The sequence below is a fragment of the Lissotriton helveticus genome, chromosome 9 (genome assembly GCF_964261635.1).
Source record: "Lissotriton helveticus chromosome 9, aLisHel1.1, whole genome shotgun sequence".
In the NCBI taxonomy this organism is placed as follows: domain Eukaryota; kingdom Metazoa; phylum Chordata; class Amphibia; order Caudata; family Salamandridae; genus Lissotriton; species Lissotriton helveticus.
Window position 1 is genome coordinate 1,238,518,790 of NC_136070.1, and position 288,358 is coordinate 1,238,807,147.

The 288,358-nt window shown below is 44.7% G+C and overlaps 1 protein-coding gene and 2 pseudogenes across 2 annotated transcripts; all 3 read left to right on the forward strand.

Moving 5' to 3' along the window:
• Positions 1-39,610: 39,610 nt before the first annotated feature.
• Positions 39,611-41,547, forward strand: LOC144783401 (uncharacterized; annotated as a pseudogene).
• Positions 41,548-44,962: 3,415 nt separating this feature from the next.
• LOC144782406 (nck-associated protein 1 pseudogene) lies at positions 44,963-49,969 on the forward strand (annotated as a pseudogene). Its single transcript, XR_013601149.1, has one exon. The product of XR_013601149.1 is annotated as a nck-associated protein 1 pseudogene (transcript).
• A 192-nt stretch (positions 49,970-50,161) lies between these two features.
• Positions 50,162-228,857, forward strand: ABTB1 (ankyrin repeat and BTB domain containing 1). Its single transcript, XM_078661736.1, has 12 exons — positions 50,162-50,434; positions 65,423-65,485; positions 69,916-69,971; positions 86,603-86,747; positions 96,407-96,566; positions 102,036-102,081; positions 103,906-104,022; positions 114,790-114,905; positions 131,581-131,679; positions 162,122-162,289; positions 211,725-211,925; positions 228,055-228,857. Exons 1-12 carry the CDS (start codon positions 50,379-50,381, stop codon positions 228,259-228,261), a joined length of 1,434 nt encoding a protein of 477 aa, XP_078517862.1. The 5' UTR covers positions 50,162-50,378; the 3' UTR covers positions 228,262-228,857.
• The last annotated feature ends 59,501 nt before the right edge of the window (positions 228,858-288,358 follow it).

A 288,358-nucleotide genomic window follows, 5' to 3' on the forward strand; every position in this document is an offset into this window, starting at 1 on the left:
CCCAGTTAGTCCCCAATAAAACAAAGTAAAATTTGTTTCACAGACCCGGGGAAAGATGTTCAAGAGTTTGGAAGGGATCCCCAGAAAATGCAAAGAACTCCACAACAGATGTTCAAAAGTCCTTAAGCACAATGTATAATGGCTATTCACACCACCAAGATTCGGTGAGGTTTTTACGGTCTCTAACTGTTAACATAACCCTCCACTTGTTTTTCCTTTACTCCCCATGGGTCCAGCACCACTGCCCCTCTCAAATTTTTTTTTGTATACTGCTGTACATATATGCCTTTTTGTTTGTTCTCTTCTGTAAACCTTGTAAAGCGCTCTGATACCCTCACGAGTCAAGTTTGCGCTCTATAAAACACTTAAATAAATAGATAAATAAATAAATTCTTAAGTAAATCATACTTTTGGACAATTAGATAGAACCTATACACCTGGTCAAAAGTACAACTTTTCTGGCAATGGGGAAATGCTAACTGTGAATGACCGTATGTATAAATATATTGCGAATGAATTAATCGTGATGAATGGAATTGTAAGGTGGTTGGGGTTGTTAGTCACCAAATGGGGTGAGAAACAAAGTACTGGAGGTGGCCCATGAAAATCATGGTGGCATTGGAGCAATGAATGGGTGGATCTGTGAGGACCTTTGATGGCCATCTTTGACGAAATGTGGAGCTCCATGTCAAATAGGGTTTTGTCTGTCAGTAAAGAGGTCCCTTGTGTGATGGAAAAGAGAGGAAGAAGAGCGCTGTGTTTGCTTCACATATTTCTGTTTGTAGCAAACATGGTGGTTGTAGTGTACGTCGGAAGACGTGACAGTGAATGGCATGCGAGAGGGTCATTTCGTTGCTTAACAAGCTTGGGATTAGGCCTGGGCGGTAAATTCCGTTCCGCTCGCGGAATTTGCAGAATTTGGGTAATTTCGCGTTCCGCGGAGAACGCGGAATTGCCAAAAATTCCAAGATCCGCGGCTTCACGGAATTTTTTGCTTGTTCACGCTTTCAAAATGTGTGTTCGCAAGATATTTCTCCCCGAGCACGCAAACAGCGTGTTCGCTGAACTTTTGCGTGCTCGCAGAGATTTTTTTACCATTTCGCAGAGCTTTGCGTAGCGCTACTACGCAAATTCCGTTCACCCCTACTTGGGATGTCAAGGTTGTGAAGACCACCAAGTCCTGAGATCACATTATTACTGGAATTAGAGTGATACTCATTCTGCGTTTCCTCATCATTGTAGATGAGCCGCATGTGATCACTTGGTGGTCTTCACGAACCTTGACATCCCAAGCTCCTTAAGCGACGATATAACCCTCTTGCATGCCATTCACTGTCACGTCTTCTGACGTACGCTACAATCACCATGGACCTTTAGGTTTGTGTTATTTTCCTACAGCACCAATACCAATGCATGAAAGAACAGCATAACTATACGCGTTCCGACTCACCCAATGAGGCACTGGTACCGATATAACACTTCTGTCATGGCACACTTCACCTTATTTTTTAAGGTTAACCCGCGGTGAACTCACTACCCACACGTTTTACTGTAGTTTTTCGCACTGATCACACAACTGTAACAGGCACACAACACTTTGGGTCACTAAACACGATACTATCTCACTACCATACTGTGACCCGCGTTTTCCTTGCTTCTTTTCCTCAAGGGCTTCACTCAGCCCGAAATGCTTTGGGACTAATAACCCACTAATAATTTTGGAGCAAAAACCCTTGTTACTATAATCAGAAATCTGTGAAGCAAACACAGCGTATCGGTTTTATTATGAAGAAGAATTTATGATGATACAATAAATTCTATACAATGAGAATAGATTAACTTGTTTTACTTTCAACCAAAGTTGGATTACTCCATTTATTGGAATACCCTGCAGTGAATTCAGGGGACGCCGCCCCTGGGGTGTTGCTTTATCACGGATTCAAATTCGAGACATCTCAAGGATTCCAGTGACGGGCGACCGTACCCAACGATTATTCAGGCTCTGGTGGTTCTTTGGGGTCCTTGCAATATTGACCTGTTTGCCTTGAGACTGAATGCCCAAGAGCAGTAGAACTAGATGCCTTCCTACAAGACTGGACGACAGGCAAACCATATGCGTTCCCACCATTTGTTCTGGTTCCCAGAGTGGTGGCTCAAGTCTGATGTCAGAGAGCTTCTTTGGTTCTGGTAACACTGATCTGGAGGTCGCAGGCATGGTTCCCCAGACTGTTGGAACTGTCATGGGTCGCACCAGTGCAACTTCCATCATTCCCCAAGATCTATCTGGATACCCATGGCCATCCAAATCCTATGATCCTACAAGGTCACCTCACCCTCATAGGTTGGAGGATTTCAGGCGACGATGGAAAGACGGAAGACTTTCAGATGAAGCTGAGAAGTTCATCCAGCAGGCGTGGGCCCCAGAGACAATCAAGAGATATAAATCTGCATGAAGAAGATAGGTTTGTTGGTGTGTGGATACACCTGGATCCCGTGGGGATGAACATTACAGGTGCCCTGAATTTCCTGGCAGAACTGTTCCGTGTGGGGTTTGCATACTGCACAATTAATTCCTGGAGGTCGGCCATCTCAGTGGACCATTATCTCATTAATAACTTTCCGGTGGGGGAACACCATGGGTGTGTACGCTGCTCAAACGTATCATAATGTCACCCCCTCCCCTCCCCCCGGGAACCCAGGTATTCTTGGTTATGGGGTGTTAATCTTGTTCTTCGCCTTCTTTCCAATTGGCACGATCACCAATACCTTTCCAGGAAAGGGATTTTCAGCAAAATTGGCCGTATTACTCTGCCTCATCTCTTGTAAGAGATTTTTGGATGTCAGAGCTCTAGACATTATGACGAGAGGTTTCACTCTGGTAACGGATTACCTTCACCATATTGAGAAGGACCAAAACTAATACCAGGTCAGTAACTTATCCATCTTCTGATGGTTCTCCCAAACTTTGTGTAGTAAGATCCCTTAAGACATATGAGGAGATGACAGAAGAGGTGAGGCCGCCAGGTGAGAAACAGCTATTGAATGCCATCAAGTAATCGTTCAAGGCGGTTTCCTCCCCTTCCATAGCCAGGTGGGTAATATGGATTATGGCGGAGGCCGGTACTGATACGCACCTTTCTGCAGCCCATTCGACCAGAGGGGCTATGGCTTCCAAGGCAGTTCAGGTAGGTGGCAGACTAGAGGACATTATGAACGCGGTACATTGGTTGCAGAATCCACCTTCAAAAGGCTTTATTTCAAACCAAATTATGACGCTGCATCACTGGTGGTAAGTAAGCTTTGAACATGCATAATCCTCTGCTTCGGTCCAAACATAGGATGAAAACTTTCCTAGTTAACATGAAAGAAAGTCTCAATTCTATTAAGGATGTAGAGGCGAGGATTATCCCACCCTTGGTATATTTGCAATCTGCCATCCCACCCCTTTTATGGGTTGCAGGGAAAATATCCAAATCTTGTTATGATTTGAGGTACCACGTCACCGGCATATAACAGGAGGTATCATGTACATAAGTGTTATGATTATTATTGTACTCTTTTTCGTGTACAGTGCATTGAAATTCATGTTTTATTGTAACTGTGAATTTTAGGATACATTTCACCTGTTTACCAGGAGTCTAGTTCATGGATGAGGTACTACATGTTCCTTACTCAATCGAAGTGGAAATTGTACTATGGTCACTGGATTTACAATTGCAACAGGCCAATGAATAACCATGTTCTGGTTTCTTTACCACAATACCAGTTTATGTGTTGTATCCGAAAGATCACAAACAAGTGGATTAAACTTATGAAGAAGTTTATTCTTGAATCTCAAGTACAGCACTGGATCTGTCAGAGTGTTCTTCCATCAAGCTTCAGTCTTCAACTGAAGATCAGAAGCTTAACATTCTACAATTACCTAGCAACCCGAGCACTTGGATGAAGACAGTCTAAAGGTGAACAGGTTACATACACAATAATGATGAAAACAGTCTAAAGGTGAACAGGTTACATGCACAATAATGATGAAAACAAAAGATAAGAAAACATAGGATATAACACACCTCCCTTCCCATAAACAAAAACAAGAAACAAAAACATTTTGAAGCAAATGCTTTTCCATAACAAACTAAAAAATGTACGTAGCGTACTCTTCCAAATATTTAGGTTTAGACCTAATACTAGAACTAGATCTGGAACAAGAAACAGAAACATCAGATAATGACACATCATTTTTGTTAACTTCCAAATTGTCCACAGGAGGTTCAGAATCACATTGAATTCTACCATCCCCTGTGAAGCATGCATGTCACTCATGTATGGAGACAAAACATCCAATTCTCCCCCAACATCAACAAGATCTAAATTTGGGTTTTTCACCTTGGCAAGCCTTCCTTTACTCCACCATTTTCCATCAAGTACCTTAACAGAATGTTTGCTGACTTGAATAATAGTTGTTTCAGGAAAATATTTTGAACCCTTCACTCTACACGGTCTTCTAATTTTTACCTTGTCTCCAACATCAAAACGAATTTCTTTTACATGTTTCTCTTGATCATGTCTGATTTTAGACTTTATTTGAGAAGACTCAACATTCCTTTTAACTTGATCCAAATCAGACACACCCCTTTCGCGAAAGGTCTTTCTAACCACCCATTCAGGAGATAATTCATTAAAAGATTGCCTTCCCCTTAACAAATAAAACGGAGTCACTCCAGTAGTCGAATGCGGCGTGTTATTGTAGGACCATATTCTGTCACTCACCACTTCCTGAACACTAACACCAGAAGAAATAGCTAACTGGACAGCATCCTTCAAGACACGGTTCACTCTTTCCACTAAGCCATTCCCCTGTGGACTGTATAAAGCAGTGGTGAGATGCTTAATGGCCAAATTAGTAAAAAAATCTTTCATGTCATGCGACACGAACTGCACGCCATTATCTGACACCAGATAAGCTGGTATTCCCTCAGACTGGAAGAGCTGTTTAAGAAGTTTTATCACATTCTCCGTGTTGGGTTCCTTTAAAAATTTGAAAACAACCTATTTTGAATGATAATCAACAATAGTAAGGATAAACCTAAAACCTTGATTTAAACCTCCAATCGGTCCTAAAAAATCCATGCTCAATTTCTCCCATGGACTGTCAGGAAAAACAACAGGACACAAAGGTTTATTCACTGTACGTAAGGATTTCTCAGCATGAGAACATTCAACACAATCATTCAAAAAGGTGTCCACACAAACATCCATCCCTGGCCACCAAAAATGAAGTCTCAATCTCCTCTTAGTACTTGTAATCCCCTCATGACCTTTGTGAGCAATATCAATAATCTTATTTCTGATAGAAACAGGAGGAATAAGAAAAGAACCTCTTAAAAGAAAATCTCCCTCCATGCTTAACTCTTCTCTAAGTTTTGAGAACGGAAGAAGATCCTTGTCCACCTGATTTTCTCTTGGCCAACCCTCAGTAATATACTTTCTTAACATACAAAGAGAACTGTCCAACAAAGACGCCTTAATCCAATCTGATTCAGAAAACGCATCTCCAACCAACTTCAATCCATCCAATAAATTAACTACCACTTCTTTGTTATCAAGAATAGGTTCAAAGTCAGAACAGCTTGAGGGACATCTAGACAGAAAATCGGCTGTGAAATTCCTTCCTCCTGGAATATGTCTCATCACAAAGTTAAAATCATAAAGTTTAGAAAATAGTCAAACTAATCTTGGACTGGCAATCCTCAAACCTTTGTCATTCCAGATGTAAATCAAAGGCTTATGGTCTGAAACCAACACAAAATCACGGCCCCAAACATAAGTAGAAAAATGCCTAACTCCCCACACACAAGCTAAAGCTTCCTTTTCAATTGTACTATAGTTTCTTTCTGACAAGGAAAGCTGGCGGGAGGCAAAAGCTATTACACTCTCATCACCACCAATCACTTGACTCAGCACTGCACCTAAGCCAGCATTACTGGCATCCACAGTAATAAAGGAAATAGACTTCTCATCAAAAGGTTTAAGATCAGGAGCTCCAATTATTAAATCTTTTAAAGATTCAAATGCCAACTTCTGTTCTTCACCCCACAAAAATTTAACTTTGTTCCTGGTGAGCATCCTCAAAGGCTCACTTATATGTACAAAATTCTGGACAAATCTTGAATAAAACTCACTTAACCCTAAAAATGACCTCAACTGGTCTTTATTACTAGGTTGGGCACAATCTCGAATTCCCTGCAACAAGTCACGTTTAGGAGTAATACCCTTCTGAGAAATAGTATGACCAAGATACTCAACTTCATCTAACAGAAACTTACACTTTTGTTTTTTCACAGTCATACCATGATCATTTAAAATGCCCAACACCTGATCCAATTTGATAAGATGTTCCTCAACAGTATTAGTAGATATCAGAATATCATCTTGATATGCTAAGACATCACGAACCTCACCAAACAATTGAAACATTAACTTCTGAAAAACAGAGGGCTCCGAAGCCAGACCAAAAGGTAACCTCAAGTATCTGTAGGGACCAAAAAGAGTATTAAAAGCTGTTAAGTCCTTAGATTCTTCACACAACTCAATCTGATGGTATGCTGCCCTCAAATCTATGGTAGAGAAGATCTTTGTACCTCTTAATTGAGCTAGCATGTCTTGGATACGTGGTAGAGGAAAGCAATCTACTTGTATATACCTATTTAAAGCTCTCAGATCTATGCACAGCCTGAGCTCATCACAGGTTTTTTTTAAGTGCAACCACAATTGGCGAAACCCACAATGAAGAATTAATTTGTTCAATAACACCATCCTTGCATAACTGATGAAGATGATTTTTTAGTTTTTCCCTAATGCTTAGGGGAACATGCCTGACTTTGTGAATCACCGGCACAGCGTCAGGTTTCAAAATGATTTTATGTTCGAAACCCCTGACAGACCCAAGACCATCAGAAAAGACAGCTTGGTGTTTTACCATGATTTTCTCCGAAGAGAGCTCTTCAGTAACAAGGGCACTAATTATGTTAAAACGATCCAAAGAAATAGGATTGTTGGTACCAGGTCTCAAAACTAAAGGAAATTTACCTTGATCCTTCCACCCAAGAATGTTATAGCCTTTTTTAGCTACATAAATGTTGGCTTACACAGTGCGATCTTCAAAAGTAAGATTATCAAGAAAATAGCCAATTAAATCTATTACCTTTCCATTAAACGCTACTGTGCGTATATCAGGAGGCAGCAGTTGAACTCCATTCCATTGTTCCAAGAAAAGAAAATCAGAAACGATAGTGACAGGAGACCCTGGGTCTACTGGAAATCTCAAAATGGCCTCACCCATTTTTAAATCACAAACAGGATCAGAAGAACAAGAATCTTCTTGTCCATCTATCATATCAACTGATAATAGAATCTTCCTGACAATTTGTTCTTCACCAACATTAGACACTTCTTCAGAATTTATAGTTTCAAGATACATTGTTTTTGTTTTGAATTTACACACTGCAGCAAAGTGTCCAATTTTTTTACAATTGGAGCATTGCTTTTTTAATGCAGGACAAGAAGTTGAATTAGCTAGATGTAACTTTGAGCCACACCTAAAGCATGCAGGAGGTTTATCAGTTCTCTTCCATTCAATTTTAGAAGGTTTATTAGGTTGATTCACACTTTGAGATGTTTTTTGTGAAATGTTGTTTACTGATTCAACATGTGTAAATTTGCTATTACCCAATTCTTTGGACGCAAAAACAGATCTTTCAATCCCTCTTGCCAATTCTAATGTTTCTAAAAGTGAAGGATTCCGACAACATAAAATTCTTTCCTGAACCTTGTTACTAAAGCAATTTACCACAATTTGATCTCTAAGGTACTGTTCAATGGGACCCTTAATTCGCAGGTTGCAGCTAACACCCTCAATTCAGATAAAAACGTATCAACTTTTTCATACTCTCTTTGCTTTCGAGTATAAAACTTGTGTCTTTCTACAATTATACTCGGCTCGTCCTTAAAATACTTTTCTAAACGTACAATAGCTTCAGTATATTCATTCCAGTCATCTGAAGGTGGTCTTACTATAGGAGGTTGATGGTCAAAAATTCTTTGACCTTCAGCACCCAAAGCACTGTATAACATAGCATTTGTTCTGACAGGAGAAAATTTCACAGCATCAATAGCAACAACATAACTATTAAAAGCTTTAAACCATTGAGTCCACTTAATTTTTGGAGTACCTGGTTCAGGGAGAAATGGTGATGGAAGGACTGCAGTTTTTTTTTTGTCCTCATTTGCCAATACCCTAGTGCACGAAATAGCCGCCGACCACCACAGTATGCTTTCGAGTCCTGCCCCCAGATTTTTTAAACAAGGCACGGACACCGGCGTATAGAAATCTGATTGGCGGAAGAAGGAAACCGATGCACAAGTAAGGGAGACCTGCAACTCTCCATCTAGGCCTTTTACTAGCCTGTTGGACGAAAAGTGTACCTAGAAAAACCCTGTCAAAAGGTCCATGGAGCAGGAGATGGCATAATCATAGGACCCGGGGAAAAAAAAAAAAAAAAAAATCCGTATGCTCTAACTCCATTTTACCAAACAGTCACAAAAAGCAATCCTTTTCCTACTACAGGGTCTGGCCAACTTGGAGACTTCATACATTGTCGACATCCAGCCCTCGAATGTTGGGGGGGCTGCATCCACCCAGTACCTGCAAATCTGCCTCCTAGCCAGGAGGATAGCATAGAACAAAAGGGATCTAGCTTGCCCAGTGATACTGTAGTCTATTCCGAAGATAATCAGTGGAAGAGATATGCACAGTGTGGTCTTAAGCATAGAAGATAGAGCGTCTATCACCTTCTCCCAGAACTGACAAATGGCAGGGCAGTCTTTAAACATATGAACGTCCGAAGCCTCGGGTAAATTGCATTAATTACATTTTTTCCCCAACTGATATTTGGAAAGCCTCTGGGGGGAGAGGTATGCTCGATGTAACGTGAACAGGTGGTTTCTTTTTAGCCATACTGGTTTCACAAGCTTAAATAACATATTAAATGAACTCTGCCAGTTTTGCTCCCCCTGGTCTCCCATCTCCTCTCCCCAAAGCTTCTCAGGGAGTTTAAAGTCGCCATCTATTTCTTCTAGAATCGCCCAATACCAACATGAGACTTCCTTGCCCCCCTTGGCCTTGTAACCACTAGATTTTCCAGGTTACTGTATTTACCCAGGGGGACCCTCTTCCTAAGTAGTGCCTGGGCCCAGCTGATCAGTTGCAAATACTTAAATCTAGAGAGGCGTGGCCCAACTCTCCCCAGCAGCTCCTCCCAAGATAGCATTGAGCCGCCTGCCACCAACTCTCCCCAAGTCAGCAAACCAGCATCCCTTATAGGACTCGCCAAGCTGTCTTTAAGAAATGGTGGAGTACCAGGCGAGTTCCACAAGGGTGCCACATTAGAGAAATAGCCGAGCCCCAGCTTTTTTCTAATTATAGACCAGCTTCTAGCCAGTGAATGGAGAATTTTTAGTTTCACTTTTTTTAAAAACTTTTGGTCTCCAAACTTAAAGAGAAAGCCTGCAGATGGAAAACCGGAACCCTCCAGCATTGCTCGAAACATCCTACCTCTAGCGTTATCTAGTGGTATCTTTAGCAACATTCTAGAGTAGGATAATTCGAACGCCCAGGCATAGTACTGCAGGTCTGGTAACGTTAACCCTCCTTTTTGTCTCCTCCTCCTCAACTTTTTCCAAGAGAGACGTGTGGCTCCGTACCTCCAAATAAAAGAATTTATATCTTGTTGGCATTTAGCTATTTGTTTGTTGTCGAAGGCCATTGGAATGGAATTAAACAAAAAGGTATATTTTGGCAGGATTGACATTTTAATCAGGTTTGTCCTCCCAAAGATGGTTAAAGGGAGGTGGTTCCATGCCTTAAGCTTTTTACGACACTCGTTATGTACACGCTCTACATTTTGTGCGGCGATCCTACTGACATCTTGTACAATTCTAATGCCTAGATAGCGCATAGATGTCACGATCTCTCCAAGGAAACTAGTGGTATTCCAAGCCATTATTTCCGTTTTTTCGGAGTTTATCTGATATCCAGAGATCTTTCCAAACTCCTCTGCCCTCTTAATTACAGTGGAGAGGGCCTCGTCTAGATTAGATGTCATTATGAGGATATCGTCCGCATATAGGGCTACCCGCTTCTCCCAACCTCCAAAGCAAAAAGATGTTATATTAGCCTCCTCTCTAAGAATCTCAGCAAAGGCCTCAATGTAGAGATTAAATAGAAGGGGGGAAAGCGGGCAGCCCTGCCTAGTACCTCTTGAGATGTTGAAAGGCTCTGTCAGGATATTGTTTACAAGAAGCCTGGCTGTCGGGGCTTTATATATAAGAGATACCATGCGGCAAAAAATTTCCGGTAAATTAAATTTCCTCATAACTGCGCCCAGAAAGGCCCAGTTGACCCTATCAAAGGCCTTCGTGGCATCAAGTGTAAAGGCAGCAAGAGGGAGAGAGAAAGTGGTAGCGATGTCGATTGCTCCAACTAAATCTTGAGTGAGGTCTGCTAAATGTCTGCCTTTAATAAAACCCCTTTGGTCGTCATGAATAATTGAACTTGCCACCGCTCCTAGCCTATCCGCCATAATAGCAGCAAAGATTTTGTAGTCGCTATTGAGGAGCGATATCGGGCGATATGACCCACATTCTTTCACATCTTTCCCTGGTTAAGGTATTAATACCACCGTGGCATCATTCCAAGAATTAGGGGGATCCCTGCCTCCCAGAAGAATTCCATTAAAGACAGAGGCCAGGACCGGAGCAATCTCGCTGCTTAGGGCCCTGTAGAGTTCACCTGGTAGCCCATCCGGGCCTGCTGCCTTGCCCCGCCTCACATGCCCTAAAGCTCTACTAATCTCCTCCACAGAAATCTCCCTTTCTAAAGTCTTGCTTTGGTCCATTGATAGGTGGGGGGTGAAGGCTTGATTCAGCCAGGCTTCCCTCGCTGCCGTGTCCTCACAAATATCTTCTCTACAGATAGCCTGAAAAAAATCTTTAAAGGCACCCCCAATTCCTAATTGAGTTATCCGAGGGGTCACTTCTCCCTCTACCTTGATCTCCCTGATATAGTTCCGAGCTTGGTTTATTTTGGTTTTCCAAGCAAGAATTTTACCCGCCGCCTCTCCAAACTCAAAATGAGAATTCTTGCTTGCCTCCCACCGTTTAGCCACCCGGTTCTGTAATATACATTCCAATTGAGATTTTAATGCACCCAATTTTTCATGAACCGCATCTGTACCCATACTAGCACCAAAGTTGTTTTCAATATCTTTCATCTCCGCTTCCAGACTCTCAATACTTTCCTTATATTTCTTCCTCCTAAACGAGGACCGGCTCGTGATGCACCCCCTCCAGAAGGCTTTCAGTGCATCCCACATAACGGGAAGAGCAACTGTATCTATATTAGCCTTTAAAAAATGCTGAGTTTCTGTCCGGAGAAAAATGACCTCGTCCTTCTCTAGTAGGATAGTACGGTCAAATGACCATGAGACCTGAGGTCTTTTGTACCCAACTTTTAATGTAAATTCTATGGCTGAGTGATCGGACAGGTGAGAAGGAAGATAAGAAACATCCATCAAGAAGTCCTTAATGTCAAAGCTAAAAAGAGCGTAGTCTATTCTTGAGAGATGTTTATATTTAAGGTTACGAAAAGAGACCCCTAGCTTATTCCCTGCTCTTTCCCTCCATATATCCGCCAAACCTAGCTGTGACATAATTGTTAGAAGCTCTTGCCTGGATTTAATAGAGGCACTAGCCCTAGAATTTACAGATTTGTCCAGTTTTGGGTCCAGGACAATATTAAAATCTCCTACCCAAATTATCGGGTCATTCAAGTCTACTAGACGGTTACGTATATTATTCAGATAGGAAGGGTCATCTGAGTTTGGACCATAATAACCGACCAGGGTATATGGGCAGCCATCCAGCAGAACCTTTACTATGAGCCATCTGCCGCTTTTGTCCTCCCAATACTCCACGATTTGAGCTTTGGCCTGTCTTTAAAAGATAAAAAGAACACCACTGATATTTGCTGATTGATCAGTTGACACAAAGATGTCAATCCATTTCTCTTTCTTTAGGAGGTCTACCGTTTCGCTTTTGAGGAGATGTGACTCCTGTATGACAATGACCTGAGCCTTGGAATCTTTTAGGTATTGAAAAATGTTTCTTCTCCTTCCCCCAGTGCGCAGGCCATTGACGTTCCAGGATAAAAATTGCATCTGTGTCATAGCATCAAAATTGTCACTCCCCTCCCCACCTCCACAGTGAGCCATATTTCTCTGTTTTTGTGTCTCCCTGAGTCACTTCTGGAGCAGAAAATTAGAAAAATCATTTGGTGATCGGAACTAAGTAGTTTTAGAAAATATTGCGGGCTCAGCCCCATGAGGATTTTTAACATTTTTATCCCTTCCACCCCGTGCAAACCCCACCCCCCTCCCCTGGAAAACCCTTCCCTACCTACACTGGACTGATGTATTTCCAGATTTGCGCCCTCCAGCGCCCTCGCCCTCCTCCCCACCCCCAATTCTGCTGCATGTTAAGTAGTGCTTAAATAATTACATATCTCTATTCTAATCCCTTAAATACCTACTTGCTCACTCAAAATAAGGACACCACAAAAACCACTACAAATACTCCCTTTTTTGTAAAAGGTGTTGTGTTTAGCAAAGTTTTTTTTTTCCTTTCCCCTTTTTTCCTCCCCTTTTTTCTTCCCTTTTTTTTCTCAACTTTTGTGACCCTTATTTTATTTCTTTTTCTCTCTTTTTTTTTTTTCCTTATAAGCCTTATAGTCAATCAATATGTTTTTGCACTTTCCTTTTAGATTGTAAAGTAAATCGCATATACATCTCTCTATCTCATCTTATTCTGAATCTGAAATCTAAACTCAGGCTAATGGAAGTTGAGGGAACTGCATTGACAAGAGGGGTGGATGATACTAACTCTCCATTAAATCCCTAGGATCCACCCCCTAGGGGTTCTCTGCCCCCACTCGAGTAAAGTCCTTTAATGACTCCAAGATCTCATCGGCCTCAAGGGGAGTTCTGAGATTATGCATCTTGTTATTAAACATAACTCTCAGAAAGGCTGGGAACCTCATCTGAACCGTTGCACCCAAGGCTCGGAATTTTTCCATCCTCTGCCCTAACTCCCACTGCCGGTCCAGGGTGGTCTTAGATAAATCTGAACGGATTTCGAAAGAAAAGTCCGGACCTTTAAGAGACTTATTTTTCAGGGCCTGCGTTAGAATCTTTTCCTTAAGTGTATAAGTTTGGAAGTTTACCAAAATTTTTCTGGGCTTCTCTCTACCTGGTTTTAAACGAAAGGGATCCCTGTGGATTCTTTGAATGTCTCTCTCCAAAATTTCCGCAGGACTGCAGTTTGTTGAGCCATTATGACACTTAAAAAAAAAAAAAATTCCTAAGGAATAAATAAAAAGAAAATAAGAATCTAAAACACATATGAATACGTAAAGGAAAGTTAAAAGAAAAACAGGTGCTGTATGTCAGAAATATAGGGGTAAAATGTAAAGTTAAGAGTAAAATAAAGCTGTGTGCATCAGCGTAGATGAAGCACAAAAATTCAAAAGTCAATTTCCAGCTGTGTGTATCAGCGTAAATGATACACGTACTTTAAAATGAAGTCTCAAAGCTGTATGCATCAGCGAAGAAAAACGCGTTATACTTTCATAAATTAAAAATAAATACCTCGTAGCTGTGTGTACCAGCGTTGATTTCTTAGAACTAAATCGGAGAATGAAACACAAAGATGCTTCCGTGTTGCTTGGTTACCCAAAATGGCCGCCACGCTGTTTGACGTCATGTGATGACATGGACGTCGACGTCTAAACGTGATGACGATTTCCGTCACTTCAAGGAATCTGGAATGAAGATCACGGGAATTCGAAGAGGCGTCAGTGAAGCGCAAAGAATGGCGATCTTTGAGAAACCATAATTCGAAGTAAGTTAGCAACTGCCAATTTGTTAATTTGAATATCGCAATCACAGAAATACTTTTAAATAGTAAAATTAGAAGTCGGAAGTCTGTGAAAAAAATCGGAATTCAAAAAAATAAAGGCACACAATATGACATCGTAAATGAAGTGGAAGAAAGCATGTAGAATGGAAAGAAAGCAGTTCCAAAGTCAATCAGAGGCAAACAAAATAAATCTATGAGCCTGCATCGAAGTAAAGAAAATGAATGAAGGTATATGCAGCGAAGCTCCCAATAGAGTTTAAAGAATATTTAAAATATCCAAATGTAAAAAACTTATCTTGATAATGGTAGAAGTAGATAGTATTTCCAGGGTGTTCAAATTCGTATTCAAGGTGTTCACGGTTGTATTCAGGGTGTTCAATGTTGTCAAGTAGAGTTCAAGAAGATAAATATCGAAAATCCATCAAAGATGATCAGAAAGGTAGTTCAGGAACACTGGAGTCTGACAAGATCTTTCTCAGAAAATAGATTTTCTTTCTTTGCGTGAGTTCAAGGAGGTGCTGACTTGAGGACCTCGTCGCCAAATTATGTTGTATCCGAAAGATCACAAAGTGGATTAAACTTATGAAGAAGTTTATTCTTGAATCTCAAGTACAGCACTGGATCTGTCAGAGTGTTCTTCCATCAAGTTTCAATCTTCAACTGAAGATCAGAAGCTTAACATTCTACAATTACCTAGCAACCCAAGCACTTGGATGAAGACAGTCTAAAGGTGAACAGGTTACATACACAATAATGATGAAAACAGTCTAAAGGTGAACAGGTTACATACACAATAATGATGAAAACAAAAGATAAGAAAACATAGGATATAACAGTATGCTTACCAGAGTATGTTCTATTCGTAGGCTCTGATTTCAGACAGATTGAAGCTGCTTGAACTTAACTTCCTACAGTGATGAAGAAGGACTTCGTGGAGTATGGATTTATATGGACATGCGGACTATATTATGATTGGTTAATGGTTATCATGGACACTCACTCCTCCCTTTGGTTCATGGGTAATGTAGTGTTTGCAGTTCTTTTTACTTGATCTTTGAACTTGCTGTATAATAAACAGGGAAGAAAGCAATGCATAATACACGCCTCCCGTCCTTAATAGAATATAAACTTTGCTAGCATTTGCACCAAGAATTTTCAATTCTATTAAGGACACGAAGGCGAGGATTATGCTTCTTATTCTTTTACTGCAAAACACAGCAGCCAATGCAAAGTTTTAACATAAACATAAGCTACATTTCCCATGAAACCCTGCTCACAACCACCAATCATGTTCCCGCAGTACATAATGGAGTAGCTATCACCATCTTAAGAGCCTCTTTCTTTGCTCCAAAAGGTCCATCACCTCAAACTGCAACAGGAACCAACAGGGTCCATAGGGCCAACTCCATCGGCCATCCTCAACATAGGAGCAATAGCTCATCCAGCAACAGGAGCACTAAGTGCCAACACCAATATGAAGCTGGAACAGGATCACTCTGACTTCTCATCTGAACCTGGAAAGAAATAAGACCTGTAATATCCATATAATAAAGACTACATATGGGTGAGAAAAAATCAAAAGAAGACCAATGAAGTCATTGCAATCAATTAATGACTGATAATGCTGGGCATGATAATCATCGCCTCCGTGACCTTAATAGAATTGAAAATTCTTGCCGCGAATACTGGCACATTTGTTGTTCTATTTCAGGACTGGAGGCTCAGATTATGCTAGTTTAACGCGTATAGAAAACCACAGAAGTAATATCACCCATAGGTTTATAATAAAACTGTTTAAAAGTAGATTCAGATGACCAGTCAGCCAATCTAATGATATCCTGAATGTTGGAACCCACCAATAACAGACTTAAAGGCCATAACCCACCGAAAAGAGTGAGCTCCAAAGGCGTTAGAGTCAATACCAGCTTCTGTCATGATTGATTTCAGCCATTTAGCATTGTGGCCCACGATATCGATTTAAACGGCTTCTGCAAAGCAAGCAGCAATTGTGTAGAACCATTAAGTTGCAATGTACGAGTGAATTCTTCATGAGCTTTCAAGCATTGAACCACACACAACTTGTCATTATTAGAAAAAGCATTATACGCAATACAGTGAGAAAAAGTTTTTATTCTGCCAGTAATGTTAAAAGAACCCCCTTCCGGAGCAAATACTCTACCTGTTACATCCAGAAGCCTCATATCCGAAGTTCTTCTACAGGTGGATAAGCCTAAAAGCATAGCCACCTTAGCCAAAAACTGTTTTCTATATAGATGAGCATCTGGCTATCTATCAAGAAGAGCCAGAACCAAGGATACATCCCCTAGGAAAGAATGCTTCGATTTAGGAGGATTAGCCATCTAATACATTTAAGAAGTGTACAAATGACAGGGTGCATTCCTACTGATTTACCATCAACCTACGCATGCCATGCGGAAATAGCAGACCGAAAATTATTCACAGACCTGTAAGACAAACCATCAGAAGCTTTTTGAGACAAGAAATGTACAATGTGGGGTAATTCTGCTGCCGCGGTATCCATGTGCCGTTCCAGGCACCAACCCATCAAGCATCACCATACTCAAGAATACCTCTTCCTAGTGGAGGGGGCCCAGGCTCATTTGATGAACTCTGAAGCCACCTCCAAAATGCCTGTCAGATTCCACTGTTGCTGGAAAGCCTCCAGACCATCAGGTACAGCTGCCCGACATTATCAATGGATGCAGTTTGCCATGAGTGCCCTGGAGCATCGTCTAAGACCAAGGCACAAGGAGAGAACAAGCACGACATTTGCGAAAGAATCAGAAACCAAGGCTGTGCCTTCCAAAGAGGGGTGACAAGTACCATTTCTACTGCTTGGCGGGTGATCTGAGTCGCCACCCTGGGCATTAGTGCGAATGGGGGAAAGGCATAATTCAGCATCATCGACCAATTCTAAGAAAAGGCATCCATCACCTTTACTAACGGGTCCGGCCTCCAGATGAAGAAGGTCTCTAGCCACCAGTTCAGCCTGGAGGTGAAAAGATCTATCGTGCAAGGACCCCAAAATGATTGTATCTTCTGAAATGGGTGCAGATGGAGCTGCCAATCGCTGTAAACTGTCAGATACCTAGAGTTACAATCTGTCACAGCGTTGGCTGTGTCGGAATGTACTCAGCTATAACAGATATTTGGTGACTTAGGTGATAATGCCAAAAATCCTTGGCTATCTCCACTAAAAGGGACGACCTTGTACACCCCCAATTTGTATATATACCTCACGACTGCCACGTTGTCCAGCCTGAGAAGGTTGCAACAAGATGCTTTCTTGGGGGAGAGGGTCCCGATCACAAATGACCCCGCCAACAGTTCCAGGCAGTTGATATGAAGGATTAACTCTTGGAGAGACCACCTTCCGCCAGTGGAGAAGTCTTCACAACTCTATGATTACCTCTGGTCCGTCCCCGAAGATGGCTCTGCCGTTCCAGACATCCACGTGTCCCAAACATCACCGGAGCTCTTCTCTCACTTCCTCTGGGGAATGTAGTCCGTGTAAGACAAGACCTTCTATAGGTGTTGAATGTCCAGTCTCTTGAGTGCCCTGCAATTCAGGGGACCCGAAAAAATAGCCTGTATTGAAGATGCCAGCAGACCGACCAGGTGAGTAATCGCTCACAGGGAAACTACCGGATGGGAAAGACTGATTTCAGTTCTTCTTCATGTCTCGCAATTTGGTTTTGTGGTGCTTCGACTGTGCCGACTGAGAATCGATCACAAACCCCAAAAAGTCTATCGTCTGAGAAGGGAAGAGCACTGACATGGTTTCATTTATGACAAACCCCAAATGCTGAAAGGGAGACATCTGTTGTCATCTGCAAGTGAAGAGTGGCCAATGTTTGAGACTGATCCATGATGAGAATGTCATCCAAGTAAACAATCATGCGGATTCCATGTTCTCTGAGATGGGCTATCAGTGGCTTTATAACCTTGGTGAAACACCACGCGTAGAAGAAAGCCTGAATGGAAGGACAAATATTCCTGCCACCTGTCCCTCCATCAGAACTGAAGAAATTGCTGGTGAGGAGGGGCAATGGGAATGGTCAGATATGCATCCTTGAGGTCCAGACGGACCATCCAATCTCCCTTCAGCAAGAGATACGCAAAAAGATGGATGCAATCCATCATGAAATGTCTGTAAGTGATGTAATAGTTAAAATCTCACGAATTCAGAACCAACCTCTGTCCACCTCCTCTCTTCTGTACCAAAAAGAAGCTGCTACAGAAGCCCACTTTGCTAATGTCACAATAACCACTGCACGATTCTGCAGCAGGTCTTCTATTTCCACGTCTATAAAAGTGGACTCTTGTAGGGAAAATTGTAACTGTTAAGGGAGGGGCATTTGTTGAGGAGCTTGATAAAACTCTAGAGGAAAACTTTGAATGGTTTGCAATACCCATGCATCCTGAGTAAGAGTGAGGTTCTTTAATTTTGACTCCATCTTACATTTGTCATCAATTTGTGTTGCCTTTACACAGACTGCTCTATTCATGAAGTGTTTCTGCCCTTTGGACTGCAATGTGTAGAAAACCCCCCTCTGTCCTTGCTTTGAAACACTAGCTGGCCTAACTGCATACAGACACGTTCTGCCATTACTGATTGACCTATAAGTGCTGAAGTTGATTAACTTATGGGTTGGGCAGAAACACAACGTAAGGGGGACATTCTGGTTACATGATGCTTTTCTATTGGCTAATATTTTGCAGATCTTGTATGTCCATATTAGGTATTTTGTATGCTTGCAGAAGCTAGGACCTGCCCCTTTCTTGTATGCTGAGTTTGTAAATCCTAAGCATATAAAAGACCTCTGTGTTCTGTATTCTTTATACTACCTCATTCACTTGCTACGGCTTCTGTGTGACGTGGCCTCACTTATTAAATTTAATAAAGATGTCTTTTCATATTACAGCTTCTGTGCCTAGTTCTTTTGTATTAGTGAGACCCCCGAGAATGAAGATTTCAGTTCTTCAAATGGCGCGGCCAACGCGGGCTTCATCAGAGAAGTGACTTTCTGTGGGAGTGATCTTGTCAGGAGACAGAAAGCTACTGAGGAAGACAAGACAGGATTCTACTAAGAAGGTACTCTGTGCACAGTGATTCTGGGGATTCTTCGTCTCTGCAGCCCAGTGTATTTCTGCTCTTCCTGATTTTGATCCTCCACATGATGTCACTCCTGACTGAGAACCCTTTTTGGCGTGAGTATTAAAAAAAAAACAAAGAGACCGTTAGGTCATTTAGAACTTGACAGTTAGAATTTGGATAACCTTTTGATTAGTAAAAGTAAGAGTTAAGTACAAGTGGGTCGCTCCCACGACTTCGTTCGGTTTCTTGGTTTTGATTTGGTTATTGCAATTACCAAAGCCGAGGGGTTTGGTTTCTTGGTTTTTGATTTGGTTATTGCAAATTACCAAAGCCGAGGGGCTCGTATATTTGCGAGTGTATTGGTAGAGATAACCCCTTGAAGTTTGAAGCTAGATTAGTGAGCTATAAGATGCCTAATCTTAGCAAATTTGGGACTGTAGCTTTGGAACTTTGGAATTTGTGTTGGCCAACTTTTGGATTTGTATAGGTTTGTATATGCAAATTGCAATTTGTGTAGACAGGTAATGAGGAGAATTTTCTCTATTTGGTTTAGTTGAACGGTGCACGTACGAAAAGTACATTAAGCACTATTTTGATTATAATATTGTATATTTTGCAATATATTTGTACATGCCTGTTTGAAAGCTCACATAAGAAGAATGTGTTGCTTTATATTTGGAAGGTACCATGTTGTGATGTGAAGTAAATTAGCCGGCTTCCCTAGAGGGAATATCTAAATAGGTTTAGCTTTACAAATATATTTCTTCCTTGGTGATTTTGTATCCCCAGGGAATTAAAATATGGACATAATACATACAAGGATCCTTTGTTCTGTGCAATTTTATGAATGAAGATATGCAGAGCGATTTTTGGTGTTCTGCTAGTCAAAGCTAGTAAATTGAGTGTATTTTCGCTTCTTGGACATACATCAATCTGTTGGGCTGTTTTTGCAGTCTTTTGGAACACAATTGAGAAGCTTTTCTTGTAAATATGACTTACATCTAGTATTTACAAATGGTTTGGTTTAAGTACAGTCTGTGGGCTTATTTCTGTCCTGAGTATTGGTTTGTGGGTTAAATGTGTGTTTGAATGTCTATGTGGTTTTCCCATTAGAGCAATTTCTGTAAGTACATAGCGTTGGCGCTATTCACGAAATGCATGGCTAAAAGCGCGCCGTATTGTGTGTCTTGAGTGTTTGACCCCTTTCTGTTTGTCTGAAATGAGCTCAAATGTGTGTTTGTGTTTCTTTTTGATATTTTCAGTCTATTAAGCAAGATGTCTAAATGTTTAAAAACTAAAATGTAAATTCACATTCACTAGGAATAAAAAGCCCCCAAAAACGAAATTGGGTGTTTTGCAAAAAATAAATAAACTTACAGCATTTTCCTTAGATACATTGTGTTAGGTATTAACAGGCAAACAGATCAGCTGAAGTAAATTCCTGCTGAACTCAAAATAATATAGAACACTCATTGATATGTTTTAGTTTGAAAAAGACTGCCAGCTTGTTACAAGCACTTAGAGACAATCTAAAATAAACAGGAATATTTATTCAGCCAGGATTTTCCCCTCAGTTGCACAGGTGAAAACTTTGAATTTCAGAATGTTGTTTTAAAAAGGTTACTAAAACTAAGGTTCATTATTTTGTATTATAGGCAGACATTTCAATTAAGGGTTTTCCTTTCTTTAAGCATAAGTATATTCTTGGCTCAGTTGCTAAGTAATAATTAACCCATGTAGTGAAGAAACAGTTAAAAAGAGGGAAACCGTAATAGATGCTGAAACCAGATAGGGCAAGTCCAGGGAAACTAAAAAGTTAACGATGTCTTGAACATTGATTGGCAATCTCAGATAAAGATCAATCAGGGAAATTGGATTTGCAGGTCAGTTTCGGGTGAAGAAAGTTAGTTTCTTACAGTTCAAACTGGTTAATGTGTAAATGACCTGGGGAGGCCAGGCCACTTTGTTCTTTGCAGGCCTACATGGCAAAAATGAAGTCAGATTCGAGGAATTACAGAGCCTTAATATGTATGGTATAAAAAATTATAGGGTTATAAAAATAAGTGCTACAAAATTCGTTTTTTACTATTCATGAAGCTTAATACTTATACTGTGACCTCCTAGCATTATAATTTAATTTAAGTTATGGTATACTGCATAATGAGGAAATTAGCATATAGAATTTCACTTGACGCAGGCATGAAAAACTCATTTTTCTCAGGATTTGCAGGAGATATGTTTAATGTTCAATCTCTGCAATTTGTAAGGAACATTCTGAGGATGATTAATATGTAACATTATTATAGGATATTTATTTTTAAGTGCCCCAAATGTTAAAGTCGAATTTGGGTAAAATGTGGGCATTTTTGCCATTTACAATAGCTTTAAAAGTGCTTTAGGCTTCAGTAAATCCATACATTTAGGTATAATACAAATTTGCAGGTTATTCCCATTTGGGTTTCCTTTTAAATAGGTCAGTGAGCCAATGTGCCTGGTGCAGAGGTTTGAGTTTAATATCAGGGTGGAAGGTTTTACCTTTTGCTGGACCTAACTGAGACCTTCATCATTTTAAGGTAGATGAAATGAGTACCATTGCAAACAAGCATTTGTTCTAAAAACTGGTATGTGTGTTATGTTCTGCGAATTATTCACAGTACCTGTTTTAATAATCTAAGTATAGAAATAAATTGTAGCCCCTAACAGGAGTAATATATATATCATGTGTTTTTAAATAGGGTTGGTTATTGCAGGTTAGAAAGAGTTGGGAAGGTTTTTTTGTCTTTTTCAGCCTTAGAGTGAGGTGGGAGTTAGGAGTAAGTGTAAAGAGATGGAGAAATTGTTGCTTGTAAAAGCAGGACCTCAAAGGGTGTTGGCGCACGGGACACGCAGAGTGTCTGTGAAAAGGTTTTTGGAAAGTTAAAAGGGTTTAGCATGTTTTCAAAAGATGGTTGTTACAGTTGATATTTTGTGTGTTATGTGCAGAAATGTTCGTGCGTTTTACATATTTTTGCATTTTTATCCTTTTATGAATTGTTCCTGGTGAGGATTTTAAGCCTGACAAATTAAGCAGGCCTGAATATTCTGTTTTGAGCTGCAGGTTCACAGTGCATAAAAGTGCATGCAATAGTGTTGTGTGTTACTGCTTATTTACATATGCTATTGTCTTGTCTATGCTTTTCGTGCTTGATATACGCAAGTATATCTGATGGCTTGATATGTGCGTTTTGTGCGTGTTTTTTTTTAATGCATGTTTTTGTTTCATGTTGCTGCTTTTTTGATACTATTACAAGTTTACCACAACAGTTGGGTAGATTTGCTCTGACACTAAATTTCACAGATAGACAGACAACACTTCATCAGTGTATGTCAAATTTGGCTTTAATAGTATTTGAAGGAAAATAAAAAAGAGATAAACAGAATTAAAGTGTGTCATCTGCAATTAGTCACGATACTGTCCTCTTCCTTTAAGGAACAGGCAGCCCTAAAATTATGTATCCTTGATTGGATGTAAGGATAAATGATAGATTTGTGACTCTTGTACATGGTGGCCTAATTTCTATTTTACCTTAGTCAGTTTTGTTCTGCTTCCTAAGTAGTGTATGGCTTTGTACCATACCAAAGGCTTCATTGTTACCTAGTCCCATTTCCCTTTTCCAAATCCCTTTCACCAGTTGGTGTATTGCTCAGGTTCACACTTCTAGACTGCAGTACCAGAGACCCCATATTATGTATAATTCCCTTTTGTATGACCAGACTGGTTTTCTACCTCAATAGGAGACACCTTACGTTTTTTTGAATATGACAAATTCAATGCCTATTCTAATTTGGTTTTTAGTTCCTTTTTTCTGCTGCTTTAATTTTTGATGGACCAGATGTATTTTAAATAATGGAAATACCAGGACTCTCTAGTTCTTGTCTTTTGTTTCCACATTTTGATCATTAGCTTTTGTATTGTATAGTCCACCTGATGCACAATTCTTAAAGGGAGGTATCTACATGTCCCTGATAATATGTATGATGTGATCTCTTTTTTTTTTAGGTGCTCTAGATAAGGAATTTAGGAACACCTATGTGTAATCATTGAGAAAAAAAATGTGTTTGCCCCATTAGAGAATGCCACTATGTGTGAGGACATCCATTCAGATAGAATTCCCATGTCGCTATCAACCCTTAGATGGTAGAGGATATGCTCTCATATGGAAACCCAATTGAAGAAATCAGAGGCACTGTTTTGCTTATTGCCTTTGTTTTTGTATTGCCTTTGAGAATGACAGTGTGTTCTAGACCAGAAATGTCCCATGACGTATGGCCACTCCTTTAAAGATTGCAGGCCACTTGCTTGCAGTCCCTTGGTATACAATGAACTGTTTTTGTACTTAAATTGAAGGAAACTGCGTCACATTTCCTACGTCACTAGGTTCTGCGGGATTAAATCATGATAACCTGCGGAACTCACCCACAATCCCATCAGTCACAGTTAACAGATGAAAAGTCCCAGCACACAGACAGCGATCGCCAGCGTGCCATCAGTGATATCTCCAACGTATTGTACTTGCTTCATCAGAAGGCGTTGAACATCAGAAAAGAAGGAGGATCTGGTTTTGCCACAAAACCAGAATTTGAGTGCAAAGAGCGAAAGAGAAGGATTCTTGTTGTTTGAGGCTTCAGTTTTCCACCCACCTGTCATGTGCTGGTTAACCTCTGACAGTGTGCGGTCCCTTGAGCCCCTTGGCCTGAGTTTTGGCCACACAACCCCTTTTCCTGTGCTCCAACGGAAGTGCAGTGCACCTGAGGATTTGAGATTGGCAAAAGGCACTCCATTCTGGTGCCCATGAAAGAGCAGCCAGAGCGTCCTCTGACACTGAATGATGAGTGTTGGAGTCTGAGAATGGTCCCGAGTCTGCACGAGATGATTTGTGCCCATGATCAATGAAGATCACACTATCTGTAGTGCCTGCAGCACAGGAAATATAAGTGCACTGCATTGAGACATTGAGACTTTCAAGTGAGCTGTGAGTGTTTGCCAGGAAGGCACTCCAACGGATACTGAGTAACATCATTTTCATGAAAGGCTTGAATGAAGAGGCCCATGTGGAAGAAAACAACATAAACAGGATTTTGATGGACATTAGAAGTCTGCCAGAGAGGCTTCGACGGACTCTGGGTATTTCCCGTGCGATTGCATGGAATTGGTGTTTGGAGACTGATTCTTATTGTTTTATTGGCATTGTCAATAGTCACTGAAATACATAATGTTTGCAAAATAATTTTAGGATTTTCCTGTATAATGGCAAAAGGGAGGTCTGAGGTTCTTTAATTTTGACTCCATCTTACATTTGTCATCAATTTGTGTTGCCTTTACACAGACTGCTCTATTCATGAAGTATTTCTGCCCTTTGGACTGCAATGTGTAGAAAACCCCCCTCTGTCCTTGCTTTGAAAGCAATCTCAGACACTAGTTGGCCTAACTGCATACAGACACGTTCTGCCATTACTGATTGACCTATAAGTGCTGAAGTTGATTAACTTATGGGTTGGGCAGAAACACGACGTAAGGGGGACATTCTGGTTACATGATGTTTTTCTATTGGCTAATATTTTGCAGATCTTGTATGTCCATATTAGGTATTTTGTATGCTTGCAGAAGCTAGGACTGCCCCTTTCTTGTATGCTGAGTTTGTAAATCCTAAGCATATAAAAGACCTGTTCTGTATTCTTTAGACTACCTCATTCACTTGCTACGGCTTCTGTGTGACGTGGCCTCACTTATTAAATTTAATAAAGATGTCTTTTCATATTACAGCTTCTGTGCCAAGTTCTTTTGTATTAGTGAGACCCCTGAGAATGAAGATTTCAGTTCTTCAAGAGCCCTCCAACTGCGGAGAAAGAATTGAACACAACCCCCCCAATGGTATTACGGAGTCCCTGAGAATTCTTACCTGCAGAAATTTGGGACTGGAATCCCGATCAGGGACTGCCTCTATTGAAACGTCGTCAGGAGAGCCATTGTCTGGTCAGATCAAATGTGCCGCCCCTAGCGGAGTCTTGCCATTCTCCTCTACCATGTCCGTATGGACCGCTGGGAGGACCTTGGTAATAGTAGTGGCCTGGCGAACGGCCCCTGCCTCTCCCAGCCCTATTAAAAAGGCCAGCTTGAAAGTCCCTCTTGATATTCGATTGGGCTTTATGCAGCAAGGTGAATGTACCCACGTACTTGGAAATGTCTTTCACAAATTTATCACCAAAGAGGTTACCCTCAGTCAATGGGCAGCTTTAGCCGAAGCGAGCTCAGTCAGATTTGAATCCATGCGCATGAGGAGGGACTTGCGTCTTTCCATTGACGCGGCACAATTTGCATTCCCCAACAAGCATATTGCTTGCTGGACCCAGACTACAAATATATAGGGATCAAAAGGAGAACCAGTTTCTTTTGCAACAAAGGCCATTTCTAGAATTTTCACTAGGGATCCTGAAAGGTCCAGCATCTTGTCTTGGCATCTGTACCGGGCATGGTCGATGCCCTTTTTTGGATCCTTGGCAACCTTACAAGGGATATCAGGCCTGGGGCATTCTGCCAGAAGACGGTTGCGGACTTCCTTGTGACCCCTTACTTAAATTCTCATGTAGATAATCAGATACCGCTGGAGTGGGCGCTCACAATCAGACGATCTTGGGTGAACAATATCTTGGGGATTAAAAGTAAAGGGATTTGAGAGAGTTACAGCAGATGCCCATGGTTTGGTTAAGGCGGATTTTTTAAGCTTTTTAGCGTTTAGGAGAATTATTGTGATCAGAGGAATCTGTATGCATAGAGTCAGAGTTGGTGTCATTATCATCCATTGTGCACTTAAGGAGGTCGAAGGGGCCGAGTAGCCATGATCACTCAGGGAACCTATCAACCAATCAATCAATCAATTTGTAAAGCGCGCTACTCACCCATGAGGGTCTCAAGGTGCTGAAGGGGGGGGTGGGCGCTACTGCTCGAATAGCCAGGTCTTGAGGTGTTTCCTGAAGGTGAGATGGTCCTGGGTCAGTCGTAGGTGTGCGGGGAGGGAGTTCCATGTCTTGGCTGCCAGGTAGGAGAACGATCTTCCTCCAGTGGTGGTTCTGCGAATCCGAGGGATGGTGGCGAGGGCGAGGCTGGTGGAGCGGAGCTGGCGGGTGGGAGTGTAGAACGACAGGCGGTTGTTGAGGTATTCGGGGCCCGTGTCGCCGAGCGCTTTGTGTGCGTGGGTGAGCAGCCTGAACGTGATCCTCTTGCTGACGGAGAGCCAGTGCAGGTTTCTCAGGTGGGCAGATATGTGGCTGTGGCGAGGGATGTCGAGGATGAGTCGTGCGGAGGCGTTCTGTATCCGTTGAAGCCGTTTCTGAAGTTTGGCTGTAGTTCATGCGTACAGGGCGTTTCCGTAGTCCAGTCGGCTGGTGACGAGGGCCTGGGTGACCGTCTTTCTGGTTTCGGTGGGGATCCACCGGAAGATCTTTCGGAGCATGCGCAGGGTGTTGAAACATGAGGACGAGACTGCGTTGACTTGCTTGGTCATCGTGAGGGAGGAGTCCACGATGAATCCCAGGTTGCGTGCGTGGTCCGTGGGTATCGGTGCGGAGCCCAGCGTCGTGGGCCATCAGGAGTCATCCCAGGTGGATGGGGATTGTCCGAGGATGAGGACTTCCGTCTTGTCCGAGTTGAGCTTCAGACGGCTGAGCTTCATCCATTCTGCGATATCTTTCATTCCGTCCTGTAAGTTGGCTTTGGTGGTAGGGGGGTCTTTGGTGAGGGAGAGTATCAGTTGGGTGTCGTCGGCGTAAGAGATGATGTTGATGTTGTGTTTGCGTGCGATGGCGGCGAGGGGGCTCATGTAGATGTTGAAGAGGGTAGGGTTGAGTGAGGAGCCCTGGGGTACGCCGCAGATGATCTTGGAGGCCTCGGATCGGAAGGGTGGGAGGCGGACTCTCTGGGTTCTGTCGGAGAGGAACGATGTGATCCAGTCTAGGGCCTTTCCTTGGATCCCAGTGTTGTAGAGGCGGGTTATTAGGGTGCGGTGGCAGACGGTGTCAAAGGCTGCCGAGAGGTCGAGGAGGATGAGGGCGGCTGTCTCTCCGTTCTCCATCAGGGTCCTGATGTCATCGGTGGCTGCGATGAGGGCGGTCTCGGTGCTGTGGTTGGCTCGGAATCCAGACTGGGATGGGTCAAGCGAGTTGTTTTCTTCGAGGAATGCTGTCAGCTGTTTGTTGACGGTCTTCTCGATGACTTTTGCCGGGAAGGGGAGGAGAGAGATGGGGCGGAAGTTCTTAAGGTCTTTGGGGTCTGCTATTGGTTTCTTCAGTAGGGCGTTGATTTCTGCGTGTTTCCAGCTTTCAGGGAATGTGGCTGACGTGAGGGAGTTGTTAATGAAGCTCCCAAGGTGGGGTGCGATGATGGTGTCGGCTTTGTTTAAGAGATGATGAGGGCATGGGTCGGAGGGGGAGCCGGAGTGGATGCTGTTCATGACGCGGGTGGTGTCTTCGGTGCTGATGAGGGTCCATGCGTTGGGGCTGGAGGTGGGGGTCCTTGGTTTGGTGGTTGGGGGTGGGGTCTGGGGTCCGAAGCTGTTGTGTATGTCTGTGATCTTGCGGTGGAAGAATGTGGCAAGAGAGTTGCAGAGGTCTTGTGACGGTGAGATGTCGTTGTTGCTGGCGCTGGGATTGGAGAGCTCTTTGACGATGCTGAAGAGTTCCTTGCTGTTGTGGGCTTTGTTGTCCAGCTGCTCTTTGAATGATGTCCTTTTGGTGGTGCGGATCATCTGGTGGTATTCGCGGGTGGCGCTCTTGAGGGCTGTCATGTTTTCTTGTGTCCGCTTGTGGCGCCAGGCTTTTTCGAGGGTTCTGCACGATTTCTTTGCGATTTTGAGGGCGTCTGTGAACCATGCGGTTTTTCTGTTGCTAGTCTTGCCTGGGGGTTTCTTCAGAGGGGCGAGGTCGTCGGTGCAGTTGGTGATCCACTGTGCGAGGTTGTGCGCTGCGTCGTTGGTGTCGGGGGTGTCGGCAGGTGGGTTCTGGCTCAGCGATGCGGTCAGTTGGTCTGTGGTGACTTTGCTCCAGCAACCGCGGGGGATCTGTGGTGTCTGGTGGTGGGAGGTGGTCTTTTTGAAGGTGAAGTGGATGCAGCTGTGGTCGGTCCAGTGTAGTCCAGGGGAGTGGCTGAAGGAGACGTGGTTGCTGGCGGAAAAGATGGGGTTGAGTGTGTGGCCGGCGAGGTGGGTGGGCGTGTCCACCAGTTGCTTGAGTCCGAGGTTGGCGAGGTTGTCGAGCAGGGTGGTGGTGTTGCTGTTGTTGTTTTTCTCCAGGTGGAAGTTCAGGTCCCCTAGGAGGATGTACTCTGGAGAGGCTAGGGCGTGCGGGCTGATGAAGTCGGCGATGGTCTCGCTGAATTGTGTTCGTGGGCCTGGGGGTTGGTAGATGAGGGTTCCTCTGAGGGTGGTCTGGGCGTCGGTGTGGATCTGGAAGTGTAGGTGTTCGGCGGCGGTGAGTGTGTCTTCGGCATTGGTCGTGACGCTGATGGTGCTCCTGTAGATGATGGCGACTCCTCCTCCGGTTATGTTGACGCGGTCCTTCCGGGTGATTTTGTAGCCGTCCAGGATGGCTATGGCGATGTCGGGGGTCGAGGAGGCGTTTATCCAGGTTTCCGTGAGGAAGGCGACGTCTGGAGCTGTTGTGTCGAGGAGTTCCCAGAGTTCTACGGCGTGTTTGTGGACGGAGCGGGTGTTGAGCAGGATGCACTTGAGGTGGTTGTTGTTGTCGTTGCTGTGTTTGGTGGGTGGGGTGCAGGTACGGAGGCAGGTGAATTTCCAGGCTTGGCGGGTGAAGGGTCCATGGGTGCGCTTCGGGGTGGCTTGGTAGCAGGCGGGTGGTCGTCCGGTGTCGAGTGCGTTGAGGGCGGCGGAGTCGTATCTCAGTCGGGCAGCTTGGCTTCGGCGGGGGCCAGGAGTTCTGGCGCTGGGCGCGGTCCAGGCGTGGACGAGCGCAGACGGGCTTGCCTTTGGCGCGCCTTAGGCGCGACCGCGCAGTGGCCTCCATTAAGAAGGGGCGAGGGAGGGAGGAGCAGGTGGAAGGGGGAGCGGGGGTCCAATCAGGCGCGGGGGGGCCGCAGGGGAGGCCGCGGCGGGAGCGGGAGGCGGGAGAAAAATGGCGGGAAAGTAGAGGCAGCAAGGGGGCAGCAAGGGTGGTGCTGGCGCGGTGGGGGAGTGATCTGGCCTGTAACCTATTGGAAGACAGGCCAAGACGTCAGCATGAGGCCACTCAGATGACTTGGCTTTTGCTTTACGGGGCACGTCCGAAGAACTGGCCTTAAGATCAGGTGTCAAAGGATTGTGAAAACCATGTCGTTTAGCAAAGCTCTCTAGTTGAGCAATAATGGGCTTAAGAGCAGCTGCCAGGGCCTGTTAACTGTGATAGGAAGAACAGTCTCAATTACCCTACTGACAGAGGCATCCAAAGCGTCAACCAAATTGTCTACCAAATAGGGCCCTGTGGTTGTTCCTCATAGTAGGACTCATATTCTTCCTTTATTAATGAAATAATAATACTAAGTATTTTCCACTGTGCAAAGTCTATCCCAAGGGATCAGTCAGGGGGGAGCCAACCCCAAATGCACCAACAAGAAAAGTTACCGGCTCCTCAGCAAAGCTGTAGTCAGGATTATCACAGCCCCAGGGAAAGCAGGGCGTCCAGAGCCTAATTATTCTTTGAGCGTGCACACCGCTCACGAGGGAAACTTGAATTATTGGAACCGGGCAGGCGTCCCCTCCATGCTGCGTGGATACTTAGCAACATTAAGCCAAGTTTTAAAAGAATGCTACAGCAAGAAGGGCTAAAAATAGAAAGGGGATGACGCGTTGCCCAAATGAGTCCAAACATACCACTCAATTGGGCTACATGCGTCCCAAGCTCAAAGAGGTGCTATTAGCCCGATTAGGAAAAGCGCCGACACTGTAGAATTAAAACATGGGGGACAACCCTTGAGGCAGTCCACTCGGAGAGCAAGACCAGGAAAAATTAATATGCAGTCCCGGAACTCAGGACGGGGCAATCAAGAATAGCTTGTTTTCCTGTGACGTGGACGGCACGGGAAAGGAAAGCTGCAATATACCTTTAAGAATGAATAATCACATACAGCATATATCATAAATGACAACAATAATAAATGCTCAATAAGCCATAAGAACAATAGTAAATAGCCACTTATGTTATGTTAAAAATATTTATATAGCGCACGTCTAACCCTTGGTGTCTTGGCACTTGCTGAGCCTGAACATGCTGAGGTGGAATTTCTTGGTTGTCAAATAGTCACGTTTTAAACTCCTTCCTGAAGGTGAGCAGGGAGGGGATAGCTCTAAGATGTGGAGGGAGGTTGTTCCAGAGCCTAGCTGTGCTATTGACAAAGTTCCTTCATCCCCAGTTCACTTCCCTGAATTTAGTAGTGGCAATCGTTTCTGCAGTAGCCGAACGGAGAATGTTGGGAGTGTAACACGTGAGGTGTTCCCATAGAAACTCAGGTCCTGCCTGATGCAGGGCATTTTGAGCCACACAGAGTGCTTTAAATTTGATTCGCTTCTGGAGCCAATGCAGTTTTCGAATACCTAGAGAAATCGAATGAAATTTAGGAATATTCAGAATCATTGTGGCTCCTGCATTTTGGACTGATTGAAGCTTCCTAATCAGTATTTCCTGCAGGTTCATGTACAATCCGTTGCAGTAGTCCAATTTTGAGAGGACTAATGCTGAGACCACAGTGTTACTGGTATTGCTGTGATTAAAAGGGAGGATTTTTATTATCATTCTAATAGTGTGGAAAGAAGACAAAACTAGCTTGGATATTTGAGCTCCAAATTTGATCATATCATAAATAATAAAGCCCAAGTTTTTGGCTTTCGTCTCAGGTACAGGAGGTAGACCGGGGTATCAGGCCACGAAGCTGGGGACCATGCAGGGAGAAGGTTGCTGAAAAGTATTACCTCAGTTTTACCTGAGTTGAGTTTTAAACCAGTCTTATCTCATCCATAAGCTAATGGCAACCATGCACTCATGGAGTCTTGATGGACCTGAAGAGTCTTTATCAACTGCTTAAACTACCATCTGAGTGCCATCAGCATAGGAGGTAGGATTTAGGTTGAAGCTTCTAATTAAAGATGCTAGTTCTAAAACATATATATTAAGCAGGGTTGGCTCAGTTAAGAGCCCTGAGGAACCCTGCAAGGCAGTGTGAAAGGTAGGGTGTTATATTGGCCCAATGTTCGAATTTGAGCCCTTTCTGAAAGAAAGGGTGAGAGTACTGAAAGGGCCTTATCTTCGACTCCTGTGGCATTCAAGCGGTTGACCAGAAGCTCATGGTCCACTGTGTCAAAAGCCACAGATGGGTCCAACAAAACGAGGGCGGCTGATCCCCCATTGTCCAGTGAGGCTCTTATTTCTTATGTAATTTTTATAAGGGCAGTTTCAGTGCTATGGTCGGCTCCAATCCCGAACTGACTAGTGTCTAACTGATAGTTGTCAAGGATGAATTTTGATAGTTCTGTATTAATAAGCTTTTCAGCAATTTTCAGTGGCAGAGGAAGCCTAGAGATGGGACGATAGTTGATAGGGTCGTTAATATCAATAGTTTGCTTTTGTTATAGAGGGAGGATACAGGCTTGTTTCCACATAGTGGGAAACAACCCTTCTGAGAACATTTGATTAAAAGTGGAAGATAAGTAGGTAGAGATGGGTTTTAATATCCTGAGGGGACATCCAGTGATCCTGATTTAGCACCTAGTAGTAGAGCAGCTACTTGATTAGGAGACTTGGATGTAAAATCCAAAAGTGGGTGATGGCCAGGAACTACCCGATGACTTAAGTCAATAGTATCCTTGGATTTCAAGTTGTCAAATATATTAAAGATTTGGTCGACCATATCTTTAAAAGTAAAAGCCAGAGTGTCACAAAGTTGTTGACTATGAATGGGTGAGTTATTTTTTGGGAGTGAAGTGAGCCTTGTAACCACCTGAAAAAATTCGTTGTTGGAGTTAGATGCGTTCTCTATTATTTGAGTATAGTAAAGACTTTTTTCATTAATAAGAAGGGTTTTATATTTAGCTAATGCCGATTTGTATAGCTGTTTATCTTTGTCATCATAGTGTTTGCGCCAGCGTCTTTGAAGCTTTCTGCAGGCTTGTTTTTCCTGTCTCAGAGCTTTGGATAACCAAGGGGCCGAATATTCTCCTCTGTGTTTATGTGTTATGTTTATTGGTGGAGCTAGTTTAGAGAAGGCAGAATTAAGCCAGGAAGTATAGGCAGAAGCTGAGAAGTTAACATCAAGAGGGATGCCAGGTCGACTCTGCGCTGGACAATGGGTTAGTATCACTTTGTCTATTTTATGCCACGCTTTGCAGGGGAAGGTTTTGGTGGCTTAGAGAAAGCCTGTTCTGTAAACAGCAGCTTATATTCAAAGATTATGGCTTGGTGATCAGAGTAGCTAAGCGGAAGCGTCTTAAGAATTGTGATGGCGTGATTATTAGAGGAAAGTCCGTCCAGGGTGTGACCATCCGAGTGTTTAGGATCACTAACCAGTTGTCTAAGTCCTAGCTCTGACGCCATCTCTAAAAGAGCTTGGGTGTCATTATCATTGATGGATTCTAATTGAAAATTAACATCTCCAAGTATAATAAAGTTATAAGATGGGAGACCAAGCTCCATCAATGAATGAAAATTATGCAGAAGTATACTTTTAGGCCATGGGGGCTGATGGATAAGCATGCCATTGTACATCTCCTGATTATAGAAACCTAATTTGAAGAGAAAAGACTTGCAGTCAGTGGAGGGAATGGCAATGCAGTGGACATTTATCCAACTGCGGTAAATCAAAGTGAGGCCACTACCTCTTTTTACTGCTCTATCTAGTCTGAACAATTCAACACCCGGGTGAACTGCTACTGCAAAATCAGGGTTGGTCGCCACATCACCCCACGATTCCGTTATGAAGAAAGCATCAAGTTTAGGAGCATCAATGAGTTCAGTTATTTCGTATTTGTGTTTCGGTAAAACTCGTGCATTAATAAGAGCGAGCTTTAGCGTGACATTTTTACTAGGAGGAGTAGAACCTGTATTAGAGGGGGATGCCATAAGTGGTGGTCTCAGAACAGTTGCCTTACAGTGCGGGCAAGAAAGCCTGCTTGAAGGAACTGCCGGGTAAAAAATAAGTTTTATACAGTCAGGTGCATACAGGACGAAAGGCATAAAGTGCCTTACCAGAATATTTGATGTGGGCCTCTTCTTCTCCTGAAAAAGATGAAGGTGCGGACAGGCACAGGCGGGTTTGCCTTTGGCGCGCCTTCGGTGCGCCAGCGGCATGGACGCGAAGTGTCCATTGCTAAATACCCTCTAAGGGAGGGGGTGTGTACAGCCTTGACACCGGAGCACGGAAAGATCAAAGTAAGTGGGGAAATTAAATAAGGCTTCTAACTGGGGCCCAGGCTCCCCTGTGGGATGCTACTACTGGTAACTTAAAAGTAAACATTTAAAGTTGTGAAAAAACATAGAGAATCAATAAAATCAGGTTGGTGGTCCAGGCACCTCCTGAACAGGAAGTACAAGGAAAGTAAAAGCGTAGTCGTGTCCGCGCTCTAGCATGCTCAGGAGGGGCTGCGTGGACGTGAAGTGTCTATTGATAAATACCCTTCAAGAGAGGGGGCGAGTAGACCCTCGGCGCCGGAGCGCGAAAAGATCAAAGTAAGTGGGGAAATTAAATGGGGCTTCTCAGCTCTGCCTCAGCTGTGAGCAGCAAAGAAAGGGGCTCTTAAGATGGGTATGGTGGTAGCTACTCTTATATGGACTGCTGGACCATGATTGGTGGTTGTGAGCAGGGTTTCATGGGAAATGTCGTTTATGTTTATGTTAAAATGTTTTTTCATTGGCTGCTATGTTTTGCAGTAAAAGCAAGAGAAGCGTAATCGGAGCTTCCAATCTTTAAATAAAATTTACATTTTCTAACATTTTAACTAGGACATGTTTCATGACCTTGGAAACAGGATCATGGAAAGTAAAGCAAAAGTAGGTCTTTCCAAAAACACTTCTGATCTCAAACCTCAAATTGATCACTGTGGAAACGTCACTTCCTTCTGCTTCAGCAACTTCAAAGACAAGCAGTTATAGAGCCATTTTCACATCATCGCTCCCCATCCCAGACCAACAAAAAAGACGGCCTCTTACAGTATGTTCCCCGGTTAGAACAACCAAACATATCCCAATACTCCCCAAAACAATCAAATGTTTGCAATAGAAAAAGTTTGGTTGAAATGCAGCCACAACCCAAAATGTTGCAATCTTCGGCAAATCAGACAGATCAGTCTCTCATACTTGTTGAACAGCTTCAAAGCCAGAAAACAAAATCAGACTGGACAAAAATAACATGTTTCCAAACTCCAACTGAAGGATAACCTCTACAGGAGAAAATACATTTAGCTGAAATTCTGCAGGGTTATATCACCACAGAGTCATCACACCACTAGGCAATGATGGACATATTTTCCTCGAGGGTCTACTAACGCTAGAATTGATTCCCCATTATAACTCAAGACATTCTAAACCACAGTGCAATATTAAAGCTTACAAGTTCCAACTAAACACTAAAACATCTAAACACAAATCATATCGAAAGTGTAAAATGTAAATCACTGCCAAGCGTAAAAGGGAGAGAAATCATGGTTGTAACTTGAAGTGACCCAAAAATCATAATGGAATTCTGGTGCCACAGAGAATTGTTTGCAAAATGGGAATTGAAATAAAAACAATCAAAATAGAATGGTATCCAGGTCCGCTATGTCCAACAGCAGAAGCCAGAACAGTAAAAGACAGGGGATTACCCCGTGGGGCCGTAGAACCTATCGACAGTGCCCTGGAGAGCTGATCCAATCTACGCATTTTCCACCACTTAGTACCCGGAGCACCCAGTCAAAACAGGCAAGTTCTCTTTTTAACAACTCGGGGCACTGAGACTAAAAAAAGTGAGGCGTGAGTAAGCAATTTAAAATTGTGCTCTTGGAACATCAATGGCTTCGGCAGCAAGACAAAGGAGGCGGACCTGTCAACTTTTCTTAAGACATTTGATATCTTACTATTCCAGGAGACCTGGGCCACAGCATCGACATCGATCGATTGCTTTAAAGAATACCATCAATACGCTACTAAGGGAAAAGCATCAGGTAGAGCATCTGGTGGTTTATCAATCTACCTCAACACCAATACACCTTGGATATCTGATTTGATTGAGTTTGGTCAAACATGGATTCAATGCATTAAAATCTCACTATCGCAAAATCCTAACAATGAATTGTTGCACAAACATGAGAAAGATTAACTTTTAATATACAATGTGTATATCCATCCGGGTCCAAAGAAAAAATTGGAGAAAATTGAGACTCTAATAGCCTTGCTCAAATCATTGCAATCCACCTTCCCGCAAGCAGGCATCATGCTGTCAGGCGATTTCAATATGTTTTTATTACTAGAGGACCCAGTCCAAAGCAAACAACAAAATAAGTATAAAGGAAAAAGCATTCACTCAGTAACTATAAGTCACAGTAAACAAGATTGTCACTGCTAATTCTGTGCCTCATCATTAGCTGAAATCGGGATGCTAACTCTAAATGGGCGTCTACCACAAGACCAACCAGCCGCACCAACTAGAATATCAAAGCTTGTTAACTCCGTCCTAGACTACACAATAGTGGACATAGAGCTATTACAAATGATCTCCAGTTACCAAATCATCCAAAGACTAGAGAGTGATCACAGCCTTCAGGCAATTGATTTTCGCACCCACACTCCGCGAACGGCTGCAAGCAACGACTTGCTGGAAGTTCCTAGCCCGTACAATTTAAAAAGGCTGGCATGGAACAGCAAAAACATTGAGGTATTAATGAATTACATAAAAAACCTCACAGCGCACATACAAGCACAAAATATGCAACACCCATGGACAAAATGGGAAAATATGATAATGATGCTTATTTCCAAATTTTCATCACACAATAGGCACTATGAAAATAGACCCAGTAAATCAACACCAGTGTCTGTCAGCTTGTTAGCAGGAGAAAAAAAAAGGACATTCTACAGGGAAATAAGAAGACTTTGTGGTAACGCCTCAATAACGAGCTACGGCGCAAATCATCAAATCCATCAGTTAAGGAGGAAATACAAACAGGAAGTATGGATTGCAAAGCAATCACATCAAACAAATATTTGGCTAAAGCTGCTGAAGACAAGCAAATGAAATAACAACAAGAAGTTCTGGGCAGAAATAAATAATATTGCAAATGGTTCCTTCCGTCATCATAATGCAAACATCCTTGAGGCAGATTGGATAGCCCATTTGAGTCAAAACAACAAACATGCAGCTATGAAAACTCAACAGTATGCCAAGCTCCAACCGAAAAACAATCAGGCAGAAATCGAGTTTGAGGGTATCAAACACGTAGTCATGGACAAACATCAGAATGTCCTGCACCAATTGAAAAACGACCATGAAGAAACTGTGTCCAAGGGCAATTGGATTTGAACCAACCAAGTTAAGACAGTCCTAAAAAAACGAATATCTAGTGGAGCCCCGGGCCCAAACGGCTAGCCAAACGAGCTTTTTAAACAAGAGAAATGTTTTTTGGGCTGAGATTTTTACACCGCTCTTTAATCACGCTTTCCAATCAAACAGCATACCAGCATCATGTAGAGGCAGTGTTCTCCACCCGATTTTCAAAGCTGGCATTAGATCAGACCCGGCGAATTATAGATTAGTTGCGCTCATTGACGTAGAATCCAAACTAATTGCGTCATATCTCCTTATAGATCTCGAAGAATGGGTCACTTCCCACAAGATCCTTCCAATTTCACAAACAGGCTTCAAACCTGACACAAGTACAATGTGTAACCTTTTGGCCCTGAATCTCCTTGTCGAAAAAGCGCAGCGAAAGTCCCTCAAACTGTACCCGTGTTTTGTCAATCTGAAAGCAGCATTTGACACAGTACCCAGAGAACTCCTATGGTAAAAGATGGCAAAATGGGGCATCCCACCACGGCTTCTAAGGGCCATAGTTAATCTGTACTCAGCCACTTGGGTCCAGATAAAATTAGGAAATGGGGAGAGAACCACAGCTAGGATACCAACGCACATAGGTCTAAAACAAGTGTGTGCTAGCCCCCAGCCTTTTTAATATATTTACCGCTGATTTCGCTAAAAGGCTCACAGAAGTCCAAAGTGACCCTCCAAAGCTAGCTCACTGCGAAGTCAGAAATCTGCAGTATGCAGATGACATTGTTCTATGTAGCCGGACTCCAGTAGGCTGACAGCGTCTGATCACGAAGCTGTTGAAATACACAGAGGAGCTTGGTCTATCGCTAAATTACAACAAACCCAAGGTCATCTGTTTTTCAGCGAATACCCATAGAAAAAACATAAGTGGCAAGCAGCAGGGAACAGTATAAAGCAGAGTGGCTCCTACAAATATCTGGGAGTGGTTATGGATTCAAGAGTCACACTTAAAAAACATCTAATTAAAAGAAGAGCACAGGCAAATAAATTACGCTTAGCACTAAACACTCTAAAACTGAAATTAAAGTGTCTATCAAACTCCCACTTACTAAAAGTCCTCGCTGCCAAGTTTCTTCCAATCCTTACCTACGGCTCCGAATTATTTAAGGTCCAAGATGCAAATTTTCTGAATCTTCAACAATCTGGCCTATTCAAACAAATTTTCCGATTCCGCAATTTAAATCTCAGGCACACGTTTGCTTGGAATTTGAGTTATTAAATCAATTCCCGGAAAGGTAAGCAGTAATATTAAAACTTTGCTGGAAACTAAGAGCAGATTCCTTGCTGGGGCAGTACTGGATGGAACTGAAGAACCAGCCAAAAGGAAAGAAAGACTGGCCAACAGCCCTTGAACACGTGCTATTTACACTTAACCTGCATGAAGCCTGGGATACAAACTATAGCTTCTCTGCATTTAAAAAAAATAGCAAACAATGCGGCAAAATAAAAAGCTTGGCTATTAGACAAACCTGCCCTGGCAAAGAAAAAACATGGCTGGATGGTTTTATCTTCATACGAGATCTGGTCACCACAGCCGTATCTTGTCCAACACATAACTCCAATCGTCCAGCATTTTCTACTCTTGATTCGACTGGGAGTCTTTTGCTCAAAAGATCAGGTCCCAACATAGAAACAAATATGGCCGACCACCCAGTGCAGACTCTGCGAACACGCGGAAGAGATACTCTTACACTTTCTGTGTCTCTGCCCAGCTGTGAACAACTGGAGACGGTATTTTCTACTCCGTGCTTTCTGTACTCTTCAAGTTAGATCATGCAGACCGGCCGTAATGGCATTATTAAACAGCCAGTCATTACAGACCTCATGCAGAACAGCTACATTTTTGCAAAAAGTCAGCACATTACTACAAAAATCAAACAAATAGTGCTTACTTTAGTGTTTTTCATTACATGACTGCCATATTAAATTTGCATAGTTTGCACACAAATTTATTAATGAGGTGGTGGCTAAAAAGGCTGCTTTGTACACTGTTTCTCATGTCTTAATGCACTTAGTGCCAAGCTGTTTTAAGATAGTGCCATCTTCAAAGTGATCGGCACATTGTATTTTGCACAAGTTTTTTTAACTACAAATTTGAGGATGAACATTATCCGGTATTAACTTGCATACAGTTTACTTTTCTCTTGGGTTTTAGACGTATACCGCCAATTCTATGTCAGGAAGCGGAGGCGAGGATTATGCATAACCTTTCTTCATTTTATTGACAGCAAGTTCAAAGAAAAAGACAAAAACACCCCTTGAACTACATATCCCATGAGACCAAGCGGTAACCATGGGTACCAAGAAACCAATCACAGTCCAACCAAGTCCATATAATCAATCAATCGGCGTAGTCCTTCCTCTTTCTTCATTGCTGCCCCCGTCAGTTAAGTCCCTTCACTCATCTATTTGCCTTTGGGATTTACGCGTGGGGTATTTTGTTGGTTAATTATATTTCCAAGTTGTTTGGTGTCGCGGGCTGTTCTCCCACTTGGCATGCGACGCGGTAGGCTTCGGCCCGAGCGTCTTTGTTTACTTTAGTGCGAGTGCGCTGTGTGGTGCCGTCCTCGCGCCGCCGGCGCTTCTCGGTTCCTCCACAACGCCGTATGCGCGCATGTGGTAGGAACGTGCAGAGACACTCAGCGCTTCCTCCCAGACGTTCCTGTCTCTCCCCCTTCACCTGACACTGCGTTTGCTGTAGGATTGACGGGCTTTGCCCACTTTTATTGAGGAAATTTGTATTGTTCTTTTTTCTGTATTTTCAAAGAATACTCTCTGGGCATTTTACTTTCTGTGCACTGGTGTAGGGGGAACATGTTTATATTTTACCAGGGTGTCTTCAGTTTATGGGTGCCCGACCCTCGATAACAATGCAGTCTCATAATGAGCATGACTATGTGACAGTACCCTCACTTGAGGAACAGCCCTCCCAGGGACGCCCTCCTGCAGAGGTGGACAAGCTCCTTTCTTCGGCCATTGCCCAGGCGCTTGCACCTCTGCAGGATAGCGTCAATAAGTTGTCTGCACACGTTTTTAAAAGTAGCTCTGGTATCCTGGGTGACGGAGGAGCTGGGCCTAGTGGCATGCACTCTGTGGTGCCTCGCAAGGCTGTTAGGCGTGACGCGGGGAACCTCGAAGGCTTCAGTCGGTAGGCTGAAGTCTTCCAAAAGAGTGCTCGCACGCTGCGAAGCACACCCTACCGGGAGGAAGATTTACCCAGGAATACTGGTGACGTTGTCACCTCAGAATTTCCCCTGAAGAAGGGTTTCCCGATGGCGGAGACGGTGATGATTTTGAGGACGATGATAATTCCTCTGATGATTTACAAGATTCCGGCAGGTCGTGGCGTCCTCAGTCTTCCTGCTCGGAAATGGGGGATGGGGAGTCTCTTCCTTCTGACATGTTTGACCCCACATGTATTTTTCGTCCGCGTTCTGCGGATTGGGTTCCCGACAAGAAGACGGCTGACTATGTAGCCGCAAAGATTAGGCAACCCCTTAACCAGGAAGTGAGATCACGTCTCCGGTCAGAGTGCCCTAGGCCTTCCCTTCCAATGGTGTCACAGCTAACCCTGAAATCGATCCTAAGCTCTGTACATTTTTTGCAAAATATATGAAGGATCCTAAAAAGGGTATAGATAGATCTTGGAGAGCTTGCCAAGACAAGCTCCTGGATATTGTCAGCCCCCTCACTAAGATTATAGAGTTGGCGGAAAGGTCTCATGAATCTGGACAACCTCTCCCGAGGGATGACGTTGCAGGGTGGGCGCAGAGGGCTATGTGCCTTTTAGGCAACGCCAACTGTACCCTCTCGGCTGAGCGTCGCCGTTCTCTTTTGTTAAAGATTGATCCTAAACTTGGGGAGTTGTCTTCTTCGGAGGCTGGACCAGTGGCGGAGGGCTCGCTCTTTGGCGACCCTTTTGTTAAAGAACTAGGAAAGTTTGTCGCCACATTTTCCGCCTTGGATAAGGCTCAAGCTTCAATGAAGAAGATCTTTCCTAAAAAGGTTTTTGGTGGGGCTGGACGAGGCGGGGTCGCTCTTCCGGCCGTCAATACAACCAAGGCCCCAACAGAGCACAGGCAAAACGCAACAACGGATGGAATGATGGTCGGCAAGGCACCTTCTACCCCTCCTGTGGCGGCAAAGAACAGAACAGAGGCCGTGGTGGAGGCCAGGTTAATTCCAGAGGATACAATGGTAAGCCTAGATCTCCTCTCTCCTGTTCGGTTGGGGGGCAGAATTTCCCTGTTTCTACCAGAATGGACAGCTCTCACCTCAGACCCTTGGGTGTTGGAGACGGTTCAAGGTTTTCACATAGAGTTCTACGGGTCTTACACTCAAACTTCACGCCCTCGTCCTGTGGTATTTTCAGCCTTAGAAGAGTCTCTGATAGATCAGGAAGTTCACGATCTTCTTTCCAAAGGCGCAATCTCTCTATCAAGTCTTCATCCGCGGGTCTTTCTAAGCAACATTTTTCTTGTAGAAAAGAAAGAAAAAGGCTTCAGGCCGGTTATCAACCTCAGATCTTTCAACGAGTGGCTGGTTTACCGTCACTTCAAGATGGAGGGGATCCATCTCCTCAGAGACCTCCTTCTCCAGAACAAATGGTTAGTTTGATTGGACCTCAAGGATGCCTACCTGTTGGTCCTCTTCTTTCCTCCACATTGCAGGTTCCTTCAGTTCCTGTGGAGGGATTAGATATTCGAATTCAGAACTCTTCCCTTTGGTCTTTCCTCAGCACCTTGGTGCTTTACCAAACTTCTCCGACCGGTATTGGAACATCTCAGCACAAAGGGCATCCGATTGATTATCTACCTGGACGACATCCTTTTGATGGATCAGTCCAGGGACCAGCTTCTCCTCCACATGCGGATTACAATTTCCCTTCTGCAGAATCTGGGATTTACCATCAATGCCCAGAAGTCGGATCTGGTTCCCCAACAGAGCATGATTTTTCTGGGTTTTCGCATCGACACGAGGGGTGCCACCTTGAATATTCCGTCCCAGAAGATTTCCAAGATCAAAAAGGAGATTCTGAAGGTTCTCCGACGAGACAGGATCTCCTTACGACAGTTGGCCAGGATTGTGGAATTGTTAGCGTCTTCGATACAAGCCATTTTTCCAGGGCTTCTGCATTACAGAGCTCTTCAGCGGTTGAAGGTCTCGCATCTCCGGAGGGGCCTCACTTACTCGGAATTGATCTCCCTCACCTTGGAAGCCAGGTCAGAACTTGATTGGTGGATAGATCACATGGAGGCTTGGAACGGGAGAGCGATCTTCTGTTACCGTCCGGATCTGGTGATAGAGTCGGATGCCAGTCGCCTGGGCTGGGGAGCCAGATGCGGGGCTCTCTCTTTGGGAGGCAGATGGACGGAGGAGGAACTTCTTCTCCATATCAATTATCTGGAGCTCCTGACGGGTTATTTTGCCATTTGCTCCTTCACGACGAACAGGGTCTCCTGTTGTGTCCTTCTCAGAATGGACAATACGACGGCGGTGCAATACATCAACCATCTGGGAGGTACTCACTCCATAATTCTGGCGGAACTAGCCAAGGATTTTTGGCATTACTGCCTTCAGCGTCAGATTTCGGTGACTGCAGAGTATCTCCCAGGGGATCAGAACTGTGTGGCGGATTGGAACTCCAGACATTTCAGGGATGCCAGCGACTGGAGGCTGGACCCTGCGGTGTTCCTTCAAATTACGAGCCTTTGGGGTCTTCCTCTGGTGGATCTCTTTGCTTCCAGATGGAATGCCCAACTTCCACGATTTTTCAGTTGGAAACGACCCGGGAGCGGAAGCTGTGGACGCTTTCCTTCAAGATTGGTCGGGGATCCTAGCTCATGCGTTTCCCCCCTTCCTGTTCATTCAAAGAGTCGCAGGCCAGGTCCGTCGCCAGAGGGCCTCTCTAATCCTGATTACCCCAATTTGGCGGGTCCAGATTTGGTTTCCGTCCCTTCTAGAATTGTCATGGGACAGACCTCTATGGTTGCCATCTTTCCACTGAATCATGTCGGATTCCCTGGGTCTTCCTCACCCCCTGGTTCTCCAAGGCCATTTACATCTTATGGCATGGAGGAATTCAGGAGACGATGGTCTGGTGTCTCGCTTTTGAGAGAAGCTGAACTCCTTATCCAACAAGCCTGGGCCCTGGGTACTACCAAGCGATACAGATCCACCTGGAGAAGATGGGTTCATTGGTGTGTGGCGAAACACCTGGATCCCGTGGGCGCCAGCGTTGCTGAAGTTGTGAACTTTTTGGCAGAACTTTTTCATCAGAAATTGGCTTATTGCACCATTAATTCTTTCAGGTCAGCCATTTCTGCTGGTCATTCTCTGGTGGATGGGGTCCCAGTTGGCGAACATCCATGGGTTTGTAAGCTTTTGAAGGGTATTAGACTTTCTCGTCCCCCAGAGCCTCTTTATTCGGGTCTCTGGGATGTTAACTTGGTCCTTCGTTTGCTCATTTCTTGGCAGGATAATGATTTTCTATCCAGGAAGGAGATCTCGGCTAAACTAGCTATGCTCCTTTGTCTTATTTCCTGCAAGAGGGCATCAGATGTCAGAGCGCTTGACATTACTGCTCGGGTTTTTACCCCGGAAGGGGTTACATTTACCATTTCCAGGAGAACTAAATTGAGTACAAGGTCAGTAACTTATCCTGCTTTCCCTGATTCTCCAAAATTGTGTGTAGTCTTGTGCTTAAAATCATATGAGGATATGACATTGGAGGTTAGGCCTCCTGGTACACGGCAACTCTTGATTGCCATTAAGAAACTGTTTCAGGCGGTATCCTCTCCCACCTTTGCTAGGTGGGTCAAATGGATTATGTCGGAATCCGGCATTGATGTCAGACAATTTGGTGCTCATTCTACTAGGGGTGCTATGGCTTCCAAGGCTGTCCAGGCAGGTGGCAGGTTGGAAGACATTATGAACGCGGCTGATTGGTCTTCGGAATACACTTTTAAAAAGTTTTATTTCAAACCAATTCACAATGCCGCTGCGCTGGTGGTAAGTAAGCTTTGAACATGCATAATCCTCGCCTCCGCTTGCTGACATAGAATGAGAAATTTCCTAGTTAGCACGAAGGAAAGTTTCAATTCTATTAAGGATGCGGAGGCGAGGATTATCCCCGCTGGCAATTTTATGTGCCTCCCTCCCTGATGATATGTCTGTTTTATTGGATACTCTGACCTTTTTTCTACGTATAAGGGAAGTACTGTTACTCTTATGATGTTTGATTTCAATTTTGTTCAATGAAAATTTCCATTGCTGTTCTTGTTCCCTATGCATTGCTATTTTTCCAAATGATGTTCTTATGTACTTCAGCTGTGATTGTATTCTTGATTGCATGATATTTTTGCCTTATGGTCCTTTGCTATTCTCATTTATGACTTTTGCCGGGACTGGAGATTATAGTGTTTTCTGTTCTCCTAGGTTCTGATCAAAAAGCGGAATAGAATGTGAATGGCTTAACTTCCTGCAGCAAGGAAAGAGGAAGGACTACGCCGATGGATTGATTATATGGACTTGGTTTGACTGTGATTGGTTACTTGGTACCCATGGTTACCGCTTGGTCTCCTGGGATATGTAGTTCAAGGAGTGTTTTTTGTCTTTACCTTTGAACTTGCTGTCAATAAAATGAAGAAAGGTTATGCATAATCCTCGCCTCCGCGTCCTTAATAGAATTGAAACTTTCCTTTGTGCTAACTAGGAAATTTCTAATTTTCCAGACAGGCTCAAAGACCTGAACAATTATTTGCTCATACCAAGAGCTTCCACACAATCACTGGGAAGCAGCCAGCTGACTTTTTTACGATCTGTAATGAATTGTGCTGAGTTGGCATCTAATACACTAGGTTCAAGTTTTTATGTAACAAGGTCAAATGATTTTTTTCATCTTTTGAGACATTGAAAATGTAAATAGGAAAGTTTGTCACACTGATGATTTTAAGTTCCAATTGTAATGGTTTGAATTAACCATACACAATAAAAAATTCTGTCTGGGCTTTCTTTCCTCTGGCTGTATGATCTGAGATGCACTTCAACATCCTTCGCGCTCTATGGTCTTGAGGTTAGCACTCTAGTTTTTCACTGTAACTCTACTTTCTTTCCTCCAGCTCTATGATCTGTGATCAGTAAACTCTCTATCTCACTCCGCGCTGCAGACATTCCTCAGACTCTATGGTCTGAGCGGCACAGTAACTTCCTTCTCACTCTATGGTCTGCGCCACAGACATTCCTCCGTCTCTATGGTCTGTGTTATTGACGCCTGCAGCCTTTCCTGGTTTCTGACAGGGAGGCGTAGGTGGGGAGCAGGAGAGAGGAAGCGGGCAGGCGGGGCGGCTACGGAGCGAGGCCGAACGGAGGCGGCCGCTGCCTAGTGCAGTCTGTCAGGCTTACCCTCGTCCGGGGGCGCTGCGGGAGCAGCTTGGAGGCGATCGCCGCAGCAGGGGAGGCGGCTCCCCCTTCAAGATCAGACCTAACTGCAGCAAGACCAGGCGCGCCCTGCCACCCTCCCACAGGTGGACCAAGTACCCCCAGCCGAACCAGGCCCTCTCTCGCCCCAACCATGCAGCCCAACCAGCCGAAGCTGGCTGAGAAGCTCACCAGCCTGAACGAGCGCGGCCTGGGCATGCTGAGCCGCCTCTACAACATCAAGAAGCAGGGCCAGGTGTGGAAGGCCTGCGGGGCGGCCAAAGCCAAGGCGCCGGGCCCCAGCGACAAACTCCTGGAGGCCAACGTGAAGACGATCGTGCGCCGCTTCCCCGCCGTGGAGACCCGCAGCAGCAGCAACCAGCAGCAGCTGACCCAGCTGCAGCAGGACTCGCCCATCCTGATCAAGAACCTGGCCCTCTACTACTTCACCTTCGTGGACGTGCTGGACTTCAAGCAGCACGCCTGCGAGCTGCTGAGCACCATCGACGCCTGCCAGGTCTACTTCGACATCACCGTCAACTTCGACCTGACCAAGAACTACCTGGACCTCATCATCACCTACACGGCGCTGATGGTGATGCTGTCCCGCACCGAGGAAAGGAAGGCCATCATCGGCCTCTACAACCATGCCCACGAGATCACCCACGGGTCCAGCGACCCCGAGTACCCTCGGCTGGCGCAGATGATCGTGGACTACGATAACCCCTTGAAGAAGATGATGGAGGAGTTTGTGCCCCACAGCAAGCTGCTGTCCGATGCGCTCATCTCTCTGCAGATGGTGTACCCACGCAGGAATCTCTCGGCAGAACAGTGGAGGAACGCCCAGCTGCTCAGTCTGATCAGCGCCCCCAGTACCATGCTCAACCCTGCCCAGTCCGACTCCATGCCCTGCGAGTACCTGTCCCTGGACACCATGGAGAAATGGATTATTTTGGGCTTCATTCTGTGCCATGGAGCCCTGAACAGTGAGCCTACCGCTTTGAATCTCTGGAAGCTTGCCCTTCAAAGTACTTCCTGCCTCTCCCTCTTCAGAGATGAAGTGTTTCACATACACAAAGCAGCAGAAGATCTGTTTGCAAACCTCAAAGGCTACAACAAGCGTGTCAGCGACATCAGGGAGTGCAAGGAAGCGGCTATGTCCCATGCAGGTGCTACACACCGAGAAAGGCGTAGGTTTCTGAGATCTGCCCTGAAAGAGTTGGCAACTGTTCTTTCAGATCAACCTGGTCTTCTGGGCCCCAAAGCGCTGTTTGTGTTCATGGCCTTATCCTTTGCCCGTGATGAAATCATATGGCTCCTTCGCCATGCAGACAACATCCCCAAAAAGATGGCTGGGGACTTTATAGACAAACATGTAGCTGAACTGATATTTTACATGGAGGAGCTGAGAGCACAGGTGCGAAAATATGGGCCAGTGATGCAGAGGTATTATGTGCAATACCTGTCAGGCTTTGATGCAGTGGTCTTGAATGAGTTGGTGCAGAATTTGTCTGTGTGTCCTGAAGACGAGTCCATCATCATGTCATCCTTTGTAAACACCATGACCTCATTGCGTGTAAAGCAGGTGGAAGATGGGGAGGTGTTTGATTTCAGGGGAATGAGATTGGATTGGTTTCGATTGCAGGCCTATACCAGTGTGTCGAAGGCTTCTCTGGGCCTGGCGGACCATCCAGAACTTGGCAAAATGATGAACACCATCATTTTTCACACCAAAATGGTGGATTCCTTGGTCGAGATGTTGGTGGAGACATCTGATCTTTCTATATTTTGTTTTTATAGTCGTGCCTTTGAGAAAATGTTTCAGCAGTGTTTGGAACTGCCTTCCCAGTCGAGGCATTCAATCTCATTCCCACTGATCTGCACGCACTTCATGAACTGCACCCATGAGCTCTGCCCCGAAGAGCGTCATCACATTGGGGATCGGAGCCTTTCCTTGTGCAATATGTTCTTGGATGAAATGGCGAAGCAGGCCAGGAATCTGATCACAGATATTTGCACAGAACAGTGCACGCTTAGTGACCAGTTATTGCCAAAGCATTGTGCCAAAACTATTAGTCAGGCAGTGAATAAAAAGTCCAAGAAACAGACTGGCAAGAAAGGGGAACCTGAACGGGAGAAGCCAGGTGTAGAAAGCATGAGAAAAAATAGATTACTGGTGACCAACTTGGACAAGCTTCACACTGCACTTTCTGAACTCTGCTTCTCTATCAGCTATGTGCCAAACATGGTGGTTTGGGAACACACTTTTACTCCAAGGGAGTACCTGACATCCCACTTGGAAATCCGCTTTACCAAGGCGATTGTTGGCATGACCATGTATAACCAAGCTACACAAGAGATTGCAAAGCCTTCAGAATTGTTGACAAGTGTGAGGGCTTACATGACTGTGCTCCAGTCAATAGAAAACCATGTTCCGATTGATATCACAAGAGTGTTTAATAACGTTCTTCTTCAGCAAACTCAGCATTTAGATAGCCACGGTGAGCCAACCATCACCAGTCTGTACACTAATTGGTATTTGGAGACATTGTTAAGGCAAGTCAGTAATGGTCACATAGCATATTTTCCAGCAATGAAGGCATTTGTCAATTTACCTACGGAAAACGAACTGACATTTAATGCCGAGGAGTATTCCGACATTTCCGAAATGAGGGCGCTCTCTGAACTCCTGGGCCCATATGGAATGAAATTTCTGAGCGAGAGCATAATGTGGCATATTTCATCGCAGGTAACCGAGCTCAAGAAACTCGTTGTGGAGAATGTCGACGTGCTTACTCAGATGAGGACCAGCTTTGACAAACCTGAGCAGATGGCAGCACTTTTTAAGAAGTTGACCTCGGTTGACAGTGTCTTGAAGAGAATGACTATCATTGGTGTCATCCTATCATTCCGCTCTCTGGCTCAAGAAGCCCTCCGAGATGTCCTGTCCCACCACATCCCATTCCTTGTAAGTTCAGTAGAAGATTTTAAGGATCATATCCCAAGAGAGACTGATATGAAGGTTGCAATGAATGTCTATGAACTGTCTTCTGCTGCAGGATTGCCCTGTGAGATTGATCCAGCTTTGGTTGTAGCGCTGTCCTCTCAAAAGTCAGAAAATATCAGCCCAGAAGAAGATTATAAGATTGCCTGCTTGCTCACTGTGTTTGTGGCCGTTTCACTGCCAACGCTAGCCAGTAATGCAATGTCTCAGTACAGCCCTGCTATTGAAGGGCACTGTAACAACATACACTGCCTTGCAAAAGCTATTAACCAGATTGCAGCAGCCTTGTTTACCATTCACAAAGGTAGCATTGAGGACCGTCTTAAAGAATTCCTGGCTCTCGCCACCTCCAGTTTACTAAAAATTGGTCAGGAAACCGATAAAACAACTACGAGAAACCGAGAATCTGTCTATTTGCTTCTAGATATGATTGTCCAAGAATCTCCTTTCCTGACCATGGATCTTCTGGAGTCTTGTTTTCCTTATGTCTTGCTGAGAAATGCATATCATGCAGTCTACAAACAAAGCGTCCCATCGTCTGCCTAACAAGTAGTCACTCAAGACACTAGATATGACGGTTCAGCTTTCCCTAAAAATGCAGAAGCAGTTTATTTTAGGGCCTGACCATTTTTCCTTTTTGATCTAAAAAGAAACTATACTGTATTTTCAGTACTGTATTGACGTGTGTTGTCGTTATGTTTGTATGGCATGCTTCGTTCACGTCACACATTGACTAAATTCCAGTTTGAATATTATTATGCATTTTAAGTGTTGTGTTTGATATCAAGTAATGGAAACACAACTGTTCGTCTGTTTTTGTTGACATAATGAATTTCGTTATTTCGGGTGGTTTCCTGTTTTTAATCACTTTGTAAATTATTTTGTAAAGATATAATATAGCTCTTATAGGGAACACTGAACGGATATTTGTGCATTTGGGAAATAGCACCTTTTCATAATTGGAATCAATTTGAAGTATGTAGTAAAAAATGAGTAATGGACCTATTTTATGAAGGTGTAACCTCAAGGAGACAAACTGTATTTATTCATTGCCTCAATTACAAGATGCCAAATGACCCATTTTCATGTTGAATGCTATTCACTACTGCTGGCCTTTTTGCTGATAGCACTTACGTGATGGGATTTGTAATTTTGCCTTGCCTGTTGCAGTTAAGGATTGCAAGTCACACCGTAAAAATTTCTGTTGGTGAAAAAGTCAGGAGTGACTACCGCAGTCACATCTGATAATGCGCCACATGGCATCCTTATGTACTGTACGTATGAAGCTGTGATATGTTTACTTTTTGTAGTACCTGGTTGCCATTGACACTACATAGTAGCCTGCTATATAATGTATGAACCTAGTGATCAATACTAAATTGTCGATACAATGTAATGGTTAACCACTTTGTTGTTGGATTTCTTGATTTTTCGGTAGTGTACTGTCCACAGTATAATGCTTCAATAGGAAAAAAAAGAAATAACATTGTCGTGGTTTCTGCTTCTGTCCATATATATTTTCAACTGCTGACATTAACATTGTCATTATTCACTTTATATTGTCGGATTTCGAAGTGCTAGTTCTCTTTCATAGTGTAATGTAAACAATAGAGTGAACTATACAAAAAACACTAAATAAAACGAGCCTTTCTGTGGCATTGTGATTGCTGCTTGTGTACATATTTGATAGACTTAACCACTTGATATTGTCAGATATGGAAATACAATTATCTTCAGTTTATGTTATGGAATGATAAGGTGGCCCATAAAGAAAATACTAAATAAAACTGTATCCTTTTAACTTTTCTATGGCGCTGTGGTTTTTACTTGTGTTCAGCCGCCGGTGTGCGTCGCTGTGTTTTGTTGTGCCTTACCTTCAACTACTCTATGGCCTCCGCTAGACATTCCTGTCACTCGATGGTTTTCCTCTTCACCAATAGAGTGGCTAGGCTGGACCTTCCTTCTCGGTGGTTGGCTGCTAGACTGTCCCGGCCTCTATGATCTCCTCCCGGGCGCCCTCTGCAGCTCGCCTCCATTTTGTGCTGGGTTTCTGGAGCAGGGGGCGGGCGCTGTCACTGTTTACGAAGCTGAAGCTGTAGAGGGGTCGCCACTGTCCGCCCGAGCTCTGTCATCCGCCCGGTGCACTCTGCCAGCTCCTCCGCCCTGCACCCGACCGCTGGTTCGATGCCCCTCAGCGGAGACCGGACCCTCGGGCCATGGACACCAACGACCTGTTTACGAGCTGCAAGAGGGGCGACGTCTTTCGAGTGCGGTGAGCGGGGCTTTAAATGTGCGGATGGGGACGGCTGCGGGGCAAGTTATTGTTTACAACTGGAGATGGACCAGCCAATACATTTACAGAGGGAGCAGAGGGCCTGGCTTGACCAAGAGCCCGTGCACGAGCCGAGCTCGGAAAAAATGTGGCATGTAAATCATGCAACCCCATGTTAAAATATGACATCTCTTCAAAATGCAAACTATTTAACACGCTGAAGCATTTCACCCAAAGTACATCAAATACATCACCACTTTGAGAGAAACGTATTAGCACCGATACTTGTCAAAACTGAAACTTTGACATTCCTCAACTTCAATGTACCCCTCCTTCCGAGGACTAAGCAGCAGTCTGTTGTCATGTATAACAATAATATGGCCTAAACTTTTATTATAAATGGAGCATCATTATTGTGTATTCAAATTCAAACGTGATTTTTGTACACTTCACATCACGCAGTTTAAGGTGCACTTATGTGTGATAATGCTAAAATAGAAGTTTGAGTGAAATACAATATTTGTCTAGGATCATAAAGTTTGCGAGCAGGCCAGCCTGATTGATCACGTTTTATTATTTCACGTTGAGCAGGTGGTTTCATGTCTTGCCCCCACACACCCCAATTCATCAAATATAATACTTTTCGCTCCATGCAAGATCACCATCAGTGATATACTATGTTCATCAGACAGGGTTGCCAGCATTTTTCTGAAAAAGCATTTATCAACTTGGAATTCCTCAACTTTGTATTTACATAACCATCATAACTACAGTGCCTCTGACAGCAAGTTACTAATCATGGTAATAATAAGCTCCCTAACATATTTGATTTATCACTCACATATCCTCTTCTAATATGTTTTGGAAATCCAAACATTTCCTTCCAAACAGCAGCCTATGAGTTATGTAAATACATCCATTTTTGTCTCAAATACACATATTTCAATTTTTGGATGAATATGTATATTCAAACAAGCAATGCCTTCTAGTTAAACAGGCTGGGATGCACACAGGAGAGCCCCCTGCAAGTTGCTGGAGAGCTACCAGTAGCTCACAGGTTACTCGTTGGAGAAGCGTTAGAGTGTGGGTTTACCGACAGACGCCGTTCGAAAGTTCAGTTTCGAGCTTTCAGTGGATCGTTCACTACTGCTTAGCATTGCTCCTACAGGGAAGGGACTAGAGTGGCCTTCGTGAAAACGAGTGTGTTCGAAAACCAGTATAATTTTGCCGACGTGTTTGAAAAATGTGCTAAAATCAATACCTCAGATGTTATTTAAATTATTTCAAACATTACTTCGGTAACTTCTACCCCAGGTCTGCCACCGAAGCCTTCTAGGTGAATTGACCCCTTCTGCAATTTAGTTTTTATATGAGGTATGGCGGGGGAAACCAACTCGAGACATAGTTTTGGACTTTTGAGATCGCCCTTAACTCCTCGATTTGCTTGGTGGCTTGCATTGTTTTGTCTGCTGCACAACGTGTTGTGTCTATTGACAAGTATTACTCGTCCCTACACAGTGTCCTAAGGTCTCATCCTCTTCTATTTAAAAAAAAATATATATATATATTATTATAAATCTTCCTGACAATAATTCGAATTTTAGTTGGCTAAAATATCATTTTGGACGTCCTCTCCAAAGTATTTTATGGGAGGGAAAGGTGAAGAGAGGGGAGTTTGAAGATCAGCATCTTATAGCTGGAGAAGAGATACGAGAGAAGCCTTTTTGTGTGTGGGACATCGTCACTTAAGCTAGATAAACTGCATGGAACTGGTCAGGGACTTACGCAACCGTCTTATGTGATGACGTAGATAGTTGTGTTTTTCATGCTTAACACCCATTTGCATGAAAAAAGTTATTTCCCACCCTCTCCAAATGGCCCGACATTTCACCTGATATTGTGCCTGGGAGGGCATGCGAAATAAAAGTCCCAAAACGACAGTCTGTTTTGCTTTAAAAAAAAAAAAACTGAATGGGAAAATAAACATTTATTGTAAAAGGAAGCCAAAACTCGTACGGGTGTAAATATTGTTCTAAAAAGTGTTACAAACTTTATGATCATCGTTTTTTTGTTTGCTCTGGTTTGTCTACTTAATATTTCATTGATATTACTTTAGTTCAAATAAGCAGCAGAGGAGGTCCCATACTTAACAGAGTTCAGAAAAACCGGTGCCTTTTACTCAAATTGGAGCTATGACAACGCACACTTGAAATTTACAAAGTAGCTCTAAGATGTCGTGTCTTACATGCCATGGCATAAAACGGACCCTATGTCCCAAGCTCAACCACTCTGTCCAAACGGACACCCTCTCTAATATCTGTACTAATTTCTCACAACATAATTTATAAACGGCGCCTGATTCATCCTGCTTACCCACTGTGATAACTGTGTCTTATATCACATATTCAGCTATAATAAGCTGCGTCAAATGCCCATTCTACTTCAGTGGCTTTCATGAACTGTTCCCACATGTCAGAAAAACTGAGCTCAGTCATACACTTCTACAATATTCACGAGAAATGATGTGTAGTGTCCCATGCTCACCCAGCAACTTTGCTAAAGTTTTCCTACTGTTCCATAGTCACCTTATATTTGTCAAACATATGGTCAGTATGTCCTGCACACCATGTACATTTAATAAGTGCTTACTGTCTGAAGCCAATTCAGATCCATTTATTCTAATAAGGGACTCGATACATACATAACATGGGTGACAATTTCTGTGATGTTCGAGACTTTACAATATATCAACTGAGGCCTTTTGACAATGAACCACAGACTGGCCTTGCACGGGGGACCGAGGCACCAGCACGAGGCATTCTTTTCATCTTCTAAATTCAGATGGTTTCAGTGGCTATAGGTGCAGGTGGCGAGTGTTGATAACAAAGGACCAGCACCTCATGGCGGTTCTTGTGATGGTCGGTGCGCTTACATATTCCTTATTTTTTTTGGGCAGACCCATTGTTCTGGATCAGTGTGACTATCCATTAGCACTTAAATTCTAACATCTCCACATGATATTCAATCTCTGCACTTAGCTAAGTCGTTAACCTAACACACACCCATAAATGCACTCACTCTGTCAAACACACTTTCTCATACGCTCACACGCAGTCACTCACACTTTTCAAGTACACTTGTGTTGTGTTAGAAAAACCTACACTGCTACTACCTATGCAATATCTACGTTGTGTGTAAGGGATTCTTCGAATTTTTTTTTGTGTATGCGCTATTCAAATGCCTAACAATAGGCCTTGTCAATGCTAGTTTTTAGGCATCAAGTGGAAGAAAGAATGGACTTTTATAAAAAGCAGTGTACTGGGTCATGTTTGAGTTTACATGTGGATCGAACAGCAACACTATTGGAAATGGAGCAGCCCGCTCAATAAAAATGGGCGACTCCAGGCAATCCCCAAAACACTCCTGATCTGACATTCATTCAGCCCCTACTTACTATGGTTAAAAAAACGAAAAGTTCCAGAATGCTGCATTGTGATACCTGAAAAGCCAGGACTGGCTGAATGTGTCCCACAAGAAAATACCTTGCTTGGAAACTATGTAAAACGTTTACAAAAAGATATGTTCCAGTTTGCAATTTTTGGCCTTTTTTTTCTTGGAACCAATCAAGTTTGCAAATCAGGGGGTACTTTATCCTATATATAAATGGTTGTTCACTGGTGTTTAACCCTTTTCTTCTCAGAAATCAGACCATAAAGTAGTGGGCCAAATCCGGATAACAATTGGACAGTGTTTCTGTAGTGGTGTGTTTCGCCTTTTTTGAGTTCTAAAAAATGAATTCAGATTTTCAAACTGTGCATTTTGTAAAAATATTTGACTAAACACAGAAATCAGTGTCATAATAAGTGCTTATTTGAAGACATCAGACCCCTACCAACACGATTGCCTCTAGTATGACACACTTTGTGTTTGATGATAATAGTAATAAGTTTCAGAGCTCTCAGCCTAGGTGTCTCCAAATATTGCAACTGTCATTTTGACATATTTCAGTAGGGGTGACCCTATTCTCATACATTTCTACTCTGTGTGATTAAGGTCATGCTCGTGTTTCTCAAAGGCCATCATCTGCCGGAGTTTCCTAGACCACTCTGCAGAGCTAGGCGGTTCTGTCTTCTTCCACATGCTACTGTCAAGTTCTTGGCTACCTCCAACACATGCTATAACAAACTTATTCCCAGGTTACCAGGTACATCAGAGTGATCATCCGATAAGCCCAGCTAAATCTGCTCTGTGTCAACTGGAAATTCATAACCCAAAAACCCCTTCACGTGACTTAGAGCTTCCATCCAAAAGCGTGTAATTCCTGAGCACCCCCACCAAATGTGAGTCCTGGTTCCTTTTACAGTATAGCAATTCCAGCAAGGGTGCAGCACATTTGGATAGATGTGGTGGAGCTGCTCAGGTGTCATGTACCATTGATCTACTACCTTATCACCAGATTCTCTAAGGGCACACTCTCGAAAATGCTACAAATATTTGACCGTGTTTTCCTCAGGGCCTCTTAAGGAGTCTCTTTATTTAGGTTGTTTGCCCTTCTACCCTGACATTTCTAAGGGGTTTCCTTTTGGGTGTCCTTAAATCTTATATAGGACTGAGACCGTCTCTTGAGTTCCAAGATGAGTGTTAACTGTCTAACAGCCACTTGACTCTATCCCACATCTCAAACACCTTCTTGGCTGGGAGGGGTACGTATGCTTTTCAAGGCTTCCTGGGCTTCACCTGCCGAGGTGTGTTTGCAAAGCTGTCTACCCACCACTGCCCTATCCATCAACAGCTTTTTTTTGTTTCTGTTTCAATTGTCCTCCTCCTACAATCACTCTTAGGTGGTCGATTTTTAATAGGCTACAATGTCACGGCAGCCCAATCAATATTTCTCTTGTTGGGTTCTTAGTAGCTTTGCACTCACTCAAGCTCTTTCTCTGTCCAGATAAAGTATGTTATATCTTTTTGGTGAAATTTAAGCACACTTTAGGGATGAGAATGGTCTGAAACGAGTGCAAAACTGAGGGCTTGCCATTTATTTTGAGAACATTGATCCTGGCAATCCAAGCTATAGAAAGGGAGTTTCCTTGTTCAGATACTTTTTGAACTATTTCTGCAATTCAGCAAATTTGCTCTGTGCCAAGTTTCTACACAGCTGGTGATATTCAAACCCAAGTAGGTGATTTAGCAGCCCTTCTAAATGGGGCATATTGTTGTTGGTTGGTTGATTTCTTATTTCGATAGAGTGAGATTTAGTAGTTCTGATTCATGTTAAAACCAGGGAGTATCTCAAACTCACTTTGTATAGCAAGCTGTGCTAGTAAATATTCACTGGTATTTAAAATAGTAGGACTTAATCTGTATGTAGGCAAACTTTATGAGGCACTTTTCCCCAATGTTTTCTCAAGCACCTATAGCTTAATGTTATTTCAAAGGACTCGGCTGCTTGGTTGAACATTTGGGGCAAAAGGGGACGCCCTTGCTTTGTGACACACCGTAACATAAAAGAGCTTGAAGGAATACTGTTAATTCTGACTCTTGCATCTGGATTTCTGTAGTTGGCCAATGTCCAGCCAGTTATGTTCAGACCAAATCTTATGTGGTGTAGGAATATCTTCATATATTTTCAGTTGACCCAGTAGAAAGCCTTTATAGGAATCCTGTTTTAAGAAAACTGCAGGTATTTTCTTGCATCTGGCTTTTTCAGCCAAGTGTGCAATACATTGAACATGGTCACTCCCCTGTTAGTTCTGAACTAATCCCCCCCTGTTAGTGCTGAACCGATCCCTACCCTGTTAGTTCTGAACTAATCCCATGTCGTCCGTGTCTACTAGGTCTGGAATGAATTATGTCAGTCAATTTGCTAGGACCTTTGTAAAAACGTTTGACAACTCTAGCAGGTGCTAGCAACCTTTACGCTGAACATCATTTTGTGTCCTTCCTGGACGTATAAAAGTTGTCTGTTCTTTGCATCGTAAGGCTGTTGCCTGATTGTCAGTGGAATTAAAAAGAGTAGTTATTAGATATACGAAATGCAGGTCGTGTAAAACGCCACATTGAATCAATCCAGCTCAGATGACATGCCCACTGTCCCCCTTTACTGCTTCCTTAACCTCTGGCGCCTCAAAGGATTGGTCAAGGTCAAGCATGGGAATATTAAAATTTTGCAAATGAGATTCCATTGCTCCCTCATCTTGGGGTTCTTGTGAGTGCAGATTCTAAACTGTTTAAATGACACCTTAGGGTGCACTTGAGGGAAGAATTTGGCGAGTTCCAATGCATAACACCCAAACTAACAGTGGCGGAGCTGTGGGAATTGGTAAAGATGACTGCATTGCAGTAAGCTTTCTTTACAACAAACAGCTCCTTTTCTATAGTTTCATTCTAGAATGGGACATTTATTTTGGTGACATTTAGATTCCAGTCTTGACATCGCAGATGCTGCTTACAAAATGTGATCAATGGAAAAAGAATTGTAAGGAGCACTACTGGAAAGGGGCCTTGGCTTCTCCTACATGTTATTTTGCTTAGCTACATAATTTATTGACCGAAGGTGTGTGATTGTATTCCAATTGATGTCATGGTAAAAAGCTTATGCTTAATTAAGTAGGCCTGAATTGGTTATGGCGACAAGCCAGTGCTACCGTTTTCCCCAGTTTCCTGTGTGTTGCTGTATATCATATGCTTTGAATAGAATTAAAATCATCGTCCTTATCAAACAAAGAATTGGTGTTGAAGCTGTAGCTGAAAATATTTAAACAATTTTTTAAGGATAGTATCCCCGACTTGTGATTCTTGGCGTTCATACATTTCCATGCAATAAAGTTTGGTGAAAGCGCGAATGGTAGACAACGTTTCACCATTACATATGTCTACAAGTGGGATGTTACCTTGAAAAGTCTTAGGGTGATCATACCAAGAGTTGAAATAAATATATAGCAGGGCAAGAGGACCCCATACACATCAAGGGCCACATGCCATCGATTCGCTGGTGTTGCAAGTGACTCGAAAGCTCTTCCACCTGACTGAGCAAGCATATAGATGCTGCTTGCTACTCAGTGGAGAATATCCAACTTGGTTGAGCTATGTTCACAGTACGATAGATGTCACTTGGGGGATATTGAGGAGCTGGTAAAGCATCCTTCAAAAAGCATGGGAAAGAGATCATCCAGAAGGGAAAAATCAAATCAATTGTAATATTTGTTGTGTCCTATGTGCATCTGACACTTGTGTTAAAAATAAAAATAAGACACTGACAGAGCTAAATCTATTGGAATAGTCCAAACACATCCTTCCAAGTCAGCTTTTTAGGTGGCAGAAAGCACAAGCAGGATCCAAGTCGGCAGCCATTTTTAGATATCTTCAGATCCCAGAAGAGTGCATGGCAATTCTAAAGGATGAAGTAAACACAAGAAGATGATGGACGGAGCGCTGAAACTTTTCAGACACCCCCAGTCACAGATCTGGGTTGAATTCATCTTAATTCTTTAGCTCACTTTGCCACCTCAGTTCAGACCCAGCTATATGCAAATCAGTCTTGACCCTGTACCTCATGGGAACAGTCCAGCCCGAACTGCCAAGCCAGGTCTTCCCTGAACCGGAAACAAGCTTCCTGGACCGGTTTTAGGGAAACACCCTTCATCAGCCAGGCCAGCTGGAATCCAGTGGCAAAGTGAGCAAGGGACCCACGTCTGTGCATACCCTGCCAACTTAAGGCGAACAAAGCAAACAAAAGGAGATGATGAACGGAGCGCTGAAACTTTTCAGACATTCACCCCCAGTCACAGATCTGGGTGGAATCCATCATCTTTCTTTAGTCAAAGACCTAGGTTGAACCCATCATCATTCTTTAGCTCACTTCGCCACCTCAGTTCAGACCCAGCTATATACAAATCAGTCTTGACCCTGTGCCTCATGGGAACAGTCCCGCCCGAACTGCCAAGCCAGATCTTCCCTGAACCGGAAACAAGCATCCTGGGACCGGTTTCCCGGGTAACACCATTCATCAGCCAGGCTAGCTTGAATCCAGTGCCAAAGTGAGCAAGGGATCCACCTCTGGTGTACCCTGCCAACTTTGGGCGAACAAAGCAAACACAAGGAGATGGTGGATGGAGCGCTGAAACTTTTCATACACTCGCCCACAGTCACAGATCTGGGTTGAATCCATCATCATTCTTTAGCTCACTTCGCCGCCTCAGTTCAGACCTAGCTGTATGCAAATCAGTCTTTACCCTGTGCCTCATGGGAACAGTCCAGCCAGAACTGCCAAGCCAGGTCTTCCCTGAACCGGAAACAAGCATCCTGGGATGCCCATAATCCCATAACAATGGTTTGTTTATCTTCTAAATGGAAAAGATGTATCTAATATGCTTGTTGCACCCACAAAAGGCAGGCTTACTGTGCACTTTAAGGTACATTTAGACAGTAGGGCAGCTAATATTCAAATATTAATAAAAAGAGCTTTTGTGGAAGACCTTAAAAGAGAAATTCCTTCAAGAGTCCCACCAGTTACCTCACGGGACCTCAACATTGTACTCACCCGAATGAAGGGCCACCATTTGACCTTTTACACTCTGGCCCACTGCAGTTCATTACATGTAAGGAAGCCTTCCTCACTGCTATTACTTCCCTTGATAGAGGTAGTGAACTGAAACCTCAGGCAGCGGAGGTGCTATGAAAACAAGTGCACAAAGTTTGGTTTGTCCCAAGAACAAAGACTTATTTTCAGCCTACTGTGATCTAATTACTCATCAATCAACCCATTGATTTGCATAATTTTGTCCTCCGTCCGCGGTTGATTGCAGTATGAGCCTTATTTTCTCTGAATACTGAAAGAGCCCTCATACTACATAAACGGTACTAAATGTTTTAGATAGACAAAGCAACTCTTCATTGCGTTTGGCAAGCCCCCCAAGGCAAATCCATTTCCAAAGCGAACCTTGATAGATCGATGGTCATGTGCATGCAAGATTTCTGTGCCAAAGCCAAACAAACACTACACTCTGTGCCTAGTGCATATTTCACTAGTCAAAGCATAAAAACAACATTTTGCAGTGAATACAAATACACGATTGCTTCTGTCTATAATGCATCTATGAGGTGAATTTATGTTGTGATAATTCAGAGAGATGTCCCTCATGCATTGCAGTACAGGCACTCAATAGAAGACTGGATCGTACACCGAACAACCAAGAGCAATAAGTGAGAGAATTCTATTCTAAGTAAAGCCTCTGTCTCTTAAAAATTGGTACGAGAAAATAGCATTTTCAGACAACTCCACTCTCATGTTCTCATATGTGTGAAAGTTCCTGCATGACATTTTCAGAATTTTTTAATTGCAAAATCCTTAATTCGAAAACCGTTTCCAGCTAAACGTGGGGTTTCGCAATGTTTGTTTCCTACATACTGTACATTTGGAGGGTGTGTTCACCTTCATGTTTCCCACAAAACTTAGTATTATTTGCAGAAGAAAACTTTCACAACTTGCCAGATGTCTTGTGCATTACTTTAAGGCATCCCTTGCACCCATGTCTCTTGTGCTGACAGCGCTCCCTCAAGCATGCACAAACGGTGTTGAAGTGGCAGCTATGTGTTACAGACACAGGTGATCTAGTAGTCCCATGCTTCCCAAAGAGCACATGCTAAAACTTTGCTTTCTATATACTACATAATAGATACGCCCTACAACAATACACTGTCATACTCTGCACCTACTACACATAGTGCATGACCTACGTTTATACCCTGTGCTCACTAACTGCGCTTCCTACATACAGTAAAAAAAGGTGCCCTCTGTCTGAGGTATTTGATAGACATGGCTTGAAGGAACCCTGGAGCTCTTAAAAAACCCTTTCTTTAACTTAAAACAGGAGCATCACAGACTTGAACACGGGCAGCGTGTCATCTGGTTGAGAACTTTTTACTGAAGAAGATGTGATTGGTTTTTTTGGTGGTTGGAGCATGTAATTTGGACTTGTCACTGCACACTTGGTATTTTCTTGACGGATTTGTACTTTATTTAACACATAGTTCAGACAGTAGGAATTAAAAAGATTTTTTCCAGAATCTCTCTCTTTTTTTTTACCAAGCGCTTGGGCTCAAATATGAACCATTGGGGGAAAAACAGATACATACAAAATTGCACTCAGTTGCCGATTCGTGACATGAGTGGCAGTTCATAAAATCCCCATGTAAACTTGTGCTTTGGCAAAGCAAGATTGTGCTGCTTTAGTGAATTTTCCACAGTTTTGGCATTAATACAGTTGAATGAATAAATCTCAGTCCTAGGACACTTGGGAAGCTGGCTCTTTATGTGGTATACCAGTAATTGGTTATATCATGTAAACAGTCCAGAGATTCCCCCAGAAGTGTACAGGGCTTCTTTGCAAACCTAGAGTGCTCTATTTATGGTAGTGTGGTCGAGCAGCCTTAGACCTAACATATACATAAGACATTTGTTAAACACACAGTGACTAATAAATGAAACGCAAGTTTAAAGGCCATCCACACCAATTTTAGAAAAATTAGCTTCATTAAGGATTTATTTTAAGACCAAGATGTATGTTAAAAGAGAAGTACGTTTTTCAATAAAAATACTTTTCACATTATAAAGTGGACTCTTAGGGCCAGAATATGAGTCTGGCGGTCCGTGGACAATCGGACTCGTGGGGCGCAGCCGTGGTGGTCTTCCCGACTGCCCGATTACTACTCGGACGGTCAGACCACCATGGAAACTGCCAGGAAACAGCCGTTCCCTGGAGGTGGCACGGTGGTCCAGAGGCCGCAATATGCGGTCCCACCAAGCATATGAGTTTCCTCTCCACTAGTGTTTCATGGCGAAAACCTTGGCGGAGAGGAAACAGAGGGGGCCATACAGTGCCCCCTGGTACCTCACACCCTGTGTATGCACACAAGTTCCTACATGGCCTTGACTTTCAAGTCCATGCCGTGCATGGAACTGTTTGTGGCGTTCCCATTGCGGTGCCTGTTTTTAAAGGCATTGTTGTGGGAACGCCCCAAAAAAGTCCGCTAGACACAAGTTACACTCCTAATCTGGTGTTGTATTCCGCTTTAGGTGTCTGTATATAGGTTTTCCTGAAACATGTCCTTATATAGGCATAAGTTCCCAGTCCTTATTTAGGCATTAGCCATGCTATCCAAATACAGGCATGGTCACCTACATCCGTCCACCCCAACGTCACAACGAGTTCTTAGAAACCAGACCCTTAAGCTCTTGGGAGTTCCCCTAGCACAGGATTATTGATTTCTCCAAGAACTCATTTATTATGCATGAACCGCTATTCCTTAAGGGTTCATTCCTGACGTCTTCCTCTGCCCGACTTTACGTCAATGCTAACATTCCAAGGCACCTACCAAGTATAAATATACCTTCCCTTGCCCAAGCAAGTGGGAGGAGACCTCGACTTTATAGGAGCCCGTGTCCCGGCCTGATGCATTGACAAGAGACAATGTCATTCCCGCTCGCAGAGAATCCAGCTTCCAGTGTTCTGACTCCCTTCGCTGGGAGTTAGAGTTCGAGACCCGGGAAGAGATTCCCACCTCTCTCATTCTCAAGGTATGGAGCTGACTAGAACCTAGAGGGACTCTTGGCATACCAGACTTGGCATACTATACTTTACCATACTATAGCCTACCATACTATAGAATACTCCACCTACTTCTTACCTTGTACTACACTTAGGTTAGGTATACTGGGGTAGAACTAGTTAGAGAAGGTTCTTATGAGTACTCGCATTTTTAGCTTATGTTATTTATGTATATGAATATATGTCTTAGCTAAAAGATAATGCTAGTGCAGTATTATTTCTTTCTACTGCTTATGCTGTACATCATATATCTCATACTGTCGTATGATTGTAACAGCTCATATCTCTTACACGAGAAACAAGACTGTTCAATAAATCCTTTTATTGAAACGCCCGTCTATTTTTTCTGTGTAACTCTGAAGAAACTAAGCATGCACGATTAGCTGAGCGAAACTGTTATCTGTTGTTTCCACAATTCTGAGAGTGTTCCAATTCTAGAGGGAAACAAAGTTGTCATGTTTATGCGTTTGCCAGAAACTACTCCCTTCTTGTTTACAATGAGTTTCTAGTGGCCTCTGAGTTAGCTGGCACAACGTAATTAAGTTTAATATACTCGATAGGGGCATACTAACCTCAGTCCTATGCCAAATCTATAGGGTATACAAGTCCAATGTGCAGAGCCTATTAGGGAAATAGGAACTACACTACACTGGTAGACCGCCTGACCACGATTTTGGCGGTGCCGCACCACCAACCTGTAACCGAGCCCTTAGTGCAATTTTCCAGTTAGGCAATGTTAACTAACCTATAGGTGGAAAACAGAATGCAGTTTTAAAGGGAAGTACACCACTTACTATTCCCATCATCTGGGTTTGTGGTCAACACCATGCAAGGTTCAAATTAGTACAAAGACGGCACCACCAGTGGCACAGGGGCAGTTGGGTGCAGAGATCACATTTGGAGTCCGGCGCCCAATGTTATCCAATAGAGACTGGGGGTGATCTTAGTTGTGCTGCTCACAGGTAAGTAAAGCAGTGTCGGTGGTCAATCTCTGGGGGTTAAGGTAAACACAGGGCAGCCACAAGGCAGCACCAAAATCACACCGGCAGCGTCACAGGGGCGGCCGGGGGCAGAGCGCCAACACAGCGTTGGGCACTCAATGCAAATCACTGGGGGAGCTCTGTTTTGGGGAAAGGTTGCAGGCTCGGGCCCGGAGGCTGAACGAAGAAATCCCACAGCTGCCCAGGTAAGTTCTAATGCTAGGGGACATGGGGACACCGTTGGTCCAGCTCCCAAAGGCCCAGGGGCTTCAAGTGCAGGGGTGTCCTTTTGCATCGGGAACAGCCTACTGGGCAGGTCCCGGTCAGGGGGAGTCTTCAGATTGAGGATTCAAGCATCAATGTAGAGTCTGGCAGCAGGCAGCCCATGGTGGACTCTGGCTCAGAATCGCTGGGTAACCTTCGGAGGACCGGTGGGCCATTTGTACTGGGGCCATGGGCGTTTGGTGCAGCGGTGGGTCCGGAGGCGGTTTCATGGTTTCTCAGGGCAGAGTCCTTCTGTTTTAAAGTTAGTGTCTTTTTGGACAGGACTGCTGTCCATTGGAGTTTCTTGATCTTTATAGAAGGCAGACAGTCCTCCCCGGGTTTTGGAGGTCGCTGGGCCTGCAGAACAAGTTGACTTTTGTAGCAAGGGTGAAAGGCAATAGACAGGCCAGCAGGGCTGGCACCAAGTCAGTCACTGGTCCTTCTTCTCTCTTGCTGTTGTAGCTCGTTGGTGTCCGGGCTTCGTAGGTCATCAGGAATCAGATTTCATGTTCTGGAGGTGCCACTTAAATACTAGATTTGGGGGCGTTACAGGGGAATGACAGATAGGGACCAATGGGTTCTTTACCTGGGGTGTCTACACCCTCTGTTATGCCACCCTCCTGTGGGAGGGGGGAATAGCCCTATCCCTGATTGAATAAGTCCAACCATCTTCAAGATGATGGGCACTGAAAAATGTGCTCCGCTTCGCTTTCAGCACCATACGCGTGGATGTGGCGGAGGGGGGCACACCTACTATTCTCACTAAGTTTTTGCACCAGTTCTCCCACAAAAAGTAGGGGTTTTAACCGGGGGCTGCCTTCTTCTGCTAGCAGCAGAGGCCGGGGTTGCATTACAAAGGTGGCAGGCCTTTGAAGCTTTCCTCTCGAGCTATGTGCCCATCCTGGGGGAGGAGGTGTGACACCTCCGCCCAGGATTTGCTTAGTTTCTGGCCACAGAGAGCAGAGACTCTCGACCCAGGGGTCCAGAAACATTTCTGGTGATGGTAGGCTGACTAAAGCCAGTCAGAGACCGTACCAGCATTGGTAGGTTTTATGGGGGGGGGGGGGGTGCCTCTGAGGTGCCCTATGAGTACATGTTTTAATAAATTCAACACTGGCATCAGTGTGGGTTTATGAAGAGGAGTCGTTTGGGACTACCACACTCCTGGGTTCAGTGAAGCAGTCGTGGTGCTGAGGAACTCGAGTTATCGAGTTTACAGCCTGTGTACTCTTTATGGCTTCTCTGGCACATACAATATTAAGAATAGTCTTAAATATTGTAGTGGCATATCTGCCCATAGAGATATGCCCACACCTGAGATATAGTGCACCCTGCCTTAAGGTGTGACTTACCCATTCCATAGGTAGTGCTGCTTTGATATGGCACACAGGCAGTGTGCCATGTCTACTTTGTCGTTTTTGTCTGCACCAAGGCATGCAGGCTAAAGTGGAAGTTTGCATGGCCATGGTGAGGTGTGCCTAAGGGACCCTCTTCAGTCCCGATTTCCTAGGTATCAGAGGTACCATTTACTGGGGACTTACAGGCGGGCCTGAAGTTGCCATTCTTGGTTGCCATTCTTGGTTGGCAGGGACCCTGTGCACTTTCAATTGAAACCACATCATGCTCCATGCAAAAAGTAGGGTTCTGACTATGTCAAAAGAGGCACTTTTTCACAAGGACATACAGTAAAGTGTTGTTGGCATTGCATGCACCTTGTGTTTTGCATGTACTAAGTGCTTCTGAAACAGACAGGTTAGTTTTCTTGTATCAGCATGCTGCGTTTCAGCCATGAAGTGCGTCATGAAGTAATGGTGGGTGTAGTTTGGTAGAGCTCTTGTGCAAAAGTTAGTTGAGTTAGAGTAGTGTGATTGACACTGGTGATCATGCATGTGACAAAGTGTAAGTTAAATTGGGGTCTGGCTTGGAGATGATAAGTATTGCACTTGTGTAAAAGGGGTTGTGGAAAAGGTACTGCCATCCAGCGATCTTTTTTTGTGCTGGCTGCTGTGGCAGTATCCTCTTCTTGAAGGGAAAGATTCACCAGGAACATTTTTACAGGCACAGTGATCTTCACACATTTTTCATTGAGAAATTCTGTTTGTGACTAAATATGGCATTATTTGTTTTGTTTCTTGCAGATATCTTGTTGAGCAGAGAGACGTGGAACTGAATGTCCGGGATAAATGGGACAGTACTCCTTTGTAAGTTCTGTTAAAATGCTTAGACCTACAGAACCAGAGTTCTATGCAGGGCGGTTACCCATGTTTTCTGAAACCTTTCCGGAATGGCTCCATATATGCTATATGCCTCAGGCTTTGTGAGGAACATTCGTTTGTTTAACTATTGGTAACCATTGTTTCAGATATACATAGCACAGCATTCCATCATACTAGTTATTGACATCACATATTTACGAGTTTTACCACTTCTGGAGAAAAAGGGCCTCATGTACAAAACCCTTTTGCAATCACAGACCCTACGATTTAAAGATTCATAGGGTTTACGCAGAAGGCCTTTTGTTTGTGTACAAAAGCCGGTCAGAAAATTCTTTCTGACTTGTAAAAAGCTGTTTGATATCCTTTCCGAATCTCAAATAGAGGGGGATGTAAAAGGGGCATTCCCCCTCTTATTTTCGATTCAAGATATAATGTATCAATGGTTTACAAACGCAGTTGCTGTTTCAGTCCATTGATGATTTACTGACCGCTCAAGTTGGGTGGAACTGATTCGCAATTATTATTATTATTATTATAATTGCATTTATTAAGCGCGCAGCTACCCGGAGGTTTCCCGGCGCTAAAGCAAACAAAAGGGTAAGCAAGAAGTGAGGACCAAGAAACAGCAAATTAAATGTTAAAAAGCCAGGTTTTAATTCCTTTGCGGAATGTCAGGTAACACATTTCGGAACGCAAGATTTGGGGTAACGAATTCCATAAAGAAGGTGCTAACAAGGAGAACGAACGTCCACCCATTTTAGCTCTGTTCACACGAGGTATCCAAAACTTGTTTTGAGTAGAGGACCTTAGCGTGCGGGGGGAACATATTGCTGCACCAGAGAGGATAGGTATTTCGGGGCTTTGCAGGTCTTAATATGATGCATTAAGCAGAGTGCTTTGAATTTCACTCGGCTTTCAATTCGTAACCAGTGCAGTTTGCGCAGGTGAATCGTGGCCGAGGATCTGGCAGGAAAGTTACATATAAGACGAACTGCCATGTTCTGTACCACCTGATACTTCCTTATTACCTCCTTACAAGCACCCAGGAGTAGAATGTTCGCATAGTCCATGCGTGAGATGACGAGAGCTTGGACTACAGTCCTCAGGGTGTCAGCTGGCAGCATCCACGTGATTTTCCTCAGCCACCTGATGATGGTAGTACAGGTGGCGGAGACTTTTACAACGCAATGGGGGAGGAATCTGCATAAGACCCCGACCCACCTGGGAATCGATTAGACAGCCTTGGAGGAAGCCGGCAGAAGTCCAAGGGATAGCAAATTGCGACCTTCCTAATGAATATTATTTAGGCAGGTCATTTTGCAACCATTCATTGCTCAATTTGTGACCTCGTACCTAGTCACTTTGAGTTGTTATTCTAAATCGCCCCCCGATGTATAGCTAAAACCTACGCTCTAAATGCAATTTCCAGAGGATTCTTATCATAGACTGGGGCTATTCGAGATTTATTGGGATTGAAGACCAGACAGCAGTGAGTATTTTTCCAATGTATGAAAGAGCCTCCCTGTTCTCGAGCATTCTTGGCTGTCGAGAATGAAGATGGGGATAAGAGCATTGTTGAGGCTGAGATGTCTACAGTTTAGTAAGGTCCACATGGAGAAAATGAATGGAGAAAGGTCTATTAACTAGGTATATAGGGACTGTTTACAAGTGGGACTAGGGCAGGATTCTTAAGCTGTGTTGTGGATCGTAATGTCTACTTTTGGGAGTCTGAGACTGTTTAGAAAATGAAATATTAGCAGATTTATAAAGTAAATACATATAAAAGAAAATTAAAATTGAAAATGATAAAATGCTCTGTGAATGAAATTGGAGGTTGGAAATTAAGTTGGATTCTTAACTTGATCTGTGGGAGTAGTACAAGTAAGTCAAACAGTGGCATGGAGGATTCGTGGTCTCAATTGAAGCACTGGTTTTCACTGACAACAAAGGAGGATACATTAGGAATAAAAAAGACAAAGGGGTACGCTAGACTCTAGCAAATCACCTTGTCTTTTAGCAATAGTACCACATTTTGAAAACCTCCAATCTTCCCTCTAAAATGTCGATCTTTGTATATTCTTTTATTTGTGAATGTAATAAGATGTCTTATAATGTGTGCATTTGTTAATGTGTACTTGTTTTTATAGTTTTGCATATTTTTTTGAGTTTTTAGCAGGCAAAACTGCTTAGGATGGAGTCTTCAGCTTCAACTGTGACTCGGTGGGGTGGTCCACAGAAGTCAAAGGTTAAAAATCTCTGCCTTATGGGATATGGGTAGGAACTGATGTCCAACAGTATGTTTACAGTTGTGACTTTCATTGGGTAGGTCATTGTTGCTGGGATCAGAGTCGTCTGTTTCAGTAATTTTCAGAAAAAGTGAAAGCAGGTGCAATTTCATGATTTTCTTGGATTTGATTAATTGCATAGATGTCTATGACCTCAAAGTATGTAAGGAGTTACCAAGTTAAAAAGCATTATTAGACAATTGCCAACGCAATTTACATTTCTGCTGGAAGTACCTCTGTGTGTTGGAAAACTTGCATCAGGAAAAAAGTAATGGCTCCTTAGTGATGGATGATAGTTTAAGAGCATTGTTATGATGGGTCTTCTGTAGGGATTTGATCTCCTATCCCAGGGCAGTACCATATTAGAATTGAGTGACTTTTTCCAATTTAGAAATCGGAAAAACTGAAGGCTCCATAATGTGTCCGACTGTGGCAATGTATGATTTTTCCTGCACATTTTTATTAAAAGCATATATTTACTTATGCTTTAAATTTAAAACTTGTTTAGAATTTCTAATATGTGCTTGTAAACTGTACTGGAGACCTAGCTCCTATATCAATCTGTTGCATTCATAAGTAGGGAAAAAGCAGGAGACTAGCAAGGTCATTTAACTGTGAAAATTGTACAAAGATTCCCACTTGACCTGTATATCTTAAAGACTGGCTCTTACTGCCTAACGTCTCGACCACCACCTACTCCAATATACAATAGATTTTGATTTTTTTTTTTACAATTTATAATAATTTTTGTCTAAAACTTGTTTTCCGAATTCATTTGTTTTATCCAAGCAAAATTCAATACACAGTTTACAATTGTATCCAAAAATATACATGACAATGACACAATGTATTATACAATAACATTTACACATTTTACATCAGCCAATTTTACTATATGTTGCCCCATATCTATACTCACTCTCTGCTTCATACATCACACTAACACATCAACACTACAATCCCTCATTCATACCCCAGCCTGATCTCACATACACCTTAGATTGAATCTCTGTTATATCTATTGTATATTGGAGTGGGTGGTGGTCGAGACGTTAGGCACTAAGAGCCAGTCTTTAAGGTTTACAGGTCAAGTGGGAATCTTTGTACAATTTTCTTGTTTTTCCCCCTTTTATCCACACCCATTATAAATTCCTAAAGGGTACCTTTTCCTCTTGTTATGAGGTAATTTAACTGTATCTTAAAAGGGGCTACAGAGTGTGCATTGGCCAGAGATGAACACCAAACATATGGGCGCTAAGGCATTGAAACCTACTGCTCTTTACAAATTTCACCAAATGCATGTTGGGCTCTGTTTTCTGCAGGAAGGGTGCTTTGAGAACTAAATTAATGATAATATGCCATAACTGCTTCAATTTCTATTACACAGGTAAGGATGAGCAACATAATGGGGAAAATGGCCATAACTAGTATATTGATGCCCTAAAGTGTTGAAAATTTGTGATACTTTTATTCCATAAAGTTAGGTTTGGTGGCAAGTTGGAGTGCTGTTGTTGGTGGACTTTTTTCAGCACGTCATAGATGTTAAAAAGAAAGGATCTTCTGCTTTTGAAAAGTTGTCTAAATCAGTGAATTTTAAGCTTTTGACTTCAGTGGACTCCCACTGAATTATTACTTGAATCTTGGGACCCCTATTGAGTCATCATTAGAAACCGTGGACCCTTGACCTAAGCACTTTCTAGGATTTGGTCCCCAAAATAATACACAAAAATACAAAACCGTATACACCAAATGAATGCTCAAAAATTTTAATATTTTGTTTAATTCAGAATCACACATAGCTTTCGTATTTTTTATGTTGCAATCTTATTTGTATATACTTTATTCATTTTAATTGATTCACTTTAATATTACTTAATTTTGTAAAACAGTTGCAGTTCTGTGACCCCCAGGGGTCCTCAAACCACTGGTTTAAATTACAGTTATGCTGCTATCCTAGTGTTCTCGGTGTTGGTGGCTTGTAAATGATATCAGCCTTGTTTGTAAGAGAACCCTTAATGTAATGTTTATGTTTGCGCTTTACTGACTACTTAAAGACTAATATTCTTTGTGGGAATCAGAGCAAACAGCGAGCTAAATTTTTTTTTAATTGTATTTTCATTTCTCTTACAGGTACTATGCTTGTCTCTGTGGACATGAGGAACTTGTCCGTTACCTTTTGGCCAATGGTAAGAAAAGTAAAAGGTCCAAAACATAACTGACACCCATGCTAAATATCCAGGCTGACCCGTAGATTGTAGACATTTTACAATATTCAGAGTGCAAGTGACCCTGCGCAGATCAGAAAACTAAACATACATATGTGCCTAGCTAGAGGTGCGTAAGGATGGCTTGTTAGGTCTCGTCCTTTACCATTGCGAAGCAATGGGAAATGGGGGAGAATTCAAGTGCTCAAACGGATTGTCAAACCACCGCTTTTTTCCGTGGCGTTTTCTTCGAGTGCACGTACAGGCACGCGCATTTGGCCCATACACTTTCATGGCCATCTGTTCCTGTTCCTAATGGCCCTCCCCCAGCACAGAGCGCGCATCGCGGCCGCACAGCACATCAAAGGGCTTCTCCCAGCGTGTGCTGTGCGGCTTCTCCTCCCCTAATTATGTGGCCGGCCGTACTTGTGTTTCCTGGCCGCTTCCCGGCCGCTCTTGTATTTAATTAGCAGCAGCAGCATTTCTCCTGCGCCAGGCCACATCAAAGGCTCTGTGCCATTAAAACTTAACTTATCTGCGAGGTAAAAGACTGCGAAGTACTGAAATCCTAACCTGGAAGTAAAACTCCTGATGTACTCACTTGCAATGTAACATCCCACGATGGAAAACCTATGATGCAATGGTGACGTACATACACCCACACCCTACTGCCCTGCATATCTGTGAATCCCAAAGCCGAGTCCAAGTGATCTTACACTCAGGTCTTGCATCAATCATCATTCCGTGTAAGGTGCATGTTTATTTCCCGCCATACCGCACGCTGAATCACAGTCTTCAAAACTTGACAGATTTATAAACCTTGTGTAAAAGTTCCGCAGTGTCAGCAGGAGCAGCCCGTAATACCATGGTTACACATTTTACAGATTAAATTCATTTTCATGCCCTGAATTGCGCATTTGTTCTGGACAGTAATCCTTCAAGAAAGAGCTGAAACCTGTATTGCGCTTATCTTTCTCCATACTCTTCCAGCAAGAAGTGTATCCTAAAGGAAGCCAGACACACACAAAGGTCTCAGTAGCCTCGGGGGACCGGATGTGTTAGGGATGCCACTCATACATTATTGGCTCGAGAGCATCCTTCTTAGACAGACTGCAGCAATGAAGAGGCTCACACAGAGAGAGAACAGAATGTAAATCTCCAGAATATGATTGCAGAAGCACTGACTAATGCTCTGGCGGGTCCGTCGCTTTGATAATTTGTGCACACCCGGTGGAAACATAAAATATTAAGACATACGCGGTTCTTGTGCTATTCGCCGTTTTACTGTTCTTCCCGGTAATTGAATACGGGTTGGCTTGCCCAGGCGGTTTCAGCTCCCTTCCCTCCTTGTCTTCAAGGACAAGCCTGGTACATTTTACAGGACAAGCCTGGTTATTCCTTGCATAACTACTTAAGATATGAGGTTAATACACATTTTATCTTGTTTTATTTTGATAGATGTCTTTTTTGTTTAGTTTCTTTATAATTTCAACTGACATTTAATCCAGATTTGGATTCGGGATTCTGAGTTCTGCAACAAAATACAGACACCTTCTATATTTTCCTTTCACATTTCAGGAGGAAACACTGGGTGAAATGTCACATCAAAGGCTCTGTGCCACTTTCACCCACACAGCAACACTTACACACACGCAACGCCACTCACACACGGGTGCAGATTGTGGGTGCAGATTCAGAGAAAACTCAGCATCACCACCACCATTGCAATGCAATAGGTCTCGTTTTAACGCAAATTTAAGCTATAGGCCTTGTAAATGGCAAAGCCTTTTATTTATGTTCCAAAAACCAGAACGCAAAAATAAAGGGCATAATTATTTACAATGCTAATAGTTCAGACTCGCGTTATTGCGAGACCTATTGCATTTTCAATGCTTGTTTTTAGATGGGGCGACATCTCGCAGTTATCTTGGTGACCTATTGTTAACAATTCTTTAAAAAATAAATAAAATCGGCTTTGGCTCCACCCAGTGGAGTATTACTCTCTCGCCTTATGCTATGCACTCTTAAATGTATTATTCTGCCTTCCAAGAAGTGCTTCTATTGGAAGCCAGAGGCACTATTTTACACATGAAAAGTACTCAATCAACACACTGTTTTCCACATTTACCTGTTTATTTTCTACTCAAATTCCCCCCCCCCCCCGCCAGGCAACAGCAGAGCCAGCAGGGCTTACTGTATTGAGTACAAGAGCATTATGTGGACGGTATTCGAGAATACATTGTCACATTAAAGCCAAACCTATTACTTTGCATTGCTTGTTGATTCAGGTTCCTTTTTAATTTTTGTTTCTTCTATAAACATTGCAACTTTGTAATCGGCAAATATATTTTTTTGGCAAGGTCATCCATCCGTTTTGTGGTTTAACTATTTTTATTTTAGCATACAACTCCAACAGGCTAATGAAGCTCACTGGCATGTAACAGTTGCAGCCATATTTGTTGTCTAGTGAGGAACCAAGGGGGAGTCTTTGCCATGAATAACATCTCGCTTTTCAAATTTTGGAGCTCTTGTTGATGTGTTAGAGTAGCTTAATGCAGATCAGAAGTCATGTGGATTTTGGATCCATCTCCAAGGTCGGCTTCCATGCTGCTTTCCTGGAGACCAGATCTCATTGTCTTGAGTTCCTCGTTTAGGATAAAAGAGTCCCAGTATTTGTCCCTGCTTAGCCCTTTGCACTGCTGGTCACTGGAACACCCTCTAATCAGCACCAGATACTAGCCCTATACTGAACTGCGTGTTTCTCCAGATAAAGCACCGCTGTTTCCAAAGCTACACTGTTTGCAAATGCAGGAATTCCTGGGATTCTGATTTTATTGACTGTGAACTCATTCTCTACCTCCAGCTAAAGTCTCACCAAATCGGTCCCTCTCTCTAAACTGTGGCTGCATTCCACCATTTCATCATGCTTCCACGCTGCCCGATTCATCGTCACCAGTTCACCTTCAATCCCTTTGACCTCGTGGTCAGTGTTTGACCGGCAGTTCTTGATCTCATCAAGAGACCCTTCTAGTGAGTCTCTGCATTACAACGTGTGTTGTAGTGCCTTCATGGTTGGCGTAACCAGAGATTCGCCCTGTCTGACAGTCACTTACCTGTGCTACCTGCTTCACATCCAGGTCTCTGCCCAAATGTCTTCCTTTTGCTTTGTGGGTTTTGACTTGTCCTCTTTTGGTGGCCTCAGGGAAATGCAGGATGGGCTTTCACCACCTCCTTTATTTTTTTTAGTAAAAAAACAGGCTTCACTTCATGTGGCGGTAGGCAACCGCACCTATCACACCACCGCTCCCCCCCCCCACTGACACTGGCCACTCTCCCTCTCTCTGCTGCTCCACAATCCCGTTTGTGCACGACCCTCCAATGCGCCCCAGATCTCTAAAGAATTCCTCTTTGGAATGCACAACGATCATTGCCAAGTAAGGGAAGCTTCCTCCTCCTATGTTGCCTGCTTTCTGGCCTTTGATATGCCTGCCTCTGATTTACTCGAGAGTGCAGGGCAGCAGTGTTACTAACTGCCACCTCAGTCACTTCCCCAGGCACCATAATATGCCTCAGCAGATGGCCCAATCCCTGGAGGCGGCCCACGCAAAGCCTCCAAGAGTGGCAGATATCTTGAAATGGCTGACTTCCCCTGATCTATTTTAAAAAAATACAGAAGAGATAACATTGAAGAGGAGATCGAAAGGGCAGCTGACCAGCAAAAGAAGTAGGAGATTTGAGCAGTGGTAAGGAGTGTAAGGAGAACTTGAATTGAAGGTAGACATTGCCACTTTGTAATCTTTGCAAATGAATGAATAATGCATTAATCATGTATGGCAATCCATGGCTAATTTACAAAGATCGCATTTCAGGTTAAGGTATATTTCTGTTTTTGAAATGGTAGAAAACTTTAAGAATACTAATATTTTTATTTTTGAGGCAACGTAATAAGGTTTGGTGCTAAACACATGGTGCTATTATTTGTCTTTTATACAAGAGCTGACCCTTTTAAAAAAATGTGAACAGGACAGAACCGGAGACAGGGTGGAGAAGCGTGGCTCAATGGTTAGAGCTGCAGACCCTGATGCAGAAGTCTGGCCTGGGACCAGAGTTCAATTCCCGCCTCGGCGGCTCTTGGGCTCAATTTCCCCGGACCTGATAATTCTTGCCTCGGTGCCTAGTCTAATCATGGGTCCCACTCTGTGACTCTGGGCAATAGCTTGCTTAATCTCCACAACGGCCCCAGCAGCGCTTGGATGCCTGGCTTCACCTTGGAGGTGCCCAGGAGTGGACATTTCGCAGGAAAGCCAGGATGGGTTCCACAGCGGTATGAATACAGCGCTACGAGGCCTCCGGGTAGAAGTGCGCTATATAAATACAATACATTTACATTTTACATTTGACTTTCATTTATAATGTAGATGTTAAGCATAGCTTTAAGTAAAAAATAAATTAAGGTAACTGGGACTTGCTGGGGTTTGTGGTCCGTTTCATCACATAACAACTTGTAGTCCAAATAAAAAAAAAAAAGGTGGTCACGGTCACAGAAGTGCATTGACTGACCTGGTGGTGTTTTGAGGAGGACAGCTTGCATTAATGGCACCAGGGGAATCAATGGCCTGACTCTGTTCACACAAAGCAATGTAACAGAAAAATGGCATGCCGACTACATCTATGTGTGTGTGTGTACACCTTAATGTTTAGAAAAACCTCAAATAAATGTACATTGGGAGTAAAGACTCGAGAAAATTGTGCCCCCCAATATCTTACCACCCCACTGAAACCCATCTGCGCTGGTCTTCTAGGTTTCCTGTAAGAGCTTGATAGTCATCACCTGTGAGTCACAACTTGCCTTTTATAGTGCAATAACACATCAGCATGCAAAATGTCAAATTGGTAGGTTCTAGATAGGTCTACAATACTCACCACAGTTCATTAGTGACTTTCATTCAACAACCCATAGCATCTTTAGGAGAGGATACTGCGTAATGAAAATAAAGATAAAAAAATACCATTACCTCTTATGTTTGTACAAGGTATCTACACAAATGAATACATCCTTCAAGGTCTTCAGCATGATCACTGACCCACAGGTGTGTAAGTGCATTTCAAGTATTACCAAGAAACTATACAAAGCCCTTGACTGCTTTTAAACCAAAAAGGTAGTGCCAAAAAAATAGCACCATGATCAGACTCCTTACTGTATTTTGAATCCCACATTCAAGACTATGTCACTAAACTCCTGGCAGAACTCTGGCACCGGCTCTCAAAGAAATCACTATAACAATTTCAGCAGACCAGATCAAGGCTGTATATTGATCTCTAGCCCAGGATTCCTGACTCGCAGCCGACAAAACACACCGTTGTTATTCTTCTTCTTATTATTAAGTTCTTGTATAGTGCTTAGCTACCCATTGGTTTTACCAGCACTTAGAGGACAGGTAAGGCAGCTTGGACACCCTGCTGCTGTTAAAGACATCACCAGAAGGTACGTTTGTTTGACAATTACAGACCAGACTCAAAGCTACTCTATAGTTCAGCTGCAAAGGTTGCTATTAGCAAGGGCCTTATGTCTATAAAAGACAAGTAATCCATTACTGAATATTCTGAATCTCTCAGCTGCATGTATCATGGTAGACCGGGAAATCATGTGAGCTTTCAGATATTTTAGCTGTGACTTTGGAATAGATCTACTTCTTTCTCTTTGCTTACACTCAAGAGATCCATATGTGATGCATCCTCTCAGGTACCAAGAAAGTTGCTTTTGTGGTGCCTTAAGGATCAATGGTAAATGATCTGTTCTACTTGAAGTTGGATAAATGAGCAGATGTTTCAGAGTGACAAATCTATGTGGTGCTCTGTGCCTCAATACAGTGTCTTGTGGCTTCTGTTGGCAGAAGGTCAGCTCTGTTTGCCTAAATGGATCTAAAGCCCAGGAGCTGATCCCAAGTGGACCACCCTGAAATGGACTACCTTTTAGATGACCACAACCCTAGGTGATAACCCAAAGTAACACCTCGAGGCATCACATTTTACTTGGTCCTCTACTTTGATCCCCAGATAAAATCTTTAGACAGCAACCCGGCTTTCCAAATCTATTTTATTAGAAAAGTTCTTGTAATACTTGTAAGAAATTGGGTTGTTGGTTAACTGGAAAATGAACCCTGGTCAAGCAGAAACCACAATCCTTGTCAGGGTGAGGCACAAGCCAACTCAAAATTAACCCCTGCTCGGCCCTCTGGTAGCTTAGCACAGAGCAGTTAGGCTTAACTTAGAGGTGATGTCTAAAGTATTTATGCAACACTTCAAACAGTAAGCCAGTGAAAACACCACACAAAAGGGATCCCACACCAGGTTAGAAAAATTAAACTTTTTAAAATAAATAAACGAGACCAAAACAGCGAAAATTAAATAAATAGAACTGGAGATATGCAAATGTATATATTTCAGTTAAAATGGTGCCAAAAGCACAAAGTGCCAACTGTGGCTATCTAGTTGTGCCGCACTGGGACAAAGTCACAAGTTCAAGATAACTGTGATGGTGCGCAAATCTGCTTCAGGGACCCAGTTAGGCCCGCCAGGCGAGTACCTTAAATCCTGGTTTGCGGAGGGTTGCGAGGATCAGCATCAAAGATGCATCATGCAGCTAAGGCTAAGCTTCAGCTCCAAGATGTGGTGAGGCTGTGATGCGAAGGCCTGTGTCTCCATCGAGAATCCCGTCTATGGGACTTGCAATGCAAAGTTCGGCATCGAGGTTGTGGTGCCCAGTCGGTGTGATGCGTCGGTTCCAGGGAGCGCCGAGGCTGTTATGCAGATTCTGGCGTCATCGTTGAGGCTGCCAGTGATGAGATATGCGAGGGCCTGCACCAATGATGTGTCACACTGTGGCAGTTCCGATGGGGCTGCGGAGGCGATGCAGGTCTGTGCAATGGGTCCAATCCATGCAGCAGCGGTGGTGCAGCTGTTCTGTTTGGGTTTGCACCACACAGCAGAGGCGATGCGTCGGGTATGCTGGATCCACAGTCGTTGGAAGAGCACCGTAAGCCAAATTTCAAGGGTCTGGGATTAGGGTGGCACCACTTGGCAGAGTAGACTCACTGATGGAAGAGTAAGGTGCAAGCTTGTTTAAAGCCTGTTATGTTTCTGACGCTTCAGATCAGGAGGTCAGCCAATTAGCCCTTGGAGTCACGCTGGATTTTGGATTCAAGAGATGCTGGTCCAGTCCTTTTCATCAAGGTAAGAGGGCAGCAGGCATGTGGTCAGCACAGCAGGGCAGCAGTCCAGCTGAGTGGCAGAGTATCCACAGGTCCAGAACAGAAGTGAGCTTAAGAGTTGGTGTTTGAGATCCAGTATTTATACCTAGTTGTGCCTATGAGGTGGGGAGAAGCTTCTGGAGGCATGTCCTTGAAGCACCGGTGCCCTCCTTTCCTAGCTCCAGACCAACTACATTGGGGCATGCTGCGCTTTGTGTGGAGGCAGGACACAGTCTATTGAGATGTAAGTGCAAAACCTGTTTGTTCGAGTGAGATACGACTGGCAGCAGCCACAATCACCCGATACCCTAACTGGTGAGTTGCACCATTATATAAATGAATGATTGGCTGATGCATCAAGTCATGTGGCCCAGAGGCAAGCTACAGGCGCTAAATGGCCAAGGCAAGAAAATGCCAACTTTCTAAAAGTGGTATTTTCAAAATTGTAAGTAAAAATCCAGCTTCACTGTAAGTTAAGATTTTTAATTACAGTTCCAGAGACTCCAACCATAAACCAGTTACCTGTTCCCATTTGGAAATTACACTTACAAGATTTAATAAGTTAATTCCGATGTTCTCCTATGGGTGAGGTAGATCTTGCAGTTGTGAAAAACGAATGTAAGAGTTTTCCAATTCTAGGACATGGAAAGCCTAAAGGTACTTGGCCATCCTTTTTTGAAACACTGCACCCTATACTCTGGGATGTCCAAGGCCTATCCTAGGTGAGGCGTATATGTATTACAACGGAAGGTTAGGGCCTTCCAGGTTGAAATTGCTGTTTAAAACTGCACATGCACAGGCTGCACTGGCATGCCGGAGACATGTTTAAAGTGCTAATTAAGTTGATGGCACAAGCAGTGCTGCAGGCCCACTTGTAGCATTTAATATGCAGGCACTGGGAACACACAGCACCATTTTACCAGGGACTTACAAGTCAATTAAATATGCCAATTTGGTACAAGCCAATGTAACATGATTTAAGGAGAGAGTATAATCATGTTAGGACTGGTTAGCAGTGGTAAAGTGTGCAGAGTCCTAATACAGGAGGTCTGAATGCAAACAGGGGGAGAAATGCACCAAGTATGCCAGGGATAACACTAGTGCACATGGAAAGGCCTGTAGAGCTAACCAGTTCCTTTGTTCTATCAAAATCACATTATTGCAGCTTAATTTATATTGACGTCTCCAAGAAAAGCCTACTAAGACCACAGTGTTGAGCGTTGTTGGTCTGTTTTCATCTGCCAAATTTTCATCACATGACATTGACCAGAAGGTGTAGCACTTTATCCCACTTAAGAAAGGGCCACAATCATCCTGTGCATCATGAAGAAAGTCCCAAAATACCTAAAAACCTAGTGTGCCACTACATACAATGCACAAATCTTAGACATATTAATTCTTTGTCCATCAGATGACACAAAATTTGTCGGATCAAACACTGGGGCCAATGAGCATATTTGAAGCCGTTAGATCATTTTGACCCTCTGCCTTAATATTCACCCGTTACCGAAGTTGGATGTTGGATGGGGGGCCAGCCTGTCCTTTTTAACTACTTTTCATCTAGGGTGAGGGAGGGTAGGGGTTGATTCTTGTTAAGTGGTCTGACATTAGTGGATCATAGTCTTTGGTCTCCCAGTTCAACTGCCACACAATTGGTCCATTCTTTTCACCCACTGCCATGAAATTAGGCCAGGGCTGCTTCCTCATCATAGCTGTTATTAATACTAGTGCCAATTATTGGAAGTGTATCACGAATGATCGTCTTTTTTGGCATTCATCTCATTAGAGTAGTTTGATCTGTGGGTTTCTGAAACACATTTTTAATTAAAAAGAAAATATACTTAAAAGCGATAGGGCCTCATTTCGATGTCAGCTTTCTGACCAAAATGGAAAGTTTACACTCTGACTGCCAATTTACAATGTCAGCGGTCGGAGTCTAAACTGGCCGGGGAAACCGACTCTGTTCCGACGGGCTTGAAGAGCACGTCGGCCAGCCGGAAATCGCTCATAATCTCTTAAGGACGGTGTTTTCGCCATCGGGGTTATGATGTCTGTTTCCCAAAGCCTTTCCATGTCCGCCTTTTCTGACATAGAAACTCTGTCGGAAAGCGACTTTATTGGCCTCCTAGCGGGGCCCCCTTCTCCCCTGGCCCGCCGGTTGTGGTCCCACATTCCCACACCGTGAGGTGCCTGCCACACTGCAAAAACTTCCATTGTACAATGGTAGCTTGTGCTGCGGGCGGTTTCTGAGGGCCCCACAAGCTTCCATTGTAAAATGGAAATTTGTGACTGCACCATGTGGTTGTATCCTAATTGCGGTGTCAGGACCACTGACCGAGGTTGGCCTTTTCCGCATCTGTGGCGATGTCGGTCAGAGACAACTCCGACCGACATCGTTATGAGAGCCATAATGTTTTCTGCCTCTTCTTTTAATGAAACATTTTAGAATTACACTTGTGCATTATAATGTACCATATGTGACAACCGCATTTTTTTACTTCAAAGGCACAAAAAACGGAAAAGGCTGAATTTAAGTATTATCTTTTACATATGTGAATATTAACTCCTTTTTTCAAGGATTCTGGGTGCTCCACTGTCCTAGAATTTTCATCAGAGTTAGTTAGGCAGTTCACTGTAGACATTGTCCGTTGTATGAACTTTCCCATGGATGTGTGGTTGTGATATGAACTGGAACAATCAACCACACATGCCGACAAGAAGAACTCCACCAACTGGACCCCCAGAAGATGTGCCTAGAAGGCACAATTGTTAATTAAATGGAAGTATTGCGTATGAAATATTTTCTAGACATTGGTAGTCCTATTTAAGTATCCTAAACAGCTTTCATGATCTCAGATTTCGCCTTTTACTAAAATAGATCTTTGCAAATTACTACTTAATCGAATTTTCAAAAAACGGAAAGGGATTTATTTACCCCACAGTTGTATAAACTCTGCTTCAAGAACTTTTTCAGAACTCTTTCAGGGGAACTAATTCAGAAGAAATGTGACGAGTGCAGGATAAAAGTTGCAGTTCAGGCGCACGCCATTTTTGTCATATCAAGGAAGACTTAACTGATTACAGTGGAGAAAATCATTGTGAAGGTGAAGAGTGACCAGGCCTCGATCACAAATGCCTTGTAGAACATGTAGCCAAATGCAGGCTCGGGGGGCTTGGTCGCACTGGAAGGTGACAGGTGCTGATTCTGCTCATGCCAATAGAGGTGCTGCTTCCTAATGGGGCGGGGAGCTTAGGGACGTACTCCAAAGGACACTTATGTTAGAGGTGCAGTTGGCCAGGGTTAGCCCATATTAGGAGTAATTGTTGATAAAATGGCATGGAGGTGCCAGGGAGTAGTGCATATATTGCGATTACATCTGGAGACCCAAAGAACCATTGATGAAAGTGTCTTAAAAAGACAGAATGTGGGCCACTGGACTGAGTTACAAAGGGTGGGTGTGCATGCAAAGGACACCCAGGTTCAAGAAAGACAGTTTTTTCCCATGAAGGGGTGCTTCTAGAATGGTTATACGTGCCCGGTCTAGGATTATCTCCGATTCAACCATATCTGACAGGATCTGGTCTTTTAAAATGCGCCTCAGTGTTGTAAGTTTCTGCTTTTAGTGGGAAGGGACACCCCTAAGCCGGATGTTCTGCCTTCTTGAACAGTTTTCTAAATCTTCAAGGTGGGTCTGCAGTTCCAGTTAAAAATTCTGGTCTGCAAGGTGAGAATTTCTTGCACATATTTTCCATCTTGTTCTCCCTTGTGCGCTTTGATTTCTTAAGAGTCTCCACTCTGTGTCCCAGAGGAGTCACATCATGCTTAATGTCAGGTGGGTCTTTGAAACATCATCTCATAGGTGGGCAGTGTAGTCCTAAATACCCCAGTAGAGATCTGGTAGTGGGGCATCTGAGGCCTCCATGTTTCTAGATGTGTCTTCACTTAGGGCACTACTGTGCGCCTCGACTGCCTCCCTGCCATTAGGAAGAACACATTTGAGCAAGAGTCATGTTGAAAAACATTACAGAGGAAAGCATTAGAGAAATATATATTTATGCTCTCTCTCTGTCTCTCAGTTGCACTTTCCGTAAAAAAAGGCATTTTTTAATTTGCTTGTAATTGTTATCCGTGTGGGTGGATTTGCACGAAATCTGTCAAATCTCTAGCTTCGCTAGCTAATGTCTCACATGCCAGTGTTTGTGCCAGTGCCTGTAGGGAAAAAAATGTGATTTCCCATTTTAGCTCCCATAAGAAATGTTGGTCATGCCTGTAGCCTGATCCGTTGAACGGATTTACAACAAACTTTGCAAAAAAGTAGAACATTACTCCGAAATAGTGATTTGATGGTTTGGTGTAAATCTGTTCAGTTCTCCTTGAACTATCGGTGTTTAAAAAGTGTTGAGTTGACACTTTTGTTTATGTCTGCTATTTTAACTTCAGTCATTACTCGTGATTCCGGTCAACCACATTTTTACCTTTATAAGAAATTTGATTGACTAGAAAAGGGGTCTGCATTTTTGTTTTGAGGCCACCTTGTAACTCGTCATCACACGTAGGGGCCAGTAAACCTTGTGTGGTGTTCCGTTAATCTTATGTCTTGATTGTCATTGTGTTCTTGATGCTTGTTCACTATTTTCTTAGAAAATATCAAAAAGGTTGCAAAAAAAGGAAACTCTCGTCAGCGGAGGCTCTTGAAGGTTTTGCGCTGTGAAAACAAAATGGCACATTTGTGGGAAGGGGTTGGGCTAGCGGGGGAACGAACACTCCGTGTCTGACTCCAGAGCAGTGCTATGGGGTACCCAGAGGCATGAAAAACTCAAGTCCCCCACAAGGAAAAAACACCAAAATCAGTGCATGACTCGAGTCACAAAGGATTTGAGTCACACAGGAGGCTATTTGAGGCACCAAATTCAACCACCATTTTGCAGTTGACACTCAAATCGCTTCTCACCTGAGAGTTTCATGATTCAACATAATACATAATATCTTCTTGGTTATATATAAGGTAACAACAATGCTTATAACACTTTTTTATTATAGCCCGCCGTAGCGGGCTATACCGGCTATTAAAGGCCCGCTGAATCGTTAAAGACCCGAGCCGAAGGCGAGGGACTTTAACGAAACAGCGGGACTTTAACCCCTTCGCTGCTGCGGCAATTCCGCCGCAGCGCTAAGGGGGTGGGGTGGCTCGCGTACTCTTGACGGAACCGCTCCGTCACGAGGCGCGGTTGCGCTGTGCTTATGACGGAGCGGTTCCGTCACGGCCCCGCGCAGGTGCGGAATCGCTGCCGCGCAGGCGCTCCGAGCGGGCCATGACGGAACCGCTCCGTCATCAGCACAGCGCGGCCGTGTCTGATGACGGAGCGGTTCCGTCACCAGCAGGGGAGGGGTTAATAGCCGTATAGCCCTGCTACGAAGGGCTATAAGGCTATTAGAACATTCTGCCACTAGAGGGCAGAATGTTCTAACAAATTAAACATATAAAGTTAAAAAAATTAAAGATATAAATCCCCTCGAACTTCGAGAAGCCTTTGTAGAACATTGGAATGTTGCTCTGCGGGCCTTTACCCCGTAGAAGCAGGGAGCACTCCATTGTCTGCAATGGAGCTCCCAACATTCCAATGTTCTAATATAACTTTTCAACATGCTGCACAGCAGCCACAATGCTCTACAACATACCTTAATAGTTTAAAGACATTGACAAAGCTGATAGCTTTTGCTAAACACTTATAAGGTCCCAAAGGTGAGTCCTATTGGTTATGCCAATGCTTGTTACTGATTATGTCCCACATCATCTAAAGCAAAAATTAAAATACCTGTCATAGCTTAATGATAAGCATGCCTGTCAGCATGTATTCGCATGTATGTGCCATGCTGCAGTAGACCTTTTTATTTGTTTCATTTACTATTATGATAGCAGGAGCCAATCTTGGAGAAGTACATTAAAAAAAGTGTGAATGCGCATCTACGAGGCATGGCTGAGAATTGTAAGTGGCATTTAATCGGACCCAGCACATGGATGAATTGTTCTGAATAACAGCATAATAAGGAGAAACAAAAACACCGGTGGACTGAAGAAAATACAGAAATAAAGGGGAGGCTGAGCGGGTTAAGATGCCCCTCCCTAACCAGCAATATGCATGGGCTGTGATTGAAAGGCCTCTCCTGTTAGCTTTCGTCACAGTGCTTTCAGCTGTGTAGGTTCGAGGCTGCAAAGAAGCTAGAAGGAAAAATGTGTAGTGGTAATATGTGGCCTGGTGCGGAGTGGAATTATGTGAAGTGTAATTATATTGTATGGCATGGATTTACGTGGAGTGGCATTGTTGGCTTGGAGTGAAATGTATTGGAGTTGAATTATGTGGCATGATGTTGAATTATACTGTGTGGATTGCAATTATATGGTGCGAAATCATGTTGATTTGAGTGGAATTGTTTGTTGAATTGTGTGACATTGAGTGGAATTGTGTGTAGTGGAATTATGTGGCATGGTGTGCAGGGAAGTGTGGTAGAATTATGTGTAGTTTTAATGTGTGTCATGGAGTGTCATGTGTGATGTTGAATTTATGTGGCATGATGTGTGTTTCTATGATGTGGTTTGGATATATGTGATGTATAGTGGAATTGTGTGTTGTAGAGTGGAAGTATGTGGAGTTGAATTGTGTAGCATGTAATGGAATTATGTTGCATGGAGTCGTTTTAAGTGAAGTGGAATTATGTAGCATGTAGCCGAGTGGAAATTTATGGAGTTGAATTTGTTGGATTGTCATTATGTGATCAGCAGTATGCAGAAATCACAGACAAAAGGTATGGATTTGCGACTACTACCTATTCATATGTAGTGTGCAATAGTTTTCTAAATGCTATGGTATTTTGGCATTTCTGCCTAAAGGTTGGGTAACATTATTCAAAAGTGAGACTTATTAGCTTTACCAATATTTGTTGTTAATTTGGTCTAAAGAAGCATAATACACCTAAATTACCAGTGCCATGGAGAAATCACAAACTAACAGTAAAGCTTTGAGAGGGGGGTCAATCCACTCCTCTGTAAATGGGATAGTGATAGGGTTTCTGCATTTTTTGTTGTTGTTGCTAAAGCGATCTGATTCGGTGAATGCTGCTTTATATGAAACAAAGACCTGTAAAGTCTTCAAACACATGCACCAATAAAAGCAAAGCCATGCTCCAACCCTAGCAACATACCCGAGCATGAAAACTGGAAATGGCATGCACTCCGGTAAATCAGCTGTTGTGGGTGAGAAAGTAATTACAACTCGGAATATACCTAAAAATGCAAATCTGAATTACAACAATCAATGGCCTCTTTGGAGGTTAGATCAGAGGCTTCCCTGGTTGTGTAATACCTTGGTTCAATTGAGAATAGCTTCAGCCCCTTGTGCTGCAAAAGACACCATCACCTGACAGAGCAAACAGAAAGCATTCCCACGTGACCCGCCTACTGTGACAGGCTGAAAAGGTTTGCTAACAAACATAAGGATTTGGGTTCAACAGCTCCTTTGAATTTTAGGTTGCAGGGAAGCAAGGCTCCTCTTGCCAAATAAAAAGACGGAAGCGAAAGCCATCATTTGCTGAAGTGAAAGTTGTGTGTAAATAGTTTCTTGTGATTAGACTCCACCTCGTCTCTGGAACAAAATCATGGCGAAAGTGAGCTCTTTCCCGTGAAACAAGGGAAACCCATGCAGACACATCCGAAAGAATGTGACAAGATAAGAACCAGATAGACCATCTCCCTCAACTCACAAACAAAATCGTAAACAAGCTTCGAAGGGTTGCGGAAGAGCATGTCGTGTCTGCAACAGAAGGCAGCAGAAAGTCATTTGTAGAAAATCGTGCTCGGAGGCTGTAATTAAACCATTCCGAGTAACAACACACTTAAGAGGGCCAGTCCGCATGGGAGGTTACAACAGGAGGAAAGACGGTTCTAAGGAGGGACTTCTAAGCCTATTCACCAATCAAAAGTCACCATTTTCAAAGGACAGTAGCAGGAGCCAATTGAAAACGTGGGCATTTTTTTGAAGCCCATATCTAAATACTACCTGTCTCTTAGAGACAACGCATGCAGTGCATGTGCTGCCTAGGCGAGACCTAAAAAACGAAGGCAAGTACTTTAACATGTGTCTACCAACAAGCAAAGACAACTTCCTTGAGCCCAAGCCATCTGGCGCCAAGTCTCCCCTTTCTATGGTAATCAAGGGCTATTTAAAACATCAGTCAGTCAATCAAACCTTTACATGCACGAAGGCTGTGCATTGTGGGGGTGTACAAGCAGGGAGAACTCATAGGACCTGACCTCATGTAATTCCAGAATGCTGTGCACAGCTGGTGTTATTTGATGACCGGGGATAAATGTTCTGGCAACAGGCGAGGCCCCGCACCTAAATGTTCACAGCACGAGGCAAAGGCCCTGTGCTGCAGTTGTTGACTGAGGGCGGAGGGTTGTGCAGAGTGACTTGCTTCAAGCTAGGCCCTCTACCGAACCCAGCTGTGCATGGTTGAAGGTGGTGCACCTCCTAGGGGTATGCAGATTGCAGTGGGTTCTCCACCCAGTTCCTGCTGGGCATGGCCGAAGGTCATGCACAGTGAGGGATAATTGACAGTGAGTGTAGGGCACGGGGTCAGGCTGCCAAACCCCTCCTGTGCCCGGCCAAAGGTGTGCACTGCAGGGGTTGTCTGTTGGCAAAGGTTTGGGCGATGGGCCGCCTTGCATCAGGCCTTGCTGTGCACTTCCTAATGCATGAGATGCGGAGTTTGGCCCCTTGCAGGAGGTTGGATGTATGTTGATATATGGGGGTGGTTTAGATAAAATTATGGACTCAGTGAGACCTGCCCATATGTTTTTTATCGTGGTTCCTTAATCCTTTACTGGGGTGCAGTGGAGAAATATGTGGTTTTGGAGGAAATGGAAAAATACACATTTGAGAAAATTGGCAACAAAGTTGGGAATATCAAAAGAAAAATAGGTAGAAATGTAAACCATGACATGCTTAGCATAATCTCTTCATACGTGTTTTTGTATTTTTATTATTTCTTGTCTGCACAGCCACACATTTCTCTAGTTCATCCACCAACCCATTATATATTTGGTCTAAGCATTTTGAGGTCCCTGGGGCTTTGGCCCTATTTTAGAAACTTAAACCTAACAGAATTCTTATAGAAGTGTTAAACTGTCCATCCCACCCTGTTCTTCATCGAAGCATTGGGGTCTGTTTTGGTGTTTGAGAGGGTTGATGATTTTACAGTGAAGCCATGACGGACCATGACTATTATTTTGGTTCTGTTTGCGGCTATTTAAGTCATTAAGTTATACAGATGCTTTGGACTCATCTCTGCCTTTTTCCTATCAGGTGCAAAGTGTGAGGCGAACACGTTCGATGGCGAACGATGTTTATACGGGGCCCTCAGTGACACCATTCGGAGGCTACTTAAGGAGTATAAGCAGATCACTGCCAAGTGCATGCAGAGAGATTACTATGATGACTTCCTTCAGAGGTGAGGGGGATATTGCAAGTATTGTATGGCAAGCAGCAGCATTGTCCAGTTATGCATAACCTAAAAGGAGAGTGTATTTTGTAGCTGCCAAGACAGTGGTCTTGAGGACAAACACCTCTTATTATGTGTGAAATCTAAAGTAATAATGCAAGATAATAGATTGCACTTGGAGGTACTTTCAGGGAAAGTTGTTCCAGGTTATAAGAGAGAGTAAATAGTTATAAATGTTTTAGTATAGTTGCTAACATTCATAATTCATAAAAAGGCTGCGAGGATTGCGAATATGTGTTATTGAGGGAAGCATAGCAATTCAAATATAAGGTGTCAGCTCCTTGTACTGCTTGCTTTTGCCGGGCATCTCAGTGCAATCTAAAAATATTCCCACCACTTACAAAGAGCCATTGGCCTGTTTTCACTCTGCTGCTGTATGCCTCTGTGAGACCAAAAGGTGGAAATTGATTGTGACATTTATTTCAAATACAGAATCCTCACCACTTAGGGAATTACTCTACCTTTATGATATTTATTTAAGTGATAGACGCTGCAGTCTAGGTTATAGATGTGGACAGATTTCCACTGAAGGCTGCAAATATTTACATTTACAGGGGACAAATCTCTGCAACAACCAAAGCTAGAGCATTTTCTCAGGAAAAAATGTTCTGCTAAAATTTTTCTCCCAAAACCTTTTTGCGAGCATTTTCACCCAATATGAAGTTTTGAGAAATTTGGCAAAGTTAGTCATGTCGGCAAAATTATGCAGGTAAATTTAAATTTCCTACAACTTCTCAGACATTGGCCTGCAGTGCTTTTCTAAAAGCCTTTTATTCCTGTGTTGCTCTTTTATTATAATGAATAATACTGGTCCTTGTATAAATACAGTTGAAATGGGGCCTAGTCTCTGTACCACTTAGCGATGCTAGCCTGAAGCTATTGTTTCTAATAGCGGAGGACGTGCCCAAAAAGGAAACTATTGTTTTTGTACTACATTCTCTAAGAAGGTCAGATTTAGAATGTAGCCTATCACTGTGACCAGGCCAATGCCAATGTTAAGATAATTGACTGCATCAGAACGATGTGGAATGATAGGTCTAGATATCATTGTCTTCCATTTAAATCGCAGACATAATTTTTCAGCACTCTAGCAGGCAAATGTTTACAATAATTTATGGGCCACATCCCAAATTTGGAGTGCAGAATGGTGAGTGGCCCAGTAAAGTAGGAGGATACAATCCAAAAGCAGGAAGAATTAAGAGGTGCCTTTAGTGAGACTGTATCAGATATTGGAGCCGGCTAGTTCCTTAGATTTTTAGGGTCCAGAAAAGAGTGAGACATAGGTGTCCTATCCTATGAGGCTAAAGATGCTGTCAGAAAGATCTGTGATTAAAAATAACTCTGGCAGTAGAGTTGAACGGTACTTTTGTGTTTTTCAGGCTTTCTATAGTGATTTTTGCCCGTTATATCTTTATCTCTCCAAGAACAAGTTCATTAGGCCTCATTAAAGAGATGCTCAAGGCTGTATTGGCACTTGGTGCAGATATGGGATTCCATTGGATATGGTAGATATATTTTGGGATACCCTGTCAAATGCTGGCCCGGGCTCAGTATTTCTAAACGGTTTTTCTATTAAATAAAAAGGACAAGCTTAATTGTAAATGGTTGGCTTTCCCCTTCTTTTGTTATCTCTTGTAATTCCAAACTAGGTTGTTCCACACCTCCACCCATTCTTTGACCTGTGTTTTCTTTCTTTCGTTGTGATTTCAAAACTCACAGTTGCCCTTTATCGAGTGGGTGACCTTCAGTTGGAAATTTAGGTCTAGATGAAACACACTAAGGGGTTCGTATTTAGTGGTGACAGACTTTGGTATTCTCTCTGGATAGAGGATAAAAGAACCACATTTCAAATGATGGCATAGAATAGTTAAATACCCCCTTTAACCCATTATAAAACATGCATTCAAAGTCGAGTGGTTCGATTAACAGCTAGCTTCTCCATCAATTGTAAATACTATATCTAGTTTTTGCACGTTTTTTTTTTAAGGGACGACAACACTAGATGTCCATTGGCCCTTTGACAGTTATATGGAGTATGTATGAGCTTGGTCACTAGAACATACTCACACACGGCAAAGTTTGAGATGGGTGGTTGCGATATAGAGTTGAGACTTAATTGAGAAAATGCCACAGCAGCAACTGCCAACTGTCCATTGGCACATTGAATAAGCTTTTTTAAACTCACAGAAACTTGACTCGCACAGATAGAAAACAAATACTATTTGTTCTAACTTACAATGATCCAAAGTATTGGTGGAGTGGTGAGAATGTGACCCAGTTACAAGTTGAAATGTATTTACTAAATTAATATATGAAAATCAGTTAAAAGGATTTTTGAAAAAGAGGTCATATTCATGCACATCACACTATTGTACAGAAATGTCCAATATCTTCTTACACAATCTTTTCTTAGAAAACTCCAGGATTGAATGTGGACTTTCGTGTGGGGAGGACGTCCTACAGAAGGTGGAAGATGTTATCCCTGGAGAACATTATTGCTCGCATGTCTCTCCATGGACCTTAGATTTATTATTAGGCCACAATGTTGTAACATATGGAACTCTTCCTGAATGGTAAAACTGCTACTCACAACCTAATCCCTGTAAGGCTTAGGACTTTTCATCTGGCAACGGAGGATGTGTTCACTGGTTTTCTTGCTTTTCATTGATATGTGAAGTTAGAAGCAAAACAATACCTTTCTTTTACAAACTTGGAATAGAAGTGTAGAATACATATTTCTTGTCAGTCTGTTTCCATGTTGGAACTACTTTTATTAAGGATATTTTCAGGCAACTTCTCAGACATACCCAAGTACAGAGACTGATCCAGATTGCGATTAGAAAGATGATAATTACCCCGTCAACCCTACCTTTCAGGGGTTCTTTAAAATATTTGATTCTTTTGTCCTAATCAGTAGTAGAGTCTTTTCATTCTGCCAAAATATGTTGGGATTGCAATTGTCACTTGCGTTGGACGGGTATGCCCAGACGTGCTCTTATGCCACTGACATCAAGCTATCCTGGCTGATGAGGGGCGAAACCCCGAAACTGGTCCTAGGATGCTCGTTTCCAGTCCTGGGAGGATCTGGCCTGGCAGTACGGGCTGGACGGTTCCCATTGGGTGCAGGTTCAAGACTGATTTGCATATGGCTGTGTTTAAACTGGAATAGCACAGGGAGCAAAAAAACGATGGATTTGGGCCCAGATCTCAGGACTGGGGTGAATGTATGACATTGTTCTGCATTCTGTCCATCAATTGTTCTTTTTGGAAAATATGTTGGGAAGCACAAAATATAGGCATAGAGTACTATATGTAGCGTAAAGTGATGTCAATACCTGTGACACTTAAACTGTATCAATATTTTCTATTGTATGAATTTTTAGTTTATCGCAAAGTAAATTGAGTGAATGTTTGTTGGAAGAGTGCAAATATCCCAAGTGTAGTTTAATGGATGCAGTTGTTTGTTTGATGCCTTTTAGTGGCAATCGGAAATATATTGCTGAAGTGATATATATGCAATTGCAGAGATGAAACCTCATGTAAGCCATTGTTTGTTAATACTGAAGTTGGATGGATGGATTGAACTGCATTAATGTAAAATTAATTTCCCAATAATTCCGGGAGTCATAGGCTCACTAGTACTTTTAAGTTGTGTGGGGATTAAAGTACTTAAGGGGTGGGGAACCCGGTCATCTTCTTAGGAGCTAGAGAAGCTGAGTGAATAATTATTTAGTGATCCTGTGAATCTGGGGTTAAACAAGTACCAGTGGTGGCTCCTCCGCTAAGGTGGAGAAGGGTCGCCGCACTGCCTGCAGCACTGCAAAAAAAGGAAAAATAAAATGACAATAACGTGGCGTTATCATTTTATTTTTTCGTGCTCAGGCAGCTTTGTGGGCGGGGTGGGGCTGCCCTGCTCACATATCAGGGCAGGGGAGGAGTGGTGTGCCCACTCCAAGTGAGCATGAATGTTTGTCCAGCCCTCTTTGACCGGCCAAACACTTGTGCGCACTTTGCATATTCTCGATCCAGGCTGCATTACAGCCTGGGTGGAGAACATACCCCAGGCTCCCATTCCCTGGCTGCGGGCCAAAAAACAGTGCTCAGACCAATCACAACGCTGCATTGCAGCGTTGTGATTGGTCTAGAGAGCTTGAGTGGGTTCTTCCTAATTCTGCCTCCTGTTAAGCAGAAGGAAGGAAAAGAGGACTGAGGAGAGGCGGCGGCCGGACGGCAGCTAAGTGTTTCATTTTTGTTTTTGAAGCGCCCCACTAATGCCATCAGGAAGCAGTCGCCACTGACTTGTCCTGTGTAGATGAAGGTTTCTTCTTATTGCTTTTAGTTCAGGTCTGCAATGTTGCTCCTTTCTCTTTCAACGTAAGTAAATTTCTCTTTCGGGCTTTAGGAATGTCTGTGAGATGTATGGACAGCTGTGCCATCCTGCCCTTTCGTTCAACCTTCGGAGTGACCCTAGTGGACTCTGCATCTGTGAGCCTACTGGAAATAGTCCATGTTTTATACTGATCTAGCAGTAGGATGCAATGCTCTGATAAATGAGGTGGTCCCAAATTGTACTTGCAACCTTAGTGTGAGCTCAAAGACTATAGGGTGATTGATACTTGACTCTACTAGGCTCAAGTTAGAGGCAAAGGCTGTTTTACATGTGCCTCAAGTCCTCTACCTACCTGCCTGGTGTAAAATCTGTTCACTCCGCTGCTATGTGTGTGGTATTTAGTGTCAGGTGTGTGGTGCAAGTTGCGTATGTGTATAATGTGTGCTATTGAATCATGTCCTTGATGGGGACATGGTCTATATGCAGGAGAAAGTGAAGGTTCATCTCCATGGTTCCTTAAGGGACATGCAAAAAAGAAAAAAAGAGAGTGAGAGGAAGGCTAACTCACTGGATGTCGTACATGCAACTCCAGCAGTGGCTCCTCCCCTATGGCGTAGTAGCGACGCCCCCCGGCCAGCACACTCAAAAACATGAAAAATCAAACGATAAAGAAAGAGTTTAAAACTTGTTTTATTTTCATTGTATTTTCTTCTTGTGACTGTGTGCCGAGTGCTGGGGGCGAGGCTAGGTGGTGACAGTACTGGAGGGGGAGTGGTGTGCACTGCTATCAGTGTGCATGATGGTTTTGCCGGCCGTCTTAGGCCTGCCAAACTGTCGTGTGGACTGAAGCTCTCTCCAACCTGAGCTGCGTTGCTGGGTTGGAGACCGCAGGCACAGGCTCCCAGTCTGTCTGGGAGTGCAAATTCACGGCGCTCAAGCCAATCTTGAAGCTGCTCTCATGCATGGGAGCAGCTTCAGCATTGGCCGCAGGGCAGGGTGGGACCCTGTGCCTGCGGGAAGAGGAGCAGAAGAGCAAGACGCTGGAGTGCGGCAGGTAAGGTCTTTTCTATTGTTTTATTTTCCTCTGTTGCCCCCCCCCCCAATCCATCCCCTCTCCTGCGCCCCCCCCATCCGACTCCTTTCCCTGACACGAGCCCCTCCTGTGCAACTCCCATTTATCTGGTTGAAACCTGCGCGAAATAGTTGCATTATCTGAAGGTCAAAGGCCTGCTTGATCAATTGAAGAGGTGTGAACAGACAGCATTGGCCGGAGGCTCAAGGATTTGGTGCGAACCTGCCTCACACGTTGTGGAACTAACAGTGAATGCTAAAATATTACTAGGACCTGTAGTTCCCCTTTCCGAACACTGACTTTGAAGTCCATTTGAAACTCCGCCTATGGGCTGTGCCAGTGTGTGCCAGTGCGCCTCTCACCAATGCCATGACTTCTATTGACACCATTAGCTAGACACTGGAACTTTTACCTTATTAAATCAGATATTACCCACAATAGGGGTTGGAAGTTCCAGTTCACATTGGTATGGTATAGTTTGGGGCTTTAGTGCCTTAATGCACTTTTTTAGCAAACCAGAGAGAACCCCTTCATCCTTGCACCCAGTATCTGCTTAGAGTCCAGAGTAAAAGCTGTAATATTATTTTTGATACATGTGTAGTATTCTGTCTGGCACCTCAGTTAAGAGAGAAACATTGTAATAAAGAACCTAGACCCAAAGGTTTCTGAAGACAAATACACACTTCCAAGCTTCTCCTTTAGGCACCTCAACTTTATTTAATTTGCAGGACCATGTAATTGCCTTAAAAGTGTTTGGGGATGCATCATTCGGTTTGTTTTATTGATCTTTGTTTTTCCTTTCGGTTTGTTTTATTGATCTTTGTTTTTCCTTTATTTAAATGAAGACATTTTTGTAATAAATAAGTAGACCTGACTAGGCATTGACTTTATCATGTGTTTTTTCACTTTCTTCCTGTTTGACATCTAAGCCTACTGTCAACCCTTCAAAAAGACTCCGCTTTCGGGGTGTAGCTAATACGAGCAGTCAAGTGTATAATTTAGTAATTTTGGTATCACACAGAAGTACAGTAACACGAGGGACACAAGTGGTAAATGACTGCCCCCCACCCATATGCCTTTGTGTAACCACCGACTGCTCCAGATCTCAAAGAAATGTCGTCATAGATCTCGGGCAGCTTTGTTTTCTCAGAACTGTCACTGATTCCCCGGACAGATTGTATAAGATTGTCTTAGAGTTGCACATACTTTCAGCCATGTTACATAACTGTGGACTTGGCTATCAAAAGTGTAGCAAACAACCATTTTTCTATTGATGTATGACTTTGCTTTGAGGCATATGTTGATACTGCTAAAGTCCTCCAACCTGCCTTCTGAGAAGGTGAAGAAAATGGTAGAAAATCTCTTTGATAGTATAGTCTTCATTGTGGTCTAAGCAGACCGGTTATACTTGTGTAAGATGGAGTCACTTCCAGTCAAGGCTTTTATATATTTAAACCAGCCTCTCTAATGCCTTGGCTATCCTCAGGCTGCTCCTCGGAACAATGTAGATCTAGAGTTTTGCGTGGTTTTTAGCTGTTTTTCAAATTGTCCCATTGGACATCATTAGAAAGCATTGGCCTTCTAGTGGCAAAAGATCCAGTGCTTCCCATTTGGTGGGACGTGTGGTGATTCTCACATAGACCAAGGACGGAAAAGTGATGAGCGTGGCCTAGCAGGAAGTACTGTTGGGTCTAGAAAGCCTAAGGCCTTTGTGCAGCTTTTCCAAAACTCTAGAACCCAAGCCACACTCTGGTGGATTTCCAGAAAGAATTTTCTGAGAGCACTTTTTGTTGCAAAGTCTTATTCCACCTCAGAGTGGTACCTGCTCTTCTCAGCTGATGTCATGTCCTGGACATAAAGGATCAGTAATTGGAAGTACCCTAAGCTGTGATGTTGGGAGCTGACTGTAATCCACATAAGCAGTCACTGTCTAGGGCCACAATGCTAATACCAGCAGTTTCCTTCATACCCTCCCCTTCGACATTACATACATCAATGACATCACGGATTACAGGTTAGTCAAACTGTATCCTGGTACAAAAGAAGTTTGATGCATGAGCCCAAATATGGATTGAAAGAACACTTGGTAAATTAATCCACTAGCAATCTTTCCTAAAGCAATGCAAGTGATTTGTCTTCAAACATCCAATCAGCATACTCCAAATGTTTTCAAGGCTTAATAAGAGGTCTATTTGAGCATTATTAGCCACTTGAAACATTGTCTTTTTGAGGTGTATCATCATAGAGGAGGCTTCTTTCATCTGGTCGAAGGTCAACATCTGCTGTTTAACTAAGTGTTTGGCATACTTAGGTCAGAAATTCGTATAAATCCTTGCTTGGATAAATGGCCAGCCACAGACCAGAAAGAAATTGTATAGAGGGAGGGTTCCCATTTCATTTAACAGCAGTGGATTTGTGAATCCGTGGTAAATGTAAAACTGGGTTGGGGAGGGGCGCTTCTGTTTATAGCCAGGCAATGGTTTTCCCATTGCCTTCAAAGTAAGGAAATTTTGTCTCGGCATAAAGAAAATTACTAAATTGGGAGAAGCAATGCCTGGCACAGTCCTGGCCTGAACGCTGGATATATTTGCAGCCACAAGATACCTCGCCCTTTACAAATGGACTTGGACCTCCTCCCCTAGAACTTCCACTGTGTAGTAGATGTATAAGGTACAGAATTTAATGATTCACATACATTAGTTGAACTAGTATTGTGTCTCTACAGAGTGCAGTGAGCTACGCTTCTAGCAGAGAGTCAGCAACTATGTTTCACAAATATTTGTGGCATGCATTGAAGTGATGACCGCCACGACTTGCTTAACATCATTTGGCGGATATGTTGTTGTTGTGACGAATAGTGTGTGAATAGTTAGTTGGGTGGCAGCATTGCTCACATAGCATCTTTGTGTGTTGTGTTCAGCTATATGCAGCACAAGGTGTACTGTGGAGTTTCGTGATGATAGCTGCCACTTAGGATGTCATAAATAGCCAGGCTCAGAAACTCTTTCACCTTATTAACAGACAGTTGCCATTGGCCAACCCCCACCTGGCGAATTTGAGTAGAAATTTTATATCACCAATTGGTTGTTTGCACCCACCTTGTTGTCTCTTTTCTCGCGCTAAGGCAGCAGGTCTTGTGTGTGCCCAGAATCTTGGCTTGGATTTATGTCAGTGAGTATATCCTCATGTAGTGCAGTTCTGTGGTGGCCTAAATGGTCTTATGCACCACTGCAGCTGGGTATCCTAGTAGCAGTTCACATGCATATGTCTGCATGCTTGTCTGAACATGCATTCCAACATTTCCACTCATATTTTGTTGTCCATACAACATGTGCACCACCAAGTGCTCATGTGCTTTTGATGTCATTTTCCCCGCTGCCACATATTGTTGGAGTCTTCAGCCTGGCACTATGCAGCATTCGCTGATCGCCCGAAGATGTTACTCTATGAATTTCATCAGAGAAGTTAGCATACTCTGGCATTGTATGCCAGTTGTGAATTAACAGAGTGTCACTGTTGGTGATTGTCAAAATATGTTTGGTAGGTAATGCAACATGTGTGCAGTCTATTGCAGCAAGCACATGTGCAACATGTTCCAAATGTAGAGAGCTGCTGTGCCACAGGTTGCCTATTCTCCATGGTGGCTAGTGGAGGAATTGCATGGGAGTGAACACCTGGTATGTGAGCTCATCCTCCTATTCACTCATGTCCAGGATCACCTGTGTGCGAAGGGATACCTCCACATTTCACCTTCACTGGTCTTTGGCAAAAGTCATCATCTTTCGCTCTTTTTCCACCTGATCAAGAGAACCCATACCAAAGAATACTTGTTTCTGACATTGTGATAAAATCCCCACAATGTTGTATGTTGTTAACATTAATTGAAGGTAGTGAAAATGGCAAAATGTACAGCAAACTAGGGAAAGCAAACTAGGGAAAGCCCATCAAGAATGACAGAGCACAGTTTGGTGTCGAAAAAATGAAAGGTATTAGAGCATGGAATACTATTATATACTATACTAGTTTCAAAATTTAAGTTTGCTACTAAATAATCGATTCATTGAATACCCACGAAATAAGTAAGAGGTTTAGGAGTAAAGTGTTGTCCCTGAATGATTTGAAGGGACAATTGTACTTATGAGGATAGTAATCTATACTATTTATTTTTATCTGCTCTTTTAATAGAACTTCTTGTCTCCTTTTCAGGTTGCTTGAACAGGGTTACCAGAGTGACATTGGCTTCATCGTACATGACGAAACGTTCTGTGCCCATCGTTGCATCCTGAGTGCACGCAGTGCTTACTTTGCTGAAATGTTTGACACCAAATGGAAAGGAAAAAACCTTGTGGCACTAAAGCACCCTCTGGTAAGCTGTGTGAGACTGGGCCTTTAGCAGGTTAGCGACTCGTGTGTTGGCAATGGTAAGAGTGGAGAGCCTTTCTGAAGCAGTGTTAGCTCATGTAGCTCTAATCCTAAAAGTAGAACACCTGCAACAACCAGTTGGAAATGCCAAATTAGAAACTTAAAGATATCAAACAGATTTTAAAAAAAGAAATGAGAAATAATGAGTTTTTTCTTTAACATTAAGTGAGTTTAAATCACTTTGTATACCATATTTGTCGTACCTAGTAACACCACTTGTCTCCTTTCCATTGTTAGTGTTTGGTTCCAGCCTTCAGCTTATCTAGTGTCTGTGCGAAGGCGTAGACCTGTTCCTTTACATGAGTGTAGTCTTGGTCCCATCCTGGTCCTGGAGGGACACATCAAACTTTAGCTTATTTCTTTGGCACGTAGAGCGGTGGTTCAGCATACTTTGTTTAGTGAATGAGTAGTTGTGTCCAGTCTTTTTTTTATCTGTGTCCCTTGAGTTAGGCCTGCTGGTTCACTCTTGTAAAGTCCTGCATCTGTGCCCAAACCCAGATCCTACTGCTAGCATTGCAAGTGTATGTTGTGTGTGTTTGTGTATCTTTGTAGCCTAAGTGGTACATGCCTTGTGTATATGAGTGAAACAAAGTAATGGAGGCCTGTGGTTTCCATTGTTGAAGCTCTTGGCCTGTGCCTGTGCACAATACAGAGGTAAGATTGTTTTCCCAGACATTGGAAGTGCATTGCTGACTTTCCTATAGCTGGTAGGAGGTGACCTAGACACTGAAGTGAGGAAAGAGGAGACCGGGCTTATTTAGACATTTGACGAGGTCCTTTTACTGGGAGGAGCTGTGCTGAGAGGTACTCTTCCTGAAGACTGCCTTTTGGTAGAAGGTGGGGATGAAAGGTGGGACTGCAGACTCTGTTGTTTTGAGTGACAGTCCTTTAGGTGAGGTCAGCCTGTTGTTTCTTTCCTTATCGCTGTTCAGTGTGGCTGTTGATACCCAGGTGCAACATTTTGTGCTTCTGTTTTGGGTTCTCCAGATGGAGACTACCATACTCTGAGGAGCATCCCTCTCCATAAAGGTTGTGTCTGGAAAACAGCTTGGAAGATACATTTGAAAGAAGAACCACCCCAAACTGGTTCTGAAAGTGCTGACTGAGAAGCCACATCCCCGATTTGCTCTCTGTACACCTATTGTTCCACTTCCATGTTCTGTTTGACCAAGGAAAGCAGTGCTCCACAGAGTACGCAGTTCGGTGTTTAGATAGGCAGATATGAAAATCTAAAGACACCTTATGTCAGAATATATTTTTATCTCTTATTTAAAGTGCACACGTGTGGGACAATTCACTGTTTGTGACTATGAACGATGAGCAGTGTTTGACTGTTCATGTTTTGTGACTGTTAAATATTTATTACTAGTAATGAAGATTCCTGTGATTGAAAACTAGGACAGACTAGTTACACTTTTCTAGTTTTAATTCAAGAATTTTAATCTATGAAAGATCGAGTGCTGGAAAGCAAATATCACTTCCTAATTGTAAGTGTGATCCTTGCTCTTTTTATGAAAGTTTTTATTACTTGCACATTTGAAAAGTCTTTTGTCCTTTAGAGGGAAGGAGCTTGGTGCACTTCCACCTCATTGGCTGCAGTGCAGGCCTAACACAGAGAGGAATGGGCCACATAGTACTACAGTTAATGGTGATGGGGAGAACACATCTGTGCTATTTGCTCTACCTTTGTGATAGAATGGTGTAGACATTTTGGTTGGTTGGATGCTCTTTCCGATTTAGCAGGTTCTCCAAAAGTAGGAGATTGTTCTGATCCCATCATACTCTAAATCAGGCCCTATGAGGTTTTTTTTTTAGGTTTTCAGCCTAAAGGCATGCAGTAGATGAAGCATTTGAATCTGAAATATACCAATGCTGGAAAAGGGTAGTGACCGGCATGTGACCTTTCTGCATACAAATTAGGTTTGCCTATTAAATTAGTATATAATATAAATGATTGAAATAAAAAACATGAATGTTTTACCACAGCTCACAAATTTGGGAAGTGCTAATTAACAATAACATCCATATTGTATCTTTACGTAAATATAAATATTAATTTGAATAAGAAGCTACCTACAACTTTCCATAGTGTATGTTACTTTATTCCTCGTGTACACCCAGCATGCAGTATACTCCACTCTGTCCCTGAGGTGGTCGTCACCTTCTTAAACCCTCTCTGCCCAACGTTAGAACACAAAACATCTTTATGCTATACAAAATCTAAATTTTCTTTGCCTGTGCTTCTAGGTTCTGTGTCATCAGTGGACAGTAGATGTAGTTAAGTTGCGATCACCTAAGAATTGTGTAAATCCCACTTGCATTGTGTGGGGTGGGTGAATGGGAGTCCAATATAACCACAGATTTATAGCAGGAAATGGAAATTTATAAAGACCATAGAAGTAAAAGGGCAAGGAGAAAAAAGAACAGGAATAACAGTGGAAGGGAAGAGGAGGAGGGGGAGATTGAACCCTTTCTGGGGAGCACATCCCTCTGATCTCATCCTTGATAAAACAGTCTCTGTCTTCGCTTTCCCGTGTGAGTAGATTGCCACGAGGCAATATTATATGAAGGCAAGCCCACGACTGCCGTGACTGTAGCTGCTCCAATGGTAGGACACCATCAACCTGAGTGTTGAACCGTGTCGTCTTGAGGCTCCTCCATGTGCACTTGGCTTTAGCAGAACTGCTGTAAATATTATTGAGCATTTGCAGCACTCATCTCTGCGGAGTACTTTTTCACAGGAGCCTGTATTAAATGTGAAGAAGATAGCTGCACTACCACCCCGCTGAGAGTCTGGAGAAACCTTGGGTTCTGAGGAACCCTGACTGGGTAACACTGATATAGGAGGTACCAGCTTAATTCAGCTATTTCATCCACCCATGTGTTTCCATGGTGTCAGCTAGGGTCAAACATGTTACAGTGTTCTTTGTTTACTGGGTTTAATTGTTAAATGGGTAACCTTTCAGTTTCTGATACATTTTATCACAGTAGGGAACATCTGTTTTTCACAGTTACCTTCATATTTCTCTGCTAGATTCTGCTCGTCTTTACATTGAGAAGCCACTACTCTGATTCTTATTGATTCTGTTTCCCTTGAAACATGGTGAGGCTGAAACTCTCATCATATGAGTGCCCATAGTTGCATGTAAATGCACATCACTTAGTTTCTTAGCTGCAGACGCACAAACTGACTATTTTTTGCAATGTTGTTGAGCAGCTCTGCTTTGACCTAGGCAGATAAGCGATAAAAGAGAGGAGAGAAGGTGTTTCGTTAGGGCTGATTTTTCAAAAGGGATTAACATATAATAAATTAGGGAGTGACTGAGGGGTGAAGATTCCAGCTGAGGGCACTCTCCCACCTCTGCCATGTATATGATATGTTTTGGTGTCTGAGGTTGAGCTTTGAAATTCTCTTGCAATCTTCTTGCCTTGAAGACTATTAGCCTGCCCAGTGTAGTACAAGAACTGGACCCAGACTCCCAACTAGTAGGAAGCAGGTTGTATGGGGTGTGGGCCACCAGAGCCAAGACTTTTGAGTACTCTCAAAATACAGAACACGGCTGGAAGTCTGAACACATTGGTATGACAGCAGACCACACGTTACATGGTGCAGAAATAGAAAGCAGAAAAGAGACTGCTTGAACATTGGGAAAGGGCTCTAACCACCCATGCCAAGAACTGCATGTTTGAAAGAGGCCAGGAGTCAACTGGTCTCCTGATGGCCTCAGGGACACAAAAACAGTGCCCGAAACACCTCTTGTGAAGTTGACCAGTTGTACCTGGTTTGGCATTGGTCTTTGTGAAGATTCTTTATGAGAACTTGGAAGTCTGTGTCAAAGCAAACTCTCAAACAGAGTGCACAAGTGTCAGGAATGAAACTCTCCCGTAAAATGTGGGGATTTTGTTGTTCACACTAAAGACTGAATTTGCAACTGGGAAGGTGGGAGCACCGTCCACTGGCTTAGGCAGATTCTGAAGGATTGGAAGAGACTTCTTGGTATGAAGACACAAGTCAGAGACAACCTCACAAACTTTGAGGTTTTGAAGCCCTGAACTGGGCCTGCCTGCACAAGGAGACTGACTCTCATCCAGCCTCTTCGACTTGACAGGAACAAACCGCTCGGAGTTATGTTATGTATTGAGAGTGGGAAGAATCCTGCAGTGGACCCTAGTGAGTAATGTGTAGGAATATTCACTGACTGGCCAGGCAGATCAGAGTAAAGGCGAAGAGTGGAGCTGGCACTGAATATTTGAAACTCTATATTTAAAATGACTGATCCAGAGTTTGTCATTTTGCTGTTATTTTAATCTTAAAATATGTTTTTATTTTACCAAATTGGTTTGGGAGCTTTACTAAGTGAATTCTTGATTAACCTTTTGTATGGATACTTCTGATCCTTGATGCATATTCTCTGATGTAGCCTTTCATCGCACACTTCAAAGTGGTGGACAGGGCTGTCTTGGAGAAACAGTATTTGTTTGGCTTCGAGATAGATTTGCACAGTAGGAAATAATTTGACCCTCCGCGAAATCCGGCATCTTACAACTACCCAGTTACATATTACTTGTTATGCATTCATAAATACAATGGGATTTCCATTCATAGTCCCAATAAAGGGTAAGGACTCTCTTATTTGTAATTGCTAGTTCTGTGGGCTTCGCCACAGGTTATGTATTGCTGCAGTCTGCTACTTTGCCTTGTCGTCGCTTAACATCAGAGGTTTGATTTATCTTCACACCCACTAGTGTACAGATGATGCACCACACTGACATATCCACTGCCTCTGTATTAGGCTCAACATGCTGATTTTCTCTTCTCTTTTTACTTCTACCTTCCTGCTGTCGTTCTCTCCAACTTTTATATTTCAGTGACTCTTGGAGGTAACCTGTGCTTTTCTTGATATTTCTAGAATCCGAATTGCTCAATAAAGTTGTGTCTACAGCCAGACCTTTAGTTTAATGATTGTAAGGTGAGGTAATGCCACTGGCTTCTAGGCGCTTACTGCAGAGGCATCCCTCTCACATTCACAAGACATCATGCGTGCATGACTTTGTTGTCATTTTGGACGACCTAAGCCTTTTCTCATTTTTCAGAAACTAATCATTTCACATGTTAAATAGGCACAACTTGCGTTGGAATTTCTTCATTTTGTATTTATGCTATTGTTTTGCTACTTTAAATAATGTACATCAAATTAGACAAAAATACCGCCTAAGATAAAAAAAATAAAGCCATACCTTGAATATATAGATGTATAACAACAGTTTTGCTGAAATATAGGCTGTTGGCTAAAGGGCTCACAGAATCTTACACAAGAAGGCTATTTCTGGTTATTTTAACGCTGCAAGTATGCCCTTGTATTGTAGAAACTGATTAACAGATTCTAAATTAGTGTTTTATGGTTTATTGCAGATTAACCCTGCTGCCTTTGGCTCAATTTTGCAGTATTTGTACACAGGTAAGAAAGAACTCTTTAAAATACTTTTAATACGAATGTGGACGCAGTGGTTAATTTGTAAAAAAAAAAAAAGTGCTGGTGCTCTCGCCAGAAGGCAGCGTGCACCAGCCCATTTCTCCTGTTAGCGCCGCCTAAAGCAGAACCAACAGCTAACCATGAAATTGGGGAGAGGATGTGGCGTAGTGGCCAGAGCTGTCAACTTTGGAGCTGGGGAACCAAGTTCGAGTCTCGGCATCAGCTCAACATCCTGTAATTCTTGGCAAATCAGGTAATATCCCCGTAAATAATGTGTTCTTAACTGGTGCTCTTGAAAAGTGCCGGCGTTAATGATTAAGTGCCGGGGCTGAGCTCCGGAAACCACTGGCTCAAATTAGGCACTGAGTAGACTGGACATCCTTAACGTTTATGATAAAGTAACCCATCTTTTAAACTCTAATTCAGGCCCTACATTCTTACCAGAGTGGCTTTTTGGTTTTATTTTATAGCACCATTGATGTTCTGAAAGCCCATGCTAGCTGTGCAATACACCTTGAACTTTATGTAACAGTGGAATTACCCAAATAGGAACTTGGCAGTTTTTTAGAGAGACAACATCAGAAGAAGTAACTCTAATAACACATATTCCCATTGAAATTACTTTTCTTCATGTGGGCATAGAAAAATACATGAACAGCCGTGGTGAGGCCAGACGTTGGGTGAAGGATTAAGGACTCCAGTACTTTTGGGAGAAAAAAATTAATCTTCGAACCCACCAGCCCCACTTATTGTTTATTATTTAGGCCTTGGATGCATTTTTAAAAGTGTTTAGAGGAGGCTTAATTTTAATGTATTGATTAAAGTCATTGTAATCGTGTAAAGTAAAGCCACTTATTTTGTAGGGGATAATGAGGTCTTAGGTACATGTGAGTTGCGACAGATGTGATCCTAGTTGGGTGACATTAAGGTGCAGAATGGTAAACAGCCCTCACAATGAAGCCGTCACCCCGCATGCAATTACAACGCGGGCGTTACAACGACCGTGTTGTAACAACGCATACCATTACTCCCCAACTCGAAACAATGACTAGCGGAGGGGGGAGTAGGTGTTGGATTTAAAATCCAACATCTTCCCTACTGTCCGCACAGACTGGAGTTCGAATAGTAAATTAAACTATTCCAACATCCAGTGTCCCCCCTCTGTAAGTCGTTGTTCCGACTTGCGGGGTAATGGTATGCGTTGTTACAACGCGGTCACGTTATAATTGCATGTGGAGTGAAGGCATGAGTGAAAAGGAGGCATATTCGTGCAGAATACCAGTTCTTCATCTGTGAATCAGAAGCTAAATACATTGTTTGGTAGAGATGATTACTAGGCCTGGCCAATGTTCTAAGTAGTTACCTGTGAATACTCATGGGTTTGCATTTAGGATCTTGGGCAATGTTTGAATATTCATCGGTTAGTTGGGGTTCTATACTTTCCAAAATGTGTTGCAGAAATTAGTAGATTTGTGTTTGTCTGAACTTGTTGACTCATAGTGATTCAGTAGCAGTGTACTAGATCTAGGTGGTGCTTGAAATGTGTAAAGAAAACAAAAAGCAACCATTGTGAACATCACATCCAAGAATCAAGAGTTGTTAAACCAAACAAAAGTAAAGAGGAAGCAGTGTTAATGCATGATCAACAGAGGACTTGAATGGATGGGGCCTGCCTGCCTCTAACCAGTGAGCCACACTTCTCCACTATGACTTAGTAGTTTTGCTTTCTGATGAACTATTGTGTTGAACGTACAATGCAAGTGTGATGCAAATGGTAATATGGCAAACGATTTCATCTTACTTCCTCAGGTCGTTTAGATATTGATGTTGAGTATGTAGAAGACTGTAAGCGGCTGGCCAAGCAATGCAGGCTACAAGATCTCATTGATGACTTGGAAGACAAGTGTCAAAAAGTCTATGAATTTGGTAAGGTTTTCATATTTGTTATGCTGTGATTCCCATTGTAATTCAAGAACCATTGGCCTGATTTAGAGTTGAGTGCTGGTTGGGAATCCTCTGACGTGCAGTGGAGGAAGTGTTCCTGACAGATCTTTCAATGACTTAAGCATTTTATCCACAAATGTGAGCATTTTTTATAACCACACCACTCTACATCAGGCCTCGAGTCCAGCTTCATTTGTGTTAAACTAGATTTGAAAATAAACCTCTTGATGTTTGAATATTAGCACTTTTAGTGCTTCAAAATAATTTTTTTGTCTATGACTAATGTTAAGCAAGCTGGCAGAGGTGTCTCTTTGTAAGTCATGATATTATTGAATCTCTGTTTTAAGTAGAAGATATAAGCTAGGTATTTGTTTTTATAGCATTAAATATTTTGCATTCGAAAGATTGAGTGCAGTTTTGCCAAAGATGGAGCACCCAGTACTTTAACAAAGTGGACTTCTTTTCCTTACCATCTATGATGGCTTATGTGCACAATTGTGTCTTGTAATCTTTTCAGCATGAGAATTCCAAGCCAAGTGTATAAAGGACAGGACACTGCACATGGTTCAACTCTACATATTTATTTTACAAGATCATGGATTCAAATGAAGGTATTTAATACCTTCATCTTTAATGGCCCTCCTTTGAGGGGCTTGTTTCATGGTCTTTGGTGAAAAAGAAACAGTTAGACACGACAGCTGTACATATAAATAGACGTTAAGAAACCTTGGAAGCAGATCTACCTGCAGGTGGTTCATGAAGCGTTTGATAACGGAACTTTCCAAACTCGCTTTCAGCTGAACTTTTTGCCAATCGGTAATCTCAATCCAAGAACTTCACATAAGATTGCACATTTTCCAATTGAACTCTAACCGTCCCCATCCATGCTTGAAGTAGACACTTGTTTTAAACTTCCGGGTACTTGAAATAACACAAGGTGACATGCAGGGCTCTCCAATACTACAAAATAAATAAGGTCATAAATAGAGTAAAGTAGAGTTTAGTAGGGCTTCTGGCCAAAGCGACCAAAATACAGTAAGTTTTTTAAATTTCTTTTATTTACATGATTTGTTGTAGCAGAACAATCCTATCAGGAGAGTAATCACTCAGGGTAAATATTGTAGCCTTACGGCTAGAGCGGTCTACCTCGAAGCTGGGGTCCAGTCTCGGCAACGATGTTCAACATCCTGTGATTCTTGACAAATCGCTTAATCTCCCCGTGCCTAACAAAAATGAATGTGCCCATATGTAACGAAACTGGTGCTCATGGAAAGTGCTCTGATACCTGATATCTTCGGGTCTAGTTTGCACTATCTAAAGCTCTAAAAATAAAAAACAAAATCACATTGCCATATCTCCAACATGTTTAGCCCTGCAGTAGCTTGAGTTGTAACACATTCTAATACCCATGAATGTATTTGGCATTTTAATGGTTGACCCTGGATTGAAGACAACAATTACATATGTTGACTGAATGCCTTTTGGACTCATGACAATTGTTAGAGGAATTGCAGGGAGAGACTGGCAAAGAAGGGGCATGGAAAACTAGAGGTCTCTGTTGTATTGATATATTTATTTAAGATAAATACTTCTAAATTCTTGTGTACGTGAAGGAAGGTGGGAAGGGCCTGAAGATGCGATGGGAGAATGGTATTCCTGTTCTGAAATAGTTATTCTCACTGTTTATTAAATGAATACATGAGCTGTTAATAAACAGAGTTCTTGCCATTTGGATGAACTTCATGATTTGACCAGATTGACAGTCAAGTAAAAGTAAGTTTATGTAGCCAAATTATTCCCTAACACCACATGAATAAACATACTTTAAGAGTACCATAAGATAATTTAAACAATTGCCTAATAATAGCTGATCAGTTTGTCATAATTGTAATGACATTCATAAACCGACCTAAGGCTATGGTCACATCCAGGTGACACATACAAACTAATGGGCCAATCCCCACTTTCCGTTCCCAAGTACCATTTTTTTAATAAACAGGTTTAACCGCTACCGCGCTACCGCGTTTTCCCGCTGTGCGCTGATTTTTAAAAATCGCACTGTTTATGACAAAGCCAGCTCGTCATCCGCGTAGCGCAGGTAACGCCCATGACGAGCTGGCTTTGTCATTAGCATCGAAGGGGTTAAGAAACGTTTTTACAAATATCAATGAATAAACAATACATTCATTAAAATGTATAATGAGCATTTACTATTGTGAAAATTGAGGCTTTTCCATTTATTCCCTTGTATTTTCTGATTGAGTATAGTCTTTACTTGAGTAAAGAGGGTTGCATGTTAACCTACATATTACGATGCAGTGCCTTGAATTGTAGTCAATAAACTTATGGGAATGTTTTTCGTGTTAAAGTTATTGACTAGTTCTTCCATAAGTATTCCACGCCACGATTCTTTTATATTATAGCAGTAATATATTTTCATGCTTTTTTACTGGGAAACAGACCCCATGATTTTATATTACCAATGATTTGGATTTTTTCTTTGCACTGCTTTATTAGCTTAATTAACAAAAAGGCAAATTCTCTCGTAATTTTAAGCTTCACACCAACAAAGGTATAAATCGTTAGCTGGATTTTCATCCTGTGTCAATTTATTAGAAAATCGCAGTTGACGTATTTCAGCCATGTCAGACTATGAGGTCTGGTGAAAAATCGTACCTAATGGCCTGAATCATGGACTCTTTGTGCTAATGTCATACTCTATTTAAAGTAGTACTGTCCAAACTTTCCCAGCAAGTATTGGGATTCAGTAATACAACTTCTGCTCCATAAGGCACTATAGTTGGAGTTTTTAAAAATACTTCAGTCAAATGGGCTGCTAATGAGTAACCTCCATATTTCCTATTGAACCGCACAAATGCCAAAACCATACCTCAATATTGATACATTTGACCTCTTCTATTCATTCTTTTTTTTTTTTTTTTTTTTTTTAATATCTGATAGAGACGTCTAGCTGCAGATTCCTTACCTTAGAATTATCCCCAAGTGGCAGACTGGTTCAAGAAATGTTTCTACAGAAGTACCTCTGCGTGTCAGAAGAGGGCATCGAGCGACTCCGTAACTACATCGTTCATTAGATGGGACATCATTAGAGTCCATTTCAGCCCTCCCCTGATGCGCTGACTCCAGTTTCTTCCTTTCTTCGCTTCCACGCGGATCTGGGGAGCGGTCTGTGAGAAGCTGGCCTGGTATATGATGTCTACTAATGTAAGTGGGCACCTTGCACCAATCTAGACAGCCCTTATGTTGATTTAGGAGGTCTTAGACAATCTTATAAAGCTCTCTAAGTGGTAGCCGTGGAGAGCAGCCTTCAGGCTTAGTCCAGAAGGAGTGTAAAGCAGTTTGTTTTAATAGGATGCTATCTTATTGCATAGATTAAGTGAAAAAGCACCACACCAAGTATTTACAGTAGTCTCTATAATGTTCAAGTATCTCCAACACAGAGATAAACACAATGCACACAATACTTTAGCAAAGAAACACAGTAAATAGCGCAAAATGCACAGTGGCCCCAGGGGGGGACAAAACCATATACTAAGAAAGTGGTATAAGAAACATGACTCGAATCAGGACGATGTCGAGAGAACGTAGAATTGCTGGGGACCCACAGAACCACCCAAGATAAGGGATAGGGACCCCATAGAGAGCGTGCGCAGTGTGAGTACACAACTGCATGCTCCGTACAATTCAATATGCAAGTCGCTGTTGGATTTTTAAAGATTAGGGACCCTTCCCAACAGACCCTGAAGAAACCCTTTGGGAGCTAGAAGGTTGGAGAGCCACCCCACCTGTGGATACCCTAGTAGCCATGCTACCTACACCAGGGAAGCCGGGAGCATACGTGTGAAGTGGTGTCGGAAACCACTGTCGAACCCAAAGGAGGACTTCAAGAAAGTACCGCTTCTGGGCGAGGAGAAAGAGTCTGAGGGAACCTACGCAGGAAGTCAAGAAGGTGCACAGTTGGGACCAGCAAGGTCCCCGGGACTCACAACAAGCAGGGGAGTCAGGGCAGGCCCCGAGCAATCAGAGCAGCCCAAGAAAAACAAAGATGACCCTCAAATGGACCCACAGGCTGGAGGCACAGGAGTCGCAAGAGGCCTTCGAGCCGCTCACCAAAAGAGCAGGCCACGGTGCCCGCGAGGCAATGTGGCTGAAGATCTTGGTGGAAGAAGTTGCTGGAGGTTGGGGCTACTTGGAGCCCAAAGCACTTGTCGCAAAGTTGCCAACAAGCATATGCACTTGCAAAAGTACGCGGTGCACAGGGGTTTGGGTAATGCAGCCCCCACAAGGGATTCTGACCTTAAACTTGGTGAGATGACAGCTCGGGCCTCGATGGACGTAGAAACTCACCACCTGTGTTGTTGAACCCTTCGGTGTCCGCAGGAGCTCGGGATCAGCAGACTTATCAGCAGGGTTGAGGTGCCTGCGAATCAGGTAAGTGACTCCTTCACTCCAATGGAGATTCCTTCAAGTGTCTTTGATGCTCCACAGGTCCTGCACCTATCCTCTATAGTGCACAGGCACAGATGATGCAGCAGACTGAAAGGGAGATGAAGTCAGGCCCAAACGAAGTCCAGAGTGCCCAGACGGTAGAAGTGTGTTGGTTTCAGTTCTGAATCTTATCCCATGACGAATCTAGGGACCTACACCCAGGTAGGCCCTTAAGTACCCTAGGGAAAGGGTTGGGAAGATTCAGGGGACCCTCCCAGGGGACGGTCTGGACAGGGGGGAGATTACTCCCATGTCTTTGACTAGTTTCACGCCAGAGCGGGAGCCAACGGCTCCCAGAACTGGTTTTACCTGGGCTATGCTCAGGGACACCAAATGTGTTCCCTCATGCAGACTTTCAGGCGCTGGCAAGCGCACACACCTGGTCCCAATACACTAAATCCTGTCTGGGATGTGGTCACACCTCCGTGTGACAGGGTGCATATTGTTCCATCTTCCTCTGCTCAGCAGCTGGAGGGCAGACATGTGTCTCTGTTCGGCAGCAACCATTTTGTGCTGTCCAGGACTAGAAGGTTGGTACAAAAGGGGGTGGTGATGGACGGAGCATCTCAACCAATCAAACACTCACACCCAGTCAACAGATCTGGGTTTAATCCATCACCGTTCTTTAGCCCACTCTGCCACCCCAGTTCAGACATGGCCATATGCAAATCAGCCTGACCCTGTGCCTCATGGGAACAGTCCAGCCCGAACTGCCAGGCCAGGCCTTCCCTGGACCGGACCCAAGCTTCCTAGGACCGGTTTCTGGCATTACAGCCGTCTTCAGCCAGGCTTGCTTGAATCCAGTGGCAAAGTGAGCAAGGGACTCACGTCTGAGCATACCCTGCCAACTTATAGCGGCCAAAGTGGTACAAAAGGGGGTGGTGATGGACGGAGCCAGAAACCGGTCCTAGGAAGCTCACTTTGCCACTGTTTTCTTGATAGTCGGAGTGGAGTGAACTCTTACTACCTGAATGCCATACCATCTTCTTCCCCCTGTACTCGGTCGGGCTGGGAATGATGTCTTGCTTTCCCTTCTGTGTGGACCGTCCTAGGGCTGTGTCAGTTGGCTTTTTCTTTTCACTTGTCCCTGCACAGGCCGTCTGTGTGGTACTCTGCCCTGGTAGGTATTTTCTTTCTGCATTCTATCCTGTCGATTACAAGTTGTGGTCCCTGGTTGGAGTTTGAGACGTGCCTTAATATCTGACCCTGTTGTGCCTACTCCGGTTACTTTGCTTTCTACACAGGTTCTGATTGGGGTGTTTCATGGTATTGTGCAAATGCACTGTAGCCTTGTTCCCTGTTCAACAGGGTACTTTGTCTGTATGCCTTACAGGTGTTCCTCAATATGTTTCTGATGCCTCGTACCCCTTATAGGGGACTCCACATGCTGTTCTTCGTGCACTGGGGCAAGTCGGCAGATAGTGCACAGGGGTCCTTCAGATGCAAGGGGATTGGCATGGTTCTTTGTCTGGGTCCACCCTGAGGGATTTTCCTTCTTTCTCTCTTCCGGCATTAGCGCTTCATGTGCTAGTTCTTGCTTTACATGGGCGTGATGGGCCCCTGTCCGCCCCTCTTTCTCTCTTAGGTTCCTTGTGGCTATCTCTTGTCCGTGTCCTGGCATGAATAGCCCACTCGGTCGCCCTACCTCTTCTATGGTGATGATTCTGGCTACGAGGCGGGAGCAGTTCATACGTAGAACAAAAAATACATGGGCTGAAAAACCCATGTTCACACAAATATAGCTGTCTTTGGAATAGTATATTAAGAAGCCATTCAGCAAGCGACCTGACCTTGGTGGAATTAAGATTAAGAGTTCCAACTGGCACCCCTAACTAGAGAGAGGGACGGAGTGGGACTACAGAAAAGAAATCTAATGAACTGAAATAAATTACTGTTGTTGTTAGTGACCTGAAGAAGACCTGCGAGGTCGAAACCCGTTGGCTACAGTCGTTTTTATGAAGAATTTTGTCAATAAAGAACTAAAGAAAATGGAACCTGTTGAATTGATGCGCTTCTTTTTACTTTGTTTGAACTTGTGAAAAATATTAATAATAATACATGTTGGAGTGCTGAATCACTGTTGATGTCGTAAATGTATGAGATTCTTATCCTTGGATTCTTAAGGGGTATCGAGCCTCTGATTCTTTGCACCCTTCTATATTATAAAATATTGCCACTAGAGCTAAAAAGATAGGTGCATTGGTAATTACCCCTTGTCTTCGCTGCTCTTCTATGCCTCTGCATGGGCAGTTTTTCCTCTGTTTCTGCCCTGCGTGAAGCTGCATCTGCTTTCACTTTTTGATTTGAGCCGTTTCCATGACACCCCGAGGCCAACCCCTACGTTTCGTTACTGGCCTGGCTGTTCTTCAGGTGGGCTGTCTGCTCTTTTTGGGGTATATGGTGAATGTTCCTTTTCTGTTCTTCTTGGACATGGGTTCTTTGCCCGTCCACTCTGTATTGAATTGTACGGACGTTGTGATCCCTTGGGATTCTTTATCTGGGTCTTTCTTCCACTTTTTGCGAGCTTGCTTCCAGTTCTCACCCCTTGGGGGCTCATCTCCCTTGTATTAATAGGCTACCGAGTATGATCTTGGGTGGCACTCACACTGTTCCCTGGCTTGTTGGCCTGGCACGGATTGTCCCGTGCATATGAGGATTTCCTTTGCTTCTGGTTTTCATGCTTCCTGGGCTGTGGACACTGCCTCGCTATCTGTTCTTTCCCTTCTTTACGCTGGCTTTTTGGTTGGACTTTCATTTCTGGCTTTGGTCTTCCAAAACTGTTTTTTTTTTACGCTGTGGCCTGGTTGCCTGCCTTTATTTCTCTATTCTAGTGGGGTTGTTTCTCTCCTGCATATTTCTTTTAAATTGTCTCTCGACTGGCTAATCGTACCGTTCTGTTGGTCGTGCTGTTTCTGTCTGCTACCTTGGTTGTCTGGGGTGTGTACTTCCGCCCCACCCTCTCCCTTTAGACGGGGCCATGTGACTGGTTTTCAGTTTGCTGTTGTCTCGCCTTCGGCCCATGGCCCCTGTTGTGGTCGTTGTATGTACTCTTCTTGGGCACCCATTGTGTACAGTCTGCATTCTGTATGTGTTTATTTTCAAACACATCATATATATATATTTTCATACCTCTATTTATATGTGTTTTATACCTTCCTTTTCTTGGCATTCTATGCTGCATAGTCCCAGAGAGCCTCCTCTCTCTCGATGGTCTATGGACATGATTGTTGCTATTGCTCATGATGTTATTTCAGCTATTGGTTGGAGCCCTCTGCCTTGCCTACTTCTATGGCTGGGAGCTTGTCCCAGTAATTTTAACTGTTGTTTTAAGCCTTCCACCTCAGTCTCTTGGACCAGTTGCCCTTCTGGGGGGTGTTGTAGTGCTATGTTTATATGGAGTGTTCTTCCCACTTGTCTTGTTCTACTATGCAGATTTGGTTCCTTACAGGGATCTCCCCGAGTTTTCTGGTGGAAAGTTTTCTTCCATCCCTCCATTCTTGGCAAGCAGTCTTTTTCTACTACAGACTGGATAGCCTAGTTGGGGATATTTCTTGGAATCAATTTGCAGACCCTCCTCCGGGGTGGTATTGCTTGGATATCTATTCTAAGGTAAGGAATATGCTGCTTTATGTCTCTATCAGATAAATAAGTTACTTACCTTCTGTAACGTCTTATCTGGTAGAGACTAGCTCTAGCCGCAGATTCTTTACCAACTCACCCATCCTCCCCGCTCTGCGAAGTGGTTCTCCTTTTCTTCCAGATCCCTTGTATGCACCTTTGTGCTTTTCGTTGCTACAAATGAAACGTCTTTCAGAATGAGGATTCTTTTTGGGCACACTGTTTCCATAGCCGTTTCTATACGTGGCTCCGTGTTTTAGTGTGGAAAATAGTTGCAGAAGAAACTGACATCAAGGGAGGGCTTATATAGACTCTAACGACATCGCTTCCGGTGGACTACGTTGTTACGAAGTCTCATGACCCCTACGACATCGCTTCCGGTGGACTACGTTGTTACGAAGTCTCATGACTCCCTATACCGATGTGCAGAGGTGCTGCTGTAGAAACATTTCCGGATCCAGTCTGCGCCTGGGAATAATTCTAAGGTTGAGTCTGCAACTAGATCTAGTCTCTACCAGATAAGGCATTACTGAAGGTAAGTCACTTGTTCCTATGGGATCTCAGAATACTTTACAAGAAAAAATGTTGTTGTTAATAAACATGTTTTCATCTAAATCTGCATTTTCCTTTCTCTTTTTAAGACTTGCCAGGTAAAGCAACAATGCAGAAGCAACATTTTTTTAGACCAGAATAAAAATTACAGAATGTGGTCTGATAGACAATCGAGCTTTACATAATGAAAAACCTCATTTGAAATCTAAGGCTGAACCTTCTACCTCAAAATGCACAGATTTGGCAGCTGACTGGTAGTTCATTTTCCTATAAAGTTAGGGTCCCTGAATACAGAATGCTGCCCTTACTTGGAACACTTGATGTGTCTAACATCTTTTCTTCTATCCCCTCATTTTCGGGAGCGAGTTCTTTTGGAATTTTTATTCTACAGACATTATGCCTTTGAAAATGACCCTCATTGATTGTTTATCTTGTTCCTTCCTTATCGCTGCACTGTGTGATTGTCTGAAATGTCCAGGGCATTCAGAGCCTGTGCCCTAGGATTTCAAAACATGGAAAAGGCCAGTTGAGCTGCTGCTTCCATTTCTGCGCTTTTAGATACTCTTTTGTGCCTTCATCAGAAGTACTCCAGAAAAGATGCAGATAACATTTATCACTGCACTCCTTTCTTTCTATATGGACATCAACAAGATCCCCTCCCTCAAAGAGAGAAAGTCTCTCTGGACTGTTAAATAAGAATTCCAGATGCTTCTACGGGATGGAGGTGGCTAGTCTCTACACAGCACTGAGGTTTCTGATAGGAAGCAAGAGTCAAGCATGGAAAAGATTTGTTAAAAATAAACCCTTGCCCAATCAAGAAATGTTGTGTTCTTGCAAGCCGTAAAGAATTCAAACAATACCTGCAAATAGCCGTGCAAAGTAATATTGATTATTCCCGTATTCCCTCATACAATGACGGTTGGTTGCTAGGGGACACCCAGCACAACACAAAAGCGAAAGAAAACTGAGGGATTATGGCAGGTAGTGACTGCCTCTCAGCAAAGCATGTAGATTTCCTGAGCCCACCTGATAGCTAGATGGATCCAGCAATAATGTGCATGCAGGCTGTTTCTCTTAGAAGAAAGGATGAAAACAACATGGAAGGGAATCACAATTTTGCGCAGACTTATTTTGTCCTCCAATGGGATCAATCAGCTTGCTCAGATCAACCATGTATGCACGGTGGAAAGAGAGAGCCGAAGGACCCCCAGTTATGGGTTACTACACAGATTTTACAGGCGACCCACTGATAGGCACTCTCCCCTACAGAGAATCAGGCACTCTCATCTCAAGGGCCCAGGCCATTTCACCATTTTTGTTGTACCTCGTGGGTTAGGTGCAGTACTGAATTTGGGCCAGTATTTGCTTGTGCTTGGCACCCGCACTTACTTCTTAACACTGGCACTTAATTAAGACAGTACCATAAAATATTTGATCGGGGTGCATCGTTATCTTTTGTGTTAAGACCCTCACGGGTGAGTAGCGCGCTTTATAAACCCCTGATTGATCATTGTTTACCTTTGTAAACGTGACATCCCACTTTGCATGTGGTAGTACCAACATTTTGGACATCTATTTTCCTGGTGGATAATATTCTGGTGTGAATTGACCATGAAAAGAAAGCAAGGAGACGCCTCCAAGTCTTTTTGTAAGGCACCATCAATAATCGGTCTCATTCTCCACCACTCTGTTGAAACCTGCCAAGTTGTGTTCCTTTATGGTTTGTACCATTCCTTACTCCGCCCGCCTGCCTGTTGCTTCCCCGCCTTTCTGATTTTTCCTCCCCTCCCAGCGGCCTCTCCCTGATCCTCTTTGTTCCCTCAATGTTGGGCAAGTGACACAGGCAGGGGAGCTCATAGTAGCTTGCTGCCAGAGATACCTCTCGCCTGTGGACATTATGAAAGGTAGGCATTTATCTACCCCTGCTAATACAAAATAACATCCATGCAACATATTGTAGCCATTCTTTTTCTAACATTTATTTGTGATGTTATTTATTGATGCTGTTCGAATTTGAGTTATTTGGGGTCTTTCAGAGTGTGTTAGCTTATTTTAATGCTTTCTTTGTAGTGTCTTCCAAGCCTGGAACATGTGTGAAAGTTCTGACAGTTGAACCTCTGGATAATGGTCGGCTGCAGGAAGACCTGGCTATCCTAGCAGACTGCGCACTGCCAGCTGAACTCAGGGTAGGGGTTTTGCCTTCCCTCTTTCTGCTGGTCCTTTTCATCAAACTACTAGTTCAAAATCTGGAAGGATTCACTGTCCAAAACTGGTGTGTTTTATATAAAAGGATATTATCCGATTCCCCGACCTTATTCCTTGATTTCTTTCACATCATGTCTTTTTCATTAAACATATATTTGTGTAGCTGTTCATTTATCACATTCATATTTTTGGCTCTTTCTTGTGCTGATGACTTGGGACACTTATTTTAGGACCTCACTTGGAAAAGCCTTTATGTGAAATTTGTTTTTAAATCCAGGGGTCCTCCTTTGATGAAACAGGCCCCCATACTGTATGCTTTGGCCAGCTTAGCACTGAAAATGGACTTCCATGAGGCTGCTATAGACAGCAAGGATCTTTGGGAGGGGGGCTTGGCTAAGCGGCATTGGGTGATGGCCGCCGTTTAGTGGAGCTCCGGTGAACCCAACCTAACCCGCACATCCGTCTGACTAATCCGCACATCTGAAGAGGGAACTGTAAACCGGAATATGCCTGGTTCGTCATCCCTGAAAAACGGAGTTCGTATCTCCTTCCTGGACCGAGAAAGTGCAACCAACGAGTTGGGGCCTGCAGGGACTTGAGAGCCGGACCCTCGAGTGCGGGAGAGCGTCAATTACGTGCTGACACAGGCGGCTTGATCTGGTGCCCGCATCCGGCCGCGTAACCCTATCTCCACATTGCTCTTTCTTGAGCACGACCGGAATACCAGCTCAGGGACTTCAAAAGGGAGGCGGCGACGTTGGATCCTCGTAGCGGGGTGGACTGTCCAGAGGTGCCTAGGCTCACGGAGTAGGTGCCCAGATCGTGCGCTTGGCTGGGGGATGTGCCCAGGGGCCGGTACCGTCTTGATCAGCGGTGAGTGGGGCCCCCCCTTCCCCTGTCGGTGCCAGTGCGCAGACTGAACTGTCTTTTCCTCTGTGTTGCCTGTTTTGCTCCCCCATGGTGTCTTGAACGTTGCAGTGCCGCCGGTTCACATCAGTGGCACCTCATAGTGTGTATAACGGAGTCCTGGAGACAGGAGCGGCGGTGGTGAAACAGGGAGGGGGAGGCCCCAGAAGACAAGCCATAAACTGCCCTACGACGGTTGAAGCGGGGCACATATCCGCCTGCCCAAGATCCTGTTGAGGAGCCGGTTGGACTGGGAGACCTGAGGTGTGGGTGTGCACTTACAGTTTCTGGTCCTCCTTCATGGTGGCAGTGTGACACTTTTGGGCATTGCCCCCTCAACTTGGAAAACCCTAAAGACAACATCAAAGTGCCGCTTCATCCTTGCACCTCTGGAGACACATAAGTGAAGCGCAGCCAACTAGCGGAAGAAGGTGACATGGCATCAGCACGGGCCTCAATTCCACTCAAACGAATAAACTCGATAAATATGCCTTCACTAGAGAGAGTGTGCAGGACCATTCCCCCAAACACAAGGCAGCTGGTGATCATGGGAATCCGGACAAAGACCCCACACTCAAAGATGTTATGGCAGCGATTGCAGATATCAAATCCTCCTTGGAACACAAAATGGATACTTTCACCCTTGGGGTCAACCTCATTCGAGCAGACCTTAACAAGAATAGTGAAAAATTAAAGCAGGTGGAGCTTAAGACCAACAGCCTTGTGGAGGACACATCTCAATTACAATCTGACATAGGGGAACCGCAAGCCTTCAAGAAAATCGCAGAGGCAAAAATGGATGATTACGAAGGACATCTGTGCCGAAACAACGTTCGAATTTTAGGGTTTCCGTAATAAAGGCAGAAGGGGAGGCAGCAGACCTTTTTGTGGAGGACCTCATTCTTCAGCACCTTAAGCACAAAGGCATTGGGAACGTCTTCATGGTGGAGCGGGCCCATAGGGTCTCGGGGGGTCGTCCGAAACCGGGGGCCCCCATACGTCCGATCCTGGCCGGGATCCTCAACTATCGGGACCACATCGCCATTCTTCAGCGAGCCAGAACCGGGTCCCTACTGTGCTTCGAAAATGCAGACATCACCTTTTTCCCTGACTTCACTCAGATGGTTCAGAAACAACGACTTTCATTCCTAGGTGTCAAGAAACAGCTCCGAGATAAAGGCCTCAAATATGCCATGCTTTTCCCGGCTAGACTTCGAGTAGAGGCGGATGGAAGGGTCTGGTTTTTCGATCTTCCTGATGTGGCTGCGCACTGGTTGGAGTCCCGTAAGGCGTAAGTTTGGCAGTGATGGGGCTAGGAGATCTGGCTCCGGAACACTGAATACAAGCTGGATTGGTTTAAGTGACTGGGTACCCCACCAAATAACAGGAGGTCCGTAATACAACCATATAGACTTGATGGGGTTTCTCCTGACAATGGTAGAAAGGTAGGATGCTGACCGAACTTTCGCAGCTCTAAGTGACAGGATGTTTCCTTTCAGAGCCTAGTGAAATGACTAGGGGGAGGGGTTGGGGGAACCAGGGTCTTTGCGCTCCTAATTTACTTCTTTTAGCACTAGACGTTGGACGACAGGCACCCTGCCAATTTGTTATGGGAAGTTACAAGTCCAGTGGGCAGGGCAGCAGGGAGGGGGGTCGTTGGTGGGGGGGTTGCTTTGGTTTTTTGTTGTTATGTTTCTCGTCGACAAAAATGCAGCAGTCGCGGCGCGCGATGGACAGGCTTTCTACATTGTTAATGCATACGCAGTGGGACAAACGTGTTAACATTTTGAGCTGGAATGTTAATGGGCTTTGTGACAAAATTAAGCGAAGTATCGTCCTTCAGTATGTCAGGAAACAGGCACCTGATGTCGTACTTCTCCAAGAGACCCACTTGATGGGCCACTCCTGTATAGTGTTGAACAGGGGTGGGTATAAACTGATTGCACATGCTGGATTCACGACTGGTTCCAGAGGGGTGGGCATTATGGTAAAGAACACCTTCCCCCTTAGCGTGGATTCCACTTGGACTGATGACAGGGGTCGGTAAGTGGGCATCACTGGGTCCTGGGAGGGGCGCGTCCTCACGCTATTATCTGTATATGTTTCACCTGGGCTCCAGACCACCACGTATCAAGACATCTGCACCACCCTCCTCTCTCTGCTGGTGGGATTGTTAGTGCTGGTAGGTGATTTTAACGTTGGCTGCCTGACTTCCTCGAGGCTATGGGACTGGTAGATAGTTGGCGCACAATACACTTTCCACTCTGGTGCTCACCACAGCTTCTCTCGGTTTGACTACGTATTGGTGCCCAGCTCCCAAATCTCACACGTCCACGAGATCCGTCACCTAGCCTGGGGCATATCCGACCACTCACCACTATGGGTACTCATACTCCTGGACTATGCACGGGTGGGCAGGGTGGCTCCGATCAATCCCTGGTTCCTTCGTCACCCCAAAATCCGTAAGGGTCTTCTAACTAATCTAGATAATTATTTCGGTGAAAATGAGGGTTCTGTGCTCTCTGCCCAGACTCTCTGGGAGACCTTTAAAATGGTGATTTGGGGGCGGGGCATTGTCCCTAATATCAGGTCACAAGTAAGAACAGCAAAAGGTGGTGTCCAACATAGAGGATGATATTTATAGATTGGAGAGAGAGTTGGAGGGCTCCTTGATGCTACTAATATCAGCATAGTGTACCTCCAAGAATTTGCAAATCAATTTGCTGCTCACTTCGATGCACCCTATACTGAAGACGACTCCGTGGAATTGTTGAAGGATATCGTCATCGTCCTCGTCAAGAAGCTTTTATTCGATATGCAAGATATCTTATAAGCGTACACAAAATACAGTAAATACAAAACTAGAAAAGACATTATTTTTAAAAAACAGTATTTAAATGTACCTTAAAAAGGATAAAAAGACGTGATGTCAAGATAAATTAGCTAAAAATGAATTAAACCACAATTGACAATCTCTTGCATCGGATCAGCCAAGACTGCTTTAAAAATTTGGCTACACCACAAACAATGGGGGGGGAAGTGTCCGTCATTAGGATGCGCAGGGCTACTAGATAACTACTCGTGCCCATGTTGCGACAAAGGGGTTTCAGCCAAAAACTCCTAGATTTAGCATAGTCGGGACACTCGAACAGGATATGCGTAATGGATTCTATCCTGGTGGGACAACATGCACAAAAGGAAGACGTGTGAACACATGATTTCCACTTAGACACCAGTGCACCGACTGGGAGGGAGCCCACTCTAAATTTGAAATACAATGCTCGATCAAATGGAAGGGTAATAAGGTCCAGGTAGGGCTCGTAAACCACTGTATCCTTAACTGTTAAAAAGGCAACTGTGGATTTACAATGTCCAGAGTTTGTAACTAGCTGGTCCTTAACCCAATTCCAGTATAATCTTTTCAGGACCTCTTTTGGTGGAGCCGATCTAGATAACCAACAATTCCCCAGTCCCAGTTCCTCCAAAAGTTTTTTTGGTGTCTCTCAGCCACTTTATTTTTGCCCAGCCGCCCAAGCTCATTATCTCAGCCAACCCTTCAGCATACGATTTTAACTCTTCGCCCCTCCAGATGCGTGCCCATAAGAGGAGTGGGCGAAGGCGGGCTTGGTCTTTTATGTTCTTACATCCTGTGTCCAGCAGCACAGGCACTGTTGGCGTACTTGGTGGGATGGCAATTAGGGATTTCAGGAGCTTACTCTCTGCTGATGCCAAGGAGTCCAGACAGCAATGTCCCCACAGTTCGGCCCCATACAAAGCTGATGTTACTACCTTGGCCTTGTAGATATCAATTACTGGGGCAAGCGACCTCCTTGGTGATGCCCGGAATTCCCTCAGGAGGGCACCTCCAACTCTCTTATGGTTCAATACCATCTTAACAATGTGGGGCGTCCAGTTCATGTTGTCCGTGATCCGAATTCCAAGATAGTCAAATTCTGATACTTTCTCCAAGGCGACAGAATTGAGAGTGGGGGGGCGGCCCAGTTTCCTTGGGGGATTTAGGACTAGAAACTTAGTTTTGTCCACGTTGATTACTAAGCCTTTTGCACCGCAAAAGTCCTGGAAACGAGTTAGCAATTTCTGCAGACCTTGCGGAGTCTTTGATATCAGGAGCGTGTCATCCGCAAAGAGCAGGGTGGGGATCCTCACTCCTCCAAGACAGGGGGCGTCGGCTGGTTCTTGCTGGAGATATTCCACCACCCCATTCACATATAGTGAGAAAAGGGTGGGGGCCAAAACGCATCCCTGTCTCACACCCCTAGACACTGGGATTTTCTCTGTTAGCTCTCCGTTTCTTCCCCAGCGGACCTGAGCAAAGGTATGTGCATGAAGGCTTATGAGAAGGGACAGGATGTAAGGAGGCAGTCCCAGCCCATGTAGCACCCTCCATAACTCCTCCCGGGGAACTAGGTCAAAGGCAGTCCTCAGGTCTATAAAAGCCAGGTATAGGCTGCCCTTGCCTAGCTCCACCACCTTCCACCCAAGGAGTGCCAACCTAAACGCCTGCTCAATCGTCCCCATTCCTGCCCGAAAGCCTGCCTGGAAGTCTGATAGTATTTTATTTTCCTCCACCCAATGAAGGATCCTCCCAAGTATAGCTTTTCCTGCTATCTTTTGGGTGGAGTCTATAAGGCTTATGGGGCGGTAGTTTCCCGGGATTTCTCTGCTTCCTTTTTTATAAATCGGGACCACCACCGCCCCCTTCCAGGAATCGGGCACTGGCCCTCCCATCATAATATCATTGAGGAGTGCTGCAATAACCCTTCCCCATACCACTGGATTTGCCCGCATAAGATCCCCCGGTAGACCATCTGGGCCTGCTGCCTTGAGGGGGGCTACCCAGCCTATTACCTTTTCAATCTCTAAAGGTGTAAAGAGGTTATAGGTATGGGGTCCAGATACCACTGGGAAGGTCGCCCTGTCACTTAGTTCCCCATCCGCCGGGAGATATAAAGCCCCAAAATGGTTTACCCAGCTTTGAGGGGGAATACTACAGGGTCTCATAGTTTCCTCGGGCCTGTTCCGGGAGCCTACAAGGTTCCAAAAGCCCCTTGAGTCTTTACTTTTGCTAGCAAGGAGTAGGTCCTCCCAAAATTTCTCTTCCCACTCCGTCCTAGCACTTTTAAGGGATCTATTGTAAGCCTTCCTTGCTTCCAGTATAGCACTGTGGGATTTATGTTTCACTGCCTCTACGAGCATTGTTTTGTGTACCCTACATGTTTGCGTGTACCAACCATTACCCTGCTTTTTTCCTCGTTTGTTTCCTAACTTACAAGAGGGGATAGTAAACACATTGGTCAAAGCCTCTACTAAAGAGACAAAGACCCCACTAGCCATACCCACCCCTGTCGGGAGAGACCCCAGATTTGACTCAGCTTGATTTAAAAGGGTTAAGATTTCTCCAACTCTTTCCTCAGAGAGGACCAGTTTAGCCCATTTTAAGCGCCTACCACAGAGAGAGACCACAGACTCGTCAGGGGGAGCTACTGCGGGATTAAGGGGACCCTTTTTAAGAGAGCACCACCACTGGACCATTGTTAAGGAAAGTGGGTTGTGGTCACTATCAATCGATGGGACCACCACCATATCCCTCGCTTGGCTCCAGAGACACACCTCCAGTAAGATATAGTCTATTCTGGAGGTGTGTCCTGGTCTATTATATGTATGAGCCCCCACCCTATCTGAAGTTGTCCTCCCGTTCACTGCTCTTAGATTTGTTTCAAGGGTCAGGGAGTATAGTTGTAGCGCCACTTCTGTCCATCTCCTGATGGGTGGAATCTCTAAAACTGGGATCCCTAACCTAACATCCTCCTCGTCCTGGTCTAGGGCAACATCCGAGCCTAAAGGCTCGAACGTGCAGTTCATGTCTCCCGCAAACAGGATACATGACTTGTGTGGGGTTATGTTCAAAAGGGACTCCAGGAGAGATAATACAGAGGACTTCCTCCCGCCCTTAGTTCCTCTAGCGTACACATTGTAAACATTCAGTATAATTCGTCCCCTAGGGTCTCTTAAAATAATATTTTGAATGTCCGGGGAGCCTGTCTGTGGCTCCTCTATTCTGCAGTCTAGGGAAGCTGCTACCCATATGAGCAGGCCACCCGAAGGGCGTCCTCTCCCTGATTCAGAGGATAGGGCAGGCACAGAGTGGGAAGAGAATCCCACCCTATGTACCGGCTCCAAACTCCAGGTCTCTTGAAAAATGCATAAGGAATGCTCATCCACCAAGGCATTCCAATCTGGAAGGGCCAACTTTCTTGCAATCCCTGCGATATTCCAGCTGAGAACCTTAAAGACCTGGTCCGTCACAGTTGGTGTATCGCTGGTCGCAAGAGCACTACTGGCCGGAGACCTCACAGAAGGAACATGCAAATTACAATCAAGAGGAGTCGGCAGAAAGACTACCGACCCACTGTCGCTTACTAATGAGGGAGAAGCTGTTCGTGGTAGTGACCCTACCCTAGGGCCTATTCTATTAACTGATACCATATCTGTATCTACAATTTCCCTCGTGTCGCCCTCCTGCAGTCAACAGCTTCCTGGGCCCTGCGGGTTCAACCCGTTGGCACCAGGACCCCCAGCCCTTCGTGGGTCCAAATTTTGGCAAAAGCCAAGAGTACTAGGACCCTCCCAAGGGGGCGTGGGAATTTGCCTGGGGTAGAAAAAAGTTAAGTCCACTACTTTAACCCCTTGTGAATCCATGCTTTTTATAGGGCCGCAGATGGAGCTCACTACTCTGGGATCTTGGAAGTTTATTATTACACAGTCCCCCCTCCTGTGTTTTTTTCCCTTGCCCTATCCACCCTACTCTGCGGACACTTAAGATAAGCCAATCCACACCAGACGAAATAGGCTTGTTTGACTTTAGCCAGTGGATGCACTTTTTTTTAAGTGACTGGTGGTTTTCCAGCTGTCCTACCTTCAGTGGGGGAACATTTACCAGTACTGCAACAAAAGGTTGGCAGTCTGGTGGGAGGTTTACGGGGGGGATCTGCCGTTCTAATTTAGGACGGACCACTCTGGTAACAGCTGGGGTTATAGTTAAAGGGGCAGTTTTGGCAACCATACCTGACACTGATCCCTTAGTTTTGTCTTGTTTGCCAAGTATTTGACTATCTTTAGGTTTACCTTTACTTGCCAAAGGCTGGCTTTGTGGAATTAGCTTAGATGTAGATTTCGCAACCCCTGTGGGCGTTGTCATTCCCTTAGGATAAGGCCCCGCTACAGGTGGAGTAGGAATTTTTGGGACTTTGGCTCGCACTCTGCTAGGTTCAGTCTTATTTGACCTGGTAGGGGAATTAGAGTCTACCTGTGGTGACGAGGAAGCTAGAAGAGCTACCTGGGGCGCATTCCCCTCTAAGCCAATATCCTGGCTGTTACTCACTCTTTTTAGGTGTTTGAAGGTAGTTTTAAGTGAGTAAAAACCATCTAGGGTTGATTGCTCCAGTTTGTCTATTCTAGCCCCCAAGCCCTTAACCTGAGTCAGCAAGGGCATCAAGAGACTATTTACCCTCTCCAGAATGGAATCAATAGTCATGGGGATGATAACTGTGGGGGCATTATCAATACTATTATTAGAGGGCGTGCAGTTATTTAAACCCATTTGTGAGGCTACAGCATCCCCATCCACCTCAGCCTTATCCTCTGGGACCAGCCCCTTTGCATTATTCCCGCCCCGGCCAGAAGGCTTTTTTGTTTGTTTATAGAACGCTGCCTGTCTCACCTGCCTCTTCTTATTAGAATTGGCTGCCTTTTTACTTTTGTCCCTTTTCTTTTGCTTACTTGAATTGTACTTCGATGGCGCCCCATCTAGATTTACTGTGGTAGGGACTGGCGGTAATGGTAATGGTGACTGAGTAGCACCATTATTTGGTGGCATAGGTGTTACAGGTAAAGGTGGTGCAGTTGAGCCGTCCTCCCCCTCAGTGCCACTAGGAGGAAGCGTGGCCGAATGCTCCAACCTGTCTATGTTTTGCCCTAATTCGAGCTGCGAAGGGGGGTCAATAGGGCAACCCTGGACAGCGACATGGGGGGCACATTGGTCTCGCTCACAAGCCGGTGTCAATGCCTGTGCTAAGGCCCCCAAGGATGAGCGTCTAGAAGGAAGATAGACCTCAGAGAGACGGCGTTCGGAGATAGCAATTTCCTTGTCTATGACTGCCGCCACTCTAGTTATAAAGCGGTCCATAGTTCCAATTACTGGGCTCCCACCGGCAGCTCCCCTTTCGCACTCACTCCTGAGTAGTTTTCCTGAGCGGGTTGACATGATGAGGGACAGAAAACCCTAGTGAGCCACACGGGCCCACCTAAACTCGGGGTAGGGTGAAAAAGAGATATGGCCCAGCCCTGCCTCCTCCTGCCCCGGACGGCCACAGACGGCCCGCCCGGCGCTGCCCGCGCGCGTCCCGCGACGCGGAGGGAGTGTCTGCACTTTGTAGCGCCTCCGGGCGCCAAGACAGCGGGAAACAGGAAGTGGACGCAAAGCCCGCTGGGAGCTGTAGTCTCCTGCTGCGTTGGTGGAGCGATGGCGGCGAGACCTACAGCGTTCCCCACCCAGGGACTGGAGCTGCGTGCTGGCTGCGAGATGCTGGCGAGATGGCAGGTAGGCTCGCTGCTGTGTTTGAAGGATATCACTTTACCCACCCTTTCCCCGACTGACAGGCTCTTCATGGACAGTTCTCTGTCCACAGACGAAATAGCACAAGCAATAAGATCGCTACACTCTGGCAAGGCCTCTGGACCTCAAGGGATCCCCATAGAACTGTCTAAACTTAGCCCTGATAGACTGGCTGCCTACCTTAAAGTTATGTTTGAAGAGAGCAGGGAGAAGGGAGAACTACCACTGGATCAACGTATTGCTAACATCGTAGTTCTTCACAAAGAAAGCAAACCCAGGACAGACTGTGCCTCATATAGGCCTATTTCTCTTCTTAATGCAGAGCCTGAAATTCTTGCAAAGGTCCTCGCCAACCGGTTAGTTAAAATCATTCCAAACCTTGTGCACCCCGACCAGTCAGGTTTTCTCCCTCATCGTAACACGACGCTGAACTTGCGCCGTGTCCATGGAGTTCTTGGTAGAGCGGACACAATACGTGAACCTGCGGTCTTAGTAGCCTTGGACGCCACAATGGCTTTTGACATGGTCGAATGGCCCTATCTATTTGCAGTACTCCGGAAACTCCGGGTTTGGCTCTGAGTTCATTCGGTGGGTACGTCTTATATAAGCAGCTCCGTTGCCACGGGTGGTGGGGTGGTCAACAATAAACAATCGGGTACATTCACTTTGAGTTGGGGCACTCGCCAGGGATGTCCACTTTTCCCTCTCCTTTTCGCATTGGCACTTGAACCGTTGGCGGCCTGGATCCGGCAGGACCCAGTGATACGCGGATTCCGGTGGTCCCCGGATTGGAGGACCGTATCTCACTTTACGCCGACGACGTTCTTCTCTACCTGACCGACCCCCGAAAATCTTTGATTGACCTAATCGACATTCTGGCGGTTTACGGGAGATATTCGGGGTTCAAGATTAACTGAGCTAAGTCACACCTGTACCCTCTTTGTGGGGGGTTACCGGCCCTACCCCCGTAATTGTCCAATACAAATCAGTACCTCAGGTTTTAAATATCTAGGGATATTCATCTCCCTGGACTCCACACTCCGCTACAATAATAATCTTCTCTCCCCCCCCTCCCCCTAACCCCCTTTCCCCGCAGCGCTTAAAACGTGACATAGCCAGCTGGAGAACCCTTCCCCTATCCTTCCTGGGGAGGGCGGCCCTCTTTAAAATAATGGCCCTGCCCCACTTCCTCTATGCCCTACAAAACTCGCTCGATGCTGTCCCGCCGACCTATTTCGTAATTGAGCACCTTCAGAGACAATTGCTGTGGAACGGTACACCACGTATAGCGCTAAAAAAACTCACCTTGAAGTGGTATGACGGAGGCATCGCTCTCCCTGACATTAAAAAATATTATTGGGCTGCCCATATGGCCGCCATTAATCATGGTACTTACGGGGCCCCTGGAAACCCAGGCTATCCAATGAACAGGTGGCTTTTCCCAGGCGGGAATTATAATAGATCACTATACTCAAAACTCGCTGCCGGGCCCGACCGGGCACTCTGTGGCTGTATGGCACGCCGGCAACAGGTCCCTGGAATGGGAGGATAGACTGACGTTGGCCACCCCCTTCTGGGTCTCTGCGCGGCTGGGGAATTTGTGGACGACAAAGGGATTTGATAAGTGGGATATGATTGGCATCTCTCGCATCCAAGACCTATGGGGAAGAGGCAACATTAAAACGTTTGCATCCCTCCAGGGTCAACACGAGCTAGCCGTGTCTGAGCATTATCGCTATCGATAAGTGCAGCATGCCATACGCTCAGTCTTCCCCAAGTTTTCCTCCCCTCCTGAGTCCTCCCCACTGGAAAGTAGGCTACTAGATGGTCACCTTCAAGAGAAGACTATCTCGCTGATCTATAACAAATTCATTTATAATATGGAAGACCCTCTTACACAGTCACGACAAAAGTGGGTGGCGGATGGCATTGAGATAGATGACGAAGACTGGCAGGAAGCTGTGTCGTCTACTAGGGTGGTGGCGATACCATCAAGACTGCGACTAGTGCAACTTAAGATCTGTCATAGAATATATATATGACAGGGCCCAAATTGGTGCAAATGGGGAGGGCTACCACCGGAGACTGTCGTAGGAGCTGCGGCCAATTGGGGACTTTCCTACATATTATCTGGGAATGCACACATATTGAGTCCTACTGGAAAAGGATACACGATGTGGTAAAAACGGTGATGGGGGTGCCTCTCCTTCTGGAGGCGCGTAGATGTTTACTGAATATATGGGAACCAACTGATCTGAATACACACCAAACACAATGGGTCACATTGGGATTCATGGTGGCAAAAAGGAACATTGCCCAGGCTTGGGGTGCCTCGGCTCCGCCTACTCTGGAAGCATGGAAGTCGGATATGGACTGGTGCATGTTCCGTGAAAAGACTGTATTCGTTGCTCGGGGCTGCCCCAAAAAGTGGTCCAAGTTGTGGGGACCCTGGAACTCGTATAAGAGGGGACATTTGTATACCACCGCTGCAATTTGCCCTAGATGAACGGCTCTCTCCTTGATTGGTCCTAAATATGTACATTGATACAATGTATATTTGTAAGTCCATGACTGTTAATAAAAAGATTTATACATTTTTAAAAAAAAAGGATCTCTGGGAGGCTGATAAACCCGATCCAACAAGCAGAAAATGGGAGGTGGAGACATATGTTGATTTAGCATCTTTTTTTACTCCACATTATAGTTGTACCGATTAAGACCACTCTACAAATTTATATTCACAGAGATGCAAACCTGCCAAGTGTAATCTGACAATACCAGTGTGTAGTGTAGTTGATAGTCTTTTGATCATACTGGCCATCACTGGTATTTATTCTTTCGTACAAAATGAACTACTTTGCTCTTGGTAAAAATCTTTTGCAGCACAGCTGACTGAGAATCATAGCCAGAGCCAGAAAAATAAAGTTAGCATAAGCTCCGAGAGCACGGGCTTAGCTGTGAAACGCCAGACCAATTCATTCCTAATTTACCTCTTCTAGATGCATCCTTGACATGGTGGCTCATGCTCCTGGCCAACTGGTAGGATAAATAAAAATTTGCAAGATGTTTGTGCCATAGAGAAATTGAATGTATGCTTAGACTATTGATGCCTCAATGGGTATTGGAATCAGCTGTCAAACCAGTATCTTGCCAAAGTGATAGATGATCTTAGCTCCTGGTTGATGAGTTCGAATTCCACTCAGATTTAGGTTGGACTTGAGGTTTGTGGAAGATACAAAAGGGCTCTGAATAATTTACTCTTCTCTGTGTTTAGCCAGGTATTGCATTTGCCAGAAAAGGCTTTCATTCCTATGTTAATGAAGGTATAAACTTGCCCTTAATTACATTTAGAAGAGAAATGATTAAAGGCCCATCTCATTTCTTGAAAAGTTTTACAAAGCTAGCCTTAATGATGCCACTTTTATTTATTTTATTTTCTTATTTTTTTTAAGTCTTTCATAATGGCTGTGTGATCTTCTTTGATGTGGCGTGTAACACCTAAATAGTTGTAGGTTTTAACTTGTTCCAGGTGATAGATTCCTACACATTAGCGTACTCACTTGATGCAGTCCAAATTACATTATTTTAGTTGATTTCCAACTCATAATTGTTGCAGTAGGTGCATAGCTTTTTTAATGTGTGCTTTAGACTACTCTGGTGTAGTCAAGGACCTGGTCGTCGGCAAATTGGATGATGTAAGCTCGATAACCTTTAAGCTTGTGGGGTAAGACCCTTAAATGTTTCAGTCTTCTGAAAGTCTGAAACATACAAGTTAAACAGCAGGGGAGCAAGGATGCAACCTTGTTTAAAGCCTTTGCTTATAGATCTTTTTCAGGTGATACTGCAACATTGTCCTAGTTTTATTTGAACCCAGTTTGAGGAGCACACGCTTATGATCTCGTTCAGAATTCTGTTTGGAAAGCCCCATTTTGCCAGCTTTGCCCAAAATAGTTCTCTGTTAATGGAATGGAGCGTTTTTTTAAAGTCAAGAAAGCAAGTGTGTAAAGTAGTGTTTGTCTGGATTGCTATGTGTATTAATAAACGTGGGGCCTGTTTATGAGATGGGTTGTTAATTCCCACCTGTACATAAACCCTTGTTTACGCACAGGTTGGAATTACAAGTTGGTAAGTATTTAGCGCATCCGATAATTATTGAGGAGTTAAATAACTCAAACTTCGTTAAATTTCGGAAATTTAACGGGGGAAAACCATACGGTATTTATGGTATCATGTGGATTTTGGTGCATTAAACACCAAAATTGGCATGTTATTTCCCAGAAGCTCATAAAAGGTGCTGTTTATTGCACTCAATAAATACCATACCCCGTGGTATTGTTATTTATCATAAATACCACCTATACACGTAATCAGGGCCTTTGTGTCATGATGTTATTGAGGGTACTGCATTTGTTCCTAAAACCAGTCTGAAGCCAAGGGGTAATTGATTTCTCATTGGCCGCCATTTTTAAACCTTCCAAAATTGGGCTTGCATAATATTTGGAATCAATATCTACAATTATGATCAGTCTGTAGTTGGTCGGAACATGATGACTGCATATTGGGTACAAGTGCACACCCATGCCAACAGTCGGGAACATAGCCCTCCTTGTAACAAGCATTGAAGATCTTTTATAGGTTTTGACCATTCTTCAAGATAAGATTGTCCCTGGAGCTGCACCGTTTTTACTTTAATTTTTTTTTTTTTTATTATGAGCATTTGAGTTAAAGAGGACTACTTATATGGTGATTTATTTGTGTTTGTAAAAAAAATCAGGTTCTTTGGTCTTAAATCGTCCTAGACGCTTGTGATGTTATTACTTTCACTGCCTCAAGATTTTTGATACATATATAAAGTTTTAACAAATTTTACCAATTTCTGTGCCGTTGTTGCTGCCTGTTTGGAGATTATTTCATGAACTTTGTTTATGTAAGACCAATAACTTTTATTGTGTTTAGATAAACATTCTGTAGACTAATCCATTATTGTTTTTCATGTCATCTTTTTGCATCCCAAATGCTTTTTTATATTCCTTTCTTAGAGCTTTTTGTTCTGTGTGAGCTTTATCTAAGTTAGTCATCTCCTTTAACTTTAACTTTTGTTAAATATTTCCTTTTTTTTCTTCTAAGATCCAAGGAATAAGATATGTTTTTAACCTCACATTTTGCTTGTTGTGATGTATTTTTGGTAATAATTCATTTTTAAGTTTTTTTTTTTAAACACAGTTTATTAAGTTTTAGAACATGTGTATCCACATCCATTGCACAATTATACCTTCATACATAATGCTACATTATCTTAATAATCCTGTGGCAATACATAAATGCAATAGATTGTGCTCCACGATTGTGCATACTTATGTCGAACAGTGCATTATACAACAAGAATAAATTGGTGTCTTGCGTGACCGTGCCCAACAACTCCCCCTCGCCCCGTTTGGCTCACCACTTGGCTAGTTACATGAATGTGATTAGCGTAAACTTCATTGAGATGTTACATCCAGATTGGCACAACTTGAGGTTGTATATCTTCGTCCGCATTTGTCCAGGCTTATAGTTTGTTATCCGATTCCATCAACCGTAAGGGGATATGGGTGGCCCATATCATTTTACTGTATGGGAGGGTCCCGTATTTTTAAAGGAATGATGCACCGATAATTTCTTTGTTGTGCAAGGATAGAACACTGCGCTCTGGAATGGTGTGGCTGGCGTCAACAAAGAAATTATCGGTGTATCATTCGGTGGCCGCAAATTGTCGGACCCCTCCGCGTTTTGATTCTCAAAGCGCAGTTTTCCATCCTCGCAGAATAAAGGAAATTATTGGTTCATCATTCGGTGGCCTCATTATTCGTAACCACCATTTAGACAGCTGCTGCTGCAAGTCCCATTTTCATCTTTAAGTATAACTCTCAGAGAAGTTACCTTCTCCTATTTGAATGATTCATCAGACAGCACCAAATTTACTGTCCTGAAGATGGTCTAAAAAGACAAAAGCGGAACAGACCGAAACGTCGACCATTATATCTATTTCCAAGTGGAAATCATTTCCTTTGATAGTTACATATTTTTGTTTAATTTGTGACTCTTATTTTTGCATTTGGAATAGTTATTTTTATGTACTGTTAGCACAATGTTTGTTTGGCTTCTTTGCATAAATATGTTGCTGTAAATATTTTACCCCATTTGAATACTTCATGTCTAAATAAGATTGACTGTTTCAAAATATTCTAGGTCTCCCGTGTGTTCTTTTTCTCTTTTTTTTCATTTTTGCTCAGTTGTCCATCGACACTTTGTAGTCATCTCCTGCTGGAGTGTTACTTTCAGATTGATTCTTATAATTAACCAGAAGTCATTTTTTGTAAGAAAATCCCTTGCAGGTCCTTTTACTTGATCATTGTATTGCCCAAACCTACAAGGGTATATTGGGTTTCCCCCGTTTACTATTTCGTATAGTATGGCCTCTCTAATATTATATGTATTGCACATACATGTGACTTTCTGTTATTCTTGTACAGCATTATGTAGTTAGGAGTGGTTTTTCTATTTTCTAAAATGAACACTTTCCCTATGTTTTACTACATTAAAATAGCTGGTCATTCAAAGTGGAGTATGGGAAAGTTAACTACGAAGAATACCACCTATAAAAGGTACCTCAGTATTTGTAGATCATACAACTTAATATTTCTAGCCTACAATCAAACCAAGAGTATAGTAAGTGGGGCTTACGAACAGACTAGAAGAGTTTAGCAACCTAAAAGCCCCCCCATCAGTGATTGTGACAAGCATCACTTAGTCTCTTGTAGGATTTTTTTAATTGTGTGTGAACCTTTCTAGTTCAAACATTTTAGATATTAGATTTTCACGTGCTAATAATTGTATTATTTATAAAGCGTAAAACTATATTAACATTTTCCGATAGAGGGAGGTGCTCCTCTTCAAAATAGGACATGGCGAACATTGTCTCTTGTTTTAGTTTTGTTTCTGTTGATGCTACAGAGATAAACATCCAGCAAACAAGGTTTGCTATGAAGCTCTTTTTGTGCTAATGATAACATTGCATACTTATTTGTATGTCATACTGGTTGAGCCTTTTTTATTCCCTTCTCTGTTTTTTGCAGGTTGGCTTTGGAGAGCTCCCTTTTGACAGCATTGACAACTTTGTCAGTTTTCCAGATGTCTGCTTCAATGTGGCGGATTACCATTTCCTTTGTCACAAGGTACAGAAACCATCACTTGTAATTGATCATGTTTATTTCTACTGTAGCAATCATAAAGCAGAAACAAAAGATTGTTCAAATGTCTCATCCAGAAAACAGACTCATCCGTTGCTGTTGCCGGACAATTGTTCAAACTTGGATAGCAAAATCCTCTTAATACTAAATTGGAACAGTCAAGCCAAGCACACAAACAAATTCGAATCCTTACTCAACTACAAACTAAAGGTGAATGTTTCTTCCGCTCTATTTCTCCATCAGTATAATAAATGGGCTTTACTTTTGACTGCAAGCTCTTGTGTACAAAAGCTGCAAAGTATAATTTTACCAACTTAAACAGTTACTCTCCACCAATCCACCTGACAACTGCAACTCCTGCTTTGATCATCTCTGGGTCCACTGCATAAAAACTCCACTAGCTGGATTTCCACATTCCTCCCTTTCCTCCCTGAATATAGTTATCCACTCCACTGTCAGAATCCTATCGTCCACAAAGAATATGACTCGCATTTACAACAAGACATTAACTGACTACAATTTGAAGCCAGAATATAATTCAGGACCTGCGGCGTGACGTACAAATCCCTTCACTTAAAGAGGCTTGCTTATTGTTTCTGCAGGAAAAGCAATGCATGATGAACTCACAGAGAACTAGGTCAGCGGATCACACAGACATCATATACAAGAGTTTTTAATATGTGTGGAATTACTTTAATTATCACTGTTTAGAGGATCCACGTCTCGTAAAATCCTATTTCCTCTACTCGCTTAAACATTACTATGATATTTCACTGCTCACTGGTGTACTCATTCCTGAGGTTTGGGAAGGCATTCATAAGAACTGGTCCACTGGAAGATTAAATAATGGCGCAGTTGATTGCTTCTCGCAATGGCTCATTGTGTCCTTGGCCATATTTTTAAGTTTACCATTTATTCAGCAGCATGACTCCTCATTTCTAGAGTAAATCAATGCATCAGATGGTGCACATTACTTAGGGCCATATGTATGAAACGTACATTTTGCGATTCTCAAATAGTGATTTTTAGAGAATCGCTATTTGAGAATCGCAAAATGCTATGTATGTAGGATTTGCAAATAATTTTGAGAATCCTACATATTCCTTAATTGCGAATCGCAAATTGCAATTCACAATTAAGGAATACCTCCCCATTCATTCCTATGGGCCTAGAGACCCATAGGAATGAATGGGAAGATATTCTCAATTTGCGATTCTCAATTAGAGAATCGCAAATTGAGAATGCAATTTCAAGGGTGCCAGGGTGTCAAAAGGACACTCTGTTGCACCCCTGAAATGTGCATGTGTGCCCATGTGGCACACATACATGCCCTAAGGGCATGTATGTTCACCACATGGCACTTTGAAAAATGTAAAAAAGTGCATTTTTCAAAGAAATCACAAATTACCACCAACTTAAAGTTGGTGGTAATTTGCGATTTCTTATGGCCAAATTGCACTTTCTCTGAGCCTCATACATTGCATTTAAGGAATCGCAAGTTGCGAATCCTTAAGTGCAATCGCAAAATAGGGAATTGCAAATTTGTGATTCCTTATTTTGCGAGGCTGTTTTGCTTACATACATACCACTTAGCTATTTTGCGATCGCAAACGCTGAAATTCTGCGAATTTCGGCGTTTGCGATCGCAAAATTGCCTTCATACATATGGCCCATAGTCTTTTTTTTTTTTTTTTTTAATAAAAAAAAAGGCTAAAGTGAAGTTGGAGTAACTAAACAAAGCAGAAAGCTTCCAAGTTTGCAACTTGTTGTTAGTTGAGTAAACCATAGCTTATACCTGTACCACGTAAATCAGAACTCAAACCCCTATTTTTTTTTTGATAAGCAAGTTTATTGATTTTATAAAAGACCAACAACAAACCACATCACCACCAGTTTTTTGCACATTTGACCACAAACCCCCAATTTAGTATTCATTATCTCATCCATGATGTGTCAGATATCATATGGTATCATTCCTTTGTTTGGAAATGTGTTTTTTTTTTGATTTTCAAAAAGAAAATTCCACTTTGGGAGTTACTTCTTGGAAAAAAAATAACTTGGTACGTTTGCCATACGACCCCGTCACGCTGCTGGGGCGGTACAGCAAATTTACAATGCCTATACAGGAACCGCCGTGACGGTGGTTCCTACGAATGCTAGAAATGTCCGCTGGGCTAGAGGACATTTCTAACTTTGACCAGCAGCACCTCCATCAGGGCAACAGAGTAATTCACTCCATCGTCCTGGCAGAGAGCGGGCCGCCTGCCAAATAATAAATCAGGCACTTAGGAATCTGATTGGAGAGTTTCATAAAAATGTGCCAAATGGCACAAAGTTAAAAGCAAACCTAAAAGCTCCTTTTCAAAGGAAACACAGTCTCACCCATAAATACACATTCACTATATATTTGGGACTGTTCATGGCCAGGCTTGCTTGTATTTTTTATATCTATCCTGAATGTGTATGCAAGCCTTTCCATTACATTTCCAAAGTGTACACTGGCCGTGCGCCATGCAAATGCAAACACAATTGAACGTCTATTGCTCAAACCTGCAAAGATAAGCAAAACAAGTCTGGAAGTGATCATAGACCATATGTAGGACATTGTTAGACCAATAAATTCCTCACCTCATGAAAGTACACCATAAGCTAAAAAATATGTAAAGAAATCAAAAGGTATAGCTATACTTCTACTTCATTTTAGAGGCAAGTTGAAGTTAGTTTTATGTGTATGTTTTCTGGTTTTCTATTCACAAATGCAGATTTCTTGTGCATTTATTTGTTAGATATATGGACTCTGTCCTTTTCATTAAATATTAATTACGTTACAGGTTGGAACAAAGCATATTTTATTAGGTGAAGGCTTCATTTGCTTAAAACAGTGCACCCTGCTTACTTCAGCATGCCCTGCAGCATGATCGGTTGCTATGGGCATGCTCTTTTTTGGAAGCAGAAAATGGGAATGTTGTTGCATCCTCCTGTGCCACTTGTGTGATACTTGTGTAATACTTATGCCATAGTTTCACTCTAGTGGCGCAAAAGCGCTACTAAACCAAAACTAAAATGTCAGCAGTAATAGAGGGGCCTGGATTTTACATGAAGCCCCATCCTAATATCACTCTGTACCTTGATCCCTTAGCCAGTGTTTATCTAAACAGTGAAATGTTTCAAGCTTTATTTGATCGTATATTTGACAACTCACTTGTCTCTAGCAGTGTTCTCCATCATTTAGCATTTATTTATTTATTTAAGGCACTTATAGAGCGCGCTGATACCAAACGGTGTCCTGGCGCTGTAGTGATAGCTCCCCTAGCCATGAAACCTGTTATTCAGTCAGTCAGTCAGTCAAAATTATTATTTCGATTAATAAAAATCATAAAAGAAGCAGCAATACATACATCCAAGATGCGAAAAATAGAATAAAATATTTACAGATAATAATTGTGCAAGCATTTGCAGACATTCATATATATACAATATTCACAGTTCATGATTTGTGCAAAATAGCTGATAAAACAATGTCCACATCAAACTTCTAGCACCACTGTAAAATCTACAGTTTAAAAAAAAAATCTAAAATGCATCTTTTATGTTACCATGTTTTAAGACAAAGGTACCCCCTTCTCCTCCTACTGTGCTTGGAGCGTACAGATGTTACTACTTTTTTTATTAATCCTAGCTGCTACCACCAAGAAGCTTGCTACACGAAAAATAGTGCGCACGCTACTCAGTAGTTGCAGGTGTAAGAGTGCTGGTCTTACTTGCAGAAAGCCCGCCTCTCGTAGGATGGGATATAAGAATTTTTTACGTGCCCTAGAAAACTTTTCACAAAACATAATTAGGTGGAGGGTATCTTGTGTGGAAAAATTGTCGCAGGAGCATGGTGCAGATTCTTCAGGTTTACCCCATTGCGGAAAACATCCTAAAGTGAGATGTATTAAATTGAACCTGAATCTTGTCAGCAAAAAGCGATAAAAAGGCTTGGTGACAATCTTCAGATAAGGTTCAATTGAGGGGGAAGTCTGTAAGAGATAAATGCTACTTGCACCCAGTTTTTTAAGCTCCTCCTCCTCCCTATCTGCCTCCAACATAATCCTAAAATTTGATCCAGTCCACATCCTCTTTCTTGATTCCCTCCGGGGCTGTATATTATTCCGGACCACCCAGTCTGACACACGCCGCTCTAACGTATGCCAGCCATGGGATTCCATCTGCCTTCTCGAGGGATAACAATCTTTAAGAATAAGGTGGTTAAGGGGGATATCCTCGTTGAGCCACGTCTTTACCCAACAAATCAGGGGGGCTACTTTTAAATGATCCGTGATGTAGCCTAGACCTAATTCAGAGTGTACAGAAAGGGTCGGGATGACTGAGGTACCGCCAACAAGGATCTAAGAAATCTGTTTTCCGTGAGTTGTATTTTACCCACTGTGGCGTATCCCCATATAGAGGCCCCATAAGATGCAATCGCACAGCATTTAGACTTGTATATTTTGAGCATGGCCTCCATGGGCCTAGCTCCCAACCTTTTGGCAAAACTGAGAAGGGCTGATGTAGATCTTAGAACAGCATTGCTCTTCTGTTTCTGCTGGGGGCCCCAATTGCCCTTCTCGTCAAATAGCACTCCCAGGTAGGTGAACACCGGCACCCTGGTAAGTTGGTTTCCCAGGCAACTGAATGTATTGACCTTGCTAATCTTCCTACGCGCCCCAGCAATCATTACGTGCGATTTGCTGCTGTTTACTTTTAGATCTAATGACTCCATAAAGGCGCCAAAGTTATCCAGCAGCCTCTGTAAACCCAGGCCTGTGCGAGCAATTAGTACGGCATCATCCGCGTACAGGAGGACCGGGATACCCGATCCCCCGGCACGCGGAATGTCTGCGCTAGCCCCAGTCAGGGATTTTTCCAGGCCGTTAATGTAGATTGTGAAAAGAAGAGGGGCCAGAATACAGCCTTGTCTGACCCCCCGCCTGGAATTAAATTGGCTCGTACACCTGCCATCCTACGTAACCCTAACGGCTGCCGCTAGGTTCTGATGGAGGTCGCTAAGGAAGTAAACCAAGGATGCCTCTACACCCATTTCCAGCAGAATGTGCCATAGTTTGGAGCGGTTCACCAGGTCGAATGCTGAAGATAAGTCCATTAACCCGAGGTATAAAAAACCCTCTTTAGCTATAGTATATTTATTGATCAAGAGATGTAAATTTAGGCATTGGTCCATGGTACTTCTGCGTTGCCTGAAACCATACTGGAGGTTCGACAGCACCCCCCTGTCAGACATCCAATCTCCCAATCTCTGTAGAATGACTCCGCCCATGATCTTAACAGCAGAGTCCAGCAGGGAGATTGGCCTATAACAGGCGGGGTCCCCTCTACTCCCTTTTTTGAAAATGGGTACAATTATTGAGGAGGCCCAAGAGGGGGGGAAACCCACTAAGGATGATGCATTGAATACGTTAGTTAAAATCTTTGCCCAAAAATTGGGGTACAGGATGTAAAGGTCGGCAGGGACCCCATCAGGTCCTGGGGCCTTGTGTTTCGATGTATCTCGAATGGCTTTTTCTACTTCCGGTAGTTCAAAATTAACAAGGTGTGTGGAGTGACCCAAAGTGGAGAATCCCGAATTTAACTCTTGATTCTCCTTGTCACTATAAATGCTCCTGAAGTGTTTGAGCCACACCTCATCCGGAATTACACATTCTGTGTCTAAATTATCACTTTCCGAAAAAAATGACTGATTTATTGTGGCCCAAAACTTTCTACTGTCCTTTAGAACATCAATTGACTGCAAGTTTTCCCATGCCTCCTCTTTAATTTTGTGTTTCCGTATCGATATTGCCTGTTTATACTGCTTACAGAGAGAGGAGACTAGGGCCCTGTCCCTTGGTTTGCTCTTAAGTGCCTTTAAAAGAGCCACATGAGCCTTAAAACACGAGGAATCGAACCATCTAAATGCCTTCTTAGTAAATGGCCTACTCTCTTTGTGTAGGTTTTCAGCAATTTGATTACAGATTGCTGTAAAAGATATTATAGTTTCTGTGCCCACAGCGTGCTCATCCAGACAGATGCCAAAATTGGTCTCTGCCTTGGTGGCCAGCTCCTCAAAAAATACTTCCGGGACTACGGCATCCCACTTTATCCGTCTTCCTTGGTCTTTTGTGGATAAGTTCCGTGGTGCCGCCCTACATGGGTTAGTGATGGCAACCTTACACCTCAATTCAGCTTCCAATACAAGCGGGTTGTGATCACTGAAGGTTGATGTCACTACTCTATACTCCAGGATTTTGGTCAGGACTCGCGGAGATACAAAAATTTAGTCGATCACTGACTCAGCTCCTCGTCCTATAAAGGTGGGGACAGCCTCTCTACCGCCTTCCTTGCCAGGTTCGAATAAATTTAGATTAGATAATAATTCCTCTAAGGCATGGGTACTCACAAACTTTCTCTCGGGGGCAGAATTTACAGTGTGGTTTGTGGCCAAGGGCCGCACTGGTGGGGGCGGGGTCATTTGGGGGGGGGGGGCGGGGGCATTGGGGGCGGGGCTAGAGGGGGTAAAAAAAAAAATGGTCCCGTTTCAAAACATTACTAGACAATGCTGTATTTCCAAAGCAGATGTAACTACATGCAGCACATGTTTATAATATTTTTTTATTAGCAGACAAGGGCAATCTTAAGTGGGATTGAATGGCAATTTGCAGCAACCGGATATTCAGCACATGCCCAGTGCAGCACAGGCTTCAGAGTCCCAAAAATAGATATCTTAAACACAAACACTATGAACTTATTTTACATTTCATGTCACCAATTAGTTTTCTGTAATCTGGTACCAAGTTGGAAACGGCAAGCCTTAAGAGCTGCTCCAGATGTATGTCTGTAAGTTTATTTCTAAGTTTGCTCTTCAATAGTCCCATTGTGGAAAATGAACATTCGCAAGCATAGGTTGACCCAAACATACAAAGTAAATGTAAATGTGGGATACTTGTAAAGCGCACTGTTACTCTACCCGAGTGTCCTGGCGCTGTAGACCGCTGGGGAACCCGTCCTGGTTTTCCCTGTGAGATGGTCCCTTTCTGGGTATCTCCAGGGTGAAACCAGGCATCCCCGGCGTCTGTGGGGGGCCGTTGTAGAGATGAGGCAAGCTTAATGCCCAGAGTTACCGAGTGTGTTCCCTGGTTAGAGTAGGCACTCAGGCGAGAATTATCAAGTCCGTTGACCCTGGTCCAAGACCCTGCCGCGTCGGGAATTGAACCCTGGTCCTGGGTCGTTCTCTGCTTACAGGTCTGCCGCCTCTAACCAGTGAGCCACACCTCTCCACTTCTGGGCCACTGTAACAAGAAGAGGAAACTGGTCAGGGGGCACAATTTTCCAGAATTCGTCTGGTGCTTGCCCCAAAAAAGATGCTTCAAGGGCTGAATTGTGCTGCATGTCAATGAGCTCTAGTTCTGCTTGAGCCCTTTCCATGCCAATAAGGGCAACAACATCACGATTCCGTGCACTCACCATCAGGGGTTTTCAACCAACCTGAACAGAGGGGTGAGGGCTCTGAATTGCGAAAATCGTCGTTTGATCTCCCCAGAAATTTCCTCAAGACATGCACCAGGGTCAAGGTTTGCCAGAATTTCTTGTGCCTCTGGAAACCTCTGCATCACAGCCAACAGTTTTGGAAAGTGGGTGAAGTCACTATCATCCAATTGTTCTTTGAATAGCACAAGCTTACTTTCAAAAGCATAAATACCATTCACGAGGGAGCACACAAGCTGTTGTTTACCTTGCAGGGTCAAATTGAGAGTATTAAAATGTGTGAAAAGATCTGAAAGAAAATGGAGCATAACAAGCCATTTCACATTTGTTAGTTCTGGGAACGATTGGCCTCTACTGTTCACAAAGAGTACAATTTCAGGAAGCAATGCGATGAACCGCTCCAGAACCTTCCCTTTGCTTAGCCAAAGCACGTCAGTGTGCATCAAGACGTCGGTTTGTTCCGCTTCAGATTCCTGCAGCATTGCTTTAAAAAGTTTATGGTTCAGAGCTTTGGCACGGATAAAGTTAACAATTTTCACTGCACCTTTTAGGACATTATTCAGTTCTCCATGCTTTAATTTTGCGCACAACACTTCCTGGTGAATAATGCAGTGGTAGTCGATCACAGTCTGTCCTATGAGCTTCTTTTTAAGCATAGATACGAAGCCTCTGTCATGGCCTACCATGGCAGGAGCCCCATCCGTTCTTATGCTGACAAGAGTGTTCAGTGGTATGTCATTTGTTTTAAAGTAGTTGCACATACTGTCCTGTACATCTTCTCCTCTTGTGTGCCCGTGCAGTGGTAGCAGGCAGAGGAGCTCTTCTTTGGGATTAAGCGATTGGTCCAGATACCTCACCCAAACTAATAACTGGGCCACATCGCCTATCTCTGACTCATCAATGGCAATGCTGAAGAACGGTGACTCTCTGACTGCTTGGATCACCTGCTCCTTGACGTTTTGTCCCATTGCCTCTATTCTGCGTGCACATGTTGAATCTGAAAGCTGCAATGCACCAATTTCCTTTAAAATGCTGGCTTTATTAGTGTAGCTGTCAAATAAAATTTCTGCTGCTGAAAGGAAACATTGCTTCATCAGCTCTGCATCTGTGAAAGGTTTTTTATGTTTGGCAAGCAAGAAGCATATTTTGAAAGACGCTTCTGTAACAGCCTCCGATTCTTTCATCTGGCAAAGGAAGATCTTCTGCTGGGAAAGAAGTGTGCTTGCTTTAATGATGCCACTTTTGCAGAACGCAGTTTTGAGTTCAGTGGGAAGTTCGCAGTGAATCCAGAGTGCCGTGTTCTGTAGTGCCGTTCAAGGTTATACCGCTTAAGAACATTTACTTTCTCTTTGCAAAGCAAACAGGTGGCTTTTTCTTTTGGGCATTCCACAAACAGGTACTCTTCTTCCCACGCTTCCCGGAAGGTTCTGTGTTCACTCTGTATTGACCTGGGTCGTTTGCAAGCCTTAGAAACTGGACTGTAGGCCATTGCGGAGCTCTCCAGCTAGTTTGTTACTATGCAATCAGTAACAAGGACCAGGAATCTGATATTCCACCCGACGTCACCCCACGACCGATGCGCCCCACGACCGACACTGCGTCACGACCGCTGGACCGACACTGCTTCACGACCGCTGGACCGACACTGCTTCACGACCGCTGGACCGACACTGCTTCACGACCGCTGGACCGACACTGCTTCACGACCGCTGGACCGACACTGCTTCACGACCGCTGGACCGACACTGCTTCATGACCGCTGGACCGACACTGCTTCACGACTGCTGGACCGACACTGCTTCACGACCGCTAGACCGACACCGCGTCACGACCGCTGGACTGACACCACTTCTCGCAACAGATCTGTGAGCAACACCAAAGGAATGTTTTGTTTAAACATACAAAGTAATGGATAAGCCTGCAAATGAAAAACAGGAAGCTTTCCTTAAGGCAGTGGTTTATGCAGGAAATGTGTCACCCAATAGGGATTTGAAATAAATTGTATGCACAGACACACATACATACCAGCGCACGTTCACCCATAGGTATCTTAGCGCTGAATAACAGATGTTTATTGCTACCCAACTCATTTTATCGACCTCAGATGGATGAAAGGCAGGACCTGCCGGAATTTGAACCTGTGACCATGAGCTAGAACACAGGCCCCTGCAGTGGACGCATTAGCCCACTGTGCCACCAGACCCCGGGTGCACACAGTACAAGGATACAGAGTAGAAACATGTGGGAGGAGCTAATTAGGACAGCGCTGTTTGGTGTGGAGTAACTGTCAAACTAAAGGAATCTGAAAGGCTCAGATAGCATGGTCAAGCCTGTAGAGAGGGGATGGGTGAGACACATAATACATCATCTGCTGCTTAATGTGAATTATGGGAAATAATAATAATACAGAGTTAGACCTCTTGTCTTTGAAATAAGACCTTTGAAATCACTGAAAGGTATTCGATAAGAAACCTTAGTGTGCGGGTGGGTCAGAGCCTTTCCTCCTCCGGGGTCTTTTTGTAGAATGGGGGTTCTTGGGCGACAGGCACACTGCATGTTGGGGTGGCTTTTTAGCTTCTTGCAGGGGTGCAGGGTGGGGGGTGTTTCCTCGATTGTTGGGGGGTGGGTGGATGGGAAGTTTGATGTTTGTGTGTTGTGTTCTCAAGGCGATTTTATCTTGCTAATGATGTTTTTGATGTCATGCTCATTGGAGGGGGGTTGCGGCGTTGCTGTGTGGGATGGGGGGTAGCGGGTTGAGGTTTATTTCGTGGAATGTTAATGGTCTGGGGGATCGTATTAAGCGGGGTGTGGTGTTGCGATGTATACGACGTTTGTCTCCAGATATTGTTTTTCTACAGGAGACTCATTTGGTAGGCAATACATGTCGTGCAATGAATAGGTGGGGCTACCGCCTCGCCGCACATTTGGGGTTTACCACGGGTTCCAGGGGGGTGGGTATCCTTGTTCGGGCTTCCCTCCCCCTAGCTATTGATGATGTGATCCTTGATGATCGGGGGCGTTACGCCGTCCTCGTGGGTCGCTATGAGGGTCGAACCCTTTCCTTGTTTGCCGTTTATGTGCCCCCCGGTCTACAGACCTCTACCTTTTCCGATTTGGGCCGTGTGTTGTTGGACCTCCCTGATAGTACTCTCTTCATAGCAGGTGACTTTAATTCTGTGCTCTCCGGTCTACATGATCGTCACCCCCCTAGGGACACCCCTTTGGCCCAACAGTGGCTGGGTGGGTTTCTGGATACGTTCGGCTTGGTGGATTGCTGGAGACTTATGCATCCTACTCAGCTTCAATACACTTTCCACTCTGGGGCCCATGGGAGTCTGTCTAGACTGGATTACTTCCTGATGCCTGCGGCGCAGTCGCCAGCGGTTCGTGAGATTAGACACCTCCCCCGGGGCATCTCTGATCATTCCCCGCTCTGGCTCTGTTTTGAGGTGGGGGTGGAGGCGGCGGGCCGGGTGGCTCCTATCAACCCATGGTACCTCACCTCCCCCGAGACCCGCAATCTCTTGATTAAGTCTTTGGACAATTATTTTTTAGACAACGAGGGGTCCGTCTCCTCTGCGGTATCCCTGTGGGAGGCCTTTAAGACAGTGATTCGCGGGCAGGCCCTTTCCCTTATTGCTGAATCCAAAAAGGCGAGGAATCGGGAGGTGGTGGACCTTGAGAGGGAGATTGCTGACATAGAGGCTGACCTAGAATCGGATGTTACATCTGGTAAACTCCACGCCCTGGGTCTGAAACAATTTGCTTACAGGTCTTTGTTCACAGATGCAGCTAAACTGATGTTTCGGGAGCAACAGGGTCGTTTGTACGATGTGGGGGACAAAGCGGGTAAATTACTGGCATGGTTGGATAAGAAGGAGAGGGCGAATCGTGTGGTGCCTGTGATTCAGACTTCGAATGGTGTGAGAGTGACAGACCCGGTTGGAATAGTTGAATGTTTTGCGGATTATTTTCTTGTGGTTTATACCCCTGTGTCTGAACGGGATGTTGATGACTCTCGCCTTTTGTTGCGTGATATAGCTCTGCCCAGTGTTTCCGATTTAGACCGAGTCTCTTTGGAGTCCCCTTTCACTACGGACGAGATAGCGACGGCCATTCGCTCACTCCGTTCGGGCAAAGCTTTGGGCCCAAATGGATTGCCAATTGAATTGTACAAGCTACGTCCTGACAAGGTGGCGCCTTATCTTCGCGCCATGTTTTTGGAATCCCGGGAGCGGGGTATTCTCCCATATGATCAGCGTCTGGCTACGATAGTTGTTATTCCCAAAGAAGGTAAACCTCGGGACCTTTGTTCGTCTTACAGGCCCATTTCCCTGTTGAATGTTGAACCCAAGGTCCTGGCTAAGCTCCTGGCAACCCGCCTCTTGACGGTCATTAGTGGCTTGGTTCATCCGGATCAGTCCGGATTTATCCCGCATCGCAACACGGCTCTTAACCTACGTCGTCTCCACGGAGCTGTTGCGAGGGTGGGGCTTCTGACGGAGCCGGCCATTTTGGCTTCGCTAGACGCCTCGATGGCCTTTGACACGGTGGAGTGGCCCTATCTTTGGGCAGCTCTTGAGAAATTCGGTTTTGGACCTGAGTTTATTGGTTGGGTGAAGTTGTTATACGCCGAACCCTTGGCACAGGTAGTGGTAAACGGTCGGGTTTCTGTCCCCTTCTGTCTTGGTAGGGGGACCCGTCAGGGGTGCCCCCTGTCTCCGTTGCTTTTCGCGCTTGCTCTGGAACCGTTGGCTGCGTGGCTTCGCTGGGAACCTTCACTCAAAGGGATCCGTTGGTCACCAGATTTTGAAGACCGTGTCTCGCTTTACGCGGATGACATTCTTCTGTAATCTTACTTCCCCGCGTAAATCTTTAAATGTCTTATTTGACGTTCTTACTTCGTTTGGTGCTAACTCGGGTCTGGTTATTAATTGGGCTAAGTCCTGTGTATATGTTCTCTCGGGTGTTTTGCCCCCATTACCGGACAGGTTTCCTATCCAGGTTGTCCACTCTGGCTTCAAGTATTTGGGGATCTTTATTACGCTGGACTCCTCACTCCGGTTCGAGCGTAACCTCCTCCCCCCGCTTCTTAGACTGCGACTGGATGTGGCCCGTTGGCGTAAGCTACCCCTGTCTCCTCTGGGCAGGGCTGCCCTTTTTAAAATGATGTCTTTGCCGCGATTCCTATACGCGCTTCAAAATTCTTATGACGACATTCCCGCTACCTATTTCCGGGAGATCGAGAGTCTTCAAAGCTAACTGATCTGGGACGGACGTCCACGTATCGCCCTTGCGAAACTTACCATCCCTTGGTATGACGGGGGCATGGCGCTCCCCGATATCAAGAGATATTATTGGGCTGCCCAGCTGTCTGCCATTAACCACGCAATGTATTCCCCGGGTCGAGATCCGGCCTTTGAGATGGATAGACTCCAGCTGCCGGGAGGGGATTTTAATAGAGCGCTTTATTCCAGATCGGCCGGGCGCCTTCTTGCGGGCCCGTCCAGGATCGCAGTCAATGTGTGGCGCGCCGCGAATGTGAGTTTGGGATGGGAGAATCGACTGACAATGGCGACCCCGCTTTTTGCTTCCGAACGTTTGGGGTGTCTCTGGTCTACTAAGGGCTTTGACCGCTGGGATATGATTGGGATATGTAAAGTGGGTGATGTCTGTGTGAAGGGTAGAGTGAAGTCTTTCCAGGCTGTTAAGGCAGAATATGACTTGAGTGATAAGGAGTTTTTTCGGTATTTGCAGGTCCGGCATGCCCTGGCCTCAGTTCTGACTCATGATGTGACCCTGCCCGAGTCCTCCCCCCTTGAGGATCGTATACTGGATGGACACTTGCCCGATAGCACTATCTCCCTTATTTACAAGAAACTGATTAATAATCGCGCTGACTTATTGGTCCGACTTAGGGAGGTTTGGGTCGGTGACGGATTGGACTTGGATGACGAGGATTGGCAGTCGGCACTCTCTTCTCCGAAAGAGGTCGCCATCCCCGCCCGTCTCCGTTTGGTCCAACTTAAGATCCTCCACCGGGTGTATGTAACTGGTCCGCGTCTGGTTGTGATGGGTTTTTCCCCGGATGGCTTATGCAAGCGTGGTTGTGGGATGAGTGCTACATTTCTACATATTCTTTGGGAGTGCCCGGTGGTAGCAGCCTACTGGATTGATGTGCTTGCGGTGATGACTGTTGTGACTGGTTTTACCCTGCGGCCTGAGGCCCGACGATGCCTGTTGAACGTGTGGGAACCCACCGACTATTCTGTGGCCCAGACCAGATGGGCGACCTTGGGATACATGGTCGCGAAGCGGGACATTGCGCAAATCTGGGGCGCATCCAGACCTCCCGAAGTTTCGGTGTGGGAGGATAACATGGACTGGTCCATGTTCCGAGAGAAGACTGTCTATGTGGCTAGGGGCAGACCCAGGGTGTGGACGAAGATTTGGGGTCAGTGGAATGCATATCGTGGAGATATTTGTACCCCTCCCTTGGTTGACACTCCCGATGTTACCCTATCTCCCTAGGCTGACGTTCCCGAAAATTTTTCATATTGTTTTAGGATTTTCCTGCCCTCCCCGCTGCCTCCCCCCCCCCCCCCCGGCCATGCCGAGTTTCATTGATTTGCTTTTGTCTTCCTGATTAGTTGCTTTCCCCTCCGCCTTCTGGGCTGACTTGACTACTGTGCATTCGCCTTGTTTAGAGTTTGTTGTTTTTATGACTAGTATAAAAAATTGTTATGTCCTGTCCTATGCTTCGAGCGATAATTGGTATATGTTCTGTGCCTGGCCACGGGAATGATCGTTCGCTACTTATGTTGTGCGTTGCAATTAGCGGCCAGCCCGTGTGGTTGTAGGCCCATCTCTGTAACTCTTATTTTATTGCTCAATAAAAGTCTTTAACCCAAAAAAAAAAAAAAGAAAGAAACCTTAGTGTGTATATATATATATATATATATATATATATATATATATATATATATATATATATATATATATATATATATATATATATATATATATATATATATATATATATATAAAAGTGTGAGAGAGAGGAGTGAGGGAGGGATATGGAGAGAGGAGAGAGGGGGGAGAGAGGTGTGAGAGAGGGAGGGAGGGATATGGAGAGAGGGGGAGAGACAGAGGGTTGGCGAGGGAAAGGGGGGAAAGACAGAGGGTTGGGGGGAGGGAGGGAGGAAAGAGGGAGAGGGCCGGAGAGGGAGGGATGAGATGTTAAAAGAACAAGCTGCAACTGGTCACCAAACACAGCCTGACTTTGACCTCTGTCTGTGAAGGATAGCATTTTTATAACCAATTTGTGTTGACACGATGGAACACATTACAACAAATGTACTGCCAGGCATTAATGCAATCGGAATTTCATCCAAGCACGAATACAACGGGACCGTGTGGAAAACAGAGCAACACACCCCCCTCCTGTGCAGGAGGCCTGTGTCCAGGGTGCATTGTCTTATTCCCAGATGGGTAGAGTAACCAAAAAACCGCCAGCTGTAGCCAAAAGAACCCACCTCCCACAGAGGGAGTAATGCGAGAGGGATGAGAGAGGGAGGGATGAGAGATAGATAGAAAGAATTTGCACACATAGTTTCCCTGATGAAATCAGCTGTCAACCCATAGTAACTGGATAACATTTCGTCAGAGGTCAAACACAGTAAAAGTTGCAGGTTGGGCAATGATTGCAGCCTACAACAGACTGCATTGTTTACGGAAGGTGTAACATGCAGTCACACATTGGATTTAATGTAATGGAAAAGCACTAAACATTTGGCATTTACTGAGCTACAAATTGTTCCTTAATTTGTTTTGGCAAGTCCAGTGAGCCCATTGTATACACGCAGTCCCAGCGCTAGAATGTAACAAAAAACAACTATATCTAGGTAAAATGGCAATTAATATGGATTAAAATGTAATCCATATTAATTGCTGTTAGTAGGGTACTCAATGCCTTTAGCCTACTATCTATTGAAGAAATGAAACCTGCACCTATTTGCAGCAGTTCTACTTGAGCATCAGGTTTAATATATTGGTTATTCAGTGTGGAAATGGTGGCCTCAGAAGTATAGTTATACTGCAATTGGAAATGGATTCTTCATTCACCCCACACCCCTACCACATACCCCCACTACCACTCCTCCACTGCCCACCCCAGTACTCACTTTCATACTATTCCGATTATAGACATCAGCTAGCTTTAGGTCAGACATTAACTCAAGAAACAACTGGTAAAAGTTAAATCTTTCTATTTCTTTCCTGAAAGGACAAGGAAGAGTTTGAACTCATACATTTTATATGAATAAAAAAGGACAAAAGACTCAAACACATTTGTTTCAACATTAAAATTTTCAAGGCACCTACAAGAAGAAGGAGGCCAGAGGGCTTCGGCGATGCAATTTGGTTTCTGTAAACCTTTATTTGTTTGCTTATTTATTTTAATCTGGAAACTCCCCCTTTATATGAAGTATTGAAGAAGGGGCAAGTGGTAGGCCAAACAAACCTGCTTGCAGAAATACACAAAAGAGGAAGCGGCTCAGGTGTCAAAATGTGGTGCAAGAAGGAGCAACGTTTTTGAAAATGTCTTTATCAGCTGCGTACCTTTGTTTGAGGGAAGAGAACAATGCACAATGTTTACCCAACTAACTGAATACAGTCTGTTAGAAATAAACTGTTTCGTTTTTCCTGGAAATAAGAACATTTGCTAATATCATTTAATGGCCATACTTAGCTCTCACTGGGAATTTATTCGGCCAAATCGTCAAATATTTCGAGAAGACATTTTTTGGGGAATAGGTCCACAAACCTTGCATGGCTACTTCTGCTTGACTTGCACATACATTGTGTTTATAGTACCTTCATCCTATTGTTTACTTTCTGTGCCTGCCCTAACTGACCATATATAAAACGACAATCTGAGGCTGTTTTTCGGCCCCTGCTTACCGCTCAGCACCGTTTCAGTGAAGCAGAGTACCGGTGGTAACCCTGGATCTCCTCTATTTTCCTCGGTAGCACAGGTGGATACAAGGGGACGAGGAGGGAAACACGGAATATGCGGGGTCACAAGCATGGCGGCAAGACTCAGGACAGTACCTGCAGGTTAGGAAAACAAATTGTGAGTATGGAGGTGTCTGTTTTGAGGCACGAGCCAGGCCCTCGCGACCTCTGTAGAAAGACCTTGCACACAGGCGAGGGCTGGCTCATGCCTCAAAACAGACGCCTCCATGCTCACAATTTGTTTTCCTAACACCGCTAATGATAGTGGGTGGGGAGGTGGAAACAAGGGGTCCGACGAGGGAAACACAGAACATGCGGGGTCAGAAGCATGGCGGGCGGCAAGACTCGGAGCACATACCTGCAGGACTGAATATTCTCCGGCGTAGTCAAGTCAAGTCATTAAATTTATATAGCGCGCTACATACCCAGAGGGTCTCAAGGCGCTTGAAGAAGGGTGGGGAATTACTTGTCAAATATCCACGTTTTAAGTTGCTTTCTGAATGCTAGGTGGTTCTGAGTAAGGCGAAGGTGAATGGGAAGTGAGTTCCAGGTTTTAGCTGCCAGGTAGGAGAAGGATCTACCTCCCATGGTGGTTTTGTTGATGCGAGGTACAGTGGCAAGGGCTTGGTTGGAGGATCGTAGCTGGCGGGAGGGGGTGTAGAAGGACAGTCGTGTGTTGAGGCATTCGGGTCCGATTTCGTAGAGTGCTTTGTGTGCGTGGGTTAGGAGCCGGAAAGTAATCCTCTTATTGACGGGGAGCCAGTGGCGGTTTTTCAGGTGACCAGAGATGTGTTCTTTACGCGGGATGTCTAATATGAGCCTGGCTGAAGCGTTCTGGATGCGTTGGAGTTTTTTCTGGAGTTTGGCGGTGGTACCGGCGTAGAGGGTGTTTCCGTAGTCCAGTCGGCTCGTGACCAGAGCGTGGGTGACTGTTTTTCTAGTTTCGGTGGGGATCCAGCGAAATGTTTTTTTGAGCATGCGAAGAATGTTGAAGCAAGATGAAGAAACGGCGTTGACTTGTCTGTTCATCGAGAGTGAGGAATCCAGAATGACGCCCAGGTTCCGTGCGTGGTCCATCGGGATGGGTGCTTTTCCAAGGGCCTCTGGCCACCAAGAGTCATCCCAGGCGGAGGGGGAGGTGCCTAGGATGAGGACTTCTGTTTTGTCTGAGTTCAGTTTCAGACGGCTGTGCTTCATCCATTCGGCTACTTCTTTCATTCCTTCATTAAGGTTGGTTTTGGCAGTGTTAGGGTCTTTGGTGAGTGAGAGGATCAGTTGAGTGTCGTCAGCGTAGGAGATGATGTTGAGATTGTGTTGGCGAGCGATGGTTGCAAGGGGGCTCATGTATACGTTGAAGAGGGTGGGGCTGAGTGAGGATCCTTGTGGTACGCCGCAGATGACTTCAGTAGCTTCAGACTTGAATGGTGGAAGCCGGACTCTCTGGGTTCTTCCGGTGAGGAACGAGGTGATCCATTCCAGTGCTTTTCCTTGGATTCCGACGTTTCTGAGGCGTTGTAAAAGGGTGCTATGACAGACCGTGTCGAAGGCTGCGGAGAGGTCGAGGAGGATGAGGGCGACTGTGTCTCCATTGTCCAGTAGGGTTCGAATGTCGTCTGTTGCTGCGATGAGGGCGGTTTCAGTGCTGTGCTTGGCTCGGAAGCCGGATTGTGAGGAGTCAAGGGATTTGTTGGTTTCGAGGAATGCGGCGAATTGGTTGTTGATCGCTTTCTCGATGACTTTGGCCGGGAATGGAAGGAGTGAGATAGGGCGGTAGTTTTTGAGTTCGGTGGGGTCGGCTGTGGGTTTCTTCAGGAGGGCGCTGAGTTCGGCATGTTTCCAGCTTTCCGGGAAGGTTGCGGAGTTGAGGGAGCAGTTGATGACGTCTCGGAGGTGCGGTGCTATAATGGAGTCTGCTTTGTTAAAGATGTGGTGAGGGTATGGGTCTGTGGGGGATCCTGAGTGGATAGAGTTCATCAGACGGATGGTGTCCTCAGTGGAGATTGGGTTCCAGTCATTGAGGATGTTCAGGGGGGTGGGGGTCTTGCAGGGGTTTGGGTGGGTTGGTCTTTGGGTCTGTTGTGGATGTCTGCAATTTTGTTGTGGAAGAATGAGGCTAGGGAGTCGCAGAGGGCTTGAGAGGGGGTGATGTCGTTGGAGTTGGCTGAGGGGTTGGTAAATTCCTTGACGATGTTGAATAATTCCTTGCTGTTGTGGGCGTTGTTATCTAGTCGGTCCTTGAAAGCGGCTTTCTTGGCATTCCGGATCAGTTGGTGGTGTATGCGGGTGGCGTTTTTGAAGGCGTCCTTGGTGCTGGTGGTTGGGTCTTTTTTCCAGGCCTTCTCAAGGGAGCGACAGAGTTTCTTGGATTTCTTAAGATCATCGTTGAACCAGGAGGCCTTCTTGCTGCCTAGTTTGATTTGTCGTTTTTTCAGTGGTGCAAGGATGTCGGCGCTGTTGGATAACCATTGGGTGAGGTTGGTGGCTGCTTGGTCTGGGTTAGCGGAGTGGGCTGGGGGGTTTTGAAGAAGCGATGAGGAGATCTGATCAATGGTGATTTTGTTCCAGTTTCTTTGCAGAGTGGGTTGGGGGTGGTTGTTGGATGTGGGCTTGTTGTAGGTAAAGTGAACGCAGCTGTGGTCAGTCCAAAGGAGAGCTGTGGTGTGGCTGAAGGAGACATGTTTGCTGGAGGTGAAGATAGGGTCGAGTGTGTGACCTGCGATGTGGGTGGGGGTAGTGACAAGTTGTTTAAGTCCGAGGTTGGTGAGGTTGTCCAAAAGGGTGGTGGTGTTGCGGTCGTTGTTCTTTTCAAGGTGAAAGTTGAGGTCTCCCAAGAGGATGTAGTCCTCGGAGGGGAGCGCGTGTGGAGTGATGAAGTCCGTGATGTCTTCACTAAATTGTGCGCGGGGTCCTGGTGGCCTGTAAAGGAGGGTGCCTCTGAGTGTGGTCTTGGGGTCGGTGTGGATCTGGAAGTGAAGGTGTTCAGAGTTGGCGAGATTGACGTCTGAGCTGGTTGAGATGCGGATGGATTTCTTATGGACGATAGCGATGCCTCCTCCTGTGTGGCCGGAACGGTCCTTGCGAATGATCTTATAGCCTTCCGGGATGGCAATGGTGATGTCTGGGGCTGATGTGGCGTTCATCCATGTTTCTGTTAGGAAGGCGACGTCCGGAGAGATGGTGTCTAGGAGATTCCAGAGGTCAATGGCGTGCCTGTGGACCGAGCGGGTGTTGAGCAGGACGCATTGTAGGTGGTTGGGGTCGGATATCAGTTGTGTGTTCGTGGATGAGGAGTTGTTCTTGGTGCCGTCGAACTTGCAGGAGATGCAGGAAAAGGGTCCATGGGTGTGTCCAGGGGCGGCTTGGACGCAGTTGGGAGAATGGCCGGGGTTAAGGGCTAGGAGGGTGGTGGCATCATAAGTAATGCGGGGGGTGGACATTACGAGGACCAGGGGCTCTGGCGCTGGGCGCGGTCCAGGCGCGGATGGGCGTAGACGGGCTTACCTTTGGCGCACCTTCGGCACGACTGGGGCGCGAACGCTGCGCGTGTACGCTGCGCGCATGGGCTACTGTCATATATGGATGGTGGGAAGGGGGAGGGGCGAGGGCGGCTCAGCTGGGAGGCGGGGCGGGCTCACGAGGACGCAGACCGAGGACAACAACAAAATAAACAAAATGGCAGCGGGGGTGAGGGCAGAGCACAGCGCCGGGGGTAAACGCGCACTAAAGTTAAATGAATAGCAGCGGAAGCGAGGCGAAGCAGCGCCCAGTGCACTACAGTACAAACAAACTTTACAATACAATACAATTCAATCAGAAGCGAGGCGAAGCAGCGCCCAATGCACTACAGTACAACCAAACTTTTACAATACAATGCAATTCAATCAGAAGCGAGGCAAAGCAGCGCCCAGTGCGCTACGATAAAGACAAACTTTTAGCTGGAATGCAACAGAAATGCAGCACAACGATACCAGGTCTCGCCAGGGAGACTGGGGAGCGACCTCTCAGCAAGCAGCACTGAGGGGATCACAGCGCTTCTAGGTACGGGAGCGCTGTAAATACAAAGTGGGAGGGCGGCTCAGCTGGGAGGCGGGGCGGGCTCACGAGGACGCAGACCGAGGACAACAACAAAATAAACAAAATGGCAGCGGGGTGAGGGCAGAGCACAGCGCCGGGGGTAAACGCGCACTAAAGTTAAATGAATAGCAGCGGAAGCGAGGCGAAGCAGCGCCCAGTGCACTACAGTACAAACAAACTTTACAATACAATACAATTCAATCAGAAGCGAGGCGAAGCAGCGCCCAATGCACTACAGTACAACCAAACTTTTACAATACAATGCAATTCAATCAGAAGCGAGGCGAAGCAGCGCCCAGTGCGCTACGATAAAGACAAACTTTTAGCTGGAATGCAACAGAAATGCAGCACAACGATACCAGGTCTCGCCAGGGAGACTGGGGAGCGACCTCTCAGCAAGCAGCACTGAGGGGATCAGCACTGAGGGGATCAGCAGGCGTAGAAGGCTGCTGCAAAGAATCTCCGGGGCTGCGGGCTGCAAGGTGAAGCGGCAAAGATTCTCCGGGGCTGCGGGCTGAAAGGTGAAGCGGCAAAGATTCTCCGGTGCTGCGGGCTTGAAGGACGTCGTCACCATGGATACAGGAAGCTTCCCAAAGGTCCTTTAAAAGTCAGCTGTAAAGCGCTAGTTACAGCTGACTTTTAAAGGCCCTGTGCTTCGCGCCGGCCGGGTGCCGCATGTGACGTCACAGAGGCAGGCCAATTAGAGGCAAGCAGTAAGCAGAGAAGATGGCCGCAGTCGCAAACGTAGTGAATAGGTATTGTATACGTATTCACTACGTATGTACCTGCGGCCATCTTCTCGGTTTACTAACTTCCTGGTAAAAACGTTTGTATAATGGAAACAAGGTCCGCGGGCCGCCGCGGGCCGTACTTTGAGTACCCCTGCTCTAAGGCGTCACCCTGTTTATTGTGTTCAAAGTGGGGTACTCTCCCATTCGTGGGTCCCGCCACATCTTCCCCATAACAGTCCCACGGGCAAGGGTGTATATTAAAATCTCCCATTAAATATATCTCATACTCCGAGGAGTTATTAAGCTTATAGACTGACAAACAGTGATCTAACACACTAAAATCTTCCTTCTGTACGGAGTTTCCCATGGCATTATATAAATTTATTAAAAGATAGTATTGATCCGAAATAAGCCATTCTATTATAAGGAAATTATCTGACTCCCCATTAAGTTTTCTAAAAGTGCCTGCAAGGTTTAAGGAAATAAGGAAAAGTAAACCCCCCTTTGATCTCCCCGCAGACCCACGAACCGCAGGGATAGTAAAAGTGTGATAACCATCTAGGTTAAAGCTAGACTCAGCATCCCAAGTTTCCTGGAAAGCTAGGATATCAAACTGCCTTATAAATTGTAGCCAGATGGTATCAGAGCTTTTTGATCTAATGCCCGCCACATTCCAGCTTAACATTTTACAAGTGGTCACACGATTTTGGGCTATATAAGTGGTATCACCTGTCCCAATTCCATGTTCCATGATTTCATGTCCCAGTCAGTCATTGGATTCCATCTGTGAAAGAGGTGAGTATCGGTTGCAAAGCTCTATCTCATCCCTATGGGAGAGGTGTACCGGGGAGTCTGGTTGTGTAGATGTTAATATGGATGTAGGTGGGGGAGCATGTCCCCCCCCCCCCCCCCCCCCCCCCGATGCAGCCCCTGAACAGATTTCCTCTGTGCACTCATCATGGCCTGGTAGGATGTTATACATTTGTTATTGTGGTGTGAATTGTGGCGTGTATAGCGCTGTTTGGGTTGCTGAACGCGGTTATGGACACCTGCTGGGGGATAGAAAAACCCCAGGGGGAGAGGTCTAATACCCTTATTATCAATATTCGAACCATCCCAAAATAGCCTTTCAGCACTATGCCTGTTATTAAAATTCACCACCACGCAATCCCCCGGAATTTTCTTAGGACAATGCCCCATCCAGTGGACCCTCCTTGCCATGGTAAGATTACAGGCAACATCATCACCGCCCGTACTAAACTGATGGCACCACTGTCTAGCTTGGGTCATCAAGTCAGTGGTCGTTTCAGTAGTGTCTCCCCTAATTGGAGGTACCCCAGTGAAAACAGCTACCAGTGGTGCTGCCTCTGGGGGCAGCTCCAAGGTATGGGCCGGCTGCTGTGTACCCCTACTCTTATCAGATAGCTGGCTACGCCTAGTATTTGCTCCAGGCAAGCGATCCCCTGCGGCCGCCCATACAGTTGGATACCCTTCCTTAGCTACGTTCCCTATCAATCTATTAGGCCTGCATAAAGTAGTATTCGGGGTCGGGGTATCAACTATGGGCTGATTAACAGCTGAGGCCACTGGCTGACTGAGACCCCCCATTGTCCCCCTGTATTGTTTCAGTGTTACATCAATTTTCTCGCATTTGGACAGAAGCCCAGCTACGCAGGTATTTAAAGTGTCAACAATGTCTTTGGCGATGGACACAAGAGCTGGTTCCAAGCGAGAAATAAATAAGTCCTCCACAATGTTCCCAATTTGTTCCTTGAGACAAGGATCTATTCGGTATGTCTTAGCCATAACTGTTTTTCTTCTGCCCGCCATATTTAGGAGTTTTCGCTTCCGCTTCTGATACAGCTTATGTGAGGGAGCAACAGGTATGGTGGGCGGAGGCTGGGGAGAAGCTATCTGTGGGGTGGGTGGGACTGTATGGGTTGAGATTGCTCCCTGGTTGGTGATCACAACATTTGGCTCCAGGGGAATCACCCGGCTATTATCTGCCGGAGGGGTTTGTATAAACTCTCCTGCGTTGAGGCCCAGCTCTTTCTCTGCATTAGCAATCTCCTTAGTCAGAACCCCCACTGCAGAAGTAAGATAAGAAATAATCGATTCTGACTTTCTGGGATGTTTAGCTTTTGTCCCCTCATCTTCTTTGGCACATACCTTTTTCCTTTTACCCATTGCGGATGTTGAGGAGTAGATGATAGGGGGGTGGCCCGACCCGGCCTCCTCCGGCCCCTGACGGCCACAGACGGCCCACCCTCTGCCCGGGCTCAGCCCGGCGTCGCCCGCGCGCGTCCCGCGGCGCGGAGGGCTGTGCAGGCTTAAGACCGCCTCCTGGTACTGCTGGCTGCGTGGGTGTTGGCGTCCTGCCGCTGGGGCTGCCGGGAGTTGTGGTCCCGGGGCGGCGACGACGCTGAAGACTGCCTCCCGGTGACTCTCGGCAGTGGCGGCGTCCGGGGCAACAGGTAAGCCCCCTAAGCAGATTGCGACCAGGCAGATTGTGACCCCCGCTCCACCGAGGGCTGTGCAGGCTTAAGACCGCCTCCTGGCGCTGCTGGCTGCGTGCGTGTTGGCATCGCGCCGCTGGGGCTGCCGGGAGTTGTGGTCCCGGGGCGGCGACGACGCTGAAGACTGCCTCCCGGTGACTCTCGGCAGTGGCGGCGTCCGGGGCAACAGGTAAGCCCCCCAAGCAGATTGCAACCAGGCAGATTGTGACCCCCGCTCCACCGAGGACTATGCTGGCTTAAGACCGCCTCCGGGCGCTGCTAGCTGCGTGCGTGTTGGCGTCGCGCCGCTGGGGCTGCCGGGAGTTGTGGTCCCGGCGCGTCGACGACGCTGAGAACTGCCTCCCAGTGACTCTCGGCAGTGGCGGCGTCCGGGGCAACAGGTAAGCCCCCCAAGCAGATTGCGACCAGGCAGATTGTGACCCCCGCTCCACCGAGGGCTGTGCAGGCTTAAGACCGCCTCCTGGCGCTGCTGGCTGCGTGCGTGTTGGCGTCCTGCCGCTGGGGCTGCCGGGAGTTGTGGTCCCGGGGCGGCGACGACGCTGAAGACTGCCTCCCGGTGACTCTCGGCAGTGGCGGCGTCCGGGGCAGCAGGTAAGCCCCCCAAGCAGATTGCGACCAGGCAGATTGTGACCCTCGCTCCACCGAGGGCTGTGCAGGCTTAAGACCGCCTCCTGGCGCTGCTGGCTGCGTGCGTGTTGGCGTCGCTCCGCTGGGGCTGCCGGGAGTTGTGGTCCCGGGGCGGCGACGACGCTGAAGACTGCCTCCCGGTGACTCTCGGCAGTGGCGGCGTCCGGGGCAACAGGTAAGCCCCCCAAGCATTAATTAATTGGTAAACAGCCACGTTTTTAGCTTTTTCCGGAAGGCCAACAGATCCGTGACCTGTCTCAATGCAATTGGTAGAGCATTACAACACAAAAGCAAATACATCTGAATAACTCAATCTGTGGAACACTTCAGTTTGTTGAACACCAAATACACATGTTCATTACCCTAGAGAGGCTTACCAGAGCCCAGTTCAGAAGTTATTTTGGCAGTTTTTACCAAAACTGCTTTACCACTCTAAAACAAACATCAAAAAGATTGGCTGTCCTGTACAATAATAAAGGTTAAAACTTTGTCTGGCTGTAGTTTTATTGACGTGTATTTCATATGTATTCTCCAGAAATACAAATGTATTCCCTGCGGGGCAAATATGTCTTGACTGATTAATTTATGTAAATTGTGGAAGAAAGAATACTAGTTTTTTTTTTTTAACATAAGGATGCATTTGACTATGCATGTTGAGTCAAGAGCAACTTACGCAGTACAATGAATACATTTTAGTATATATGTTTCACATGCAAAAGTGTAACTCCTTTAATTTATAAAATGAGTAATTCTGCTGGATACGTTGAACTACAGATTCCACACCTTTAGAATAATCGGAAGCGCAAACTGGATCTGGGGAGTTTTTTTCAGCAATGCTCCCGCGTGGTGGTTGCTGGCACCCTATTCAGCAGGTAACTTCATACAGCATTAAAGCATCACCCCTGCACACTGATGTCAGTTCCTTTGTTTCTGCGCCCTTCAACACTGATCGCAAGCAACAATCTCAACTTTGGTGGTTTTATGAAAACTCGAAACTTTATCACAGCCCGTGTTTCAGGGAAGATGTCTCCCAGAAGGTAACATGATTTAAGCCATGTCACAATTGCAGGAAACAGATAATCGTCACGAATCAGCACGTATGACTATAGAGCTTGGTTTCCATTTATGCCTGTAAGTCATGCAGTAAGTGCTCCCTTTGGCTCCGGATGGCAATCAGGGAGAGGGGAGACAAAGCTTTACTTTAGCGAGCATAAGAGGTCATGCTTCAAGTCATGTGGGTTCTCGACCACAGTCAAGAGGTTGGTTCCCAGCGAAGTCCCGTTCACGCTCCATATATTCCTGTAAGTCGAAAAGCTAGCTAAATACGCCAAGCAAGGCTGATCTCACCACTCAAAGTCTGTTGGGAATTTGCAAGGGCATTACTCTAAAGTTCCAGTCTGTCCTGACTCTGAGCAGGCTCTGAATTTGGTCTGGGTGGGTCCCGAAGTCCTCAGGCCTTTGTCTGCACCACAGCAGATAGCTGAATTTAGGAAGGCCATGCTGCAAATTTTCCAGATGTTACCGGCACCCTCTGGTGTACATTCTGGACCCTTGGAGCTGCAGTGGCCCTCATTTGGACTTCCACTAGTAGGCTCTCACTTGATGCTCTCTGCCCTCATAGGGCCTGTTTCTAGGCGCATACCACATCTGGTCTTGACATCCACGCCGGTCCCCATTATCCACACCAGTTCCATCCGTGCTGCTGTTGGATCCAACCACAGCACCATTTTCTGACATTGGTTCGTGCCAGGCCTAAGGCGCAGTATACAATAACTAAAGTGCAACTAGTGTTAGTCTACCAGACCTTCATCCTCTCCCTCAACGCCTGTTCTTTCAGAGGATGGAGGATCTCTTTGTCTTCGAATCAGATGTGATTCAGGGCAAGCATAATGTCTTCATGCCCCGTATTATGACGAGGATGTGGAGAATCTGATCCCTTATCATAGCACTAATGAAGGGATATAGCACCATCTTGTCCACCCATGGGTTTAGGTGCCTTTTCTGCTGTAGTAGTGTGAAGAGCAGCAGACTTGCTAGATTTACAGTTGCCTACTCTAAAACCTAAAACCAGTTTATTGACTGAAAACTTCAGCCAAGTCCAACTTTATCTGAGCATCTGTTACCATGTCTAAAAGACCTTGCTGTGCGCACACTCTTATGGTCAATTGGTCTAAGCCATGCTCCGGCCTTTTGATCAGCCAAACTGTGGCCAGATGGCACAAACAAGCCTATTGCAACCATGATTTTTTGTCGAGACATCGAAAGCTGAAAGTCTTGTGGTGCATCACAAGTAAAGTCAGCATGAATGCTTTTCCTTTGAATGACCAGCATAGAGAGTTTACACGTATCAATGTCTTTGGAAAGAAAATGTTTTCTTCAGCTGGCCTGGCTTTACATTCTTTGAATGTGGTTTACCTTCTGAGCAGGGACTTATGGGACATGGCTAGTAAGATCTTGCACTCTGTTTTGGAACACCTCAGGAACTTACTGAGCTAAATTATCCAAGATGGACAGGATGCTGCAAAGTACGTGTTGTTTGCTGGCCTGCACCCAAATGACTACATACGGCCTGCTATTTGCACAAGGGTACTGGTTAGATAGCACACATGGTTGCAATTGACAATTTTTTTTAGGGGATGTCCAAACGTTCAAAATAGACTGCAATTTCATATTCAAAATTCATTTTTATTAGTTGCATTATATTAATCTCAATAGCAAACTGATGTTTGTTTAATCATCAACATGTAATAAATATTTGAATCACATTTATCATTATTCTGTGAGTACCATTAGCAAACCAATATTTGTCTCATAAACCTATAATAGAAATTTAAATTTCATTTATTATTATTCTTTGAATACCGTTACATGCAATAATTTGATTTTCAAAAGAAACAATATTGTTTATAAATCATGAAATGAACAAACACAAAACTTAACCAATAATAAAAAAAACATAGACCTCATTGGAGCAAAATGTGTTTATCGCCAAAAACAAATACTACACTCGCAATAAGTGATCAGACACAACAAAAACAACAATATGTATATCAGTGATAGAAAAACCAAAAATAACTGTTTAGAGTTCTTAAATAGACTGTTGAGAGTTTTTCAATAACATTTCTTTGCTAAGTAACTTAGGGTCTCTAGGCATACCATTTAGTGAAATAAACATCTCAACTTGAATATATAGCAGTCCAGATATTCTTTATGGATATGCTCTTTGATGGATCTCAACTGTTCCTAGAGAAGGCTGACGTGGCGGTGGAGTGATTCAAATATATATGCGCTAGGCTCTCTCCCTGGGGTTATTGTGTCCAGCCAGACAATTCTATCAGCAGTATAGAGGCCTAGCTTACCAGCAATGGCAGCCTTCCCAGCCAAACCATTTCTGCTTTTTTGCTTTTACCGGACCAACCGTTGTGACACGTTTCCTCCCAAACTGAGGGATCTTAACTTGGACTCGACATTTCTCATGTATAGTTTTTACAAGCAGATGGACAGCTGCTCGTTGTGTTTTCTGAAATTAAAGTCTGTCTTCCTTTTTGTGGTCACCTCGGCTCATTGCTTGAGTGACCTTCAGGCACTGTCCATCCATCCGCCCTACACAACCTTCTTCCAGGACAAGCTGGCTCTGAGGACTCAAGCTGCCTGATTACCTAAAGTTGTAACTTCTTTCGATGTCTGGTAGTCCACAATTCCCCCACAGTTCTTTGCCCCTCTTCACCCCTCAAAAGAGGAGGAAAGGATCCATTGTTTGGACACCTCCCGCTCCCTCCACAAAGAGCTTTAAGCTTTTATGGCTCTCTGTGGTGTTCTCCTGGGCAAAGAAAGCAAAGGCAGTGTAGAAGAGTACACTGTCAAGGTGGATACTCCTCTGCATTAGTATGTGCTGCACACTGGCTAATAAGCAGCCTCCAGAATGAGTGAGAGCCCACTCCACCAGGGTTAAGGTTGCCACCACTTTGGCCCTTTGATTGCCTATTCTTGACATCTGCCAGGCTGCGACATGGGCGTAGCGCCTTGAGACCCTCCGGGTGAGTAGTGCGCTATATAAATGCTTTGATTGATTGATTGATTGATGTTCATGAAGAAATAGTGCCTTGACAGGTCTGACAGGAAGGATCTTTCACCCTTTCGATCCTGCAGGACTTTTTGGTCTGAGTCCCCTCCATAGACACTCGACTTAGAAAGGTACTGCATTGGTTTCTATTCAAAAGGTGAGGAATGGGAGGTTAAAAAGAATACATTTCCTAGATTGTTCTAGAACAGCAGAGTTTGTTTTTCTAAAGCTTTTGGTACCACAAACTCTATCAATGTGCGAACCAGAGACTGAAAAGCAGTTGAACTGTAACCACTCCACCACCCACTGAACAGTATTTGTGTGTGATGTGTTTCAGGCATCAGTCAATCCCATGGACAATACAGGGATACTTAGAGGTGTCTAAAACCCCTTTTCATCAGGGAATAACACACTCAAGACGCTAGAAAAATAGGAATACATTATAAAGTTTACTTTCAAATCATAAACAAGGTCTAGTGGACACGATATGAATTGCAATCACAATAAGGACAAATAAAATGGCAGCAGCGTTTACCAAACGTGAACAAGAGGAAATGCTCCACATGATTACGTTCATAGCAATTCTACCCCCATTCTGCTACTTATAAGCACTAAGCTAAGTCTAGCGCAGCAGAAAATTCAAACCGTTTCCGAGATTGTTCACACCCCCATACCTTTTTGAACAATAAGACTTGTGTTCACTGTAGTAGTAAAGTCTTCTGTTCTTGTCGTGTGGGACCTGCTGCACTGGTAAGCTCAGCCAGCAAAGAGGTAAAGGCTAAGTGCCTCCCCAGTAAAGAATCTGTAAAATGATCCTGCATGGGCTGTCCCGGTGTCGCCTGGCATGATGGTCTTCTTTCTCACCCGTCTATCTTTGTGCTCGGGTCTTATATCATTATTTCAATGTTCTAGAAACTCTCAGAATAACAATTAGCAGAGAGTGACATAATGCCCTTTCACTTATTTTTACTCTGTAAGACTGCGTTCTTTTAAACAACAACAAAAAACTGGGCACGTAGGTATCAACCGTTTATAAGCTCATCGGAAATCAGTATCAAATAATTCAAGGCAACAGGCAACCCTTAGATTAAATTCTGCAAATATATTCAAGAAATACTTTATTATCATGTCTCATAACATATTATAAGCTAAATGTGCTTTCTACTATTCATAGGTATTCACTTACAATTGATTGACATATGAAACTCAAGTAGGGGATTGGCAAGGAGAGAAAAGACATACTATTCATGATAGGAGTATCTGCCATAAGAACAAGTTACTACCCTTCAGTAACCCTCTTTATGCTGCAAACTCTCTCCAACTGCAGATTCCTCACCACTCTCCCATGTCCCTGTTCTGTGGAGTGGCCTCTTTTTAACATCTAAAAAGACCTCAAGTTTGGAATCTGTACAGTGGGACAGAGGATTGTCTCTCTCTCCACATCCAAGGGCTATCAAAGAATCAATGAAGAAACTAACATCAGTGTGCAAGGGGGATACTCGTATGTCTGTCATTTCCGGAGCAATACGGTGCCAGTGCGTAGCTGCACGGCGCTTAGGAGCATTGCTGAAAAGTTTCTGAATCCATTCTGGTTGGTGGAAAATGTTCTAAAAGTAAGAAATCTGCAGTCAGCTAGAGAATCCACCAGAAAGAACGTTATGTAAGTTAACTAAATTGCTTTTTTGGCTGCACTGTGTTAAGTTCATGGATGATGTTAATTGACTAGGTTTTGGGTTCATATTGTTATCATCCTGTATGCCTTGTTGGTTGGGTGATATTCTTGTTACATTGATGATAAATAATTGAGCGGGGCGTAGTTTCTGCTTTTCAGAAAAGGCAAAACCATTGCTAATGTTCCCCCTTTCATTACTGCGCAGTCCTTTTTCTGTGGCCGAAGTGATTATTTCAAGGCACTCCTAGAGGACCATTTCTGTGAAAGTGGTGAGCTGCAGGCAAAGCCCAGTGTTCCTGTGGTGACCCTGCACAACATCTCAGAAGAAATCTTCATCCGGGTCCTCTACTATATTTACAGCGATGACACAGAGGTAAGATGAACTTCACTTTATCTACTGGCCCTTTTCAGTATACTAGACTGTTTCACCACAAATTCTTAAGAGACCAAATGTTGTTCCTTAGTTCGAGAAAGGCCAAATGACACGGAACCTAAAGGAGATAAAAAATGGAGAAAAATGTGTCTTTATTGAGAAGGTTATTAGAATGATCCTTCGCATAGCCCTTGACTGCTCTTTGAAACGTTATGCTGTGTTTGGGACCCAAGTTACATTTTCTTATAAATGTTTGAGATATGAGTAAACCTGTACACATATACTTTTGAGATATTCGATCAGCGTAACACCCAAATACAACTATAGGTTCAATTTTTTAAATGTTATTTTCATGGATGCCATTTCCCATGCATCTTTCAGAAAATGTCCCAGCCACTGGCTGGCACCCGGAAATCATTTACACAGTGACTTGGATAGTTTGACTCCAATTGATTGTGAAGACACCAAGTACATAAATGTTGTCCTCAACTTGACCCCTTCCCTTCCCTTAACCGTGCCTAGTGACAGGACTCTGGAATGTGGTCACATCTGTGTACATATGTTCTGATGGCAGGTTTGACTATATTTAATGGTTTCTTACTTGTCTTACTTTTCCCACCATGTGCAAAATGTCTTCTAGGTTCATGGGCTGAAGTTAAATATGCTAAATGATGTCATCCACGGCTGCAGTATACAGTTTGGCTATTTAGCTTAACATCTCCAACTGTGATGCTTTCTTTAGAATAAACTCAAAGGCCTGGTGTACTACGCAATGTTTCAGTGGTTTGGTTCATGTTAACTCGTACATTCATTGAAATGGGAATTACATTGGATTCATGTAGCGAAATGTAGTCCTAGTTTTCCATGTATAGACATTCCTCTGGAAACATAGAGTGTAGAGCATTCCCTGTCTGGATCATGAGAAGGAGCTGGATCTGATTATAGAGTCCTTTAAGATATGGCTCAGGTGTGAGCTTTGGGCTCGTCCGCTCTTGAGGGGTGCATCCGTTTTATATAACAGTGGTTATCCAAGGATAGATTCTTATTGCAATGACCAAAATTGAGTATTTGGCTTCTGTTACCCTCACTGTGTCTAGTAGCAGCACATATCCAAGGGGTGGTACTTATGTGGATCCAGGGAAGTGGTGCAACGGGTGTCGAATTGCTCTCAAATGCTTCATACACTCGCAGTTGATGTGGAAACTGTACCTGCCGCTCTGTCGCCAGCAAGGAACAGCCTGCCAAACCATGACTCTGACATCTGGGAGATGGCCTAGGGGGCATGAGAATTTCCTTGTGCCACTTAGTGGTTACCTTGATACTGTTGCCAGTGTCCAAGGCCTGGTCTTTGACGGCCAAAACAATGTGCGGGCCCATAGGTGATTGTTCTTAGGGGATGATGAGTCTTCTCATTCTGTAACATTGATGGTTTAGGAAACTGCTTAGCAATCTCAGTGTGCTTCTCTACTGATCTAGGTGGGGCAAGGCCAGATTTGTAAGATGCAGGTAGCACTCCATTAAACAGCAGGGTGAATGTACTTGTTCCTTCTGTTATAGCTGATGATTATAATTGGTATAGGGCACTTTGGGTTTAAATTCACTGACTTCTGTGGAAGTTAATGCGCACAAATGGTCACTGGTATTTTACTTTGAGGCCCAAGTGACGAAACACCTTTTTCCCAGTTGTGGTGGCTTTTAGAAATTCTGCTATGTAGATTTGAAAAGCCAGCATCTGTGCTTCTTGTTTCAAGTACTACTAATTCATGTAGCTGGTGGAAGAAGAAGACTGAACTCTTTCCCTACTTAGCCTCCAGACAGACAATCTCACATAGTGAATGCTAAGGTGACAAACGTTTTTGAGTTTGTATATTTTGTCATAATATTTTGTATCTGAATCTGTATTCCTTGAGGTAGTTGATAGAAAATGCAATGGATCATTTGTTTGAATTTGCATAGGCATTAAGGCAGGTGATTCTGAGTCATCTGGAGTCTGATCTGCACAGCCTGGTCTTGACTCCAGAAATCAAATGTTTTTATGAAAGTTAACTATGGTCAAGATTACATTATAGATAAAATCAATAATAGCCCAATGTTTTCCCTACACAGAAAGTCATGGAAAACACCAAGCCGCTGCCTCCTCAAGTAAACATTTACAATGAAAAATGGGTACACTCTTCAGTTCAAATTCTTTTTTTACTCTGTTAACTCCTTCAAACCCAAGCTAGCAGAAAAAAAGGTTTTTAGAAAACGTTCCCCGCGTATTTTACCTGCACTGATTCTTCCCCTCTCTCAGCGGTATTTTTATTTCTGAGGGATATTTTTCCTGCAGATTCCTCACCTTGTACTTCTTCCAGGCTTCAGACTGGTCAGGAAAACATTTCCCCAGCAATTACTTCTCAATGCCGCTATCTGGCACCACTCGGCTCAAGCCGCAACCTCACCAACCTGTGCGCTGACATCAATTCCTGTTTTTCTGTGCCTTATCACAGTGGTACAGAGCTCTCTCTTGGTGTCTCAGTGACAAATCCCTCACTTTTGAAAGCAATTAGATCAAATGTATCCGCAGAGGCCCCTATGTTTAAGCCTTGGATAGGGTGCCACGTAAATATGTCTATTTCATGCCACAGCAACAACTGTATGTGGTTTCTGGGTTCTGGACATGACACTGAGGCCTACAACTCTTGCCCCTTCATGTACCTGAAGGTCATCAGGAAGCAGAAGGTCATGTATTTTTTGGGTAAGGCCCTCAGAATGACTCCTAAGTGGATTCCTTCTACCAAAGGTAAGTCACCTTAGAGTGAACATTCTAGCAGATCTTTCAACAAAAACATAAAAAAGCACAATAGGAAGGAGAAGTTGTCTTCTTCCTTGAAGAATGAGAATCGTTTCTGGGATCATGTGGAGCCTCACCATCATTACCGACGCCAGCCTCTTCCTCAACATCTATCAACCCACTCACATCCCGCTCCCACAAGAGCCTACCAAAATAGGACAGGGGTTTCCCAGTCCTTTGTCCAACCTAGTACACCTAGTAGCCTCCCAGCAGTTTCTTAACCCTGTGGGCTAGAGCCCAAGGAGTTAAGAATCCAGTCCTGTGGGCTTGGTGACTGCATCGACTCAAAAGCTGCACCTCCACAGGCTTCAGTCACAATGCATATATTGAAGTGAAAACCAACTTGGGCGTCCATTTGCTCAAACTCATCTTCTGTGCCTATTCCGGAGGGGCAGTCGCCCACAGTTCTGATTCCGGTAGCAGCAAGGAGTTGATAGGGGCAATGTGGCATGCATGTGGCAAAGGAGATGGTCAAGTCTAATTTCAGATATGAACCCTATTGTGAACACCTCTCAGGGCCCAGTGGTTCACCCGCGTGCTAGAGATTTTTGGTTCAGATTCCTGAGCAATGGAGGGTAAGCAGTATGGCTGGATGATGGTTATGAGGCTGATCGTCTTCTGCCACATTTTAAAACTAATGCTGGCCTCTATCTGGACTTCCAAAATGCCTGTGACCTCAGTACTTCACAAGATGACATATCTTATCTCTCTTGACCTAATTCAGAGGAGGTTCCTCTTTTACAACAGTAATCCAGAAGGTGACGGATGTCTTGGAATTGACTTTTCATTCTGTGGAAGTAAAATCTAACATCCTGACAGACATCTACAGCTGTCTGCAACAATGACAGAGCCAAAGCTTCTGTTTAGTGACACCCTCTTTGTCCTAATCGTGGCTACATGGGGGAAGCCGTTTTTTATTCCAGAAGTCCACACTGCCACACTCCATAGAAACACTCCGGATGACACGCACTCTTTGTGCTCTTGTCTGCGATTGGAGAGTTTGATTGTTCAAACATCGTCCTCAAATTAGAATCCCAGTACCTTTCCTTTTTTCCCTGCAGGACGGGTAATCCAGAAACCATGATACCTTGGGTCACAACATGTTTGCCTTCAGTAGTTTGGCGCTCAGTACAGCAAGTGACATATGCCTTTTAGGCCGAAGGCAAAACGTAGTTATCAGCCTTTTAAAGCCATATGAAAAAGTAATTATCTGACCTACTGACTGAAAGTCTGGATGGATCAAAACAGATTCTAAAATGTGGTCTTACGTCTGCTGACACGATTATTTGGCATGTGGGTATGGCTGTCATGCTTGAATGTTTTCAACTACATTTGCAGGAGATGTCCAGGCTACTCTCAGACATGTGCCTTAATGGTAAATGGTTATTTGATTGGCCGACTCCTTGGAACGCTTTCAGAACTGCAGCGGTACAGCTCATTCCTTAGACATGACCTCTACCGGTATAGTAAATCCCCAGCAATATCACAGGTTCTGTGGTTAGTTTAAGACTTTTCAGGCTGTCAAAGGCAGTTGTTTTAGCCTTTTCAGATACTGGAGCACCCATCGTACTCTTTTCGGTTCAGGCATGGCTATTGGGAACCTCACCAGCGACAGCTGATCCAGTCTCAATGACCCTCACATGTTCTGCTGCTTCCCAACCCCTTTGACTCCTCCCTGCACAACATCACATCTTGACGCGGACCTGTCATTTGGATCTCAGATAGTCCGTGTGGAGGGGGTCTGCTTCAGCGTCCTAAAGAGACTGCGGAAGGTATTAGATCTTCTTCCTACGTCAGCTCGCAGGACGCTGGTGCACGCCCTCGTCACATCGCGCCTGGACTACGGCAACTTGCTGTATCTGGGAGCCACCAGTAAGGTGATTAACCGCCTCCAGGTGCTGCAGAATGCAGCGGCGCGCCTGATTCTGAAATTTCCCAGGAGATCAGCATCGAAGGCAGCCCTTGGGGCCCTTCATTGGCTCCCTGTAAGGAGCAGGGTCGAGTTTAAGGCCCTTTGTGCATGCCACCGCATTTTGGGTGGTAAGGCCCCAGCTCCGCTTCAGAGCTTGATCACCCGGTACCTGCCCGCGCGCGCTCTGCGCTCCTCCTGTGGAGGGCTACTAAAGGTCCACAGAATAAGAAAGGCACGCATGGGAGGGAGATCATTTAGATACTTGGCTGCGAAAAGCTGGAATGCCTTGCCATTGGATCTCCGCCTGGAGCCATCTGAACTCGGCTTCAGGAAGAAATTAAAAACCCACCTTTACGCACAGTAAGCAGAGCAGATCCGGCGGCACGATTCTGCTGACTCCACTCACCACAGCGCGGGGACACACCATTCGTGCGTAACCAGGCGCTTTATAAATCTCCCTAATATTAATAATCTGTTGGGAAAGAGGGTTCTTTCTCCCATTTTGCCATCTGTTGTGAGCAAATAACAAGGGACCAGGGGTCACTGAGCTGAACCACCAGGGATTGGTGATTCCTTTCCTATATTGCCCTCCAATCCACTAACTCCCATTGTTCAGAGCATGTTCCCTAGCTCACTCCTCGATCCTGTAGGCCAGCGACAACTATCCAGGGGAACCTCGCCTACTTAAAATTAAATAATATTAACTTATTAATAAAGTGTATATAAAGAGAACAGCAAGATTAAAATTGTTTAAAGTTTCTGGAAATTTGAAGGAATTATCAAACAGAATATAGTATAAACGATTGGTGACCTCAATTTAATTTAGAAAAGCAACAACCTTCCCATTTAATTTAGAATGTTGATTTTTTTTATATTTGTCTGTGAATTAAATACAGTATTTCGCCATTTGTGCATTTGATAAATGCGCGTTTCCATATTTTTGTGAATTGTTTTGCAGGTTAAATAATTGAAATTGCTTATGCTGGGGTCCCCTGTTTCTAGTAATGACTTGATGGAGGTTCCCAGATTTCATAATGACTCAGTGGGAGTCTCTGGAAGAAAGTAATTAAGTGGGATCCACAGAAATCAGAAGGTTAAGAACCACTGCTTTAGGCAGAAGTTGCTGCTTTTCTGGACAAATGGCGCCATAGACCTGGTGCATCTGGAAGAGATAGGCTAAGGATTTTATTCCCTTTGCTTCTTCCTCCCCAAGAAGGAAGGCAACCTGAGGCCTATCGCGGAGCTCCACCTTCAGAGCATGTTCCTCTATCGGGACAAATTCAGGAAGCTGTCCCTGTGACGGCACCTGTTGACCGTGAACTCATGAGATTGGTTGGTGTCCTTGGACCACCCAGACGTCTACTATCCTCTTACGGTCCTCACCATATGCAGCCTCCACTTTAGATTCATATTGAGATCCCAACACTGTTGGTGGTCCTCCTGTTCAGATTGATGGCAGCTTTGCTCTGCTATTTGAGAGTTAAGGTATCCCCATACTTGGATGCCTTGCTGGGAAGATGGAGTCCCTGGTACTGGCCCAGGACCATTTCCAATAGGAGAAGAACACCTGAGCTTTACCATCAATGTCTGAAAGTCTCATCTCACTACCATATGGATACTGACTTTTATTGCAGAGGTGTTTGACACAGACTTTATGAAGGGCAGTCCCTTGTGGATATTCAAGTGAATATTCCGTTGTGTCTAACTCAAGCTCGGATTCTAGCCTGCTGGTCTTGTGTCTGCGGGGCCACACTGCATCGTGCATTTTATGAGTGACTCTCAAAAGGTAGTGGATGCGAGCCCTCCAGTGGTATTTGCGATGACAATGGCTGCAACACCAAGAAGCCTCTGGGCTTAGGTGGGATATTCCAGTCAATGCATCAGGATCTGCATTGATGGATGAACTTCTCCAGTCGATAGAAGGATCGCCCAATCAACCCTCTACAAGCTCAGGCCACTGTGGACCCGGGTGCCTGCTCGCTGAGCTGCTCATCTGAAGGACTTGACCGTGGAGGCTTTCAGTCCGTGCCTGAGCAGCGCATGTACATACATGTGCTTTTGCTGAGGGAGGTCCATCTTTCCATGAAAGCCTTTCTCCCTTCCATCTCATTGAGCAATGTCCAGAACAGAAAGTGTCATCAGTTTTGGGCAGTCCACTTTTCACATGCTGGTTTGTCAACTGGTTCATCTGGATCCAGGGCCTGCTGTATGTGATCCCGCCAATTCTGCTTTGTCTAGAGGACTCCCGAGAGTGTAGGAGGACTGTGATTGGCAGATTCTCCCCCTACTGAAAAAACCCAACCTGGATCCTAAAGATCATAATAATTTCTGCCCAATACCTCGCCTTCCGTTACCAGCTAAATTGGTTGACAAAGCTATGAATAGACAACTCACGTCTTTATGAGGCAAGACAAAAGGCTTAGATCCAACTCAGTATGGATTTCGAGAGGACCACAGTACAGGGTCCGCACTTATTAAATCCACTGAAGAGATTAAAGAAGTTTTGGAAAGGGGAGGTAAGGCCGCTTTGATTATGTTAGATCTGTCAGCGGCCTTTGACACGGCCCATCATGATTTACTGATGGACCGGTTGTCAACATGCGGGGTCCAGGGTATAGCCTGGAAGTTGATTAAAATCCTTCCTAACGGATTGGTCTCAAATTGTGGCATTGGATGAATTTTGTTCCAGACCCTTTTCCTTGCCCTGCGGAGGCCCACAAGGGTCCTCCCTCAGCCCAACACTTTTTAATATTTATGTCTCTTCTATGGCATCCCTAATTGGTTCCTACGGTTTTAACCTGACCTCCTACGCAGAAGATACTCAAATTGTGGTCGCTTTGCATCCTGGTCAGAGAGCAAGCATAGACAGTCGGTTTCACGACTGTATGGCGGTAGTAGGGAGGTGGATGGCGTAAAACTGTTTAAAACTTAACTCAAGTAAGACAGAGGTCATTTTATTTGGAAATTAACCTAATTTCTGGGCCCCAAGTTGGTGGCCAGATACTTTGGGCACCCTCCCCACAACTACTAGGAAGGTAAAGAATCTGGGACTAATTATTGATGATAAGCTTAATTTTAGGGATCACATAAATGCTCTGGCTTCAAACACTTTTTACACTTTGAGAATGATCAAAAAAATGTGACACTTTCTGCTGGCAGACAATTGGTGGACAGTAGTGGACGCGACTAGGGTAATGTGATTGCCTAGTGAACCTAGCGCTAGCTGCTGACTCTTAAGCTGATGTAATAGCTTTTAAAATATTATTTCATTTTTCGCCGCTCACCTTTTTAATACCCCTTCACTGTATTCTTGATTGATTGCTGGCTGCCGGTTACGCGCTGAGCCCCGCCCCCGGCCTCTTCCCCGGTCCACCGCGGGCTCACATCCCGATTGAGTGGAGGGAGGGCTTGTTTCCGGGTGGTTGGCGGTCTAGTGGTGCTGCTGGGATGGCTACAAATGGCCCCAGAAGGCGGAGTGCGCCGCGGACGCGATTAGGGTAATGTGATTGCCTAGTGAACCTAGCGCTAGCTGCTGACTCTTAAGCTAATGTAGTAGCTTTTAAAATATTATTTCATTTTTCGCCGCTCACCTTTTTAATACCCCTTCACTGTATTCTTGATTGATTGCTGGCTGCCGGTTATGCGCTGAGCCCCGCCCCCGGCCTCTTCCGCGGTGGACCGCGGGCTCACATCCCGATTGAGTGGAGGGAGGGCTTGTTTCCGGGTGGTTGGCGGTCTAGTGGTGCTGCTGGGACGGCTACAAATGGCCACAGAAGGCGGAGCGCGCAGCGGACGCGCGCAGCGGACGCGCGCAGCGACGCCGGAGTCGCGCCAGAGTCAGGCCCGTCTACGCCCCTCCACGCCAGGACGGGCCTAGGGGCTATCGATCCTGCCCTGACCTCAGCTATCTATGCTCACCACGGTACTACTACCACTTATACTGGGGAGGAATTAAAACGGCTTAGATACCTTCCTTCTGCACAGTGCACTACCTGTATATTGCCGACTCATAATTTCAACTGCACTCATTGTGGTTTCTCCATGGGCCGGATGTCTCTGTGTAACCAAATGAAACTATCACATAAACGGGGTAAACCTAGGGGTAGAACAAGGGGTCTTAAATCTCCTTCCTCCTGCACCAAACTGCAGTTTCGAGTATAAATTGTAGGTCACTTCCGAAACACAAGAATAATATTTATGACTTTTTAGTTGATGAACAACCTGATGCCGCGTTCCTTACGGAAACCTGGCTTCATGAGAGCTCGGGCCAGATATTGTCATGGCGATTCCCGATGGTTACATAATGGTTATGTGGTAAATAAATAAATAATACCCTATTTTTGATAGCATAACAGATAGCTCAATAAATAAGAGTCAAGATTCGAGGTAGTAGGAGTTTCTGCAGGTTTATTACAGCATAAGGACAGGATCAGGACAACCTGCATAGGAATAGGACAATAAGGCCCGGCAGCTGCCGGGGCTGGGTCTGGGATGAGCGCGCTAACATTTAATAACAAAACATTGACTTATATACATAGCGCAAACACATAGCAGTACATTGCAGTAGGCGTAACAGTAGGTGGAGTAGGAGGCGTGACGCGTAGCAGTCGCGAGAGATAACAGTAAAAAGAGGTGTAACTGGGAGTATACATAGACATGTGGTGCAAACGTAACAGAATATGTCATGAATGGGCGGAAACATTGGAGGGGGCTACCTAAGGAGCCGGGACCTCTAACCTAATGGTGCGCGAAAACTAGCAATGACGTGTTACTAGGAGAAGCTGGGGGCTACGAACTCTGTGCTAGGAGCAGAGACTAAAGTCTGGAGGGTCGGAGCGACATGAACCTAAACCCTATCTGGTATCTACTGTTTAGGGAACATGTTGATATAAACTAGAAGTCATGAGGGGAAAAGCTAACCTGATTCTAAGACTGGACCATGCATTATTCTACATGTAGTGCGTGATGAAGAATATTAAATGACCATTTAAATACAGTATTTCTCTAACATGGAGACGAGAAGGCTAGACAATGACGGAAACTATTGATGCAGTTCAATAGCTTAGGAATGCAGAGGAGGAGGACTGAACTGATAACCGGAACTATAACATACTTTTGGCAGACTCAGAGGCAGAGCCGGGGTGCACCGGGTACTGCAAGGCAGGAAGTAAGTGAAGGGTCGAGGATACAGGTGGGGGCTGCATCGCTCCTCAGCGAGGCTTTCAGGAGACAGGAGCTGAATCTGTGGTCCGGGCCCTTTTGAGGCCTGGAAACGGGGACTTTATAATTGAATAACGTGCACACTGAGAAACGTGGCAACATTACTTACATAGGCCTGATATTCGTAGTATTCACGAGGACTGGAAACTAACATACTAGAGGTGGACACAACTGCAATTGCGTCTTTAATCAGAAATGGGGAATAACATATGCATATTGGTCATGCACACATAACATATGATGGATGGGGCGTAGGGACACAGAACATGGCAAAATTTACTTTTCCACATTCCCTCCTTGTCACTACGTTTCCATCAGGAAACATCAATATTCATGATACCGTCTATCATTTCATACAGTACCATTTGCTCGTCTCGAATTGTCTTGGAACGGGATTTAGAACGGGGCTTGGGACGGGGAGTACAAGAGGTAGCACACATGCTGCAAATCGCAGGGCCACATTGTATACAGAGGCAGCAGCTAAATATGATCGCTACTGCAATACCTAGAAAGGACAGGACTTTCCAACCCCATGCGAAAATTATATTCCAGAACCAACCTGACCATGTCCAGGTGCCTGGATCTTGGTGTAACAGATGGGCAATTTTATGGAGTCTGGTTATAGCTGAATAAACAGACGGCGCGTTATTTGGAATGAAAATACAACAACTGGATCCGAGAATTCTACAGGCCCCGCCCCTATCGGCCAGTATGACGTCAAGGACGAGACGATTCTGTAAAACGACAATTCTCATAAAGGATTGCTCTTCAGTTAAGTTACCTAGAGCGGAGGCAGTCTCATCTACTACTGCTTCAAGGGTTCTTGTTAACCTACGAATAAGCTTACTATTTACAATTGTACCTAAATAAGGGAAAACACCTTTATCTATATCAATGAATTGCTCTGCAGCGGTTTCAGTATAATCGACAATCGGGAGATTTCTCTTGTGTCTAGTGTGTACTAAGAAAGAATTCCTATGATAGTCAGGTGGGGCTAGAAAAACAGGTGGCAGTAGGAAAGCAATGTAACAGGTTCCCTCCCAATCGAGGGGCAGACGGACATATGCAGTTTGACCACAAATAAAATAAGAATGACGTGAAGCTTTGAAAATAGATTTCCCACTGTCACTATACTGGATAACAATAGTACATTCACTATGACCTATATGTACAGAACCATAACTACGGACACATAATTCGCCTTTGACTGGTAGTACTGAAATAGCGGGTGAATCTGGAGTAGTATCAGACTGAACATTCAGAACCATGAAATTCGACGAATAATTTCCTAAATTATATACTTCATTTTCTAAATCTAAACCTGTTCTGTGGGGGAAACCTTGCTTGTCTGGGAAACATGTACTGTTAAGAAAAGACATATCTGTTGAGGATGACGTTAGCGTGGACCATGCTCCACACGAACCATTGTGTGAGAATGGATAAGGAAAGAGTGGCAGAACTCCCTTCGGTGTCTGGAAAGGGGGGAGTCGACCACACACCCAACAATTAGTGGCATTGCTGGTCTGGTGTGAATAATGTAACATACGGATAAATGTGTTATTACGCATGGCGAGGCGGTATGCATATTCGTGAGGAGGCAGATCACTAAACGTGTGCTCTACTGTAGCATGAGCAGACATATTTACATGAGGAACTGAAAAACACAGGTAGAAAGCATAGCTGGTGCAGGAAATCATTATGCTGAGAAATAATACGAAACTCAGAAAAACGATACATTTAATTGAGCTTTGACTGACTCTCTCACTATGGGGGTCTATTTTATACATGTCAGAAACAGTCTAACCGTTTCACCTAGGGGAGGACTTATACAATCAAACTGGCTGACTTATTAGACCTAAGCTTTAACTTATACTCCTGTTGCGGAGTTTTCTCTAACAAGGGAGGGGTTGTAATAAAGTCTTGTGCGGGACAGTCCTTTAAAACAATGTTCTGGCAATCCTTCGAATCCTGGGAAATGTTCTTGGAAATGTTTTTGAAGACTGGTTTAGATCCTTTGAAAAGTTTTACATGAGAAAGGTGGACCCACCCCTTCCTGCCTTCCAACTTGACGGCAGTTCGGGTGGTCAAGAGGACCTGACGTGGCTCCTTCCAACGTGGTTCCAGCGGACTTGATCTGTCGAAATTTCTGATCAGCACTAGGGAGCCTGGAACGATCTCGTGCGGTGCCACCTCGGTATTGTCTGGAAATGCGGCGGCAACCTGTGAACGACATGAGTTGAGGGCAGACATCAAGGAAGCTAGGTAATCTGTCAGCATATTACATGAAACATCGGTAATACTTCGGGGTCTAGGAGTACCCCACATGTTAGGGGGGCGGCCGAAAACGACCTCATACGGGGACAGACCTGATCTGGAATGTGCAACCATACGCATGTAAAACAGAGCGACTGGCAAAGCTACTAACCAGTCCACACCCTTGTCTTTACATACTTTTGCTATACGGATTTTCAGAGTCTGATTATGCCTTTCGACTAGTCCAGCTGCTTCTGGATGGCGTACACAATGGAACTTCCACTGGTACCCTAACAACAGGGAAACGTGTTTCATGAGTTCAGATGAGAATGGCTGGCCGTTATCAGAATATACGACTCTAGGGAGTCCATATCTAGGGAAGAATTCACGAACCAACTGCTTGGCAGTGGTCGCGGCTGTATAATCTGGGACTGGATATGCTTCTGTCCATCTGGACAAGGCGCATACAACTACAAGGACATACTTGAAACCTCGACATCGCTCCATTTGAATATAATCCATCTGGAGGACCTCAAAAGGGTGGTCAGGGGGCTGGAAACCACCTTGTTCCACCGGGACACTTTTACCTGGATTAAACTGGCAACATATCATACAGGTACGGACTTTCTGCTTGGCTGCAGCACGTAAATGCTTGTTGAACCAAATGTTCTGGATACTGTCTAACATAGCTTTTTCTCCTAAATGTGCTGGACTATGTGCGGTATTGATAATGACTTGAACCATAGAATCGGGGAGAAACCATGTGGCTCTACCCTTCGTTAACCATCCTTGATCTGTCTGGACCCCTCCTTGTACAGACCATTTCTTGATTTCATCGGGAGTAGCATGTGACTGGATATCTATGACATCTTGTGTAGGGTCCTTAACTGTCATGCATGTAGTCAGATCTGGAGTATATGTCTGTGTCTGATTAACTGGAATGTCTGGAGTCTGTGCTGTAAGCTTGGCTGTGCGGTCTGCTAAATCATTACCTTGGGAAATAATGTCAGTGACTTTCGTATGTGCTTTGCACTTCATGATAGCAATAGATGTCGGTAATTGTATGGCATCTAACAGGGCTTGAATAAGGAGACCATGCTGAATCTTGGTTCCATGAGAAGTCATGAAACCTCTCTCCTGCCAGAGCACTCCGAAGTCGTGTACAACTCCGAATGCGTAACGTGAATCTGTGTAAACATTAACTTTCAGGTTCTTGGCATGTATACAGGCTTGTGTCAGAGCGACTAGCTCTGCTGCTTGAGCGGACAGGGTATCAATACGGTGTGTTTCAATAACTTCGGTGTCGGTAGTCACTGCATACGCGGCGACTAGTTCTCCTGTACTAGTTCTCATACATGAACCATCCACATAAAGTGTCAGGTCAGGATCTGGTAACGGAATATCTGTCAGGTCTTGTCTTGGCTTTGTCGTAATGTTAACTACTTCCACACAATCATGTGTGTCTGGATTTGAACTAACTGATGGTAACAGTGTAGCAGGATTCAGGACGTTGCAGCGTCTAATTTCTATGTGTGGCTGGAACAGTGTCAATTCATAACCTGTTAAACGTGCAATTGTCAAGTGCTGAGTTTGTGTTCGGTTTAAAAGAACTTCTACTGAATGTGGGACCTGTACTGTCAGGGAATGTCCTAAAACTATAGAATCACTTTGTCTGATAGCTAGTGCTGTGGCTGCAACTGACTTGAGGCACGCAGGCAACGCCTGGGCGACTGGATCTAATGTGCTCGAAAAATAAGCACAGGGCTTGTATTGACCTGCTTGATCTTGTGTGAGAACAGATAATGCTGTACCTTCGCGTTCTGTAACGAAAAGTGTAAAAGGCTTACTGTAGTTCGGTGTAGCTAGAACTGGAGCTTGACATAGGGCTTTCTTTAACTCGTTGAAACTAAGTGTATGGTCAGATGTCCAAGGGAGGACAGTCGATACGGCTGCCTCCTGTGTCGTTAACTGTATCAGTGGCTTGGCTAGGAATGCATACTGGGGAATCCATTGTCTACAATAAGAAGTAAGGCCGATAAAAGCACGTACCTCCTTCTGGGTTCTGGGCTGGGGAAGACTCGCTATTAACTGGATACGGTCGGGTGTCAACTGCCTACCCCTCTTGGACAGCAAGTGTCCTAAGTATACCACTTGCTGGACACAGAATTGAAGCTTCGAAGGTGACACCTTGTGCCCCATCTCAGCTAGAAAATACAGAACTGTAAGTGATGCTCGCTCGCAGTCACGTTCAGAACGGGCTGTGATCAGTAGATCATCGACATACTGGAGCAGGGCAGTGTCAGTTGGCATGTGAATGTTGTCTAGTTGTCTCTTGAGTGCTTGACTGTAAATACTAGGGCTTTCTGTGAAACCTTGAGGAGCGCGTGTAAACATATAGCTCCTTCCATTTAAACAAAATCCGAAAAGAAACTGGCTGTCTGGATGAATTGGAACACTAAAAAATGCATTCTTGAGGTCAATAACAGTGAAAAACATGGCTTCGGAATCAACGGCTGTTAACAGGGAAGAAATGTCTGGGACAACTGGATACTGAGGAATAATACATTTATTAAGCTCTCGTAAATCAATCACTAATCGATATACTGGGGGTGCATTTGGATCAGTACGTTTCATGACTGGAATGATCGGAGAATTACATACATTGGAGTCAGTTTCTACAACTACTCCTTGAGCCATGAGCTCGTCAATAATTTTGGATAAGGCTGCTACAGCCTCAGGTGGCAATCTGTACTGTCTGATTCGTGGTAATACTACACCTGGTTTGAGAGTCACACGATAGGGTGTGATTTGCATGTAACCTACATCAGTTGGACCTTGCGCCCATAAATGCTGCGGAACCTTAGACAATCTGGAATCAAAATCTCGTAATACATAGTGACCCTTGAAGTCACGTAGGAACAGACGTATTCCCTCTGGGGAACAGCAAATAACTGCACCTAATTCTTTCAATGTCTTAATGCCTAATAGATTTTCTGGACATGACTTAGTAAGTAACAGATCAGTAGTACGGGACAATGGACCTACTTCTAGAGTAACTGGCTTAGATATTTCATTAACTATGGGTTTTCCTGAAAATCCAAGGGAAACATTTCTTGAGCCTGAGAGCGGAGCCCCTGGAACTTCGGCGTGACTAATTGTGGTCCTACTTGCCCCTGTATCGATCAAAAACTTTCTGTCTTTCCCTAATACTTGACTATGTACGTAGGGACCTTCTTGGTCTACAGGTATCTCGATGAGAGGCAAGCCTACCTCCCTCTCTAGGCTGTTTCATGAATATGACTGATACTCTGGATACTCGGACTGTGCATACTGGTACATCTGCGATGTAACGTGCTGTGTTGCAGCAATAGGCTGCGGTACTGTAACTGTCTGTGGTGCATTCTGTGACTGAGGAGTCTGTGAAACTTGTTCTTGTCTCGGCGGACGTGGTCTTTCTTTAGTCTTACCAGTAGCTATGTTATGTTTCAGAACTGCACACTCGTTTATAAAATGACCTGGCTGTTTACAATAATTGCAGTTCCCTTTAACGGGAGCTGCAGGATGACTGGCTTGATTCTGACCTCTCTTCTGACTGTCTTGAGGAATAGATTGTGCAACTAGCACTTTCATTTTCGTGTCTTTCATACGTTTTCTTTCGTGTTCTTGCTCTTCTCTAATTCTATTCTGGTGATACTGGAGCATCTGGAGCATCTGGGACGGAGTATTTGCTTGCCAGGTGCTTTCGACTTTCAAAACTCGGTTTTTAATTTGTGGACTTGAATTCTCGACTAATTTGGTAACGAAAAGATGAGGGTACGACTCACTACTTGTCTTGAGACCACTGTTGATACTGAAACATTTCTCAAATCTAGAATAAAAATCACTGATGTCTTCATCTTGTTTCTGTTTACAGGCTGAGATTGCATCCCAGTCTTCTTTCCTAGTTGTCAATAATCTGGGTAAAACTTGAATCAATAATTCTGGTAATTCTTTACATTTATCTCCAAGACCGGTACCTGGTACTCGTGCCTTGTCTTCAGCTTCTAGAGCTGTCCAATCGATCTTTTTCTCTCCCACCTCCCATTCTTTTTCCTTTAACTTTTCATACACCCCTGCGGGTAGCAGGACCTTTAACATTTTAATGATATCTGGGTAAGTGTATTCTCCCATACGGAGCATGTCTTTTAATTCTCTATGGAACCCCGCTGGATCTTTGTCATGACAGGGAATTAATTTCTTCATTTCAAGGAGTTCCATCTTTGATATTGGAGTGTATACAAACACTCGCTGCATTACGCCACCCGCCCCTTGGACTGGGTGGACTTCTCGTAGCGGATTCTGTCTGTCTATGTAGAATGGTTTACTTTCTGGGGGTGAGACATGAACAAAATGCGGGTTCAGGAACGTTCTATACTTGTGACGCTGTTCTAGAATGACACTTATTAAATCGGTACCTAGACCTCTCCATCTGTACTGGAGTAACTCGTTCAGGATATCATGTAACGGGCCTGGATCAGAATGTTGACCCTCATACAGGGTAATGAGGTGTTGGATCATATACATACCCACCAGTCGTTGCTCGGCTGGGGGCAGTTTCAGAAACATTTGTGCCACTATTTCGTCTGGAAAAGTGGTAGAATCAGTAATCCATCGGACTGCTGATCGGGCTAGTTCTTGTTCGTGCATGGTACTTAATTCGCTATAACCGACTCGTGATTTCAGAATGTGGTCGGTAGCTTGAAATACTTGCTCTAAAGAGCCTCGTTCTGGTGCTGGATGGTGAAAAATAGACTTAGGTTCTGGACGTAAATGGCGATCTGGAAATCTGGATTTTCCTACATACGCTATTCTGGCGGGATTCTCGTCTTCCTCTTCAGGATCAGAGACACTTTCTTTCTCGCTTACTTGTGCTGCTTTACGCTGTTCCTGTAACCTTATTATTTCTTTACGAATTTTCTTGTACATACTTTCCATGGCACTAATGGTCTTGTGCTTACCCTCGGCTATATTATCACTCCACCTTGTTAGGATTCTCATTTCGGCGGGATCTTTAGACGGGTAATCTTGTTCTCTTATTAAACAATTGATCAGGAACTTTAATATCATGAGCTGAATCTCGGCTTTCCTTTGAGACATAATCTCGCCAATACTTTCTGGATCATCCCCTGTACGGATGAAACGATATATTCTGTCTAGATCTTCTTTCATATTTGGTAAGGTGACTAGATACTCGGTCACCCTTCTTACGCGTACGGAATATAAAACCATATTATACTCGCCTGGGACTGTGTCATAGACACATTCGGCAAGGGCTTGTCTGATTTCTGTAACAGACTTATTACTTTTGGGAGTACGCTGTGATGCTTGAGCATGTAATTCGAGTGCTGATAAACGCTTGTGTGGCGGCGGGGTTTGAGGAGGACCTCCTCCTACGGCCCCTAGACTGGAATCGTCGACTGACATTCTTCGTGCTTGCAGGGTCGGTAATTGTAACGTGGGCTGAACTTGTATGGCAGGCTGACCCGGGGGTACCGTAACAGGTACTCCGGTGTCTGGAGGAACGGGAAGTGCCTGATTTACAGGGACAGGTGGAGCGCGAACTGGATTTGCATATTCTGGAACTGTGTCGTCCAAATAGGACGAAATAAAAATATCAGCTGCGGTCGGTTTGTGACGTAGCTTGGTCGGAACTAATGGTGGCGGGAAATTACTGGGTGCCTCTGGGGTCGCTTTCGGCAAGCCTTCGGCAAGGAGAGGATACATACCCTTAATAAGGGCATGCCTCTGTCTGTCTGACTGTTCGACTTTGACTTGTTCACCTATCTCGATTAATTCTCTTTCTTGGGCTCGTTCTTGGGATTCTCTACTTAACTCTGACTTTCTGACTTCCTTTTCCGTTCTTCTATGCGCTTCCTTACGCCATAACTCGATGGCATCTTTCTGTGACTGTCTGGCTTTCTTTTTCCATAATGCTTCTTCTACTCGCATGATACATTCGGCATCCCATGTACCCGATACGGGCCATCTATACTTTTCTTCTAACTGTTTGGTATACTCTACCCATAAATCTAGATATAATATGGCGCTTATGCCATGTTTCTGATACATAAAGTGACCTGGACTGTCCCTAGGCGGAACAGGAACTGCTGCTTCCAGCAGACCCTTTCTAGTTTTTAACTGACGTAACTTGGAAAAGAGCGGCATTCTAAACTTGAATCGGAACACAATACAATACACGAAAAACAATAACAATTGGGAAAACAATTCAGGCATACCACGACGTTGAAAATACATTAAACAACATTATGAATAACATTTCGAACAGAATACTACCTGAAAATACTGAAAACAGAAACAGAACAGAATTCTCGAGAACGGAACAGACTAGAGTTACTGGATGCACTGCTGTAACAGTACGGAACATACCGGTCCCATAAAGGAACGCATCAAGACCCGTATCCACCTAGGTGAACACTTCGTTTGTGGGCTTGGGTACCACCAACCCACGGACCAGGAGTCAATTTAGACTGACCCTGTCTAGACACTACCCCAGCAATGGTACTCACCGGGCAGCACGGAACGGAAGGCCTCGGACGGGACTGGACTACGACGGACTTCGGACTTCAGTTACGGGTGGGCCTCCGGATACCTCGGACCTTGGACTCTCGGCTTGGGCTCTGGTCGGGACTCGCCGCGTTCCTTCACCGTCTCGTTCGGATGCTGGACCGCCTCCTCCGTCTCCTCCGTGGGCCTGAGGGATACTTGGAGCAGAAATATCTGCCAGTGCACGGTATGGTTCCGTCACGACTGCAGAGGGTCAGGGGGTCGGCGTGGCTTCACCGACGCGTGGGGAAAGGGCAAGTCCCTATTCGGGCGCCATTATGTGGTAAATAAATAAATAATACCCTATTTTTGATAGCATAACAGATAGCTCAATAAATAAGAGTCAAGATTCGAGGTAGTAGGAGTTTCTGCAGGTTTATTACAGCATAAGGACAGGATCAGGACAACCTGCATAGGAATAGGACAATAAGGCCCGGCAGCTGCCGGGGCTGGGTCTGGGATGAGCGCGCTAACATTTAATAACAAAACATTGACTTATATACATAGCGCAAACACATAGCAGTACATTGCAGTAGGCGTAACAGTAGGTGGAGTAGGAGGCGTGACGCGTAGCAGTCGCGAGAGATAACAGTAAAAAGAGGTGTAACTGGGAGTATACATAGACATGTGGTGCAAACGTAACAGAATATGTCATGAATGGGCGGAAACATTGGAGGGGGCTACCTAAGGAGCCGGGACCTCTAACCTAATGGTGCGCGAAAACTAGCAATGACGTGTTACTAGGAGAAGCTGGGGGCTACGAACTCTGTGCTAGGAGCAGAGACTAAAGTCTGGAGGGTCGGAGCGACATGAACCTAAACCCTATCTGGTATCTACTGTTTAGGGAACATGTTGATATAAACTAGAAGTCATGAGGGGAAAAGCTAACCTGATTCTAAGACTGGACCATGCATTATTCTACATGTAGTGCGTGATGAAGAATATTAAATGACCATTTAAATACAGTATTTCTCTAACATGGAGACGAGAAGGCTAGACAATGACGGAAACTATTGATGCAGTTCAATAGCTTAGGAATGCAGAGGAGGAGGACTGAACTGATAACCGGAACTATAACATACTTTTGGCAGACTCAGAGGCAGAGCCGGGGTGCACCGGGTACTGCAAGGCAGGAAGTAAGTGAAGGGTCGAGGATACAGGTGGGGGCTGCATCGCTCCTCAGCGAGGCTTTCAGGAGACAGGAGCTGAATCTGTGGTCCGGGCCCTTTTGAGGCCTGGAAACGGGGACTTTATAATTGAATAACGTGCACACTGAGAAACGTGGCAACATTACTTACATAGGCCTGATATTCGTAGTATTCACGAGGACTGGAAACTAACATACTAGAGGTGGACACAACTGCAATTGCGTCTTTAATCAGAAATGGGGAATAACATATGCATATTGGTCATGCACACATAACATATGATGGATGGGGCGTAGGGACACAGAACATGGCAAAATTTACTTTTCCACAGTTAGGAAGGACAGAGACATTGGTAAAGGAGGTGGTATTGCGATAATTTTTAAATCAAATTATACATGTACCTTTGATGCCTTCCCTTTGCTCGGATGTGAAGCTGGATATTTCAAACTTGCTTTTAGCCCCCAGTTTACTCTGTCAGCTCTTTTGACCTACCGTCCTCCTGGGAATTCCAATGCCTGGACGACGTCCTTTGCAGACACCACTGCTCCTCTATCTTTGAAGGCTGCCAATTTTACCATCCTTTGCGACCTGAACCTTCATTTGGATGATGCTCAATGTGAGAAGTTGGCCTGGTATATGATGCTCACTAGTTCTAGTGATCACCTTGTACCATGCCAAGCAACCCCCTTGGTGCAGGTTGTAAAGTCAACCTTATAGACAAGCTATCCTAGGGGTAGCATGGACTAAGCAGTCTTAGGCTAAACTCTGTAAAGGTATGTGAAGCAAGCTATTTTACCATACACAATCCCTTGAATACCAAATGAAAGGACAGCACACAGATATATATTGAAAATATATATAGATTTATTTCTACAAATATCCCCTATACTCTTTATGAGCACAGAAGCAGATGCGTTAAAACAAAACACAGTTTAAATATACAAAAGTTGCACAATAATGGATGAGCCCTAGGGGCCACCTAAAGCATATACTAAAATAGTGGTATAAGCACCACTATGGGGAAAGTGAAGAGGCCTAGGGCCTGGGGAATCGCTGGAGCTGTTCGGGACTAGCAGTGAAGAAGTCGGGAAAGGCCCGCGGGACTCGGGTGCAGTGCGGAAAGTGCACGCATTACCAATGCAATGTCAATGGTGCGTAAAAGTTACAAAGTTAGTTATTAAGGAACCTTCCGAGTGACCTAGAAGGATGAAACTTTAGACACAGACACTAGAGGTGTATACCAGTGTGGGAACACCGGCGTTGCTGAGTTACCTCACCCACAGGAAGCGGGTGCACAGGGTCGAAGTAGTGTCGGGTTTCGTCACGCAGGTCGATGGTGCTTGGAGCTGAAGATGCTGCAGGCGGCTCGATGTGAAGAGTTCCGGTGGATCCAAGGGTGGATCTGAAGGGGTGAAGACCTGAAAGCAGAGGGGACAATGTTCAAAGTCACTAGCCAGTGACTACCGTGGAACCAGGAAGGAACCAGGCGATGTCGGGTGCAAACAGGAGATGACGTGAAGATTGTCTCTGCAGCCACGTGGGCACGAAGAGGTCAAGGACGTCCAGGAGTCGGTCACGAGCTGTCCCACGTAGGCTCTCGCTGATGACGGTGTCGGCAACTTGATTGGAGCAAACAGGCCTTGGCTAAAGCAAGCCACGCAGGAAGGGATTCAAGCTTCTCACTCGGGCCAGCAAGGTCAGAGCGGGTGCTCCTTTTCAGGGGAGCGAGGGCCAGTCTGGAGCAACCAGACCAGCGGTATAGTTTGTCGTTTTCGTCGCCAAGATGGCCGCTAGCCACGTGGCCAGTGGCCGGGATGGCGCGTCGAGTGGCACAGTGCAAAAGGGCCCCACGCAGATCGTGGAGATGCTGGGGGGCTGATCTTCGGTGCAAGGGCTGCTCGAGGTTGGGGCTTCTCAAACCCCAAAGCACAGCGTCGAGGGTGCCTCGGGTGCTGCGCAGTCAGCTTCTCGGGGGTCTTTCAAGAGGTCCGGTCCCACGTCTCTCGGTGCCTCCACGGGTCCCTTCTTTGCAGGGACTGTGGATCGGGCTGTGAGAAGTCTGGGAGTCTGGGTCTTGTCAGGCTCTGGGCTCGGGCTCCGGCGGGAGGCGGCGGCAAAGCAGACGTCGAGTTGCTGGTTGCTGCCTGTGTTCACAGGGTGGCCACTCCTAGGCCACAAGGGAGATGCTCTTCAGTCTTCTGTGCAGCAGAATGTCGAAGTCCAGTCGTCTTCTTAGTTTCAAGTTGATTAAGGATGATCTGAAGTCTCAGGACACAGCTCCCACTCTTATTCGAATCTGGGGGGCCGGATCACCTACTAGGTCCCTCCTCTGGGTGGGACCAGGAAGGGGAGTGGTTACACCCCCTCTCCTTTGTCCAGTTTCGCGCCAGGACTGGGGCTGGAAAGCCCCAGCACCGGTTTGAACTGGCCTATGCACAGGGACACCTTGTGTGCCCCAGGCATGTCTGATTCTATTCAGCCCTGTCCTACCCAATACACAAAATCCTGTCTGGGGTGGTGCTAGCACCTCCCAAGGCAGGAAACCCTTTGTCCAAGCTGCCCTCGCTGGAAGGACTCCCAGCAGCAGGAGGGCAGACTTGTTTCTGTGGTGGCAGCATCCATTTTGTGATGCTGAGGCTCTGTTTAACTTTAACCGGGGTTCAGGTTAGGTACATGTCGTGTCCCTCTAGAAGGGTGGAATGCTACCCCCGTCGCCAGAACTGGCGAGGGGGTAGTATTCCAATTCGTATGACACCTTACTCGACATGTTTTGATAAAGCCAAACCAAAGATAGCATTTAACCGCGAGGTTCATAATGCACTTAAGAGTATATGGTATGGCAGTATCATGAAACAGCTAAAGGACATGGTTTCGAAAGCTGCAGACAGGCTCAGCTCATGCCAGAGCACCATCTCACATATTTCCAAGCACTCTGCCTCCAGGATTGATGAGGCCTTCCATAGGAGTGACTGATAGGAACATATGTGTCCATTTTAGGTTAGGAATAGGCATACTACACCTAAGTAAGGGGTGGTTACACCGACTTACCCCAGCTGAGTGATCAGCCAGTTGTGTCAAATATGGAGGCCAGGCCAGGGGTGGCACAATATGTGCTGCAGCCCCTGGTAGGCCTTGGAAGCGCCTATGCCCTGGGTACCTGGGTACACTGTTACAGGGGCCAATAAGGTGAACCAGTTCCAATTGTGTATGTACCTAAGGTACATTGAGTCCATTTTAAGGAGAGAGCAATTAGCCTGGGGTCCTGAATAGCAGTAACCCAGGCCAACTAAAGTCAGAAACCAGCTAAACACCAGGCAAAAAGTTTGGGGGTAACCATAGTCAGATATCCACCTTCCTACACTCAATGTAGTGTTAGTAAACTGTTTCTATCAGAGCTAGAAGCTCTTAACATTTTGCTACGCAATTCAGGGCCAACACGCTCTGCAGGGCATTTATTGGACCCTGTTCTTTCTAATCTCCTATTTGAATGTTCTCCTTCCGCCCGTCCCCTGGAATGGTCGGACCACTATGCCGTACATTTTGCCTTACCTCGGACCAAAACCCTGACTAGTGACAATGGCAGTAAGGATGTGCTCATGCGTCGGTGGAGCAAGCTTGATATAACCGATTTTAATATGCATCTGCTGGATACCCTTCCAAACACTGATACGTCCTTATCCGTGTTGAACACTGAAGTATCCAAATGGTTGAGCACTGCCGTTGACGAACTCCTCCCTTTAACATCTAAGAACTCTGCATTTCACCGACCTCCTGCACCCTGGTTTTCTGAAGACCTAAAGCACATGAGATCCAACTGTAAGACCTTTGAAAAGGAAATGAAGACGTTCTTACTCCGCTTCCCGTAAAGTGGCCTATAAGGAAGCCCTTAGGGACTACCACAACCAATGTAAAATGGCCAGAGCCGCCTATGTTGCTAACACGGTTACCAACGCCCAAAATTGTCCTCGTTCTCTTTTCTCTATTGTGAAAAAATTAACAGGAGCGGACTTGGTACAGGCCCCCCCTGCCCTAGACGAGACTCAATGCAATTCAATTGCAGAATTTTTTATAGCAAAAGTAGAACGTATCTATGACTCATTAAGTCCCTCTACATCTGATGATGCGCTGCTGCTAGAGCCAGCACTGATTCCAGATTATCTGCCTTCCCCAACGGCCAAACTTACAAATTGGTCACCCTTCGATGACGCTTCCTTTTGTTCCTGCCTGAATAGCATCAAATCTGGCTCCCCACGGGATCCGATACCGGCCAAAATTTTAAAACAACTCGATCTTGGTCCACGCCGTGTGTTAAAGCAACTTCTCAATTCCTCACTATCTGAGTCACATGTCCCACAGGAGTGGAAGCATGCTATGATTGTTCCTTTACTGAAAAAGGCTGGAGCTGATGTTGCCAACTTGTCGAACTTCAGACCAATTTCATTGCTTCCCGTTCTTTCAAAGATCCTGGAAAGCCATATTAACACACAACTAACCCATCTTGTTGAGAGCTCGGGATTTTTACATCCGTCCCAGTCAGGCTTTAGAGCACATCACTCGACCGAAACCACACTTCTAGGAGTTACCGAGAGTCTGCGACACAGTGTCGATCGCGGAGAGACATCCGCTCTTATTCTTCTTGATCTGAGCGCGGCGTTCGACACTGTGTCTCATTCCATCCTCCTTGCGACTCTTCGGTCCCTGGGTGTGGAGGGTGCTGCTCTAGCCTGGATAGCCTCTTTTTTAAGAGGTCGCACTTTTCAGGTCTTCTCTGCCTCTGCCTCCTCTATAATTTGTCCATCGGCATACGGCGTTCCTCAGGGGTCTATACTTAGTCCTTTATTATTTAATATTTATGTGAGACCCCTGGCCACTATTGTGGAGGAAGCCGGTCTCACCTTTTACTCCTACGCCGACGATACACAAATAATTTTTTCCCTTTCTAACAAAGAGTGCAACGATACCTCTGCTTTGAAAGAAGGTCTGACTCGAGTCTCCGATTGGATGAAGAGCAATTTCTTGAAATTAAACGGTGACAAGACCGAGGTTGTGATATTGGGCAAGGGTAAGGATCTTTGGGGCCCCCACCATTGGACCAAGGACATGGGATCTACCTCTCAGCCCGCCACTGTAGTACGCAAGCTCGGGTTTTTCATCGATGGGAAACTCACAATGAGACAGCAGGCTGTGAAGGTGGCCTCCATTTGTTTTGCCACTTTGAGATGGCTTTAAAAAATCCTGTGGATGTTGCCCCCCCTCCACACAAAGAACCGTAGTCCAGGCGTTGGTTGTTTCCCGCCTGGACTATGGCAACGTCCTTTACCTTGGAGCCGACCTGACAACCATAAAAAAACTCTAGGTTGTTCAGAATGCGGCTGCCCGGCTACTCCGCAATGTTCCCAGGAGAACATCCGCCTCTCTTGCACTTTGTGACCTACACTGGCTCAAAATACCGAGCCGAATTAAATTCAAAGCCCTTTGTCACGTTTTTAAAATCAAACAAGGCTCAGCCCCCAAATATCTTCAGGGCCTCATCCAGGCCTATAAGCCAAGCCGAACTCTGCGATCCTCAGGGAATGGTGATTTTTCCGTTCCCAGATTCAAGCTAGCAAAAATGGGAGGCCGCTCTTTTGCCCATCTGGGTCCTAAATTCTGGAATGCTCTTCCTGTGACCCTGAAGACAGAAACCAATCTTTTTCGTTTCCGCAAGGGACTTAAAACTTGGCTTTTTCAGCAGTAAAATGAAGTTTCCTATCAGTAAAATCAGCATGCAAGTTCTTCTTCTTTAGTCTGTCCTTGAGCGTCGGGAAACCCACTGCGGGTAGCTGCGCGCTTTATAAGTTTTAAATAAATAAATAAATAGTCACTGCACTTATCATGTCTAGGTTAGACTACTGTAATGGGCTCTACTTAAACTTGCAAGAACGATTCATGAATAAGCTGCAACTGCTGCAAAATGCTGCAGCTAGATTGCTTACTGATACTCCCAAATGTATGCTTATTTCTAATGAAATAAAAAAAACTCCACTGGCTGCCTGTGAGGAAAAGGGTGCGTTTTAAGGCCCTGTGTACAGTGTACAAGGCTGTGCAGGACATTGGCCCATAATATCTCAAGCAGCGGCTGCAATGGTACCAACCTATAAGAACACTGCGTTCCCTGGGGGCAAAGTTGGTTTCAGTACAAACCACAAAAAAAGCTTCATAGGGCGGAAGAAGCTTTATAGCTTGTGCAGCAAGAGCCTGGAACGATCTCCCCTTTTACTTGAAAAATTCCACGGATTTGTTAACTTTTTGGAAGCAATTGAAAACCTGGCTTTTTAACTTATAATCTGTGTCTTTATCTTAACGCCCAGAGAAAAGCAGTCAGTGCCAGGACACCCTTGGGTAACCGTTCGCGCTATAGAAATACCAATAACATTACATAACATAACATAACTCTAGATTGGACAAGAAGGGTCTGGTATACTGATTTGTTGGCATTTAGCATTTGGACGCCTCTTCATCCCCTCAGCGGACCTTCTCTTACTGCAGAATGGACAGGAGCTGCACTGCAGTCTCGAGGCGCTGTGGCTGCAAGCAGGCTAGAATTATTTTGCCTGCCTATTGACGTCACTAACTTCATCTGGGATGTGTTTAGTAACAATATTTCTAGTGGACGTGTAATCTTCCCACAGCTTTCTCAGCACCCTACCTCCTCCTCAATAAGTTAGCGCTCCGATTACTGAGATCCCAAAGTATGCAGCCATGTTATGTGCTGTACTGTCTCTATCATGGCTTTCTCTGTTCTTCTCTGCACGCCTCACTGGTATGCACTATTAAAAGTTTTTTGTTTTTTTTAAACAGGAACTCTTCCCTCTTACTTAATGGCAACCTTTATTGTCATTTTGGTTTTATTATCCAGTTCTGGGTCCCGGGTGCAGTTCTGGATCCCGGGTGCTGTTCTGGATCCCGGGTGCAGTTCTGGATCCTGGGTGCAGTTCTGGATCCTGGGTGCAGTTCTGGATCCTGGGTGCTGTTCCAGATCGTGTTCGCTGTTCCGGATCCTGGGTGCTGTTCCGGATCCTGGGTGTGTAGACTGAGAAGGTGTACTGAACATTCTGGAGCTTTCTTTTCTGCAATTCTTTATTTCCAGTATAGCGAAGCCTTGGATCTTTTTGTGTCGTGTCCACCCGAGACGGCTAGTTTCTGGGCCAGGACACTGAAGTGTTGATATTAAGTGTCTTGTAGGTGAAGCCTCTGGTCTTGAAGATGGTGCATGCTTTTGGTGGCGTCAGTGTGATTTGGTTGGGTTTCTTCGGGCCCTCGAAACAAGCCGCAGCATGTAGGATGCCTTTGAGGTGTGCCACTGTAGAGCTGTGGAGGCCATGGGGCAGAGGGTTGCCTCCATCCAGGTAGAGGAGAAATGAGGCTTCCTCTCTGGACCTGAAGCTGGCTTCTGTCAGGGAGAGATTCAGACAGGACGGCTGGCACCACGCCCTCTTGGTTTTCTTAGTGGTGGCTTCTTGAAAGAGGCTTCTGTTGCGTGTGAATTAAGTGATTTTGCACTTGCCGTCAGCTGGTAGGTGAAGCCACACAGGTTCGCATGGACAGGCCAGGTTTGAGCCGAAGTTTGTTTGGCTCTGTTGACGAAGAGGAGGACATCTTCTCAGAGTTGAGCTCGCCCCTGCCCATGTGTTAATTGCTCAACCCTCGCACTATGATCTGTCAGCAAGATCACCCTTGGATATGAAACTAATGAGCGTAATTATGCTAAGCCAGTTGCAGCACATTCTAATTTCACTTAGCCAAACACCTGCCACCTTAAGTGAACTCCACACCTAACCGCCATTTAGTTAACTCTCTCCAACCTTCAGTCAATTTAGCTGGAATCTGCGTTTCCTTGACAAAACTCCTGTTGTGTCATCACTGGTAACCAAGTGAACGGCTCAGGGTAGCAACTAAAGGGGATGCTCGTAATGATGATAAACAAGGTCCTCTACACATATTTGAAGATATAAGAGCGTGCAATGCAAATAACCGTCAAACCACTAGGTGGCAGCATTTACCAACCTATTTTGAGAGGAGAGCGTCTATGGCTGAAAAATTCGAGTCTCAAGAATGTGCCGATTCCATCATTTCTTCAATCTCTACATTTAGAACACGGGCCGGGGTTGAGGAGGGGAAGGGCGAAGTCAGTGGAGGGGGTGGGGGTCTGGGTTGGTGTGGGGGTATGTGTGTGGGGGGGGGTTGGGGGGGGGGGATTAGAGGAAGCGGGCAAATTATTCCACTGCTAGAATGGCAAGTCGGGTGATATAATAACATAGTTGTAGAAGTCAGACACTTCTGATCTGCTGTCGGAGGGGGGCCGAAGATTAAATAGTTTAGAATGAAGCGTGGTCAGAGGAAGAAAGTTGTGCGGGTTTGAGTGAGATTTGTTAGTAGTGTAAGGAGAGTCTGCTTAATAGCGAGGTTCAGAGTTTGTAGGGGCTAGGGTGCATTCAAAGAGGGTAAACTGAGAAATGTGGTGGCTTGAGGATTACGGAGGCTGTTTTAAGGCTGGGGGATGTCAATTTAACAAGATCTCAACGACGTAACTAACATGGTGAACATTCATATTCTCCCCCCACCCTCTCCTCATTAAATACATCTCGGCCCGCACATCCTTCCTCGTCACTGTGGCAAGTGCCCCTCTCACCTTGAGCTCAGAGCTGTAAAGAAATGTGCAAAGCGTCAAAGTGTGAGGGAGTGGATTACTATGGTGGTTACTACTGCATTTCTGCATCCAGGCAAGGTGTGCTCGGGGAGAGACATGTTTGTGCAATCACAGAACTTGTAAAGCGCGCTACTTACCCGTGAGGGTCTCAAGGCGCTGCGAGGGGGGAGAGGTGACTGCTGCTACTGCTCGAAGAGCCAGGTCTTGGGAAGCTTCCTGAAGGTGAGCAGGTCCTGTGTCTGCCGCAGGTGGGTGGGGTGGGTGTTCCAGGTCTTGGCAGCGAGGAAGGAGAAAGATCTGCCTCCGGAGGTGGTACGCTGGATTCGTGGGATATCGGCGAGGCTGGCGGAGTGGAGCTGGTGGGCGGGGGTGTAGAAGTTGAGTCTGGTGTTTAGGTAGGCTGGTCCGGACGTATGGAGTGCTTTGTGGGAGTGGGTGAGGAGCTTGAGTTTTAGGCATCAGATGTGCACCTGTGTGGTTACTACAGAGCACAGTCGAGCTTTGTAAAGCATCAGACGTGCACCTGTGTGGCTACTACAGAGCACAGACAAGCTTTGTGAAGCCTCAGACGTGCACTGCAGAGTACAGGTGCATTTCATGAAGCACCAGACATGCACCTGTGTGGCTACTACAGAGCACAGACTAGTTTCGTGAAGCCTCAGACGTGCCCCTGTGTGGCTGCTACAGATCACAGACGAGCTTTGTAAAGCATCATACGTGCACCTGTGTGGCTACTACAGAGCACAGACGAGCTTTGTGAAGCATCAGACGTTCACCAATGTGGTTACTACAGAGCACAGTCGAGCTTTGTAAAGCATCAGACGTGCATCTGTGTGGCTACTACAGAGCACAGACAAGCTTTGTGAAGCCTCAGACGTGCACTGCAGAGTACAGGCGCGTTTCATGAAGCACCAGACATGCACCTGTGTGGCTACTACAGAGCACAGACTAGTTTCGTGAAGCCTCAGACGTGCACCTGTGTGGCTGCTACAGATCACAGACGAGCTTTGTAAAGCATCATACGTGCACCTGTGTGGCTACTACAGAGCACAGACGAGCTTTGTGAAGCATCAGATCTGCACCTGTGTGGTTACTATGTTAAAAATAGCAATGTGTATGTACATAAGCGGCGTTCATTTGTGTTCACAGTACCCCTTGGTGTAAACAGAATGGATATCGCTAAAACTCTGACTGTGTTGTCCCACTAGCATAGACCCATGCACACACGTACACGACAGCCATTTTAGGTACCATGGTCTCCCTGTTCACGATCGCTCATCAGCGCACTTCCCTGACCCTGCAAGCATCCCCCATGCACCCTGACTGCCCCCGCTCTCTCATGCACAAGTCATGAGCCCTCCCCTCCCGCATGACTCTGTCCCTAAGAATCGCACCCCGCGCCTGACCAACACCTCCTGTCCCTCCATGAATACCCCTCCTTTGATGACCTCTTCCTCTGAGCCTGAATGTCTGCACAGACCGCTGGTCATCCCTTAGCCCGAGGATACAGTTTATTGCCCACCACTGTATGCACTCGTCTCTCTTGAAAGAAGCCACTATTGATCATGACCGCCCCACCCCCTGAGATTCGATCAGGCACACACATTCCAATGGAATCAGCAGAACACTCAGCCGCATGACAGCCCCCTCCTATTGCATGGAGGATAAGGGCCCTACTGTAGCCACGTGTTGGAATACCTCCATACTATACAAAGTGTTGATTGTAATAAAGGATGCCTGTGTGCCACCAACCTGTGTATAAAAGACGAAGCCTCAGAGAAACTTGTTAGAGCACCTCCCGAAGACACTATGCGAGTGTCCCAAATGACAGGCTCTCCTCATGAGTAATAAACCTTTTTCCTTGTCTTCCTACTTCCAGTGCCCGTCTCTTTATTTGGTAACTACTCAAGAAGGAAACAAAGAGTCGCCCTGCACCAGCAGCCTGGGCATCGGGTGCGATCGGGGCTGACACTTTTCAACAACTACAGAGCACAGTCGAGCTTTGTAAAGCATCATACGTGCACCTGTGTAGCTACTACAGAGCACAGACGAGCTTTGTGAAGCATCAGATCTGCACCTGTGTGGTTACTACAGAGCACAGATGAGCTTTGTAAAGCATCAGACATGCATCTGTGTGGCACCTGTGTGGTTACTACAGAGCAGTCGAGCTTTGTAAAGCATCAGACGTGCACCAGTGTGGCTACTACAGAGCACAGACGAGCTTTATGAAGCATCAAATGTCCACCTCTGTGGCTACTACAGAGTAGGATGGATCAGATTATTTATTTTCTTTTTTTCTGCCGTAAGGGTATACAACCCTGCGGCAGTACTTCAATGTCCACCTGCCCCGGACTGGGAGGGGTGCAGGTGAAACGCCTCGCAAAGAAAGAATACCTCATTTTACGCAGTGAGGAGCGCACGGAACAAGGAGCTGATGAGCCACCAGCACTGGTTGGTTGATCATTATAATTAACATGATGGTTATTGCAGTAAGTTAATTATAAAAGCCGACCTTTGCATTTCTCTTGAGAACAACTTTTCCAACAGGGGAGCCTGACTGTGGCGCCTGCCTGCCGGGAGGAATTGGCAAATAGATATTCCTGCTGAGGAAGTTTGTCTGAAGTGCACTGTAGGGGGTCCTGGCAGTGTATTTACCTTCATGCAGATAGCATTAAGGAAAGCAGGCTGCCCGCCCCCTCACACTGCATCTAAAAACAACTGTGCTTTTCTTCTGCACATCACCTGATCATCCCCCATTACGCTCTTCGGATAATAACACAGAAGAGTCAAAAAATTCAGGTTTCGACTACTGTGCAGATATTTCACCCTCATCCATGGACCCTTGAACCAAAGGAAGGCAAGTCCAACACAGCATAGTTAGAGGAGGTAGCATCTATCCGGTAGTATGTAGGTTAGCATTATTTGCATATCGTATACTCATCTGGGAAACAGTGAAGCGCTAAACAATGCTGCAAATCCAGGGTAGGGTACAATTGTTTACAAAAGGCAGGCGCTGTGTACATGTTAGTGTGCTGGAGGTAATGCCCCTGAAGATGAGTCTTCAGTTTCTTCCTGAAACTGCCTTAGGGACAGAGCTGTTCTGATGTCATTTAGGATATTGTTCCACATTCGAGGTGCGTAGAAGGCCTATCTTCTGTTTTTTCTGCTTGTAACTCTTTATCTTCGATCTGGTGATGTCCTGACTCCAGGTGTGGCTGTGTCTTCCAAAGGTGGTTAGAGGCCTGGCTAGGCGTGTCAGAGTTTAATTCTTGATGGCCTTGTATGTGAAGCAGCTGGCCTATCGTATTGAAACCGGAGATCATCAGAATGTTGCGGTTATTGACCCTAGAGATTAGATGAATGCCTGTTTAAAGAGTTCAGTTTGCTGGACCTTTATGGTTTTATGGACACAAGGTGTGGCACTCTGGTCCCAGGCTGGAATTCAAGACATTTCAGAGTTCTAGACCTTGCGCAACCATAGATCGTCCTTTTCTTCGTTTAAATGTTTGAGATAAGGTGTAGATTTTAAATATAGAACCAACAGAGCTGCTTATCTTTCTCTCTGTAAATTATATACTTATTTCTTGGCACCATCTTAGGCTTACTTGTGGGAACTTGCAGGGAGTAACTATAAAATATAGGAAAAAAGCTCATAAAAAACTTCAGAGCATGTTTTGAATTGAGAATGGTCCAAGTCTGCAGACATTTGTTGATACCTGTTAGGAACACTGGAGTTGTTCCAATTACTAACCAATACGTTTATTGCACATAGTCTTTCTTCCTCACTCCAGTCCTTAATTTTGAGCTGGTCTCCTCCAACAGACTACTTTCCTTTTGTTCTATTTCTTTTTTGTTTTTGAGAAAGAAGAGTACCATCTCTGGGTAAAGGGCCCATCTTCTCTCTCAGAAATCTTGTAATATCCAAGGTACCTGGCTCAAAATACCACTCCTAATGATTGTGGAACAAATGATAGAAAGACTCAGAGTGATGGAATTACTGATAGGTAATAAGAACATTACCTATTTGTTTCCTTCTTCACTCCAGACCTTCCTTTTGGGGCATACCCAAACTCCTTCCTTTTCCAGTAGCAATAACACATAAAAACCAGAATAAATGCTCAGGAGAAAAAGTATTGATATCCAAATTAATAGCAACAGTTACAACTTCACAGCTGCAGAGAGTACATTTGCCCCTACAATTTCAGAACCATCAGTATCTCCGTGAATTCTATAGTGATTCACAAATGAAAGGTGGCGCACACTTTGCTGCTTTACAGATCTCTACCATTGAAGCTTCCTTAACTTTCACCAGGGAAGTGGACATGCTTCTAGTAGATCTACCCTGAACGTCAACTCCCCCACAGCAGGGTACGGTCAACTGTTTTCTAAATATGCACAACCTAATTAGAGACCGAATCCATCTACTACATGATGAAATAGATTGGATCAAACTTTTCCTTGCGGAACAAAAAATATAAATAAGAAATCTGCCTTCCTAAAGGGAGAAACTCTACCCAAGTATTTAGAAATTGCTCTCTTTACATTCAAAGCGTGGAGACACAGTTCCTCCTCTGTAACTGTTTCTGTGATAAAATCTGACAGAATCACTTTCCTTCTACATTTGAAAGTTGGGATTGACTTAGGTAGGAAAGAAGTGCTTATCTTCAGGGCCAGTCTGTCAGAAAAAAAGAAACATGGCGGTCTGCAGGTCCAAGCCCCCAACTCTCCCGCTCTCCTTGATGACATAATCACCACTAGAATAAATTGCTCCAGGTTAAGAAGTGCAGTGGTTCAAATGAATTTTTCTGAATGGGATCTAAAAGAAATCCACCCCAATCTGAAACCAGTTTCTTCAATGTTTGTCTAGCCAAAGAAACGCCTGAGCATTCCGCAACTCAAAGATAACAAGTCCCATGCCCCAGTACAGGGTTCCCTCAAGGCTCGCATCACAGGGCCTTTAATGTTAAGGGTTGCACTGCCAATCCCAATGAAAGCCCCCCTCTTTTAAAAATCTAGAATGTAGTCCTCACTACAAGTAACAGGGTCACGGTCATTCTTTGCACCCTGTTTCTGGATGAAGACCAATGCCGAAAATAGAGCTGAAGGGTAAAAGATCTTCTTGAGAAATGAACTGGGAAAGCTAGTTCCCTGGATAACCCTTTCTGCTATAGGTTGATCCTCTCAACTCTCCGGCCATCAATTTCAGATGAAAAAGAACTCACCTGCTCATTACTGAGGATGATAAGGGAGACGAGACCGAGGTAGAATCCAATCCTGATCCTTTTCCATCTGATGCAGAAGGAGGAACTTGGAAGAGCAGAAGAACCTCAGGGCTGGTTGAAAACGTGTTCTTCTCTTTCCCTGTTTCTATTCATCATATGAGGAGACACTTGATACAAATGGTTTATTTCTCCCTGTATACGGAAAAGCGTGTTTCCTGTCCTTGAACGCGTTGGTCACATTAGCGTCTGGATACTCTACAAACAATTTTACTACTGAAAATGGAACTTTCAAGACTGCAGTCTTTTCAGAATTCTCCACTTTCTAGTCTCTTTCTCCACAGCTAATGCCAGGCTAAAACCCCTCCTCCAGCAGTTAGTGAGGATGCCTTAAGGACCATGTTTAGATAAAGAGGACCATCCCATGAAACAAAGGAAGAAATCTGGATTGTTGCCCCCTGTTATCTAACATGTTTTAACAATCCCCTCCTTCCTGCATTGTCTTTCAAAGTTGTTAACCAATGATTTGGCCGTATAAACCGAATAGATACCACCCTTATAACAGCGTTTATGGTGAAGTCTTCTTGAGCGCTGCTTCTGTCTTTTTGTCCACAATGTCGGAATGAGAAGGAGTCTCCAGACTTACTGGCGTCTTTCCTGTTGCAAACGTTGCACCCACCTTGACAGCAGCAGGCAAAACTGAATCTTCATCTTCAGTGAGATATTACTTCTGCATGAATCTTGGAATGGTCAGGTGGTTCAGGTCTGTGCAAAACCGGGAATTTCATCTCTTCAGGCAAAGGGAGAGCTGGCTCAGGTTGCTTGTCACATAGAGGAAACAGAAAAGAGATAGTCTGATGGTTGGATTCAACAAATGGAAAATCCCAATTATTCTTCACATGCGCCTGAATTTCTTCCACTTCTAATCTTTTAACACATTTTCCTTTAGACGAGGTGGAAGAGGAACAAGAAGAAAAAGAGGAATCAATTCACTCTTTGCTCCTTCTTGTTTTCATCTTCGCTTTATCAGCCCCTAAGACCTCCTCTGCAACCTTTTTGACCATTCTTTCCACCTCAGACTTCCTGTAAGCTGTTTCTGCTTTTGTTGAGCGTAGAGACCCCCTTCTGGGAGATCATATCTCATTAGATCCATGCTCCTCTAGTTTATTTCCCTCACCAATCACAACCTAAGTATAGTCTGCTTCACTCCTTGGTTTGCCCTTAGGTGGTGCTGTTGACTAAAAAAATCTTGAAGCAGGGCTTTGCACTACTCACTCTTATGAAACCCTGCCCTGGTTACCACAGTAAGTCATCACTTTCCAGCAGCCTACGTGGGGAGAGGCACTCTGGTAAGATAGCAGTTGATGCCATCCAGTTCACCAGAGGAAGCCTATCTGCACGCTTCATGGTGATCATTGTCCTACTTCTCAGAGGTGGCTAGAAATATCATCGGAGAGCCTTGCCAGCTCACTCCTTAGCAGGCGTTTTTCTTTACCACATTTTGATCCTTACTGATTTTCATTTTTCAAGTTTTGCAACACCTGCACTGCTCTCAGAATGCAACATTTAGGCCTATGTTATATTTTTTAGGCTGTATTTTGTTGAAAGGGAGGCAGCAAGGAGTAATTCACATACATCCTCTCCCTCCTGTACCCGTGTGTACTGCTCCTGCTGCCCTTTTCTGTACCGTCTCTGTACTGACATTTGGAAACCAGTGTTTGGTACCCATGTTCATCCGTTCTTCCGGCCACTATACAGCGCTCCATTGCTTTGTAGCTACATTCACAGCGTATAAGTGCCCCCACATCTCATGCATTCACTTAGAATATACAACATGAGCCCTGTTAACAGAAGAACCATAGTAAAACTAACAAGTGAATTGTCATTCTGTTGAATAAAAGGTGTAGCTAACACAGGAGGTGGTAAGTTTTTGAAGAGGCTTTGCAGTTGTGCCTGCTTTTGTGGGCATGGAGAACCCCAAGATTTAGACACCCCAAAATGTATTTCAATCCAAATCGCCCACAATTCATTCAATGACTCAGAGACGTTATTAAACGTCAATTTCGTGAGGCAATGTGTCCCCAAGTTAAGGCACCTCCCAAACATCACAATAATAAAAAATAGAGTTGATTAAATAAAGGGCCGAAAGTCATTAACTGAGTTCTAGATCAGTTGACTACTCAAGAGTTTTATTACAAAATTTGAAAACTAGCATTTGCAATGCAATAGGCCTTGTATTACTGAAAGTTTGAGCTATTGGCGTTTCTTAGTTATAATAATGCAACGCAAATAGCTCAAACTTTCAATAATGCGAGACCTATTGCATTGCAAATGCTTTTTTTCTATTTATTTACTTTTTAAAGAACTGTAGCACCAGTGCTTTAGCTTAAGATGTTTGAAGCTAAAGAGTGGGTACCACGATCGTAACAAAAGTAAAGAAATAGAAAAAAAAGACATGCAGCCGCATTTTTTTCTATTTATTGACTTTTGAAGCAATCCCGGCACCCGCGCTTTAGCTTAAGATGTTTAAAACTAAACCGTGGGTGCTGCCATGGCTACAAAAGTAAACAAATGGCGACCACACGCTTTTTAAAAATGTATTGACTTTTGGAGCAATCGCAGCACCTGCACTTTAGCTTAAGATGGCTAAAGCGCGGGTGCCGCAATTGTAACAAAAGTGAAGAAATAAGTTAAAAAAATGGTGCACAGGTACATTTTATTTTCTATTTATTTACTTTTGAAGCAATCGTGGGAGCAGCGCTTTAAGTTAAGATGTTTAAAGCGGGGCGTGCCGCGAATGTAACAAAAGTTTTAAAAAAATAGGAAAAAAATGCACGCAGCAGAGTTTGGGAGCCGCAAATAAGAAAAGAAAGTGATTTAAGAAAATAGTGCTCACAGGCTGTCATTAAAACATGTAGAGTAACAATGCATACAACAAGGGCAGTCCTCACGGGAGCCTACAACAGGAGAAAAGGAGGTACTTAGGAGGGACTACTAAGCCTATTGACATATCAAAAGCCACCATTTACAAAGGACAGTAACAGGAGCCAATTAAAAAGATGGGCAAAAAATGGGCAGAGATTACAGTCCACACCTGAATACAGCATTTCTCGAAGAGACAGCGCAAGCGCTTCCTAGGTGAGACCTAATACGATGTTAGAGTCAATTCCATAAAGGCTCCCAGTGGATAGGGTAATGCAGAGAAAGACATAATAAGAAATTAGTTTGAGTCTCAAATGAGCAGCAAAATCAAGAGAAAGACGGAGAGCATTCATACAGCGTCTAGGTCTCCAGGATAGTCTTTGAGCTTACCCCCAAAATCGAGGGTTGTCATATATTATTTGTGCATAATACATTTACAGACCTTCCAAATCAATGTATTGTGTGCAAAAGGGCCATTTCTTAAGCAAATCAGAGCACATCTTAATTCGACGTCATATTGCCTCGGCCTCTAAGCACTATCGCACTACATGAATAATAATTTTGCCCCCTCTATGCTAATGCCATCTGAAGATGGTAAAACAAATTAGATACATGAACAACAAACAGCGTGTTGTATGAATGAATGGGGCACAGTGAAGCAGCAGAAGGGCTTGAAATGTAGTTACAGTTTGGGACTGAGCCAGGGAAGGTTTAGTGAAAACAGCATAAACAATGAAGGTAGAAACAAACAAATAATATTCTGTTTGCCTGTAGGCTGCAAAAATAACAAGAAGAGAGATGGGCATGGGGAGGCAAGTGAAGACACATAAAAATCCATTTTGGATAGCATGACTGACAGGTTCTAATTGAGGCCTTGTTAACAAAGGTCAGGAACATACACTTCTGACTGCCATAGAACATTTCTATAAAATAAAGATCTGCCCAATGTCAGTGTGTACATGTAAAATTTCTTTTTGCACGTTGTTAATTTGCACGGAAACACAACTACGTAAAAATCGTCTACACTTTGCCTACTAACCCCTTGAGACAAGAGAACTTCCACTCACCTGAGCCTAGATGGCACCATGGTATAATGAGAACACAGGGCAAGCGGTCCAGATTGAAAACAAGCTCTGCAATGCCTCTGTGCTCAGCCCTGTCTGACAGATGTATTCTGCATAAACAAAACCTTACCATGCCCCTCTCTGCTCAATACTGCCTGGCAGACTTCGCCTGCGCAAACAAGAGAAAATAATGTATTCACCGTGGATTTTTGCCAAAACTAATTTTGTTTGATTGAAAGGGGTGTTGATTCACTGAACCAGCTCCTAATAATGTAAGGGCATCCAAATGGGAGCTAAAAAAAGAAAGAGAGAACGTCTTACAACAGGTGTCTTATTTTGTGGCTCCTGCTTCTATTTATAAAGACTGACAGCATCTGCTTTTAATATTTGATGGTGTCTTGAAGCAAGGCAGCTCTGTCTCGTCTGAATTCGAAAGACTTGGAATCCTGCAGCAGCAAGTACATTTATCCTCTCTCCGTTTCCCTCTCCTCGGTCATTAACGCTAAGCAGCAGCCCTCTCCAAAGCAACCGAGCTGCACAAGTACCTCAAACAAAAGAAAGTGTTTGTGACTCTCTGCCAGGGGAACGTGAGGGTTCTCCTGTAAAAGCTGCCCTGCCTGCCTGCCAAGAGTAAACCCAAGGCAGTGCCACTTCAAGCCATGCCAGCAGATGTCTTTCCCACACCTCCTCCTGAATGGTCTGAGGAGGAGAGCTCTGAACAGAAAGCAGGAGGGGTAAGCACCAGGGCTTGTAGGGGAAATTCACGTCCACCGAGTCACATTGGTAGTTCTGGATGAACTGAAAGCGAAGCATGTTGTAGCTCCAAATCAGTAAAGTTGCAAATTGTGGATAAATGTGGCTTTTCCAGCCTGACTCCCACAGAATACTGTGGTATTGACATTTGGGATACACATGGAAACTGGCTGGTAGATGTGCCTTTGATCTGTATTGTGTAATGGATGGGTGGAGTGCGTGGTGCCAGTGAGTCCAAATTGGAATGTGAAATGCTGGAATGTCAGGGGTTTGGATGATTGCAGAATGCAGAGATAAGGTGACAGAAGAAGGGAAGACCACAAATCCGGACCAGGACAGCGTTTAGGTTTATTATGCTAAGAAAACGACCCACGAACATGCACGCAGATCAAGACAGTTTCAGGAGCTGTCAGGATCGCAGCTAGTAACCTAACCACTCTAGAACAATATTAACATTCCAAAAATGGTGCATATTAAAGAGACAGAATACATTCAAAATGCATTACCTAAGACACAATTACAACGCTACTTTACTTTTCACCCTTAAACAAAACAAACAAGATACATCATAATCTAACAATTGAACAGGTACCTTAATCTGACAGAATCTTGGTGTCAAGCTTTGCTGAACAACGTTGTTATTCTCAAACGACTTTGCAGAACCTTTTTAGAACATGAAATAAGAGGCAACAACAATCCTCAATGTAACAGGCAACAAATCAATCATAGTACTAAAAGAAACCGGTCAAACCAGGTCACTGTTTGTAATTTCTCTTTTAATCCATTCCTTTTCAGCAAGCACAGCCAATGCGTTTTGCCTAAACATAGGCTTCCTCAGGGCTGCAAACATGTAAAACACATATAACAAACATAGATCTGTACAAATACGAATCACATAAAAAACGTTTTTGACATCAAACACAACTAAATATCATATTACATCACAATAAATACAAAGCCTTAGACTCATCAGATGCCAATACAACAAGACAGAACAATAGCTAAGGTCTCAAAGAACACATAATCACAAGTATTTAGGCATAACATCAACAGGTTTTAAAAATCCATTTAAAATCTGTCTTTACTAAAACAACAATTTAAAAACGTATTCCAAACATTTTATCCATCACTTGTAAGCGACACATTTGTGTATACTCATACAACGATGGTAAAAAGAATAGACACAAGAATACACACCCACTAACTATGGACTACATCCACAGCCGAAATACGTGGGTGCCATTATCTGTTCTGACATTGCAGAAGCAGTAACACCATTTGAAGTCTGAGTATCAATCACACCATTTATTTATTTATTTATTCAGAGTTTTATATAGCGCGAACAAGATCTTTACAGATATCAGAGCGCTTCACAGAAACAGGGGGTGACGATAGCATGAGGGTGACGCGACATAATATTGGGTGCAATACAAACTTCAGTAGCATGATCGGATAGCAGTCATGTTCTAATAGAATGTCAGTAAGCAATCAGATAAGCGAAAAATAAAAGACGATACTGAGTCTTACATACCATTACGATAAAAATCAGGAGAACTTATACTATAAGTATCTAAAAGTTACAGGGAGCAAGGGGAAGGGGCCTCGATACAAAGTAGGCTAACATGAGTAGTCCAATAATAGATATTTAGTGAGTAGCATAACAGGATCGACTGACCATCATGTACTTGTGGTAAACAAGAGGAATAAACAAATCTAGATCATGCAAAATATGACATTATTTGACATTAGACAATCATGAAACCAGTAATATCCAAGCGGCACGAAAGTCAATGAGGAACAGACATTAAAGTTCAGGTGAACTTAGCCATGAGGATGGCTTTCACCTCTTTCTTAAAGAAGGCCGTGGAGGAGATAAGCCTGGTTTCGGGAGGGAGTGCGTTCCAGATCCTCGGCGCCATTCCTGAGAAGGAGCGTTTGTATGTTTTTTCCTTCCGGAATCTGCGAGGTTTCAATAGTAAGTTTTTTGAACTTCTATTGGATCTCGACCCTCCTGATATAGTTAGCTTTTGAGTGAGGTAGTTAGGTGCCTTGTGGTGTACAGCCGCGTGTGTCATCAAAGCGATTTTCAGTTGTATTCTGGCTTCAAAAGGCAGCCATTTCAGAGATTTCAAGTCAGGGGTTATATGAGAGTGTTTTCTTGAGCCCGTGATGAGTCTCGCGGCAGCGTTCAAGGAAGCTCTTAGGGGTGCAGTTGTTGCTAAAGGGAGGCCACTGAGGGTCACAATTCCATAGTCAATGCGGGGGATGACTAGGGCTTGAACTGCATTTTGGAAGTCTTTGGCTGGGAGGAAGGGTTTCAACTTTCTCAATGTGTTGATTTGGAAATTAGCTCTACTAATGTGCTGTTGCATGTTAAGCTTTGCGTCCAGTGTGACACCTAAGGATTTCGCGGAGTCCACGATGGTGGGCCGAACATTGAGTGCAGTTAAGTTGTTGAGCCAAAGTTGGATGGTGGTAGATTTTGCAGGGGGTGCTATCAGAAGGAACTCAGTTTTCAGAGCATTTAGTTTGAGGTGGTTGTCGGCCAACCACGATTGGGTCTTTGTGAGAGTGTAATTCAGGAGTTTGATATCATCCGGGGATTGTACCTTTAGGTAGAGTTGAGTGTCATCGGCATACATATGGAAGTGTACATTGGATGCTTGGAGCAAGGAGGCAAGTGGTTCCATGATGAGGTTGAACAGTGTGGGTGAGAGGGAGGATCCTTGTGGAACGCCTAAGTCGACTGGCACAGGCGAGGACAACACATTGTTAATCTTGAACTTCTGAGTCCGGTTATGTAGAAAGGACGTGAACCATTTGAGAACAGTCCCGGATAAACCCATTCTAGTGTTTAGCAGCTCAAGGAGGTTCACATGTTTGACCGTGTCAAAAGCTGAGGAAAGGTCAAGGAGGATGAGGAGGCATGACTCATTGCGATCAAGCATTTGGTGGGCGTCATCAATTATGTGAGTCATGGCCGTTTCCGTGCTGTGTTTCACTCGAAAGCCTGATTGGTGGGTGTTGAGGAGATCAAACTTGTCAATGTGTTCTGTAAGTTGAAGCTGTACACATTTTTCCAGCAGTTTGGCCAAGGTGGGGATGTTTGTGATGGGACGGTAATTGTTTAGGTCAGACGGGTCAGCTGTGGGTTTCTTGAGAATGGGCGTGACTTGCCCCACCTTGAGTGAGTCCGGGATGAGACCTTGTTGAAGGGAGCTGTTAATGATTTTGGTCCAGAGTGGGAGGAGCATGGTGGTGAAGTCTTTTACCGCGTTAGCAGGCAGGGGGTCTGTGAGGTGATTAGAGGGTTTCAGGGTACCGAGCAGTTTGAGTATTGCATCTTCTGAGTAGATGTCAAAGGAAGCCCACGATGCGTTGTTTTTTGGCTGGGCGTTAGACATTCTGATGTGCACAGGGTGTTGGCTTACATCATTGAGGAGATCATTCCTTATGTTGTCGGTCTTTTGCTTGAAGAAGGTGGAAAAGTCTTCACTGTGTGGGATATCGCTTGTTGGGTTGTTTGGTTGTAAGAGTTGCGGCTTTGTTTGACTCTTGACTAGTCAATAGTCATTTTCTGACTTAGAGACATACCCTCAGATACAGACACCTGACTGTGTTTTGCGGATGCATGCTGTTTTTTCATTGGACCTACACTTCTGATTGAGATTGGAGGATGCAGCTATTTCATTGGACCTAGACACCTGATTGAGTTTGGAGGATGCTGCTATTTCATTGAACCTAGACACCTGATTGAGATTGGAGGATGCAGCTTTTTCATTGGACCTAGACACCTCATTGAGATTGGAGGATGCTGCTATTTCATTGGACCTAGACACCTCATTGAGATTGGAGGATGCTGCTATATCATTGGACCTAGACACCTCATTGAGATTGGAGGATGCAGCTATTTCATTGAACCTAGACACCTGATTGAGATTGGAGGATGCAGCTATTTCATTGAACCTAGACACCTGATTGAGATTGGAGGATGCAGCTATTTCATTGGACCTAGACACCTCATTGAGATTGGAGGATGCTGCTATTTCATTGGACCTAGACACCTCATTGAGATTGGAGGATGCTGCTATATCATTGGACCTAGACACCTCATTGAGATTGGAGGATGCAGCTATTTCATTGAACCTAGACACCTGATTGAGATTGGAGGATGCAGCTATTTCATTGGACCTAGACACCTGATTGAGATTGGAGGATGCAGCTATTTCATTGAACCTAGACACCTCATTGAGATTGGAGGATGCTGCTATTTCATTGGACCTAGACACCTCATTGAGATTGGAGGATGCTGCTATATCATTGGACCTAGACACCTCATTGAGATTGGAGGATGCAGCTACTTCATTGGACCTAGACACCTGATTGAGATTGGAGGATGCAGCTACTTCATTGGACCTAGACACCTGATTGAGATTGGAGGATGCAGCTATTTCATTGGACCTAGACACCTCATTGAGATTGGAGGATGCTGCTATATCATTGGACCTAGACACCTCATTGAGATTGGAGGATGCAGCTATTTCATTGAACCTAGACACCTGATTGAGATTGGAGGATGCAGCTATTTCATTGAACCTAGACACCTGATTGAGATTGGAGGATGCAGCTATTTCATTGGACCTAGACACCTCATTGAGATTGGAGGATGCTGCTATTTCATTGGACCTAGACACCTCATTGAGATTGGAGGATGCTGCTATATCATTGGACCTAGACACCTCATTGAGATTGGAGGATGCAGCTATTTCATTGAACCTAGACACCTGATTGAGATTGGAGGATGCAGCTATTTCATTGAACCTAGACACCTGATTGAGATTGGAGGATGCAGCTATTTCATTGGACCTAGACACCTCATTGAGATTGGAGGATGCTGCTATTTCATTGAACCTAGACACCTCATTGAGATTGGAGGATGCAGCTATTTCATTGGACCTAGACACCTCATTGAGATTGGAGGATGCTGCTATATCATTGGACCTAGACACCTCATTGAGATTGGAGGATGCAGCTATTTCATTGAACCTAGACACCTGATTGAGATTGGAGGATGCAGCTATTTCATTGAACCTAGACACCTGATTGAGATTGGAGGATGCAGCTATTTCATTGGACCTAGACACCTCATTGAGATTGGAGGATGCTGCTATTTCATTGGACCTAGACACCTCATTGAGATTGGAGGATGCAGCTACTTCATTGGACCTAGACACCTGATTGAGATTGGAGGATGCAGCTACTTCATTGGACCTAGACACCTGATTGAGATTGGAGGATGCTGCTATATCATTGGACCTAGACACCTCATTGAGATTGGAGGATGCTGCTATATCATTGGACCTAGACACCTCATTGAGATTGGAGGATGCAGCTATTTCATTGAACCTAGACACCTGATTGAGATTGGAGGATGCAGCTATTTCATTGGACCTAGACACCTGATTGAGATTGGAGGATGCAGCTATTTCATTGAACCTAGACACCTCATTGAGATTGGAGGATGCTGCTATTTCATTGGACCTAGACACCTCATTGAGATTGGAGGATGCTGCTATATCATTGGACCTAGACACCTCATTGAGATTGGAGGATGCAGCTACTTCATTGGACCTAGACACCTCATTGAGATTGGAGGATGCTGCTATATCATTGGACCTAGACACCTCATTGAGATTGGAGGATGCAGCTACTTCATTGGACCTAGACACCTCATTGAGATTGGAGGATGCTGCTATTTCATTGGAACTTGCATTTACCACAAGAGAAGTCAGCTTAGAATCTGACTTTTCAAAATTAGCAACCCCCCTTCCCAATTGTTACAAGTGTGACTATTAATTTCAGCCTGGAGGGCAAAATGGTAACAAGATTACCTTTGTTCCACCATCTTTTTGTCATTTTTTTGCAGAGAAAATCTTGACTCTCCTTTCTTTACCTTAAAAGAATGTTTAATCAAAATCGAATTGCCAACCCCCATGTCTAATATTTTGATATTTCTTCTTTCAGATTTGTATTTGTTTATTTTGTTTGTAAACAACTCTATACCTCATTTACAGCATCATCTGACAACACATTCGAGTTGCAATTCGAATTTAACCAGCTTTGAAAAAGATTTGACTTCGGATTCCTCCCCTTAGTGATCTAAAAGGTTATACACCTGTAGTTGAATGTGGCAGAGTGCCCAAACCTTCTCCTTTAAGAAAGCTCTGGACATCATGCCCAGGTGACAAGGCAGTTTGAATACCTTCTTTCAAAAGACGGTTTGCTCTCTCTACCAGGCCATTGGCAGAAGGACTGTAAAGAGCATCTTGGAGAGTTTAATGTCATGCAGTTCCAAGAAATTATGCATTTCTGTAGACCCAAAATGAGTGCAGTCTTCTGTCGCAATCTCTCTTAGAGAACCCTCTGGATGGAAAACTTTCTCTAGGAAACAAATACAATTTTTAGTAGAAGATGAATTGACAAAAGCAAAATACAGCCATTTTGACAAATAGTCTACCAAGACTAATAAACTCCTTTTATTTGAGGATAAAAGATGTAATGGCCCTGAAAGTTCAACTTACACCGTGTCTCTAGGACAATCTGGGAACTGTACAAAATGTGAAGGGTTTTGAGCCATTTTCCAGTATTTGTCTGACACAATAGATTGTGACAAATATTAATTACAGCTATAGCTTGGCTCTCCACTGCAGGCCTCGAATAGTATTGTCTTAACTTCTTGCATGTAGCTGAAATACCTAGACGCCCTTCATGAGAAATCTTCTTAAAGCTTTTTCGTAAATCCTTTCGTGGTATTAAGACCGTGTTTCTAATGCATATCCCATTTTCACATGACACTTCAGAAGAAATTTAGAAATATGAGTGCAACCCCTTAACTTATTAGGAAGAGTTTCTTCAGAAAGGTCAACCTTCTCATCTGAAAACATCCTGTAATTCAGAATCACATGATGATGCAGACACCCAGTTCACCGAAACCCTTTCTCGTAGAAATCTCATCAATAACCGCGTCAGCACATTAATGTTTTTTTATCTGAATCTTTCAAACATTAAATCTGACAATCGTAAATGAGAAAGACAATCTGTTCGAAAGTTTCTGCAATTCTGTATGCGTTTGACATGCATGTCATACTCCTGTAATTTGGACAGGAGTCTAACTAATCATGCTGATGCTTCGCCCAAACCACTTAAAAGATATACAGAAAGTTGCTGATTATATAAACATCAAAAGCGGTTCCCCAGACAAAAGTTTTAAATTTTTGGACAGCCCACATACATGCCAATCCCTCTAGCACTCTAGTGCTGTATTTAGTTCCAGCAACCTGTAAAGTTCTTGACACAAAAGCAGCTGTAATCTCTTTACCTCGAACCCACTGACCAAACACTGCCCCTGGATCTTTCAGACTTGCATCACTGCAATAAAACGTTTTCCTTCGGGAACATAAGGACTCAACACAGGATAACTGTCCTAGAGGACCTGAGGGCATCACTTGTCCAAACAATTCAGAATGGTTAGAATGCAGTGAAATATGTACTGCAAGCTGGCCATGACATCACTGTTTGCAGAGGCAACTTTATTGGAACTATTAGCACCAGTGTGGTGCTTATACAGTAGATTTGGATAAGAGCAACTTGATTCTCTGGGGACATCTAGTTGCCCTTCATGGACATGCTCTTTGATGGCTCTAAGGTGTAAGAGAGAAGCCAGCAATTTAAATATAGTTGCACCACTGCATGATTCCTGGGATTGTTGTTGCTAACCCGCCAATACCACCAGCAATATAGATGGTTTAGGTGTTACTTAAGAGGCTTAGCATACTGGCAGCCAGTGCAGCAACACCAACACTTTCCGAGGCAGATTGCGCAGTGGTGGTTGAAACTGTTAACCCTTTAAGTGCTGCCGTCGGCCAACGGTCGTCACGGGCACTACCTCCCCAGTGCTGCGTGCGACCGCTGGACGTCCAGTTCAGCACTGGATAATGGACAGCGCAGCACTGGGGAGGTTTATTTACGAAGCTCCTAAGGTGTCAACACCAACAGAGTGAGAAATCTTCTACTTCTTAGTCCCCTGCTGCAGTGGCCACCATTTCTCAGTGATTGCCCTCTCATACCCATAGCCAGCAAGTAAGGGGCAGAATCTGTTATTCCTTCTCTTGCTGGAAACCCATCACGCCAGACGATGGGATGTACAAATTATTCTGATGGGCCTACCGCCTTTTTTTTCATCCACTCCCTATATACCCCCCACAGCTGGATAGACTTCTTCAGATCATACGTCCATTTTAATGCAGGAAGTCAATCTCCTTCTGGTGAAGGATGCATTCAAGAGAGTACCAAATGCCACAAGGCTTTGTCACTCTCGCCTCGTCAGTAAGGCAAACAAGAAGGGGGCTGCAGGCCTGCTTTGTAGCTCCAGTTCTCACTTTGGTGCAAATTCTCTCTGCGCTGAATCCAGGAGACTGGACGGTGTCCTTAGACTTCCATGATGTGTTTTTTCATATACCAGTCCTGCAGTTCTACAGTTATCTGTGGTTCATGGTGGGATTGGAATATTTCCAATTTGTGGCGCTTCTTTTTGGCCTCATCTTAGCCCTTGGGTGTTCACGAAAGTGATGGCATTGATCACTGAGCACCTTCCAACATGGGGGATACATGCACTCCTCTACTCGACGACTGGCTGCTCAAGACCGGCTCACTGCAGTCACATGCAGGCCACCTCGGGACAACAGCCAGTCTCTTAGCTTCCCGAAGGCTCTCCATCAGCCAGGCAAAGACCCACCGGAGTCCTGTGCAGAGGATTCCCTTCATAGGGGTTATCCTGGACACTGTGGCGTGCAAGGCATTTCCACCTCCACAGCAAGTCTGGAACCATCAGGATATGATCCTGATGTTATCTTATGAGTAGAAAAGCAATTTTCCAGGTCAGTCAATACATGTCACAAGAAACCATAGACTCAAAACGTTTGTACATGAGAGAAACGTGAGATTTAAATTACACTAAACAGATGCATCTGTACTTAGAGTGTGGGGCTGTAATAATAGTTATGATGGATACTCTTACCGCAGATTCCTCACCTTTTCGAATTTCCCCCGGGCCAAGGGTGAATCCGGAATTTTTTCATAGCAATGCTTCCTGTGCGCTGGAATGTGGTGCCATTGGATTTCTCAGAGATGTTGCTCCACCTCTAGAAGTGACAGTGCGCAGCCTGTATAAAGGCACCACCACTGCATGATAATGTCACAATCACAGTGCGTGGCATGAGGTAGCCCACCTGTAGGGGGTTGGGCGCAGGAACTGGCAGCACTTGCCCATGGGGGCACAGCACCTGTTGGGGTTAGGGCCCTGAAGCCATGGACATCTTACTTTAAATTAAAAAAAAAACACAGAAGTTCACTGAAAAAAAACAAAGGTTAAAGTGAAGTGATAGTTAAGAATTGTAATATCTTACTTTACATTTTTATTAAACCCAAAGGTTAAAGGCATGTTATAGTTGGGTGAAAATGTCTGTTAAAACATAACTTTTTGTAAATGACAAAATTACTGAAATTCCCCAGTTACAGTTATCTAGATTAACTATAACTTGTGCCCTAAAATAATGTTGCGCCCATGCTTTTCACATATAACATCACTCATGACATGATCAATGACCAGTGGCGGATCTTCCGCTAAGGCGTAGGAGCGTGGCCCCACTGCTTTGCAGCAGTGAAATAAAGAAAAAATAAAATGATAATAACTCAAGGTTATTATCATTTAATGTTTTCCTGCTGCAGCAGCTTTGTGGGCGGGGCAGCTCTGGTGACAGAGGAGCAGAGGGAGGAGTGGTGGCCCACTGTAAGTGCCCTTGACTGTCTGGCCGCCTGTCTGGGGCAGGCAAAACAGTCATGCCCACTTTGCATGTTCTTCATTCAGGCTGCATTACAGCCTGAGTGGCGAACATGCCCGGGCTCCCATTCCCTGACTGAGCACCAAACCACAGCGCTTAGACCAATCACAATGCTGCATTGCAGCGTTGTGATTGGCTCAGGGGATCTTGGGTGCTTCCTGTTCCATTCCGGCCAGGAGAGATGATGGAGGAGAGATGCAGCAAGGAAGTACTTTTTTTCTTCTTTTTTACGCCCTCTTACCCCCTTCTTACCCCCTTACCCCTATCTGTGCCGGTCACCACTGTCAATGACTGTATTGATACCATCCCTAATGACATCTGAAATTATGTTATTGATATCGCTATGCATGCAGGACACGATTTATAGTTCCTCTAGGGCACGAGTTTTAGTTATTTCAGATTTTCAGTGGTTTCGTTACTTTAAAACATGTTGTTTTAGCTGACATTTTTATCCAACTATACCGTCCCTTTAACCTCTGTTTATTTCAGTCACTATATATAGAACTATGTGTGTTAAGAGAAATATATATGTTAATAGAAACAGATTTAGTACTAAAACAAAGTTTTATAATAATGTTAAGGGAAGGTTGGAATTTATGAAAAGATGTTTTGGCCAGAATCTACTACATAGAAATAAAAGATGTTTTTGAAAAGTAATATTTGCTGAAGATGTTTTGGAAAACATTGTTAATACATAGCCATACAATTGTTCTTTGTTGTACTGATATTTCTTCAAAGTATTAGCACCTTTGAAACTATACTGTTTAGAAGCAATGGCTACACTGTGAAACGTTGGAGGCTGCATGTCCTTAAATAGATCTTAATAGTAATCAGGTAAGGCCAAGTCTAAGGGTCAGCAGGATTGTGTGATCGTGTTGTTAGTAATCTTCCTACCTCTCATACGTTCTTGTTGTTCGCAGCTCTCTCCAGAGAACGTCTATGAGGTCCTATGCGTGGCAGACATGTACCTATTGCCTGGTCTGAAGCGGCTGTGCGGCAAGACCCTGGCTCAAATGCTGGATGAAGACAGCATTGTCCACATCTGGAAAGTAGCAAAGCTCTTACAACTGACGAGACTGGAAGACCAGTGCACAGAATACATGGCAAAAATAATTGAGAAGGTACTGAAACGTTGAGGCTCAATTAGATAAGAATTCAAGCGGGATCTTTCAAATATTTACAAGGCTGGACTAATGTTAGCAAACATTAAGGGCAAAGACTATTTAGTAAATAGTCTTTGCCCTTAATGTTTGCTAACATTAGTCCAGCCTTGTAAATATTTGTAAATATTTGCAATCAATGTCTTTTTTCTGTCAGCAATTTTTTCAAATTATAGAAAATACAAAATGATTGACACAAAATAATGGTGTCCAGGGAAGCGATAATAAAGTGTTTCTTACCCTATATCAAAAAATTGTATTGAGTAACTGTGGTTTGGGCATTTTGTGTTGTTTCACTATGTATAAATATCGGCATACAGGTTTGCCGTGTTCAGCTGTGCAATTGGTTGGGGTGAGATGTCGCCCCATTTTCCAATTTCGTTTAGTAAATTCGGTGCCTTTGGGCTTGGCACCGCTTCCGATTTGCACGCAATCTTGGAATTACATTTTGGATAAAGTTGGAGAAAAGTTCAAATAAACGGTGTGCACCCTGTTTTTTCAATATAACATTCATACCTTTAGTGACTAAGGCATATTCTTCACTTCGTAGGTAGAAACGGTTTGGAATGTAGACAAGTTAGTGGCATCACATGGCTCATGACAGGCGTTGGTGCCCTTTTAATGTGGTGTTGAATCCTCCCTTTCCTGTTCTTGTAGAAGTTGATTTGTGGCTGAATATTTCTCATTTGTTTGGTGAGCATGGGTGTTGTGGCATTAATAATGAAATGTCTGATGGAATTGTTGGGTGGTCTGCTTTGATTGCAGAGTGGAGTCATTTCATAGCGGGGAGGTCATATGGCAGCTGTGTGTGTCCAATTCTTCTCCTTGCATTGGATGGCTAATTTGCGGTTGGCAGGCATCTAACTTTAGCTAGTAGTGGATAGCTTGGCTTTCGCTGAGTTCCCGTTGACTGTACCATGGTGTTGTTGAAGTCTCAAAATCTGTGTTTGGGTCTGGTTCAGTTGCCAAGGCTATCAGGTCTTCATAGCGGTCATCTTAAGGAAATTACTTGAAGGATCTGCTCATCATTGTAGTCATCTTTTGTTGGCCCAAAGCATTGCAGAGGTGTCGCTTTTGTTTATGGTGGCTTGGTTGGTTCAATCGAATAGGCTGTCATATGGATATATATAAAGCGATACAAAAGGGGATGATGGACGGAGCGCTTGAACAAATCAAACACTCACCCCCAGTCAACTGATCTGGGTTTAATCCATCACCATTCTTTAGTTCACTCAGCCACCCCAGTTCAGACATGGCTATAAGCAAATCAGTCTGACCCTGTGCCTCATGGGAACAGTCCAGCCCGAACTGCCAAGCCATGTCTTCCCTGGACCGGAAACAAGCATCCTGGGATATATATATATACAGTAAAATATGTCTAACCTAAGTCCTTCCGAGTCATCTTCTTAGTATGGAATGTACCCTGTTTAACTTATAATGTAACTCTCTGAATCTATGGTCAATCTGCTGAGCCATGGGGATGTCATCAGTAAATTTCCTTTTTCTATTCATATTCCTGTGATTTGGTAATACTCGTACACATATAATATATACTTGTTTAGACAAGTAGTGTATTTTTTTTTTAAATAAATGACTGCCTTGAATTCAGTGATCGGGTGAGTAATGTGTTCACTTAATTTTGGGGACTCATTTTCACCTGAACTAGAGATTTTTCTGGACAGATGAGCTTGCCTAATAAAACAGCACCTTAGTATGTGAGGCATGGTGGTGCCTGCCATGAACTTAGATTTTTCATGATACACATAATACATATTTGAAAATTGATGTGGTCATTTTTTCTGCAACTCTAACGTACTGGGGGCCAGATGTAAGACCCGTTTTGCATGCGCAAACGGGTTTGCGACCCGTTTGCTAATGCAAAAACACTACAGGGCCATGTACAAACACTATTTTGGAACTCACTAAAAATTGCGACTTGCAAAATAGTGTTTTTGCAACTCGCTACTAGCAAGAGGTGTTCCCTTCCTAAAAGCGACTCACAAGCTATGTATGAATATTTTGCGAACACAATTGAAGTCGCGAAACACTCACAAATTACCGCCCTCTTCAAGAGGGTGGTAGTGCAGTCACAAATGGAAAAGGGTCCCCTTTGTGACTGGCTCTAAAAACATTTTTTAAGGGCAGGCAGTGGTCCCATGGAACACTACCTGCCCTTAAAAAATGAAACTAAAACGTTTTGTTTTTTTAAATGCATCGGGATGTCCCAGACACAGAGGTCTGCTGAGCCCAGCAGGCCACCATCCATTCCCAATGGGGTCGCAAAATGTGAGTGGCTCATGCATGAGCCTCACATTTTGCGACCCCATTGAGAATCGCTAACAGTGTCTCTGATATTGTTGTACATTGGCTTTTGCGGCTCGCAGATTGCGACTCGCAATCTTTCACAATTTGCGAGCCGCAAAAGTCAATGGTCTTACATCTGGCCCTGGGTGTCAGAGGTAGGGGTCAATATCTCACACGTGCAGCTCATTCCTTGCTTTATATGGACTTACATATTCTAGAAACTGGTTTTAATATCCTACATTGGCTAAATTAAATGAGAAATTATTCAAGGATTACTAAGAGTAGAAATAATTTGAATCTTTGGGTGAAGTACAGGGACTTGACCTAGGAAACCTTGCCAAAACAGTAAGGGTGGGCGATTAACTCCACTCCACCTGCGGCGTTTGCGGAGTTTTTGAACTCCGCGGTCTGTTTGGAGGTCACCGATGCCACATAGTTGGACTTAACTCCGAAATGGTGGATATTCACGGTGGCGCCGCCCAGCCGCCAGTCTCTCCTAGACGCCACTGCTTTCCTGCTGGCTGCTGCACACTCTGCTGAATGGGGAGGAGCCTGAGCTGCCCTGTCTCGGATTCAATGCGGGATCCAGTTTAGTGCAGCAGCTAGCCCCCAACTCAAGGACAGCAAGAACTGAGCTGTGCATGTTGTATTGCGTGAAGGCGAGCCTGTCCCATGATAGGGTCAGGGTGCCTTCAAGCAGTACGACATGCACACTGTAGTTCTTGCTGTCCTTGGAGTTGGAGGTTAGCTGCTGCACTAAGCTGGCTCCCGCATTAAATCCGGGCTGGAGTAGTGGAGGCTCAGGCTCCCTGTTCAGCAAAGTGTGCAGCAGCCAGCAGGAAGGCAGTGGCGGATAGGAGAGACTGGCGGCCGAGCTGCACCCCATGGAGAGCTGCCAATACCCACCATGTGAAGGAGGTACGGTCAAGAGGCCTTACTACGTGGGGATTGCACGCACGGAGGCACAAAGCGACCAAGCAAAGAAGGTCTCAATTGGTGCAAGTTACTTCGCCAGGATGCCGAACTCGGCAGAGTTTTCCAGTAACTTTGTGGCGATCCACAGAGTACAACTCCACGAGCTCCGCCCAGGCTTAAAAAAGAGTATCTAAATTGAAATGTATTTGAAGCTTCCTAACGAGCAATTGCATTTGCTGAGGACGAGAGACAGGCCAAAAAGTTGCCCTGGGTTGTTGAAGGCAGAAAGCCCCAGTGCCCTTCAACCTACAAAAAGGCATGTGCCTATCATAGCCATAGGGGATTCCAGGAAAACTGCAAGGAAGTAGCACACCAAGCTTCCAAGCATTGCTTAATTTGTGCCAGTGGTTTGCGGTGCTCTGAGCCAGCACTTAATTGTTAGCACCGGCGCTAGTGACAGTCCACCACATGGGAGCGCTGTCTTTTTTATTTTGAGATGAGCACAACAGCTGTGTTTATTAAGTCAGCGTACACTGAAAAGGAATAATACCAGCCTCTCACGCCATTATAATATTTTTATGTGGCCTGGAATACTCTGAATTGTCACACTTGTATAGTTTAATGGTTAGGTGTTGTTTTGGTACTGTCATTGGCAGCGCTGGCTGGGTACGGGTGGTGTAGGCTTCGAAGAAGGGCCCCCAAGGGTTACGTGAAAGCAAAGTACTACTATGTCTGCCACTTCCATAAAACATTATAAGGGAACAAAATGAAAGCCACTATCTTGTCATCAGCAGCAAAAAAAGCGAGTGACACCTAAGAATGGAGCTTTTTCATAGGACGACCAAGAGACTCTATTGTAGGTCACACATTGTGACTGTTTTTAGACTATTTGTTTTTGTGGAAAATTAGGTATTCTCTGTATTTGTTTTCGCTGCTGTTATTAGAAAATGAGAGACTCGCCCCTGACACAAAATGTTTGTAGCTGCAGATACACATGCTTTGCCTACTCCTGCTATCTAGTGGTGGGTGCGGATGTCTGCACGTTGTTTTTGTTTGAAGCATCTTTGGTCACAAGAGGTCCTGTGGCCCCTTCTTCAGCCCACGATGCACCAGGAAGACTTCACCTCAGATTGTGTTTTTTTCCGCACTAGCTTTGAAGGTTCAGTTTTTTGGAGCTCACTGCAATCTAGTTGCCACTTAGCATTTTACTCTCTCAATCGCAGCATAACAGTTCTCATGAAGACAGCTAACAAGACAGCGATGTATTAGATCGGAAGCAAGAGGTGGATTCGCTCCTCCCAGCTATCGGCGCTGGCACAAAACATTGACATTGGGCCATTCAGAACCATATATTCCTTATAGCAGAGCAGTGGTGGACAACAAATTTACAGACGTGTTGAGCAAGACGCATCAAGCCCACGAATAGGGGATGAGTCCTCAATTACTTCAACAAATGGGGCACTCCCACAATCAATCTGTCGCCACCGGGCAGAATGCCTACGCTTCATCCCCAGGTGCCCAAAGTCCATGGGCAATGAGCTGAGAATTGATTGATGTGGAAAATTTTCCCATGATTTTTCTCTACTGCATCGTAGCCCATACCTTGCAATGAGAATGAGGGAAGCATTGATGAACCTCATGCTCGTGGCATCAACTTCCGCAAGACCGCCTCTGTATTCGCTGATGCTAGAAGTATTGGTGCATCCTCAGGAGAAGCTACTGCTGAGACCAGATCTCCTCACTCAGCATCAAGGTCAGCTCAGATATCCAAATCGCAGGCAGCTGAATCTAACAATCTGGCACCTGAGGTACTTGCATTACCCCAGAGGGATGCTAACTGCCTAGTACCATGTAATTGCAAGTTAAAACCTCTGAAATGAGGAATAACGTTGAATCTGGTTTTACTGAGTATAAAACAGCATGCAATACCCAATTCCTTGGGGTTTAACGCTCCTTTTTACCCATTTGAGCAGGGAGTAAATGGGAGAAGGGGCTTCTGTGACTGGTAGGGAAGAAGTGGTGTCCTTGCAGTTAAAAGCATTGCATACTTCCCCTTGCCAGAGAAGGGGGTCCGACAGGGCTGGAGGACAATGCCTGGCTGCTCATGAAGACAAAGTCTAAAGCGATTTTACTGACCTGTTTCACTGGCCAGTAAAATCAGGTCTGGTGTTCCTGCGCCTGGGAAAACTGGAAGCAGAAACTCCAGGATATTTGTGATGGCTTGCAATGCAATTAAATACAGAAGTTCTGCTCCACCCGATTCGCAGTGAGGGCCCTTGCTTGAAAGGTGGAGTTGACCTATAAAAATAGCTGGATCTATCCTGTCTCAGCAGAGAGTAATTAAGTCTACTGAGAGAGGACACATTCCTAGAACTTCTGGAAGCTTAGAAGAGGGGCAGTCCTGGCTCTGATGTATCTTTCCCAAAGCCCCCACTTCATGCAGCTTAAACTTCACCAACGTGTGGAATGATTTAAGAAATATCCCAATTCACTTCTATGAACTTTGCTACAAGGAAGATCTAGCTGTTTTCCAGAAAAGGCATGGGTGGTATTTGGTGCCATCAAGGTTCATATTTACAAGTTTTAAATATAGTAAAGTATTTTAAAATGGTCATGAAGCTGCAGTGCCCTTTTCATTTACAGTGTGTCTTGGAAACTTCTGGATTCTAGCTGCTGCATGCTTTAATCAAATGCAAAAACCAGGCTGATGAGGGCTGAAAGCTCGAAACCGGTCCTTGGATGCTTGTTTCCAGTCCAGGGAGGACCTGGCTTGGCAGTTCGGGCTGGACTGTTCCCATGGGGCACAGGGTCAAGACTGATTTGCATATGGCTGGGTTCAACCTGGAAAGGCATGGTGAGCAAAAAAACGATGGATTTAGGCCCAGATCTCTGTACTGGGGTGAATGTATGACATTGTTCTGCATTCTGTCCATCACCTGTTGCTTTTGAGCATGCTTTAATCAAGCAGGACAATGTCACAAAGGATTATCTTTATATTGCACTCAGACCCTTACTTGGGAGAAAGTAAAAACCAACAAATGCAACCCGAGGGAACTTTCGACACCAGAGATGCTTGTGCAGATGAGCATGCGATTCCTCTCTTAAATCTCCTTTTTAGACCGCAGTGTAAGTGGGATGTTGCGGTATCAAGCGTGGCTGCTGCCTCCATGGAGCTGACCCACATTCCTCTCATGAATGCAGAGGTCTACCTATTCAGATTAAGATGAATATCCGCAAATCAGAGGTCTTTGCTAGCACCCGAACATCCTCATTATTTTATGAAGGGTTTGTAATGGTTCATGCTGCAGTGCAAGTATTACACATTTCACCCTTAATAGGATTCAAAGTACCTTCCAAGTAGGTTAAAATGAAATATGACCCAATTAAATGTGACCCACTTTCATCTACATGTAAAGTCGAAGACCAAGGGCGCGCCTCTGTGGCTCTTGCAGCGTCTAGTTTTATGTGATGTTTCCATTATGATTTGAGTCACTGGCAAGGCGCTGGCAAGCTCTGGCATGCCTATACCAGCTACACATACAACCCACATACACATGTTAGAGTGCCTATACCAGCTACACATACAACCCACATACACATGTATAGAGTGCCTAAAATGGCTACACATACAACCCACATACACATGTATGAGTGCCTAAAACGGCTACACATACAACCCACATACACATGTATAGAGTGCCTAAAACGGCTACATATACAACCCACATACACATGTATAGAGTGCCTAAAATGGCTACACATACAATCCACATACACATGTAAAGAGTGCCTGTAACGGCTACACATACAAACCACATACACATGTATAGAGTGCCTAAAACGGCTACATATACAACCCACATACACATGTATAGAGTGCCTATACCAGCTACACATACAACCCAAATACACATGTATAGAGTGCCTATAACAGGTACATATACAACCCACATACACATGTATAGAGTGCCTATACCAGCTACACATACAACCCCCATACACATGTATAGAGTGCCTAAAACTGCTGCATATACAACCCACATACACATGTAAAGAGTGCCTATACCAGCTACACATACAACCCCCATACACATGTATAGAGTGCCTATACCAGCTACAGATACAACCCAAACACACATGTATAGAGTGCCTAAAACGGCTGCACATACAACCCACATACACATGTATAGAGTGCCTATACCAGCTACACATACAACCCCCATACACATGTATAGAGTGCCTATACCCGCTACAGATACAACCCAAATACACATGTATAGAGTGCCTAAAACGGCTACATATACAACCCACATACACATGGGTAGCGGATTGTATAGTGGCAAGTGTTGGGACGGGAAGTCTCCTGCATGTCGCTGGAGAGAGTGCTTCCCCTGCCTTATGCTAATCTCCAGGCAAGTCACTCAAAAGCTACTGTATAGTTTCTAGATCCCTACCTCAGTGAGCATGACAATCATACATGTCCACTGAGGGTCTCCCTGTTTACATGGATTGAGACCCTAGAGCTTGGCTCTGAGGTCGAGGGGGCATGCCTAGTGCACCCCTATTTTTCAGAGAGTGGCTACTGCCCTCTCTATTATGGCTGTGGTAGACTGACAGTGGTGGCAGCAATATATCTATAGTCAGGAGGGGTGAGTCCCTAGGCACCCTCCTGACCAAGTCTGTGCAGTTTGCCATGCCTGTGGGCCTGTTGCCTTTGTCTGACTGATGTGTGTTTGAGAGCCCGTGGGTGTACAGGGGAAGAATGGTGATTTGAGCCAGTGTGAGGAATGCAAGCTGTTCTGCTGGACATCCCAGCTCCCCCCGTGCCCCTCCCTTTCCTTAGAAAGGCCTGGTGGGCTGGGGTAGACATTCTGCCACACCAGAGCCCTCTGACGTAACCAGCCGCGACCCCGCGGTGTGAAGGCAGAAGATAAGACTCTGTTCACTGCAGTCTTTAAGGACCAGCTGTTTTTGTGAGGCTTGGAGGAGCGTTCGCTTTGGACCAAGGAAATTACAGACAGCTGCTCAAGGTGTGGAAAGGAAGCTTGCGGCACATCACCCAGTGTGGAGAGGAAGCTTACAGCACATCACAGAGGCTGGTGGAAAGAAGCTTGCAGCACATGACGAGAGCCAGAGAGGAGGATGCTTGATTCTAGTCCTTGGACTCCTTTACAGTGAGCCTCCTGACCCAGAGCCAGGAACCAGCAAAAGGTTGGTGGTTCCTCAGGTGCACAGGAATTTCCTGCTGCAGCTAGCCCATGATGTACCCCTAGCTGGTCACCTGGGCATCGAAAAGACAAAGGACAGGTTAGCACCTCTGTTCTACTGGCCAGGAGTTGGTCAGGAGGTGGAGAAGTGTTGCCATACCTGCCTGGTTTGTCAGGTCAGCAGCATGTCTGGTGGCCTGATGAAGGCACCCTTGGTTCCCCTACCAGTCGTGGAGGTACACTTAGAGAGGGTGGTGTGTCTTCCCAGGAATGACACGGTTTCTTTACTTGCAATGGCTGAAGAGTTGGAAGAGGAGAGTGAGTCCCTCCCTGACTTATTGCAAGGTGATGAGAAGGATGTTTTGCTTGAGGGAGTTAAGCTTGCCTCTGAACTGACACCTGAACAGCAGGTGGAGTGTAAAGAGCTGCTGGGGAGATTGTCCCGTCTCTTTTCACTTACCCCTGGGCTGACGCCTGTCTGTGCGCTTGACACAGACACAGGGGACACCCTGCCTGCTAAGAAGCAGCCCAGGAAGGTGATCTGGACTGAAGAGTGTCAGAAGGCATTTGATGAATTGAAGACTGCACTATGCAATGCACCTGTGTTGAAGGCCCCTGGTTACAGTCAGACCTTCATTGTGCAGACAGATGCTTCAGACAAGGGAGATGGGGCGGTTCTTGCCCAGCTCAATGAAAAGGGAAGGGAGCATCCAGTGGCCTTTATCAGCCGCCGACTACTCCCCAGGGAGCAGAACTGGTCTGCAGTTGAAAAAGAATGCTTTGCCATAGTGTGGGCCCTTTGAAGATTCAGGCCTTACTTGTTTGGTGCAAAGTTTGTGGTTCAAACAGATCACAAGCCCCTCAAGTGGCTTATGGCAATGAAAGGGGAGAATCCAAAGTTGCTCAGGTGGTCCATATCTCTGCCGGGACTAGATTTTACAGTGGAACATAAAGCAGGCTTACAGCACGGTAATGCAGATGGACTTTCCCGCCGGTTTATCCAATCAGATGATCGGTCTTCTCCCACTGGGAAGTAAGTACCGGCCATTCTGATCTGGGGAGGGCATATGTTGGGACGGGAAGTCTCCTGCATGTCTCTGGAGAGAGTGCTTCCCCTGCCTTATGCTAATCTCCAGGCAAGTCACTCAAAAGCTACTGTATAGTTTCTAGATCCCTACCTCAGTGAGCATGACAATCATACATGTCCACTGAGGGTCTCCCTGTTTACATGGATTGAGACCCTAGAGCTTGGCTCAGAGGTCGAGGGGGCATGCCTAGTGCACCCCTATTTGGGTTTAGCTGCACTAACTTTGGGGAGAGAATCCTCCCCCACTGGTCAGGGCCTCCTGGGCTGGAGTTAATTAAAATTCCTCTCTAGAGGGTTGCACAGCCTGATACCAGAACAGGACCTGCTACATGCTTTACCCATGCATTGAACACGCGGTGAATGGTCTGTGATTGGAGGTGTATTCAGAATGCAAAGAGTAGCAGACCCTCTGATTGGATGAGCCTATCAATCAGAGGTGATAAAAGTCTGGCCTGAGTGGTCAGCTGTTGTTCAAAGACTGGTCTATGACTGACGAGCGGCCACACCAGAGCCCTCTGACGTAACCAGCCGCGACCCCGCGGTGTGAAGGCAGAAGATAAGACTCTGTTCACTGCAGTCTTTAAGGACCAGCTGTTTTTGTGAGGCTTGGAGGAGCGTTCGCTTTGGACCAAGGAAATTACTGACAGCTGCTCAAGGTGTGGAAAGGAAGCTTGCGGCACATCACCCAGTGTGGAGAGGAAGCTTACAGCACATCACAGAGGCTGGTGGAAAGAAGCTTGCAGCACATGACGAGAGCCAGAGAGGAGGATGCTTGATTCTAGTCCTTGAAGGTGAGATCAAATCCCCTCTAGGCTCCTCCCTTGCACTGTGGGAGCCTGTACAAGCAGTAACTGGGAAGAGAGGCCAGTGAAGCAGACCCCCACCTTTCTTTTTGTGATCTCTGAGGGTATCAGGGTGAACTGGCACTCTGTCCAGCCACTACCCTTCTTCAGCTAGCCAGTGGCTACTGGACTAGTGGGACTCCAGTAAACTGTGCCAAGACATCCGGCACCTCTGATCAGATCCCTGACACCACTAAAGCGGTGTCCTCACTCACAATGGGAGGGCACTTCTGTTGCTTTGGGTGGGGGGTTATGGGGCTGATCACGACCATTTGACTTCACATCATATGCTGAAACTATATCCTTTCAATACAAAGTTTGGTATCAAGGCTCTAGTGAATGAGAACAGCCCTGTGTAACATGATCTGTAATATGCAATGCTTTTGTGTGTTTTCATGTTAACTGTGTTTTTATAGTGCTTGGCGTCTAGGCGCTATAATACTCTTTGGGGTCAGAACTCTGCCCCAGAGGGTTATAGAGACTTCTGGTTTTCACTGTTTATCCTAGTTTTATGTGTAGAATAATTATCTTATGTGTATTAAAGTACTTTTCTTTTATAAAAAGTAAAGCACTGACTGGACATTGAGTTTATCAGCTGGTGCTACGGTTTACACTGTATTCTGAATGTCTAACCCCACCTCACCTCCTTGAGTAAGCCTTGGACTGCTCTGTCTCGCTACCCTGAGAGAGTCAAGTGCTGCAGAGGAGTACTTGGTTATCCAGTTGTGGGTCCCTTAGTACTGAGGCCCCAGGACATCAGTGAGGGAACACTCCAGTTGATGCGATTGGAGCGCAGTTACCCCTGAGTGCCCTGGTGCCCAGGAAGCCGGGTCTAACAGCAAGTCACAGACTAAGTGTGATAAAATAGCTGTATTTCATCTGTAGATTTGCTACAGCATGGTTAGCCCTTTCAAATAACTCATGACAACTTACCCTCTATGAAAGAATGATACGCCCCGTTTTAAAATATTAAAGATAACGTCTAAAAAGATGACGTTTGTGTTTGTGGAAATAGATCACAGATCATTATTTTAATGGTCGAAAGACTTGTATCGTCGTTTTGTATCGTCCCATTTAAAACTAAATTAAATTGGCAAAGTTGCTCTGTTATAAACTTTGTAAAGGGCCTGGAAACTGTACAGGCAAGTATACATGCTGCTTAATAGCTTCCAATATTTGGTCATTGGGTTTTTAAAGAACATTTTGAGGCCTGTGTCATTTTCATGTTCTGTTTAAGCCAAATTCTTTGAGAAATAAAAAATATTGCTCTTTTACAACATATAACACTTAATCTGTGTGTATCACTTCTATAAATTTTGTTGTCACAATTTAGTGGCTGGCTTTGTATCACCGGTGACTATCCCAGAATGAGGGCTGCCAATGACATTGGCTTAGAGTGTTGGTGTATGTGCGAATGGAGGTTTGGTGCCCTCGTTGAAGATCTCAACGGTCAACTCCCAGGGACTGATGGAGCATATCCATACGGCTCATCCCACTGATTCAACAAGGTGATTACACATCTACGCACGACCTTAAGGACGCCTTCTTTCACATATCCATCCATTCTGCTTATTACCTGTACCTTCTCTTTGTGGTTGCCAAATGCCACCTTTCATGGTGACCATGGCTCCAAGAGTGCTCATAAAGTGATACAGAAGGGCAGCCGTGCCTAGCTCAAATTCAGCAAGTAATTTCCCTGCTCCACTACTGGCGTTTACCATAAATACCACGAAATCCCTCCTGGAACCTCCTTGGATCAAACCCATCCTGCGATCTGTGTTGAATGCAGTTACAGGGAAGGCCTGTTCCAACCAACAAAGAGTGTTGCCATTTCAGCAGTTGCAGCATCTTTCTCAGCTCACAATCAGAACTGTGATGCTCCTTTTAGGAATAATGGCCTTGTTCTTCACCATTTTGCCCCACACCAGGGTTCATGTGCGACCTCTACAAGAGTGCTTTGCAGTGGACACAGGCAGAGGGTCATTGGGCATATCTAGTGTTAGTAAAGGCTAGCGCTCAGTGGAACAGCAACTATTGGAGGGCAGATCTTTTTCAGGCCCCATTCTGTAGGTGACCATTACCATAGACGCCCCTATCAAAGTCTGGGTGCGCTTCTCAGCAACATGACTGTCAGGAAATTTCCACCCTTCAACACGAGGACTGCCAAATTAATTTACTGGAGGTAATGGCCATACACCTAGCTCTCAAAACCTACTTTCAGATCATTTTGGGCATTGTAGTGGTCGTCAAGAGAAATATGACCACTATGCAGAAACATGGAGGCACACTCCCTGCCCTGCTGCCCGCACGAGTGCTGGGGATTTTGCATTGGACGATCCACCACAACATTAGCAGAACATCTTCTGGGGGTGCACAACGACTTTGTAGACCTGCTCAGCAGACCACATTAAAAAGTCCATGATTGGGAACTCCACACGCAAGTCCTGCACAGATACTTCCAGCTCTTGGGCACCCTGCAAATAGAACTGTTCACCAGCCCTAAAAGGCAAAATGCCCAAACTTCGCCTCCCGGTACCCACATAGATGATTAGTCTGGCAGAATCTGATAAAAGCCCTTGACCCCACACAGCTCACCCTAGCGATCTGGCATCTGAGGTCTTCGAATTGGCTACTTGCACCTCCCTGTATAATGCCTGGCCATTCTGTGGACACTGTATAGGGCCACTACTTGGGCCTGCTATGCTGCAAAGTGGAAGAGGTTTGTACACTACTAGATTTCCAAAGACCTTGACCCCTCCAGCTTAGCATCCAGCACAACACCTGCTATCATTTACATCTGGGGAAAACTAATATTGCCTGCACATCAATACTTCTAGACCTAGGTGCCATTGTAGCCTACATGCAAAACAGGGAACATTGTTCCCTCTTTAGGATCTCAGTAGTTAAGGCTTTCATGAAGGGCCTTAAGAGGGTCATACCACCCAGGATACCCCCCGTCCCTTGTGGGACCTGAGTATAGTCCTCATGAGGCTCATGGAGACACCCTTTGAACCTTTTTACTCCTGCACCCTTCAGTTCCTTTCCTGGAAGGTTTCTTTCCTGGTGGCCATTACTTTCCTCTAATGCTTTAGCGAGCTGCAAGCTCCTATTTTATAGGAATCTTTTAGCCAGGTTCACAAGGATAGGGTTATTCTCAGAACCAATCCCAAGTTTCTCCCAAAGGTAGTATCGCCCGTGACCTTAATCACTCCATAGATCTCCTATTCTTCTTTCTGCCGCGAGTTTCAGTAGTGGAGAGAGCATTACACACTTTGGATGTCAAAAGAGCTCTTATGCATTAGATCACTAGAACTTTGCCTTTTGGCCAGTTTAACCAGCTCTTTGTAGCCTTAGCATAGCCTTGCAAAGGCTATCCTATCTCTAAATCAGGTGTAACTAGAGGTCTAGTCAAGTGCATCCAAACCTGTTATCATAAAGCTAAAGCAGTCCTTCCTGTCCAAAGCAGGGCATGCCTCCACCCATAAAAAGAGGCCAACCATGGCTTTCTTGGGTGACACCCCGCTAGCTTACATCTGCAAACCTTCCACCGAGTTGAGAACATACACATTTACTAACCACTACTGCTTGGTCATCATAGCCCGCCAGCAGGATATGGTTGCCCAGACAGTCTTCTGACCTTTGTTCTAGACATTTACGTCATCCACATGCTATCCACCACTTACATAGTGTACTGCTTTACTGTCTATTCAGAGCATATGTATCTACAGCTGCTTATGCTATGAAGGAAATGTTACTCTGTAAGCCTCTGTTTGTGGCATGTAATGCTCTAGATTCACATGTGCCCACACTCCTCACAAGAAGTCTAAGTTGGTTGCACGTTGTCCTCTAAGGGAATTACCACAGCAAATTCTGTGACTTTAAAGATTTCTTCGAAGAAAAACAACTTGCAAATGTCTGAACCCAACACTAGATGGCAGTAGCAAGCAGAGCATGTGAGCCTACAGCACTACCTGCCACTAACCTATACTTACAGCGCAAATACAATTTTCCTTCTAGGCTTGAAGTCTAATAGATGTGATTTAATTGTTCTCATTGTGGTGGTATCTTTAAACTGGATGTCATTTTATGTGTGATGTTTGCAAGGTAGATTATTTTTTATTTTTAAACTGGAACATAGATTTTGCACATTTAAAAAAAAAAAGACAAATTCCGTTTTTGTGAAAATGGCAAATGTTGTCACTTTCCAAAACCTACTTGAATTGCATGTATTGGGCATGGGTAATGCACCCCCTTTATTGTTTACAGCTGTTTTTTTTTCAGAGAGCAGACTCATCCCGGAGTAGCTTCACTTGGCAATATAAGAAACCCTTTAAGGCTATACTTTATACACTGCTACTTCATGGCAGGGGGTAGGATCATTGAAATGTATGAAGTTTTATCACTGGGCTGCATTCGCACCCATGATGTCGCGGATACGGCATCAGATAAGTCTTGCTCCCTATGGGACTCGTACTGCAATTTGTCTACTTAATGACCGATTTTTAGATCTTTTTTATTTCAAAAGACTAGATTAAGACATTGACTGAACATGTGCGTCTTTAGCAGGACTGGAATTATTAAATACCCCTCCCCCTTGTATAATCCTTTAATGACCGATTGTTCTGATGAGTTATTTGTTTCTCAGTGACGTAATTTTGCTTTGAAATTGGTGAGGAAACTCTTTAAGCGAGAAATATCGAAACATTGATTTTGACTTATAGAATGCCGATGCTGACTTTTTAAAACATATTTGCAAATACAAGCAATTTTTAATTGATGACATTAGTTTAATTGTCACTCCCCAAATTAATTTACTGATTGCTGTACAATTTATTTAGTATGGGACATCCAGATAACTTAAAGCACCTGGTGGATAGATGGAGCCTTAAACTGAATGAACCTGTGACCTCTGAAAAAATTAATAATTGAATTACTTTTGGTCTAAAGCTTTTAAACATCTCTAGGTTTACCAGTATAAGGCTCACCAGTATAAAATAGTCCGAGATTTATGCCGTATCCCCAAAAGATTACACATTTGGGGTTGCTGAGTGAACTCTAAATGTTTTAGGTGTGTGTTGCTGGAGGCTAGTAAGGTTCATCTCTTTGTTAACTGCGACAAGGTCCAAGAATACTCGCGGCAAGTATTTGCTGCAATGACTACAATATTGGTTATTGTTTTTCTCCCTTCAGCCAAATTAATTATTTTGGTGTCTATGCAGGGGTGGTGCATTCTGATATTGTCACAGCAAGACTCTGTATTGCAAGAGCATGGATAGATATCGACCCTCCAGTGTCTACTTCTGGTGGTCTCATTGTATTGATATTTGTGGAGTGCGGAGGTTGGTATTTCAGACTTATTCTGCTCGTCACCAATTGCAGATTGCATGTAATCCTATTATTGACTGGATGCAGACACACTTGTTATGAATTCATAGGTATGTATTAATATGATTTATCATGCATTGGCATGGCTCTAGATGCTTGCATCAGAATGGATGTGCAGTAATTGGAATTAATATAATTACATCTTAAATGTATTTCCAAGACGATATCTCAGGCAGCTCTAATAATGGGACATTTCTTTCCTGCGATATCTCAGGCAGCTCTAATAATGGGACGTTTCTTTCCTGCAAATACATAAGCACACTTTCATCTTTTGTAAAAAAAAAAAAAAAATGATAAAATAAAAACAGGGCGGTGGGATATTGATGTCTCTTGCCTTTCTGTCTTCTAAGCTGGTGGACTCCGAGGAGTTTGCTGAGGCTGTGAAGGAGGACGCGGAGGCCGTGGCCGAGCGCCAGGAGACCGATTCCATCCCCCTCATCGACGACATCCGCTTCCACATCACCAGCAACGTGCAGACCTACAGCGCCATCGAAGAGGCCAACCAGAAACTGGCTGCCCTGGAGACCCTCCTGGCTAAGATGGGGCTGGAGTGCTAGAGGGCTGCATCCACTGCTCTGCCTACTCTGTACGGCCTCACGCCTGGCTAGAATAAGCCCACCATCATATAACATGAGCATTGCACTTTGCCTCATCTTTTGCTGTTGTGTTTTATTCTGCTCATTCTGTGTTGTTTGTTTCTTTCTCTCCCTTTTCCGCCTCCCTGTTCCCCTGCACATACATGCTGTCATACAGTGTTTGGCATTTGCACGATTTTCTCTCTTCAAGGCACTGAGCAGCCAATCTAAGGCACTTATTTGAACCACACGGTCATCTGGCAAGAGCCAGTTCTGGATTATACAACATGTATAGCAGCTGTTTGGGCAGCGAAGAGGTCACATTATGCCACTTTGTAATGCCCTGTGTATGTCTGTTTACTGAATTCTAGTACTGTATTTGATACATGGGCCTGCATCGTGGTGTTGATGAACTATGCTATGTAAATCTGCTGATTACTCACCCAGACATTCAGAGAGACAATTAAACAAAAGCAATTTTATGGTACCTGCTATTATTGAAGGTGTCTGTGTAGAAAATAAAGAAACAGAGCAGACAAATACACCAAATATAAAACGTGAACACTTACACTACCGAATTTTTGTTAGTCTTGTAGTCTTATTTGTGCCGGAACTTTTGCTAGGAAGATTTACTCCCATGGAATTGGCATGGGTGTCTAGTTTTTTTCCCCAACTGTATTTAGTTAATGTGTTAATCAAGTCTTTGGGGTGTCAGTGCAACCCGTGATGGGAATAGGAGAAAAAGCCCAGGCGTAATGGTTTGGTTTCAGACTGTATTTTGACATATCCAAAGACATCTTATAAAACATACTGATTACCTCTTTAAGACCCTGTTCGTGCCTGCATATTAACAAATAGGGTTGACAAAAAATACAAACCTCCACCATCTAATCCCATTTTTATTAGGGGACGGTTGCCTTTAGATTCACTAGTAGTCTCTAATGCTTGTAAGAGAGCAAATTCGCAGACTCCTGCAGGTGCACCTCCCCCAGACAAAGAGTCTAAATTAATCGATGCATCCGGTAAGAGAGTAGCTGCTCAAGCCGCTAACCACTGGCATATTGCCAACATGCACGGCCTACTGTATGATAGAGCCCACTGGGACGAAATGGAAAACCTACTTCAATATCTCCCAGAGAATCATAAGAAAAAAGCACACAAATTAGTCCACAAAGGTAAACTCATATCTAATTCCTCCATTAGATGTGATTTAGATGCGGCTGACACGACAGCAAGGGGAATTAACACCATCATTCTCCTACAACGAAATGCATGGCTTAGGATTTCAGGTTTTAAACCAGACCTTCAACAGTCTATTCTGAAGACCCCTTTTAACAAACAACACCTTTTTGGACCTAAAGGAGATGAGACCCTAGCAAAAATGAAGAAGACACAGACGTGGCAAAGTCTATGAGAGCACTTCAGCCCCAATCAAACAGACTCCTTTTACCCCTCATTTGATAGGGGAGGGTCCAAAACTACATCCTCAGAACCTAACGCTTCCTTATATAAGTCATATATTCAGCCCTGTCCCTCTAGACCTTTTTATAGCGGAGGCTACAGACAAAACAACTTCAGAGGTAGGGGTAAAAGCACACCAACGCGTAATTCCCCTTCCCCCAATAAGCAGTGACTTGCCTACATTTCCCCCGGATCATTTAACACCTGTCGGGGAAAGTTTTTTCCCCCATTTGGCAGTCAATAACTTCAGACAAATGTGTACTAGACATTATCCAACATGGTTATTGCCTGGAGCTCACCAGCAATCCTCCCAATATTCTACCTAGCACACATACTTTTCTCAGAGCACCTGCAGCTCCTCAAACAGGAGGTTCAAGCTCTTTTAACAAAAGGAGCCACAGAACTAGTTCCATTACAGTACCAAGGTTCAGAGTTTTACTCTCTATATTTTCTAATCCTCTAAAAGCATGGCTCCTTAAGACCAATTTTGGACCTAAGAATGTTAAACCTGTACATACTGTCAGAACATTTCCATATGGTTACGCTTCAACAAGTGCTTCCACTTCTACAGCATGGCAATTTTAAGGCCACACTGGATTTAAAAGACGTAAACTTTCACATTCCGGTCCACCCAGCACATCACAAATATCTCAGATTTGTTAGAGCAGGAAAACACTATCAGTGCAAAGTAATCTTATTCAGAGTAACTACTGCTCCCAGAATGTTCACAAAATGTCTAGCAGTAGTGGCAGCTCATCTCAGAAGAAAACAGATTCATGTCTTCCCATGCCTAGAAGATTGGCTCGTCAAAGCCAGCACACACCAAAAGTGTTTGCAACACACTCAGACTACATTAGACCTACTCCGCCAATTGGGTGTTACAATCAATACGCAAAAGTCTCATCCCAGCCTTCATAAATGCAATCCTATCTAGGGGCGAGTCTAAACACTTACACAGCTCTAGCCTCTCCCAGTGCTGCCAGAATTTGAAATATTTAAACTCTGTTACTACATTTACAGACCAACCAATACTTAGCAGTCAGAACTTTCATGCAACTGCTAGGAATGATGGTATAATGCATTGCAATAGTACCTCATGCAAGATTACCCATGTGTCTCCTACAGGAATGATTTGCACGTCAGTGGAGTCAGTCACATGGTCAATTAACAACAGATCTAGTGTGGTAGAAAGCCGCACCCATCGCTCTCTGCCATGGTGGAACACACAAAACTTATCAAAAGGGCTGCCTTTCATCGACCCTGTACAACAGATCGTACTAACAGCAGATGCATCTCTCTCAATTTGACAATTTAGGGTCTGTGGGACAACAAGCACAAAACTCTCCACATCTACTATCTAGAGCTTCTAGCTGCGTATCTAGCACTGAAATCTTTTCAGTCTCACCTCATAGGGAAAGTTGTCTTAGTCCGCATAGACAATATGACAGCTATGTGCTATGTACAAAAACAGGGGGGGCACACTTTCTGCAACTATCACACCTCTCTGACCATTTGGCATTGGGCAATCCATTACATAAATCATCTTCTGGCAGAGCACCTCCCAGGAGTGAACAATCAAATTGCCGACCTCCTCCGCAGGATGCAGCAACAAATACACAAGGTTCTTCTTCCATACTTTCAAGAATGGGGATTCCCAAAAATAGATGTGTTCGCCACAGTTGACAACTCAAAATGCCCAAACTTCGCCTCCAGGTTCCCACACCCTCTATCCAAAGGCAATGCCCTATGGATGATTTGGTCAGGTATATTTGCCTATACTTTTCCCCCTCTCCCTCTCCTTCAGTTTCTGGTTCGGAAGCTCAGGGAAACATCACTCACATTGATTTTAGTAGCTCCCACATGGGCCCGTCAACCGTGGTTCACCACACTCTTGGAACTCTCAGTGGTTCCACATCAAAAACCCGACCACAATTCCAGCCTTCTTATTCAGAACCATGGAGAAACCAGAAACCCAAACCCCAAGGAGCTCAATCTAGCGATTTGGCGCCTGAAGTCATAGAGTTTGGATACTTAAATTTGCAGCCAGATTCATAAAGAAGCAAGGAAGCCTACCACCAGAGCATGTTATGCAGCAAAATGGAAAAGATCTGTTGTATATTGTAACTGCAACAATATTGATCCGCTAGATGCCTCTATCCAAAATATTATGTGTTACCTTTTGCATCTACAGCGAGCTGGTCTCGCCTATTCGATTGCACCTTGCGGCAGTAGCCCCATATTTGCCAAACAGACATTATTCATCTTTGTTCAAGGTTCCAGTAATTAAAGCCTTTATGGAGGGCCTTAAAACAGTAATACCACCCACAGTACCTCCTGCACCAGTTTGGAATCTGAACAATATGCTTACAAGACTCATGGGTCCACCTTTTGAGCCATTACACAATTGTCCATTACAGTTTCATTCATGGAAGGTTGCCTTCCTCATTACTATGACTTCATTATGGAGAGTTGGTGAGCTACAATCATTAACCTTAGAAGAACCCTTTTTTCAGCTCATGAAGATAGAATAGTTCTTCACACCAACCCAAAATTCCTTCCAAAAGTGGTTTCTGCTTTTCATATTAATCAGTTGAGCTACCTGTGTTCGTCCATCAACCCGATTCAGTAGCAGAAAGTATAAACAGGAACAGTGTTTCCTGTGGAATAATATAACAAATACTGATACTATTTGTTTGCACAATCGCAGTAAAAAGGGTTACGTCTGTATCAAAAGGAGAAGAAACCATATACACCTCAATTTCTGGTAATAGTGGTTATTTATGTATATATACATGTATATTTTTTTTACACAAATAGAGCAATAGTGCTTAGTGTCCCCAGTGAACATGGAACCAAAAACATTATTGACATATTTGTGACATATACACTTGGTTTCCAATACTTTGTAAAGTCGACCATCATAAATATTAGGTAATGAGAACAGCGTCCTTATAAAATAATAAGCGCTGGTAAATGGTTGGCTTTAGTTTTTGTCAAAGGCGTTTCGACCTCTTGTGCAATGAGGGGTCTCTTGAGAACCTAGTGATGTAGGGACGTCTTAGGAGAAGGTTGTCTTATCAGTGTGATGGACGTGTACCACCAGGAAGTGAAAAGTGTAAAGGGTTACTCACATGGGACCCAGCCGGGCACCCAGTGTGAGGGGAGGGACGCTGACAGCGAGATAAATGGCTTAGAGTAATAAAGCTTCGTGTGGGTAGTCGGAGTACTACGGAGGTTCACGATGATCCGTGTGATCCTTATTGGTCTCAGGAAGGAACTTATTCAAATACGCAGGAAGAGTATGGTTGCTGTTATCTGCAGTGGTCAGAATAACATTTATTAAATCATTCAGACACGAAGATCTGTGTATCTGCAATACGATGTATCTTCAGAGATCAAAGGCACGTGCAGCCGCTACGCGCACGTGTAGAATCGCATATGCTCGTCCGACATTCGACAACTGTAGACAGACATATGCTAATAGTATGTTCTAGTTCTGTCACAGGCATTTCAATTTAGCTTCAGCAGTCTACTATGTTAGCGTTTCCGGGTGCTATGTTTTTTTGGAAACGTGCTTGTCATTTTGAGTGACTAAGTTGTCTCAGTGAACAGCCAAGTGTGAATAAAAGCTGGAGTCCATTGAATGACCTGACCCATGTTGAAAGACTCCTCATTTTCTCTCTGCCAGTGTCACACTTGTGGCTCTTCAGCTTTGTACTGACACGTCATGCACTACTTGCGGTATTTTCATAATTGTGTGGCCAAGCACCGAGCCTCTGAAGACTGGGCAGCTTTCCACAGGTCTGATCAGAAGTTAAGGTTTTTTTATCCGCCATTTTGATTTTTCCTTTGTCTCAACTTAGACAGACACTTCTCTCACGTCGTGTAGATTACACCTATCAATAGGAACTGCGCGTTTAGGGGCAACATAAATGTAGGATTGTGCCGGAGAGATTCCATGCATCGCACAGGAAATGTTGTTCCTTGGATCAGCTAGCTCGCAGTGCCACCGTTATTCCCCAAATCTAAATCGGGCGAACAGTTGTGGCAACCATGGAACATGACAACTCTACTCCCTCAGGAACCCTGGTGACAGACTTACAAATTATTGCTCAGTCGCTCGTGCTCTTTTTCGCTCACAGAAATATACAAATAATACACAGAGGGGCATTATTAATACTTATTGAACTGTAGTGATTCTTGCATAGACTGTATGGGCTGCGATGATTCAGACAGGAGCTCGTGTGGGAAATTTAGCAAAAAATGGGGAGCTGAGTTTGTGCATCCTAGAGTCAATGACCAAGCCGTGAGTCCACCACTGCATGAATCACCGTGAAGTAGAAGTATTTGGAGGGATCGTTGTAATCAGTTTTAGTTCGAAGAAACAGCTGAAACCTTTTTAGATTTCAGGAATGGAAAATCAGGTGAACCCGAGGTTGCATAGTGAGATATTGGCCTAAGAACGGAGACCACATTTCAGTGGACCAGGCGTATGTTTACCCCACCAACTAAATAGAATCTCTCTCTTGTCTGAATTTAGTTTCAAACAATTCCACCTCACACATCCTGCTGCTGCGGGGACACAACATTTTAAATTAAGTTAGTCTTCACCCAAACAAAGAATAATTTGTGCCATTATTGCAATTCTAAAAGCTAGCCTGAAGGATCTAGTCAACTTTGCAGGAGGGATATCAGGTAAACTAGGAAGAGTCGAACTGAGGTGGGAGCTTTGAGGGACCCTGCCAATCAGAGCTTTAGAGGAAGATTCAAAAGAAGGAAGAGTCAGGCTGAGGCGGGAGCCTTGAGGGACCCAGCCAATCAGAGACTTGGAGGAAGATTGAAAAGAAGGAAGAGTCGGGCTGAGGCGGGAGCCTTGAGGGACCCAGCCAATCAGAGCCTTAGAGGAAGATTGAAAAGAAGGAAGAGTCGGGCTGAATCGGGAGCCTTGAGGGACCCAGCCAATCAGAGCTTTAGAGGAAGATTGAAAAGAAGGAAGAGTCGGGCTGGAGGCTTGAGGGACCCTGCCAATCAGAGATTTCAAGAAAGATTTAAAAGAAGAAAGATTTGGACTGAGGCGGGAGCTTTGAGGGACCCTGCCAATCAGAGGCTTAGTGGAAGATTGAAAAGAAGGAAGAGTCAGGCTGAGGTGGGAGCCTTGAGGGACCCAGCCAATCGGAGCCTTAGAGGAAGATTGAAAAGAAGGAAGAGTCAGGCTGAGGTGGGAGCCTTGAGGGACCCACCCAATCGGAGCCATCGGAGCCTTAGAGGAAACTTGAAAAGAAGGAAGAGTCAGGCTGAGGTGGGAGCCTTGAGGGACCCACCCAATCGGAGCCTTAGAGGAAGATTTAGAAGAAGGAAGAGTCGGACTGGAGGCAGGAAGGACCCTGCCAATCAGAGATTTCGAGAACGATTTAGAAGAAGAAAGATTCAGACTGAGGAGGGAGCTTTGAGGGACCCTGCCAATCAGAGACTTATAGGAAGATTGAAAAGAAGGAAGAGTCGAGCTGAGGCGAAAGTCTTGAGGGCCCCAGGCAATCAGAGCCTTAGAGGAAGATTGAAAAGAAGGAAGAGTCGGGCTGAGGCGGGAGCTTTGAGGGACCCAGCCAATCAGAGCCTTAGAGGAAGATTGAAAAGAAGGAAGAGTCAGGCTGAAGCGGGAGCCTTGGGGGGACCCAGCCAATCAGAGCTTTAGAGGAAGATTGAAAAGAAGGAAGAGTCGGGCTGAGGCGGGAGCTTTGAGGGACCCAGCCAATCAGAGCCTTAGAGGAAGATTGAAAAGAAGGAAGAGTCAGGCTGAAGCAGAAGCTTTGAGGGACCTTGCCAATCCAGAGACTTAGAGGAAGACCGAAAAGAAGGAAAATTCAGTTTGAGGCGTAGTCTTGAGATACCTGCCAATCAGAGCCTTAGATGAAGATAGAAAAGAGGTAAAAGTCCAGGCTTGAGCTCCGCTCTTCAGGGATGAAGCCAAGTATCGAAGCCCATTGCCTCTAATGTCAACCCAGTGCCTCTAATGTCAACCCAGTGCAGCATCGTAGAGCCTCATGGGAGACGGTATGAACAGCCGCAGGTAAATGCAAAATAATGAGCAAGGTGGATCCTCCCTCATCCAAGATCCTTCTTAATTCGTTGAGTACAGTTCCCAGCTCAACCTCATCTCCTTGATGGGCCCAGAACCCTGAAACTAGTGCTGAGAAAAGATGATATTTGGGACTTACGATTTTCTCGTCAGCCTTAGAAATAAAAGGCAGCATTCACATAGAGCTGGGATTGCTAAGACAATTGGTGTCAATTGTGCTTTTTTTTGGGGTGGGGGGGTCGCGGGACAAGTGGGATGAAATGGCCACAATGCGCATAGTCTGTGCGGGGTGTGGGTTTGTCAAGGAGCCAGGCTTTACTGGTCTGATCATGGCAGCAGCAGACTCTACAGGTAGGAGGAAGGCTCTTTAAGCTGGTTGGTGCACACTAAAGATATTAAAGATGGAGCTGATGAAGGTGTATGGCTTTCCTATAATTAATGAATCCTGAATGCTTGTGGTGAGTGTCATAAAGTAAGTCCTTTCTGGACAGATGAAGAAGGCACCTAAAGAGTTACCAGAGTTGTACCAACCTTTACTCTAAAGTACTTTTATTCAAAAAATACACTTTTTGAACTCCTATAGAACAGTGGCCAAGGTTGAAGCAGTTGATATAGTATACAATGCCCACAGGCCATGTGCGGTGTAGCCGGAGCCACTAAAATATCTGTGATCTGGAGCCAATCAGCTCACTAACATTGTATACGATTGGACGAAGAAACATATGGCCCCGAACTCACTGCATGGTCTATTTTTTCTTTTACAAGGACAAAATTTGATACAAATGAAAAAGAATCTTTTAAAATTCATACAGACCAAAGCAGAAGAAATACCCTGGTTACACCGTTCAACGCGGTGCCTTCACAAAAAGTTACTAGATGCACGAGGACAATGATAGTAAAATGACATACTTCATATTCAGCATGTTTGGCAGTGGTGCTGGGGCAGAGTGAGGTATGATAGGGCGCCAGTAGGCGAGTGACACTTCTCCACCTGCGTTCCATGGGCGATGATCTGTGATAGAAGCACCAATCCCTGGGAACCACTGAGGGTCAATTTGCTGACATCTGAAGGACTCGCGCAAGAGGCTGAATGATCCTTCCAGCTGTGATGATCGCAGGTGACTGACTCTTCTCCTACCCCACCTGCCCTTAGCAGATGATCCTGACATCTGTTTTAGGTTCTGCCAGGTTGTCCCATGTAGGGTGACCTTTTTGTGCCAGACGCTCACTGTTCGCTGTGGTCATTGCAGATATGATCCCTCAAGTCCCAGGGTGGTGGGTGTTGTTGTCTGGGAGGCTAGGAGTGGCTGGGGGGGCTGTATATCACCACTCAGCAGCTTTGTGGCCAATTTGCTCTGCAGCCTTACCAGCCTTTGAAAGGCAGGCTGGGGAAGGGCAGGGCCAACTTCCAGCACAGCACAAACTCTGTTATTTGCACACAATTATTGCCAAGGTCAACCCATGGATTATAAACTGGCACAGAGCACTCCATTGTGGACATTACCTTTGCAGGCTGTTCCTGTACTCCACTGACAGACAGCACAAACGAAGTAAACATAAAAAGGGGTCAAACCAAGGACACTGACAGCTGAACTCACAAACCTCCAGGTTTGCACAAAGTCCTCAAGGGCAAGATAAATACACTTCATTTACTTGTAGCTTTGGTGAAGAGATTAAAGATTAAACTACAAGAAACGACAACGATTATACCCAGTGGGAATGTCAAGATCAATTTTCAAGGCATGATGAGGCCAATTTTCAGAGATAATGAGATGAGTCATGGTATTTTAACCCCCCCCCCCCCTCTGATTGCATATAACCGCCACCACAATGGGCACAGATGCTAACTTGAAGCAAACTCTCATTGCATCATGAGCAGGCTCCAACTGGAGCACACCCCATAATGGCAGGTAATTGTTAATTGTATTTATGTAGCGCTTACTACCCATGACAAGGTGTTGAAGAGCTTTACGGCGAGTAGCACGCTACTCTTGAACCCAAGGTTCGAGGTAAAAAGGTAGTAAGTTACTCAAAGTGCTTTTGCCCCTTGTTGATTAGTTGTTGTGTGTTAGGGTAGTGCTCATTGAAATCTACTAAATTTACCGTAATTGTTTTGAAACTGATGTAGTAATATAAGTGGATTGGTAAACAGAAGAGTTGAGCTGTTATTGGTAGTGGTGGACGTTCACCTGTTGCTTGGATGAATTGCATAAAGGGGGAAAGCATTTGGAAAGGGTGTTAGAGAGTCACTAGTAGTCGGGCTGGTTTAGAATGAGTCGGAGAGTGAAGGTCTGGGCAGAAGTTGAACTGGAAATTACTATTCATAATGTTTTTTTTTAGGTCTAAGTTTGGTTGGGCAATGCACAGTAAAACTGCAAAGGTTCTTGTCGTGTCATCAAACAATTCCAGGACGTTTTACCCAAGTGGGCAGTTTTGTAAGCCTGGTGGGTGTCCTGCATTTCAAGAACCCCTGAAGTGTGTGGAACCTCCTTCGGACTGGAAAACAGCAGTGCTAAAGATGGCGACTGAAAGTATGGCGTTCTGGGGACTGACAAGCGGGTGGGAGCGTCCAGGGTCATGCCTCGGTGCCTGCTGCCCATTGGATGGTATGTAGGAGTGAGGTGCAGTCAAAGGGACATTTGTAAGGAGGAAGGTGGAGGAGGGCTACTCTGGGGGGTGAATAAGGATACACCTGAAAACACATCTGTTTAGTCTGACCATCTAATTGACTCACTCCTCTTCCCAAGCCCATCCTCCGCGCCAGGACACTCTTGAGTATTAGTGCGCTCTACAAATCCTCTATAACATAACATGGGGTGCTATGACAGATTTGCTGCTGCGTGACAGCAGCCACCAACTGCTCTCCGCAGGGGTTTATTCCTCACTGCCAAAAAGGTTCTCTACAACTGCCCTTGCATATTATTCAAACCATTGCAAAGTTTAACGAAAACTGTAATGTATGTGGCAGGTCGTCACACACCTCGGAGCTACTCTGAGAGAGCTCAACTCAACCCATTCTTTAATCAGCAGCCATTGAAAGCTGCAGTTTACTGATGAGACCCTGATCATTGTGTCTGAGGGTCATCAGGAGAGGATCCACTGACCTTTGTGGTCTTTGTTATTGGCACAACAAATGCTATTCATGGGTCAATTTGGTGATTGTTGAGCACCGTAAAAGGTTTTCTTACAAGTAGAAATTGTTCTTTTGCAATCTTGGTCAAAATGTTAAAGCTGATTAAAGAATAATAAAGTAAATGCACTTCCACTAGGTGGACACACTGGTGTGATCCAGATGGCACAACAGCAGGGCTACACTGAGAGTAGCCAGGGTATGGAAATATCCTTCTCATCACCTGTGTAAAGAGATTGTTTCTTCCAGAGAAGGTTCAGAGGCTGAGAAATCGCAAGCGATATCAATTTTAAGCTGGTATAGGAAGGACCCAGACCAGAAGAGCAGTAAAGAGGGATCCAGCACTGAGGATGTGTGATGGTTACAATCACTACTTTTTTTATTATGTAAGGTTGGTTTGTTTTTGTGCACCATTCTGTCCAGTGCCATGAGACGCATCGCTGCGTGAAAGCAGCGATGCGTCACTTCTCAGTGCACCTTCCTTGCAACATGATGGATGCGTCATATTTACTGTATGACGCATCATGTCGTAAGGAGTTACAGATACGTCCGCATTTCTGACTTATTTGCAGGCACAAAAGTTACGCATTGCTGGAGTGTGTCACATAAGTGACACAACTCCAGCAATGTGTCCTTTCACATGGGGCAAGCACCATGTAAAAGGGCCTGCGCAGTCTTACATCTGCTGTGAAGCAGGCGTACGTTTTCTGACGCATTTGCACCCTAGATCTCATAAATTTCACTGTGTCACTTCTAAAAGGTTTACTTACGTGGGAACGCCCGCCCTACATACATTAACCTGACGCAGGTATAATGTAGCGCAGGGAATTACAAAGTGACGCATCTGCTTGGATGGGTCACTTTGTAAATAGGGCGCACCAGGAGGCATGTTTTACGCCGCTGATGCATCACAAAAAGTGAAGCAACGGAAGCGCAAAACTGTCGCAATGCCTCGTAAATAAGGTCCAAAGTATTTTGTAACAAGCAAGGGAGGCTATCCGAACTCCTAAAGATTAAATTCCAATTTAATAAAGATAGCACTAACAGTGCTTCAAATTACTTACTTAAATCTAGTGCGAAATTTTACGGTGGCCAAAATAAAGCTGGAAAATTGTTAGCTAATTATTTAAAAGTTAAACAAAACGAGATTAACATAGAGTCTATCTTTGGTACTGACAACTCGTTAAAGTCTAAGGATGCTAAGATATTAAATGAATTCCTTCAATTTTATAAAACACTACACACATCTGAAACCCCTTCTTCTGACCACTCTATATCCCTGTTCTTATCCAAAATTTATTATCCACCTGAAGCACGCCCAGATCTTTCTTGTCTAGAATCTGATATTACACAAAAAGAACTTCACGCTGCCCTAAAAATTCTTAAAATGGATAAAGCTCCTGGTCTGGTGCATCTGCTGGTTCTTTTTCTGACGCTATTATTTGCCTTATCCCTAATGACGGTAAAGATCCCCAATATTGTAAGAATTATCGACCCATATCCCTAGTTAACATTGATTATAAAATCTTTTCGAAAGCTCTAGCATTGCGGTTAGAATCTCTCATGCCTGATTTGCTGGGTACTGAGCAATCTGGTTTTGTTAAAGGAAGGCTTCTTACAGATAACACACGTCTATTCTTTGATATTTTATCCAAAGCCTCACATATGTCTCATCCTCTAGCAGCCATCGCTTTGGATGCTGAAAAAGCGTTTGATAGAGTTGAATGGTCATACCTTTTTCGTACACTTCAGTGGTTTGGATTCGGTCCCAAAATTTTGGCTCTCATTTCTATCCTATATTCCACTCCTAGAGCAGCTGTCACAGCGAATGGTAGTGTCTCCTCTTACTTCGATCTTGCTAGAGGTGTTAGATAGGGATGTCCCGTGTCTCCTTTTCTTTTTAATATTGCCCTGGAGCCTTTCCTACTCAGTATGCGTCAAAATGATAACATTCATGGTTTTACTTTTAATGATTCCAATATTAAAATGGTGGCTTATGTTGGCGATGTGCTTTTATTTTTGTCGCAGCCCCAATCCTCTCTTCCTGCCTTTTTAGAAGAGGTGCAATCCTTTGCGTCTGTTTCTGGCTACAAACTGATTAAAGACAAATGTGAAATTCTGCCCTTGACAAAATATACCTTTAGTGCTGATTTTGCTATTTCAGGTTTTTCATGGAGTCCTCAATTTATTAAATATTTAGGTCTACACTTTACCTCAACCGTGGCGGGGATGGTATCACGTTGCATGGATAATTGTATACAAAGATTAACTTCTTTAGCGTCAAAGTGGCATCCACTATACTTATCTGGGTGGGGTCGTTTGGATACCATAGAAATGATGCTCTCCCCCATAGTCTTATATACAATTTCAAATATCCCATTGTCTGTCCCTCTTCAGCATTTTAGCAGCATTTTAGGAAAATTAACTTCCCGGAATTCTCTCTTTATCATAAATCTTTCATGCTGACTCAATCGTCACGATGGCTCTCTGACCCTTCTGCACCTTGTCCTCTCTGGACTACATTAGATCGATCTTTCCTTTCTCCCTTCTCCTTTCAGGAATACCTATCTTTTACACGCAAACCACAATCCGTTTCCACTCCTATACTTAAACTTACTTCTAAACTCATTCCATCTACACCTTCGCCATCTTTTCTTAATTCTCCCATATGGCATAATTTACACATCTTAATTAACAATAAACCTTTCTATTGGAAAACCTGGAGACAACGTGGGCTGATTTGGGTCAATCAATTATATAATCGGGATTTAATTCTACCCTTTGCACAGGCTTGTATTGTTTTTGATTTTCCCTCATCTTTTTCTTCTAAATATTCCCTCCTAACACAAGCTATTCAATCTGCCTCCCTGACTTTTAGACCACCTCCTTTAATCAGCTCTATTGATTCTACCCATACTGTTAAACTGCATTCTCTGTTTACTCATTCTAAAGCTTCTACCATTTACAGTTTTCTACATACCTCATCGACACCAAGAGACAAAACTCAGACAGAATTATTGTGGGAAAAGGACTTTTACACATCCTGGAATGTTGACGTCTGGGATAAAATTTGGCTTAAATTTAGGAAATCTTCCCGGGCTGCAAACACTCTTCTTTATCTATAACAGACTTCTATTCTCCCCTCTTACTCTCCACTCATTCCCCACTGTTGTCTCACATGAATGTTGGTCCTGTTCGGACCAACATGCTAATTTATTCCATTGACTCTTTAATTGTAAATTTGTTCGCCCTTTTTGGGAAAAGGTGTGGAATCAACTAAACTTGATTTTTCAGTCCACTCATCCATTTTCTACGTTACATATCTTTTTAGGTAGCTTATCCTCCATCTGGGAACATTCTAACTTTAATGTAAAAATAATTGACCTCCTAATAGCAGTAGCCTTCCAGCAAATAACGAGACACTGGAAGGATTTCAGTAAGCTCTCATATCAAGCATGGTGGTATGCGGTCTGTTATAATCACCGGCTAGACACTACATTTGTATATCCATCACATTTGGCATCCAAACGCTCTGATTTATGGGCTCCGGTCATTTTATTCATTGACGCTCATGCTGACGCTCATGCTAAATGCTCTACTACCCCTAGACCTCTGCAGCAAGAAGTTACTAAACCTCCATGACTTCCTTTGTGTTAATTTATATTTCTATTTATACCTTCTTTTGTACACTATTGCTTATGTTATCATTATTTTTGACTGTATTTGCATTTTTTATTTATGTTTATACTCTGTTTATTTTCTAAACCCACTTGTTACATTGTATATGAACCTACTGCCTTCATTGTTTTTTTTTATATTCTGCACATTGTTGTAATTCTTCTGTCCTAATAAACTTTTTCTGAACTTAAAAAAACAAGCAAGGGAGGCGATAGGTAAAGGTTAAAAACACTAAAGCAAATGTGAAGCCAATAAACTACACCACAGATGAGCGTGTGGGAAATTATGCCATATAAATTGCAGTAACCTGCCACAAATTAAGGATCTCTGTGGATCTCAGCAGAGTTCCTGTGATGATGCAAGGTACCAGCGGGCTTCTATCCTCCTAAGGAAGAAGGAGCGTGAGCCAAGGGGTTGGTGGGAAGGGTAGAGAGCAGGATAATGGTAAGATTGATGGGGTGGGCTTATTAGTTCTTCTGCCCCATTCCTCCTACAGACTGGTGCTCCAGGGACGGAGCAGTGCAGATACTAAGAGCGAAAGTTCTCACATGCGGATCCTGGATTTACTGTGGGGACCCTGTCCTACTTAGTTCATTGTGAAGCTCCCACATCATAAATGCTATGGCTTGTGATCTGGGGCTTTGCTAGGAGAGATCAGCTTTCTGCCGTGTCTAGAACAGTTGATATGTGGCACACTTTAGGATGAAGAAACGGTGATAACTAAAGGCAACAAACACATCACTAAGGCTCTATTGCATCCATTTAGGCTGACATCTGGAAGGATTATAGATGCTTATTACTGAGAGCAGGTGACACCTTAAGTCCTCAGCGTCCTAGATCTGACCGTGCATCTGGCAAACCGCCAACCCAGAGGTGGTGACAGACAAACAAACAGAGGACCTGGTACCTGTGTGACACCGGACCAGCATACCTGAACAGCCGACTCAAATTCCACGCACCCCAAAGGACCCTACGATCAGCCCAGCTATCCTATGCCGTGGTCCCCCGCACCAGAAAGACCAGATCGGGAGGCCGCTCCTTCTTCCGCGAGGCCAGTGCCTGGAATGACCTTCCGCTCCACCTCAGGCAGATAACATCGTTCCCATCTTCGCAAGAAACCTCAAAACCTGGCTCTTCGACAGACCGCCTTCTTGATGGACTGGAACCTGCAACCCCCCAGCGCCTTGAGACCCTTACGGGTGAGTAGTCGCGCTTAACAAACACCTGATTTGATTTGATTTGAAACCAGAAACGAGGGGTGCTGTTGCTGCCATGTGCCTTCAGGCAATGCGGTAGACCACCACATCGACAAGTGTGGAGCTAGCCTGTACCAGTGAAAACAGAATGGAACAGGTGGGTTAGAAGGGAGGCAATGCCTTGCATTTATTTCTCTGGGGGTGTGGGAAGCCGAACTCCTGCACCCTTGGATTGGAATCGCACTGCTTGATGATGACATGGAGCATTGAGGTGGAAGCTCTGCCATCCCTTATTGTTTACTTTCGTTGCAATGTAATTACAACAGTACCCAAACTACCCATGGGCTGAGCCAGACCCATATAGAGGTCCACATAGGGCCCCTTTTTCCCAGGAAATTATTTCTGTGGACCAGTGACTTGACACATACATACCCTACCAATCAATCAATCAATCAATGACACTTGTAAAGCGTGCTACATACCCGTAGGGTCTCAAGGCGCTGGGGGGGGGGGGGGGTGCCGCTACTGCTCGAACAGCCAGGTCTTCAGCTTCCTCCTGAAGGAGAGATGGTCTTGGGTCAGGCGCAGGTCGGTCGGGAGGGAGTTCCAGGTCTTGGCAGCCAGGTAGGAGAAGGACCTTCCTCCTGTAGTCGCTCTTCGGATGCGGGGGACGGCGGCGAGGGTGTGGTTGGCTGATCGAAGGTGGCGTTTGGGAGCGTAGAAGTTGACTCGGCTGTTGAGGTAGCTCGGGCCTTGGTCGTGTAGGGCTTTGTGTGCGTGGGTGAGGAGGCGGAAGGTGATTCTTTTGCTGACGGGGAGCCAGTGAAGGTCTCTGAGATGTCCGGAGATGTGACTGGTTCGTGGGATGTCGAGGATGAGTCTGGCTGAGGCGTTCTGGATCCGCTGGAGTCTCTTCTGGAGCTTGGCGGTGGTACCGGCGTAGAGGGCGTTGCCGTAGTCCAGTCGGCTGGTGACGAGGGCCTGGGTGACGGTCCTCCTGGTCTCGGTGGGGATCCACCAGAAGATCTTCCGTAGCATGCGTAGGGTGTTGAAGCACGCCGAGGAGACGTTGTTGACTTGCCTGGTCATGGAGAGGGAGGAGTCCAGGATGAAGCCCAGGTTGCGTGCATGGTCTGTTGGTTTGGGTGCGGAGCCCAGGGCGGGAGGCCACCAGGAGTCGTCCCAGGCGGAGGGTGAGGGTCCCAGGATGAGGACCTCCGTCTTGTCCGAGTTCAGTTTTAGGCGGCTGGTCGTCATCCACTCGGCTACCTCCTTCATCCCTTCGTGCAGGTTGGCTCTGGCGGCGGCGGGGTTGTTGGTCAGGGAGAGGATCAGCTGGGTGTCGTCGGCGTAGGAGACCAGACCCCCTTTCATGGAGATAAGTTTAAAGAACAGTACAGAAGGACATCCATCATATAGGATTTTCAAATGCCCTTAAAACAACTATTTAAGGCTACTTCTAATGTCCAAATTCCAAGCTTTTTCCCAGCTGCTTTCCTTTCAGAAGCTTTGTCCAATAAGCATAAAAACACCGATGGCACACCCTTGACAGCTCGTCCATGGTAACAATTAAATACACAAAGGTGAAGACTATCCAAAGGTCAAGTCTATTGGTACTGATCTGACCACCTTCCGGAAGCGGCTAGATGACAGTGCTAATTGTTTGTGAATGGATGAAACTAAGCACAATTCTGGACTCGAAGACACATGTACCTTGCACTATGGAATTGTACATTTTTGCTCTCTGAAAAGGAAGAGAGACAGATCTCTTCCCTATGCAGGCTTATCCAAGACATCTAAGCTGTATCCTTTACACCACCACTCCAATTCCAGTGGGTGCACAGAGTGTGATTTTGAGCCAGGGCCAAGCTGGACTCGCCCAGACCCAATATATCATGCTTACTGAGACACAGGTAGATGAGATAAGTTATACTGAAGGTAAAAAAACAAGACCCTTAACAAAGAGGAAATACAAAATATCATTTGTAGCAGATTTTTCAAATGATACCATCATCATATTAAAAAAACATTTGACACGTCCAGCACTAAGACAAAGAAACTTTAAATTTAGGCTCCTTGATCCTGCCATAATGTTCAAGATTGTCAAAGGCCAAACTCCATGGCCTGGTGCAATTCCTATACTCCTTCGGTGAACAAGGGATGAAGGTAGACATGTCTTTATGCCCCTATGCCAGTGAGATAGCTACTTGTTCAGCTGATAAATCAATGAAAAAAACAAGCACAGCAGAGTTCCATCAGCACCCCATGCCGAGAAGGGACACAACACAAAGCCAAGGTGTGGATGAAGCTCATCACAAGATTGGGGACATATCCAGGTCTCTTCTCAAGTTAGCAAACTAAACATCTTAATAAGAACCTTGCCCCAGAAATCCACCAATGATGATGTGCAAGGGAGCACGCCTTGCTGGGATAACGTCCTTTTATACAACAGCCCTCCTCTGCAGCAAAACGTGCTGAGTAAAGCCAGTTGTTAAATGTTGAACGGTTGGTGAACTTTTTGCATTGTTTCCCCCCTCATAAGTCTCCATTCTAATTTCTTCGTTCTCTGTTTTGCACTTCATAATTTACACCAATACCTTGATCCTTGCTTTATTGTGAATTGCTTTATCCCCAGTATCTCCCAGAACAGTGGTACTGAATGAAGGTTGAGCAGTAGCTTGCAGATGTCACGTACACTATCAGACCTGACTTCATAATACCATGACCACGATCCAGAAGGATCTCGGCATTTGGGGCAGATTTATCAATCAGAGATTGTCCTATTACAAGAGGCTCAGCTTTGCAGATAGAGTTGGAAAAACTAAAAAGAGACTGGGTGGGAAAGTGGGGTCATCCTATGGTCAGGTGAGGCAGCCACCTGGCTCACAAACAGGTGCTTTCTACTATAAGAAAGGGAGGCGTGGCCATCCTTTTCCACAAAAGGTGAGCAGTGCTAGTTGCAAAAACGTGGGGAGACGTAAAAAGCGATGGTACTTTTGCGAAGATACCCATGCAAACTGTGACGTTGATCAGAAGTTCAATTTATGCTCACAGAGGAGCGATTAAATGCCTTTCTGGCTCTATAAATCGAATGAGGGTAGAATTTGGTCCCTCTGGATTGATAATTGGGGGAGATTGACCCTTAACAATAGATCCTATACTGGACGGAGCAATGCTAATGGCAAACCCAAACAATAGAGGATTGTCCAAGACATGATGGCTGCTGATGCCCTCACAGAGTCCTGAAGACTGTTGAACCCAACTGCCTGAGAATATACATTTTGTAGCCATTCACACGTAACCCATTCTAGGATACACTACTTTCTGGTCACTCCGCGCCTATTATCAAAAGTGTCCACATGCAAAATAATTGACAACATATCTGGCCATGCCATGATTAAGTCCAGTAAACACTTGGCGATAATTGCACCAGAATGCAAGAGTTGCAAAACAAACTCACTGAGATATAACACCCCAGAAGAACAGTGGAAACATTGCAGGCAGCTGAAAGAACATTTAGAACCAAACAAACACTGTGTCCTCCGACCAAACAGCAGGGGCAGCTGCTAAAGCCTACTTTAGAGGCTCTGTGATGAGAGGCACAGAAGCAATGACAAAAAGAGCCTGAAAAACAACAGGTAAATCTGGAACTGAACGTCCAGGGGCATATTTACAAGCCCCTATCGCCACAGGAACGTCACTTTTAGTGACGTTCCTGTGGTGATATATGCTTTTCCTTATTGACCAGGCAGCATTAAGCCACTTAAAGTGGCTTAACACCGCCTTGTAAATAAGACATCCTTTCACGCTGTACTCAGTGTGAAAGGGGAGGGCAATGGGTGTTGCTGTGAGCGTTCCACCGCAACACCCATTGATTTTGACGCTGAATTACAAGGGCAGCGTAAACAGGAGGCAGCACCAAAATTAAGACCAGGGAAAACCTGTTCTTAAACAGGCGAAAGGAGGAGAAATGCTTTATTTCTCCTCGTTTTTGCTGTTTCCATGTGTGATGCGTTGTGAAGCACACAAAGAAACAGAAACAGGCCATTAAATGTTTATGTACAGGAAGGTGAACCTTCCTGCACATAAACAATCTTTTTTTTTTAATGACATTTTGTAACTGCTATGTGTTCTGCATTAAGCGGCACACATACAAGTGACAAAACAGAATTTAAATATTGTTTATGTGCAGGAAGGGAGACCTTCCTGTACATAAACAATCTTCCCCTCAACGCAGACACCCTTGCACTATGGTGCAAGGGTGCCTGCGTTGGCGCTAGGCTGCAAAATTTAGCACCAGTGCAGGGGGAAACACAGGGCTCCACCATATTGTAAATATGGTGCAGCCCTGCGTTTCAGAAGTGGCGAAGCGTGGCGTTAAGCCAAGGAGGTTAACGCCACGCTCCGCCTCTTCTTGTAAAAATGCCCCCAAGTCTCTAAGAAGGCAATGCCTTAACACACCAATTTTAATATTCTTGCAGGAACTAACTCAGGCTAAATATGCCCTAAATCAGGCTTCTCCAATGAGCAGCTCGTGAGATACTGGTAGCTCATCATCTACCTTTAAGTAGATGTCCTCTGTGCAGCACAGCCTGCTAAATCAGAAGCTTTTGCCTGGATGAATTAATGATATCTATACTAATATAATAAAGAGTGAGCCCAAACCTTTGAGGCGGGTAATCTCAGGAACCACAGCACCAATCACAACACCCAATACAGCGTTGGAAAGGGCAGTTGCAGCAGAAGGACATAGGCTATGCAGACGCCCACCATATACATTTAAAAGGTAAAAGAACCGTGCCCGCAAAGTAGTCCCTTGTGGGCGTGTCTGCGTTGTGCTGTGGGCGTGTGCTGGGGGGCGTGACAAACGCTGGGGGCGTGTGGTACGTTCCGCCCTTCATACCATGTCTCATATCGTGTGCTGTGGGCGTGTGCTGTGGGCGTGTGCGGGGAGCGGGATTGCGAAAAAAAAAGCGATTGTTGTGCCCAATATTTCATTGTTTTTTCTTTGTCCACCCTGCTCCCTTTTAATACCCCTGCACCCCATAATCATAACCCACCATTACTCCTTAAAATACCCCAACCACCTTAAACACTAACCCATCTAAACCCTATAAATATACCCTGCACCCCAAAACCCAAACCTATCCCTAAACCCTAAAAATACCCTGTACCCCAAAACCCAAACCTAGCCCTGAACCCTATCAATACCCCTGTACCTCAAAACCCAAACCTACCCCTGAACCCTAAAAAAAACCTGTACCCCAAAACCCAAACCAAGCCCTGAACCCTAAAAATACCCCTGTACCCCAAAACCCAAAACTACCCCTGAACCCTAAAATGCCACTGTACCCCAAAACCCAAACCTAGCCCTGAACCCTTAAAATACCCCTGTACCCCAAACCCAAACCTACCCCTGAACCCTAAAAATACCCCTGTACCCCAAAACTCAAACCTAGCCATGAACCATAAAAATAACCCTGTACCCCAAAACCTACCCCCTGAACCCTAAAATACCCCTAAACCCCAAAACCCAAACCTAGCCCTGAACCCTAAAAATACTCCTGTGCCCCAAAACCCATACCCATCCCTAAACCCACCCCTATACCCCATAAACCAAAACTATATCTGAACCCTTAAAATACCCAAACACCCCAAAACATATACCTCAGTACCCCAAAACAGAAACCTCTATACCCATAATTACCTTATCCAAACATTAAAAAAAACATGCTTTTACCATTCATGCATTTACAACGAATTTCGTTGTAAATGTATGCGTGGTAAAAGCATATAAAATGTAATGCCATGCGTTATAATGGCATTGCGGAGTCATGGTACTTTCGTAATGAAAGTATGCGGAGTGATGGTATGTGGAAAGAAAGTTGCGGAATAATGGGTGCTTACCCTCCCCGGTAAGTACATTGGTGGCACGGCGGCCCAGATCTCCAGCATCATACTCATATTTTTTCACCACCGATTTGAAAAATGCACAGATCTCTCTCATTGATGGCCAGCACCGACATACACTTTTAGACACACCTCCCGCCACAAGTTCTAGAATTGCGAACTTTAGAGCTGGGGAGCTACGTTCGAATCTCGGCATCAGCTCAACCTCCTGTGATTCCAGGCAAATCGCTTTGTCTCCCCGTGCCTACCACAAATTAATGTGTTCTTCTGTAATGTAAATTGTGCTCATGCCATGTTGTCGAGTTCGCGCTATGAAATATTGCAAGTAAAAATAAAGTAGGGAAACTCGAGTTCACACACTACTGAACGCGCACTCTTAAGTGCATCAGCAGTGCACTGTGAATCGGAGCGTTTCACAGGCCTGTCACAGATAAGAAATGCTATCAAAACGAAATCCTACAAAACAATATACTACTGGCCGGCAGCAAATCATACCCGGACAACTTCGGGACGGGCTGCTAGTATATATATATATATATATATATATATATATATATATATATATATATATATATATATATATATGAAGCGGGAGGTATTCCATAATGAAGGCACAAACATGCATTGGAGTGGTGTTTGGAAGCAACATCACCCACTTGGAACTGTATATTCTTCAATTGAAGAGCATGACTCTCACTCACTTGGGGTAATGAATGTTGAACTACCGGTACCAGGAAGCTGCGGAACAGCGACACCCACAAGGCGAATACATGAGTATAAATGAATTCTACATTGAGAGTGTTGCTCTTGGTGAATCGCCGATGATAAGGGCAGGAAGCTTGAAACGCGTTTGGTGTAAAGACTGATGAAAGGCTCCACGCAACTCTATCTGCTGTCTTCATTAAAATAAGTGGAACATTAGATACCTGTGAGGCTCTTCCTTGGGGCAACCTTTTTTGTATGGATATATAGATAGATAGATAGAGAGATAGATAGAGTGAGGCCGATTAATATATAGATGTATTAGATGTATGTGATATAAGGCGGGCCCCTCGCAAAAACTCATTGGGTTTGTTCGGCTATATGGATTAAATACCAAGATTAAGCAACATGCGTGAATTTATAACCGTTTTTTTTACTGGAACAAAAGACGAGTGTGTGTTCCGTGCATTGCTGCTGCAATACCGGAAGTGTTCGCAAATATAGATATATATCTATATATGGCAAGAAAGCAATCCTGCAGCATACGCGGTCACGTCCACACTGACACGGCTGGTGCAGCCTCACAGGTGCAGGACCAGTAATAATTTAAAAGGCAAAGATCCTGACAAAAGATCATCTTAGGAAGGCTCGGACTCCACAGTTGTAGTTTTTAAAGAAAGCTTTATTGGCAATGCGTTTCACCCGATCCTGAGCTTCCTCACGGCCAAAAAAAACAAAAAAACTTGGCGCGCAATCGCCCTTAAAAAGCAAATATGGGGTCGGCAGTCATTATTGACACAGAAGAAATACTGCTTTTTTTTCTCTCTCCTATGGCTTATCCGTTTAACATTCATTACAAATGTTATTTTTCATTCTATCAGCGATGCCTACCTATAATCGTTCACATCCAAATCAGGCTGCAGCTTAAGACACAAATGAGGTGAGTAATGTACAAATCAAATATGTATAAAATAAATATGAAAAAAGCCGGACAAAGTGACTTCAGTCCATTTTAACATTTTGTGAGATTCCCCACGTGATGCCAAGTGGCAAAACTATCATTATTTATCTGGGGGCACATAACTGGAGTCGCCAAGTGGCCTAAATATATAATACATTGCATGAAACGTCCCACATGATTTTATACACTTCACGCCTCCCAGATGCAAAATCAGAATATCATTCTTGCGCGTCAGATAGTTAATTTGTGGGTGATTGGAAAGTCTGTTAACAAAAGGAAGATACGTTGTTCCTATAATGGGTCATCGAACAGAAGGGGGAAAAAAGCTGAAAGCAAGAGTAGGGCGCAAACATTTTTGATCCACTATGATCATATAGCTGCCATACACTCTCTATTTTTTTAATCGGACCCTCCCACACCATAAACAGATCATCTATGTATCTTGTCCAGAGGATAATCTGAATCGTCCACCTCTCATTCTCTTCAGTCCAGATATGTTTCTCCTCTCACCATCCCATAAACATGCAGGCATAGCTTGGAGTGAAACAACTTCCCATTGCAGTCCCAACAAATTGGCAACACCACACATTTCAAAATACAAAATAATTGTTTTCTAAACAAAAACATCTCCAGCAGCTTCATTGAATGATCATACCTGTGAAATGGCTTATCTCTGAAAAAGTGTTTGCATGCCTGTATCACTAAGTCATGGTCTATGCAGGTGTACAGCGATACCACATCCAGAGTGATAAAAATTTAGCTAGGTTGCCAATGTATCGCTGAGATTTTGGTGATGAAATCAGTGCTAACTCTGCAGTAAGAAGGTAAAGCGAGTACATATGGTAGAAGGTGCAAATCAAGGTAAATAGATGTTTGCTCTAGGAGACTGCCATTGGCTGAAATTATTGGTCTCCTAGGTGGGTCCAATTTATTTTTGTGTACCTTCTGGGGCATGTAGAAACATGGGGCCACGGGTTTCTTCACTAGAAGAAACTGGTATTAATCCTACCTGAGTAGCTCTATTTCTCGATTCCAGTAGCTGGTCATGACAATTCCTAATAGCTACGTAGTAAGCCTGGTGAGAGTTCTTTTCATAGCTGGTGGAATAGAGTTGTCTAAGTGCTTCTTTTTGATACTTATCTACATCCAAAAGTACCACATTACCTTCCTTATCAGAGGGCTTAATGATGATAATCTGATCTTTTTGGTAGGGATATCATGGCTTTCCTCTGTCCACTACTTAGATTGGAGGCAAAACTGTTGGCAGATTTTTCCATAATCCCATTGTATATATATTTATGTACGTATATTAGATTTCGGCATCCCGGGTGAAGCTGGGGAAACAAGTTTAATTTGGTATGCCAGACCCTCTTCTGTCTGAGCCTGTCAACCATGGAGGTCTTGGACTATGCAAGTTTATGGTGCCCAGCCATACGACATTTCACCTGCAGGAACTCCCTAGATAAAATCCAGCGGCAGGCGAGGGAGACATGCACAGTTGTTCTGGTTGGAGAGAACTAAAGGGAGTGACTGGCAATGTAATGAGGTTGAGATGTAAATGCATGACCCATGAAAAGCAATGAACTATCTACCCAGGGAAGATGCATTGTGGGGCATTGAGGTCCATTTATGAGAGACTCGCATTATCAATGCTGAAGTAGTGATTCCACTCCTGGGGCCATGAGAATGACATTGCTGTCTGCTTATTAGTTGCAGCCCCACCAATGGGAACAAGATTGGCATATTTTAAAGAACCATGGACTGTGCTTGATTTGATAATATTTGATAATGTATAAATCCAGCCACTACTCTCGCCTTGCAACATCTAGGCCTATACTGTCCTCCTCCACTTCACCCCCCTAGTCGTGTTTTAGTCCCTGTCTCGTCCGCCTTCACATCCCCCTCTGCCTCTCTCTCACTCCCAGCCCCCCCTGTTCAATTGCCCTCTACTTCGGCCACCCTCTTGAACACCAGGTCTGCCGTAAATCACCAGTACGAGCTATTCGACTATCTTGATACCAACAAACCAGATCTCTTGTTCTTAACTGAGACCTGGTTCAAGACCGACTCCCTGCCCAATGTGCTTGCCGCCTTACCACCTACTTATTCCGCCATTCGTGCGGACCGCCCTGACGGCAAGCGGGGAGGCGTAGTGGCGCTAATAGCTCGCTCTGATGCTACTTTTCAAATTCTCCCTTCCCCTCTTATCACTGATGTGGATCTGCTTGTAGCCCGTTCCACCTCCCATCAAGTTCCCTTCACTTTTGTTCTTATATACCGTCCTCCTCAGCCTACCCCCTCATTCCTCCCCGAGATTCAGACCCTTTTGGCCACATTGGCAGTAAATCACTCCTCTGTGCTGGTATTGGGGGACCTCAACTTCTGGCCTAACGACCCGGCCGAAAGCCCCCAATCCAAGGAATTTACCTGCCTTATGGAAAATTTGAATTTTGTACCGCTCATTCACAGCCCCACCCACCAGCATGGCCATACACTTGATCAAATCTGGACATTAAATGTCCCATCCACCCCCCCTACCATTCTCCCCTGTCCTTGGTCAGACCATTTTACCATAGCTTTCTCCCTTGCTCTATCTCTCCCGGTCAAACCCCCCCTTCCCAAAAATACCTGGGTTCGAAAATGGGGTAAGGTCAACATGCCCTCTTTCTGTTCGGCCCTGGCCACGTCCAGCCCGGACCTTACTGACATGACAGCCGGCCTTCAACTGGCCGTAATTAACAACTGGCTCACGAGGGCAGGAGACGAATTCGCCCCCTTTAGGCGTCTCTCAGTAAAACGGGCCCATGCAGCCAACCGTTGGTTTACTCCCGATTTGAAGGAGAAAAAACTTGCTGCAAGAAGGGCAGAAAGAGCTTGGCGCAGAATTTACGATCCTGCCTTAAAAACAACTTACCTGGCCACCCTGCACACTTATAAAAAGAGCATCCTGGAAGCCAAGGCTGAATATTACACCCACAGGATACTGGTTGCAGAGTCACAATCTAAGGAAATCTTTGCTACTGTCCATGAGCTCGCCTCATCCACCAGAGCCACATCAACGATCCCTCCGTCTCAATCCCTCTGTGACTCGCTCAATGAGTTTTTCATAGATAAAGTTGAAAAAAATCAAACATAACATTCCCCAACCCTCCCCAACCTTCATGGACCCCTCCCCTCCCCCTTCCTCTGCTACATTGACCAACTTCCCACTTCTTACTATCGATACCCTTGGTCCCCTGCTCCAACGGGTCAAATCTGGCTCACCTCAGGACTTCGCCCCTGCCAATATACTCAGGGAGATTTACTTAGCTTGTCCTACCCCTCCCCTGACCCTTCTCAATGATTCCCTTACCCATGGCCATGTCCCCACATCACATAAATCAGCGGTTGTCATCCCAATCTTAAAAAAATTGGACGCTGACCCTTCCTCTGCCTCTAATTACCGCCCCATCTCCCTCCTTCCTTACCTTGCCAAGGTACTTGAAACCCACATCACCTCCACACTGAGCACCCATATTGAGACAAACCACTGTCTCTCCCCCTGTCAAGCTGGTTTCCGCCCCCTGCACTCTACCGAAAAAGTGGTCATCTCAATGATGGACAAGTTGCGTGAAGGAATTGACATCAACCTTCCGCAAGCCCTGATTCTCCTTGACCTTTCCGCCGCTTTTGACACGGTGAACCATACCATTCTTCTCAACCGTGTCAGAGCGGCGGGGGTAGAGGGCTTAGCCTTTCGCTGGCTGGAGTCCTTTCTTGCTGGGAGAACACAGGGTGTCCATCTGGCTGGCTTTGCGGCGGCCTCGCGCAAGGTAGAGTGCGGGGTTCCCCAGGGTTCATCTCTCTCCCCTCTTTTGTTCAACCTGTATATCTTTCCCCTTATTTTTATGTTACAGCAACTGGAGGTCACCGTATTCAATTATGCGGATGACCTCCAGTTAATTTTCAATCTATCTCACTCTCCTTCATCTGCTCTGAATGTCCAAACCACAATGACCCTCATCCAAGATTGGATGAACTGCAGCCACCTCAAACTCAATCCGGACAAGACCGAATTGGTCCTGACCGGAGGTGGCTGCAGTCCCTGGTCTCCTTCTTTCTGGCCCTCTTCCCTTGGTGTCCCTCCACTCCCGGTTCCTAAAGTGAAGACCCTGGGTATCTTTCTAAATCCCCAGCTTACAGTTCTCCCGCAAGTAAATTCTGTGGTCTCTTCATCTTTCTTTTCCCTCAGAGTAATTAGGAAAGTTTCCCGTTTTTTTTCCCCTCCAGCTTTAAAAATCATTTTGATGGCCATGGTACTGTCCCGTATAGACTATGGCAACATAGTCTATAACGGGGCCCCTGCATACATGGTTCATCGTCTACAGCTTGTGCAGAATCAGGCGGCCCGTCTGATCCATGGCCTTCCCAGATATCATCGGGTTACCCCTTTACTTAAGACCTTGCACTGGCTCCCTATAAGGGAGCGGGCCCTGTTTAAACTCGGCTGCCTTACCTATCAAGCCAGAGCTGGTACTGCTCCCAAGTTTATTTGTTCACTCATCAAACCATACTGCCCAGGCAGAGAACTCCGCTCGGCCCATCTAGCCCTCCTTACCATCCCTCGCTTTAAAAAGCAGAGGGCGGGCGGAGTGAGATTCGCTGTCCTGGCTCCAACGTTCTGGAACTCCCTCCCGATTGCTCTGCGCACCTCACTTTCCTACCCCCTTTTTCGGAAATCTCTTAAAACTTTTTTGTTTACCCAAGCTTACCCCTAAAACTCCTCTCTGCTGCCCCCACTGATCATCACTAGCGCCATGAAACCGTTGGGTATGCGAGCGCTGTACAAATGTTTTTAAATTCAAATTCAAATTCAAATAATGATTTATTGCACTGAAGAAGGCATTACACCGGAACGTGTTTGCAGAATTAAATCATTTCTAACCCTAAGAGTGCTCCCAATATACTATATATATATATATATATATATATATATATATATATATATATATATATATATATATATATATATATATATATAGTATAGTATATTGGGAGCACTCTTAGGGTTAGAAATGATTCAATTCTGCAAACGCGTTCCGGCGTAATGCCATCTTCAGTGCAATAAATCATTAGCAATAGCAAAAACACCAATGACTAGTCAACCCAGAACATGCGACTTAGATTACCTCAAGTAAGGTGGATAACAAGAGCACTCTTTCGTTATAGTCTTACACCAGTCCAAAACAAGGAGAAATAAAGACACGTGCAAGTTTGAAATGTTTATTTCTAACGCCGTAATCATGCACAGTACCTTAGATAATACAACCAAACAGAAACAAGGTTGCCAGCATTGTTACTATTCCATAAAATACAAAGGGAAAAAGAATCCTATAATTGTAAAGGTAAACAAATTTAAAATATACCTACATTTCACCCTCCCTACCTACCAGGTTGGTTTATAACTACAGAAGGTCTCATAGGATTACATGGGCAGACCCATACCTCTGGTACTCAGCAGTAGTGGATCACATTGAGTCCTGCACAAACTGTCAGGATACGAATGTTCTCCAACTGTGTGTAATTATGCCTCCACAATGCATTATTAAACGCCCCAGTATCAGAGGTGGCCACTGCTGCATATGTGTTATGGGTCGAACGTGCGAGGCTCATTCCGAATAACAAACACAGTATCCAAGATAACCTTGATGTTCCATACTCTCACTATACACACTAAACTAGCAAGGCAGTCTAGAAATGTAGCATAACAAATTATTCTCATATGAAGCAAAACACTCAGCCTTATCTAAACAATATCAAAAAGTGCATGTTGTGTGCAAAGCAGAGCAGGAAAGAAAAAATGGCGTTTAAGCTTCTAATAAACCCATGCTAACTTAACACGGTGTGAGTGCAAGGTTCAGCCCACGACACCCTCCCTCGATTGAAGCACGTGATATAAGCGTGGGCGAATTGGGAACGCAGAGTCCAAACCTGAAAAGAAGAGTTAAGTTCAAATTTGCAAAAAAAATTATTCGCTGTTTGATAGAAAACAGTAACTAAATAATAAAGAGTAGGTAGAAAAATCAAAGAGTCTTAATCCAACAGCGTATAAGAACATTATGTAGCAACAGCCTCCAAGAGGAAGTCATTGTTCTCATCTGAAAACATTTCAGCCATCCAATTCAATAGTGAGAATGAACATACATGTTCCTCAACGACTGGAGCCTCTATCACCATTGCAGGAAAACTCGGGTCATCTTCAATGTAACTGCCTGCCAAGAACTCAAGCGCCGCTGCAAAAACATTCCAACGTCCCATTATTCCATGTATCGCTGCTAAGGCCATAATCCCGCCGCCAGAACAGAGCAAGTCATGAACCACTAAGGGGCTCATCAGCTGGTCATAATCCGTGTTGGGAGACACCGTACTGCAGAGACACAAATCCAGGACCCAGTCGAAATCGCAGCTCAGGCAATGAAAGACAGGTTGAACGCATGTGAAAAAGGGGAATCGAAACGATAATCCATTAGCTGCACTCAATGTAGCCAGAGGCAGCGCTCCGTAATAACTAAGCATTCGGTTGCGGAGCAGCAACAGCCGGGACATGTGCTGCAGGATGTGCATCCATATTTAAGTAAACAAATTAATACAAGCACACCGGCAACTAATGCGAGTATTAAGGGGAATCCACCAAAGTTGCTGGAAAAAATCGAATGAAAAAATGCCCAAAAAGACACCAAATATAGTTTGAAAAGAAGTCACAAGGCCACAACTTCTAACTTTAAAAAAGTAAGGTAACCCCATAGTCAAGGACGCATTAAAGATACTCTGAATTAACTCCCCAAAATGAAGGGCCACGTCTGTATTTAATAAATCATGCACTTCTGTGCGGGTGTTTGCTACATGAAGGACAAATGTTTATCTAGCAGATGTAAGAGCGACCTCTTTTTGAGACAATAGCGCTCTTATACGGCTCATTTGGTTGACTCTGCTTTCAAGGTCGGAATCGACGGCCAGATGGAAACATCCAGCTTCCCATGCAGAGGAGTAAACACAACTTTTTTTTATAGCAAACCAAACGGTCAGTTACCGTAATCATGTAAGCGATGCCTGCTAACATTGCACAACAATCTGCATTATTTCGAATTAAATAACTCACGTTTCCAGTAAACTGAACGTTGGTATGATAACGGGTGTCGGAGTGCCTTTCAAAACTTAGGCCAAATTAGGCGCATCTTGATTACAAGAGCCATGCAATTGTATGTGTCTACAAATTAAGGAATGATCTGGTGCTATTGTGCAATCCTCGCCATTCAGATAAACTTCTTTTCCCTCCCTCAGGCACCTATATATAAATGGTAATAACCAAGCTTCACGGAGATAATCGCTGCCTAAAGATACATATCTGCCTATAGCAAAGTTTTTCATGCAAACCTCAAACTTAAATAGGCTAAAATGTAACGTTATGATACCGTGGATAAGCCACACAGCTGAATCGGATCTCCAATGAGTGACCACTTGTAACCATTCTCATAGCGCGCCCGGTGCTCTGATTTGACAGTGAGAGAGTGATCGCACCATAGTTTTTACTGCTAATCATTCTCAGCATACGCTACGAATACACTTTCACGTTACGCGTTGCATCAAAGCTTCCGTGTGACGTCATGTACGGCGCCCCGTACGCGAAAGACGCGAATGTTTTTAATTGTTTAAAAACATATATTTATGTATTTAATACACATACTAACAGAATACATTATGTAGGGTAGTTATGAAAATAGTTTTTTTAAATTACAATAATCCTATATTACTTTTAAAAGCAATTACACAAATCGCGGTGGAACGTCATGCGTACTCGCATCGTAACAGTAACGTAAGCACAGCTTAAGCGTACGCAAAGCCAAGTGACTTTAAAAGAAGAGTTTTGATTGGTTCATAACACTTCCTATTACAACTGTTGAAACTTCCATCCCATTTTAATAATTCCACTTTCACTTTCTAAGAAGAAGCATCTCTTCTGAGAATCTTGTCAAATAGATCGAAGTTTACCATAATAACAGCAATGGACTCATCTTCCAGCCATTCTTCAGACGGAGATTTAATTCCTGAAGAACCTCCAAAGAAGAGGAAAGAAGCTCTAATTTGGAAGTTTTTTACTTTTCGTGAAGGGCAAAAAAAGGTTAATGCTCCAAAAGTAACCTGTAAAATTTGCCAAATAACTCTTTCAAGGGGTGATCCATCCAAAAAATACTCCTTTGGCACAGCAAATATAGAGCGACACGTGAAGAACTTACACCCCAACAACTTTGCTCGAGCTGCAAGACGGAGGTTGCAGGACAGCCCACCTGCTACTGCACCAAGCACATCAACTGCTGCACCAGCATTTTCAGCAAGCAGTACACACCCACAAATTGATCCTGATCTTGCTAAAGTTAAAATTCTATGCATTTATTGCAATCATTTTTTGTGTTACGGGGAACATTCTATTGACCTGATAAAACGCAGGAAGCAGGAGCATCGCTGTCCTCCACATTAGTTTTTTTTCATTCTTTTGTTCCTGTTGGACACTTCCAAGCCCCCCATTATAGAAAAAAAGTGCCCCCGGGATCTGCCCCCCACCCCCGGGAGCTTATTAGGAATAAAACAGACTTCTAGTTTTTTTTTTCCTTTTCCACCGCGTACCAGTACCATACGCGTACCCCGTGATTTTTTTATTTTAAAAAAATAATAATTTTTTGCGCCTAAAGATCCATGTGGGACCCCCTGAGCAGGCCTAGAGGGTCAACATGTTTCTACCCCGCCCCCTCTCCTTATTTTTCAACTTTGTTTGACTGTTTTCTTGTGAATCGGTTCTACCGAGGCACAAGATGGCTGCCAACACTTCCTGGTTTGGAGTGTTGACAGACAGTTGACATCCAATCAGCATGCAGCTCGTGCTCGTAATTGTACGGATTTCAGTACGCGTGCCGTACTACGTCTCTAGATATTGCTATGATTTTACTTTTGATTTTCTCAGAAACTACTGAACTGATTTACACCATTTAACAAAAAAGCACAATCTGCGAACCGAACTATACCTCTCTGCCAAATGTGGTGTAATTCAGTTCTGCCGTTCGGGCTGTAGCCCTGGCTAAAGGTCCCTATGGAAAATTGCATGGGGAAAACATGTTTTGGGGCCCCCTTTTTTCTCGGCCCCCACTTGACGAATCACCCCCAAACTTTCAGGGAAGGAACGGAGCAGGCCATTTTCTTGGAGAAATTCGCAAAGATTCGTCCACCAGCGCCAAAGTTATTCCAAATAGAATGTTGTGGATTTCCTATGGAAAGTAGGTCCTAACTATAACTACCTACAGGCGACCGCCAGTAGGTAATATATATAGATATATGTGTCGCCCCCTGGCAAATTGTAAGTTGGGGATTTTATTCCCCTTCAATACTGAGGGTACCTGAGGACCAACTAGCCCACCAGGTACCTTCAGTATGCACCAGGGAGGTGCGTTGCAGAGAGTTGTTCAGTGGCCACACCCCTTTTTACACCAATCTGCAACGCAGCTTTGTGGCGCTTACTGGAGGCACCTAGTGGGCTAGTTGGACCCTAGGGACCCTCAGGATTGAAGGGGACTTAATCTCCCAACTTAAAACCACAGGGCGTGTTCACAGTGGTGAAGGGAGGAGACGGGCCTGAGGTGACGTGTGCAAACACGCCCTGTGGTGCATTTTAAGTTGAGAAAATAATTCTTCTTCAATCCCGAGGGCCCCTGGGGGCCAACTAGCCCACCAGGTGCTTCCAGTAAGCGCCACTGCACTGCGTTGCAGAGTGATGTAATATATGATGTTATTAGCAGTGCATTGCGGGCGCGCGAGTTATAGTTAGCTGAACTAACTATAACGGGGGAATTTCTATGATTTTGTACGAGTGAAATGTCCAACCAACTATAACGCCCCTGAAACCTATGTCTTTTTTCAGTGAATTTCAGAACTCATAATCTGAAATTGGGGAGAAATGGTTACATTTCTGAAACCTATTTAAAGTTATTTGAATGCTAAATCATGGGGCATTTGGAAGGCTCAAAATGTATATTATTAACTTGGTTCCAAGGGCATTTCAGCTATGGTTGTTATATATTACCCTTGTAGAGAAATTCCATTTTACAAAGTCTTTTTTAAATATTTGCTGTCATCCATGCCTGATGCACTGAGGTGATAAGAGCTGATAATCTTGCAAATTGCGGCCACTAAAGTAATCTTGTCTGACGTGCTCAGTGTTCACAACTATAATATTAGTAGCTTGGGATGCATTTCATTGAACATAAGTAGCTCTTATTTCTGAAAAGGTTGGAGACCCCTGCCCTTAATACCCTTTTCACTATCAAAGCAGAGAAAGCCTGTATTTGTGTCAAAATGAAATACTATGAGCAGGAAGAGAAAGCGGCCATCTAGGTACACTACAGCTGAAACAACTGGAAATAGCCTACTTGTTTCTGGTACTCAAGGGTGGTAGTGACCTGTGTTATGAATAAATCTGACAACACTGGTATGTCGAAACCTGAGGGGCATATTTACAATATGTTGGCATAGGGCAGCGCTGCAAGTCTTGTAGCTACGCTGCCCTACGTCAAAAGAAAAGGACACAATGCACCGTATCAACAACATACAGCGCATTTCTGTCCTTTCTGCCGGCGCACAAACTGCAGCCAAGAATCATTGTAGGCACTCTTGCACCATGGTGCAAGGGTGTCTGTGTTGTTGGCATGACTGGTTTTGTGCAGGAAGGGACATCTTCCTGCACAAAAGCAATCAAAGAAGGTGTTTCCCTCATTCTATGTGTGCTGCACATGCAGAAATAGTTAACACTAGGAGAAATGTAAACATTTCTCTTCGTTACGCCTGCTTTGGGAAGGCGTTAGCTTTGACACTGCCCCAGATTTACGCTATGTTGTTAATATGGCTCAGTGTCAAAAACCATGGGTGTTGCATGGAAACAACCACAGCAACTCCCATGGTGTGCCCCTTCCACGCAGAGTAGGGCATTGACTTACTCCATATTTACGAGGCCATGAAAAGCCATGCAGGGTCGCTCTTCGTGGCCTTGGACTGCCACACAAAAAATGATTGTCCAGTCAAATACTTGCTTTTATGAAAAATTACTATTTATGTACGACCACAAAGTAAAATACGACATTCCAACACAATGCACATTATCTCCTGAGGTCAGGGCTCTAGTGTTTAATAAGCGGGGCCCTGAGTCCCACTCCCTTCTAGGAAGCAGTAGTGGTTATACCCTATTCAGTAGAGGTGTCATTCAGGTTATGGCCCACTAGCATTTCAAGTCTCAGGAGTCCCACTCTGACTCTCGATTAAAGTCAAAAGTGTTCCAGCGCCGCAGTGCTATCTGACAAGCAAGTTCCCCCGGGGCCGCCTGGCCAGAAAATCCATCTTACCTGCATCAGCTGGATCAGAGCGACCGGAGTCTCTGAGCTCACCTCCTTCGAGGGCACTGAAGCTGCAGGAGTTGCCTCTGGTTAATCTTTCACAAGCTGCCCAGGAAGGCTGTGTCGGGATGTCTATGAGCGCCATGAAACCATTCGGTGACCGTGCGCGGTAAAAGTAATTTTAACATAACATAACATTAACATGTCTTTGAGGTCCTCACACGCCTTCCTGCAGTGGCAGAGGGGGATGAGTTCTTGACGCACCTCCTATGCTTGGTCATTTACTTGGGTTCATTCCCACGAATAGAGGGTTGTGCGCCGATCATTGTGCTGGTCATCATTCACAGCTAGGGCTCACGTGGGTCACCAAGGCAGCCTCCTTTCTCCATTGACGGTCTTGACCAGACCATGCTTCTTGCGTTTTCCCTGTGCCTTCCCCCCCCCCCCTCCTCCCCCCGTCATACAGGGTCACTGTTCCTCCTCTGCACACACGGGCTATATTCCGATCACCACAGCAGCAAACTTTACGGTGGCTCAACCTGGTATACAGGGTCACTTGCACATGGGCTACGGCCCGATTGGCACAACATCAATTTTCACGGCGGCCCCACCTGGCATAGGGGTCGCTAACTTGGGACTGAACACAGACGATAACCCGTTAATGGCAGCAAAACGTGATGGCTCACTTCACAGTTGCAATAACTCTATTTGTGTAGCAGCCGTCTACTCAGACCTCGCTGCGAAGATCCACTCACCATGATCCCTCCACTGGAGCGCGCTCCCTCCAATGCTCTCCTCTCCCTCACGGCGCTCTAGGCTTGGTAAGCAGGCAGGCGCTGTTGTTCCAGGCTCCGAGGGCAGGTGGTCTTAGATTCCCTGAGTGGCATCCCCTAATCCGGCTGGGAGACCAGCAGGCCTTGGCTCCCAGTCGTGGTCAAAGGCAGAAGTCTTGCATAACTTCTCCTCCTCGCACAGGCCAAATGGCTGCTTGATAGTTGACAGTTTTTGTGCTATCAAGCCCCCCTCTTATAGTCCATTTCCAGACACCAAATGTAATTCAGAGTCTGAGTTTTGTTGTTTATGTGGAGGTCTGCTTCCTTTTGAAGTGCTCTCTCCTCTATTCTTCCATCCTCCAGAAAGCAGTCTGTCACAGCCGGAGCGACTCCTCTACCTCCTTATGTTCCACCAGTCATCCGTCATCCGTGCATCTACCAAAAAGGAGCTTATAGTCTTCCTTGTATTGTACCATTCACAGGCACACATACCCCCAGCACATGCATATAATATACACTCACTGCACGACACTGCATTATACCTGTACTGTACCATTCACAGGCACACATACCCCCAGCACATGCATATAATATACATTCACTGCACGACACTGCATTATACCTGTACTGTACCATTCACAGGCACACATACCCCCAGCACATGCATATAATATACACACACTGCACAGCACTGCATTATACCTGTACTGTACCATTCACAGGCACACATACCCCGAGCACATGCATATAATATACACGCACTGCACAGCACTGCATTATACCTGTACTGTACCATTCACAGGCACACATACCCCCAGCACATGCATATAATATACACGCACTGCACAGCACTGCATTATACCTGTACTGTACCATTCACAGGCACACATACCCCCAGCAGATGCATATAATATACACTCACTGCACAGCACTGCATTATACCTGTATTGTGCCATTTACAGGCACGCATACACCCAACACATGCATATAATATACACTCACTGCACAGCACTGCATTATACCTGTATTGTGCCATTTAAGGCACACATACCCCCAGCACATGCATATAATATACACTCACTGCATAGCACAGCATTGTACCTGTATTGTGCCATTTACAGGCACACATACCCCCAGCAGATGCATATAATATACACTCACTGCACAGCACTGCATTATACCTGTACTGTGCCATTTACAGGCACACATGCCCCCAGCACATGCATATAATATACACTCACTGCACAGCACTGCATTATACCTGTACTGTACCATTCACAGGGACACATACACCCAACACATGCATATAATATACACACACTGCACAGTACTGCATTATACCTGTACTGTACCATTCGCAGGCACACATACCCCCAGCACATGCATATAATATACACGCACTGCACAGCACTGCATTATACCTGTATTGTGCCATTTACAGGCACACATACCCCCAGCAGATGCATATAATATACACTCACTGCACAGCACTGCATTATACCTGTATTGTGCCATTTACAGGCACACATGCCCCCAGCACATGCATATAATATACACTCACTGCACAGCACTGCATTATACCTGTACTGTACCATTCACAGGGACACATACACCCAACACATGCATATATTATACACACACTGCACAGCACTGCATTATACCTGTACTGTACCATTCACAGGCACACATAACCCCAGCACATGCATATAATATACACGCACTGCACAGCACTGCATTATACCTGTATTGTGCCATTTACAGGCACATATACCCCCAGCACATGCATATAATATACACTCACTGCACGACACTGCATTATACCTGTACTGTACCATTCACAGGCACACATACCCCCAGCACATGCATATAATATACACTCACTGCACGACACTGCATTATACCTGTACTGTACCATTCACAGGCACACATACCCCCAGCACATGCATATAATATACACACACTGCACAGCACTGCATTATACCTGTACTGTACCATTCACAGGCACACATACCCCCAGCACATGCATATAATATACACGCACTGCACAGCACTGCATTATACCTGTACTGTACCATTCACAGGCACACATACCCCCAGCACATGCATATAATATACACGCACTGCACAGCACTGCATTATACCTGTACTGTACCATTCACAGGCACACATACCCCCAGCAGATGCATATAATATACACGCACTGCACAGCACTGCATTATACCTGTATTGTGCCATTTACAGGCACGCATACACCCAACACATGCATATAATATACACTCACTGCACAGCACTGCATTATACCTGTATTGTGCCATTTAAGGCACACATACCCCCAGCACATGCATATAATATACACTCACTGCATAGCACTGCATTGTACCTGTATTGTGCCATTTACAGGCACACATACCCCCAGCAGATGCATATAATATACACTCACTGCACAGCACTGCATTATACCTGTACTGTGCCATTTACAGGCACACATGCCCCCAGCACATGCATATAATATACACTCACTGCACAGCACTGCATTATACCTGTATTGTGCCATTTACAGGCACGCATACACCCAACACATGCATATAATATACACTCACTGCACAGCACTGCATTATACCTGTATTGTGCCATTTAAGGCACACATACCCCCAGCACATGCATATAATATACACTCACTGCATAGCACTGCATTGTACCTGTATTGTGCCATTTACAGGCACACATACCCCCAGCAGATGCATATAATATACACTCACTGCACAGCACTGCATTATACCTGTACTGTGCCATTTACAGGCACACATGCCCCCAGCACATGCATATAATATACACTCACTGCACAGCACTGCATTATACCTGTACTGTACCATTCACAGGGACACATACACCCAACACATGCATATAATATACACACACTGCACAGTACTGCATTATACCTGTACTGTACCATTCGCAGGCACACATACCCCCAGCACATGCATATAATATACACGCACTGCACAGCACTGCATTATACCTGTATTGTGCCATTTACAGGCACACATACCCCCAGCAGATGCATATAATATACACTCACTGCACAGCACTGCATTATACCTGTATTGTGCCATTTACAGGCACACATGCCCCCAGCACATGCATATAATATACACTCACTGCACAGCACTGCATTATACCTGTACTGTACCATTCACAGGGACACATACACCCAACACATGCATATAATATACACACACTGCACAGCACTGCATTATACCTGTACTGTACCATTCACAGGCACACATAACCCCAGCACATGCATATAATATACACGCACTGCACAGCACTGCATTATACCTGTATTGTGCCATTTACAGGCACACATACCACCAGCACATGCATATAATATACACTCACTGCACAACACTGCATTATACCTGTACTGTACCATTCACAGGCACACATACCCCCAGCACATGCATATAATATACACTCACTGCACGACACTGCATTATACCTGTACTGTACCATTCACAGGCACACATACCCCCAGCACATGCATATAATATACACACACTGCACAGCACTGCATTATACCTGTACTGTACCATTCACAGGCACACATACCCCCAGCACATGCATATAATATACACGCACTGCACAGCACTGCATTATACCTGTACTGTACCATTCACAGGCACACATACCCCCAGCACATGCATATAATATACACGCACTGCACAGCACTGCATTATACCTGTACTGTACCATTCACAGGCACACATACCCCCAGCAGATGCATATAATATACACGCACTGCACAGCACTGCATTATACCTGTATTGTGCCATTTACAGGCACGCATACACCCAACACATGCATATAATATACACTCACTGCACAGCACTGCATTATACCTGTATTGTGCCATTTAAGGCACACATACCCCCAGCACATGCATATAATATACACTCACTGCATAGCACTGCATTGTACCTGTATTGTGCCATTTACAGGCACACATACCCCCAGCAGATGCATACAATATACACTCACTGCACAGCACTGCATTATACCTGTACTGTGCCATTTACAGGCACACATGCCCCCAGCACATGCATATAATATACACTCACTGCACAGCACTGCATTATACCTGTACTGTACCATTCACAGGGACACATACACCCAACACATGCATATAATATGCACACACTGCACAGTACTGCATTATACCTGTACTGTACCATTCGCAGGCACACATACCCCCAGCACATGCATATAATATACACGCACTGCACAGCACTGCATTATACCTGTATTGTGCCATTTACAGGCACACATACCCCCAGCAGATGCATATAATATACACTCACTGCACAGCACTGCATTATACCTGTATTGTGCCATTTACAGGCACACATGCCCCCAGCACATGCATATAATATACACTCACTGCACAGCACTGCATTATACCTGTACTGTACCATTCACAGGGACACATACACCCAACACATGCATATAATATACACACACAGCACAGCACTGCATTATACCTGTACTGTACCATTCACAGGCACACATAACCCCAGCACATGCATATAATATACACGCACTGCACAGCACTGCATTATACCTGTATTGTGCCATTTACAGGCACACATACCCCCAGCAGATGCATATAATATACACTCACTGCACAGCACTGCATTATACCTGTATTGTGCCATTTACAGGCACACATGCCCCCAGCAGATGCATATAATATACACTCACTGCACAGCACTGCATTATACCTGTATTGTGCCATTTACAGGCACACATACCCCCAGCAGATGCATATAATATACACTCACTGCACAGCACTGCATTATACCTGTATTGTGCCATTTACAGGCACACATACCCCAGCAGATGCATATAATATACACTCACTGCACAGCACTGCATTATACCTGTATTGTGCCATTTACAGGCACACACACCCCCAGCAGATGCATATAATATACACTCACTGCACAGCACTGCATCATACTAGTATTGTGCCATTTACAGGCACACATACCCCCAGCAGATGCATATAATATACACTCACTGCACAGCACTGCATTATACCTGTATTGTGTCATTTACAGGCACACATACCCCCAGCAGATGCATATATTATACACTCACTGCACAGCACTGCATCATACCTGTATTGTGCCATTTACAGGCACACATACCCCCAGCAGATGCATATAATATACACTCACTGCACAGCACTGCATCATACCTGTATTGTGCCATTTACAGGCACACATACCCCCAGCAGATGCATATAATATACACTCACTGCACAGCACTGCATTATACCTGTATTGTGCCATTTACAGGCACGCATACCCCCAGCAGATGCATATAATATACACTCACTGCACAGCACTGCATTATACCTGTATTGTGCCATTTACAGGCACACATACCCCCAGCAGATGCATATAATATACACTCAGCACATGCATGTAATATACACTCACTGCGCAGCACTACACACCAAACCAATGTATAGCAAAAGTTATTTGAGAACACAGCAATTAAACTTTAAATGATGAGCCTTTAGTCCTCCCTCCAGTGACAGAGGTAAAAAAGACCTTTTCACTCCTGATCAAAACACGGTATGCTGCTGTGAGAAGTTGGCCTGATGTATGATGTCCACAGTTCTGTGGGCACCTTGTATCAGTCCAAACAATCCCTTATGGTGATGGTTGTAAGTCAACCTTATAGACAAGCTATCCTAGGGGTAGCATGGACTAAGCAGCCTTAAAGGCTTAACTCAAGAGGGCATGTGAAGCCAGCTGTTTTACCATATGCAATCCTGTAATACCAAATGAAAGGACACCACACAAGTTATATATTATAAAAATATATGTATTTATTCTCAGAATAATCCACACTACTCTTTATGAGCAATGAAGCACAAGCGTTTAAACAAAAGCCCAATATAACATATACAAGTTGCACGCTTTTGGATGAGGCCGGTGGCCACTCAAACGATATATCAAAAAAGTGGTATAACAATCACTAATCGATCGGGGGTAAGGCCTAGGGCCTTGTGAATCGCTTGGACTACACTGGACTAACCACAGTTAGGACGGGAGTAGCCCGCGGGATTCGGGTGCAGTGCTGAAAGCACAGGCATGCACCAATGTAAAGTCAAGGGTGCGTAAAAGTTATCGTTTTACAGATTAAAGAGTCTTCCGACTGGACTAGGACTACCAAACTTTAGAGTTAGGCACTAGAGGTGTGTACCAGTGTAAGAACACCGGCGCTAGTAAGTTACCTCACCCACAGGAAGCGGGTGCATAGGTGCCAAAGTGTGTCGGGTTTCGTCACGCAGTTCGATGGTGCCTGAAGATGAAGATGATGCAGGCGTCCAGAAGAGAAGTGTCCGGTGCGATCCAAGGGTGGATCGAAGTAGAAGGGTACCTGAAAGCAGAGGGGACAGAGTTTGGCTCACTGGGCAGTGACCAGGAAGGAACCAGTAAGGAACCAGGCAATGTCGGGCGCAATCAGGTTGATGTTGGGTGCCTTGTCTCCGCTGCCACGTGGACTCTGGGGCACCGAGGATGTCCTGGAGTGAATCACGAGCTGTCCCACAAAAGCTCTCGCTGTCGGCGGTGTCGGCTTCACGATCAGAGTCTACAAGCCTTGGCAAAGGCAACCCACACAGGATTCGAAGATGGCTTAACACTCAGACCAGCAAGGTCTGAGTGGGTGCTCCTTTTCAGGGGAGCGAGTGCCAGTCTAGAGCAACCAGACCAGCTGTTCAAGTTTGAAGGTTCGTCGGTTCTGAGGCCACTAGCCAACGGACAAGCGATCGGACCAACGCGTCGAGCAGGAAAATGCAAAAGGGCCCCACGCAGCACTCGTCAAGTGTGGAGGGGTGAGCTTCGGTGCAAAAGCTGCTCGTGGCGGGAGCTTCTAACGCTGCAATGCACAGCTTCAAGGGAGCCTCGGGTGCTGCACGGTCATTGCTTCGTAGTTACTTCGAGATGGCCGCTCCCACGCTTCAGGTCACCTCCATGGGTCCCAGCTCTGCATGGACTGTGGATCGGGCTGTTGGAAGTCAGGATAGCTGGCTCTTGTCAGTCTCTGTTGCTCGAGTTCCGGCGGGAACTGCAACAAAGCAAACGTCGAGGTGCTGGATGGTGCCTGTTTGCACAGGGTGGTCACTCCTTGACCACAAGGGAGATTCTCCAGTCTTCCACGTCGAGTGGGATGTCAAAGGGTCCATAGTTTCGTTTCATAAGTTTCAGTCAGGATAATCTGATGTGCATTGGCACTGCTCCCACCTATATTCCAAATCTGGGGCTGGATTACCTGCTAGGTCCCTCCTATGGGTGGGACCCAGGAAGGGGGTGGTTACACCCCTTTCCTTTGTCCAGTTTGCCGCCAAGACTGGGGCTGGAGTGCCCCAGAACCGGTTTGACTGGAATCTGCCCAGGGACACCTTGTGCGCCCCAGGCAGTGTCTAGTTTCATTCAACCCTCCCTGCTACAATCCACTATCTCCTGTCTGGGGTGGTGTAACACCTCCCTGTGACAGGAGATCCTTTGATCAAGCCTCCTCTGTCGAGTTTCGGTCAGCAGCAGGAGGCCAGACTAGTGTCTGTGGCTGAAGCATCCATTTTGTGATGCTGGGGCTCTGGTTAGGATTACCCGCATTTGCAGTAAGTAACATCTCTTCCCCTCCTGGAGGGGTGGGACACTGCCCCCATCGTCAGAATCGTCGAGGGGGTAGCATTCCACGTTGTATGACACCAAACACGACATGTTTTGATAAAGCCAAACCGGAGTTGCAATAACCGTAAGGATTATAATGCACTTAAGAGTATATGGTATGGCAGTATCACTGGAACAGCATTAAGGAATTGGTCCCAACACTGCAGACAGGCTCAGCTCATGCCAGAGCACTATCTCACATAAAACCAAGCACTCTGCCTCCAGGATTGTTAAGGCCTGCCATAGGAGTGACTTATAGGTTCATATGTGCCCAGATATAGGTTTAGATATAGGTATACTATATCTAAGCAAGGGGTGATTACACCACCTTGCCCCAGCTGAGGGATCAGCCAGTTGTGTCGATTTAAGTACCAGCCAGGGGTGGCAAAAGATATGCTGCAGCCCCTGGTAGGCCTTGGATGCACCTATGCCCTTGGCACCTATGGTGCACTGTATAGGGGCTGACAAGGTGTCCAGTACCAATTTGGTTATGTACCTATAGTACATGTCTGTGAATTTAGAGAGAGAACAGCAGGCTGTGGGTCTGATTAGCAGGCCCACAGCCACATTAAGTCGAAAACCAGTGAAGCAAAAAGCAAAAATTTGGGGTGACCATCGGATAGCAGACCCTACTCTCCTACACAACCCCCAGCAAACGCAGGGACATTAAACTTAACCTTGACCAGATAAGTCTTCATGTTCTAAGTGGAAGTACCTGGAGAGACCATCTGCATTACCATGGTCAGTCCCTGGGCGGTGCTCCACTGTAAAGTCCATCCCCTGTAGGGAAATGGACCACCTGAGCAGTTTGGGATTTTCTCCCTTCATCTGATTAAGCCACAAGAGGGGCTTATGGTCTGTCTGAATTAGGAAGTTAGTACCAAACAAGTATGGCCTCAGCTTCTTCAGGGCCAAAACCACAGCAAAGGCCTCCCTCTCAATAGCTGACCAACGTTTCTCTCTAGGGGTCAGCCTTCTGCTAATAAAAGCAATGGGCTGGTCTTGACCATCTACATTGAGTTGTGAAAGCACAGCTCCCACCCCCAACTCAGAAGCATCTGTTTGAACAATGAACTGTTTGGAGTAGTAAGGACTCTTCAGGATAGGTGCAGAGTACATGGCCTTCTTCAGGTCATCAAATGCCTTTTGACAGCTAACTGTCCACTGAACCTTTTTGGGCATCTTCTTGGATGTCAAATCATTTAATTGTGTCACAATGGACCCATAGTTCTTTACAAACTTTCTGTAATACCCAGTCAGGCCGAAGAAGGCTCTGACTTGTGTCTGGGTAGTTGGAGGAGCCCAGTCCTGTATGGCCTGGATCTTGCTCTTCAATGGTTGAACTTGACCCCCACCTACTAGGTGGCCCAAGTACACAACCTTGCTCTGCCCTATCTGGCACTTGGTAGCCTTGATAGTCAGGCCTGCCTTTTGCAGGGCCTCCAGAACCTTCTTCAGGTGGATCAGGTGATCCTCCCAGGTAGAGCTAAAGACAGCAATATCATCTAGATATGCTGCACAAAAGTCATCCAACCCAGAAAGGACTTGATTCACTAACCTCTGGAAGGTGGCAGGTGCATTCTTCAAACCAAAGGATATCACCACAAACTGATAATGCCCATTGGGGGTAGAGAATGCTGTCTTGGCCTTTGACTCCTCAGCTAACCTGATTTGCCAATAGCCAGCTGTCAGATCAAATGTGCTCAGAAACTTGGCAGAAGCCAATTTGTCAATGAGCTCATCTGCCCTTGGAATGGGATGAGCATCTGTCCTAGTGAGAGCATTGAGACCTCTATAGTCCACACAAAGTCTCATTTCTCTCTTTCCATCTTGGGTATGAGGTTTTGGCACAAGGACTACTGGGCTGGCCCAGGGGCTCTCTGATGGCGCAATCACTCCAAGTTCTAACATTTTCTGCACCTCAGCCTTGATACAATCTCTGACATGGTCAGGTTGCCTGTACATTTTATTCTTCACAGGTAGACTATCACCAGTGTCCACCACATGGGTGCACCAGGTAGTCTGACTGGGTGTGAGTGAAAACATGTGTCTATGGGCTTGCAAAACTTGTCTGCAGTCCATCTGTTGCTGGTCAGGGAGGATGCCTGCCAAGGCTACTCCATCAACTGAGCCATCATCAGGGTTTTGGGAAAGCAGGTCTGGGAGAGGGTCACTCTCTTCCTCCTGTTCCCCATCTGTAGCCATGAGCAAGCCCATGCTTTCCCTGTCAACAAATGCTTTCAGTCTGTTCACATGGATCACCCTGTGGGGGTTCCTAGGGGTTTCAAAGTCCACCATGTAGATGACCTCCCCATTCTTTTCCATTATGGTGTAGGGTCCAGACCATTTGTCCTGGAGTGCTGCTGGGGCCACTGGCTCCAACACCCACACCTTCTGTCCTGCCTGGTACTCAGTCAGAACAGCCTTTTGGTCATGCCAAGCTTTCTGTAATTCTTGGCTGGCCTCCAGGTTTTTGGATGCTTTCTCCATATACTCAGCCATCCTGGAGCGGAGACCAAGTACATAGTCCACAATGTCAAGTTTAGGCTTTTTGAGAGGTAACTCCCATCCTTCCCTCACAAGACACAATAGACCCCTCACAGGGTGGCCAAACAAAAGTTCAAAAGGGCTGTAGCCAACCCCCTTCTGTGGGACCTCTCTGTAAGCAAAGAGTAGGCAGGGTAAAAGGATGTCCCATCTACGCCTGAGCTTTTCAGGTAATCCTTTTATCATTCCCTTTAGGGTCTTGTTGAACCTTTCAACAAGCTCATTGCACTGTGGGTGATAGGGTGTGGTGAACTTGTAGTTCACTCCACACTCCTTCCACATTGCCTTTAAGTATCCAGACATAAAGTTTGTACCTCTGTCTGAAAGTACCTCCTTTGGAAGCCCACTCCGGAGAAAACTCCAAGTAGGGCCCTTGCCACAACAAGAGCTGTTGTGGTCCTCAGGGGAATTGCCTCTGGGTACCTGGTGGCATGATCCACTACCACCAGGATAAATCTGTGCCCAGATGCTGTTTGGGGATCCATTGGTCCAACAATGTCAATCCCAACTCTCTCAAAGGGCACCCCCACCACAGGTAGTGGTATAAGGGGGGCCTTTGTTGTGCCACCTGATTTGCCACTGGCTTGGCAGGTGACACAGGAGCGACAAAACTCCTTTGTATCCTCCGACATATGAGGCCAGTGAAAGTGAGGGACAAGCCTGTCCCAAGTCCTGTTCTGGCCTAAGTGTCCTGCAAGCGGAATATCATGGGCCAAGGTTAGAAGGAAGCCCCTAAATTGCAAAGGTATGACCAACCTCCTGGTTGTACCAGGCTTGGGGTCTCTAGCCTCTGAATAAAGGAGCCCATCATCCCAATACACTGAATGGGTACCTTGAGCATTCCCTCAGGCTCAGCAGCAGCTTGCTGTCTGAGGGGTTCAAGTGAAGGGCAAGTGAACTGAGCCTGCCCCAGGTCTGCCCTTGAGGGTCCCCCTGTCCCCAGAAACTCAACCTGATCAGGTTCAAGCTCTTCAGAGACAGTCTCCTCTTGGATCACAGAATCACCCTCCTGTGAGGTCTGATCCTCAACCTGGGGCAAGTGGGAAGGCTCTGCCTTCACCCTCTTGCTCCTTCTCTTGGGTTGTGGTTGGTCTATTGTTTCAAGATCCACCACAGGTTCAGGTAGGCACTTCTTGGCCTGGGACCTGGTTACAGCAAGGACATGGGCTGAAATCCCTAGCATTTCTGCATGAGTTCTGTACTCCACTTCTGACCATACTGATTCCTCCAGATCATTGACCAACAAACAGTCAACTGGGGGGTCTGCACTAACAACAACTCTTTTGAGGCCAGTTACCCCTCCCCAGGAGAAATTAACAACAGCCACACTATGTGTAGTAGTGGTGTTGCTAGCATTGGTCACTAGGTAAGAAAACAGCAATGCCCCTGCACTATACAATAGTGATAATTGATTGTTTAGTGTATAGAATGTCAATTCAATAAATGAAAAACCACAATAGAACACCACCCCATTCAGTTGGACATTTAAGACAAGGGCGAACAGTTTTGACAAAATAAAGGTGTAGAGAAAATCCGCTGTTGGTGTGAAAGTTCTGTTTATTGTTCCTATATGTAGGCCAACACGTGTTTCATCGCAGGGAAACAGACTGCGAATCTTCAGGGCTGAATAGAAACATAGAGAATACATTTGCGATCATGTTTATAATGCAAGTGTATAAAAAGGTGACTTGGCAGTGTCACCCATTGTGAAGAAAGCATGCCATTGTGTGACTTTGTGGCAATGTGCATAAAGAACATTACTTTAGTGCAATGAGTGAAATTCAATGTTGTCTAATCCTCTCAATACTAACTGTAGACACAAGAAACTTTGGCCGCGGAAAGTTATGGTGATGAAGTGAAAAGACGTGAAGTGTGTTCAAAAAAGAGAATTCGAAATCCCCAGTGACTGAAACAGTGTATTTACACATTTCTAAAGACTCCTATGTAAACCTCTATAAGGACAACTTTGTATAGTCTGTCTTTGTTTCTAATAGACGCCTGTTTTAATTTAAATTTGATCAGTCAGTTTTCTGAGGTGTGTGGGTGGTAGGAAACTGAGCTACACTGTTCCTCATTTGTGTATTTGTTTAGATTTATTTTAACCACGATATGTTCTCTATTGTCTATGTAACTTCATGTGGACTCTAAAAGAAAAGGCTGGATTATTAAATCTTAGGAGTTTCTGAATTGGTGCAGTGTACTGATCTGCAACATAGCTAATATATACGTCTACTTTAAAATAGTACTGAGAATGGGAATAAATGAAAAAGAATTACAAGAGAGGCGAAACAAATATTATTCCCTTAAAAAAGGAGCGGTCCATGTTTGTGAACCCTCTAAAATGAAGACAGCATATGTTATGGCACACATGCTCTGAAGAAAACGAGCTATTTTTGCAAAAAAGAGTAAAAAACTCACCCTAATAGGCGAGGGGCATCAACACCTCGGTTTAATACGTGTTAAGGAATCCTGTGTTTGGAGTTTAGGATATACGTGGCATCCACTCCAAGAGACTTGATGAGTCTATAAAGAGTGTAATCAGGTGTTTTATTTACCATTCGGTTATATTTACTTGTGTAAACCGGGAGGAGACGATAAATAGGTAGTATCCAAATAACGTCGCTGTTTAAACGATAACAATTATCGTTTAAACAGCGACGTTATTTGGATACTACCTATTTATCGTCTCCTCCCGGTTTACACAAGTTTGCAAAACCTTTGAGGTATGTCTCTTAAGCGTGGTGCGTTTTCTTTTCTTTTTTCAATTATAGACTATCGTTTCTTTAACATAGCATATAACCGAATGGTAAATAAAACACCTGATTACACTCTTTATAGACTCATCAAGTCTCTTGGAGTGGATGCCACGTATATCCTAAACTCCAAACACAGGATTCCTTAACACGTATTAAACCGAGGTGTTGATGCCCCTCGCCTATTAGGGTGAGTTTTTTACTCTTTTTTGCAAAAATAGCTCGTTTTCTTCAGAGCATGTGTGCCATAACATATGCTGTCTTCATTTTAGAGGGTTCACAAACATGGACCGCTCCTTTTTTAAGGGAATAATATTTGTTTCGCCTCTCTTGTAATTCTTTTTCATTTATTCCCATTCTCAGTACTATTTTAAAGTAGACGTATATATTAGCTATGTTGCAGATCAGTACACTGCACCAATTCAGAAACTCCTAAGATTTAATAATCCAGCCTTTTCTTTTAGAGTCCACATGAAGTTACAAAGACAATAGAGAACATATCGTGGTTAAAATAAATCTAAACAAATACACAAATGAGGAACAGTGTAGCTCAGTTTCCTACCACCCACACACCTCAGAAAACTGACTGATCAAATTTAAATTAAAACAGGCGTCTATTAGAAACAAAGACAGACTATACAAAGTTGTCCTTATAGAGGTTTACATAGGAGTCTTTAGAAATGTGTAAATACACTGTTTCAGTCACTGGGGATTTCGAATTCTCTTTTTTGAACACACTTCACGTCTTTTCACTTCATCACCATAACTTTCCGCGGCCAAAGTTTCTTGTGTCTACAGTTAGTATTGAGAGGATTAGACAACATTGAATTTCACTCATTGCACTAAAGTAATGTTCTTTATGCACATTGCCACAAAGTCACACAATGGCATGCTTTCTTCACAATGGGTGACACTACCAAGTCACCATTTTATACACTTGCATTATAAACATGATCGCAAATGTATTCTCTATGTTTCTATTCAGCCCTGAAGATTCGCAGTCTGTTTCCCTGTGATGAAACACGTGTTGGCCTACATATAGGAACAATAAACAGAACTTTCACACCAACAGCGGATTTTCTCTACACCTTTATTTTGTCAAAACTGTTCGCCCTTGTCTTAAATGTCCAACTGAATGGGGTGGTGTTCTATTGTGGTTTTTCATTTATTGAATTGACATTCTATACACTAAACAATCAATTATCACTATTGTATAGTGCAGGGGCATTGCTGTTTTCTTGTGTTTCGTATGGAACGTTCTTGGTCCATCCCTGAGCGGTTGTGAGGATTTACCGTTCGCCCTATTGCCTATACTGACTATGTAAAAATCTTTTTAATTTTACCTTACGGGCACTCTGGCTGTGCGCCTTGGAATTCTGGAATACCTAAAAAACCTCCCAGTTGTTTATTGGTCACTAGGTAATTCTCACCTAGTATCATCTGTTCAGGGTCCACAAAGTTAGGTGTCACCATAGTGACACTGGCACAAGTGTCCCTGTAGGCCTGAGCCAGTTTCTAATTAATTAAAGGTGTCTGCCTTTACTTGCCCAGGTTACTAGGACTCACAGTAGAGGACATAGCTATGTCCCCCTCACAGATCCGAACTGCCTGAGTAGGGATCCTGACTAAGCCAGTCTCCATCTCAGTACCCAGGGTTAACCCTACTATAGCCTTGGGTTGTGTACTACTACTGCTAATTGTACTAGGGGGTGCAGGTGTCTTAGGGACTGCAGGTGTCTTAGGGACTGCAGTAGTAGCAACTGGATTTCTCTTAGTGCATTCACTTCCCCAATGAGAAGTGGACTTGCAAAAGTTGCACCAAGGTTTCTTTGGGCCATCATTCTTCTTCTTCTTTCCATTTTGGGAACCACCCTCCTTATTATTAGTTTGGGGGCCTGTAGAAGACTTCTGGTCTTTATCTTTCTGATTACTACCCTTTTGGTCTGCTTTCTTCTGATCACCTCCTTGGTTCTGGGGTTTCTGCTTAACCCTTGTTCTGACCCATTTGTCTGCCTTCTTTCCCAATTCTTGGGGAGATATCAGATCAGAGTCTACAAGGTGTTGATGCAATAGCTGGTTTTGACAGTTATTAAGGATCTGCTCTCTCATTATAGGATTGTACAATCCTGTATAGTCTGAGACGTTACTTCCCTGCAACCAACCCTCCAGAGCCTTAGTGGCACAATCAACAAAATCAGTCCAGTCTTGAGTCTGTGCTTTTTGGGTGTCTCTGAACAACAACCTGTATTGCTCAGTGGTTAGGCACTCACTGCACACCACTGCATTATACCTGTATTGTGCCATTTACAGGCACACACCCCCGCAGCAGATGCATATAATATACACTCACTGCACAGCACTGCATTATACATGTATTGTGCCATTTACAGGCACACATACCCCCAGCAGATGCATATAATATACACTCACTGCACAGCACTGCATTATACATGTATTGTGCCATTTACAGGCACACATACCCCCAGCAGATGCATATATTATACACTCACTGCACAGCACTGCATCATACCTGTATTGAGCCATTTACAGGCACACATACCCCCAGCAGATGCATATAATATACACTCACTGCACAGCACTGCATCATACCTGTATTGTGCCATTTACAGGCACACATACCCCCAGCAGATGCATATAATATACACTCACTGCACAGCACTGCATTATACCTGTATTGTGCCATTTACAGGCACGCATACCCCCAGCAGATGCATATAATATACACTCACTGCACAGCACTGCATTATACCTGTATTGTGCCATTTACAGGCACACATACCCCCAGCAGATGCATATAATATACACTCAGCACATGCATGTAATATACACTAACTGTGCAGCACTACACACCAAACCAATGTATAGCAAAAGTTATTTGAAAACACAGCAATTAAACTTTAAATGATGAGCCTTTAGTCTTCCCTCCAGTGACAGAGGTAAAAAAGACCTTTTCACTCCTGATCAAAACACGGTATGCTGCTGTGAGAAGTTGGCCTGATGTATGATGTCCACAGTTCTGTGGGCACCTTGTATCAGTCCAAACAATCCCTTATGGTGATGGTTGTAAGTCAACCTTATAGACAAGCTATCCTAGGGGTAGCATGGACTAAGCAGCCTTAAAGGCTTAACTCAAGAGGGCATGTGAAGCCAGCTGTTTTACCATATGCAATCCTGTAATACCAAATGAAAGGACACCACACAAGTTATATATTATAAAAATATATGTATTTATTCTCAGAATAATCCCCACTACTCTTTATGAGCAATGAAGCACAAGCGTTTAAACAAAAGCACAATATAACATATACAAGTTGCACGCTTTTGGATGAGGCCGGTGGCCACTCAAACCATATATCAAAAAAGTGGTATAACAATCACTAATCGATCGGGGGTAAGGCCTAGGGCCTTGTGAATCGCTTGGACTACACTGGACTAACCACAGTTAGGACGGGAGTAGCCCGCGGGATTCGGGTGCAGTGCTGAAAGCACAGGCATGCACCAATGTAAAGTCAAGGGTGCGTAAAAGTTATCGTTTTACAGATTAAAGAGTCTTCCGTTCCGACTGGACTAGGACTACCAAACTTTAGAGTTAGGCACTAGAGGTGTGTACCAGTGTAAGAACACCGGCGCTAGTAAGTTACCTCACCCACAGGAAGCGGGTGCATAGGTGCCAAAGTGTGTCGGGTTTCGTCACGCAGTTCGATGGTGCCTGAAGATGAAGATGATGCAGGCGTCCAGAAGAGAAGTGTCCGGTGCTATCCAAGCGTGGATCGAAGTAGAAGGGTACCTGAAAGCAGAGGGGACAGAGTTTGGCTCACTGGGCAGTGACCAGGAAGGAACCAGTAAGGAACCAGGGAATGTCGGGCGCAATCAGGTTGATGTTGGGTGCCTTGTCTCCGCTGCCACGTGGAGTCTGGGGCACCGAGGATGTCCTGGAGTGAATCACGAGCTGTCCCACAAAGGCTCTCGCTGTCGGCGATGTCGGCTTCACGATCAGAGTCAACAAGCCTTGGCAAAGGCAACCCACACAGGATTCGAAGATGGCTTAACACTCAGACCAGCAAGGTCTGAGTGGGTGCTCCTTTTCAGGGGAGCGAGTGCCAGTCTAGAGCAACCAGACCAGCTGTTCAAGTTTGAAGGTTCGTCGGTTCTGAGGCCACTAGCCAACGGGCAAGCGACCGGACCAACGCGTCGAGCAGGAAAATGCAAAAGGGCCCCACGCAGCACTCGTCAAGTGTGGAGGGGTGAGCTTCGGTGCAAAAGCTGCTCGGGCGGGAGCTTCTAACGCTTCAATGCACAGCTTCGAGGGAGCCTCGGGTGCTGCACGGTCATTGCTTCGTAGTTACTTCAAGATGGCCGCTCCCACGCTTCAGGTCACCTCCACGGGTCCCAGCTCTGCATGGACTGTGGATCGGGCTGTTGGAAGTCAGGATAGCTGGCTCTTGTCAGTCTCTGTTGCTCGAGTTCCGGCGGGAACTGCAACAAAGCAAACGTCGAGGTGCTGGATGGTGCCTGTTTGCACAGGGTGGTCACTCCTTGACCACAAGGGAGATTCTTCAGTCTTCCACGTCGAGTGGGATGTCGAAGGGTCCATAGTTTCGTTTCATAAGTTTCAGTCAGGATAATCTGATGTGCATTGGCACTGCTCCCACCTATATTCCAAATCTGGGGGCTGGATTACCTGCTAGGTCCCTCCTATGGGTGGGACCCAGGAAGGGGGTGGTTACACCCCTTTCCTTTGTCCAGTTTGCCGCCAAGACTGGGGCTGGAGTGCCCCAGAACCGGTTTGACTGGAATCTGCCCAGGGACACCTTGTGCGCCCCAGGCAGTGTCTAGTTTCATTCAACCCTCCCTGCTACAATCCACTATCTCCTGTCTGGGGTGGTGTAACACCTCCCTGTGACAGGAGATTCTTTGATCAAGCCTCCTCTGTCGAGTTTCGGTCAGCAGCAGGAGGCCAGACTAGTGTCTGTGGCTGCGACATCCATTTTGTGATGCTGGGGCTCTGGCTAGGATTACCCGCATTTGCAGTAAGTAACATGTCTTCCCCTCCTGGAGGGGTGGGACGCTGCCCCCATCGTCAGAATCGTCGAGGGGGTAGCATTCCACGTTGTATGACACCAAACACGACATGTTTTGATAAAGCCAAACCGGAGTTGCAATAACCGTAAGGATTATAATGCACTTAAGAGTATATGGTATGGCAGTATCACTGGAACAGCATTAAGGAATTGGTCCCAACACTGCAGACAGGCTCAGCTCATGCCAGAGCACTATCTCACATAAAACCAAGCACTCTGCCTCCAGGATTGTTAAGGCCTGCCAAAGGAGTGACTTATAGGTTCATATGTGCCCAGATATAGGTTTAGATATAGGTATACTATATCTAAGCAAGGGGTGATTACACCACCTTGCCCCAGCTGAGGGATCAGCCAGTTGTGTCGATTTAAGTACCAGCCAGGGGTGGCAAAAGATATGCTGCAGCCCCTGGTAGGCCTTGGATGCACCTATGCCCTTGGCACCTATAGTGCACTGTATAGGGGCTGACAAGGTGTCCAGTACCAATTTGGTTATGTACCTATAGTACATGTCTGTGAATTTAGAGAGAGAACAGCAGGCTGTGGGTCTGATTAGCAGGCCCACAGCCACATTAAGTCGAAAACCAGTGAAGCAAAAAGCAAACATTTGGGGTGACCATAGGATAGCAGACCCTACTCTCCTACACAACCCCCCCCCCCCCCAAACGCAGGGACATTAAACTTAACCTTGACCAGATAAGTCTTCATGTTCTAAGTGGAAGTACCTGGAGAGACCATCTGCATTACCATGGTCAGTCCCTGGGCGGTGCTCCACTGTAAAGTCCATCCCCTGTAGGGAAATGGACCACCTGAGCAGTTTGGGATTTTCACCCTTCATCTGATTAAGCCACAAGAGGGGCTTATGGTCTGTCTGAATTAGGAAGTTAGTACCAAACAAGTATGGCCTCAGCTTCTTCAGGGCCAAAACCACAGCAAAGGCCTCCCTCTCAATAGCTGACCAACGTTTCTCTCTAGGGGTCAGCCTTCTGCTAATAAAAGCAATGGGCTGGTCTTGACCATCTACATTGAGTTGTGAAAGCACAGCTCCCACCCCAACTCAGAAGCATCTGTTTGAACAATGAACTGTTTGGAGTAGTCAGGACTCTTCAGGATAGGTGCAGAGCACATGGCCTTCTTCAGGTCATCAAATGCCTTTTGACAGCTAACTGTCCACTGAACCTTTTTGGGCATCTTCTTGGATGTCAAATCATGTAATGGTGTCACAATGGACCCATAGTTCTTTACAAACTTCCTGTAATACCCAGTCAGGCCCAAGAAGGCTCTGACTTGTGTCTGGGTAGTTGGAGGAGCCCAGTCCTGTATGGCCTGGATCTTGCTCTCCAATGGTTGAACTTGACCCCCACCTACTAGGTGGCCCAAGTACACAACCTTGCTCTGCCCTATCTGGCACTTGGTAGCCTTGATAGTCAGGCCTGCCTTTTGCAGGGCCTCCAGAACCTTCTTCAGGTGGATCAGGTGATCCTCCCAGGTAGAGCTAAAGACAGCAATATCATCTAGATATGCTGCACAAAAGTCATCCAACCCAGAAAGGACTTGATTCACCAGCCTTTGGAAGGTGGCAGGTGCATTCTTCAAACCAAAAGGCATCACCACAAACTGATAATGCCCACTGGGGGTAGAGAATGCTGTCTTGGCCTTTGACTCCTCAGCTAACCTGATTTGCCAATAGCCAGCTGTCAGATCAAATGTGCTCAGAAACTTGGCAGAAGCCAATTTGTCAATGAGCTCATCTGCCCTTGGAATGGGATGAGCATCTGTCCTAGTGAGAGCATTGAGACCTCTATAGTCCACACAAAATCTCATTTCTCTCTTTCCATCTTGGGTATGAGGTTTTGGCACAAGGACTACTGGGCTGGCCCAGGGGCTCTCTGATGGCGCAATCACTCCAAGTTCTAACATTTTCTGCACCTCAGCCTTGATACAATCTCTGACATGGTCAGGTTGCCTGTAAATTTTATTCTTCACAGGTAGACTATCACCAGTGTCCACCACATGGGTGCACCAGGTAGTCTGACTGGGTGTGAATGAAAACATGTGTCTATGGGCTTGCAAAACTTGTCTGCAGTCCATCTGTTGCTGGTCAGGGAGGCTGCCTGCCAAGGCTACTCCATCAACTGAGCCATCATCAGGGATTTGGGAAAGCAGGTCTGGGAGAGGGTCACTCTCTTCCTCCTGTTCCCCATCTGTAGCCATGAGCAAGCCCATGCTTTCCCTGTCAACAAATGCTTTCAGTCTGTTCACATGGATCACCCTGTGGGGGTTCCTAGGGGTTTCAAAGTCCACCATGTAGATGACCTCCCCATTCTTTTCCATTATGGTGTAGGGTCCAGACCATTTGTCCTGGAGTGCTGCTGGGGCCACTGGCTCCAACACCCACACCTTCTGTCCTGCCTGGTACTCAGTCAGAACAGCCTTTTGGTCATCCCAAGCTTTCTGTAATTCTTGGCTGGCCTCCAGGTTTTTGGATGCTTTCTCCATGTACTCAGCCATCCTAGAGCGGAGACCAATTACATAGTCCACAATGTCAAGTTTAGGCTTTTTGAGAGGTAACTCCCATCCTTCCCTCACAAGACACAATGGACCCCTCACAGGGTGGCCAAACAAAAGTTCAGAAGGGCTGTAGCCAACCCCCTTCTGTGGGACCTCTCTGTAAGCAAAGAGTAAGCAGGGTAAAAGGATGTCCCATCTACGTCTGAGCTTTTCGGGTAATCCTTTTATCATTCCCTTTAGGGTCTTGTTGAACCTTTCAACAAGCTCATTGCACTGTGGGTGATAGGGTGTGGTGAACTTGTAGTTCACTCCACACTCCTTCCACATTGCCTTTAAGTATCCAGACATAAAGTTTGTACCTCTGTCTGAAAGTACCTCCTTTGGAAGCCCACTCTGGAGAAAACTCCAAGTAGGGCCCTTGCCACAACAAGAGCTGTTGTGGTCCTCAGGGGAATTGCCTCTGGGTACCTGGTGGCATGATCCACTACCACCAGGATAAATCTGTGCCCAGATGCTGTTTGGGGATCCATTGGTCCAACAATGTCAATCCCAACTCTCTCAAAGGGCACCCCCACCACAGGTAGTGGTATAAGGGGGGCCTTTGTTGTGCCACCTGATTTGCCACTGGCTTGGCAGGTGACACAGGAGCGACAAAACTCCTTTGTATCCTCTGACATATGAGGCCAGTGAAAGTGAGGGACAAGCCTGTCCCAAGTCCTGTTCTGGCCTAAGTGTCCTGCAAGCGGAATATCATGGGCCAAGGTTAGAAGGAAGCCCCTAAATTGCACAGGTATGACCAACCTCCTGGTTGTACCAGGCTTGGGGTCTCTAGCCTCTGAATAAAGGAGCCCATCATCCCAATACACTGAATGGGTACCTTGAGCATTCCCTCAGGCTCAGCAGCAGCTTGCTGTCTGAGGGGTTCAAGTGAAGGGCAAGTGAACTGAGCCTGCCCCAGGTCTGCCCTTGAGGGTCCCCCTGTCCCCAGAAACTCAACCTGATCAGGTTCAAGCTCTTCAGAGACAGTCTCCTCTTGGATCACAGAATCACCCTCCTGTGAGGTCTGATCCTCAACCTGGGGCAAGTGGGAAGGCTCTGCCTTCACCCTCTTGCTCCTTCTCTTGGGTTGTGGTTGGTCTATTGTTTCAAGATCCACCACAGGTTCAGGTAGGCACTTCTTGGCCTGGGACCTGGTTACAGCAAGGACATGGGCTGAAATCCCTAGCATTTCTGCATGAGTCCTGTACTCCACTTCTGACCATACTGATTCCTCCAGATCATTGCCCAACAAACAGTCAACTGGGAGGCCTGCACTAACAACAACTCTTTTGAGGCCAGTTACCCCTCCCCAGGAGAAATTAACAACAGCCACACTATGTGTAGTAGTGGTGTTGCTAGCATTGGTCACTAGGTAATTCTCACCTAGTATCATCTGTTCAGGGTCCACAAAGTTAGGTGTCACCATAGTGACACTGGCACACGTGTCCCTGTAGGCCTGAGCCAGTTTCTAATTAATTAAAGGCGTCTGCCTTTACTTGCCCAGGTTACTAGGACTCACAGTAGAGGACATAGCTATGTCCCCCTCACAGATCCGAACTGCCTGAGTAGGGATCCTGACTAAGCCAGTCTCCATCTCAGTACCCAGGGTTAACCCTACTATAGCCTTGGGTTGTGTACTACTACTGCTAATTGTACTAGGGGGTGCAGGTGTCTTAGGGACTGCAGTAGTAGCAACTGGATTTCTCTTAGTGCATTCACTTCCCCAATGAGAAGTGGACTTGCAAAAGTTGCCCCAAGGTTTCTTTCGGCCATCATTCTTCTTCTTCTTTCCATTTTGGGAACCACCCTCCTTATTATTAGTTTGGGGGCCTGTAGAAGACTTCTGGTCCTTATCTTTCTGATTACCACCCTTTTGGTCTGCTTTCTTCTGATCATCTCCTTGGTTCTGGGGTTTCTGCTTAACCCTTGTTCTGACCCATTTGTCTGCCTTCTTTCCTAATTCTTGGGGAGAGATCAGATCAGAGTCTACAAGGTGTTGATGCAATAGCTGGTTTTGACAGTTATTAAGGATCTGCTCTCTCATTATAAGATTGTACAATCCTGTATAGTCTGAGACGTTACTTCCCTGCAACCAACCCTCCAGAGCCTTAGTGGCACAATCAACAAAATCAGTCCAGTCTTGAGTCTGTGCTTTTTGGGTGTCTCTGAACAACAACCTGTATTGCTCAGTGGTTTGGCCAAACCCTTCAATAAGAGCACTCTTCAAGACAGAGTAGTTTTTAGCATCCTCAGGTCTAACTGTGAGGAGCTTATCTCTCCCTTTCTCAGAAAAGGAGAGCCACAAGATTGCTGCCCACTGATCTGAAGGAACCTGCTGTACCATGTAGGCCCTCTCCAGAGCAGTTATCCATTTGTGGATGTCATCCCCATCCCTGTAGGGGGGCACAATCTTACTCAGGTTTCTATTGTCATAGGACCTGTCCTTATCTCTTGGGATAATGCTGCCACCAGTGGGAGTCTCCCCACTTAACATTTGCTCTCTTGCAAGAGCTAGTCTAGCTTGGGCCAGGGCTAATTCCTCGCTTTCTATTTGGTGATTAACTGCTCTCATCCTGGCCCTATGCTCTCTTCTTTGAGGGGAAGTCATTCCTCTCTGTGATTCTCTTGAGGCACTAGAAATGTGAGAATCGCTGGAAGGGCTTCTCTCTCTCCTATTGCCTGGGAGAATCCTGTTATGTACTCTGGGGAGGTGCTGGCCCTCTCCATTTCCATGTAGGTCCAAGTTGGCTTGGCTAAGCCTTCCAACTGGTACCTGGTTAACCCCTTGATCCACATCTGAATCTTCACCATTTGATTCTGGGTCTGCCTCCACATTTTCTACTTCTGGGGAGGTGTTCTCAGTATCTGGGGGGCTCACTCCTTCTCCTGATCATGAGGGGACTACTCTAGTTCTCTCAAGGTCATCCTTCTCCAGGATGGCTATCATGATAGTAATGGTAGGGTTGTGACCCTTTCTCCGCTTCCTTGCAGTGCACAAGGCACTCAAGTCTTTGTAGCTGAATTTGTCATAGCTGGTGGTTGCCTGTGGAGGGTCAACCGTCACAGGTAGAGAGCCTGTAGCTTCACATGTGCCAGACATGACTCTAGTGTGGTGTAAGTGATGCACCTACCTACACTAAGTGTTTTCCTACTGTACCTTACTAGTGAGTTGTAGTCAGGGTGTGCTAAGCCCTTTTCTCTACAACTACTAAGTTCAGTAGAACGTAATATGCTAAGCTTTGTTTATATGTACCTAGGTACTTAATTTGATATAAAGATTGCAATGGTAAAACAACAGCAAGCTCAAATCCGCACCGCTGCTCACCAATGTGAGAAGTTGGCCTGATGTATGATGTCCACAGTTCTGTGGGCACCTTGTATCAGTCCAAACAATCCCTTATGGTGATGGTTGTAAGTCAACCTTATAGACAAGCTATCCTAGGGGTAGCATGGACTAAGCAGCCTTAAAGGCTTAACTCAAGAGGGCATGTGAAGCCAGCTGTTTTACCATATGCAATCCTGTAATACCAAATGAAAGGACACCACACAAGTTATATATTATAAAAATATATGTATTTATTCTCAGAATAATCCCCACTACTCTTTATGAGCAATGAAGCACAAGCGTTTAAACAAAAGCACAATATAACATATACAAGTTGCACGTTTTTGGATGAGGCCGGTGGCCACTCAAACCATATATCAAAAAAGTGGTATAACAATCACTAATCAATCGGGGGTAAGGCCTAGGGCCTTGTGAATTGCTTGGACTACACTGGACTAACCGCAGTTAGGACGGGAGTAGCCCGCGGGATTCGGGTGCAGTGCTGAAAGCACAGGCATGCACCAATGTAAAGTCAATGGTGCGTAAAAGTTATCGTTTTACAGATGAAAGAGTCTTCCGACTGGATTAGGACTACCAAACTTTAGAGTTAGGCACTAGAGGTGTGTACCAGTGTAAGAACACCGGCGCTAGTAAGTTACCTCACCCACAGGAAGCGGGTGCATAGGTGCCAAAGTGTGTCGGGTTTCGTCACGCAGTTCGATGGTGCCTGAAGATGAAGATGCTGCAGGCGTCCAGAAGAGA

Bases quoted from the DNA above. Each gene is read 5' to 3' on its own strand.
- ABTB1 (XM_078661736.1), top strand. From the start codon at position 50,379: ATGGACACCAACGACCTGTTTACGAGCTGCAAGAGGGGCGACGTCTTT. The intron at 102,082-103,905 runs GTAAGAAAGAAC...TTACTTCCTCAG, and splicing joins TTTGCAGTATTTGTACACAG to GTCGTTTAGATATTGATGTT. The intron at 104,023-114,789 runs GTAAGGTTTTCA...CTTTCTTTGTAG, and splicing joins TCAAAAAGTCTATGAATTTG to TGTCTTCCAAGCCTGGAACA.